This window comes from Myotis daubentonii, chromosome 9 (genome assembly GCF_963259705.1).
Source record: "Myotis daubentonii chromosome 9, mMyoDau2.1, whole genome shotgun sequence".
Taxonomy (NCBI): domain Eukaryota; kingdom Metazoa; phylum Chordata; class Mammalia; order Chiroptera; family Vespertilionidae; genus Myotis; species Myotis daubentonii.
In genome coordinates, this window is record NC_081848.1 from 59,177,872 (window position 1) to 59,466,229 (window position 288,358).

At 38.8% G+C, this 288,358-nt stretch overlaps 4 protein-coding genes across 9 annotated transcripts; 1 reads left to right on the plus strand and 3 right to left on the minus strand.

Annotated features, from left to right (window-relative positions):
- Positions 1-39,347: 39,347 nt before the first annotated feature.
- Positions 39,348-42,648, minus strand: FANCF (FA complementation group F). The gene has a single exon (XM_059709148.1). The coding sequence runs from the start codon at positions 42,625-42,627 to the stop codon at positions 41,545-41,547; it is 1,083 nt and encodes a 360-aa protein (XP_059565131.1). The 5' UTR covers positions 42,628-42,648; the 3' UTR covers positions 39,348-41,544.
- Positions 42,649-65,540: 22,892 nt separating this feature from the next.
- GAS2 (growth arrest specific 2) lies at positions 65,541-187,507 on the plus strand. 6 transcript variants are annotated; one of them, XM_059709149.1, is made up of 9 exons: positions 65,541-65,859; positions 73,597-73,761; positions 84,866-84,987; positions 116,275-116,416; positions 127,651-127,714; positions 136,975-137,116; positions 144,443-144,550; positions 158,220-158,273; positions 186,325-187,507. In XM_059709149.1, exons 2-9 carry the CDS (start codon positions 73,617-73,619, stop codon positions 186,541-186,543), a joined length of 996 nt encoding a protein of 331 aa, XP_059565132.1. In that variant the 5' UTR covers positions 65,541-65,859; positions 73,597-73,616; the 3' UTR covers positions 186,544-187,507. The 6 variants fall into 6 exon arrangements, 5 of the variants coding, with proteins under 5 accessions (XP_059565132.1, XP_059565136.1, XP_059565135.1 ...); XR_009454452.1 differs by having other exon boundaries at positions 65,542-65,859; positions 158,217-158,273; positions 186,325-186,376; XM_059709150.1 differs by lacking the exon at positions 65,541-65,859 and adding an exon at positions 66,943-67,302.
- Positions 187,508-190,917: 3,410 nt separating this feature from the next.
- SVIP (small VCP interacting protein) lies at positions 190,918-199,838 on the minus strand. The gene is made up of 4 exons (XM_059709155.1): positions 199,620-199,838; positions 197,511-197,561; positions 196,898-197,011; positions 190,918-193,662 (listed from the first exon to the last, which is right to left on the minus strand). The coding sequence occupies exons 1-4, from the start codon at positions 199,671-199,673 to the stop codon at positions 193,648-193,650; spliced, it is 234 nt and encodes a 77-aa protein (XP_059565138.1). The 5' UTR covers positions 199,674-199,838; the 3' UTR covers positions 190,918-193,647.
- Positions 199,839-206,655: 6,817 nt separating this feature from the next.
- On the minus strand, positions 206,656-209,500 carry CCDC179 (coiled-coil domain containing 179). Its single transcript, XM_059710615.1, has 3 exons — positions 209,456-209,500; positions 207,838-207,882; positions 206,656-206,784 (listed from the first exon to the last, which is right to left on the minus strand). Exons 1-3 carry the CDS (start codon positions 209,498-209,500, stop codon positions 206,656-206,658), a joined length of 219 nt encoding a protein of 72 aa, XP_059566598.1.
- Positions 209,501-288,358: the final 78,858 nt, after the last annotated feature.

Genomic DNA, 288,358 nt, shown 5'->3' on the forward strand with positions numbered 1-288,358 from the left:
CTCTTAGGGTTCAACGAGATTGTGTGTCTATTTCTATTCTTCAGTCACCACCAGAGCTTTTGGTAATACCACATATATGATGCTGTCTAATCAAAATGTTCTAAGTGGAGTTTCCCTTAATAATTCATGAGTGTTATTATTTATCTTCTTTCACATATTGTTTGACACCAGGATTGCCATGAATAACATAATAATATTTTTTGGAGAATTCTTTAAATGCTGTACATGCATTAAGTCATTTAACATTGACAACTTTATGAAATAGGTGTAACCTCACTTTGCAAAAGAAAGACCTGAGACATCAGAGTTGCTATATAACTATAAGGTAACACATCCAGCAAATATCAGCCCAGCCTAGATCTGTCTCCTTCTTTTCTAGTAGTAAGCTGTTTTCTAAATACCACCTATAATTACACTACCCCACCATAACAATAGTTTTTTTAAATTTCTGTGCTCATTTGTCATGTACATATTATTCTTATAGTTGCACAAATGTAACTTAATACTCCACTATTCACCTAATGTTAATAATGTGATTTATTAAATTTGTTCATATCCTTCCTAGTGACAAATAAAAACAATTGGGTGGCTTTTCCCTATTTTCAAAGTTAATGTTGTCTTCAATGACTTTGCACTTAGGGGTAATATTAAAATTAGCATGTTAATGCATGCAGTATTTTACTTTCTTTGAAATATATTCTTTGGAAAAATTATCAAAAACAATATTAGTCAGCTAAATTTTATAAAATGTTTTATTATTTTGATGAATGTTGACAAGTTTTAATGTATTTACCCATTTTCTCTGTGACCAACGGTGAATGTACCCATTTCCCCACTATTTTTTGGCACAAAGTATTGCTATTTTAATTAAGTTAGTAAATGTAACAGACATCTCTGTGTTTTAATTTGTTTTTCTTTGATAGTGAGTCCATTTGTAGTACACTGTCACCTAACCACTTGGTGCAAATATTGCTTCAAAACAACATAAAGTGATTTTTAAATCCAGAGGTATTTTTAAAGCTATTTATTTGTTGAATTGAATAAAAAATTATAAATTTGATGGTTAGATATTATTTTTCTAGAAGAGGAATGCTACTCTGTGAGATATTTATCACAGTTTTAAGAACCTGTGATTTTTAAATTTTACTTTAAGCTTGACCTGTCTCCCATGAATGTCTTATGAATAATATATGACAGCTTCAAAGGTGTTATGGCAGCAATTAAGTACCTCATAACTTATAATAATACCAACCCTTTCCTAAAATCTTGGATTTAAATGTTAATTAAGCAATTAGAGGCACAGGGGACAATCGCCAGATGATGCCTCCTGGTAGAGTGTAGTTGGCAGACAAAAGTGATGAATTCTATTAAGAACTTGTTAAAAAAAAAAACACCAAAAAACCTCAAACAACCTAAAATAAAAACCAAAACAACAATCTGAGAAATAAGAGCTTACTTTGTTGTGGGAGGCTTTTTTCATTTTTATGGGAATTTTGACAAATGCCATTAATAAAACATACACAAGAACTCTTGCAAGCTTTTCCTTTGTGAATCATTTTTGAACTGCTGATTTAAGCAAATCCTTCAAAATGGAGCATCGTATTAAAACCAAATGCATGAGGTACAGATGGAGAGGCCAGCTCTTAGCATATGTTTGGATTTTATGGATGAATGCTTCTTTCTGATTGGCCCTACATATTAATGAATTTTCCTATCTTGGTATAATCCAGACTAGTTCACCCAGTTCAAAAGCCTTTCTCCTGTGATTTATCTGCCCACTCCCTCAACACCCACCCTCCAAGTCTAACTGAGAAAGGCTCTGGCACTATGATGTCATCATGCAAGGTTCCAGATACCCTGTTTACCATATTTATGAATAAAATCTTTGGTTGGAGGAGTGAAGGCAGTAAGAAAGTCACCTATAGAAGAATTTAATACTAACTTGCAAAAGGCACCATCTTTTGTAGTTAACTAACACACAAATTCATTTTAAAAAGTTAATGACTCCACACACCTGCAAGATAATTTTTATGCCATTTCTCAGAGATTGAGAGTTTTAAAGTAAATGTCATTGAAGTTTTCTATTAATATTAATGGGTTTCAGCCTTCCTTTTCCTCCCTCCCTCCCTCCCTCCCTTCCTTCCTTCCTTTCTTCCTTCCTGAACCAAAAGTTTAAACATTGATCAAGCTTTGCATTTCCAAAGATGAGGACCATGATATTGAATATATGCAAAGCAGTGTGGCAGGGATGAAGGAGGGTTCCTAAAATCTGCCCATTGCATTTATAAAATCAACTCCACTAAACTAGAACAGGACATAATGCAAATAAATAGGGTAAATTGAAAATGCCACAGTGCATCTCATGTAGTTAGAGTAGATATTGTATTGAGATTTTTTTTCATTTATGTATCTTAGGTAAACCTAACATCCTGCCAAACTGGGGTCCCAAGTGGTGCATTCTTCATATTGTAATATTGATGTCCAACAGCTTATTAAATGACATATTACAGACACTGTGCTAGACCTGGGCACACAGAGATAAGAATAAATGGGTTTGCTTGTTGAATGGGTTCATCAATGGTAGAACTTGTTGAATTCTATGAGAAAGGACATGGGCTCTTGATGCACCTGATGTGAGGATAAGAGGAGAGAAGAGGGTTTTTCTAACAGTAATGAATGATAATAATAGACAACGCTCACAGAGTACCCACTGTGAACTGAATCTGTCTTAAGAACTTCACATGTAATACCTCCTTTAGTACTCAAAAATGTCCTATGAGGTTGAATTACTCCCACTTGATAGAAGATTAAAAAAAAATGAGGTGTAAAGAGGTGAAAAAATATGTTCAAGCTAATAAGAGGCAGAGCAGAGACTAGAGCCAAGTAGTCTAGCTTGAGTCCTCTCTTTTTTTAAAAAGAAATATATTTTTATTGACTTCAGAGAGGAAGGGAGAGGGAGACAGAGATAGAAACATCAATGATGAGAGAGAATCATTGATCTGCTGCCTCCTGCACGACCCCCCACTAAGGATTGAGCCCAGAACCCAGACATGTGCCCTGCCAGGAATCGAACTGTAACCTCCTGACTCATAAGTCAATGCTCAACCACTGCGCGATGCCGGCCAGGCTTGAGTCCTGTCTTAATCATCATGCCATCCCAATTCTTACCATGAGGGCCATAGGAGAGAGACTGGAGCGTCAGTTTTCCAATGTTCTCTCTCCTCTCCCACCTTCCAGAGCTGAGGCAGAAATCCTCCCACTTTCTTCTAAAGGAGCAGTGAACCTGTGAATTTAGTTCATTTAATCATCAACACTCTCCACCCACACAGGAGGTTAGTACTAGCTTCATGTGATGAATAATGAGTGAGGAAGAGCTGGGAGCAGGTCCTGAAAGCTTCCCTTATTCTCTGACTTCCCTTGGGAAGATGCTAACAAACCTATTTCTCACTGTTACTTTTTTGTTGTCCATTGGCTCATATTCTATCTGGTATCTACATCCCTAGAATGTCACTGTGTTTTAAAGTTGGTTTTCTTTCTGAAAACTTCCAAAGAAAAAAAAAAACAAGAAAAATCAGCCACTGTCCATTTTTTTTTTTTTTTTGCCACTGTCCATTTTGTGTTTTCTTTCCCTTCTCTGGAAACTTGCCTTCAAAACACTAATGTTTAGAAAAGTATTCTGAGAAAATGAAGGACAATGAAAATCCTAAATACACGAACCAAAAAAAAAAAAGTGTGAACTTGGGAGAATTGAGTGTTTTGGCCTAAGAGCATTCCACTGGGATGGGGCCCAGGCTTCTAAATCTGTGGACCAATCATTGCCACCTTCTTTTCTCTTTTTCCTATACAGGTTTTCCTGAATACTTGGCTCATAAATCAAACAGCTGCAACATTAATTATGTTAGACCTCTAGTGTTAGCTGTTAAATATGCCTCACCCTAGGGATTACTGCAACACTAACCCTCTCTGGTTAGTACTGGGCATATGAGTAGGCAAGTCGCCATTTCTTGTGTTCTCTGATTTGATGGAAATTGGAAAGCCAACACCTCAGCCCACACGCACCTAGGCTATAAAAATCTCTTTAACTTGGCAGACCTAGTTTTTTCGGTCTCTACCCACACTCTGCTGTGTCTGCTGATACCTCCTCCACCCCCTCTTCCTGCATTCATCTCTCAATTTCTGAGTCAGTGCTGGGGAGATCAAGAGGAGAGTGGGTAAAGTGACTAATAATGATTAAATATGAGCACCTACACTATGTCAAGTGGTGTCTTAGGCACTATCAATAAGGCAACTATTATTAGCTCTTTTTTAATAGATGAAAACAGTAAAGGAGAATATAATAAGCAAAGCAGTTAAAAGCAATGAAAATAACAACAAAGCAAACTAGTCCACACGGGGCAAACATCTGGTGAAAGGATGCCATTAAAATCCCCCAAGGACAAAGCGAAGTCTAGAGGACTCCATTCTAGAAAGATAACTGCAAGATTTTCAGAACTCTAAGTTCTGGCTAGAGGTGTAGAGTCCTGGAAATATACCACTTACATTTTTAAAAAGCAGTTTTCTTCTTTGCTGAGCCCCTCCACCCCAAAAATGATGTCAAAATGTGGGAAATGCTGACTTACTATTGCTGATTTGTGTGATTCGGCATGCAGCTGAAATGTGAAGAGAAAACAAGGATATGGGCAGCTAGGGCCAACTTTTCTCCCCAAAATTGTAAACTTTGATTCAATTGTTGAATAAAAATTATAGTTGGAAAGAAGGAGTTTGTAGGCCACCTCTGTTTCATAAACCCATTCTTTCTACCTAATTCTTTTGATTTTGTATTTTTTTTTTTTTTAGTGATCTAGAATTTCTAGAATGGCCCATGGTACAGTGTAGCTTCACCCTAGGCTGCATTCGGTCACTTCTATATAAGAGAGTTCATCCTCCTGCAAAAACAACACAAAAAGCAAAAGCAAAGAATATTCTTTATAATAAAGCATGACAGTGTTTTTTTAATCATAAACTGGAATTGATTAAGTATATTAATTAGTGCTTATAGACAATTATAAATAAACTTCTCTTTTTATGTATGTGTGCTTTAGTTAACCCCATGCAAAAGCCCTGTGTGCCTTTTACAGAATCTCATAAAAGCTTATTCAAGCCAGACATTGAGTTTTATAGAAACATAACACTTTCTAATTGCCTCCTCGTCCTACACATCTGAAACACACACACACACACACACACACACACACACACACACACACACACGTCTGAAGACATACCTAGTTTATAATGTCCTTATTCATTGATGACCAGATCACCTCGAAATGACTGTGGGATATTTTTTCTCATGACTCACATCATAAAAGACTAAAGTTTAGATTATGTTGAGAGATAAGGAAAATGTTGTTGTTCCTTTCCATACCAAAATCTTTCATCTACCTTTTTTAAATATCTTATTTACTGGGAGAACACGTTTATTTTTAATTTTTTAAATGTATTTATCTAAATTTATTGGGATGACATTGGTTAATAAGATCATATAGATTTCAAGTGTGCATTTCTATGATACATGATCTGTATATTGCATTGTGTGCCCACCCAGAGTCAAATCTTCTTCCATATGTTTGACCCCTTTACCCTTTACTACCCTCCATTCCCCTTCCATCTGGTAACCATTATTGTAAGTTTCTATGAGTTTTTGTTCATTTTTCTTGTTTGTTCAATAGTTGTTTTCATTTTATATACCACATATGAGTGAAATCATATTGTTCTTGTTCACTTAGCATAGTATTCTCAAGACATATCCATGTTGTCACAAATGGCAGTATTTCATATTTTCTTGTGGATAAATAATATACCATTGTACATACATTCCCCATCTTCTTTATCCAGTCATCTATCAAAGGACACTTCAGTTGTTTCCATGTCCTGGCCGGGGGAACTCTTTTGAAAGCCTCAGATAACTTGAAATTCTCTAACCCTATTCCATAAATATAACATCAATAACCCTTAAGATGGCTTTCCAGTTACTTACATCTTTCCTGTGAGCTAGAATTTGCTTCAAACTTCATATAAAAGGCAAACTTTAATCAGCGAAACTTTTAAAATATTGTCTATTGTATTTCTAGCTCTGGGTTCTCTCTCTCTCTCCTCTCCTCTCCTCACCTCTCCTCTCCTCTCCTCTCTAAAAAATCAATAAACATATCCTCAAGTGAGAATTTTTTAAAATGCCAAATGACACTGCCACAAGGTACATATCAATGTTTTTAGATCCACATTATCATAGTGAAGTCTTCAGGAACCAAGCACAAAGAAAATTAAATTGATTTTCATTCTTTTAGCTATTTCCATATGTGCAGCTTCCTCTCTCAGTACTAATACAAAGTGAGGTTTTTAAGAACACACACACACACAAAAGCATGTTTCTTAAGCTAAAAAATTTACCAAGCTCTGAGACTGATGCAATAGTTAACCGATGCTATATAACAAACATTCATCCCCAGAGCAGTGCCTGATGTTGAGGTTTTGCAATAAAAAAGACATCACGGCCCTGGTGATAGGTGGTGTTTCAGCCAATGGTTTTCAAGTGAGCACAGCTTGTGGGAGCCTGACAACAGGCTGACATCCCAGGTTCTCGCTGGGTTCTGAATTCCTTTCTGCAGCTGACGAGGATGTTTAGCAAAGCTGACTGCAAAGCTGGAAATCCACCATGGCTCCTGAGGCTGAACAGAGGTGCTTCCTCCCTCCTAAATAAGTGCAGGCACTGGAAATGACCAAGGGGAAAATCATGTGCTCCCAACACATAAGGATTTTTAGTATACATGCTGCCGAGGTGAGCACAGACATATAATGATTTTTAAGCTTCATATTTCAGATGATAACACCAAAGAGCCCAGCATGTTACCCGGAGAAGCAAGAGTATAGTGGTCAAGACTACAGCTCTGGAGGCAGGTTTGAACTAGGTGGATCCTAATTCTGCTCTTTATTGCTATGGAACTGAGCAAGCTATGTAAACATGTTTTGCTGTTTTCTCACATATAAAGTGCCTACCTCTAGGGTTTTGTGAAAATTAATGGGATAACTTAAAAAACAAAACAAAATTAAAGGGATAAATCATATGAGCCTTCAATTAATATAAGCTATAACAAAAAGGTAGTTTCCACATATAACCTAAATTGCCCTAATACAAAAAATAAATTATACAGGTTTCACAGTGGTAATAAAATAATGACACTAAAAAAAAATAATGACACTATCTTAGATTTGAATAGTGTTTTAGTTAGAGTATGTGAGCGCTTCCACACCTCCAAGCTCATTCAATAATAAAGCATACTTCTCAATAAAATCGTGTTAGTGAAGCTGTGTCCAGCCGCTGGTGGGAAATGGATAAGTATAGTGAGCCAGGCAAGCTCAAGCCCGACAGCCATTAGTGAGAAATAACAGATGGTGTCTCATTTTTTGCTATAGGCAAAGAGCCAAATGACATGACTAAATAGAAAGACAGCCCCATAGGACTGCATTTGGGCTCCTACTGAGCACAGAGCCTGAAAGGCAGGGACATTTTTAATAACCTTTCTTTGACAAGCTTAAAGCCATTTAATGTCTAAACCTGTCACACGTATCCAGCCAGGAGAATAGACCTCTAGAGAAAACCCTACAGTAGATGGTCTCACCTCCCGGTGAAAAAATAAAAATTGCACACATGCATAAAAAAATTATATAGCAATGTCACCAAATATGAACTTTCCATTTAAATAAAAACAGCCATTGCTCCTCTCAGTGGCAACCTTCTAGACCTACTCCCCATGTTGCACTGGATGAAAAAAGGGGTTTCTGTCCAGACATTATTTAAATAAAACAATAGAGGACTCATGCTTACTTTAGCTGAAATTTTAGTTCAGTCTAATTAGAAGAAAATGCATTATAAATTATTGTGTGTTGAAAGTCGAGAGAGAGAGAGAGAGAGAGAGAGAGAGAGAGAGAGAGAGAGAGAATGAACTCATAATTCTTTATATATTGGGTTTCACTTTTTCATCAATCCAAGTGAAACAGTAAGTAATTGCTTCTTTTTTAACAACGTTGGAAGTAAATGGGGGGGGGGGGGGACTAGCAATTAACATGATTAAAAAAAATCTTCATTATTTTGTCTCTTATAGTACTCATCAGCAGTGAGCCAGTGATTCTGCAAAAAACATTCACTACAGCAAATTTATCTAATAAATTGTATTTGTTTTCCAGCAAGTCAGCTAGTAAGAGCATTAGTGTGGACATGATTTGATTTTCCCTGGAGTCCATGGCTTCATCCTGCCCCAGCTGTTTCATTTTCTTCTCATCACCAAATCATTTTATTACAATAACTCTCCCTGCCTTGTTTTCCTATAGCTTTATGTGAATACAAGCACATCAAAGATACCTCCATGCTGAGGAGTAAGGTTAAGGCTGACATTTAAATTCCACCTTAAATGTACATTTGTCAGGAGGAGGAAGGCTGATAGAAAAAATAGTTTGAAAAATATAATTGACCACTCCTTAACTATATTATATGAAAACTAATTTATAAGAGCTGCAGTAGGAGAAAAACCATGTTAGTAAAATGTCATAATAATGTCTGTGTAGTTCTACAGATTAATGGAATTAATCTCAAATAAAATAGGTGTACTCATTGATGTTTCTAGAAAGACCCCACCTGATTTATGTATTTTCCCTTTTAAATCTCTCATGCCGGAAACGTGATTTCAAATTTGAAATATATGCTTATTTGTAAATTCAAGAACACTCTGAACTCCATGAAAGTGTCCATTCTTCTTGTTTACCAATGTTTTCTATATACCCACGCGTGGTAGAAGTTCAATGACTGCTTCATATTGTAATGTGATTCACAGCAAAAGCTGTTAGCAAAAGGAGCGTGTAAGCACAGTGAGACAAAGGAAGCAAGCTGAAACACACATTATCTTGGCCATATCAGAATAGTTTGCAGTGAAAAATGTGGATCCCAATGATAGAAAAGAAAAATATTCAAGATCCTCCCCTCAGCAGTAAAATTTTGCCTTCCTTCCTCCTAGTCCTCTCTTATAAACAAGGCCATGGCATCTCCTCCTCACTCCTGCATAACCCAGCACACCTATGGTCATCTTTTTTTAAAAAAGATATTTTTATTGATTTCAGAGAGGAAGGAAGAGGGAGAGATAGAAACATCAATGATGAGAGAATAATTGATCAGCTGCCTCCTGCACACCCCCTACTGGGGATCGAACCCACAACCTGGGCATGTGTCCGTGACTGGAATCAAACCCGGGACCCTTCAGTCCACAGGCTGACACTCTATCCACTGAGCCAAACACGTTAGGGCCCATGGTTATCTTGATACCCTACCTCATCATGACCACTCCTCTTGTTCCGACACACCAAATACTCATTCTGTTTAGGTCACTCCTTTCTGCTGTAAGCACATTGGTGCTTGTGTTAACCTTGCTCCTTCTGGTGCAGGCAACACAGTAAATCCTCAGAAAATGAGTAATGAGCAAATGCATGTACTGCTTTTGGAGTCAGAATGCACATGTTATTTTAAAACAAACATTCATTCAGCTTGTGAACCTTGAAAAAAGCAATGGGTAAAGAGTTTGCTACCAAACTTTGATATATATATATATCTCGACTGATTTTTCTGTGTCTAAAAAAAAAAGTATTGCATCATTAACTTAAAACAAGCTGTTCTAGCCTGGCCAGTGTGATTCAGTTGTTGAGTGTCAACCTAGGAACCAGGAGGTCACGGTTTGATTCCTGGTCAGGGCACATACCGGGTTGTGGCCTCAAACCCCAGTAGGGGGCTGTGCAGGAGGCAGCTAATCTATAATTCTCTCTCCTCATTGATGTCTCTCTCTCTCTCTCTCTCTCTCTCTCACTCTCTCTCTCTCCCTTCCTCTCTGAAATCAATAACAACATATTAAAAACAAAAACAAAAAATCACCACTACCAACAACAACAACAAAGCTGCTCCAGGAAGATACAATGACACATCCCATTCCAAGGGCTTGGAGACACACATGGCCTCTCAATGCTAAAAGCCTGGAGGGTTGTCCTCTCAGTATCAGATTTCTGTATAAACTGTGCAGCCTGGAGGAAGGAGTACTTTATTTAAAATACCAAACCAAACAATAGGCAGATAAGTAAATGCTCTTACCTTATCTCTTTCCTGACATTCAAAATCCTAGTTATTCTCTAGGCTTCATGTCAAAATATTCCTTTCCTTATGGTCTTCCTAATATTTAAATACTAGAGGCCCGGTGCACAAATATTTGTGCACTCGGGGGGGTCCCTCAGACTGGCCTGTGCCCTCTCACAGTCTGGGACCCCTCGGGGGATGACCACCTGCTGGCTTAGGCCTGCTCCCCGGGGGATTGGGCCTAAGCTGGCAGTCAGACATCCCTCTGGCTTCCTGGGAGCCCTTGGGGGATGTCCACTGGCCAGCAGGGAGCAGGCCTAAGCTGCAGTCGGACATCCTTAGCGCTGCTGAGGAGGCAGGAGAGGCTCCCACCACCACCACTGTACTGGCAGCCATCAGCCTGGCTCGTGGCTGAGCAGAGCTCCCCCTGTGGGAGTGCACTGACCACCAGGGGGCAGCTCCTACATTGAGCATCTGCCCCCTGGTGGTCAGTGGTGTCATAGTGACCAGGGATTCCCAATGGTTCTGCTATTAGGGTCAATTTGCATATTACCCTTTTAATATATAGGAGTGCCTGACCAGCCTGGGTGACAGGCTGATGGCTGTTTGCAGGCTGGCCACAGCCACTTCAGTGTGGGGGTCCCCACTGGGGTGCCTGGCCAGTCTGGGTAAGGGGCTGATGGCTGTTTTCAGGCTGGCTAAGCCCCCAGCCACCCAAGCTCCCAGTGGAGGCTGGCTGGAAGCAGGTATATGGGATTTATTTATCTTCTATAATTGAAACTTTGTTGCCATGAGCGGAGGCCACAGCCAGCTCAGGGCAGGCAGGAAGCTTGTCTTCCTCCATCACCCGGGCAACCAAGCCTCCTGCATGCTCCAGCTTTGTGGCTGCCAGCTGCCATCTTGGTTGTGTTAATTTGCATATAGTCGCTCTGATTGGCTGGTGGGCATGGCTTGGGGCATAGTGAAGGTACAGTCAATTAGCATCTTTGTCTTTTATTAGTGTAGATATTGCTTATCATGGTCAAACCTGAATTACAGTAATGCTTTCTCTCCCACTAAATTTTAAGTTCACCCAAGACAGACAGGTCCTACATTTATCTCTCATCTTTGTATCTCTCAGTTCAGCACAATGCCCAGGCATAGTGCCTAGTACAGATGGGCTTATTGAGAGAAAAAACAAAAACTAGTCCATTGTTTTTTCTAGCCTATGGAGGAACTCAAGGAGTAGGATATGTCCTTGACAGCATGCTCCTCCAGTTTCTGTTTAAAATATGTCAGGCTAATAGGTCAATTTCTGTATCCCCAATTTTTCCACTGATCATAATACTGCTGCAACTGATAAGTGATTTACATACATTTATCATATCATCAGAACATATAATTAAAATCTTATAATTTTTAAAATATATATATTTTTATTGATTTCAGAAAGGAAGGGAGGGAGACAGGGAGAAACATCATTGATATGAGAGAACCATCATTTGGCTGCCTCCTGCACACCCCCCACTGGGGATTGAGGCCACAACCTGGGGATGTACCCTTGACCAGAATAATCAAACCTGGGACCCTTCAGTCCATAGGCTGATGTTCTATCCACTGAGCCAAACTGGCTAGGGCTAAGTCTTATAATTTTATTTGTCAATTACATCTCAATAAATCTGGAAAAAAAATTTAAAGTAAAAAATTGCTGGTTTTCAAAAGAAAAAATCTTTGGCTTTATTCATGAAAGCCAAAGATAGTATTTATCTTCTGACTCTTGCCTAATGTTCCTCTGGAGAAGCAACATGATCTTATAAGCCTAGAGTAAAGCTAAAGTGATATGTGAATAACAATGCAAATAATCTATAATAATAAAAGCATAATATGCTAATTAGACCAGACCTCCTTCCGGGGCTACAGCCATGGTATGGAGGCAGCCGCTGCAGCTGCAAAGGCCTACTCTTGCACGAATTTCATGCACTGGGCCTCTAGTAATTGTAATAAAAGGTCAGGTGTATATATACATTGTTTTACTATTTCAAATGTAATTCATCTCTATTTTTCAGCATAACCCTTTAAACTTCTTCTGTTTATTTAAATAAATATTTGAAGCTTCATTCTGTTAGATGCTGTATCAAGTGCTGGAAATAATAAGAATGAAACAGAAAGAATGCCGGAAGCCGGTCCATGCTTGCTGTTTCAAGGGACCTGGCATATATGGCATACTTTTCTTAATATGTTTGCTCACCTTCTTGGCACTATGTGTTTTAACCAAGGTCACCTCTGAGAAAGGTTGTTTCCCCAGGTAGGGATTTTCCCCTGAAGTTAGGGAGGGAATAAAACCTCTTAACTAAGTGCCAGGCGGGTGATTAATCACTTTAACTATGAACAATTATGCTTAAGCTACATAATCTTTACTCCCTGGAATGGAGATAAGAAACGCCCTAACCTTTGTAATAGAGATTGATAGGATTGAATCAACTGGTATAAATACAGTTGTAACAAGACAGAACTCAGAACTCAGAACTTCGGACACAGGGCTTGGAAGACAGGACCAAGAGAGACAGAGCCTAGGCACAGAACCTACACAGAACGTTCTCTAGAGACAGAAGAACTTCGCTGGCGAGAGCATGCCGGAGGATCCTGGACAGGGACTGGCCTCGGAGCCTGGAGACAGAGCCTGGCGAGAGAGCATGGCAGGGGATCCTGGACTGAACCTGACTGCGGAGATTGGCAGGAGAGCCTGACTAGAACCTGGTGACTGAACCTGGCTGGAGATCCTAAGCAGAACCTCTCTGGAGATCGAGACCAGAACTTGGCTGGAGATCCTGGCTAGGCTGCTGATCAACTGAACCCTGTCTCCGTGTCCTTCCTTCTTCGCCGACTCCGTCCACGCCTTTGGGGACCCCTGGACCCGCTGGGGTTGGACCCCGGCAAAAGAAAAATGTCAAAACACACAGTTTATGACTCAATTGAGGGAACAGAAGGGATGTGGGTTAGTGAACAAATGAGGAAACTCAGAGATAAACAACTTGCCCAAAACCTGATTAGCAGGACTGGTTTGAGACCAGGTTGATCCAACTGCAAAATCTAAGCTCTTAAAAAATTGCTATAATAGCTGCTCTCTCAAGACCTAGTAGATATCCTTCTTTGTTTCTTACTTCACAGGCAATATGTAATTTATATTTTATGATTCTTATAATTCTCAGAATATGAGGGGAATGATGGTTTATTTCATAAATTAACTTTAAGGATATTATGATTACATAATATAGATAACTTTGAGCAAATGTTAAGAATACATTTTTTCTTCAAAATTGAATTCAGATTGTTAAAATAATTTGGCTTTATAAAAATCAGCAATAGTTTAGATTCCAAAGTAACAGCTTTTTGATTGACCAGATTTTCTTCCTACTTTCTACTTTTCTAGGAAATTAGCTATTTGACCTGTTAGTTGCCCTTTTTCTGAGGTATGATAAAAAATTACTTTTATGGAAGTCTACAAATCATTTCCTTCTGCATCTAAGGTACTTTAAATGGGAGTTGGTGTTTAAATTGATAACTTTCAGCACTATAAAATTGCCTTCACCAAAGATTCAATGATACCTTCACACTTACTAAGGCAACCCTCAATCAAAAAGAAAATCCACCCAATGAAAACACCTCATAACCTGAAATGTGCAACTATTCTATTGGAAATTTAATAAAGGATGAGTAATAATAAGGACAAACTGTGGAGATGGATAGGCAGAGAAAGTCATGGACATGGAACCCAAGCTCAAACAGTAGAGAATCATTACTGGGTAAAATGGAATGTTCATTGCTTTGGCCAGAAACATTGTGCAGGAAAAATAATCATTGTTATGAGAAAAGTATAACCCTGGGAGAGAATTTTCCAAGGGCTTATGCCAAGGTCTATAATGTTACTATTATTTTCTATATAAACATATGTTCTGTAAAATGGACCTACTGTGATTTGATACGAAGACCTGATTCATTAGCAGTATCCAATAAATAACAGCTGTGACACAAACCCTCACCGAGCATATAATCATAAGGCACATTTTACTTGCAACATTGGCTCTAACCAGAAGTGTCAAGTTATTAGGTTTGAGATTTTATAGACTGGCTTTAGTAGATTCAATATAGCCAAGGGATATCAGTTGGTATTAGAACACCCTTATGGAATTTTCCACTGAGGCCTAACTGAGGATAATCCCGGAAACTACATATTATAATTCATGTGGATGAGGGTATATATGAAACGCTTTTACAGAGAAAATGAGAGCACTTGGCTAAGGATGTGTTAATTCATTCATTCAAGGAATATGTATTGAGTGACATGTGCCAGACCTTGTTCTAGGCCCCAGAGAGGCAAACGGGGAACAAGAGAGATAAGGCATCTGTCACTATCCTATCTAATAAAAGAGAAACATGGTAATTGGCGTACAACCGCTACCCTTCCCATTGGCTAATCAGGGTGATATGCAAATTAACTGCCAGCCAAGATGGCGGCCGGCAGCCAGGCAGCTTGAAACTAACATGAGGCTTGCTTGCTTCAGTGATGGAGGACTCCAACGTTCCCCGCCTGCCGCTGCAGGCCTCTGAGCTGGCAGTTTGAAACATAGTTACAAAAATAGAAGCTAAACAAAACCCCAGAAACCAGCTTTCAGCTAGCCTGAGATCTCAGAGCTGGAGTTGATACAGAGTTTCGATTGTAGAACCTAAACAAACCAGATACCTGCTTTCAGGAGCGGAGGCCTAAGAGCTAAAGCTGGCTCAGAATAAAAAAAAAAAAAAAAAAAGGAAAAAAGGAGCAGTTGGGAGCTTCAGTCCCAGCCTGAAAACAGCCCTCAGCCCCTCACCCAGACTGGCCAGGCACCCTAGTGGGGACCCCCACCCTGAAGGGTGTGTGACCAGCTGCAAACAGCCATCATCCCGTCATCCAGGCTGGCCAGGCACCCCAGTGGGGACCCCCACCCTGGTCCGGGACACCCTTCAGGGCAAACCAGCCGGCCCCCACCCATGCACCAGGCCTCTATTCTATACAGTAAAAGGGTAATATGCCTCCCAGCACCGGGATCAGTGGAGCCGCGAGGTCTCCCGGCACCGGGATCAGCATGACAGGGGGCAGTGCCCAAACCCCCTGATCACCCTGTGGCTCTGTGTGTGACAGGGGGCGGGGCCACAACCTCCCTATCTGCCCTGCTCTGTTCCTGACAGGGGAAGGCACCCCAACCCCCTGATCGGCCCTGCTCTGTGCCTGATAGGGGGGAGCTCCCCAACTTCCTGATTGCCCTGCGGTTCTGTGTGTGACAGGGTGCAGCGCCCCAACCCCCCACCCCACAGGCCCTGCTCTGTGTGTGATGGGGTAGAGCCATAACCTCCCCATCGGCCCTGCCCTGAGTGTGAGAGTGGCGGCCCCCCAACCCCCTGATTGGCCCTGCTCTGTGGGTGATAGAGGGCGGCGCCCCAACCCCCTGATGGGCCCTGCTCTGTGCGTGACAGGGGGTGGCACCGCAACCTCCCCGTCGACCCTGCCTTGAGTGTGACAGGGGACGGTGCCCCAACCCCCCAATTGGCCCTACCCTGAGCATGACTGAGGGTGGCATCGCAACCTCCCAATCCGCCCTGCTCTGTGCATGACAGGGGGCGGCGCCCCAATTCCCCAATCGGCCCTGCTCTGAGCCTGACCAGGGGCTGCACCTAGGGATTAGGCCTGCCCTCTGCCACCCGGGAGCAGGCCTAAGCCAGCAGGTCGTTATCTCCCGAGGGGTCCCAGACTGCGAGAGGGCACAGGCCAGGCTGAGGAACCCCCCCTACCCCCCCGAGTGCACAAATTTTTGTGCACCGGGCCTCTAGTAGAGATAATATTCTACTAGAAGGCGTTAGGTGATATACAGCTAAAACAATAAATGAATAAGGTGATTTCTGACAGTGGTGAGATGTTTGAAAAAATAAAACAGAATGATGCAATAGAAAATAAATGGTCAGTGTGTGGGTAGCTAAATTCTGGAAGAGTCCACTGAAGTGCTGAGATCTAAAGGTCAAGACCCAGATATGCAAAAAGCTGGGTGTACTGGTACATTGCGATTACTTCCTTTAGATCCACCTGTGGTTTTGTGTTGACCTTTTACCATTTTTTTCATGTAGCCATGTATGATTCTCTATATCTGAATCTTAAAACCTCACAACACTTGGATATGGTCATCCTTTCTGATTCTCCCTCTTAATACATAGGTGTACCTCCATAGCAATGTTCCCTACCTTGTGAACCACCTCAAAGAATCGAGGGCTTCTAGAATCTTCTGGGCAGTGTAGGTCTTACAGTGTGCATACTTGATTCTGTGAGTTGATAATGTTTAAATTATGTCCTCTTGGGAGTAGGATATTTTTGCCTTAGCACTACACTAAGCTTACGTATAGTGAATATAAAATTGTGGCAAATACCACAGAGGTTCTCCAAAAGGTTGGGGAATGACAGATTGACTTGTAGAGCTAGAAGAGCACTTTAATTTTTCAAATAGTGGGACATTAATGCCTGTTTACCCCAGGGAAACCAAATAGACTGAAAATCCATTGTTTTACATTCTTACTATGCAGAGTCTGCATATGGTACGAAGAAATTTTAATCAAAGGCAAATCAAAGCTTAGTGGGAAAATTATGACATACATACTTGTATGAATGGGTTCAATTCAGGTACTCACAGCTACACTGTGTATTTCAGAAATGTAGAGTAGGGGGTGTCAGCCAAACAATCTAATATTGTGTCTTCTTATGTGAGAAAACAGACTCATGGCTCAGATTTGCATTTTAAAATATTACCCTGACTTACCCAACGTTGCCAGTCATTAACATAGTTGAAATTCCTGCTCAAATAGTTATTAGAGAAATCATTAAATCATGAAAAATTAAAAGATGTTCCCAAATGCCCAGAACTCATCATGAAAAATATTATGAATACAAGATTTTTTCATTAATCATTCATATGCTTTTCTATAATGATGGAAGTAGTAGCATACTTAGAAATTGAAACATTATTTCCTATTTCTGGTTTCTAGAATTTCATCACTAGCATTTCCTGTAGCTTTCATTTGGTAAAGTTCCTATGATATTTATTTTTTCCAGGTATTTGAACTTAATGATTTGACATTTTAATATCCATTACAGTAAATGAATTAAGAAAGCAATATATGTGTAAATGTAATTTTTAATCATCAAAACATTTTTGTTTTGTAACAGGGTTCCCTAAGATGAGAGTGGACCATGTCTTATTAACAACATATTTTCTAGACTTCTTTTATTGTCCTTTTCTATACACAGAATCTGTAAAGGTGAAAATTAAATTTCCCAGACTTAAAGCTAGGGTTCCAGACATGATATTGGTTCTGTCAAGCAGGTGAATTCTGAGGAAAGAATAAAGCCCTGAGGCATACATTTTACAGGTTCACATCAACAGGTAGAGGGTGGATCCAAACCCACCCTTCCCTGCAGGTTCCTCCTGACCTCCGTATCACTGCTAAGAAAGGATTTCCTGGATTGGATTATGGTTGAGGTAGTGTTACCAGAGCCAGTAGTTGGAATAATGATTTCCTGTTTCCTCACTTTCCTTACTGTGGTAGAGAGGCAGTTCCCAGAGAAAGCTAGTCTTGTAGTTTCTTATGGGAGTCTTTCCTAGGGGACCAAGGCTGGAGCTTGCTCCTGTAGCCTTCTAGTGATTTCTATAAGCACCTAACAGGCTGTTTCAACTGTCTTTCTACTCAGAGACCAGGTAGGGATAAGTTTTATTTGGACTGAGATAAAAGACAGAAGCTCTATTTAGATCTCAAATCTAAGCTGATTTTCCAACTGGAAATTATCAGAGTGCTACATTGAATAATACTGGGCCCTTGACACCTTAATAAAAAAGCAGTACTTATTCTGCCATTGTTTGAATGTGGAGCTTTCTGTGGGACTTCTTGGGTCATGGTCATGCCATAATCAATTATTCTTGAGTTTTTAGTGATCTGATAATCAAAAACATCATCCTGAGTCCTAGACTGAAGAGTAGTAGAGGTTTTTTTCATAACTCTTCTGTTAATCCTGTAGCTTTATGGACATCTTGCAACCCAAGCCTTAAAATTATAAAATGGAAAGAAATAGTCTAGCTGCATCCAAACTAAATATTCTCACTTATTATAATATTTGCATGAATCCTTGACCTACTTAGGTAAAGATAGTTTTAAAACTGTCAGGCATTCTACTTAAACCACAAGGGAGTTAGTAAAAGCAAGTACAGAAATAACTAGGACTCCATCACTTTTTGAAAAATGTTTTAGTGAGTTCTTATGATTCTTAATGTTATTCTCCTTTTATTTATTTATTTATTTTTTAAAATATCTTTTATTGATTTCAGAGAGGAAGAGAAAGGGAGAGAAAGATAGAAACATCAATGATGAGAGAGAATCCTTGATCAGCTACCTCCTGCTGGGGATCAAGCCCTCAACCTGGCATGTGCCTTGACCAGGAATCGAGCCATGACCCCTGGTTCATAGGTGGACACTCAACCACTGAGCCACACTGGCTAGGCAATGTTATTCCCCTTTTAAAGTGATATTGAGTTTCCATTTTAAGAGGGTATATCAAGGTAAAAGCAACATCCCCCCTGTTTAATTGGGGTACATACCTGATCAGCCACGTATATTTTATTAACTGTAAACAAATGCTAAAATGCTAAAGTCCTTTATAACATGAACCAAAGTCATATATACAATTCATTAGCTGTTTTAAAATATTTTATAGATAAGAAGATACGTAGGTAGATAGACAGACAGAGGCTAAGTAAAGCTAAATCTCAAGCCTAATCTTGGCAAGTTAGATTCCTTCAACCCCCTGCAGAAATTGATAACAAATGCAGGAAGCCAGGATTGCGAGGTAGATTTGAGTAAGAAAGTAAGACTAATGAAATCATGTTTAAACTTTTCTAGACACACTGTGTTCCTGACTCCATAGTTTACAGTGGTCTGCACACTGACACTCTCTGGCTGAGAATCTTGATCTGTTTCATTGGTTGACTCATTTGAATCCCAACTCAGCTATAAACACCCTAAAGGCAGGAATCCATTTTACCACTTACCATATACAAAGCTTGCCCACAGTAACATTTCAGTGATAGTTTGTGGAGTAAATTAACTATTTGTCAGTTGGATTTCCATCTAGGTTGATGACATCAAGAGTTCTAGCCAATGGCTTCTCAAACAAATGTGAATGTGATTACCTGAGGATTTTGTTAAAATTCAGATTGCTATTAAAGAGATCTAGGGTGGGGCCCAAGATTTTGCACTTCTAATAAGCTCTTAGGCGATTTAGATGCTGCTGTTCTTCAGATCATACTTTCATAAATAAGAGCCTACCTCACTCCTAAGAGTCTTATTTCTGTGAGGAAATAAAACATAAGGTAGGCCCGGCCACGGTGGCTCAGTGTTTGAGTGTAGACCTGTGAACCAGGAGATCACGATTCAATTCCATGGTCAGGGCACATGCCTGGGTTGCAGGCTTGATCCCCAGTGTGGGGCATGCAGGAGGCAGCCAATCAATGTTCTCTCTTATCACTGATGTTTCTCTCTCTCTCCCTCTACTTTCCACTCTAAAATCAATAAATATATATTTTAAAAGACATAAGTTCAAATTCTATTTCTGTACTTACAAATTTAGTAAATGTAGGACAATTATTAATATCTCTGTGCCTTATTTCTTCACATGTAAAAATTTGATAACAGAATCAATATTTTATATGGGTATCATAACATGTAAATGAAATAATATATGAAGATATTTAGCAAAGTACTTGGCGTATAGCAAGCACTCAATAAATGGTAGCTATGCAGTCTCATGGTTTTCCCTACTGACTATGCCTGAGGTTATATGCTCAAAAACACTCTTAGTAAGCTAAGTGAGATTTGATCTGAAGCCTAATCTTCCATGTTTGATTTCCCCAACCCGCTGCAGGAATTGATAGCGAATACAAGAGGCCCAGGGTTGTGAGGAAGATCCCAGTGAGAAGGCAAGACTGATGAAAAGGAGACTTAGGGGCACTGGGTAGTAATGTGGGTTAATTACTGAAAAAAAAGGGAAGAGTTTTATAGTAAAATAAAGAAGAAAAAAAGGCAAAAAAAGAACAGATAGAGAGCCAACCTGTTTAATGGAGAAAATGAAGCATGCACAGAATCTAAAAATGGCATTCAAAATGCTTCTATTTGTCATATCTTAAGTCAGGTAACCCACAAGGATTCCTGGTAAGTGGATTAGTAAGGAGATGTTCTAGAACAAACAGTCAGAAGAGTGTGGGAAGCTGACTAAGAAAAGAGAAAAAGTCCAACAAATGTGGGCTGGCTCTTAAACAAAGCCTCACAGAGGGAAACAGCCTGATCTCCAGGGAATTCCTGGAGTGTAAATAAGCCTTAAAGATGTCCTCATTTGAGGAGAGAGAACTGAAGTTTTATTCATTGCTTTCAGGCTACCCCAGAGAAATGGGAGAGACATAACTTTAAATCCCCACACATTTCTAATTCCCCACAGTGCCGGTAAAGCAGGCCCCAGTGCCTGAAAGCAATCTAATCTAATAAAAAATAAACATGCAAATTGACCATACCTTCACCATACCTTAAACCACACCCACCAGCCAATCAGAGCGACGATATGCAAATTATCCCAACCAAGATGGCAGCCAGCAGCCACGGAGCGGGAGCGAACAGGAGGCTTGGTTGCTCCAGTGATGGAGGAAGCCAAGCTTCCCGCCCGCCGCGGTCGGCTCTGAGCTCCACTGAAGGCAACAAAATTTCAATTATATAGCCGAAACCAGTTTGGCTCAGTGGATGGAGCGCCGGCCTGCGGACTGAGGGGTCCCAGGTTCGATTCCGGTCAAGGGCATGTACCTGGGTTGCGGGCACATCCCCAGTGGGAGATGTGCAGGGGGCGGCTGATCGATGTTTCTCTCTCATCGATGTTTCTAACTGTCTATCTCTCTCCCTTCCTCACTGTAAAAAATCAATAAAATATATTTTTTAAAAAAAATTTCAATTATAGAAGATAAATAAACCCCAAATACCTGCTTTCAGCCATCCGTGGCCACGGAGCTGGAGCGAGCAGGAGGCTTGGTTGCTCCAGTGATGGAGGAAGCCAAGCTTCCCACCTGCCGCGGCCAGCTCTGAGCTCCACTGAAGGCAACAAAGTTTCAATTATAGAAGGTAAATAAATCCCAGAATAAAAAAAAGAAGAAAGAAAAAAAGGAGAGGCTGGGAGCTTCCATTGCCGGGGGGCTTGGCCAGCCTGAAAACGGCCCTCAGCCCCTCACCCAGACTGGCCAGGCACCCCAGTGGGAGACCCCCCCCCACCCTAAAGGGGGTGTGGCCAGCATAAAAACAGCCATCAGCCCCTCACCCAGGCTGGCCCATGCACCAGGCCTCTATCCTATATAATAAAAGGGTAATATGCAAACTGACCCTAAGAGCAGAAAGACTGGGAATGACTGGTCACTATGACACACACTGACCACCAGGGGGCAGACACTCAATGCAGGGGATGCCCCTGGTGGTCAGTGCGCTCCCACAGGGGGAGCTCTGCTCAGCCACAAGCCAGGATGACGGCTGCCAGTACAGCGGTGGTGGTGGGAGCCTCTCCCACCTCCTCAGCAGCACTAAGAATGTCAGACTGCAGCTTAGCCCTGCTCCCCGCTGGCAAATGGACATCCCCCGAGGGCTGCCGGGCTGCCAGAGGGATGTCTGATTGCCAGCTTAGGCCCAATCCCCTGGGGAGCTGGCCTAAGACTGCAGGTGGTCATCCCCCAAGGGGTTCCAGACTGCGAGAGGGCACAGGCCGGGCTGAGGGGACCCCCTCTGCCGAGTGCACAAATTTTTGTGCATCGGGCCTCTAGTCTATAATAATAAAAGGGTAATATGCTAATTAACCAGATATCCTTCCTGATGAAGCCGGGGTCAGAGGGAAGTCAGCCTGGGTCCTGGGTGCCTAAGGGCAGCCCAAGGTAAGCCAGCCTGGGTCCCTGGTGCCTGTGGGCGTCCAGAAGAGGGAAGCCTGGGTCTTGGGTCCCAGGGGGAAGCTGGTGCCAGCAGCTGAGGGAAGGCCTACTCTTGCACAAATTTTTGTCCATTAGGACTCTAGTCTATCTACACTAATAAAAGAGAAAGATGCAAATTGACCATACCTTCATGACACCAACTAGCCAATCAGGAGTGAGTATGCAAATGAACCCAACACAGATGGCAAGTTTATTTGCATACACTGGCACCGAGTGGCCAGAGGCGGGGCGGGGTGAGACGCTTGCATTGTTGCCATGGCGATAATGCAGGCGTTCTGCGCTGCCCCAGCTGCTCTGGGCCTCTGGGCAGCAGGCGAAGGCAGAAAGGCGACTCCAAGCCTGAACAAAGGCAGAAAGGTGGCTCTGGGCCAGAGCGAAGATGGAAAGGCAGCTCTGGCTGGAGCGAAGGCAGTACCAGCAGCCAGGGGAAGGAAAGCCCATTCTTGAATGAATCTTCATGCATTTGGCCTCTAGTATATATATATATATGGCTAATATGCTGTGTCCCTTTGGGAGTTCATCCAGGAGACTAGGAGTTCGATTGCTCACTATGACATGTGCTGACCACCAGGGGGTGGCATGGAACATGGCGGGTGACCAGTGGCAGCAGTGGGGGCACTGAGGGAGCAAGGGAAGGAGGAGGCAGGGAGGTGGGGAACCTGATCGGTCCTGATCACTGGGCTGGCCTAGGGACCCTACCCATGCACAAATTTCATGCACCGGGCCTCTAGTCCTATATAATAAAAGCCTAATATGCAAATCAACCAAACTGACTGACTGGTCAGTGGCAGAGCAGGGCCGGTGAGTGGGCAGCAACAGGCCAGCCAGCCAGCCAAGGCGGGTTCCAGCAGGCAGAGAGAGAGAATGGTGATTGGGGGACAGTGGCAACTGGCAGCGACAGTGGAGTGATGGGGGTGGGGCTGGCCACTTGCCAGCCAATGCCATCCCCCAATCAGCCCGCATATTGCCTCCCACAGAGGGAGGCCAGACTGCAGCTTATGTGGGGAGTGGGCCTAAACTGTCAGTCAGACATCGCCCAAGGCCTCCCAAACTGCGAGAAGGTGCAGACTGGACTGAGGTCCCCTCCCTCTCAGTGCATGAATTTTTGTACACCGGGCTTCTAGTCTTCCAATAAAGAGCCACCGGTCTTAGAGGTTTGAAGACAAACCATACAGAAAGGAGGGAGATGACACAAAAATGACAGATGCCAGACTACTAAATATTACATTGCAAGGGTAACTTTATTGGTTATGCCTTCCCAGGACAACTGTTAACAATGAAAGTAGTTATTCATCTATGGGTTTTTTTCAATGCCTACAGCTTCTTATTGTGTGACATTAAACAGAAATGACAATGTTTTTGAAAGTCAGAGAGATTTTGCAACATGAGTTTTTGTTTTGAGTTTTTAATTTTTTAAAATTATTCTTCAATAGTAGAACCAATAAAATAAGCTGAAGAAAGTGTTAAAAGCACGCACACACACACACACACACACACACACACACACACACATATATATATAAATGAAAAATACATACAGTGGGTGTGCAAAAGTAGGTTTACACTTGTTCATGTGGAAATAAAATAATCCACACTAATAATAGACAAATATGTAAATTGACTGTACCTCTGTGGCACCCCAAGCCAATCAGGAGCGAGTATGCAAATTAACCCAACAAAGATGGTGGGCCTGTGGGCATAGCAGAGGTATGCAGGTGCCAAGCAGCTGGGGGCCCGCCACTCAGGGCCTACATGCACCGGCCCCGGGTGGCCGGGGGCGAGGCGGGCCGCTCGGGGCCTACGTGCACAGGTGGCAAGTGGCTGGGGGCAGAGTGGGCGTCCCTGGGACCCCACCAGCTTTGAGCCTGTGGCCAGTGTGAGCTCACATGCATGCATGCTGGCGCCAAGTGGCCGGGGTACCGGGGATGCCACTGGAGTGTCTGGTCCTGCCAGCCAGGCCTGGGGGCAGCTGGAGTTCACAGTCCTTTTTGTTTGTGCAGCCCCTGGACCAGAAGTGGAAGCCCAGAGCATGGGGATAACCAGGAATGTTGGGAATCATAGTTCTGGTGGCCTACATGTTGCGGGATCTCCTAGACCAGTGATGGCGAACCTATGACGTGTGTCAGAGGTGACATGCGAACTCATTTTTTTGGTTGATTTTTCTTTGTTAAATGGCATTTAAATATATAAAATAAATATCAAAAATATAAGACTTTGTTTCACTATGGTTGCAAATATCAAAAAATTTCTATATGTGATATGGCACCAGAGTTAAGTTAGGGTTTTTCAAAATGCTGACACGCTGAGCTCTAAAGGTTCGCCATCACTGTCCTAGACACTAGAGCAAAGTGAGCCTGGAGCAAGTTACTGTTGTGGGTGGGGGATGGAGGGAGAGCAAAGGTGAGAAACATAAGTAAAATCAGAGTGTTGAGGAAAAATTAAAGGGAAGATATCCTGCAACTTCTAGGAAATCTCCACCAATGGAGCAAATAAAAAAAAAGACCTCTATTCTGTGAGCACAAAACCAAACTGGGTTGGGGTCTCAGACAATTAGCTCACATGATTGCAAAGACAGACAGAAACTCTCAGATTGGAGAGGGTGCAGGTCAGGCTGAGGGACCCAACCCCTGGGCATGAATCTTCGTGCACCAGGCCCTTAATTAATAAATAATAATACAAGAATAAACTATCTTGCATACTCACAATTGTCAACTTACTTTTGCCAACCCCTGTGTATATCACATATAGAAATTCGGATGAAAATTAGTTATAGCCAAGCTGCTTAAAAACTAGGTTTGTCGTCCAGAGAGAAGAATGTCTCCAAATGACATGCTGCAATTAAACAAAATATTGTAACAAAAATGTGGTTAACCTATAAGACTTTTTGCTTGCCACTTTGCATTTCCACTTTTGAAATGAAGAAACCATCATGACAAACACAGAGTTGAATCAGTGATATAAAAATTATGTCCAAAATAGATATGCGAATTTAAATTTCATAACCTGACGGGGAGAAACTTCCAGGCTGAACATAGAAGTGTCTAAGGGTAAAAATAAGCAGAAATGGCCTGTTAATTCCAAGTCCCATATTTCACACTTCCCACAAACTGAATCTGAGGTGAAAAGTATTTGAATATATACTTTTGTGCTTAAAAATGCTTAAATTGGAAGAAATGAGGAAATTGCCTTTTCCCAAGGACAAGAAATATAGAACAATTTCCCCTAAAATTTTAAGAGTTCAGTTAGATAAGACAAGCTTTAGATTAACCCTCAAATAGCTTCAGCTTAAACTAGCAAACACAGTATGTATGTGTAATGTGTGTGCATGTATGTACTATATATATATTTTGTGTATGTACATGTATAAAATCATAATCCTAATAATATTTTATATACAATAAGATAAAAATATAAATTATAAGAAATGACTGGCAGAAGTAACTGTCACTTATTTAGGGTCCTTTCAATGCTTCAGAAACAAAAAGCATTTCAAAAGAGCAACAAAAGCTATAAAATTCTTAGAAAAAAAACTTAGTGTCCAAGACCTATGAAGAATAAATAACAACATAAATGATTAAAAAACACAAAAGGCAATCAAATTCCTGAGTAAAAAGAGTTACAATTTTCCCAGATGGGAAGACTCAAAAATTATAGAAATATCAACCCTAAATTAAGTTAATTAAATATAAATTCAATATAATCCAATGAGAAAGCCATTATATTTTGGGGTAGAATTTGGTGTAGTAATTCTAAAGTTCACCTGAAATAGAAAATCTGTTAGAATAAGAACTTTTGGGGGAAAATAATACAAAAAAAAAATCCTATCTTACAGAAATTAAAACAGAGTGGTTTGGGGGGTGGGGGTGAGGGTAGGGAATAAGATCAAGCAAACAGAATAGAGAATCTCGAAGCATTTGCATGAAAAATTTAGCATAGAAAAGGTAACATTGCAAATCAGTGGGGAAAATATACTAGTGGTGTTGGGGTAATGGGATCTCCATTTGTATTCACTAAAGGCAAAAATAAATTTCAGATGGAATACAGATCAACTTTAAATGAATTAAATGTAAACAAAAATATACATTAAAAAAACAAAAATCATCAAATTTTAAAATAAAATAGAGGAAGATCATTTTGATAATATTAAAGTAGGGGAAGCTGTTTTAAGTAAGCAAATTAGAAGCTAAAGAAAAAGCAGAATTAGCTTTTAAACATTTAAAACATTATTGTGACTAACGATGCTGTAAAAACAGTTAAAATACAAGAACCAATTTAGAGAGAAAGTATTTGGAATACTTTTAATACATGAAATAATAAAATCTCAAATACATAGGAGGATAGAAAAAGGTAAGATAAAAAATAGGGGTAGTCTGGCCATTGTAGCTCAGTAGTTTAGCATCAACCTATGAACCAAGCGGTCATGATTCTGATTCCGGTCAGGGCACATGCCTGGATTGTGGGCTTGATCCCCAGTGGGGGTTGTGCAGGAGGCAGCTGATCAAAGTGTCTCTCTCACCATTGGTTTTTCTATCTCTATCTTTCTCTCCCTTTTTCTCTAAGATCAATTAAAATATTTTTTTTAAAAAAATAGGGGTAAAGTTTAAACATTTCACCAAATGAGAAATACCAATAGCCAATTACCGTATAAAAATTCTCAATGTCACTGATAATCAGAAAAATATATTTTAAAATGAGAAGCTAGCCTGTAAAATAAGAATATATTCATATGTAATTTAGTAGGAAAAATTGTATACTTTCTATTTAATATTTGAATAGATAATATATCCCTACACGTCAAAATGCACAAGTACAAAATGGTATGCAATAGTCTTCTCACCCAGCTCCCTGCCAATGGTTTACTTCTTACAGGTAATTAATTTCTTTATCTTCTATGTAGTTTTACGAAAATGTTTTATGCATTTACAGGCAAATACACAATGCTTTGCACTTTAATTTTACACAAACACACAGATAGCTTTCTCCTTATTTTTTACAGTGTTCCATTGTATAGACATGACATAATTGATGGACATATAGTTTGATGACAATGCTACAATAAAAAACTGTATATAATGTATATATATTGCATCACATAGATTTGAATATATGCAGGGTAAATTTCTGGAGTATAATTGCTGAATAAAATTATATTTGTTCTTTTACAAATGAGTATAGCCTTTTGAGGAGGAATTTTGGAGATAGTGTTAAAATTTCAAATAGTTATTTTTTGGAACAAAGAACCTTTCCTGCAAAGTACTTTTGACATTATAAATAATGTCTCTAAAAGGATACATATTGCAGTATTTTAATAGCAATAAACTGGAGCTCTAAATGTCTTTTCTTTTGGAATGATTATAGTATATATAATGGTCTATCCATATTACTGAATAACATATGGCTATTAGAAGGAATGAATTAGGTCCACATAAACAAAGATGGAAAAATCTCCAAGATATATATGTATAATTAAATGGAAAAAAAACAAGTGACTGAACAATATGTGACATAAAATTTATGTTATTTTTTAAAATATCTTTCCAATCTGAAAGGATACACACCAAATTGTTAAAAGTGATCATTTGTGAAAAATGGAGGGATGGGTGTAGGTGATATGGGGCAATGTGAAGGGGAATTTTACTATTTTTTTCTGTATGTCTGGATTTACATTATTTTTAAAATAATAAAAGAAAATATTAGGAACACCTCACTATGAAAGTCAGCTTCTAAAATCTCTTGTGTGGATGCACTCTAAGATCCAAAGGAAGAGAGTGCAGATTGTAACAGATAAAAATGTATGTCAATAGAGATGACAAGCAAGGACAGCATAAGCAGAATCGTAGGGTACCTTTGCTGGTATATATGGTAGTCCCATTATAAACATGCCTTTTCAGCTAAAAGTAATAAATCTAATTTTAAACTAAAAAACAAAGTTAGCATAGCCACAATCTTTGCAATTTCTAAGTGATAAAATGTGATAACTTTGGCGAAATATATAAAATGCATTTTATACAAAAAGGAAAATGTGGAACTAATATAAATAAATCATGTTTTATAAGTTATTGGAAACTGACTACTTTATATGAACCTACCATATGAGACTATAATTACACCTTATAAACATGAAAAATAACTAAACCAGCAGGAGGGATTTCTTTCCCTCAATAAAAGAACCATATGTCAGGTAAAAGGAAAATGATCACATCCACCAATGTTATTTCTGAACCTCTGTCCTGCTTAGTTCGTAGTTGAACCATGCCATCTATCCTGTATAATAAAAGCCTAACATGCTGTCTGGTCGTCCGGTCGTCCGTTCAACCAATCAAAGTGTAATATGCTAAGGCCGCTCAACTGCTCACTGTGATGTGCACTGATCACCAAGGGGCAGACAGTCGACCAGTTGACCAGTCGCTATGACGTACACTGACCACCAGGGGGGAGACACTCCAACCGGTAGGTTAGCTTGCTGCCGAGGTCTGGCCGATTGGGACTGAGTTGGGCTGGACACACCCTGGAGCCCTCCCATGGTCCCTCCCCAGCTGGCCAACCTCCTGCATCCCTCCCTGGCCCCAATCATGCACCGATGGGGTCCCTCAGCCTGGCCTGCACCCTCTCACAATCCGGAACCCTTCTGGGGATGTTGGAGAGCCAGTTTTTGCCCGATCCCACAGACCAGGCTGAGGGACCTCACTGGTGCATGAATTCATGCACCGGGCCTCTAGTTAATAATAACAGTACTAGGCATAGCTAATTTAACCAAAATATTCATTTCATAAAGTTACAAGCTGACATTGGGAGCATTGAACCTTAAATTTTTTCTAATGTTTTAATCTGAAGAATTTTTCTATCTAAAGTAAAACTGAAATCTGTTGTATCCATTTTAGAATTTAATCTTAGTAGCTTTTATTTTCACACATTTGTGGTGAGTTTAAAAAAATAATATGTTAATATTATTTCATCTTGTTAGAAATTCAATATAGAAAAATGAAACATTAATATTTTATTGTGAGTCAATCACTGGAAAAATTTTCTCATTTCATCTGTTTTTAATATCATGTACGGCATTGCCTTCTATGTAAATGTGCCAATGAATAAATATCTAGTAAACAAGACAAAACAAAAGAACTAGAAGGTATTTTTTTTCCTGAAGTTCTAGTATTACATATAAATAATTCAAGAGCTTCCTCTTAATCTCCTTAATATTTCACCGAGAGACAGCCAATAATTAAAGTCTCCTGTACCCTTCTGACAGATGTGACATACATGTGATTATTTTTCTGTTTTTTTTAGGGCACATCATGCTTTCTGTTCACTGTGGTACTATGTCACCAATTCTCAAGATTTAATCACTCCTTTACACTTGGATATTTTACTGTGATTGAAAATCTGATTTTTCAACTTGGTTGATGTAAAGTAATTACTTTTCATCATTACATGCTTCCAAAGAACAGAAACCTGATAAGGCTTACTGATACTTGATGGTCCTCCCATGATAAAAATAAATATATACAATATTCAGTTCTAATTTCCCAATAATTAACATGAAGTTTTCCTTCCAAGGCCTGAAAAATCCTTCTGGTTTTATGAGTTCTCTCTTTCCAAAGTCTCCCTCATCCTAACCTTTTAACAAGAAAAACAATTTCTAGCAAAATAAATATTTAATAAATAATGGTCAAAAAGTTCAGTTGTCAATTAAGTATAATTTTTTAAAAGCAACATACATGAGGCTTATCTGATTTCTTTATTTATAGCTGTTGCACTTTTTCTACCTGGCCATCTGAAAATCCCTTCTTTGATTCTTGAAGGGCAGTAATTTAATCAGTACACACTACTTGACTGTATGTTCTTTAGGCTTATATTTTTCGTTTATTAGGTTTACATTTTTCTTATTTCAGACGCTTTTCTTTTCTATTATATCTTTGAATATTTTTACTCATTCTCTTTTTGGGGATTGTCTCCTCCAAGAACATTAAATACCTGAATGACCTTGGACAAATGTTTTCACCCACCAAACTTCCATTTCCTTATTTATAACATGAGGATAATGCTACTTATTCTGCAATGTTGGTTATTAAATAAAATAATGTAAGTAAAAAGCTTAACAAAGAATCTGGGAAATAGTAGATGTTCAATAAATGTTAATCTCTCTCCTTCAGGCCCCATCCTTGATATTTGATCACCCATGATATCTGATCAGGTTTTTCATCCCCCACTTTTTTTTTTTGATCCCTAAATCCTTATTCTGCCTTTAGCAAGAATCTTGTAAGGCCAGGTTAGCAAGACTCCCCCTGTCTTCTGGCTCCTCTTAGTAATTTTCCAGCTACTCCCCTCTCTGCTAGGTGGCTATTAGTCCCCACTGGTCTTTGTTGTACTTAAAGAGTTTAGCCCAATCTCTCCTCTCTATTTCAATTCCCTGATTACAAAATTCATGAATAAACTATTCCTTACCATTTAAACAAGTATCAGAATATTGTTTTCAATAGCAGAGTCACAATAGTAAGATAAATAAAACTTAAAAATATATTTTTTAAAAAAGTAAATCTATACTGGCTTTCCTATTGTTCCTAAAAGATACAGTCCAAATCCTCTTTATTTGCTGGGGTTATTTTTCCTAACTCCATCCTACTATGATATAATAAATTTTTAAAAAGAGTTTTTATTGATTTTTTTTCTTTTTTACAGAGAGGAAGGGGGGAGGGAGGGGGAGAGAGAGAGAGAGAGAGAGAGAGAGAGAGAGAGAGAGAGAGAGAAGAGAGAAAGAAAGAGAAAGAGAGTTAGAAAAATCGATGAGAGAACCAAGATGGCGGCATAGGTTAACGCTGGAGTTTGCTGCTTTGAACAACTACTTCAAAAGTGAAACTAAAACACGGAACGGACATCACCCAGAACCACAGGAACGCTGGCTGAGTGGAAGTCCTACAACTAGGAGGAAAGAGAAACCCATACGGACACTCAGAGGAGGCGCAGTGCTGAAGTCAAATTCTGAGGTGCGGAGTGTGCGGAGCAGGCTGGCGGCGGAGGGCGCGGTTGGCGTTTTCAATTGGGAGGGAGTCGCAGACTCTGAGCTCCAGATCCGGGCGAGTCTTTAGGGACCCAGACTCAAACGGGAGAAGCAGGACTGTCTGGCTTCGGTCAGAGCGAGTGCAGCTTTCTCTCCGAGCTTTGCTGCGGGTGCTGGGACTCAGAGAGGCAGAGCCCCTGGGGACAGGACTGAGAGCCGCCATAACTGCTCTCTCTGGCCCACCCTGTTGATCCTGTGCGACCCGCCCTGCCCACGCCCTGCACAGAGGCATTTGCCGGATAGCCTCAGGCAAAGGCTAGATTAGCACCTCCCTAGAGGACAGAAGTTCTCTCACTGCTGACACAGCTGATTCTCATAGCCACTTGGCCTGGAGGTCAAACCCTCCCTGGAATTAGCTACAACAATCAAGATTTATCTATAAGACTGCGAACAAAGACCACTAGGGGGTGCACCAAGGAAGCATAACAAAATGCGGAGACAAAGAAATAGGACAAAATTGTCAATGGAAGAAATAGAGTTCAGAACCACACTTTTAAGGTCTCTCAAGAACTGTTTAGAAGCTGCCGATAAACTTAATGAGATCTACACGAAAACTAATAAGACCCTCGATCTTATATTGGGGAAACAACTAGAAATTAAGCACACACGGACTGAAATAACGAATATTATACAGACGCCCGACAGCAGACCAGAGGAGCGCAAGAATCAAGTCAATGATTTGAAATGCAAGGAAGCAAAAAACATCCAACCGGAAAAGCAAAATGAAAAAAGAATCCAAAAATGCGAGGATAGTGTAAGGAGCCTCTGGGACAGCTTCAAGCGTACCAACATCCGAATTATAGGGGTGCCAGAAGATGAGAGAGACCAAGATATTGAAAACCTATTTGAAGAAATAATGACAGAAAACTTCCCCCACCTGGTGAAAGAAATGGACTTACAGGTCCAAGAAGCGCGGAGAACCCCAAACAAAAGGAATCCAAAGAGGACCACACCAAGACACATCATAATTAAAATGCCAAGAGCAAAAGATAAAGAGAGAATCTTAAAAACAGCAAGAGAAAGAAACTCAGTTACCTACAAGGGAATACCCATACGACTGTCAGCTGATTTCTCAACAGAAACTTTACAGGCCAGAAGGGAGTGGCAAGAAATATTCAAAGTGATGAATACCAAGAACCTACAACCAAGATTACTTTATCCAGCAAAGCTATCATTCAGAATTGAAGGTCAGATAAAGAGCTTCACAGATAAGGAAAAGCTAAAGGAGTTCATCACCACCAAACCAGGATTATATGAAATGCTGAAAGGTATCCTTTAAGAAGAGGAAGAGGAAGAAAAAGGTAAAGATACAAATTATGAACAACAAATATGCATCTATCAACAAGTGAATCTAAGAATCAAGTGAATAAATAATCTGATGAAAAGAATGAACTGTTGATTATAATAGAATCAGGGACATAGAAAGGGAATGGACTGACTATTCTTGGGGGGGAAAGGGGTGTGGGAGATGTGGGAAGAGACTGGACAAAAATCGTGCACCTATGGATGAGGACAGTGGGTGGGGAGTGAGGGCGGAGGGTGGGGCGGGAACTGGGAGGAGGGGAGTTATGGGGGGGAAAAAAAGGGAACAAATGTAATAATCTGAACAATAAAGATTTAATTAAAAAAAATAAAATTAAAAAAAAAAAAAAGAAAAAAGAAAAATCGATGAGAGAGAAACATTGATCAGCTGCCTCCTGCACACCTCCTACTGGGGATGTGCCCCACAACTAAGGTACATGCCCTTGCCGGAATTGAATCTGGGACCTTTCAGTCCCCAGGCCGATGCTCTATCCACTGAGCCAAACCATTAGGGCTATAATATTTTGATCCCCAATATTCCTTTTGGCCTCATTACTCCCTCCACCGGTGAATAAGTGCCATATTTCCCTGGGGAGAGAGAAGATACAACTTAGAACAATGATATCAAATAGGATCCTAAACACATTTTTCAGAAACGTTTACTGTGGTTGTTCGTCTGTTTTTGAATTCTGAAAACCTAGTTCTGCATATTAAGAGTACATGCCTGGAGGACTCAGACCACAGGATTATATAACAATGAGAGAAATTTATATGATGACATTTTATTACAAGTCTTTCCAAAGAAAAGAGATTAAAATTATTTTCTGGGATAGCATAGAAGTTTGGAGAGGATTTGGAAGACAGAGTAAGAGAGTTTAGATGTGAATGTGAAAGTCTGCTTTCAATTTTGCCTCCTCTTCTAGTCAAAACCCTGGAGAAATCATAGAAAACTCTTGACGGTTTGGCTAAACAAAAGCAAAGGGGACTTGTGAGCTTTTCAACTCTCGGTCTTGAACGCTGGAGATAGAATTGAGCAAGTCATGCAGAGGGCACCCACGCCATCATTAGGCATGGCAGGTCCCCAAAGATTAAGGGCTTCAGATTCATCTCTCTCCCCTTGAGTTTTAGTTACCTTCCACAGGATATTGACAAGGTGTGAAATTACTTACATGCCTGAGAATTAAGAGCATGCATACCTAATGACGTGGCAGTGGGGATGTCTGAGAAAGAAGGGGTATCAGCTGGAGAATGGACAGCCTAAACTGCTGTGTGGATGGAGATGTGACATTAATACTTGTCATGACATCAGTACTGCCAGGGGCAGCTGAGGTGTGGACATATTCATCAAGAAGGGATCATGAAGTTTTCTACCCTCTATTTATGCCCAAAGAACAGATAATGTATATCAGTAGAAGAGTATTTACAGGTCAGAGACCCTTCTCTGGAGGATGCTAGGATGGCATAAAAAGCCCTCCTGCGCTGATAACACCTACAAAATACAAAAACAGAATGGGGAGTATTTATCCAAAGAAGACTGAGATTTAATCCACAGACATTTCATTATCTTAAACTGGCAAAATCAAATTTTCTGCCATCAGCTTGAGAGCTAAGTTCAGTAAGAAATGAAAATTGTAGCACGCAACATGTGATGATATAATGTGAAATTTTAAACTGGCTACACTACCGTGACATTTACTCAAGAAATAAAACTTCATAGTTTCCACTGAAACCCTTATTTAACCATGGGAAAATAATAGTAACTTACCTCAGAAAGTTGTTATGAAGAGTGAATGTTTATAGCACATGCAAAAAACCTAAGAAGTATTAGCTATCTACACTAATAAAACAGAAACATGGTAATTGGTGTACGACCGATACCCTTTTCATTGGCTAATCAGCGAGATATGCAAATTAACTGTCAGCCAAGATGGCGGCCGGCAGCCAGGCAGCTTGAAACTAACATGCGGCTTGCTTGCCTCAGTGACAGAGGAAACCAACGTTCCAGCCTGCAGCTGCCTCTGAGCTGGCAGTTTAAGAAACTCTGTAACAAATACCGCCCAACTTCAGCCAGCAGATTCGCAACATTGTAAGAAAGGCCAGAAACCTACTTTCAGCAGCAGAGGCCTAAGAGCTGGAGCCAAGCCTCAAGCTAAAGCTTGAGCCCAGAATTAAAAAAAAAAAAAAAGGAAAAAAGGAGCGGTTGGGAGCTTCAGTCACCCCCAGCCTGAAAACAGCCCTCAGCCCCTCACCCAGACTGTCCATGCACCCCAGTGGGGACCCCCACCCTGATCCAGGACACCCTTCAGGGCAAACCAGCCGGCCCCACCTGTGCACCAGGCCTCTATCCTATATAGTAAAAGGGTAATATGCCTCCCGGCACCGGGATCAGCGTGACGGGGCAGCGCCCAAACCCCCTGATTGCCCTGCGGCTCTGTGTGTGACAGGGGGCGGGGCCACAACCTCCCTATCCACCCTGCTCTGTGCCTGATAGGGGGGAGCTCCCCTCCCCATGGGCCCTGCTTTGTGTGTGACAGGGGGGAGCTCCTCAACCCCCTGATGGGCCCTGCTCTGTGTGTGACAGGGGGCAGCGCCCCAACCCCCAGATTGGCCCTGCTCTGTGTGTGACGGGGGTTGCTCCACAACCTCCCCATCGACCCTGCCTTGAGTGTGACAGGGGGCGGTGGCCCAACTCCCCAATAGGCCCTGCTCTGAGCCCGACCAGGGGCTGCACCTAGGGATTGGGCCTGCCCTCTGCCACCCGGGAGCAGGCCTAAGCCAGCAGGTCGTTATCTCCCGAGGGGTCCCAGACTGCGAGAGGGCACAGGCCAAGCTGAGGGACCCCCCCTCCCCCCCGAGTGCACAAATTTTTGTGCACCAGGCCTCTAGTCCTATATAATAAAAGGCTAATATGCAAATTGTCTCCTCAACCTGGAGTTCAACAGGGAGTTCAACCCAGAGTTCTACCAGGGGTGGGGCCGGCCAACCGCCTGCGACCCCTCCCCCTGACCAGCCCCACCTGATTGCCCTCTCACCCCAATCGGGGGTGGGGCCGACTGGCCAACTGGATCCCACCAGCACAGGAATTCGTGCACCAGGCCTCTAGTTTTATAATTACTGATTATATCTAGGATCATGTTGATTTTTGACATAGCAACTTGCTTTATACACTAAGGTACTGCATAGGGTAGCATGAGTCAACATAATATTTGATATCATTTGCCCCTTTTGAGAATTTAATGATCATCCCAATAAAAGTGAACAATGAATAAAACATTTTGCATATAATTCCACAGATTCATCTTTTGAGCTCTAAAGGTTGGTGGACCCTATGCTGAAAGTCCCTGCTATTCTATACATTTGCAATTATATCTACTACTAAGGCACTAAACCTTCAAGGAGCTAGGTTTTTTTCACTCACTTTTGATAGAAAATATAAATTCATCCCTTCAAAATATTTTCTTAGAGAATGAGAAAAGACAATAAACAGACATTAACACTGAAATGTCACAATGTTGGCATTATCTAATAAGGATTTTAAAGCAACTGTCATTTATCAATAATTCCTTGAGCAATTACAAGCACTTAAAACCAATAAAAAGGAAAGTCTCAGTAAAGAAATAGATGATATAAAGAAAAAAACAAACTGTAAACTTTAGAATCAAATAATAACAGAGATAAAAATTTAATGGAAAAACTCAACAACAGAATAGAGAGGACAGAGGCTGGAATCAGTGAAGTCAAAGATAGAATAATAGAAATTACCCAACATGAACAAAAGAGAAAATCTAGTAAGGAAAAAAAAAAATCAACAGAAACTCAGAGACTTCTTGGTATAAAACAGTATAGTTAACTCATGTCGTTGGACTAAAGAAAAGAAAGGATAAAATGAGTGGGGCTGAAAAATATTCTAAGAAATAATGGCTGAAATTTTTCCAAATTTGGCCAAAGACATAGCCTATAGATTCAAGAAGCTGATCAAATCCAAAATGGGATAAACCTAAGGAAATCTATACCATCAAACATCATAATCAAAGTTCTGAAAACTGTAGACAAAGAAATAAAAAACTTAAAGAAGAAAGAGAGAAATGACATTTTTTCTATAGGGAAAAAAACCTACTCAAATGACATTTTTGTCATCGTAAACCTGGAGGCCAGAAGGAAATGTCCCATTTTAAAATGCTGAATTAAAACACACACACACACACGCACACACACACCAGCCTTAAATTCTTTATCTAGCTTTATTATTCTTCAGGAATGAAGGGAAAAATCAAGACACTCCCTGATGAAGGAAATTTAGGAGAATGTCACACCCTAATGAATGACTAAATTAAGTTCTTGAATATTCATGATATTGTTTTACTAAAGGAAGATATAATTATGATTATCCCAAATGTGTAAACGAGAACATGGAAGCTTAAAATAATGATAAGAGTTTATCAAAGGTTGTCAATTAACAAGGCTTTTATTTCCCCCTTTTTGTCTCCTCTGTTACACTTCAGTACCCCCCACCATAAAAAAAATCAGTTTTTTAAATCTTTAACTCTTAAATGGAGTTATGTCTTTTAATTGCAATATTGTAATAGTAATTGTAATATCACATTCACAGAACTAGACTATAAAAATGGGTATAATACATTTAACAAATTGCAGAAACCATATTCTTCAAATATCCTGCCTTAGCTAAGGTTTATAATAACAAACAGCGAAATCATTTTGAATCTACTGGGGCCAATTTACTGGTGTAGTGCACAGGGTCCAGTGCTTCCAGCTATAATTAGAAAATGGAGCCTGCTCTCCATTAGTTTTGGTTACTATAATAATTCCATATGCAACCCATGCCTGCTGACTAGTGAACTAGATCATGTATCTTCTATAAATTGCTCTTGTTAGTCCCTTGTAATTTATTTTATGTTTCCAACAATAGTTTCAAACCAGCAGTGTCAGGAACACATGTTTTTACGCTTAATGAAAAAACAGACTAGTTGAATGTGTGCCTCCAACCTCATCCTCACTCCTAGCTATTAGTGTTTATGTAAAATACTAAATATTTTTGAAAATTATCAAAGATTGCAAAAGTGGATTTTCATCTTTTGAGCTCTAAAGGTTGATGGACCCTATGCTGAAAACATACATAGAAAACATACATCCTTTCTGCCAAGAATATTTATTACAAAATTATGAAATCTCATCTCTAAATGAGACTATAAAATAATTTATAATCTGCATTATTTTTGCTATTCTTTATTTTGATAGTTTGTTAGTGTATATTATTTGAAATTTGATATAAACATCCATTGTGTATTTTAATTCAGTTAATATTCTTAAGGTGTGTAATATGTCTTAGATTAGCAAAGAACTTTTACCAGTTTTGTCCCTGGGCACATCTACAGTCAGTGACCGTTAACAGTATGCTATTTTCTTATTCCATTCTGGCATATTGTCAATGCTCATAAATATATGCATAGCCTCAAACAGAATATCTTACCAAATAAGTATTGATAATGTGTCAGATGCATGGTATTTCAATAGCTATCCTATAGAGATATATACAATTATGGAGGGTAAAATACCCAATATTGAGCTACACAAATATCTATGCCTCACATATTGCTTTTCAGATATGGCTTCTTTTAATAAATAAAAAATTTGGTTCATAACATAAAAATATATAAGCTAAATAAATTGGTTTTTAAATGTTTTAGAGCATTAAATTATAGTCTGACATATTAGTAGGTGATCTATGCTTATTAAATAAATGAGTAAAAACTTGCAACACAAATATAAAACTGAACAATTAGATATAAAGTGAGCCTTTGTAGTGATTAACATACAATTTTTTAGAACTTTTAGAATAAAAATATTTTAAACAGTAATGTAAAACCAAATTTCAAATAAATCCCTAACATTGAGAGTATCATACATAGACTTCATTCACAGCATGATAATACTATTTGTAGAATATGTGTACATATAAAATATAAACTGGTTATTCACATTTTATATCCCTATGCCTATATGTCTGAATTTCTGCATATACAAATTTTTAAGATTAAATCCTGATCATTTATGAGATAAAACGATAAAATCACAATAGACTTTAAAACACCAAAGCTCTTTTGAACCCAAACCTTTATCCCAATATTAAGAGTAATGAAGCTTCAAGAGACAGTTGTATACACATTAATTACTACCATCATTCAAGCTACTTTCCCTTAGGGCCACCATATTTCTAAGCCAAAAGGGCATTCTTAGCCCACTATGGCAATTAGTATCTGATAAATGATCCTACTGCCACACTTCTAATATAGTGATTGATCATTTCCAATTAATTCCTGAGAGAAATCAATGATTTCTTCCTGAAGCATTTACATTAACTAATTTATGTTAATACGAATACTCTATATCCATAATTTGCTAGGGAAGATGGCCCATTCTATAAATAAACTGGTTACTACTTTAGAGCTTTGGTATACTGTTTCAGAGCTCAAAATATAAATATAAAAGCTATAAAGATCAAGTAAATTGGACAGTTTAACCACAGCAAGTAATCTTTACATTGGTAAATGTTGATCAAACTCAAATTCTAACAAAGAAGTGTTGGAAAATTTTTCAAATTGTTTGTAGCTTAGAAATGTTAGCATATATTGGGGACCCTACTTTTGTATGGATTTATACTCTTTGTATCTACTACTAAAATGACTTGCATTTTTAAAGCTATAACTCTAAGGGTGTTGTTGTAATCAAATGTTTCCTCCATTCCTATTTCTTTTATTTTGTTTGCTCCGTTTCTAATGTGAGGGCCTTGGATGTTCAAGCAGCACAGACAGTCTTGTCCTCACTGAGCTTATACTCTAATGGAAAAGACAGACACACATCAACACTAATATGGGATACAATTAATGGGAAAATGGGTGGTCTGAAGGAAAACAGAGTGTGATATATTTAGATAGAGGCATTATGGTGAGAAATGAAATTAAAATGAGCAGTGAAGGACATGGGTGATAACATTCTTGGCTAAGGATTAATGAAAGTAAAGGCTCTAAGACAGAAAAAAGCTCAGCCTATTCCAAGAACTGAAAGAAGACCTTTATTTTGGAGTCTATAGAAATTGGCTTAGTATGGAATTCCTTATCTCTAAAAACAGAAGATGAATTATGTGGATATGTTAGTATAGATAGATGTAGTAGTAGACATCTGCTTAAGTTCTCTTCCAATTACTTCAAATTTCTCAGTGAATATGGGAGTCCACTACTTGAGCTGTTAGGTGGAGGCAGATTGTAGAGGTACAGTAAAGAAAGTATAGAAACCAGCTAACTGCAGTGATCTGGCTGGGATATGATGGATGAATGACCATATAAATTATCAGCCAAACCAGGAATAAAAGGGGACACTTGTATTAATTATGCCAGGACAACAGGCATAACTCAAATCTGTCCTGAGCAAGCAATAATTTATGGTCATCCTAGCCTACACTAGGGGGATGAGTAAAAATGGAGATAAGGAAAAATATACTGATGGAAGGAATGTGAGGATTAGAAAAGAGGGAATATTTGAAGATAATTCCCAGTTTCTATTTATTGAGAAATACATGGGAATAAGCAGGCGTATAAGTGAGGATATAGATTTGTTTTGGATATGTTTGGTTGAGTGGCTTGTGAGACATTTAGACAGTCCTCGGGTTATGTCCAACTCCCATGCACCTCGTTTCATGGTTATGTCGCCATCTCCCATTTATTTATAAAAAGAAAAAATTCTGTCATTTCGACATATGTACATATGTGCTTTATGTTTTTTATTATTTATTTACCACAAGTAAAGGTCAGGAATTGTTATCTTTCTGTTGATTTTTTTTTACTGTTTCACTTCATTACTGCTGTGAATGTGCTCCATATGAGTGACAGAGGTGCTTATGTAGGTGGGTTTAGACTTACAGCGAAAATCACGTCATGTGGCCCCACAGGAACGGATCTCCGACGTAACCCGAGGACCTACTGTATATGGGGATATTGGTCATGAAGCTCTGATGGGAACTCTGGGCTGGAGATACAAATTGTGCAATAGGTAGTATTTAAATGGATGAGAACACATGGCAACCAGACTATTAAATTCTGAGAAATCCCAGGAAAGGTTGATTAGGGGAGAAATTAGCCAGAAAATTAAATTGAGAAAAAGTAGCTAGAAACGTAGGAGGAAACCAGGATAAAGTAATATCACACAGGTTTTGAGAATAGAATTTCAAGCCTAGTTCCAATAAAAGGGAGGGGTCAAAATGTCTGAAGTTGCAGGAAAGTCTAGTAATTTGATACAAGAAAAACGTTCCTTTGCATTTGGCATCATGGAAATAATTGTGACCTTGACAAGAGTCATTTCATAGTATTGAGGACAGAAATTAGACTGATGTGAGTTACCATATCTGACAACACAAAGAAAAGTCTTCAGTACTGGGGAGTTCAAAAACTGTTTTTTCTTTGAGAACTACGTTTGTTTGTTTTTTATTCTTACCTGAGGGATGTTTCGTTTTTATTGCCTTTTTTTGAGAGGGAGAAACACTGATGTTTCCCATACTGACAGGGATCAAACCTGCAGCCTAAGTATGTGCCCGGATCCGGAATGGAACCTGCAACCTTTTGGGACACGGGACGACCTCCAACCAACTGAGCCTCAGGCCAGGGCGAAGTACTATCTTTTCAGCATTCTTAGAAATGGTCCTTCTAAACTACTGTTAATTGCATGGCTTTAAATAGGATATTTCCAAGGTCATCTCCTCTACCCAGAAAACCCATGGTACCACACACCAGTCTTTCATATATCACCATTACAAGTTAGTACCTAAAATGTATTTTGGACACACGAGAGTATAGATTTGGTGGCAACACTGACATTTTAATTCTGTAAACCATATGTTCAAGTAGTAGAGAATGTTGCCCATATAGAACTGGGCTTGGCTGAGACCTGGACCTTGTCTTTCCCCAAATGCAGCCTCACGCACCGCTCCCAAGAGCTAACAACAGGTCTGTCCAGATGCTAAGGCCAGGGGCCTCGAAACCTCCATCCTGCGCCTTGCAAGTCTCCAGGGCACGAAGAGCTTCATCTTTCAGGGGCGAGGGGGCCTGAGAGAGGCTCTGAAACCGGCTGTACAGCTCCTCCCAGGGCCCCTCTCGGGCCTCGGCGCCAACCCACACGCCCTTCTGGAGATCGTAGTGCAGCCGTCGGCCCCAGTCGGTCAGCAGACCCAGGTAGACCGGGACGAGCTCCGGGTGGCGACCCACCACCGAGGTTAGAAGCCCGGCCGGGAGGCTGTGGCACAAAGCAGCCATGGTGTCTGGCTGGCCCAGAAGCCACTGAACCAGCTCGTGACGCCGCTCTCCCGGGGCCTGGGGGCTGTCCAGTTCCAGCTCCTTTTGGGGGGACCCGGGGGGCAACGACGGCGGCAGCAGCAGCGCGGCCGCTATCACCTCCAGGAAGCTGTTCTGGGGCCAGCGCGCCCACAGGCCGCTGAGCAGCGCGCGGGGGCCCTCCGCCCGGGCCTCGCCCACCTCCTGCAGACGCCGCAGCAGCAGCTCGGCCTGAGTCTCTACCAGTGGGTCCCGCCGAGCGGCCGGGTTCTCTCCCAAACCGCTGGCGCGCAGCAGGTGGACGGCGGCCCGGCGGCGGGCGAGGAGGGCCAGGCGGTCTTGCAGGGTCTCCTCCTCGGCGTCCCGGACGCCGGGGCCGGGGCAGAGCTGCTGCAGCAGGCAGCGAAAGGCGGCATCCCCGAGGGCCCGGTTCCCTAGCAGGCACTGAGACAGCAGGAGGTCGCAGCGCCCCAAGGCCCGGAAGTTCGTCAGCCCCGAGAAGGCGGCGGGCCCGGAGCCGTCCTCCCGCCTCCACCGGTCCTGCAGCCGCCGCTCCAGGGCCGAGCGGATGCCGGCATGACGGCCAAAGCGCCTGTAGACGTGGCGCAGGTAGCGAGCCCACTGCAGGGCCCGGCGCACGGTCGCGGGGTCCCAGCTGCGGACGTGGGCGGTGCGGGAGACGGCCAGCACCTCGGAGAAGCGCTCCAGTTGCTGCGAGAGCGACTCCATGGCGGCGCGCGAGGGCCTGACTTCCGTTTTCACCCTGGCGGCGGCGACTCCCTGCGAGCTGATTGGCGTGTCTGTGGAAATGATACGCCTCTCTACAAGGCTATTGGGCGAGGTCGCTGTCAATCTGACAACTCCACTTTAATCCGGGTACTTAGAAGCATTTAAACTGGAGAAACGGCGAGGTGGTGTTACTTCGTCCTTTGAACTCTTAGGGGCGGGAGAGTAAGTGCAGGACATCCTAGCGAGAATTCCAAGAGCCACGTGAGAGATGCTCATTTAATGAAAATGTTATTAAATGAAATTTTAAGATCCATTCACCCTAGTAAAAATGTACTGACTCCCACTGATTAATGCCAGGCACTATGAAAAGTCTGGACCATGACATTGTTCTTTCATTATTAAAACTGAAGCCCCGGTTAATGGAAACGAAAAGTAAAATAAGATATTTTGAGAGCGAGACCACAGTCACATAACTTCTATTATAGTCTATTATAATTGTTCTGTTTTATTATTAGTTATTGTTGTTAATCTCTCACCGTGCCTAATGTATAAATTACACTTTTTTATAGGTATGTGTGTATAGGAAAAAACAAAAAAAGTATATAGGAATCATACTGCTTGTGTTTGCAGCATCCACTGGGGGTCTTGGGCTTCCCACTCAGGTAAGGGGGCGGGGACATGAATGTAGTATAGTGTGCGCTGTGGATACCGGCACCAACCTCCCACTTCTTGATTATGATTTCTAAATTCCTGGTTACCATAAATTAGGAGAGAGAATGCAAGAGCGAATTTCAGGAGATTGTGTTAAAATCTGACATCAATCAAACCAAGGGAATTACGCATCATGAATAACTAAGGATTAGATACAGGCGCTTTCACAAAGTGCCAACCTCATCGGGTTCTGATGAAGACTAAATGAGATAATAAATGTAAAATGCCATTCTTGATATCATGGTTTTCTTTTAATATTCATTCTTCCATCACCTCGCCTTCTTTGCATAATAACGATGCAATTCTGGATACTGATTCCAGCTCAGCTCAAGGAGCAAGGCCTGATAATTTTGAGTCAATCATTTTAAACTATCCCTCCTCTTAATTCAATAATTAATTTAGGAACCCAGTCTTAAATCGATCTATGTATAGCATTTTTTCATAACAATTTTTTTCCAGAAGTGTCCAGGGGAATCAGTTGCAATCCATTAGGCCTCAGTAAGCAATCAGAGGAAGAGAGACTTTAGGGTTTTTATTTCTCTGTTCTCTGCTAAGGCATCAGTATTCCAGCTTCTTCCTCAAAAATTCCAGGAGGCCTGCCTGAGCGTCTGAGAGCACATACTGCTCCCTGCAGCCCGGAGTGTTCCTGCTGTTGCAAAGTCCTGGAAGCCCTGGCATACCGTGTAGATCCCCTTAGTGCTGGCCCATCCCTATGAATACTGCTCTGTTAAACTTTCTAAATCCCTACTGACTCTGCCTGTTTCCCACCAGGATCTTGCTTGAAACAGTTCTTTCAGTTTTCAGCCATTCTTATCCTATCTAAGAAAGAGGCAATATGCAAATTGACCATCACACCCTCACACAAGATGGCCACCACAAGAAGGCTGGCAGGGGAGGGCACTTGGGGGGGACCAGGCCAGCAGGGGAGGGCAGTTGGGGGGGACCAGGCCTGCAGGGGAGAGCAGTTGGGGGTGATTGGGATGGCAGGGAAGGGCAGTTGGGGGGACCAGGCCAGCAGGGGAGGGCAGTTGAGGGTGACCAGGCCAGCAGGGGAGGGCAGTTGGGGGTGATTGGGATGGCAGGGAAGGGCAGTTGGGGGGACCAGGCCTGCAGGGGAGGGCAGTTGGGAGCCACCAGCCAGCAGGGGAGGGCAGTTGGGGGGGACCAGGCCTGCAGGGGAGGGCAGTTGGGGGGGACCAGGCCAGCATGGGAGGGCAGTTGGGGGGGACCAGGCCAGCAGGGGAGGGCAGTTGGGGGTGATTGGGATGGCAGGGAAGGGCAGTTAGGGGTGACCAGGCCAGCAGGGGAGGGGTTAGGCATCGATCAGGCTGCCAGGGGATGGTTAGGGGCAATCAGGCAAGCAAGAAGGTGAGTGGTTGGGAGCCAACAGTCCAGAATTGTGAGAGGGATGTCCCAAATTGGAGAGGATGCAGGCTAGGCTGAGGGACACCACCCCCCCCCCCAGTGCATGAATTTCATGCACCGGGCCTCTAGTAATTAATATAAATCTGTGAGTCATAATATTATCAACCATGTATTTTAGGAATGTTGAGTAGTCAAGGGCTGTGATTACTAAATACTATCATTGTCATACACTTCTGCCAAATGTTACTGATACGTAAAAAAATATATGACAGAACAAAGTAATTTTTTTCATATATGTAACTAAATAAAAGGAATCCACATTTGCTGGGAGCCGGTCCATCCTTGCTGTTATAAGGGACCTGGCATATATGGCATACGGGTTCTTAATATGTTTGCTCACCTTCTTGGCGCTGTGTTTTAACCAAGGTCACCTCTCCGAGAAAGGTTGAATCCCCAGGTAGGGATTTCCCCCTGAAGTTAGGGAGGGAATAAAACCCCTCAACTAAGTGCCAGGCGGGTAATTAATCATTTTAACTACGAACAATCATGCTTAAGCTACATAATCTTTACTCCCTGGAATGGAGATAAGAAACGCCCTAACCTTTGTAATAGAGATTGATAGGATTGAATCAACAGGTATAAATACAGATGTAAGAAGACAGCAAGAGACAGAACTTAGAACACAGAATTCAGAAGACAGAACCTACACGGAGCCTGGAGACAGAAGAACTTCGCTGGAGAGAACATGGCAAAAGATCCTGGACTGAACCTGACTATAGAACATGGCAAGAGAACCTGACTAGAACCTGGTGACCGAACCTGGCTTGAGATCTCAGAAAGAACCTGGCTGGAGAACCTAGCGAGGGAACATGGCCACAGAACCTGGCTGGAGATCCGAAGCAGAAGAACCTCTCTGGAGATCCAGACCAGAACTTGGCTGGAGATCCTGGCTAGGCTGCTGATCAACTGAACGCTGTCTCCATGTCATTCCTTCTTTGCCGACTCCGTCTACGCCTTTGGGAACCCCTGGACCTGCTGGGGTTGGACCCCGGCACACATTTATAAAGTAATGATGCCCAGCAAGTGTGCTAGTGGTTGAGTGTCATACCATGAACTAAAAGGTCATTGGTTTGATTCCCAGTCAGGGTACATGTCCCAGTTGCTGGTTCAATCCCCAGTGCAGGAGGCAGCCAATCAACGATGTTTCTTTCTCATTGATGGATCTCTCTATCCCTCTCCCTTCCTCTCTCTCTAAAAATCAATAACATATTTAAAAAAATAATAATAGTGATATTAAGTGGTCATTTTGTGTTTTCTTAACTTGGAAAAATAAAAAAGTTTGAAAGTATTTTAAACACCTAGTTTAGAATATGTATTTGTGTAGAAATACAAAGGGATGATAAGTTAGTGAAATTCATAATTCTGAAAATCTCCTGTTTAGTGTGGGAAATTGTACAAGTGTTTGTAGATGGACCCAGCTTGTGAAGACTTTGGAATACTGCGCTAAGGAATAGGGTCTGTGTTGAATTGGCATTCAGATGCTGTTGATCATTTTGGAGCACAAGAATAACATGATCATATCTGTTATAAAACAATGTAGAAAACTGTTTGTAGCCAGCTGAGATGGAGGTCCACTAGAAAAATATTGCAATAGTCCAGGTGCACAAAATGACAGTTTTACTAAGAAAGTGGCAGTGGGAATAAGAGGGGGTTGGGGGGGAGTCGTTCTAAGATTTGAAAATTCCTTCTGAAGAAGAATCTATAGACCTTAATGGAGAGGAGATGCAAAATAATTCTGCAAATTGTAATTTAACTAATTGGGAAAAGTCTCTTTTCTTTTGGAATGGAACAAGAGATTGATATTGATTTTGACTAATGCCAGTAATTGGAAAAGAGAATAAAAAACTCATAGCAAAGCACGACTCAGTGGAAATTCTTATAAACTAGTTTTCTTTGTTGTTTTTTTTTTATCCTCACACTCTTCAGGATCCCCTGGATTAGCATATTATATAATAGAACACATAATTAGATAATACTATGGTAACTCCAGAAGGCATAACAAGTGCATAAGAGTTGAGTTATTAAAAATGTGATTGAATTATGTAAAATGAATAATTTAAACAGGAATTTCTCCCCTTCCTTAAATAATATCCAATTCAACTTCCAGAACCTGAGTATTTAATTTGATATCTCTTAGATTGCTAATATTCAGAAAACACTTAAATACTTGAATTGGTCCCATTGGGAGAAGTTCCACTGAGTTTTTTCATTTATATATTTTTCCACTGCATGGATACCTGTTTTGAAAAAAGTAATCTCTACATAAAAAACAATGATGACAGCTATACTGACATAAATTGAATAAATAATATATACTTTTGGGACTATATGTCAATGCACAGATTATACACCCTCCTCCATGTATATGTGTATATTTGCATAGAAATAAATGGGATGATATTCCTAAGAAGGTACTTGAACTAAATAATTGAACTACATTTATGTTTAAAATTTCATTTTTCTTTTGCAATTTTTTTCCTAATGTCCAAACCAGAAATAAAAATCATCAGGATCTCTCTTCTTTCGAATTAGAAGTTTGATTTCATGGAGGAGAACTCTGAGCTCTGTAATAATGTTTGGATGCCTTTATTTTTATCCCACAGTTATCAGTATATTGCTATACAAGTACCTGCCAGCAAAGGCTTTTTTTCTGGTTCAATAACGTTTTAAATGTCTGTTGTTCCCATTTTCAAGTCTCCAAAACTTTTATGTGAATTCTTTCAGCACATTTTTTTCATTATGTCCCGACTTTCTTTTTTTTCTGGATGGCTAAAGTTTCCAGACATATAACCAGAAATGTCCTCAGAGAATTAATGTATAAAAAACTAAAGCTAAGGACATGGAAATCAAAGAAAAATATCATGTAAAATACATATATATACACACAAATTCATTTTAAGTTTTCCTTTAAAAGGTAATACATGAACCTAATTTTCTTTATTAATATTCTCTTACTGAGTAGCAAATATTGTGGAAAGGTACCAAGAAATTTGTTTTTTTAATAACTCCCAGATCTAATCTTAGTTCTTAGATTGGGCTAGTCTGTTAATATCATTAATGTCAAGGACTGTTATTCCCAAAGATTTCTAGCATTTCAAAATAAACTGGCTGAAATAAGCCAAATAAGTGATTAAAACAAAATTCACAATATCACAGAGATTTTCTTTGAATGTAAAAAATATTTTTGGTAATGTTTTTTATCAGTTACACATTTTAAGTATAAAGAAAGGCTTTAAGGGAATATTCCATCAAATTTGAGGGGCGCACTTCATTTAAGGCGAGAGAGGTGTTTGAAGCAAAAGTGCCAGAATCTAATATTTCTTTTCCCTTTATTGTTTTGAGTGGATGAATAACTTACAATTTTCTAACAGTTTGCATAATTTTGCTTAAACAGATCTAAATGGGTAAAAGCCCCTATTTCTTGTTATTTTAGAATAGGGCATGTCTTCACTTCCCTTAGTTTATATAATTTTAGTAAGCATCTGCTTTATTGATGCTCTACAGAGAGGAGAATATATATACATCGAGCAACATCTCTCTCTCTGTTACCAGGATGTTGGTAGTACCTGGATCCATTTGAAGACTTTTCAGTATTTCATGGCCCATTCAGCATGTTAGAAAATGTCAAGAGTTCAGAACAAGACAAAATTACTGAGGGAGCTGTAGTGATAAAAATAAAGGCAAGAATGAAAAAGAATTATGTAGCCGATTAAATTTGACTATATAGTGGGGGAAATATTGAGAAAATTTTCAGAGAAATATTTTCCTAAATAATAATGTTATTGAAATATGACAAAATTAAGGATTGCAATCAGCAATATAATTTTAAGCAAATAATTGCAAATTTCATAGAAATACTTTTACTTGTGAAAATTATAATTTTTAAAGTGTAATATTATTAACTTTTTCTCGTTCAAATGAAGTTTCTGTTCTGGGTATTCTTGGCTATAAAAAATATTCATTTAGTGGGGGGGAAAAACAATTTGATGTTCTTATCATTTGCCCAACCATGAGACTATAACTTAATAACTACACTTCTGTGTAACAAGAAATTATTAAAGTGAACACCGTGTTCTTCTCTAGCTCTTCAATGGAATTATGTCAACTAGTTTGTTTATAGGTTTTAGTAAAAAGAAAAAAAAGTGCTTAATTTTAACAGGAAGACTGAATATCTCTACAGTGTGGCTTAGATCAATTTACCTTTTATTGCCTGTACCAGCTGCAAAAATTTCCCTTATTCTTCCCTACTTTTGAGAGCCTAGGCCCTAGGGGATACTGAATGGAGCTCTCATATCCTAGCAGTCCAAGTATTTTCAACTTTAAATCTATCTATGTGTTTTACATTTTGTAGTCTCATTACGCATATGGTTGAGAAACATAAACTATGAATATTAATCTGATGTCCAGGTGGTAGGAAATTGAAAGGACTTCCAGCATAGCATTAAAGGGAACAGCAATTGAAACCGCCAGAAGAAAAATCTATTTTGAGAAAGATGTGTGTTTTAGAAACAGAGTCATAAGACATTTGACTATGTTAAATTATTTGTGTGTATAGGTAGTATTTGCACACTGCCAGGTTTGCTTTCTAATTCTAAAATGTCTTTTCTTCCTTCCTACCTCTCCACTTCCTTATTTCCCTTCCTTTCCCTTCCCTTCCCTTCCCTTCCCTTCCCTTCCCTTCCCTTCCCTTCCCTTTCTTCCGTCCAGCTTTGAAGAATACAAAGCACTCAGAAAAAGGGAGCTAATATTATTTGTGTAGCATAGTAGCTCAAAAGTAGTCAGAAATATATTCAGGCTTTATTTTATGATGTTTCCTTAAAAAAAAATGCACCTTACCTTTAATTTGATTAGGTTTATTTTTATCCCAGAAAAAAAGATCTGTTGTTTCCTTTCTCAGTTATTTTGTGCCTCATGTTTTTTAGGCTTGGAACCATTTTCTTCACTTTCGCTTCACATGAAACACTTCCTTCTATGCTACACATCAAATCCTACCTCTTTTATGAGTCTTTTTGGGTAACACCAGCAGAAAGTAATCTGTTTCACTTTCAGACTTCCTATAACACCTGTGGTTGCATTGTTAATTTGTCACTTACTATTTACTGCCTTTTATGACAAGTTAGGTCTTTTTTATGACCCAAATGTCTAATGACATGAGCCTACTGAATTCATCACCACACCAGGCATATTGCTACCTGGAGAATTCAATACACCAGGTTCACTGTGCAGGTCCCTTCTCCACAAAAAGGGCAGGAACTCACAGCCCAATTACATTTTCAATTGGATACGTTTGTCTTAGGTCCACCCCAATAGAAATACTGCGTCTTAATGGTATTTTTAATGTCGACAATGCTTCCTGCAGTACCTTACGGGATGTAGGAATACAAGGTGATGGAGGGGAAAGAATATGTTGTTTCTTAGATGGTGAGCCTTCTTTTCATTAGACTTTGAGCTGCTAAAAGAGAGGGTCTAAGTCCCTGTATCCTTGGTTCCTAGCATAATCATTGATACCTGATTGGTGTTTACCAAATGTTGAGCTCAACAAAATTTTGGAATCAATCAATACCAGTGTTTGTTATAAGTTGTTATGAGGACTCAAGGAAATCATGTTTGCAAGGCACTTAGCACAGTTATTGGCACATCATCTATATACAATTGACATTAGAAGGTTCTTTTCCTCCTATCATTTAAGTGTGTGTGTGTGTGTGTGTGTGAGAGAGAGAGAGAGAGAGAGAGAGAGAACTGGTAGCTAGAGTAATGAAAAGGATATTCTAGCTTTGAGGACTGGAAAGATGAAAAAAATGAGGTGGGCAAGATGCATTTGGAAAGTATCTCTTCAACTAATGCTTTTTGAACCCATATTATGTGCCATATTATGTTCTAGGGATATAGGAATGAGTAAAGTCTGTAACAGCAAGAACCAGTCTAAGAGAAAAGAAAACTCCAAATAGTCCATAGTCAGAGGATTGCGATACTGGGTATGGCCATTTTAAACATGGCCTTAGAAATGTTTGACACTTCTCCCATTGAAAACACGGATTTGTGACCGATTTGACCAATAATACACAGTGAAGGGATGCTGTGTGACTCCTGAGGCTAGATCCTAACACGGCAGGCAGCTTCCACCCAGTTCTTTTGGACAGCTTGCTGTCAGAACATTCCTCTAGCAACACTTCCTCTAGGAATCTGGCCACCAAGCTGTGAGAAGGCCATTTCACCTGGGGAAGCCTTCAGTCATCCAAGCCCAGGCACCAAATATATGAGTGACAAAGCCTGCAGATTATTACAACCCCTAACTGTTATCGTTTCTCCACTTGAGATGCCAGGCGTTGTGGGACAGAGGGCAACCATTTCTCCAGTGCCCTGTCTGATATTTCTCAGACTTCCCTAGCAAAAGTATGTGGTAGTTGTTTTACATCACTGAATCTGGGGTGATTTGTTGCATTGCAGTAGTAACTGGAGCTTAAGGTGATACCTTGGTAAAGATGCTTAATTCATAACCAAATGTGAGGTCATTTTTACTTAACTAGAGGCCCAATGCACGAAATTCGTGCAAAAGTAAGCCTTCCTTCCCCCGGCTGCTGGCACCAGCTTCCCTCTGGCACCCGGGCTTCCCTCACAGCCCTGGCTTCGTCCTGAAGGTCATTCAGAAGGACGTCCAGTCTAATTAGCATATTATGCTTTTATTATTACAGATGATATAATATTTTTAAATCCCTCTTGTTGAAGTTATTTAATTAATTTTCTTTTAAAGAAAGTATAAAATAGCTTGTAAGAACTTGTAGGTCCAAGTAATGAGAAATAATTAATAAATAATATAAAAGTTACTTATTTTTTTCTGATAAAGGTGATATTTCCTTCCAACATGAAGAGTCTCCTTGAACCTTTATTATGGTACTAAAATATAGATCATAAAGAGTTATGGTTATCATAGAGCAGTATAACTATCCCTCATGGTTAGAAAATGAAAATTATCATCATAGGAAATAATATGTAATTATGTAATGCTTATACCTAAATTAATTGAATTGAATCTTGATTTATACTCTTGAGTCCAAACTTTTTAATATGGTATTTAAGGCCATCCAAAATCCCCACTACTATCCTCTACCATCTGAACCCCACATCTCCAGACTGCCTCTCATTCCCTGACGACTGAGCATTTTCATACCATCAGGCCTGCATTCAACTCCCATACCTTATCCTGTAAGGGTCACCCTACCATGCCTCCTACCCTGATTCCCAGAGACATACTGTTCTTGACTCTCTTTGCTCTTCTGTAGACTGTGGGTTGTATCTATATTTACCACTTATTTCATTCTGTGTTAAGCTAATTCTGTTTCCTTCACCAATGAAAGATTATTCAAGGGAAATGGTGTATCTAATGCAACTTTGTGTTTCCATACTACCCACTTTAGGTACTAAATAAAGACTTTCTAACTGTCAAAAAAAAAAAAGCCAAAAAAAACAAACAACAAATGGAAACATTCTGAGGTCAGTTTGTGATATGGCGAGAAGCATTCTAAAAACATTAGCAGAGTCTCCATCTACGCTTTAATTCCAAAATTGAAAAGAAGGAACAAAAATAAAAATGACTGCATTTTGTTGAAATCATAAACTCCAAATTGTAGAAATCGCCATTTTTGTTTGGACAAAAATGAACATTTCTGTTCTTGAAGACGTCTATATCATTCCCATACACAATTTGGTTCCAATTCTAAACTCTGCCTTAATGAAAAAAATTAATGTATGACCTGGCAGGCTTAATGCATGCCTCCTCTGCTTGCTCAGCAAAGAAATTAAACCAAACCATAAGGTGTAAATCACACACTTTCTTGGTACAGAGCCTAGCTTTATTTCCTTACCTTCTATGTGTCTAGCACAAATATGTAAGGCTATATATTAAAATTTAATTAGAAAATTAGTGCAATATTTGAGGCCAAGTATATGAGATTTTATAAGTTATTTAATAATTCTGAGAAAGAATGTTAACTAACATTTTGTGTATAGTATACTTTTGTACTTCCTGTGCCTCTTGGATCTTACTTCCCATTATTTCATAAAAATATTCTCATTTACTAAACAATAAAAATATCTCTATGTGATGTTATATTGCCAGGATAAAACTGCAGACCAAACTTATTTATGAACAAGAAACTAAAAATGTTTTAAAACAAACTGGAAACTTTTTATTTCAATCATATTATGACTTCTACAAGCTGTAAAACAATAGCATACACTAATATTTGATCTGTCTTCTGGTTCTTCTCTTACATTTTTGGGTCTTGAACTTGGCTACATTTTCTGCAACTTGAAGCTTTTTGTAGTCTCTTTATGAGTTATAGCAACATATGCCATTAATGAAGGGAGTTGGGTAACCTCTTTGCTAATCTTAATACAGCACATGACAGACACCAACACCAATTAGGGAGATCTGCCTCAGGCATAGAACATTGAAAATAGATATCTGTTGAAGCAAAGAGGATGAATGTAAGGAAAAGAAAAAAATGGAACAGAGCTGTGTAAAGGAGAAATTGAATGAATGTTAAGATAATGTTCACATGGTGGGTGGGGAGAAAGAAGAATAAGGTATAATCAAGATAAACAATAAAGAATTATAGGAATTGATAAACACTCAAAAAGTATATAGAAGTTAACCTTATGCTTTGAAAAATCCACAACCCCATAATAAAGCAATACTAACGATTGAAAATCATCATAAGGTCTAAGATGTATGAGCTAGAGAAAATTCCCGATGGTGGAAATAGTCAAAGGCAGTTCAAATATGCTTATTACTCTCCCACTGGATGTGTCTGTCATGAGTGTGTGTGTGTGTGTGTGTGTGTGTGTGTGTGTGTGTTGTTTACAGCACTTATATGATTTTATACTGTATGCTGGACATTTTCATTATGACTATTAAAGTTTTAATATTGTTTTACTCATCTTTTCTTTTTTAAAAAATATATTTTCTTGATTTTTTACAGAGAGGAAGGGAGAGAGATAGAGAGTTAGAAACATCGATGAGAGAGAAACATCGATCAGCTGCCTCCTGCACATCTCCCACTGGGGATGTGCCCGCAACCAAGGTACATGCCCTTGACCGGAATCGAACCTGAGACCATTCAGTCTGCAGGCCTACGCTCTATCCACTGAGCCAAACCGGTTTCGGCAACTCATCTTTTCTTTAGTGTTTACTTTTACAGAGGGTTTTGAGATAACTTACAGAAATTCATGAGCACAGGGAAGTTTGCATATGATATTTCTATAGAGGATAGTGGGATGGCAGGAACATTTTAAGAGAGGAGGAAAGTGAAGCAGGGCGAATCTGGTAATCCTGTAAGAGGAGAATAACTCTAGAATCATGAATAGGTGAAGAAGGGGAAGTAGGATAAAAATAGAGTTCTCAACCCTTTGTCCTTGTTCTATAAAATGTAAGGATTCTTGCCCAGCTGGTGTGTCTCAGTGGTTGAGCGTCTACCTATGAACCAGGAGGTCATGGTTCAATTCCCGGGTAGGGCACATGCCTGGATTGCAGGCTTGATCCTCACTAGCTGGCTTGCAAGAGGCAGCCAATCAATGTTCTCTCTTATCATTGGTGTTTCCATGTCTCTCTTATTCTCCTTTACTATCTGAAATTAATTATATATATGTGTGTATATATATATATACACACATATATAATTAATTTCAGATTAATTTATAAAATTAAGGATCTTTTCCATGGCAGGACACATCAAAACATGCTGACACTTGGACAGATGACAAGACTCTGTTATAGGCCCAAATAAGAAAAGGCCACCAAGGAGAGCCACACAAAAGGTGTACCCTGGGACAGGGTGAGGGCAGGCTAAACTTCTGTATGGCAGGCTAAGAGACTTTAGTTAGTGTTCCAAAGCTCCCTGAGAAGTGACTAATTTTGTAGACCCTGAGGGCATTGGGGCCCTCCTTAGTTGTCTGATACCTGGCCCCAAAGAAATTAGGGTGAATGTGGGTGCATAGTAGCTCAGAGTATGAGAGCCCAGTAAGGAAGTGGTTAGAATATGGACTTAGTTGGCTGCATGAGAGGAGGAACTGAAAAGACTCTACCCAGGGTCTCAAAACTGGGTCAAGACAGTATAAAAACAAAGAAACAAAGAATAAAAACCCATTATGTTATACTTTCCTGGACCAGAAGGGGAAAAAGTGATATATACATAATATATAGAATACATATATCAACACTAATAAAAGAGAAAAATGGTAATTGGCGTACGACGATACCCTTTTCATTGGCTAATCAGGGCTATATGCAAATTAACTGCCAACTAAGATTGGCAGTTAACTGCCAACAAGATGGCAGTTAATTTGCATATGTAGGCACAATGCAGGGAGGCAAAAGGGAAAGCAGGAAGAAGCCCCCTGCCACTGACAGTGATCAGAAACCCAGGGGGGAGCTAAGAGCTGGGGGTCAGGGCAAAGGCGGCCCTGGGGCCGTCTTTGCCCTGCCCCCCAGCCATGATCAGAGAATCAGGCGCCTTTTCCGCCCTGGCCAGTGATAGCAGGAAGTAGGGGTGGAGCCAGTGATGGGAGCTGGGCACGGTCGAAGCTGGCATTCCCGGGAGCTAGGGGCCCCTTGCCTGGGCCTAAAGCGAAGCCCACGAGAGGCATCCTGCAGGGGCAGGGGCAGAGCCCGTGCAATCGCGGCGCCCCCCGCTGCCACTGCGGGTCCCTGCTTCCCCGGGCCGGACGCCTAGGCCAGAGGCGTCAGGCCTGGGCAAGGGGCCGATCCTGCGATTGGAGGGTGATGGGGGGTCAATGCCCGAGGGCTCCCAGTATGTGAGAGGGGGCAGGCTGGGCTGAGGGACACTCCCCCCCACACACCCAGTGCACGAATTTCGTGCACCAGGCCCCTAGTATTATAATAAAGAGCTAATATGCTAATTAGACCAAACATCCAAATGACCAAACGACCTTCCGGATGTCCTTCTGGACGACCTTCTGGATGAAGCAGGGGCTGCATGGGGCTGCGAGGGCCAAGCCCCTTGCATGAATTTCATGCATCAGGTCTCTAGTATATTATAAATACACATAATATATATATAGTGATATATACATAATATATAGAATACATATATATTATAAATACATGTAATATCTATTAAACTCTAAAAATAAAGAAGGCAAAGAGGAAAAGAAAAAATAATAGGGAGGAGAAAACAGTAGGTTATCTCCTGAACAGGAGATTCTTTCTGAGGTTCTTTTCTTTTCTTAATCTGCAAGGTCAGGACCACTCTATTTCCTCACACTCTTTTTCCCCAGGGCTTCTGTTGTCAACATGGGCAGCCCAATTATGTGAGCATCATATCTTGGCCCATAATTAAATTTGCTTCTAATATATTTTATTAGGGTTTAAATTCACTTCACAATTTAGTAATGAACTAAGTCACTCCCAGAGTTACACAACAACTGGTAGCTAAGCAATGAGAAATGATAATCAGCATCCCTACTTTTATTCAGCAACTCCCCAATATTTGAGGAGAGAGACTTTAAACAATCTGGTTATTTTTGTGAGAAGAGGAGGAATGAAGACAACTGAATACTTGTATATACACGTAAGATTTGCTTTTAAAAGACTCAATTATTTTTATTTTTTTAAATCTTTATTGTTGAAAGTGTTACATATGTCCCCTTCCCCCCTCCCCCCCCATTTACTCCCTCAGCCTGCCCCCACCCCCAACCCCAGCACCACTCTATTGTCCATGTCCAGGAGTTATGCATATATGCATACACTTTTCCTCCGAGATTCTACACTCTGTTCCATGCTTCCATGTCTCTGGATCCACTCAGTTCATCAGTTTATTTTGTTAATTAGATTCCACATATGAGTGAGATCATGTGATACTTGTCTTTCTCTGACTGGCTTATTTGGCTTAGCATAATACTCTCCAGGTCCCTCCATGCTGTTTTAAAAGACTCAGTTATTTTTTATTCAACTTCTTACTGGGTTCCACTGACCACACAATAGCTTCCATTGGATATCAAATTGTTACCTCAAACTTAACTTGTCCAAAACTAGAAACACAATTCTTCTCTCAAAGCAAGATATGGTAAAACAAAACAACTTCTTCCCAAAGTCTTTGCAATTTCAGTAAATGGCAGCATAGTTTCTGTAATTGTTTACATTAAAAAACAACTGGGGCCCAGATTGTTTGTCTCTCATACTGCATATCCATCCATCAGCGATAAAATTTAAATCAAAATTTAAAATAAAAATTATAGTGACATATATCATGGGTGAGGTAGTATTCTAGACTAGAATTTGGTGCTTACACAATTCATTTGCCTCATTATAAAATGAATACTAGTATACTGGGAGAAAAAGTATGAAGAGAATAACCATATAAAAGATATGCGGAATCTAATTACTTACCATAACTTCACTGCAATCCCTCTCATCCAAGTCCCAATCACCCCTCAGCTGGGTTATAATAGCCACGAATCTGCTCTCCTTGCTCACACCCCTGTCCTCCTGCAGTCCATTCCCTACCCAGAAGTCAAAGTGACAACTTCACACTACAAATCTGATCATGTCACCCCTCTGCTCAAAATCTTAAAGCAAAGTCCCTGAAAAGGCTTACAAGATCTACAGGATATGAAACCCCTCTTCTGGAACCCCAATCTCTCTGACATTATCTCCTACTCCTTCTTTATTTATCTCTGCCATAGGAGCCTCCTTGATTTCCTGTAACATTTGCTTTGTGGAATTCCCCTGAGACATTGCACTGGCAATTTCTTTGTCTGAAATGGTCTTTAGGAATCTTTGTATTGCACTTACTTCCTTTGGATCTCTGCTCAGATGTCACTTTGCTGGTGAGGCCTTCCATGACCATGTATAACATCTGCCACCTCTCAGCACTTTCTAACACTTTTACCTGTATGCTACCTTTCTGTAGGAAACACATTATCACCAGATATATTATGCATTAATTTTTATTGGTTTATTTGCATAATTCTTGTCTCACTTCAGTACAATATAAGTTCTATTAAGTTGGGGACTTTGCTTCCCTTGGAAAGAACAGAGCATGCTTCATCTTAGCTGGCAGAATAAATGGTACTTTAGAGGTAAAGATGTGTTTAGGGGAAAGATTCTGATTGACTTTCTATTCAAATATATGTAACAATATGAGAACAGGAACAGTTACTGGCTACATTTGTTATATAAGACTAGAGGCCTGATGCACAAAATTAATGCAAGAGTAGACCTTCACAGCCACAGTGGCTGCCTGGATCCCTTGGAGCTGTGGTGGCTTTCTCAATCCTGCGGCTGCAGCCCCAGCTTCATCTGGAAGGTCATCTGAAAGAATGTCCGGTCTCATTAGCATATTATGCTTTTATTATTATAGATTAGTTGCATACATACATTTGTGCATTCATAGGTTAAGCAGTTTTTGATCCAGAAATGCTAACCTATTACTGAAGATGAATATCAGAACCTCAGTCATTATGCTTTATTTCAAATGGAACACATGAATACCCTTCCTATTTTTTTCTCTCCTTGTTTTCAAGCTATGCATTTGAATATAAATTCATTTTAGTTTTATCTCAGAGGTAAAAACTGTTGATGTATAGTCTCTTCTCTCTCCTTAAAAAGAACCCTGGCCAGGTAGCTCAGTTGGTTAGAATGTTGTCCTGATACTCCAAGGTTGTGGGTTTGATCTTCAGTTAGGGCACATATAATAAATACAATAATCAACCAATGAATGCATAAATAAGTGGAACAACAAATCTATGTTTCTCTCCCTATCTCTCACTCTTCCCCTTTCTCTATCGGTAAGATCAATCAATAAAAATTTATTTAAAAAAGATAGCAAGAACAAAGCGAGAAAGGAAGGGAGGGAGGGAAGAATGAAGGAAGAGAAGGATTGAGGGAGGGGAGGAGGGGAAGAAGCAGGGAGGGAGGGAGGGAAATGAGCATAGACTTTCAAGTCACTCAGGATCAGACATGAATCTGAATCCCACCTGAGCTGTTTAAGACCATGTTTTCCTGCTAACCTGTGAGCTCCTGGAGAGCCAGGCTTGCAACTTCATCTTCACGTAACAAGTGCACAGAGGAGACTGGCTCATGAATGAGTGAATGGACCATAAAGCTATGGATGTCCAAGAGCACAGAGTGGGATGCCATAAATTGGAGAGGAGACAAAGATTCAGAGAAAGGATGCGTAAAATTCTCTGACCTCCTGTATTTTTAATGATGTCTTTGTCCCAGGGGACTGTTGTAACAAGTCAGTAAGATGATTTAGGTGCTCAATGAATAATAAAATACCTAACATCTACTAGTGCTTCATACTTGCTATGCATCAGACAGTAAACGAAATATTTTCATATGTTATAGAATGCTCAAGACAGGCCTACAAGAGAGGGCTATTTGTTAACCACATTTTACAGATGTGGAAATGGATAGTTAGGTTAATTAATTTGCCCATAATTGTTAGCAAGTAAGTGGAGGAGTTAGAACTTGACCCTCATTGTGTCTGTTTCCAAATCTGGACTCTTAATTATTAAGCGAACTGCAGTGACTATTAGTATCCCAATTTAAGATGTCTCATTCCTTGACAGCTTTGGTGGGAATAATGGCTGGTGAAATCTTTTGGCAAAAGACTCTGGAGTCTAAGGAGCTACGGTGACAAGCAGCTGATGGCATTTCCTTCTGCCTATAGAAGCCCCACTAACTCTGACCCCTCCCCATGCAGTTCTGTCACTGTGGGCTAGGCGTGCTACCTTTCCTAGCCTGGTCCAGTAAAAATAGTAGAAAACTCTTCCACAGTATAATTTTAAGAGTCATTTCTCAAAATGCTTCATGTAAATCAGCAGTTGTCAAAGATCCCATGTTTGTAAAATGTGTGATCATTTCAATGTTGGAAATTTCAGCACATTTTTTCATCCTTCAACAAAGTAACCCTAAATTTGTTATTACCAATGTTCTAAAAATATATGGATAATTGAAACAAAGTCAACCTACAAGAGAGTCCCAAGAAAGGTGACAGTAGAATCTCATTTAAGTGTAAATTGTTCTATCAACAAGGATACAAAATCAACAACGGGTGCCATCTTCACAGGGAGATTTCCACTCATTTCCCCTTTGATGGGTGCAGTCCTTCCTTCTTGTATCTGTCCTATCACACAATGGCATCTGCTTTTTCTCTTCCAGGTATTCAGTGGCATTATGTCTCATTTGCTCATTCAATCATTCAACGAGCTGAGGTTTGGCACTGTGCTGAGGACTTGATATGCAAAGATGGATAACCTAGTCCCTCCTCTCTGGGGATTCACAGTTTTAGTAGAGAGGTGCAGGTGTAAGAAAATAACTGTGACATACATTATAAATGATATATAAAAGAAATAACATATTCTCAGAGCAAAACAGACAGACATAGCAGTATTTCTGCCAGAGAGATCAAGAGAACCAGAGAGAAGATAACTACTAAGCTAGTCCTGGAAGAATGAATTTGATTTATTCAGAGAGAGAATGTAAAAAAGTGAAATGTCATTCTAGTCAGCATGAGCAAAACTTGGAGGTGTGAGGGTGTACAATGTTTGGGATATTGTGATATTACATCATCTCAAGTCTACTGCCGACAATATATGCGCACATCTGTTTTGTACTTTATAATGAAACCATCTGTTCATTGATACCCTGCCTCAATTTTGATTTATTTTTCTCCTTAGTTTAGTTTCAAAATCAGATTTTTTTCCAAACTATAGGTTTGAAATAAATTTCGCAATTCTTCAACAGCATTTCTTTTCAATTGAATGGCATAGAAAAGACTAGAATAAAGCCAAATAGAAACATGTTTTGGTTATATTGTCTAACTGTGTTTCGATGTGTCTGTAACATAAGGTATTTCATATTTTGAGTCACAATAAAACAAGTTTGAAAGCCACTGAAGTAGTAATATTTTTCTATTGCTTTTCAATGCACTCCCATTATATTGGTTATGATTAAACCTTGAGTCCAAATCAACCTTGGTTTTTAATGAAGTGACTAGTGACACAGACTGACCTCATTTGTGAAAGCCTGGTACACAGGCAAGCATCTGTTTTACTGAATTCTAGTTACATTTTACTAGAAGAAATGATTCTAGCCTGGAAATTAAACCATTATTTATAATGTTATTTTAATATTATTTTCCTATTCTGCGGTCCAAACTACTAAATTAAAAACAATATATAAAAATATAACCAATTAGTAGTAAGCTTCCCAAGAGATTGGATTCTTCTATAATATTCATTCATTCAACAGTTATTTATTGAGTGCTTACTAGATGTCCAATGATATTCTAGATACTAGAGAAAACAGTGGTTCAAAAGAAATACAGGGTTATTGAAATAAAATATTTCATATTAAACATTCATATTAAATTAGAACGTCTTCCAATTAGAATAGCACATACATTTATAAAAGATTTAGAAACAAACCACACAAATATTTAACGAAAACCTAACTTAACTTAGACAAGGAAAATCACACAACAGTATATATTACAAAGGATATTTAAAAGTAGGTGAGATAAATGGCCTATTTCATGAAATGCTTTTTATCTACCTTCTGTGTAAAAATTAGAAGGCATATGCTCATATACAACACACATTTTGCGAAAAATATGAGCCGCACAATAGGGAATGGATACCTATACTAGTGTTATGTTCTACTTTTACACGTTAAACTTTTCCTTTGAGAGTAAAAATTGAGTTTTTAAGTTGCATATCCAAATGAGAGTAAGCCTTGACCTCTCACATGAAATTTCAGTCATTTGATTCATTCTTTGTAGTGTTATATATGAATGGTGATGAGAAGTATTAACACTTTTTACCGCTAATGTTATTTGCAATTACCATACCAGGACTTATAAGTCCTTTTTGTTTGACATTTAAAAAAATATTTCAATATATATATCAATTCAAGGCCTATATTATGGTCCAAGATAGGTAGGAAAAGATAAACATAGTTTTCATTACTGATAAAATATTTCAATAAAAAGGAAATAAGTGTTTTCATTTATTACATTGCTTCATATATTTCTCTGGCACCGTTGCAGGTTTTTATACTGCTTTCCATATCATATTTCTCACTGGCTTCTAACACTTGCTCATTTAATAGCCCTTTTGAAGCTATTTAGGAATATAAGAATGCCTTGGTCACCTTTGGAAATTTATTTTACTTTTACCCAGTGTCTATTTGTGACAAGCTGGTACGGCCATGGCATACTCAACCCTAGGGTGCCTTATGTGCCACGCCAGCTCAGCCAGGTTCAGTGACCCCCGTGACCCTGAGAGGGGGTGGTGAAGGATGGCGAAAAGACAGACAAGAGAAAAAGCTGGGTCTGGGTGGGATGCTGTCCTCTTTGAGGGAGAGCCTCTCTGAGGGAGAGCTAGCGACAGTGCCACGGACTACAAGCCCTGACTTTATTTTATTGCCAGATTCCAGGAGGCAAAGTAAGGGCTGGCCGGCCCCGCCCCCTGGTCAAACTCCCGGTCGAACTCCTGGTAGAGGGGACAATTTGCATATTATCCTTTAATTACATTATATATATATATATATATATATATATATATATATATATATATATATATATATATAGAGAGAGAGAGAGAGAGAGAGAGAGAGAGAGAGAGAGAGAGAGAGAAAGAGAGAGAGAGAGAGAGAGAGGGAGAGAAAAGGCACAACTCATATTCAAGACATAGTTGAAGGTGTGGAATGCCCCAAAACACAGAGTAACCTAGAAACTTTCAATATTAAAGTCCTCTTTTAAACTTTAATATTTAGGTGATAAAAAGAAAAATTAAACTAAATATTTCTTTAAATCTGGCTCGGCTTTTATTTTTTGTGCTGTCAAATGTCAAGAATGTATTTAGACAATTTTCACCTCAGTAGGTGAGGCATTTGCTTCCATTACCTTCAAGTCAGATCAGGGAAGATAAGTTGGACCAGGGTTTCCCAAGATGAACATGTTTAGGTTGAGAGAGACCAAAGCAGGACCATTTTTGGACAAAAAGATTATCTGACAAATGTATTCGTGACTGATTGGAAGACATAAATAGAAATTTGATTTTGAAAAATACAAAATCAAAATCAAATGGGAATTGTTACAAATTCTGAAGAAAATTAAATGAAAACATAATTTTGATGCCTCTTTAGAAATCTTCTGTATTACTTCTCTTTTGCCACCAAAAGGGATTCAGCACAACCCTCAGATGCTAAGGGAGAAAATGCACATTTCTCCTAGCATTTTCCTTTCTGCTCTTGCTCAAAGGATAGGGATCTGATGGGATGCATAATTCAAAAGTAAAAATTCCTGGAAGGAAGGGGCTTTGGAGGGAGTAATTTGAATAATGATGTTCTCCCAGTGCTTCTGCAAGCCTCCTTATTTTCCCAAACTGGGTTTGGCATTGTTCCTGAATTAATACAAACATTGATATACACTTTGACAAGAATAATGAACAGTATGACAAGAATATTTACACCTGGAAGGTATAGGACAGTGGTCGGCAAACTCATTAGTCAACAAAACCAAATATCAACAGTACAACGATTGAAATTTCTTTTGAGAGCCAATTTTTTTTAAGCTTAAACTATATAGGTAGGTACATTCAACTTTAAATTCAACTTTACATTCACGGTGTTCGTCTTCCGTTTTTCTTTGCTTCTTCTTTGTAGCCAAACAGGGCACCTAAAAAATGTTTCATTTTATAATAATAAAGCCACCAACACAAAAGAATTACAATTCTTAAATTGATGACAAAAATACCTGTAGGATTTGCAGCTGGTTGGAAAAATACAGGTAACTTTATGCTTCGAGTAGGTACTTTTATCACCCGCGGGCGATTTGCGGAAGCGACTAGCACTAACCACTGAGACTGCTGACTGACTGGCTCACTCAATTTGTGCATGAATCGCGTGCTGCCTATCCCGCAGCCCGCCTGCGCCTTCTCTCCCGTCGCCCAACTGACTGACACCCCCCCACTTCTTCTAATGCCACTTCTTCAAAATAGACTCGCCCAGGCCAAAAACCGACTTCTGCACACGGGCCACAAAGTTTCAAACGCACTGTACATGCGCGCCCGCACGTGGTATTTTGTGGAAGAGCCACACTCAAGGGGCCAAAGAGCCGCATGTGGCTCGCGAGCCGCCGTTTGCCGACCACTGGTATAGGATATAAGATTTTCAAAATCCGAGGTGTTAGATTTTTTTTGAACTCTTATTTTATACCCTAAAGATACTAAAATAATGTTTATTGGCTGATGATGTTTGATCATGGAAATTTAGGATGTTTGACTTTTTAACTTAAATTGAATAAATTTAGAAACTCAAAATACTTTGTTAGGGCTCTTGAAATATCAGATTTGGTTACTTTGGAAACATTTTTATTATTCAGAATCATTTCCTCAAATTCGTCTGTAACCTGTTGTGTATGATTTGTTGTTTATGTACATCCAAGCAGTAATATAGGCCTTTACATAGGCTGTTTCTCTTTAAAATGAGGTGACTCTGGGAAGCCGAGGAGGAATATGGAACTGACAGCTGCAACGCCGCCTTGAACTAAAGTAAAAAGCTTGGGGGGGGGGGGGGTCAGTCAGTGCCACCAAACTTTTCCATCTGTTTTGTCCCCTTCTTCGTTATTTGTGCTGCTACAAGCAAGTAACCCATGCGGTGTCTAGATGTTTCAGAGCCATTAACCACTTCCAGATGAAAGCAGTAATAAATGCAACATGCATTCTTTAATGATATCTAAAATTATCCGGATCACTTCGATATTGTGTATCTACAGGTAGTTTCTATTCGGGGGGTGGGGGTGTGGATGGGGGTGGGAGTACCTTACCACCTACTAAAAATCTGGTATCCTTGAGAGAATCAGAGTACTTGTGCCAATGCCATCTTATACAGGGGATGGAGATGCACGGATGAACATGAAAACAAAACAACAACCAAGTGTAATACTTTTCACCTATGCTCCATGGAACGTGGTAACCTGAGGCGAGTAGGACACTCAGCCAGAGGTCACCTATACACTGAGTGGCCAGATTATTGTGACCACCCCATCAGTTCAATGACGTGAATTAGTTATGCAAATAATAATAATAAAACCTTGAGAGTATTTGCTTAGGAAGTTTTCCATATTCAGTATTTTGGGAGGTGTCAATGAAGTACTGATGGGGTGGTCATAGTAATCTGGCCACTCAGTGTACATTCGCGGGGAAGCAGACACTTGAACATCTGTCCAGTTCACACACAGCCAGGCTCTGCATCTCAGACTACACGCACTAATAAACAACAGTTGGGGAACACTGTCTGTGACATTCCCCATCGTGCCGAGCTGAGGCGGAGAGCAAGAAGGTGGAATTGTATTTCCTTTGGTAAAGCGGAAAACAGCCCTAAGTGAGGCCTCTTCTACACTCTCATCGTTAGAGAGACGTGCAAGAAATCAAATTGTTCAGTTTGGAAGGAAGAGAGGCCGAAGTTACTGGAAAGCTCATGCTTCCGAGTCTGCAAAATCCCTGGCCAGGAAAGCACAACTTTTCCAACACCCCATTTTAATATCGTGCTAAAGCCATCGACGCTGTTAAAACCCCGGAGTTAAATATGATCTCCTCCCCACCCCCAGGCCCTTTCCCTCTTAGGTGAGTGCTTGGGGGTCACGGAGGGGGCTGGAGCTTGGCCCCAACCTCCGAACCGCTGCCAAGGGCTTGTAATACAATCTCTCCCCGTTTGAAGGGTAACTCGGTGTCAATTGCGTTTGCCGTCCACCAGAAAAAGTAAGCATTTGACTTCCGCTCGGTCTGTGCGGACTGATGAGATGTAGGCAATCTGTTTCTGGCAAGGGGGAGAGATCGTTTTCCCAAACGGCACCAAGAGGAGCCATCAGAGAAGTATGAAGAGGGGCAGAGCGGCGGGAGCTGCTGCCTGTGCCGCCGGGCTGCTGGGGTGCGGACCGCTGCTGCCGCAGGACCTGCTCCGGGAGGGGGCCGGGCCCCAGACGCTGCGGGAGCCGAGCCGGGAGCCCGGGCGCCTCTGAGAGCCGCCAGCCGCCAGCCGCCAGCCGCCAGCTCCGGACGGACGCGGGGGTGAGCGGGGCGGGCGCAGCCCTCCCAGCCGCCGCAGGGTGCGCGCTCCGCAGCGCGGGGTGGCGGGAGGCCCTGCTTGCGGAGACTGCGGGGGCAGGGGGGTAGGGAGCGGGGGGCAGGGGGAGGTCTTGAAAAATAACCCCGAGGACCTGGCCGGGCGGGGTGCAGAGCCGCGGACGGCCGGCCGGGCTCTGGCGCGGAGTGGGTGGTCACCGCAGTGGGCGCCTCTCTGATTCACGGGACACAACCATGTGTTCCTCACCCCTATTGTGGGCCAGCCCCAGTGACCGCGGCGCGAAAAGCCCGCGGGGCCGGCTCAGCCAACCAGGGCCAGAAGTGAGGGCTTCTGATTAGCACATGGATGATGACTGCACAGGGACGCAGCCCTGCCCCGGGTCGCCCTGATGCGGGCTGTTGTTGGGGAGGGGGAGCGGAGTGGGGGTTGATCCTGAATGTTTTGCTTGAGTCAGAAGGCCACGATGGGAAGGAGGAGGGCGACACGTGTGATTTGGGGTGAACCTCTGCTTTCCTTGATGAGTTCGACAGAGTTGAGCTGTTTAAAGTGGACAAACAATGGCTAGCCTGTGACTCAAACCCCCTTTGGGAATAATTCGCGCTGCATTGTTCTCTCTGAGTCCACAGTGCAGGGTTTTGGAATCTGGAATTGCCTGGGGAGCAGAGGAGACAACTCTGTTTTGAAGGCATTAATTATTTTTGGCAAAATTACATTGTATCAGCCCAGTGAGGGAAATTGCCAATAACCTAGCCCAGCCATCCGAAGTTTCTACTGTTTGAAAGGAGAGGGAGCAAACGCTGGGCTTAATTAACCATTGTTTTCCACACTCCAGCACAGTTGGGGGTGGGGTGGGTTGCTCAGTACTTTCCTCCAGGTAACCTTTTTGGAAATCAAAACCTGTACCCTCCCCACCTTCTTCCTCTTCCTCCTCTCCCCTCCTTCACCTTCCTCCTTATATATATAGATTTGCAAAACTTTTCTGTCCCTCTTGCAAACTCCGCCCTCTCCGCAAGAACCTCTCCAACAAAGCTAGATCAGTTGTGTATGGGAGTCTTATGCAGAGGAAATAAGATCTGCTTGTGCACAGGAACACCCATTTGGCCTCCCAGTGTTAAAATAAAGGCCCAGGCAGGTCGGATGTGCCAGCCGGGCAGGGGAAGTCCACCTTTCCTCTCCACCTGTCCCCTGAGATTCACAGAGGCAAGGCTGAGAACAAGCCCTTGTGCTCATTGCTTCTTTCCCCCCAACGTCTGCGCTGTGTGGACACTGATTAACTACAGCTGGGATCTAGTGTGCCCAGCCTGTCTTTGAAATCCATCAATGAGTTCCTTCTCGAGGAATGCTCCCCCCTAACTGTGGAGGGGGAGGTGGTGGCCGTGGTGGTCCTCTCCAACATGGGCATCCTGGTTCTGACTGCCTAAGAGAAGGTAAGGGACAGGTGCTGAGGCGTGGGACCTTGTAGCCTTCACCCATGGCTCTCTGAGTGGGCTCTGAATCTGAAAGGTAGCTTGGATTTCAACCTGTATGCTACTATACTTTGAGCTTCTTTCTTTACTTTGCAGCTGAACACCATACTTTTGTGAGGTGGACTATGCTTTATTGGGAAACAAATTCACTTGGCAAAAGTTATTTCACCTGGTGCAAAAGGTCAGGTGGTTTTCCACTGAGTTTCCTAGTCTCTTGCAAAGGAATCTTAGTTAAAACTTAAACTTGCAGGGGTGAAATGTCAGGTCTTTCTTATATTAATCCTAAGGATGGGAGGCAAGATTTTAGAATTCTGTTTCAAGGATGTGACTCTGCATTCATAGACTTTTGGAGCCTTTGGAAGGCCAAAGTTACCTCGGTTGAAACCAGATAAGGAGGCTCTAGCAATTCCTGTGCAGAGGGAGTTTGTTAAGATTGCAGCTGATGTTAAGGCTATTTTGGTATCTTTGTGGTTTAGATATGGAGGCACAAATAGGATCCCACTGTTTCTTTGCATTTCTCCTGAGCAACTACCAAGGTTTTCTACTCAATGTTTTCTGATTAGAGGAAATACCTGGGGTGAAGGTAAAATATATCTCTTGTCAAAGTGAGTAAGATACATGTAATTTTTGTCTTAAACATTTTCAGGATCAATTCAATAGAGCTTTTGCTAATGCTCTCCCCTTACGAGAGAGAGAGAAAGAGAGAGAGAGAGAGAGAGAGAGAGAGAGAGAGAGAGAGAGAGAGAGAGAAGAAAACTGGTAGCTCTCAATAACATTATAGTTAAGAAAAACAGAAATCTTTGCATTACAAACAGCATATAAAAAACAAAATCTCATGAAGTGAGGTTTGCCTAATCAACTTGGATGAAATTTTGCTGGAAGTCTTTAAATATTCTAATTGACTTATGAATTTCAGGTGGTTTTCTATTCAAATTATGTTCCAAGTTAATCTGGTAGGGGTCCAGAAACTTGTACTAAATTGTTTGGAAAAGTGGTCTAGTAGAATGAAAAAAGAAAAAAGAAAAAAAAATTGCTAATGCCATAGAAATCAGTTCCCACTCAGTCTTAATATTTTGGTCATGATTTAAGAATTTTTATCACAGGCATATCATTAGCTGATTCAAGACAAATCACCCTGGGTGATTTGAAAGATTCTCGGAAGAAAGTTAGATACGAAAGATTCTCTGAAGAGAGTTAGCATTACTTGAGATTGGGCACCAGATGGATAGGATACCTGTAATGACTCTGTGGCTACATAGCCTTGTTACATTGGGAAAAATATTTTAGGACTACAATCATTTAATAAGAATCAGGAATTTGACAAAATGTAAATCTTCTAATGTCCATTTAAAAGTTAAAGATGTGATGACATAATTAGGAAAACTGCCGAGTGTTGTTTTGACTTTATGCTTGGTGCTTCTTTAATCTGTGGACAAGTTGTTCCCCTTAGCCAGAAGTGGAGGTCCACTTATTTACAAGATCTAGAATTACTTTTTTGATTAAATTTTGAGCTTTCATTTTCTGATTAGACCCTTAGGTTAAGCTTTTGCTTTCATGACATTGGTCGAGAATATGTAGCCTTGGAGAGAGATTATTGGTGAGCTAAAATGAATCACATAGGAACCAAGAACTCAGAATGGTGAAAGAGCCATCCTAGGTTGTCAATTCTTTGAGTCTAGCTTGAAAGATACCATTTTCTCCGTCCAGATTTTGGGAGGGCGTTTGGCTTGGGGTATTGTTTGTTTGTTTTAAACTTTAAAAGGGAGTGTTACTGGCCTATGAATGTTGTTTCTTTATTGTTTCACACCCCAAACACACAAAATGGACTAGATGGAAGCGAGGTCAGTGCTGCAGAGGAGAACAAGGTGGCCTTCAGGGTGGAGACCTTCACTGTGAATTCATTAGCGTGCTTTGATTTTAGGGGCCACAGTTAAGGAGTATGTGCAGGGTAGGGAAGGTGTGTAGTGACATCCTCTCACATTTACTTTGGGAGGTCTAGCATTCTCCTATCTTAATAACTTATCGTTAACTGGTGTCAAAAATGAAGTATAATTTGTTAACAAAATTTGTTTTTAAAAACACATGTAAACTACTCATGTTAGAGCTCAACATTTCATTCATTTTTAAATTTTCCAATATTTATGATTTTAGTTCATCAGTACTTTGTTTTCATTTCTCTTCATTACCCTGTCTTCTCTTAGTGATTTAAAGGCCTACAAAACATTCCTACTTTGTTACAGAATTGCTTTTCTTTTTAAAATAAGCCAATGGGAGTTTCATGCTGGCATACAAGATTTAGCTAGTATTAATTGAATATGAAATATATGCCAACACTGACATAAATATTTAATCATAAAGATTATATTTGAGATGTTAGCCTCCATTGTACATACTGAAGAACTCAGGTACAAAAACAAAAAGTCTCAAAACTAGAATAGAATAGCTATTAAGTGGATAGTTAATAGAGCTAGTATTTGACCCCAGGACTTCTGATTCCAATTCTGAAATTCCAATTATTATTCATTAATTAGGCTTTTTAGTGGAATCTCATAGCAGACAATAATGATATAATGTTTATCTTATTCTTATTTTTTTTCTTTCCAACCTGTTTTCTATGCAATATTGCAATGCATTTTTTTATAACATGTCAACAAGGTCTAGCAATAGACCAGAAACCATGTTGGTCATAATTAAAGCACAACTCTAGGTGGTGTGAAAGAATACTTTATCTTCGGAGTTAAAACTACGAGGTCTTCAACTAGGATTCTGGAGCCACAGACTAAACAGACTCTTTAAACATATGATATTTTACTTACGGAGTCATTCATTCTTTCTTCTTCCCCTGGGCTAGTTCATGTCTCATCATACTCATAATGGTTATTCCAGAACCACTTCTATGGAAAGAAAGAAAAAAAAATACACATTCTTTGAAGAATTCTGTATTAAGTTTCTGCATGTTTTTTGCTTTAAAATTTATTTTTCTGAATTCCAAAACCTGAGGGTTGAGTTGTCCATTTTTAGATAGACCCATAAACCTTGGAGAAGCCATAGTGTAGAGGGCTCCAGGCAGCATTTGAGTCCTCACTCCACTTTCCAAAGCTATTGCCTTTGTTTAGTTCTTACTGAAATCACTTATCAAGCTTTTTACATATTTACATCATATGAATTTTAATGTTAACATCTTTCAGTGTTTTGATATAGAATACCAAAAAAAAAAAAAAGTTTTTTGGTCTCCCAAACTTTAACTTTGTTCTTCAAGTCTAGTGAATCATTAATCATTTCACTTCCCATCTTTAAAAGCTACCCCTTGGCATCGCTTGTGGTTTTTGAAAACTTTTGAATGCATTCAAAAGATCAGAAATGATCTTTTTGTTTTGGTTTGTTCTTTGTGATTTAATTCAACTCATCCACACTGATTAAACATTTGTTAAAAATTATAAATCATAAAAAGGCTACAACCTGTAGTGATCTTTTTAAGTTGGTAATATAAATTTGTTTGACTTTTGTTCACCCCATTTTAATCATTTCAGTGGGAAACTATTCACCATGGAATAATTCTTCCACACTCCTGCGAGCTGGGTTCATTCCCATGTTTCTTATTCATGTCTCGGCCATATCTAAATCCAAGACCTCCATGTAGTGGCTGACTTTCAGCTGAACCACAGATGGTGATTTAAATTATGAAAAAAAAAAAAGCTTCAATTTGGATTGAAATCCTCATTTTTTTTTCCAAAAGGGACTTAAACAGAGTTCCTATCCATGACAGCGACTTTTAAGTGCCAACCTATTTGGCATGTGTTTACTTGCTTATCTTCCATTGCATGTTGATGACCCACTAAGCCTTCTTTATCTCATTTTAACCTCCTGGTAAAATAAAACTTTTTTATTGTTTTGCATAGAATTTTGATCATATACAAAGCAGCATAACAAAAATTGCTTAACTCCTCCCACTGTTTTTACTTCATGATCATCTATAAATATTAGAAGATAGTTTGAATTACACGTCTGGCAAAATACAGGGCAGACTCCATGAGAAATAAATGTGCCACTGTCAAGAAAATAAAAACTTCACTGTTTAGAAGTATTGAGGGGAAGGATTGTGTCCCTCTGACTCATTGAAACTGTTACATGCCGTTAGGCTTGCTGTAAACTATCCCTTGATGAATTCTTTGTTGGACAATGAGCTTAAGAATCTGAGGTGTCTTCTTGCTTTTACTGAGCAGAATAGGACTCTGATGTTTAAATGGAAGTGGCAGAGCACATAATAGGATGTAGCTAAAGTTACTGACCTACCACATCTCACTTTCAGGAAAGTAGTGGGAGAGATTGTGTCTTGAGAAGAAAGGCATTTTAGAGGTAACCCTTTTAAGATTTCAATTAGTTATTTAAATATATGAATCATGTGCTTAAATGTAATATTACTTAAATGTTTGTTTCTGAGGCCAGCTAGCCTATAGGAATCCTAACCAGCTACAGGGAGAGGTTTTGTTTTCCTGGGACTAGACCGATTTTTTCAAAGAGCTGGGGCAAAAATGTTTTGGGTTTCTGATATTTAGTGACAGGATTTGGAGAAAATTTTAGGATTTTTGTGTGAATAATGTGATGATTAACCACAAAAGAATAGGCAATGATAATGTTCTGGTTTCTATAATGATAATTTAGTAACATATGTTTCACATTTGCACTGGTTTACTATGGCTAGCTAGATATGGAGAGATTTATAAAAAACATGTTTTCAAAGAAAAATTATGGTCCTTTCTTTTTGCAAAAATTACTCAAAGGCATAATTGTTTAGAAATGCATTTGTCTGTGCTTTTCAATTACATATTTACAACACCTTTTAGGTGTTTATGCTACAGCTGTCTTTTCTAATATTACAGCAAAATCCTTGGGAGATGTTCACATCTGACATTTTTTTAAACACTGATATCTTATGTTTTCGAAAGTAGTCTTTAAAAGACAACAATTATCCTATGCTAAGAGAATTTGACTTTGAGATTAACTAGAAGGGAATACTATGTAACATTTCAAAGAATAAAACTGACAAGGGTCTATGTACACTTGTATTGGTAACTTTAAAATACTATAATTATTGAAATATAGCTGAAAATTCCATTATATCATAAATCTCACCTCTTGCCAGTGTATTTTCATTTTTTGTTCAGTTATGCATTTAGTTACTTCATATGCACTATTTTTGTGCATTATAGAGACCTACACACTGTTAAATTTATGAGCTTCTTACCTTAGCTGCTTCAATGTTACTTCTGTAGTCTTAGGTCCTGTAAGTAATGCATACATAAGTGCTACATTCAAGGCCAAGTATATATTCAAACAAATTTTCTACAACCCACCTAGGAGACTGTGATACCCATGAGGTGACCAGGTTAATGAAATCAACTTTTATTTTGTAGATTTAAGATATTTAATCACTTCTACTCAAAAGATGGTTGCAAACAAAATCTAGGATGCAAAACACATAAAGTGAAAAGACACAAAATAATACAAAAGAAAAACTTATGGCAGTTTTTGTTAGAATACTGGGTTATATTATGGTTATATTTTGTAAAATGTGTCATTCTGGAAAGAATATTAAGACCCAGGTTTAAGGCTGACTGTGCCATAATCTAGCTGTATGATCTTGGTTAAGTCACTGATCCTATCTGATTTTTATTTTCATTAACTGTGAAATGAGAAAAGTATAGTAGGGACTCTTTAAAAACAGTTTTTAAAATGTAAATCCATGGTTGCTCTGGCATCTGCAAAGAACCAAGTACTGTGCTTAATCCCATAGGTAATAGTTTTAAGGGTAGTGGCCATATGTTTACAATAAATTGTGCAAACATTGTCACTGCTAGCACTCATTCCTAAAGTTCTGTAGAAATCTATGGTTTAAAAAATTAAGCCAAACAATGGGGATTTACAATTCGGATGCTGAAATTTTAATCAACAACTTTGATTGGAATTTCTTGTCTTAGAAATGGACTCTAAATATGATGTTTGACACAAGCTTAGTGCTTGCTGTTTGCTATTTCTCTTTGACCTTTGATTGCTGCTATTTTCTACCAACTGGCTCGTCAGCAGTGATAGGACCAGAAAAGATAAAGCAAATAGTGTTTCCTGGGGGTTAATAATTAATAACCCGACCTTTCATGAACATCTCTATGGATCTGGTTCCTTACTTTGTCATTGGCAGCAAGATGTTAACAAGAGAAGCCTGTATAAAAAGCAATTGCTCTTTTGTTTCCCAAACAGGTATTACAAGTGGATAAATAATGTGCACTGCTCTGAGCCCAAAGGTACGCAGTGGACCTGGCCTCTCTGATATGCATCAGTATAGCCAGTGGCTGGCCAGCAGACATGAAGCTAATTTGCTACCGATGAAAGAAGATTTGGCCTTGTGGTTAACCAATCTATTAGGTAAGGTTATAAGATATCATTTTGTGAGCAAAGATAACAGGGTTGTTTTTTTGTGTCTCCCCCCCCCCCCCCCCCCCATATAGTGTCCTTCACCTAGGCATGTGACAGAACCTTGGAAAGAAAGATTTCATTATTTGGGTTTTGCATCTGGGAAACCTGAAGCATGTGGAAAATTTAAATGAATTTCCCAATGTCTCTCCCATTAACTGTGCTTAGTACTTCCAATATCATGCCTCGAAATGTGGAAATATGTGGTCAAATTGCTTATTTCATCTATATGCCGATCTGATTTACTTTTCACTTTTCTTTTATGCAATGGACCAACCTGACCTATTCTTTGGACATTGCACCCAGGCCATAGTCTGTGAAATCTGACTTCTAAAGCTAGATTGCTTTGCCCTACATTTATAGCACACCTTCTAAATCTGCTGAATACCCAAACTCTAGAATGAACACATCTATCCTTTGTCCAAATGAGCTGACTAGAGTCATCTAACCTTGAGCTAAAATTTTCTGTTCTTTTCACTTCTGTTTTTAGCTACTCTTCCAAAAGTACTATGTCTGAGAAAAAGGCTACCTCATGCTAAGGCTGTCTCTTTTTAAATTCTTATTGTGCTGGCATAGTCATAGGATAAAACTTCAACCATGTGCATTTTTTAACCATGTACATTTAAAGGGTCAGTATATAGAGCAGCAGTTCTCAACCTGTGGGTCACGACCCCTTTGGGGGTCGAACGACCCTTTCACAGGGGTGGCCTAAGACCATCGGAAAACACATATATAATTACATATTGTTTTTGTGATTAATCACTATGCTTTAATTATGTTCAATTTATAACAATGAAATTGGGGGTCACCACAACATGAGGAACTGTATTAAAGGGTCGCGGCATTAGGAAGGTTGAGAACCACTGATATAGAGAAACACTCTTTTTTTCCAATCGTTTTTCACAGAAAACAAAATTGATTTATGACCCGAGGGAAGGACCCTTATAAACATAAGATATAAGATTTGAATATCGAGGAAACATATTATTTGTATGATACTTTATCATCTGCAGAAGGGATTCCACCAAGATTATTTTATTACTTAAAGAGAAACTAAACAGCTTAGTGAGAAGCACCCTGTCCACCTGAAATCTTAGTGAAGTTTGGAAAGGGTTTAGCACATTTTAGCCAGATTTTCCTTTCATGCACCATGGCTCAGGATTTTTCATGGCTTTTGTTCTTTTTCTCACTGTGCATACACTAGTTTGACAATTCTCTGTAGTGTAACCAGAGCTACTGCATATGCATATGCATGTCGTACTTTCACAAGGACACCCGATCAAAGGGCCAGGACAGAGATGCAGAAGGCTTTCCGGGAAGACCCTTCACCATGCTATGGAGCTGTGTCCATTAGAAGGAAGACGCTACCTACCCCCTTTTGTAATTCATCCATGCAAAGGAGGAACTTTTATCTCCATCTCTGAAGACAGCTCAAAGTTAATAATAAATTACTAGTGTAACAATCATGAGTGAACTTTGGAAGGACAAACATAAAGAGAGGAAATCCACGTGCTCTCTTCAGATATGGGCTTTCACCAATACGGCAGTATAGAATGGAGGGTAAGGGAATAGGCTTGATTAGGGACTGCCTGTGCTTGAACCCCAGAACTGCTACTTACTACCAAGATGATATTGGGACAGAAAAACTTCCCCTCTCTGTGCCTCAGTGACCTCATGTGTAATGTGGGAATAATAGTAGTGCCTACTTTGTAAGGCTGCAATGGGATTACATGACTAAAATAGGTATGCTATTTAGAAAGTGCCTGACATATTGTAAATACTCTGTGTTGTTGTTATTCCAATTATATAGTTTAGTGATACTGTTAATTTTGTGGATACGTTTATTTATTTATTGAACAAATATTTGAGTGTGCAGCAGCATATAGTATTAGTTTAGAAAAAACACTGGAGTCAGAAAGCTTGAATTCAAATCTCGGTTCTACCACCTGCTAGCTCTGTGATGCCGGGCAAGTGTCTAAATGAACCATGCCTCTGTTTTGTCATCTATAACTTAAGTATAATACTAGTATCAACCTCATAGGATTGTTGGCAATTTGAATGAGATGATCACATTTAGAACAAAGTCTGGTGCATAGTAATCAACTAGCTATAGTAAATATGTGCTGTTGTGATATTTGTGGCCCAGATGCAGTCTGCTAAGTACTGGAGGGAGGAGTGGTGATTAAAAATAGACAGAGTGCATGTTCTTAGAAATGTTGCAGCAGATTGAAAAGCAAACATTAAGTAAGTAATTGAATAATTTGTTAATTGGGCTTAATATAAACACTGAAAGATACAGGTTGCAATAAGAGGTGGGAGAGGGGCAAAGAATTGCAGGACTTAGGGAAATCTTCTTTAGGGAGTCTAATGTTTAAACTGAGGACCAAAGAATGATTAATAGACAGAGCATGTGAGAAGAGCCTGGTTAGAGGGAATGGTTTGTACTGAGGTAGAAAGGAGTTTGGTACATTGGAAAAACTGAATCAAGACTAGGGTCAACAGTGCAGATCAAGAGAAGGTGAGTTCATGACACATATAGGTGCTAGATTATGTTAAAAAACATAATTTATTGTATGATCAGTGAGGAGCCATTGAGGTTCCAGATAGAGGGAGATGGCGATTCATTAGAATATAGGCTGATTATACAGGTATGGTCCAAGGTCCCATGACCTGTCATCAAACCCATTTTATTTGGTGAATGTGATCATTTACAAAGCAGCTTGATCAGTGTGAGCAGCCCAAGACAGCCTCAAAGAATAGAGAGTCAGTATGTGTAATGGAAAGATCCTTGGAATAAAAATCAAGAGACCTGGCTCCTAACAGGACGTCAGGAGACCTGGCTCCTAACAGGATGTCAGGAGACCTGGCTTCTGGTTCTGGCTCTGCCACTCAGGAAACTTGCCCAGAGTCACTCAGCTATCTTTTCTGGGCTCCGTGTCCTCAACCATAAAGCGAAGGGGTTGTAGACGATCTCTAATGTCCTTTCCAGCTCCAAAAGTGTACGTTTCCAAGAAATCCATCTCTTGAGACCCAGTTTGAGATCATCAATATGCATAAACAAGGGAACATCATTTACATAAATGAATAATCTTTATTTTAAAGAATCAGACTAATTTTTTTTTTATGCTAGCAGTTGGTAACACAAATGCAACTAATGGCGTAGGAGATTTTCTCAGAAAAGGAATCTTAAAAGAATCTCAAGATATAGTAAAGTACCACCTTGCATTGACTTAAATTAATAGAAGTAGATAGATGGTAGACCTCAAGTGAATAGCCTTATGGCAACTTAAAAAGTAGAACAATAACTTGACATTATTTAAAAGTGGTAAACCACTTGGAGATAAGAAAATATGTACTAAAATGGTGATGATATGAAGGAGAGAAAAACAATATGGCTAGTTTAGAGGATATTTTTATAACATATATTAGACACATTTAGAATTCACATATTTCAGAAATGAAGTCAGTAAGTACACTTTAAAATTATACTTACTGGCCATTTTATCACTTCAGAAATTCTTGCTTTGTATGTACTTAAAAGTTAGAGATACCTTAAAAGTAGTTAGCTCCAAAGTTGATGCTGTCTTTATATAACATATCTATTTTTTTTTTTTTGGTGAGGTAGAAATTCACATTCTACATTAAATCTTTTAATTATATTTTTACCATTGTGATATAGAACTTGTGGAAAGGCTTTCTACTTCTTTTTAGTAGTACTTGATTAAATTGTAGCATTTTTCTTTTTATGCCCTTCGAAAGGAGTATTAATAATGGTCTAAATTCAGATATTTCTGGTCCTTCATATGAAATATCAAGTGAAAGCTGTAGTTTCTTAAAGAACACTCAATTTGAATTTAGATATTTCTGCTAGATAAAAAATATTTGATAGAGAAGAAAATTATTTCATTGGTCCATAGACCAGTATTCATATTCATATCACATATGGAGGCTTAATACTATAAATTTTAAGTATATGATACTTAATCAGTTACACTAATACATACCACTTTACTTTCTTAGGCCTGGAATTAAAGGAGCAATAGCAAATTTTTAGATTAAATATTATTTATTTATAAGAACATAGACTGCCAGCTGCCATGAAAAAGTTAACTAAGATGAATAAATAGCAGTGGTAGTTGGGATTTGTTTATGGGATAGCACATCAATGTGATTCATAAGATCATCATGTAATATTTACTGACTACTCATATATCTTTGGAAATATCAACTGACCTTACTGAAAATAGTTTGTATAGTCCAAGTATATTTTTCAACAGCTGGCTCCATGGAGCAGTTTTATGGCCATTATTAAGAAAAAGCAGCTAAAGAATCCTGAATATCCCTTCATTCTTCACTATAAAATGTTTCTTTGGCCATTGTCCCCTATTATACATACAAACATTTCATCTCTATTTAAGACCTTCTGTTTTGTTATTATTGTTCATGAACTAGCTATTTTTCCATTTGTTATTGATCTGCGTCCTTAGGACATATTTGAACATCAAATAATTTATAAAAATAGCCCTAACCGGTTTGGCTCAGTGGATAAAGCGTCAGCCTGTGGACTCAAGGGTCCCAGGTTCGATTCCGGTCAAGAGCATGTACCTTGGTCGCAGGCACATCCCCAAAGGGAGTGTGCAGGAGGCAGCTGATCAATGTTTCTCTTTCATCGATGTTTCTAACTCTCTATCCCTCTCCCTTCCTCTCTGCAAAAAATCCATAAAATATATTAAAAAATAATTATAAAAATACATCTTGGAAAAAACTCAATTGTCACTTTGAATAAACAACATGTTATTAAATTAACAGTATCAGATCAAAGCAAAAACACCATTCAAATAGAAGAGGCATATTCTACAAATGTAATGATTATTGCTGGACTATTGAAAATTGTTGACTTAGCTTTGAAATGAATGTACTAACATACATCTTCTCAAATTGTTTATTTCACTTGTGTTTCTTTGTTTGAAAATGACCATCTACCTTTATCTTTAATTAGTATTTGTTTAATAACACTACATGAAATCACATGGGAATATGTTTTTGAGAAAAGATTATAGTTAAGTAGCAAATAAATAGACACTGTTCTTAAAGATTGTAGATCTTTAGCTGTAGGCATATGTGTTTCAATATATGTAGGGACTTGGAGTAAATCATAATATGTATTACAAATCAAGTTTTGCTGAATTGATTTTATTCCCATTTAGAAATGCATTGTGACAATTGATGTTATGATGATTTCCCCCTTCTCTCTGACTTTCCACAAAAGAAAATTCAGTTGTTATATGCTTAATCTGACTGATATGTAATTTTACTTTACAAGTTATTTATAAAAATAACCAGTTTCTAGCATTAAAACGTTAAGTGTCTACTTGATTGGTGTTGCTGCTGTCTAATGCAACTGCTGTCTAATAAGTTCTGAACAGCTTTCTTTCCTTTTTGTTTTTCTTGAGGCCCTTTTACCAGAACTTTATCCTGCAGAGTTCTTACGTTCTTGATATAGTACATAAAAATTCCTTCAGAAAGGTGCCATCTTTTCCCAGTTCAAAAGTCTAAAGAATCAAGTTCATGTTCACAAGTTGACACCTTTCAGAGAAGTTACTGCCCATTTTTTTTTCTTTTACTCAACTTTTCCAACAGAACCAGCTTTGTCTTGTCATGGTATAAATGCAGGGTAGAGAGTTGGAATCACTGTGGGGCAAGTGCTGATCTAGGGTTTCAGGATAGAATGAATCATTTTCTACCTCACAACCTTCAGATTTCAGTCTCAAAACACTGACTAATTCGAGTTAAGACAGCAGATGAGTTCTTTTGAGTTCTTCAATTAGAAAAAACATCCTGAGATTGAGAGGTGAAGTGGAGTTTCAAGTAGAATTAGATTCTATCCGATCACCTGTAGAGATAAAATATGCCAGTTTTCTTCTGCAGTAAATTAGGTCACATATCAGAACATGCCTGAATGACATTCTCAGCCATTCTCCAATTTACAAGGTGCACTGCTATTCATTTTTCCGTACTGCTATCACTATCCTCAGCCCTAAGCTGATTTTTGTTTGTTTGTTTTTGTTTTGTTTTTTCCTGAAGGGCTTTCTGTGGAGTTTCTATAGTGAAAGGGACAAATGAGTTAGGGAGAGTGCATTGTAAAAGGAAATAGTCATATATTTAGCAAACATTTACTAAAGTAGAAGGCATGGTGACTGAGCATAGACTCTAAACCTAGAGTTAAAGAGCCAGATTCCTTGTGTGACTTTAGGCAAGTTACTTAATCTAAGTGTTATCAGTTTTATCATCTGTGAAATTGATATAATGGTAGCACCCACATCACAGTTTTGTGAGCATATTAAAAAACATGAATGCATGTAAATTGCCTGGCATACAGTAAGAACTCAAATGTTTAATGTCCTTATTAAATGCTATCATGTTTTTAGGAACCTGAATTTAGTACTACTAACTTACTGGGAGGAAAACATTCTTTCTCAGCAAAGTATAAGGTAAAAAGGTTTCTTTTTCCCCAGGGCGGCTCCATTTTAAAACACTAAAGGTTGATACTTAATCTTTATGGATATTATGGCAAGCATGTGTGTTGATTTTAGTTACTTGACAGATGTTTATTTCATATAATTGTGCCCGCCCTACTATTTTAATAGGAAGTGACCAATGGCATTTTTTAACCAAACTTCCTGATCTTTGTCCACTGGCAAGCTGTCAATCATGACTGAATTGATGGTGTGAAGATCAAAGTCAACAATATAAATTCAGGAAGTAAAGACATTACCTCTAGACTAGACTATTTTAGACTGAACTTCAGGTCAATAGTCTGTACAACCCAGTGAGGGTCAGTATGCCAAGAAAATTTAAATTAAATATTCATTGTCCTATCTTTTCCCAAACATATCAACAATGTGGAAGATGGGGCTGGGGAAGAAATGATTCTATGGTATAAGAATCCTACTGCTTCTAGTATTTATAACCTAAAGTCTCAAACCAGCTACACACATTAAATATCTGCTTCTAACAAAGATATTTAGCTTTAATGTATAATGTTTACTTGAGAAATTATAATTAGTTGATCACAGCCTGTTCTAATGGATTTGTCATAGTTAAATTCAGCTAATTTTATATTCTGTTTTTAATACTTTTAATAAGAATGAGACAATATATCATGCCTTACAAGAATTATGACTGATTTCTTACATACTACATTTTAAATGTATATTTTATGATTCTTAATCTTTGGATGGAAAGTACATTACATGTGATGGTTGTTAAAAATACTTCTCCATCTTGCATTTTTCCTTCATTTGAGGCAGCACATTTCAACTATAAAGTATGTAACAGTGTCTGCCTTAGCCAAAAATAAAAAGATAAAAAAATCAAAAAAATCTCACCTTTTGGAGCTATAAAATATACAGAATTGAAAGCTGACACCTAATATATTTTTCATTAGATACAGATGTTCAATGTAGATTCTTTCTTCAAGTATTCATGGAAATCAGGATAAAGAAAAATTAGAAAAATTTTCAGGTATAATGCATAAAGTAAAATTCATACCTTTTGGTAAGTTGATAGTAACTTTTTAATGGAAAACATTTTCTTTTTGAAATTTATAAATTCTTTAAAATATTATAATTATCTTGTTACTTAACATCATGAATAGAATCTCTAAATTGCCATAGAGCTTAATGAAATAAGAATACCTAAAAACCTCATCTAAGTGTAGAAAATCTTAAAACTAATACATATTTAACAATTTAAAGTTTACTTTTTTTTTACCTTGGAATTTAATTGGTAATTTTGAAAATATTTCTAATACAAATGTTGTGCACTGGCGGGGAAGGGAGTCCCTCAGCCTGGCCTGTGCCCTCTCGCAGTCCAGGGGGTGGGCCTAAGCCAGCAGACGGACATCCTCCGAGGGGTCCTTATAACACTCCAACCACCACTGCTGCACTTGCCAGCCCTGAGCCTGGCTTCTGGCTGAGTGGTGCTCCCCCTGTGGGAGCGCACTGACCACCAGGGGGCAGCTCCTGCATAGAGCGTCTGCCCTCTGGTGGTCATTGCACATCATTGTGACTGGTTGTTCTGCCGTTTGGTCGATTTGCATATTAGCCTTTTATTATATAGGACTTATTTTTCATACTTGTCTGCAAAATAACTTTCTTGTTAGAAAATGCAGGCCAATATGGTGAATGCATGATACAAATTCAGTTGTGCTGGCTTTTTGTTCTTGAGATTATTACTTTAATTCCTGAATTGTGTTGAGCTGCATACAATCTATATCTATCTATCTATCTATCTATCTATCTATCTATCTATCTATCTATCTATCTATCTATCTATCTATCTATCTATCTATCTATCTATCTATGCAATGTATCCCCTTGGGAGTTCAACTGGGAAACCGGGAGTTTGATTGCTCACTATGACTTGCGCTGACCACCAGGGGGCGGCGTGGAATGAAGGAAGGCCCCGGTCAGCAATTGACCCTGATCGCCAGCCAGGCCTAGAGACCCTACCCATGCACAAATTTTGTGCACTCGGCCTCTAGTTTTGAAATAATAGTCATTTTGAATAGGCTATGTCTGTGGTGAGTAATTCGAGCTACTGAAGTTTTGCCACCTGCAGAAGTCATTATTCTAACTGGGGGCTGAAATGTGAACTATCCAGTAGGGGAAAAAAGAACATTTTTAAAGAAAGTAATTATCTTTCCCTTTTTAACTGCCCTTCCCCCAAATCTAAAAAAGAAAATCATTTCAAACAGATGTATCTTGAAATACAAATATATTAGGTATTGTGAAGTTAACTTTAAGCCAGTAGTTTATCTCTTGTTCCATATGGGTTATATTTAAGTGTTCATGGATTTGAGCGGCATGCATTTTTCTTAAGATAAAGGTTAACTATGAGAGACTCTGTATAAAACTTGAAAATACTTCCTTTTATTTTGCCTTAAGCACTTTTCACAAAGATAGTACCCAATGTTTTCTCAGTTTCCCAATAGTTTATTTCTTCATCTGTTAATCCATGTGCTCACTGAACACATTTACTATGTGCCTACTATGTGAATAACGTTATGTTTACCTTTGTAGGTGCGCGCGCGCGCGCACTCACACACACACACACACACACACACACACACACGCACACACACACATACAGATGTACCTCAAGAGGTTTACAGTGTATTGAGGAAGGAAAAAAATTTATACAAAACATATTACCAGCTACAGAAGTTTGACAGTGCCAATGTGAGTGATACCCATGAGTATAACCATACAGAAAATAGGTCATTGTGAACTGGGAGAACCTTTTTCTGGATTTCTGATTAAAGGGCAGCTGGAACTTGGCCAGACAGAAATAGGACATTGCAGTAGGGGTCATGCCAGAATCAAAGCCCTGACAGTAGGAACTGGAAGATGGGCTAATGGAACTGTGAAGGCAGGGTGCAGACCACGGAGCAGAGTGTAAGGAAGTTAGATTAGAAAGGTAGATTAGAGGATTTGGGAAGACCTTTAGATATTGGGTTAAAGTGGACATATTTTATATTTTAAGTAGAGACGAAGACTTTTCATAAAGATGAAGAAGGAGCCAGTGAGGATGGTGTTTAGCAATAATAATTTTAGCAATGACTGTGATATGTATTGGACAAAGAAGTTGAGGGTGCAAGGAATAGCCCTTGTTGCTAGAGGTTTAAGTATGGATCAGGACATTTTTTTTTTATTAAGATGATGGCACAAGAAGAAGAAGGAAGCATGAATCTACAGGATTTGTCATTAATAACTTACAGGAAATCAAGGCAGGAAGATAAAATATTCTGAAATAGAGAATTATAGAACCAGGAATAGGAGAGAGCTTTGAGGGAGATGAGTTTAGGGGAGCATAGAAGAAAAACTTTAGTGGTTTTATAGGAGCTGGCGGAATAGTGCAATCAGGAATGATAATTAAATGGTAAAGGGTTTCTTTAGGGTGTTACAAAAATGTCCTAAAGTTGTTTGTGGTGATGATTGCAGAAGTCTGTGAATACAGTGTCAGAAGCCATTGAATTTTACACTTCAAATGAGTGAATTGTAAAGTATGTGAATGATATCACAATAAGGCTGTTATAAAACAAAAGAAAAAGGGAAATATGCTTTGGGAACGTATGCGGAAGGAAAAACAATGGTTAACCAATTAAATGTCAGGGATGGACAGTTGTGAATCATGTTCAGAAGAGCAGTGGAAGAAGCTGAGAGTGTAGTGAGGAGAGGATGGTTAGAGAGAGTGTGTGTTTACAGAGAGTTTATCAACAGCATTGACTTTACCTGTACATATTATCTCAATTGGGAAAACAAATGCAATGGGATTTAGAGATGTGGCTTTCTGCATTGGCCATGCTATTCAAGTAGCCAGTGATGGTTGATTTTTGATATATGATGGCTCTGTTTCAAATTAAAGAAGAGAGCAAAGGGTACATGTAACACCACATACCAGTCTGCTTTATGCCCTTGCCTTGCAGGCCCAAGTAATTGACTGGGCCACTGAGCAAATCTCAGATGCTAAGCTGTACAGCCATTGGTAGAAGCTGGTTCTTTGAGTTTCATTGACTGCTTGATTGCTAAATGGTGGGACTCTTTCACCCGGAATATCCTTTTGTCACTTTTAATATGAAATAAAGCACATATGCAGTTGAAACTATTTTATTCAAATGTAAAATGTTGAGATTCTTGTTACCAAAGGATAACATAAAACTCCAAAGGAATACAGTGGGGCCTTGACTTACGAGTGTCCCGACTAACGAGTTTTTTGAGATGATACCAGCTATCTCTCGGCAGATTTTTTGCATTGAGTTGATAGAGTAATTTGAGTTAACGAGCTCCTTAACGAGCTTGGTCTCAGAACGAATTAAACTCGTAAGTCAAGGCCCCACTGTAATTCTTTCCTGTGAGTTCCTATCCCAGACAACGTAACTCAGCTGGAATAGAAATGTTGATGATAAAGCTATGTCAGATATACTGCCGTGAAGTGTCACATTTGTGTGTGGGGCATGATTGTGCTTTTGTAATGCTTCTTCTGGTTATTTCAGGGAAGGAGATTACAGCAGAAACGTTTATGGAGAAATTGGACAATGGTGCCTTGCTCTGCCAACTTGCAGAAACTGTTCAGGAGAAATTCAAAGAGAGCATGGATTCTAACAAGCCCACGAAGGTAAAAGAGCCCATAACTAAGGCAAAATAACTATTAGGATGTGGATCACACTTATAGTTGCTTATGAGTTGAATCTATTTTGAAAGTTTCATTGAGAATGGATGCATTACTATCTCTATTAACAACATGGTATTCTCTAGTTACATAAATTTCATAATCCTTTTGGTAAGTCTCATTAAACAAAAGCGTATAGAAATTGACGGTGATTACTGTGGTATACAAATTAGCCCAATCTGATGCACTGACTAAAAATTTAGCAGAGAAATAATACATGCCAACAGGCAATGAACGAAATCTAGTCAAGAAAGACTTACTAAATAGGTCTTTGTTTTCAAGTAGATCATTATGGCAGAATATTGGAAAAAAATATTTGGAGTGGGTAACTTTTTGTTTGTTTTAAATAGGTAGCAGCATTGAATTAAGGACTTTGGACAAATTATTTTCTTTCTGACTCCTCAGATTTATTTTCCACATATTAATTCTAATATTCTTTTCTCTTATTATTGTAAACATGTAACAAAAGTGTGATGTTTGATGTTTTTTGAAGGAAAGAAGAGAGATGATACTTTTCTTAACTTTTAATAGAGAAATGAAAAAAAGTAAGGTTAAAATAATGTTAAAGTCAGCTTAAAATACGAATTAAAAACAACAAACTTTCTGCACTTTTGGCAAAATAGATAAAAGTGATTATTTATGTATAGTTTCTTTATGACTACTGAACTAAAACCCAAAGAGAAGATTAATCTTCCTAAAACACTGTAATTTTTTTACAGTGCTATACTTAATTTGGGCGTAATATCCTATATCACTTTGTATAATGCTGTATAATAATAAAAGCGTAATGTGCTAATTAGACTGGACGTCTTTCCAGACGAAGCTAGGGCTGCAAGGGAAGCCTGGCTCCCAGGTGCTGGCAGCCCAAGGGAAGGAGGGAAGTCCGGGTCCTGGGTGCCAGGGGGAAGCTGGTGCCAGCAGCTGGGGGGAAGGAAGGCCTACTCTTACACAAATTTTGTGCATCGGGCCTCTAGTATAATATGAAAGCCCCTCCATTTTTTTAATTTTAAAAGTGCCTCCATGAATATATTAATTTACTGGCTCCCAAATTTGCTGCACATTGGAATCACCTGAGTATCTTTAAAAATGACTGAAACCTGGCCTGAGCATTCTGATTTAATCCCTATTGGGAGCAACCCCGGGCTGTCTAAAAAGCTCCTCAGGTGATTCTAAAGTTCAGCAAAGTTTGGGTCCGTCTGCATTCATTTCTTCCTCCCCTCCCTCCACCCATTGTTTAGATGCAGACTAAGTGATTTGTGCAAGATCAAGAGTAGATTCACTAAAACCCAGATAGTTAGGCTTACATTGAATATTTCCCATAGAGAAAAAGGAGGCTTTCAAATTGGGTATACATAACCTGGAGGCCACAATATTAGTCTGTGTGTGTATGACTGTGTGTGTGTGTAATTTCCTTCTTGTCATCTTGAAATGAGGGACAGTAGTGGCAGAGATAGATGAGCTGGTTACCTTCTCTGAATTAGTGAAACTATGTTGTGTGTAGAGATGTTAAAGCAGAATTAAAAAAAAAATCAACAAATTTGATCCCATCTAAATTGATGTCACAGGAAGCCCTTAGTAATTTTCTTCTAGCAACTTAAATTTCACATTTTCATACTCATAGCAATATTTTTAGTTTCCTTGCACGATAGTTAATGTGGGGATTTTACAGCTGTGTAAACACATTTGAGTAGGTAAGTTATGCTTGGTATGTGTGAAGCATGCCTGTGTTAAGAATTTTTCAAACACTCTAATATTTGAAAGAAAATTTAATAAATATGTGAGACAGTTTACATATTTAATATTTTAGTTATAAGTTCATGACTGTTTTATTCTATTCTGGCTTGATAAAATACCCTGAATGAAAATAAATTATATTCTATCATATTTTTTTCTTTCCAGGCATCAATAGGTCAATAGAAAAAAATATATAACCGATGTTAGCTATAGTATTAATTTTAACCTTTGCATGAAAGTGTTGCAGAGAGTCTACATAATTAGGCAGTGTTGGTGGAAGCATTTAAGAGTAGTGTGCAGCAATTTAATTGTAATTAATTTAAGTGCCATTCACTATAATTATAAATGTTAATATTCTTGGGGCTGAGGATCATTAAAGGCAAAAATCTAAACAACAGTAATCTTTCTAATATCCTATCAGGATGAGAAGACCAACACAAGTGATAAGCCAAAGGTCAGGTTTTCTGCCCTTTGACTCTTAATTACCTGACTCAAAGTTGGCATGTCCCGACAGACAGAATAATTGTTATATCGATGTATGAACTCTCACTTCCTGGTCCAGATAGAATCCAAATGTATATTTCCTCTGTTCTTTTCCTACTAGTCATGACTTGATTTTTTGTGCATGATTCTCTCAACCACTCAGGCATCAAGATGGTGCAAGATCCCTAAAGTGTTCATCCTCTCTCTTTTTCTTCTAACATTCTTTTCTGTTTGTCTCATTTATCTTGAGACTGCCCCAGACATCAGAGTTTCCCTGGGTTCAGAGCTTCCTTTGACTTCAAAGAGTCCTGGGTAGTTAGATCAGGTTTGAAGCACATGAAGAGGAAAGGAAAAAAAGAGAGAGAGAGAGAGAGAGAGAGAGAGAGAGAGAGAGAGAGAGAGAGAGAGAGAGAGAGAGAGAGAGAGAGAGAAAAGTTCTGTTACCTGGTAGAATGCTGCATTATGTTCCTAGGAAGGAACTGAGCATTCACCATCTAAGTGTAGAATCTCGTCCTTGTTTGGCAGAAAGAACATCCTAGTCAGATAGAATGCCCACAGTACTGTTGCCCATCAAGAATAGCTAGTTCTCTGAGCTGTAAGATAACAATACCTCAGGATGTTGTACCATCCAGGAATTAAATTAAAGACATAAAGATTAAAGTTCTGCCCTTCAAAAATCAATAGTATGTTTTGTTTAGAGAACACCTTGTCAAGATTGAATTCAGAGAAATCTAGAAATTGGTGTTTATTGCTGATATCTCTGACAATAAGAAAGTATGTATGGTAGAAGTGATAAAAAATTTTTCTTAAAAAGATTTCAGCTGCAGTTAATTTAGAGTTAGTCATTCCTGGTTATATAACTAAAATGATTCTATATTCCTCAAGAAATTTATGGTTTTGTGATGCAAGTATAATGCTAGATTAAACCGACAGAATGAATCAGGACAAGATGGGGGGAATATAGGTGTAATGGTGTGGAAAGAAATGATTTTTAATGGGTTATTTTGCTGTTTGGAACTCAGGGGAAAAGCAAGAAAGAGAGAGAAATTAGTGATAAAGTTAAATTCCCCAGTACTTAAAATAAATAAATATAAATATCTTCAAGTTTTAAATATATTAAATTATTTTCCAGTATAAAAATAAATTCCCTTGTCACCATTTTTCTCATTCCCTGACCACCTGGAAAATTTTTCATCTCTAGATCAGAGATAATGAAATGTCTTGCTTAATGTTTTTCTTATTGGGAGTGTTTATATTTTATACAATCTTAAAGGATTATGCCTAGCTAGGGCTCCATTGCCATAGTAATAAAAGTTAGTCTGTCATGTAGAATGATATGAAAAGAAGCTTTACTTTTTTCCCTACCCACTGTTAACTAGTCATAGGGGATTTGATATGAGCTAAATTATACAGGCTGAGATAAGATAAAAAGGAGCAGTGTGAAAAAGTAGGTATAATAAGGAGTGCATGATGTACTTATTGAATTTACTTGGATCTTCAGGCCTATTGAACTAATCTCCTATGTAACACTTCCGCTCTCTGACAAGAGTATTGCTGGGTATAACTAAAAATATGGACAAATTGATTATCTAGCCCTAAGCTCATGATAAACAGCTCAAGTTTCCTGGCCCGGTACCCCAAGGTGGAGATTCAACCTCCATTAAACAACAGTAACAGGCTGGGAAGATTTTCATGATGTCCTTTACAAAGAAGGCAGTGTTCCTTCATGGCTCCTACGACTCAGCCCAGAGACTTCTTTTACTGCCAAAGCCTCCATCCTGGATTCCCATGGCATTCATCTTCTACTCTCTGGAATGCATGTATTTTATGAAACCACCTACTTTGTCTACTATTTCTGCACTACCATATCAAGTCAGCAATATATTATCTATATATATAAAAGCCTAAGGGACCATTACGACTGGATGACTGGCTGGTAGCTATGATGTGCACTGACCACCGGGGGGGGGCAGATGCTCAATGCAGGAGCTTCCCCCTGGTGTTCAGTGTGCTCCCACAGCCAACCTCCTGCAGCTGGCCATCCTCCTGAGATCCCTACCCCCCGGCCGGCCTGCCCCGATCAGCCATGATCGCCAGCCAGGATGAGGAACCCTACCTGTGCACAAATTTGTGCACCGGGCCTCTAGTGATACATAAGAGTTTAATGTCTTGTGTGACATTGAAATATGCATTGTCTCTGGGTTATGTCATAGAGCAGGATCTGATATGCAAGACAGTAAATTTTGTGATTTTTGTCAAATGCATACACACTGCTTCTGGAGTTTTCTATCAATCAAGATTTAGAAAATTTTCCAGATGGATCGATGCATACCAGGATATTTACTAATGTACTTCAATGAAAAGACCTCATCTGGAATAGCAACTCTGATTGAAGCTGTCACTACATTTTAATTATTCTATTGTTCTCTACATCCTATCCATCTTTTATATTGGCTTAAATTGGGTGGAGATGTGATAGAAAAAAATTTTCCTTACAATATTTGGATCATTGATAGCAACATGAATCTATGCTTTTTTTTTTTTTTTTCAAATTCTAGTGTTTTATTTGGTCCTTCTACCAAATAAAATGTTATTCTATATGTCAAGCAATAAAAACTCTGACAGTTGCTGTTCTCATATCCATGACAATTACTCATTCAGGAAAAAATATGAAAATAAACCTCTGTTGTGTTCAAAGCCACAGTCGTCAGAGTGTGAGATGGACTTAGGTCAAAAATCTATCTATTGCCTCATCCCACAAGGTATTTCTCCTTCTCGGATGCATAGTGTATAGTTCAGGTCCCTTTGAAGATTCATAGGAAGCTGTACAGTAAGGACTTGAGATCATGTCTCCTTTCAGTAAGTGGGTCCTGGGTCCATAAATTGGCTCTAGTTTGGGAATTGAGTCATCAAACAGATTCTCTCACTTTGTCATTGTTGCTGTTTTTGTTATACAAGTCAAGCACTTAGGGAGTTGCCTTTCCATGTGCACCTAAAGGCCCCATGATTAATACATCACAGTCAGATCTCCGGTGGGGCAGATCGTGCTAGGATGTTTGATTAGCCTCCTTTGTGTTCTGCCAGCTCTATCCATCTTGCCTGTGGAAGTTAAGTGCCACCATGTGTTCCTGTCACCCTGAAAATCTCTATTCTCATTAACATGAGAGAGTTTCTGTCACCTGCATTCTCGATCTGGAGGGTCTAGTCACAAAAAGTTCTAGAACTTTCCTAGCTAACCTGTTCTTTACATCTTAGTGAACAATTGAGCCTCTTTGGGCCCCACTGACACAGTAAATAAATATGCTTAGGTGAGCTACACATTATAAATTGTGTACAGTATTTCTTCCCCAGATTTTGAATTCCTTTTTCTATATTATACCAAATGATTTCTGGCCTTTTAGTGTCTTAGTGCGGGCTCGCATTGTATGTACGTTGGTGTTAGAAAAACTATCAGACTTTGCAGGATCAGATGATGGCCTCACCTTGACTTACATTTGGTGAGATTGAAAAAAAATGAGAGAGGGATTACTTTCCAAAGAAGGGGGAAAGGGATCCTGGAAGAGGAGAGATATTGTTTATGATCGCCTCCATATTTATGATTTCCCCATCTGTCAGAGGACCTGTAATATTGTTATACTTCGTTGATTGCTTGTCTTTATCCCTTTACTAGATACTCAAGGACATGGTTTATGCTTTATTCATATATAGGTCTATCATAATATCGAGCATATAGGTGCTTGATAGATATGCTTTTGGATAAATAGATGAATGAATGGCCCAATGTAGATGATACTTTGTAGATCCAAATGTTGTTATCAGTGGGTTTTAGCAAGCCTTAGTTTTTATCCCGAAGACTTTTATTCTCAGCTAATTTGAAATTCCTCCCTCTGCTGGTTTTGCTTTACTCCCAAGTCCTTGATGTTCAAAATCATAAGGAACAAAGTTGACCTTTAAGTAGTGGAGAAGAAAGAGGACTGGTCAGTTTCAGGGTGGTTCAGGGGAAGAACAAGGATCTGAGGACATCAAAGGTGCTGACAGGAGATTGGCTGATGCAACAGACCCTGGAGGCCTAAACCAGTTAGGCAGAGAATTCTAGAGGAGGTTGATCATTTTGTTAATTGTAGATGTTATTAGATATTCATATGGTGTGTCATTACTTGAGTTCAGAGCATGATCTAAAGATAAAAATAATGGCAACATGAACATATTAATATCGAAATGTTTTATTCAACTTAAAGGTTATTTTTCAAGGTCTGTTTATAGTGTTTGCTTGCCATGGTCCCAATAAAATAAGGAGCCATAACTGTGAATTTGCTCACCATTGAGAATTAGGAAAATAATAATTATAGGGCCTTTCATGTAATAGATATTCAAGAGATATTTTTGACCTGAAATGAGGTATTGTTAAAGTAATTAAGAGTTGTATCTTTCAATTACTGAAGAAGCCCTGAAGATGAATCACTGTGAGTTATTTTGCATCTTTCTTCTCAATAGCTGCCTCTTTTGTCCAATAAAAATATTTGGTGAGTGAAATGGGAATATAAGAGCCATTATTTTTTTCTCAGAGCCCCTAATTAGCCATCTACCGAAACACTATTTAACCACCAAGGTAAAAATACATTGTAAGAGTGCAGGAGGGAATCAGAGAATTCCAGTGCTTAGGAACAATGAGCAATAACTGCTGCTGTTGGCTCTCCAAAAATGTGTTATTTGATTAACCCAGGGATAGCGCAAAAAGGAGATAAAAGTTATCATGGGATATGGTAAGTTTAACACTTTATCAGCCTTAATATAGAATATTGTGAATACAAATATTTTATGATAATTGAGCCCTGCTTATATATGTTATTTTAAAATTTGACAGAGGACTGATGAGTAGTATATTGTTAGGAATAAGAGATAATATTTACTGTAATATTAATGTGCATATGGGTTGGTGGTGAGAAAGGGTGTGATAAAGATATACAGAGCCTACTCAAAAAATTTACTCTCTATTAGGGAGAAATATGATGTATGTGATAATACATAGATTTTGAAATCAAGCTTATTAAGGGGTTTCTTAAAAATTAATTTTTGTGTGGCTAACTTTAGAATTTAAAATGTATAGTGTACATTGAAATGTTTTTATACATACAATTTTATTAAAATTTTATTATGTGTCTGATAATTTCTTAAGAAAATGTTGTATTAATTAAAAATAATAGCTGCTTTATAAAATATACACAGAAGGGCCCAGTATGTTTATGTTCTTTATATATGCGCGCATTGCAATGATTTTAAGTGGATTTTGGTACATTAATTTGACCATTCTTACTACTCATACACTAATACATCCTTTAATCTTCTTTTTATTGTAAAGTCAAAGCCTCATTTAGTTATCCTCAATGAATCATAGAGGAATTGCTACTCTCCCACTTATCATATAACTCTCTTGCTGAGTGGCAAAGAAAGTCAGTGAATATCTAAGAAGGTGGACTGAGATTCTTGGGAAAATTATTTAAAACAGTATAAAGTTTATTGAATTATCTATTGATGGAATTAGAAGTTGGACTACCTCATAGCTTTACATACTTACTATTATTTGGACAAGCGTAGAGGTCTTGGCCAAATGAAAAATAACCATGTGCAAAGCTTGGAAGTAACCTTCTTGGCAAGCCCTCGTGTCTGAGACAGCTTTCTTTTTATGTACTTGAAGCAAATGAAATGGATTAGAATTATTTCAGAAATCCCCTCACATTAAAGTAGGTCCTCGGGTTACGTCGGAGATTCGTTCCTACATTGAGCGGGCAACGTAGAGCAATTTTTGCTCTAAGTCAGAACCCACCACATAAGCACCTACGTGACTCACATGGAGCACATACACAGCAGTAATGAAGTGAAACAGTAAAAAAAAAATTAAAAGAAAGATAACAATTCCCGACCTTTACTTGTGGCAAATAAATAATAAAAAACACAAAGCACATATGTACATATGTCGAAATGATGGAACTTTTTTTTTTAATAAATAAACTAGTAGCCCTGCACACGAATTTGTGTCCCAGTAGCTCGCCAGTAGCTCACTGCGGCCCTCCTGTAGCTCTCTGCCCACTGCCCTGCCCTCCTGTAGCTCCCTCTGCTCTCCCCCAAGCCCCCCTAATAGCTTGCTGCCCTGCCCCCTCCTATAGCTCTCTGCCGCCTGCTTGTAGCTCATTGCCCCACCCTCTTGCTGATCCGTGATCCTGTCATTACACGGTCAGTCATTATGCTTCACCGTGTAATGACCATTTGCATATTACATCTTTATTATATAGGACTAGGGGCCCTGTGCACGAAATTCGTGCACTGGGTGTGTGTGGGGAGGGAAGTGTCCCTCAGCCCAGCCTGCCCCCTCTCACATACTGGGAGCCCTCAGGCGTTGACCCCCATCACCCTCCAATCGCAGGATCAGCCCCTTGCCCAGGCCTGATGCCTCGGCCAGAGGCGTAGACCCCCATCAACCTCCAATCGCCTGATCGGCCCCTTGCCCAGGCCTGACGCCTCCGCCAGAGGTGTCAGGCTTGGACAGGGGACCCCCATCTCCCCCCGATCACTGGCTCTGGCCCCCGCCCAGGCCTGAGGCCTCTGACCGAGGAATCATGCCTGGGCAGGGGACTCCCATCTCCCTCTGATCGCTTGCTCCACCCCCCGCCCAAGCCTGACGCCTCTGACCCAGGCTTCAGGCCTGGGCAAGAGGACCATCATATCCCCGCAATCCCTGGCTCCGCCCCCCACCCAGGCCTGATGCCTCGGCCAGAGGAGTTGACCCTCATCACCCTCCGATCACCAATCACCGGATCGGCCCCTTGACCAGGCCTGAGGCCTCCGGCAGAGGTGTCAGGCCTGGGCAGGGGACCCCCAGCTCCCTGTGGTTGCAGGCTCCGCCCCTGCCCAGGCCTAACGCCTCTGGCCTAGGTGTCCGGCCCGGGCAGCGGGGACCCGCAGCTGCAGTGGCCCCGCGATCGTGGGCTCCGCTTTAGGCCCAGGCAAAGGACCCCTAGCTCCCGGGACTGCCAGCTTCGACCGTGTCCAGCTCCCATCGCTGGCTCCACCCCTACTTCCTGCTCTCACTGGCCAGGGCGGCAAAGGCGCCTGATTCTCCGATCATGGCTGGGGGGCAGGGCAAAGGCGGCCCCAGGGCCGCCTTTGCCCTGCCCCCCAGCTCTTAGCTCCCCCCTGGGGTTCCGATCACAGTCAGTGGCAGGGGGCTTCTTCCTGCTTTCCCTTTCGCCTCCCTGCATTGTGCCTACATATGCAAATTAACCGCCATCTTGTTGGCAGTTAACTGCCAATCTTAGTTGGCAGTTAACTGCCAATCATAGTTGGCAATTAACTGCCAATCATAGTTGGCAGTTAATTTGCATATAGCCCTGATTAGCCAATGAAAAGGGTATCGTCGTACGCCAATTACCATTTTTCTCTTTTATTAGATAGGATGGGAGATGGCGACGTAACCATGAAATGACATACCTCAAGTCTGACGTAACCCAAGGACTGTCTGTATAGGAGAGAAAAGTATAATTTGTTCTCATGTTTGGCTCCTTTTTTTTATCTATTGTCAACAAGTAGTTGCCAACCTTTTTAAATGAGCAAGAGCAAGTCATTATTTTCCCAAATGCAAATGTTGTCCTATGGGAGTTTGTTTCTGATGAGGTCCTTGAACTGAGATGTGAGAGAGGGTATTTCTAGCCCTATTCAGTTCTCTGCTAAGAACCCCCATGTTCCAGAGTGAGGAGGAGAGACAGACCAGGTCGCAGCATTTAGGAATTTGCCAAGTTTCAGACTACAAGTTTATGTGAATCTGCTGATAAAGGACCCTCCTTCAAAACTGTCCAGAAGTTCTTTGCCTGCAAAAGTTCAAGCTGAAGCCCTGGCCGGTGTGGTTCAGTGGTCAGAGTGTTGGCCCACACACTGAAGGGTCTTGGGGTTCAATTCCAGGTCAAGGGCACATACCTGGGTTGCAGGTTTGATCCCCAGTCCTGTCAGGGTGTATGTGGGAGGCAACAAATAGATGTGTCTCTCTCACATGGATGTTTCTCTCTCTTCTTCCCTCTTTCCCCTACCCTTCCTCCCTTCCACTCTCTAATATCCTCAGGTGAGGATTAAGAAAAAAACCCCAAAACGTTCAAACTAAGTTAGTGTTTGGTACAATAAGTATCAGTAAATATCATTAAAGGCACATGAGGCATAAGATTACAAATAAAATATGTTGAATTGAAATTTCAGAAAGCATGGAAAAATTAATACAAACTGGATTAGAAGATGGAGGTCCACACACATTTTTTAAATACATAATTTCACAGAACCAGCAGAATGTTCCCCCAAGCATAAAAGTTAACCTGACCAAATTTTTCCATGACGACATCATCTCTTGCACTTACAGGCTCACATCCTGCACTTAACCACATGCAGGCACATGGGCAAGACAAGATTGTAAGAGGAGTGTAGCTGGGGAATGTGTTCATGATATTTGATAGCACTAATTGCGGTCACTGCTGTTTCAAAGCACTGAGCATATGGAATACCATGCCATGAAAGTCATTCTCACCATATGGAAAATAGAAAATTAATTATTTTTAAATGAGCTGTTACTAAATGCTTTGGAGAAATTCAGGTCACTTGGACAAATCAATAATGAATATACTAGTACATGCTATTTCTTAAAGGAGAACATTCCAAGATTTTATAGCGAGCTTTTGTAAGGGACTGAAAATGAGGGGAAAAGAGTTCCTTTTCAATTTAAAAATGTCTGCAATTGCTAGGTGATTTATAATGGAAGTACTCACCATATTTGTGTGTGTGTGGTCTAAGGTGGTATTGGTACATTACAGAGCACTGGCATAATGCTTTTTAGATGAGGTAATTCAGTGTACAGTCTATAGAACTCTCCAACTGTATCTTACGCTTTTCGAGGCTGGTTACATGAATACCTTCTATTGTTTCACTTAGCAGTTTGAAAATGCATTACATATCATGCATGAAGCTGCATAGTATGTATTTTGTGTTTATACTACTCTGCTAGTCATGTCTAATTTCACACCAACTTAGGCTGCTTGTCTAATGGATGCCTTGCTGGCATCCCTGCTCCATATAAGAAATAAACAGTGTAGCAATATGTGTATCTTGAAGTCAAATTTTTTTTTTTTTAAAAAAAGCTTAATCAAAAGTTGTTTAAAATATTTAAACCTTTGAAGTAAAAAGTAAGATAGGAATCTCAAAATGGGAATGTACCCACTACATTCTGAATAAATTCAGAAAATCTCTTGAGAGTTCCTTTTGTTCTAGATATTATGAAGGGTGGACTCTCCCTTGCAGGTCAGAATACTTGTTTGTGTACCATGTCTTTAGCAGTTGGGTGAAGCCCTTGACTCTTTTCTCATAATGGTGTTTTTAAATATGTGAAATAAAAGGTATGCGATTGTAACTACAAAACAAAGGGAATCAATTATATTGAATGACAGTTATTACAATAAGAATAAATATTAATGCACCAATTAAAACAAAGAAGATATATCTGCTTTTTAAGATTAACCTGGTTCTTAAAAAACACTGTCATTTTAAAATATAGGAGAAAGCAAACCCAATATTTCCAGATATTTACAACATTTAGTATGTAAAATAAAAACTTCTACAATTTCTTCCCTAGCCAGGTGGCTCAGTTGGTTGGAGCATACTCTGACTTCAGGTTCGATTCCTGGTCAGGGCACATACTCAGGGCACATACCTAAGTTTTAAGTTCAATCCCCGGTTGGGGTGCTTATGTGAGGCAACGGATGTTTCTCTCTCTCTCTCTCTCTCTCTCTCTCTCTCTCTCTCTCTCAAATCAACAAAAACACATCTTTGGGTGAATATTTTAAAAATCTACAATTTCTATTGAGATAGCTAATGTATTTGATTATATTCATAATGAAGAAATATATATGTATATATAAATATATGTATCAATTATATATTTGCAAATGATAAATGAAGAACCAAAGCATATTTTGATCCATGTTGTCATATTTGCTATATTTAAATGTTGCTTAAAGATCAAAAAGTAGATATCTGATCTTTTTTTCTCAGACTTAATGAGTGTCCTGTGATGTGATGATAAAGAAATTTATTAAGTATATTTAAACATTTACTATGTACTTATTCTGTGCCAGTTAGAGTAGGCTTTTAAAATAGATTACATCATCAAATAATTTAAAACTTAAGTCAGATCATGGCACTTCTTAGCTCAGAATTCTCCAATGGCACCTTGACTTACTTTGAGTAAAAGCCAGAATCTTTACGACTGCCTACAAGGCCCTCATGGTCTGTTCTCCAGCTACCTATCTAATCTCACTTCCTATGACTTTCTCCTCTCCCCACCTTGATGCAGCCACTCAACAAGCAGTTACCACCCACCACAGGGCCTTTGTAATTGCTTGTCTATTTTCTTTGAGCATTCTTTCCTCAGATATGTGTATGTCTTGTTTCTTCTCTTGAGGCTTTTGTTCAAATGTCATCTTTTGGCCGATATCTTCCCTGACAACCTTATATAAAGTACCTTACAAGGATGCTCTCCTAGAATTTTCAACTGATAGACATTGATGGAATGCTAACTATGTTCAAGAGGTTGATAAATAAAAAAAAAAAGCAAAACATTACTGTCTTCGCTCAAATGCCTTACAGTTTAGTTAAGTAAATAAATAGGAACATATAAAATACAGAAATAAATGATAAGTGGTCAATAAATAATATATAGCAGTGGTTCTCAACAAAAATAGAACCAAAGACATAGAAGCATCGAGCAGACTATCCAGCCTATGAGGGAAGGCAGGGGGTGAGGGGTAAGAGATCAACCAAAGAACTTGTATGCATGCATATGAGCATAACCAATGGACACAGACAGTACGGGGGTGAGGGCATGTGCTGGGGTGTAGGAGCAGCCAGGTAGAGATCAAATGGGCGGGGGGGGGGGGGGGGAAGGAGACTCATGTAATACTTTAAACCAGCCGTGGGCAAACTACGGCCCGCGGGCTGGATCCGGCCTGTTTGAAATGAATAAAACTATTTAAAAAAAAGACCGTACCCTTTTATGTAATGATGTTTACTTTGAATTTATATTAGTTCACACAAACACTCCATCCATGCTTTTGTTCCGGCCCTCCAGTCCAGTTTAAGAATCCATTGTGGCCCTTGAGTCAAAAAGTTTGCCCACCCCTGCTTTAAACAATAAAGAATTTAAAGTAAAACAAAACAAAAAAGTTTGTGTCACCATAACATACATTATATTGATGACATTCAATCAATTAATCAATTAATCAGCACATATTTATTGAACACTTAAAATAGTATGAAATACAAAGTACCTTGCAGAGTAGTAGAAAAGGGAGAATAACATCAAACTAACGCTTAAGCAAACAGTGAAATTACAGCTGTGTTATGTATATGCATGGGAGAGTCCAATCTCATGAGCGGCTGACCTAACCTACTCTTTTAGGATTTTTACATTATATTAAAGCAGGATTGGGACCTAAACAGACAGAGAGGGAATTCACAGTGTTTCAAATACAGAGAATAGCACATGTGAAGGCCCTCAGATGTGGAGGTGCATGGTGACTTTGAGGAACAAAGGAAAGTGAGTGTCTGGATTTTGGTACATAATACCAGAGCATCAGGAGGCGAGACCACAGCTAAGTCTTGCTGGATGTTGGCATTTATTTTAATAACAACTATTGCCAGTGAAGTGTTTTAAACAGGAGTATGACAAAAATCTTTTAGAAATCTGACATTAGCAGTGTGGTGAGTGGATAGGAGGGGAGAGATGAAAATGGAACTGAGGACTCCACTTGGGAAACTGTTGCCCAGATCATGAGAGAGAGGATGACCATCTAGCAGTGGTGCTGGAAAGAAGTAGATGTTTTGAGACATATTGACACTTGGCAGTAAAAGGAAGGGAAACTTTTTCCTTCTTCCCTTCAGGGTTCTTTGGCTGGTCTAATCATTAAAATGACAGAAGACCCATAACAGGAGAAAAACTAATTTTATACATATAGGAGCCCCATAAAGAGATCAGAGCAGGAAGCTTTTATACCTTTTAGACAAAGAAATCATAAATTTGTGAAGATTGGAGAAGACAGAGGGACTTAGGCTTTAGATAGTAAATTGGTGAGGAAGTAACAGGGTTTTTTATACAGCATTCTTGGCCCTAAATTCCCTATCTTTGGTGATAAGAATGCCTTCTCCCCTCCTGGTACAGAAAGGGTATTTTTCATGTGGGAGATTTATCTCCTGTTTTCAGGGAGACAAAGGAGGGTCAGATTGTCCTTCCCTTCTTGCACTGATTGTTTCTCAAGTGCTTTTAATTAAAAAATAATTAATATGCCAAAGTGGAATATTTTGGGGTGGCATATCCTACTCCCCTTCAGTCAGCTTAGCAGGATCTGGTGATTAATTGTACAGAAAGGGTAAGGAATATTGGTCTAGTAGGGTTTCATATGTGAAGAAATGGGTGGATGGGGTGCTTTATTTTGCAAATGGAAAGGCAAGGGAAGAGTAGGATTAGGGAAAAATCATATGTTCCTAGGCACATGTACCCCTATGGGTACCCACGGGTTATGAGCCCTGTGGGCTCCTTGTCCCACTATTCCTTTCATTTCTGCTCAAGAAAAAAATAAAAGTAAATGAGTAAGGAGCCATTCCAGAGAAACTTTGAATATGCCTTAGTTGGCATCCTATCTAATAAAAGAGAAACATGGTAATTGGTGTACAACCGCTACCCTTCCCATTGGCTAATCAGGGTGATATGCAAATTAACTGCCAGCCAAGATGGCGGCCGGCAGCCAGGCAGCTTGAAACTAACATGAGGCTTGCTTGCTTCAGTGACAGAGGAATCCAATGTTCCCCACCTGCCTTGCCGGCCTCTGAACTTGCAGTTTGAAACATTGTAACAAATATAGAAGCTAAACAAAACCACATAAACCTGCTTTCAGCGAGCCGGGATCTCAGAGCTGGAGTTGATACAGAGTTTCGATTATAGAACCCAACAAACCAGATACCTGCTTTCAGCAGCAGAGGCCTCAGAGCTGGAGCCAGAGCTAAAGCTGGCCCAGAATAAAAAAGAAAAAAGAAAAAAAGGACAGGTTAGGAGCTTCAGTCATCCACCAGCCTGAAAACAGCCCTCAGGCCCTCACCCAGACTGGCCAGGCACCCCAGTGGGGACCCCCACCCTGATCCAGGACACCCTTCAGGGCACACCAGCCGGCCTCCACCCGTGCACCAGGCCTCTATCCTATATAGTAAAAGGGTAATATGCCTCCTAGCACCGGGATCAGCGGAGCCGCGAGGCCTCCCGGCACCAGGATCAGCGTGACAGGGCGCAGCACCCAAACCCCCTGATCGCCCTGCGGCTCTGTGTGTGACAGGGGGCAGGGCCACAGCCTCCCTATCCGCCCTGCTCTGTTCCTGACAGGGGAAGGCGCCCCAACACCCTGATCAGCCCTGCTCTGTGCCTGATAGGGGGGAGTTCCCCAACCCCCTGATCGCCCTGCGGCTCTGTGTGTGACAGGGGGCAGGGCCACAACCTCCCTATCCGCCCTGCTCTGTTCGTGACAGGGGAAGGCGCCCCAACACCCTGATCAGCCCTGCTCTGTGCCTGAAGGGGGGAGCTCCCCAACCCCCTGATCACCCTGCGGCTCTGTGTGTGACAGGGTGCAGCGCCCCAACGCCCCCCCCCCCCCCACAGGCCCTGCTCTGTGTGTGACGGGGTAGAGCCATAACCTCCCCATCGGCCCTGCCCTGAGTGTGACAGTGGCAGTGCCCCAACCCCCTGATCGGCCCTGCTCTTTGCGTGACTGGGTGCAGCGCCCCAACCCCCCACCCGCCCCTACACAGGCCCTGCTCTGTGTGTGACGGGGTAGAGCCATAACCTCCCCATCGGCCCTGCCCTGAGTGTGAGAGTGGCGGCGCCCCAACCCCCTGATCAGCCCTGCTCTGTGGGTGATAGAGGGCGGCGCCCCAATCCCCACCCCCACGGGCCCTGCTCTGTGTGTGATGGGGTGGCGCCGCAACCTCCCCATCAACCCTGCCTTGAGTGTGACGGGGCAGTGCCCCAACCCCCCAATCGGCCCTACCCTGAGCGTGACTGAGGGTGGCATCACAACCTCCTAAACTGCCCTGCTCTGTGCATGACAGGGGGCAGCGCCCCAACTCCCCAGTCGGCCCTGCTCTGAGCCCAACCAGGGGCTGCACCTAGGGATTGGGCCTGCCCTCTGCCGCCCGGGAGCAGGCCTAAGCTAGCAGGTCGTTATCTCCCCAGGGGTCCCAGACTGCGAGAGGGCATAGGCCGGACTGAGGGACCCGCCCTCCCCCCCGAGTGCACAAATTTTTGTGCACGGGGCCTCTAGTAGTCTATAAAAGACTTAAATCTTAGCCAATTGAAACACATCCTTGTGTATTGACATCTGCTGATATAGACAGTAGGTTCTACAGGGGTTCTGAAACAAGTCAGTTTGTTAGAGTGCTTGGAGATGTTTATATGGAAGGAGTGGGATCTGAATCGCCTAGACTTGGTGCAAATAGGTGGGCAGAGAGAAAAAAAAAAGTAATATAAACTCATACTAAATGAGCCAAATATTGACGTTGGAAAAGTACAAACATATTCTAGGGATATTGAATAGACAAATGTAGTCAATGTGGAGAGGATATGTGGAGAATGTTGGGCACGTGGACTTGTGCAGTTAATGATCCATACTATTGTAAAGCTTATGTATTGTAGTCTTGAGCTGGAGCATTAAATTAAGAAAGATTAATATGATGATGATGATGATGTATAGATTGAATTGGAGAGATTTGAGGCACATTTTGTTTTTGCTTTTGTTCAGACATAATATATTAAAAGATTTAGAGTAAAGGCATCAAAACTATACTGAAAAAGGCAGGATAATAATTGAAGAAATATTTATTAGAAAACAACAGTAAGTTGGATTGGCAACTTATTGGCCAATGCAGAAAGGGGTGAGAGAAGAATCAAGACTATACTATGATTTTTGAAGCTTGAAAAACTATAATGATGAGAAGACAAAACTAACAGAAGGAAATTCAGTTTGGAAGAAACAATAAAATGACATGATAGATATCTGAGATGGCAAGGTATGTAAATAGAAATGAGGAATATTTTTGAGTTTGTGCCTATGTGTGTCAGTGATCATTAAAATCCTCAAGAGTTCATTGAAACTCCAGGCTCAATTTTATATCATTAAAAATACAAAACTTCCCTTCAGTTTTCTAACCTAAACATTTTTAAACTTTATTATATGCCAGGCACAATTTCAAGTACTTCCCATATAAACTCAACCTCCCTCACAGTAACCCGATGATATAGGTACTATTATCATGCCATTTCACAGATGAAGTTGAGTTACTTGCCTGAAATTACACAGCTAATACATGAATATCCAGGATTTAACCCAAGCAATTTAGTTCCCAAATTTGTGCTTGTAACTACTCTACTCTGTTGCCCCTCATTGGAGGTAATATATGACTTAGCTACAGTCAGATTTATATTTATTCAAAAAATATTCCATAAATACTATTTGATAGATATTATACCAGGTTCTGGATATAAAATGGTGAACAAAACCAGACACTGTTTCATTCCTGGGGAACTAAACAGTCTGGAGGGAGAGAGCTGCTAATCAATTAATCACTTGTGAGAACATAGACAGCAGTTGGAGCACTTGAATAATGTGCATTTTAACCAATTACAAGGAAGTGTGTGGGGGAGGGAGTTTGCGGGTAAGTGATCCTTCATCTGGGATTAGAAGTTAATCGAGCAAAGAGGTATGGGAAGGGCAGAGAGAACAGTTACGTGTGAGGACCATGTCAAGGGAGGAAGGGGAAGAATGCGTAGCGGGCAACAGAGCTAGTGTGGGAGAGAGTGAGGGCCATGGTGGTAGGTCAGCAGGTTAGCACCATGGAAGCCACAATATAAGAAGCTTTGTCTTTGTCCTAAAAGCACTGGGAAACTAAATTTGGCTTTTGAAAAGTCTGCTCTGATTAGAGTGTGGAGAACAGACACCAATGCATAGCATGGTGAAAAAAATTAGAAGATGGGTAAAAACAAATTGTAATTAAATCACCATACAAATGTAAAACATCTGTTTTAACTTCATTTGCCTACATAAATGTGGGCTTATTGCAGCAATTACAGATGTGATGATGTAACTATTTTCCAGTCTCATCAGGGAATTCTTTGTAAATAGAACTTAAGTAGACATGTATTAGAAAGAAATAACATTAAGTGAAGAGAGGCTATCATCTAGATTCTAGAAGTAGTATTAAGCACTTCCTAAAACATCTTAGTTAATCCTTAAAACATGTTACAAACAATGGACCTGAGGTTCATCCCTTACTTTCAAATTTACTGGGAGTCTAGGGACCTATTATTAGTCAATCAATAGTCAATTGATGGACACTTCTAATGTCAGAGTGCCCAAAAGCTGCAGTGTAGTGAAGGTAGCAAAAAAGGGAGGCGCAGCTTTTGCTTAAAAAAAAAAAAATGTTTAGAAATCTGTTAGTCACTGAAATAAATTGGGTTTCCTGGAATCCACCTATAAAATAACCTTTAGACTTCTGAAAATGCTTTTCTTTGTTGGATACTTTGCAGATGGGTACCAAAAAAGTATATTAGACTATCATATTAGATTCATATTTTAAGTGACTCTGTGAATTCAAAATTTGCTGCCACTATTTATAAATTATTACATCTTTGAATATATAAAATATTTCTTGGAAAGACAAAATTCAAGATACATTTCAAAAAAATTTTCTTGTCTATTTCCTTAAGGTAGTTCCTTGATTGTAGAAGGGACACAGAAAACTGACACATTCTCAAAAATATATTTAAAACCATCCCCAATTTGTTTTAGCTCCTCTAATTCATTAATTATTAGCAGCTACTATTAATTTTGTTGAGAATCAGAGGGACTGTCACTCCTACTATCCAATATTCCTTTCTCTCAGAAATATTTCATATTTAGAGAATAAGTTTTTCTTCCTCCATTCAAACCTCACTCTTTCAGTCTTGCTACACTAGCTGTGATTTACAGGTGTTCCAAGATGGAAGTGATAAAAAAAGAAAGAAATCACTGTTTTTTGCTTCTGTAGAATTATCTGTTTTTTTCTTTATTCCCTTAATCCATCTTTGACAACAAATGACATAGTTATTTTTCCAAAGCACATACATAATTTGGTTATTTCAGAGTTTAAAATTGAGATTGCAGGTGATCAACCACATACATCTGTCTATAGGATCCAGTGATTCAAATTCGGGGACTATTCACATTAAAATATATGGATTTCCAAATTCTTCTGGAAATTCAGAGGATCAAACAACATTGGCACTGCATCTCTTTATGGTAACAGTGAGGTAGAACTAAATGAATAAGGCTGTCCCTCCTGGACATGCCATGAACTCTTCCGTTTTCCAGTTTCCACCATTCCATTTAGTCGCTTGGAGCTCGCCATTTCGTTCTGTTATTTAATCTGTCTGGCCTCGTTTGGCATAAAATGCCTTTTGTGATCCCGGCCCAGCTGACTTTTTTTGGACTCATCTCCTCCGCATGCGTTCTGTATTCATCCATAGCACACATGCTTGTTCAAGCCTCTGCCAGATGTTTCCCTTAATGCAATACACTGTGCCCGGTGAGATGAGATCCTTCCATTTTGTAAATTGCTTCTCCTTTGTAAGGCTTTCCTATAATGATTCCTAATCAACCTCTCCCCAAAGTTAAATACACACTTGTAAATTTCTCAAAGAACTAAATTTAAGCTTCTATTTAAATACTTAAACTTCTATTGAAGTTCTTACCATATGAGATCATGATATTTAAAAAAATGTATTTTATTGATTTTTTACAGAGAGGAAGGGAGAGGGATAGAGAGTTAGAAACATCCATCAGCTGCCTCTTGCACACCCCTTACTGGGGATGTGCGCAACCAAGGTACATGCCCTTGACTGGAATCGAACCTGGGACCCTTCAGTCCGCAGGCCAACGCTCTATCCACTGAGCTAAACTGGTTAGGGTGAGATCATGATTTTTTTTTTTAAATATATTTTATTGATTTTTTACAGAGAGGAAGGGAGAGAGATAGAGAGTTAGAAACATCGATGAGAGAGAAACATCGATCAGCTGCCTCCTGCACATCTCCCACTGGGGATGTGCCCGCAACCCAGGTACATGCCCTTGACCGGAATCGAACCTGGGACCCCTCAGTCCGCAGGCCGACGCTCTGTCCACTGAGCCAAACCGGTTTTGGCGAGATCATGATTTTTTAATTCTGTTTTCAAAGACACTGAGGGTCTTCAGAAATACTATATCATGGCCTTGTCTTTCTTCTATTTCAGTCCCTGATGCCGAGTGTTACAGCTGGCATAGAGCTGTGCTTTAATAATGATCAGTTGAGTGGAATCAGATTAAGTTTTTACTAAACATTTTTAGAAGGTCTCAACGTTTAACTGTATTTTAAAGTGTAGGGCTAGACTTTTGGAATTTTTAAGAAGCCAGTCTCTGTCTAGTCATATGTAAACAATTAGTTGGGAGAACAGAAGCTTTTCATAGTAGCAGAGCATTTAGATAATGATTCCCATGTGGATGTATATGTAAAATTAGGCACAACGCATATACAAGTGGAAAGAATGCACTTGTTGTTGAAGTTCCTGCATTTTCTCCTTAGTGAAGCCTTTGGAGCTTCTTAAGCAACTGTCAGTGACATAATTACTTTTTTGAAGACTTTAGTTTTTAGAGCAAAATTGATCAGAAAGCACACGAATGCTACATTTGTTACAATCAATGAACTTATACTGACACATCATTGTCCCCCAAATTCCAAAGTTCACTCCTGTCGCATATTATCTGGGTTTTGACAAATGTATAGTGACAAATGTATAGATACATATACCCATCATTATAGTATCGTTCAGAATAGTTTCACTGCCCTAAAAATCCCATGTGATGAATGAATGAATCACACGATGAATCACCTATTTATCCCCTCATCCTCCCAAACCCCTAAATCATTTTTCTGTTTCTATAGTTTTCCCTTTTCCAGAATGCCATGAAGTTGGAATCATACAATATTTAGCCTTTCACGTGGGCTTCTTTCACTTAGTAACGCATTTAAGGTTCCATATCTTTTATGACTTAATAGCTCATTTCTTTTTACGGCTGAATAATAGTCCATAGTCTGGAAGTACCACAGTTTATCCATTGATCTACTGAGGGACATCTTGTTTGCTTCCAAGTTTTGGCAATTATGAGTAAAGCAGGTTTTTATGTGTATATAAGTTTCCAACTCATTTACATCTTAACTTTTATTGTCCACTTCATCTTTTAAGCCTGAAATTTGAGTACTTTTGAGTACTAGGTCTGACTATCACTTTCAACATCATTTTATGTTATGCCAGAGATAATTTCAGATAATTCAAAATCCTTAAAATATTATCCATTTTAATTATTTAAATGACTTTCCTTCATTTTACAGGACAAACCAGAATTCTGCCAGAAATCTCTTTTTTCCCTATATTCATGTGAATGTTTTTATGATGTTATAGCATAGAGATTGCACCAAATTTTTCTGTAAGACCTGTTCTTTCTCAAATGAAATCTATTGTGAGGGAGGAAATATAATTTTTCTTCTCCTCTTATAAGTTCTTCTGGTTGGTCCAATAATTCAATTGACATAGGCAGATGAATAGGAGAAAAGAGCCAAATTTATTATATATTTACATGCAGGGGTTTTATCAAAATATGGGGCCCTAGGATAAATTGGGCAGTTGAGGCTTATATGCCACTTTGAGCTAAGGAGAAAGTGGGATGTGTGGTTTGGGACTTCAAAGGGCAGAAAAGCAATTCACAGGGAGAAGGAAAAGCAAATGTTTGGTAAATAAATGTTTGCTGAGCCATTTTTTTTTTTTTTTCAAAGTGATCTGCAGAAGGTTGCTGCTTGTGCTTGGCTTGGAGGTGCCTTGTAGAGGCTAAGCTTCTATTAGTCTTGGGCTTGGGGCCACTTAGCAAGAAAGTATGGTGTGTACCAAGGTCAGACACTCCTTATTAGGGATTTGTAAACATTTATGAAATTTTAGGAAAGCCTACAGCAAAACAATTTGGGTGGGATGGGGTCTTAAGGAATCACCAGGGCAGAGTGAAGGGTGTTAGCCAGGTTGATGGAGAGACTCTGTCTCACTCTGCTGAGCCATTTTTAACAATGGGACACAGAGGGCTTTGATCCAATGGACCTTGCTAAGTTCCTCCCTGTCTATCACACCTCATTCATATTAAACTATCCTTATCTATGATGATTGCTCCCTTCCTGGAGCAGGTCCTCTATCTCATCTTTTTTTAGGAAGTAAGGGGGAAGGCAAAAGATTTTTCCTGAGTCTTTTGTTTCTTAACAATAACCAGCTTAAAATATTCAATACCCCCAAAGGCATATTTTGGGTTGGCACATCCTGTTTCCCTCAATATGTTGGAGGCAAAAGGAGTGGAAAGGCCCATTTTGAATTCAGTCCTAGTGAGATGAGTGGCTACTGTACCAAATCATAGCTCAAGTTGTCTGAGGCATGAGGTCCTATTGCATAGCCCCCAGGAGAAATTGATGGTACCAGGAAGGATTTTGCCTTATTTTTAATTTTTACAATTTTTGATCTTGAAGAATATATTTCCATCCTTTCTAAAGTCACTTAGTAGTTATAGTTAGATGTCTTCATGCTGTGACTGTTCATTGAAATGATTTTATTGAATTTTCTTTCAATAAAATACATAGCAAAACTAAAAATAGCAAGGGGATGGAAACATTGATTCCATCATGGAAAATGTGACTTTATTGACTGCGTATTTGCACAGCACATTCTGTATGCCCTTTGGAAAAGGAAATATATTAGTTTTTGGCATTTTCCACATCTTTTATATATCTGTTCTGTTTTATATCTGAAGTAACTGCAAATCAAGGGGAGTAGTTTGCCTCAAACTTTGTGAAGAATGGATTCTTTTAAACTAGTATTAAATTTTCAGCTCACTGCATATAGAGGAGTAAATTGCCATTCTCTTAATTTTTTTCTAGTTTGAATAGTTCAAAGAGAATATATAATTTTTTATTGTAATGTTACCTGGACAAAAATAAAAGGGAAATAAATGATGAAATATATTAAGTTAAAGGCATTGGTGAGCTGTCATAAGGCAATTAGAAGTGTATGGGCATAAGAGATGACACAATTTAATTTTAGTTGTGTATGAGTTCATTATTTTCATGGAAAAAAATAGAGATACTATTGGAAAATGGAGATACTATACCTACCTAACTCATGGTAGGTGATTCATGGCACCATTTTTTTTTTTTTTGAGATTTAAATTGGATAATCTATATGAATGAAAGTTTTGTGTGCCTAGAACACGGTAGGTCCCCATAATGTTAATTTCCTCTTCCTCCACCCACCATATGATTCAGAAAAGAGTAAGTACTGCTTGTGTGTAAGACACAATATTTGGCACTATGACAGAATAGTGATAAATAAGATCCTGGTTCTCTAGGAATAGATTATTATAAGTTTTATAAATTGAATTAGTCATGACTACCCTTTTGAAGCTTTAATACCCTGACACCATAACTAAGAGACATGCATGTTGAACTCTGCAGCATATAAGTAAACTCCTTGTAAATGACCAACATAGTTGTGTTGGGAGGACAATATGAAGGGAGACTGTTGGATTTAAGGGGAGTTGAAAGAGCTGGGTATGACATTAGTTAGAGGGGAACTAGTCAACTTGTAAACTATTGGACTCTCTTAACCTTCAAATAATGCCTTTACTCTCCTTATTAAGGATGAATGTTCTATCTAATATGAGAGCCACAAACCACATGTGCCTATAAATTTAAATTGAATAAAGTGAAGTAAAATTGAAAAATTAGTTTCCAGTCACACTCACCACAGTTCAAGTACTCAATCACCATATCAATATAATGGATAGTAAACTAATAGATATAGAACATTTCCATTATTACAGAAAGTTCTATTGGAAAACTATTCTAAAGGTGATATTCAAGTTTAGTGTGAAGATAGAAATAAATTGTTTGCAATCTTTCTCTGAGTTCTTGTACCCATTCAAAAAAATAAAATGTTTGCAATATGAAAAAAGGAAATTATAGGCAATTTAGTATATTTTACTCGCATTAATGATGATAATAAAGAACTTTTATTGAATACTTCTACACTTATATTATTTAATTCACACTCATATATGCATAGCCAATGAAATGCATTATTTTCTGTGTTCATTGAATACAAGAGGAAACTGAGACACAGAAACATTAAATAATTTTCCCCAAAGTATCATTGTAAGAAGATGATATAACTAAGTTTGAACTCAGGTAATTGGATTCCAAAGCCCTAGCAAGTGCCTAAATGGTAATGGGTTGAATTAAAAACCTTTAGAAATAAATTTGAATTTTTTCTTTTTATTTCAACCTAACTTGGTTGTTGCCTGTGGGAATAGCGAGGACATTTTTGATATTCAAACAATTTTCTTGTATGTTAATCATCAAATTTGTAAGTATTTTATTGGTCATGAGTACATATCTCAGGTTACTTCCATTGAGAGAAAAGGATAAACTTAAAACTCTTGGTATTAGAAAAGTTAATATGCATCTTATCAACTACTTGCACATGATCCCAATGCTTTACTAGTAGTCATTTCTCATTTTGCTAACACAAATATTGAATTCCACACCATGAAGGCTGGAGTACAATAGCATGACCCTTGCTTGGTGAGTAAGTGAGCCTAAATTTCCACCCAGTTTCAGTTCAGCTTGGCAGTTGTTCTCTACTCATCATTCTGTATTTAGTAACTTTCAAAAACAGATGTTACTTAAAATTTTCAGTTATGCATTTCTTAATTTATGGGAAACATTTTATGTGTAATTATACTGTGAATTTAGTGAATTTTGAAGGCCCTAGAAATTTATCCCTTGAGAATTTAAAATCTCTAATACAGTCTTTTGCTCTTATTATCAAATTGATTATGATCTAGTTTGAGGAGCATGGTCTAATCGTTCATTCATGTATCCATCAATCAGGTTTTGAGGACATCCTATCTAATAAAAGAGAAAAATGGTAATTGGCGTACGACGATACCCTTTTCATTGGCTAATCAGGGCTATATGCAAATTAACTGCCAACTAAGATTGGCAGTTAACTGCCAACAAGATGGCGGTTAATTTGCATACGTAGGCACAATGCAGGGAGGCGAAAGGGAAAGCAGGAAGAAGCCCCCTGCCACTGACAGTGATCAGAAACCCAGGGGGGAGCTAAGAGCTGGGGGGCAGGGCAAAGGCGGCCCCAGGGTCGCCTTTGCCCTGCCCCCCAGCCATGATCAGAGAATCAGGCGCCTTTGCCGCCCTGGCCAGTGATAGCAGGAAGTAGGGGTGGAGCCAGTGATGGGAGCTGGGCAAGGTCGAAGCTGGCAGTCCCAGGAGCTAGGGGCCCCTTGCCTGGGCCTAAAGCGAAGCCCACGATCGCGGGGCCGCTGCAGCTGCGGGTCCCCGCTGCCCGGGCCGGATGCCTCAGCCAGAGGCGTCCTGCAGGGGCAGGGACAGAGCCCACGCGATCGCGCCCCCCCCCCCCCCCCCCCCCCCCCGCTGCCCGGGCCGGACGCCTAGGCCAGAGGTGTCAGGCCTGGGCAAGGGGCCGATCCTGTGATTGGAGGGTGATGGGGGTCAACGCCTGAGGGCTCCCAGTATGTGAGAGGGGGCAGGCTGGGCTGAGGGACATTCCCCCCCCCACACACACACCCAGTGCACGAATTTCGTGCACCGGGCCCCTAGTCTATATATATAAAAGCCTAAGCGACCATTTCACCATTAGACTGTTCAACCCATAGCTATGATGCACACTGACCACTAGGGGGCAGATGCACATTGCAGAGGCATAGAAATATGGAACAGATTGATGAATCTCAGAGGGTAGGGGAAAGGGAGGAAGGTGGGAAGAGATTAGTAAAGATCTTATATGCATACTAGAGGCCCGGTGCACGGATCTGTGCACTGGTGGGGTCCCTCGGCCTGGCCTGCTGGGATTGGGCTGAAACTGGCTCTCCAACATCCCTCAAGGGGTCCCAGATTGTGAGAGGGCACAGGCCAGGCTGAGGGACCCCACTGGTGCACAAATGCATGCACTAAGTCTCTAGTAATATATAACAGCATTGCTTGGAAAAGCTAATATGAGTAAATAATTAAGGACATTATATAATTTAAAGGAGTTCTTTAGAGAGTTGAGTGGTAAAGGGAAGATATATCAAATGAGCTATGTGTAGAGCTTCTGTAGATCTGAAGAATTTCTCTCCCTATATGTGATCAGTTTTCAGCTATTCAAATATATCTACACTAATAAAAGAGAAACATGCAAATTAACCATTACTCCGCCACTCTGCTACACCCACAAGCCACTCCCACCAGCCAATCAGGAGCAAATAATGCAAATTAACCCAACTAAGATGGCGGCGGCCACGGAGCTGGAGTGAGCAGGAGGCTTGGTTTGCCCCTGGCGATGGAGGAAGCCAAGCTTCCTGCCTGCCCTGGCCGGCCCTGGGCTCCACTCAAGGCTACAAAGTTTCAATTATAGAAGATAAATACATCTCAGATACCTGCTTCCAGCCTGCCCTGGCCTCCGCTCAAGGAGGCCCTAAAAAATAAAAAAATAAATAAAGGAGAGGCTGGGAGCTTGGGTTGCCGAGGGGTGTGGTCAGCCTGAAAACGGTTATCAGCCCCTCACCCAGGCTGGCCAGGCACCCCAGCGGGACCCCCACCCTGATCCAGGACACCCTTCAGGACAAACCAGCCGGCCCCCACCCGTGCATCAGGCCTCTATCCTATATAATAAAAGGGTAATATGCAAATTGACCCTAATAGCAGAACAACTGGGAATGACTGGTCACTATGACATACACTGACCACCAGGGGGCAGATGCTCAATGCAGAAGCTGCCCCCTGGTGGTCAGTGCACTCCCACAGGGGGAGCTCTGCTCAGCCACAAGCCAGGCTGATGGCTGCCAGCACAGCAGTGGTGGCGGGAGCCTCTCCCACCTCAGCAGCGCTAAGGATGTCTGACTGCAGTTTAGGCCTGCTCCCCGCTGGCAAGTGGACATCCCCCGAGGGGTCCCAGACTGCGAGGGGGCACAGGCTGAGCTGAGGCCCCCCCCCCCCAGTGCACACATTTTTGTGCACCGGGCCTCTAGTACTTCCTTAACTACTCAGGGCCATTCTCTATTCTAAACCTATTCTTTAAGATTTCCTTGCAAAGGGGAAAGTTGATTTTAGTCAATATTTCTGTTTTTCTTTTATTTACTGATATTAAAGAAGAGATTCAGGCAGAGCTGGCTTTTTCCCAGAATTTTCATGAGAACCTAGAAAAATTAACAAATTAAAAAATCATAGAGATCGAAGATTTATAATTGCTAAGTTTTTCAGAACTTTATAACAATTTTTGTGTAAAATGTGTCAAAATATTTTTAAGTCACAAAAGTATTGAGTGCTGGTATTATTGAATCATTTGATCTTTAATTCAAATGAAATTAGACTTCCTCCCTTAGACTCTTAATTATAAATGGCACGTCAACCCTGGGAAGACCCTTGACCCTTTGCTTTCTGGTTGACATGCAGTCAGGAAGAATTTTGGATCTTACAAGCTATGTACTACTGCTCTCAGCCAATGAGTAAAGATCCTTTCTCCTAGTGTGTGTGATGGTACTGTACTGTATATAAGGGTTCACTAGTCATTTGGACTAATGAAGATGACTTTAAACAATATATAGCAATAAAAAATTTCATCTGGGTGAAGATTGGAAGCTTCCTTTCACACTGTTTACAGTTTCTAGTCTTCAGCTGACATGGAAGCAATGACTTTAATAGCTCCATAACAGAAACAAATACTCCATAAATCACATAAAGGCCAGGTTGTTAAATCAGTATTACTGATGAATTTCTTTACACTGAAAATTCCCAAGTTATGAAGTATCAGTAGCTAGCTTTAATTTTATCTGTCCTAAAATAACTTTCATGTCTTTCATTATGAATGAATTTTAAACAAATGCTTAGATTCTGGTATATGATATGTAGATGACTTTGCAAGGACCACAGGCTTATAGGTAGGAAAAAAAATGCTATTTTTATTTATATGCTCAGTGCTTGTCCTTGTAAGTTCTTAAAGAGTAGGCTGAACAATTTGGGGGCTTGTTGCTGGCGGGTATTCTCTCAAAATGTGTTCCTTGGTGGATTAAGTATCAAATCAATCTCTAGCTTCCTTCATGCACTATGGATATTGTATGCCTTTATGCCATACAAATCATGCTCCTCATGTTCTTTAGCATGCCTTTAGCTATGTCAAATATTTTACAGTTCCTGGGTTATAGGTCCTGTATTCAAATTCATTTATCCCTTTGAAATGGTCTCACAAGTTATGTTTTCCCCACCCAAGGGAAAGAGATGGTAGATTTTAAAGTGGCTCAGTGTTTGGATTTATTTATGTTCTTAAAAGATGATCTGCGCCTTACCAGTATTTCACCTTATGAAAGGTTTATAGTCACCTCTTGGAAATTTTGTTTCAGCAAATACAATTTTAATATGTTTCTATTGATTTCAGAGAGGAAAAGAGGGGGAGAGAGAGAGAGAAACACCAATGATGGGAGAGAATCATTGATCGGCTGCCCCTGCACACCCCCCCAGTGGGGAATGAGCCCACAACATAGGCATGTGCCTTTGACTGACTGGAATCAAATCCAGGACCCTTCAGTCTGCAGGTCGCTGTTCTATCCACTGAGCCAAACTAGCTAGGGCAAATACAATTTTTAAAAATGTTTTGGCTGACATAAGTAACTTATTTTGACTACTTAATCTGAAAATATTGAAAAAATCACTCAAAATCCTATAACGTATTTTGAAATTATGTAAATAAGTAAATGATCCTCTATGCATCAATCACTTTCCTCAAATATAATTTCTATTGTTTGGATGCATGTCCTCCTTGAGTTTTTCCTAAGTTAACATTATATAAGGAAATACAGTATTCACACTTATAATACAACATATTTATATGCAACTTAACTTTTTATATGTCCATTTGCATCATAGATATACATATATACACATATATATATGCACATACATATGCCAGTGTATATAATAATAATAATGATGAAATTATATATATGTGTGTGTGTGTGTGTGTGTGTGTGTGTATGTTTTTGCAAATTGTTGTTTTTGCTTAAGAGTATATAATGAACATCTTATGGTTCAATGCATGTATGTTTATCTTGGTCTTTTTAATGATACATAGATTTCAATTGCATTTTTATATTATATTTTATTCCACCAGCCCTCTCTTGACATATTCTTATTTCAAGTTATTTTTTTGTTCGGTCACTGTTGCAACATACATATATCTTTAAGTAGTAATGCTATTATATCTATAGGCTATATTCATAAAAGTGAATTGTTAGATTTAAGAACATATGTATTTTAATTTTAATAAGTACTGACTAATTGGTGTTTGTGAATATCTTATAAAGAATATATTATGCTGTTCTATATCTATTTGCTATTCATATAGGAAAGTATTTCTCTGAAAACTGTTACTTAACCAAAGTGGTTAAAGGGGTATTGCTACATAGTTATCTCATTTTTCATTTATATACATATCTATATTACCTAATCTATATATATTTGTATATTCATGCAAAAATTTTAATTATGTCTACCCTAAGTCAAATTCAGTCATCAACAAAGAGATGTAGTGACACAGCCTTTAACTGATATAGTAACTGAGTGTTCTAGTTGTCTAGCCATAAAAATCCTTGCTCATGAAGAAGTCTAGTAGTAGTTTGATGTTAGCAGGACTTCACCAGTCCACTCATGGGCCATTGTTATATTTTTTAAATCCATCCTTGTATATGGACTCAACAATCAAGCACATTTTGGTTATATTTGCTGGTTGACAGTGCATAGAGGAAACATCCTGTCTATGAATATAAATCACAAAGTGCTTATCCCTTGATCTTTTTTCTCTTTGAGCTAAAGCTCTATATAACCCAGATCATACAAATTCATAGTTCTGTCTTTTCCTTAGAGTCTCACTGTATGACTTCACGCTATGCCATGGAAACTGGTTATAGTCTATTTAAGAAAAAACCCTACACAACTCTTTATAACACTTGGTATGGTACCAAGAGAGATTTCCTGTTTAAAATTATGAGAAACTGTTAATAGAAAAGTTTGTAGAGGTTCACACCTCCCTTATTTTAAGCATTTTTTTTTTATCCAGGAAGAAAAATGGTGTGGAATGTTAATATGTTTCAAGATCAGGTAGCAGAAAGCCAACCAGAATGATATAACAATACCCTATAGTTTAAACGGAAACAGTCTAGAAGAAAGATGTTCGAGTGTTATTGTTAAAAAAAGATTTTTCATATTAATTTTTATGACGAGGGTGATGAAGGCTTGTGTGTTAAATAATTCCACTGCTCTCTTTTTAACTGTATAGTTCTTGTGTAATTTTTCTAATGTGTGTACCTATGTACCTAAGAATGCAGGTGTGTGTTATATATATTCATATACTATATTTGTATTTCATTCTTCTTTCACAAATGAGAAATACATTTATAAATACTTTGTGAGACATACTGATAGAAGAAAAGGCCAAAAATAATATAAGAGAAAGGAAAGGGGTCATCTGAGCCAGGGTAGGGATTTACGTATATTTACCATTAGCTACTAAAAAGCCTGTGTACAGGCACAGATTTTTATAGTCTCTTAATGCCAGCTAAAGTTCCATATACATTTCACTTCCTTTCTCTAGTTCTTTACTAACCTATTTATTGACATGAGGTCATCCCAAAGCATTTTGTTGAAAACATAAATGTATATTTAATGGGTCACTGTGATGACTTTTCCAGAATTCCTTCAGAGTGAGATTTCTTTGTTTTTCAGAATCTTCCCATGAAGAAGATTCCATGCAAAGCCAGTGCACCCTCAGGCTCCTTTTTCGCCAGAGACAATACAGCAAATTTCTTATCCTGGTGCCGAGATTTAGGGGTAGATGAAACATGTCTATTTGAATCGGAAGGTTTGGGTATGTATTTTCTTCAGAACTTTAACTGATTAAAAGTATTGTATTTGTCAGTATAACTACCAAAACTAACTTTTTTATGAGATGTCATTTCACAGATGAACTTTAAAAAATTCGTAGTTTGGTGTAAATGAGCTTTTGAAGGTAGTAAAATGCATGTCCTCTTACTATTTATTCTCTTGGGCATAAAGGATAGGAACATAAATAGCACAATTACTGTCAAAATAAGATCAAGTAAATACAATGCAAAATTGGGGGATATTTGAAAAAGGCAGGGTTCAATTTTCCCACCAGGTTCTAACCTGCACTAGAAAGGAAGTAGCTATGTATGTTCTAGCCATGGGAGCACAATTGTCTTTTTGCTTCTCTAAAGTTACGAAAACATCATTTCCCGTAAGTTCTCTTTGTGAAACTGGAGTTTGTTCATTTATTTATTTAATTTGGTGAGTTAAAAATCAGCCAAGCAAGTAGGAGATTGGATTAAAGATGATGAAATAAAAGACCGATATCTTAGTGCCCAGACCTACCCAGATTATTGTGGGGTTTTTTGGTCTTGTTTTGTTTTATTATTGAATTTTGCCAAATCCACTTCCAGGCCATAGGATGAGCTTTTGCATTTCCTCTGGACAAAACATACAGTTTTTGGTGTTTCAGCATTACTCATGAAATAGAACTGAGTGAAGAAAGGAGACATGTAGAGGGGAAAAAGCTTTCGTTCTTTTGCCTGAAGCTTTAAAAAATCAATTCACAAAAATCACATAATACCAAATATTAACATCAAAGTAAGCTGAGCATCCTTCAGAGAGAACAAGTATACAAATTGCCTTCCAAACAGTCAGACTATCCTAGCCCCCAGGGCTCACAAAGCAATATTCTCCTGTTGAACCTAGGAAATTGATGGCAACAGCTACAATCTTCATTTTTTGTCCTCAAGGAAATTTGTATTTGTACTAAGAGGAATTGATGTGATATAGAAAAGATTATCATTAAATTTCTGAGAATTATCTCAGCAGAGAAGAAAAACACATTAATTTAGACTAGGAGAACATTTTATACTTGAAAGAAAAAACAATCAGAGTAATTACACAATAGCATACTACGTGTGCTCCTTGAATGTAAATTATATGAATGGGCTTTGACTGTTCTTACCATTTCCTCACATTAAAGTAAAACAAATTTGGTGGGAGATGTGTGTGTACGTATATACCTCTTCTTCAGTCCAATATTAATTTTACAGATAGATTTTAACTTTTAGGTTAATAGGGAAACTCTGTGAGTGGAGGATTCCAAGAAAGGAGTGTGGAAGAATTATTTGTGAAAAAATATTCTTGAAAGATCTAGTGTGGGGCAAAAGTAAGTCTACAATTGTTTGTATGGAAAATAATGCAGTAATGAATAAACAGTAATACAAGAATAAACTCAGTTTCATGTACTCACAACTGTAAACCTACTTTTGCCCAACCCTTTATACAGCTATATAATCAAGTGTGGACAAATAATATCATGATTTAAAATTCTGAAGTGCCCCTTCATTACCAACAACTGACACAGAGGGAAACTGCTTTATTATTAATTTATTGATTGTACAGATTTTCATTAAAGAAGTCTTTTTCAGTGGCAACTATAGGCCAAGTGGATTAGTAACTATGAATGTAAATGTGATCTTGTCTCATTTTTTTCATTGTCCACGAATTAGTTAAACTAATAAAACTTTTTGTTAGTTAAACTAATAAAACTTTTAGTTGGAATTGAAGAAGAGTCAATCTAGTAATAAATTTTCTCTGTAGTACATATATCACTGGTGCCAAGTTCCTAATGAGAATTGAATGCATATTATTTACCTTGATGGCTTTTTAAAACCCCATTCAGATAATGACTAATATATTTTATCTTGAAATAGTCAAGTCTAAAGAAACATATGTAATAATGGTTGTAGTATATAAATAAGTATTCTGCAGCATATACAATCAAGTAAAGAAGAATTTTGAGGTGGTCTAGTTCTTCACCCTGTTTGGAAAAAAAAGACAACAAAAAACCGTATAAGAAGAAAGTCCATGAGAATTTAAATATAATAACTGTCAAGTATTTTGCTAAAATATCTTTGATTTTTATTACCTTCTATATTATAACTTAAAACTAAGTTACCTTGCAATTAAAATGCATTAATATATCTATGGAAATTTAATAAGACCAAGTTTTCAAGCTACAAAATTTAAAAATAATTTTTAATTGTTTAAGTAGCAAATTAAAGCAAATAGGCATTCTAGTTTGAAAAGATAAATTTGAACTTTCTGCTGCTCAGAATAGGACATGAGGTGATATATAATAGGCCTGGGGAGCTAAAAGAAGGGAGCCAATAATACAGCATTGACTTTCGGATTACTCAGAGAAAGGAAACAGCTGTGCCCATAGATGTTAAAGATAATCAAGAGGAAGGGCAATGAGAAATTCCATTTCCCCAAGTGGAACCCTTTCTCCTTGGATTTTTATTATCACTGTAGGTGAGGAAGTGATCGGGCCTCTGCTGATGGCCTTGGACTCTGTACTTGCAGAATTGACTTTCCTGCAACAATAACACTGTGTACTCTGCTTGATGTCTTTTCACACTTCACTTTTGAAAGGGAATTTAGGGCAAGGATTTTTTTCCTTTTTTCTACCTCAAGATTTCATTTCAGTAGCACACAAGATGAAGAGCATCCTTTGTGTCACAGTGTTTTGAATAGCAAATAAAATGAAAAGATGCCCTGATGAAGGGGAAAATCTGTTTGAATGAATGATAAAGTAGATCACTGTATTGAGTGTGTATCAAGAGGCTTCTGTCTTCAGCTGTTCAAAGGCCTTTGCCTGCATAAAGCATTCTTATCTTCATGGCAACTGATATGCTACCCTCTGTTGCAGTGCTTTTTGTACAATTATTTTGTGAGAGGATCTTGATTCACAGCTCACTCAATCTGTTCTATTTCCACAACAGCTAATGACAAGAAATCTCAGTGGGTGGGGAAGGTATGCCAGGGGTGGAAAGGGGAGTATGGACAGCAACTTATTCCATGTGCTCCTCTCATGCTTCTTGTCTTTTGGATTCTTGGCAGATACATTTCTGTGCCACATGATACAATCACATACAGAGTATAATCTGCAGTTTATTTTCTATGACATTCTCGGTAATTTTTCCTCTGTGAAATGTCACTTCTAAGATCATAAGTTCATGACTGTACTGAAGTATTTCCAAAACAAGCCAATAGAAAGATGGACACAGGTCTTGAAAAGCCTATTCATAAAAGATTTATAAAAATCCAATAAAGGTATGAAATGTTTGACACATTAGCAATGAAGTAAATGTGATTAAAACTATGAAAATTACACAGATTAAGAAAATTGTATGTTTAATGCTGAGAAGATAGGAAAATAGGATATTCTATAGAGTACTGGAGAAAATTGGAAATTGATATGTCTGCTTTGGAGGGCAATTTGACATTATCCATCAGAGACCTGAGAAGTGTTCATGTCCTCTTATCAGGTTGTTCTACTTCTAAAAGTTTATCCAATGGAAATAAGTGGAGAAAGGCTTCAGAATGTCCACTGAAACGTTTTTGTAATAGTAAAAAAATGTGAAAATGAATTAAATCTATGACATATAGTGATAGCTTAAACAAATTACAGTCATCCAGAGATACCAACAAAAGATAATATTTTTGAGACTTTAAGTATATGGGTAACTGATGACATACTCTGAAACATGAAGTCACACATTTATATCTAGTAAATAACAAGAAAATATATTTAGAATTTGAAAGAAAGATAAACAGTAGTTGGGTTATAAATGATATCATTTTACTCTTCAATTATCTATTAACTAGGCAGTAAAATGATATGGCATATAATCTGAAACATAAACAATTTTTTTGTTAAGATACAATGTGAACCAATTTGCATAGAGAAGTATTTATGGACATAAAATTTATACATCAGTGTGTTATAAGGTATGTTTTGTATCATTGAGATTTCAAGTGATTATAGAATTTTATACTGCTATGGGAACAGATGAAATAAATCTTTGTGTGTTCTGTGGAGCATACTTTAGTCTTAAGATTTTACATAATATGCTCATTGACAACCCCAATTGTTCAAACCATGGTGACATAAAAGTGACTGGAGATTTTATTTTTCATGTGTCTGATTTATTAATAAATTGGTTCCATTGGATTCCTTAAAAATATTTAGGATGTGCTTTAAGCTAAAAAAGATCAACTTGAAATGGTTTTTATTTTAAATTTAAAAGTATGTAGTCTATTGGTCTAAAAATAAAATACTTCCCCAATAATTATTTTGAAAGAAATGAACTTTAATGTAGAGTAAAGGGAAAAAACATTTAGAAGGCTCTAGTTATGAAAGCATTTTCTGTTTTCAGTTTGGAAGAGATGTAAAATTTCTTAAACTGTATTAATAATAATTATTCCTAACATTAAGTGTAATAATTTTTCAAAGGTTAAGTACTTGAACTACCATTTCTAAAATAATGATGAATATTTTGATGTGGATCATTTTTATTATTTAAATTAAGACCCAGGAATGTATGATTTATTTTCAGTCTTAAAGAGTTGTGTTTTGGGGGGTAAAGGAGGGAATGGGAGACATCTATAATACTGTCAACAATAAAAATATAAATAAATAAATAAATAAATAATTTTTTAAAAGTTGTTTTTTAAGTCCTAAAATTGATGTTCATATGTGATTTTTTAAAGATATTTTAAGCAAGAAACTAGTTAAATTATTCAAGTTCTTATATGGGAGATTTATTTTTTATAATTTCTCTTAGCACACAAATTAGAAATGTCATGTTAGTTTAATTTTTCCCTGAGACCTGTTTATTTTGTGTTATTTGTATGCATTCCAGTAACCTGGGAGATGGGGGGAGAAAAGGATGGGAGGAAATTCTTTTAAAATGCACAGTTTTTTGCTTTCTGTAATTGTGTCAATATCATTATATTATTGGATGATTATAGGATTTGGAGGCCAGTGACTATTCTTCATCTATTTCTCTGAGAAAGATCAACTCAGCGAGAAAAGGGTTTGCTATCTGCTGTGCTAGCATGCCAATGTGTGTGACTTGCTTTTTATTTTTATTTTTATTTTTATTTTTATTTTTATTTTTATTTTTATTTGCTGTGTTCATGTTTGCTGTGTGGCACTGTCTTCTTTTGATGCATGACTTTGATGTTCAGTTTTACAAAGTCCTTTGTCCTTTTGAACACGGGTCAAGCACTGATCTATTTGCAATATTCCTGTGATGTTGCTGTGTCAAAGTAAAAAGGATTGTGTATGGATTTTAAACACTGTTTCCCATTTTATACTTAATGTCACCTGTTGCATCAGAAAAAGAATCTATGCCTGCCTTCCAGTGCTTGATGAATCATCTTTTGTTGTCTATATTGAGGATTGCAAGAGTATTTCTGTAGAAAAAGCTACATTATTTCTATTAGTCTTAATGTGGGATAACAATTCCATGCAGCTCTGGGTTATTTATATTCACCTTATTTCTTTCCTAAGAACAATGTATTTTAGACGTTTTTTTTACACCTGTTCTTATAATTCTAATTCACTTTTTACTTTTGAACTGAAAAATTCTTTCCAAATTTAGCCATTTTCCTTATGCCAGATAAAACATAAGCAAGAACAGTATGGAAGCTGATTTAGGGAACTAAGTGTGTTCTTGGAATTGTAGGTGTATCAGGGCTTGCTGGAGTCAGGGTCAAGTTAGGAAAGTAAACAGCTTTCTAATTTTTCCACGTTAAATTTTTTACTGTACAATATTTAATAATGAAAGCTACATGCTCAATAATGAGAGCTAAATAGTGTACATGTGCTACCATTTCTACTCTCCCCAAAACCATCATGTTATAAATGAGAATGCTGGGACCTCGAGAAATGAATAACCGCCCCAGTGTTACACAGCTTCTCAATGGCCCAGCTGGGACTTTAACTCGGTGCCATTACCTCCAATGGTCATGTCCTATGTTACAGAAAGTTATGCTTTGAGTTAATTTTAGAAGTTCACGTGTGTTTTTTTTCAAATAAAAGGGAAAATAAAATATACACAAAATTAGAAAAGATTCTCGCCTCTTACTGCTATTCTGAATGGTAGCCACCGGATCCATTAAATTAACATAGGGTCTGGGTGCTGGAGAAAAAAAGAGTGCTACTTGCGCCAGACAATGTCGATTTAATGGCAAAAGCAAATGACTATATTTTATTCTATACATCTCCCATTGCTGATGAGATTTTTGAATGAACTCTAACACTGTATGTAATTATATGAATGTGATGTTTTGTTTTCATTGTGAACGATGATTCTGAGAAATTTGGATACACACACACTCAGCATTAATGAACTTGCAGGTCTCTTTCTCCGTGGCCTTTTCTTTTGCTCACTAGCCTCCCTCGGGTCAGTTTTTAAGGCACCTAAACGGCCGTGCCTTGCCTAATTGCCTCCTACCTTTAAACTCAAAGATTTCTGTGTCATCTAACTGGGCGTCACATGCTGGCTGAGAGCAGTTTGTTACTATCCCTTCACTTTGTGGTGTGGCAGCTTTTGTACCTTATAGATCCTGGCAGGAGAAAAATGCCCATAATACCCAATCAAGGGTAACTGAATGCATGACTTATTTCCTCCTTTATTCATCTTCATCACCTCATCATCACCACTATTATCCTAAATATTTTTAGAGCGTATATCATATATCAAAACACTTTCGAATGGTTTTAACAAAATACAGGGGTGGGCAGTAGTAGGTTTACAGTTGTTGGTATGGGAAATAGATAATACAAGAATAAATAATAATACAAAAGTCAATTCTTGTGTTTCACGTGCTTACAACTATAAATCTACTTTATATATATGATTATACATAATGTTTTCTTCCTAAATATAAATATTAAAGCCAGTTTCCTTCACGACCAACCTGAATGTTTTAGCCTCTAATGTATGGAAACTAACAGACAAGACAATTTTTCACTTCTTTGTTCATCTGTTAAAACTTAATATATTTAGCTAAACTATACATTAATGGCCCAATGCATTTTATCCTTGGGTTGCTGTGACATTGAAACTCTACCCTTGGTTTTAGTGGAAGGCCTCATTTTCTATTCCTGGAGCTCACAGCATTCTATTTGACATTTGATGCCCATGAGATTTTTATAGAATCTAGGTTATAAGATTGAGTCTCTCGCCACATATTTTTGAATAGGGATCTGTGTTACTTTTCCCAGAGGTGTTCTGCATTATACCTTTCTTTTAAATGGCTTTTGATTATTTAAAAAGAAGCCTCCAGTGATTAAAAAAAAACACAACCTTTTGCAAAATAATCACCATTGACTGGAGAGCTTTTTATTTGTTGTAAAGAGAATTTGTTCAGAGAAAAGAAAGCAGTAATGATCCCCTCTAATACCTGTAACTCAAAGTGAAAAACCATGTTAACGTTACAGTGATAAAGTGAAAAAAATGTTTCCTACTGGAAATTTCAGTGAAAGTGGAAGGTTTTTTGTATTTTTGAAAAGATTACTCAGGAAATGTGTTTAAAATGAATAGGACATATGACTCAATGCGAAGGCTTTAGTTCACAGGCAGTAGAAGTTGCCTTTCTAATCTACCTGACAAAGACATGCATTTAGCTATTTAATCTCCTAAAATATACAATTCATAATCAATTATAATAACTTATCAAAAATAGAGTCATTTAAAGTATTTTAGTCCCACAGACTGAGCAAAATTAATAGTAAGATGTTTGGTATCTCATAAAATGACATGTCCTAATGTAATTGTTACTTAAACGTTATACTTAGCACAAAATCATAATAGCTTCATGAGATCTGCTTTATATCTAGCTGTATACACTGGCTAAATTGATGTATTTAACTTGAAATTTGATTAAATTTAGAATTTACTGTCTCTGGTATAATATAAATGATAAGATATTCAAATATAATAGGACCACTCTAAATTATACAAATTTATCAATAGAAATATGTGTGTGTGTGTTTTTGTTACAGTTTCTTCCCTTGCTTAGTATAGTAACTAACACATTGCTTAGACTGGTGTGGACATGATTAAATGCACAAAAAATGCTTTAAGAAAAAAAAAGTCAATTAATTTTTACTAAAGCCAAATGATGATCATCTTCGAGTAAGTGATTTATAACAATGAGAATAAAACGAACCTTCAACAAATCTTCCCTCATGTGCCACACACTGTGTTAAGATTAACAATAAATATTATTCTGTGTAATAGTCACAAAAATATCATGTGGTACGCAATATTCTTGCCCTCAGAAAACAGATTTCATCTAATGACCTCCTCAAATAGCACAACTAGTGCGTGTTAAAGCTCACACTCTCTCACAGCCACTGCACTCTCTCCATCTATGAACTTAGGTATAATGTAGATAGTACTTAAATTATTAAATTTAAATTTCATAGCAGTAAGGTAAGAGAGTTTTTTTTATAATGAAATATTTACATAATTTATATCTTGCCTTTTCTAAAAATGCTAGGTAAGATTTTAATCTTTATCAGTTAATTCATTGTCATAATCACTATCATGACCACATAATTTACATCCCCTTAGATATTATGAGATATTATATTTACTATGTAGTTACTCTGATCTAGGCACTGTGCTAATTAGTGCACCTCTACAGATTTATCTTATTTATTGCTTACTATCAAATATTGATATATTTTTTTTTCCTATTATGGGCCCGGCTTGATATGCCTACTATGTAAGGAGTCATTAACATGTGAGACAATATTTTAGGTGCATTTTGAAGCAATTCTATTGCTTTATACAGGATAATATTTCCAAAATTACTGGGAAGTAACATGTTATATTTCTATTAGCATTTTCCTAAGAAGTGATGCTGAGGAAAATGTTTGTTTCTCTAAATTATATAGGCTGGTTCTGTTAAGGGTGTAAGTGAAGAATCACGCTATTTCTTTTCAGTTTGCCAAATTATGGCTCTAATGCATCCATGTAGAGTTGACATTTGAGTTTCGGCATACAAAAAGTGTTTTAAATTGATAGTTCTGCTGAGGAAGCAAAGAAATACACACTAGTGATGCAGTCCTACATATCACAATGTTTTTCATATATTACCCACATTATTGTTTTTCTTCAGAATAATTATTTTCCATAAAATTTATTTGTTTACATACAATTCTTCTATAGCCCTCAGAATATGTACAACAAATTGGCTAAGGAATCATTATAGTTGGACAGGTATTAATTTTTATAGTTGGTTATTGACTGCACATTGACATAATATGGTCAGTTCACTGAATTTTTTCATTTTCTGACATTGTTGTCATCAAGAAATGCGTGAGATTATATCTCAAGCTCATCATGCTTTAACCACTTGCTTCACACAGCTTTCCTTCAGTGAAGATGAGGGTATTAGATGGGACTTTAAAATCCTTCTCCTCAGTTTTCATGTATTCTTTTTTTCCCCACTCAAAACTCCTGTTTGTCATTTGGTAGTATGGACAGAATTTTCAAAAAAAAGTTCAAATAAAAATAAATTGATTATCTACAAAGGAAGATTGATCTCCATTTGTTTGCTTCTGTTTTGTGATGGTTGTTGTTGGATGCCTATGTGATATGACATGCCACGAGTTACATTGCTCTGAAGTTGGTTTAATCTAGCAAAAGTTGTTAAGTTTGTGTCATTCTAGCCGAGGCAATTAATGGTGCATTTGACACTGGAGGTGTTAAGTATCTTTATTTTAAGACCTTTTAATTAAAAGTAACTTTAGGCTTCCCCAATTAGGATTTTGTGACAGTTTATTAAGGTTTAACTGAAACTAAAATTTGTATTACCAAGATTGGAAATATTTTAATTCAGAAATCCCATAATCAGTTTTGTTTTAATGAACATTGCTGATGGGATTAGAATTTATTTTAAAAGCTTTAAAAGTGATATTTTAAAGCAAGATAAAAATTTGTTTCTGTTGAAATCCAAGTGAAATCATATACTTGCAATCCAAGTAAGAGTATTTTACTAATCACCACACATTCTGAACAAATCCTATCGGTTGTCCATGGACCAAGTAGTGCCACTACCTTAATCTGTGTAAATAAAGAATTAAATGTTTAAATTAAAGGAATGGAATATTCCATTATGAAATTGAATGGGATATTCAGTTATAAAAATGTGATATTCAATTATAAAATTCTGTGTTTAAGAATTAAAGAAATATTATGATTTTTCTTAAAGTGTATTAATAAGCTAATATACTTTTAATCAGGATATTAACTGTGTCTATATAAAGGTCATTGTAATGCAATATTTTTTCCAATATCTGTTGTCTTTATTAGGTTGTATAAAATAACACTTAAAAATTCTCTAATTATGTTTTGAATAGAGAATAATATAAGCAGTAGGTACTCCTCTGGCAGGCCCAACAAATGCAAGTATGATTTGTCAGCATTACTGACTGTGTCCAAGCAATTGATAAAGATGTATTAAGTAATCAGGTTATATTAGAATAAAAATATCTATTCAAATAGTAGTCTTCTAATTTGTTCATTTTATGAACAAAGCTGGCAGATGGTATATATTCGTGTATATTCCCAAAATCCATCAGTTGGAAGTGTTTGTTTCTAAATTATCAATCAGATTTTATTAGAAGAGGACATTAAGTTTCAGGTCTCTTTTGTCATCTTGGCTTTAATGATAACAACAAACTGTGATGTGTGATTTTTATTCTTATTCATTGCGTTATTTCTGCCAAAATCACTAGTGAAGGTAAAGCCAGGATTTAAAAAAGGCCAGTCCTTAAAAAAATAAAAATAAAATAAAAAGCCAGTCTTTGTTCCATAATCTTCTGTGTGCTGTATGTAAAATATCTATCAGCTATTTATATCATAATTATAGCCACATATTGACTTACTAAAATTAATTGATGAAAATAATTTTAAGGTGAGATTTACACAGGTTGAGATTTCCTGAGACTAATGGCTTTGGGGAAGGGGGTCGGACAAAGAATTTTGAAAACTACCTTGAAGCTTTAGTAAAGTGAAGTCTCCTGTGAGGTAGGTAGGCTGTTTTTTGTGAATGTTAGGATGAAGACTCGCTAATTTCCTGGGACTGGGAGAGAGGAGGGGGTCAGTGGCAAGCCTATTCACCATTGAGCTGCTTTATAATCCCTTCTATTGTAAATGTGTCCACCTCTGTCTTGTCTTTCAGTTCTCCACAAGCAACCCAGAGAAGTGTGTCTCTGTTTGCTAGAGCTGGGCCGGATTGCAGCCAGGTAGGTCAGAATACTGCTACTATGTCAAGACATGAACCATCTCAGCATCCAGGCATGTAAGAAGCTTAATGGCTTTTTATTGCTGATGTTGAGCCTGTTGAGAAGCTATTTATTCAAATATGTACCAACATCTCAAGAGCAGTCATTCAAACTAAAAGCATGCCACCAATGTTCTTACCATTGTGATCCTGTTGTTAAAGCCACTCATATAGTCCTAACTGGTTTGGCTCAGTGGATAGAGGGTCAGCCTGCGGACTCAAGGGTCCCAGGTTCAATTCCGGTCAAGGGCATGTGGGAGTGTGCAGGAGGCGGCTGATGTTTCTCTCTCATTGATGTTTCTAACTCTCTACCCCTCTCCCTTCTCTCTGTAAAAAATCAATAAAATATATGTAAAAAAAATAAAACCACTCATATAAACTGTATGTGACAATTACTTTTACCTGATTGGAAAGTCAACCCCATTATATTTTTTCCTTAATCCTTCACGCTTCTCTTCCTCTTTACTCTTTACTAATGTTTAGCCTCCTCTTTCGTTCATTTTTTTTTCTCATTTTCTCCACTCAATATCTCATCTCTTAGCTCTTTTCGTTTCTAATTCTGAGTAGGGGAATAGTTGTAAAATTATTCTCCATATTTTTATTAGGGGAATATGTAGAATATAATTATTCTTACATAGAGATATCTTTAGAATCTTTGTCTTCTAGCAAAAAATAAATTAACAACTGTAGAAATCATAATTATGGTTGAATAGACAAAGGGAGGGACTTTATTAGTTAAGCTGACTTTATGTCATGTCTTCTTTTGTATCTTGCAAACCATTAAGCAGGGTTTCAGACAGCCCTAAAAATTAGAAATGAAGATTTAAATCTTTAAGAAGTCTTAGTGAAAAATTAAAATTAAGAATAAATTAGATGTTTTCTCATCCAGATCTGGGTATACTTTTAGAGCTGATTTCAGATGAATCAATAAGATCTCAATAAATGACTTGCTGCCATCGAAATGCTAGGTAAAAGAAACATGGGTCATCTAGAGTTCTTAATTAGCAGATGGAGCAAACAACTTTTTGTTTAGTTGTTTGTTTTGATTATACTTTCAGAATATTCTAAAATGCAGATTACATATTGTTGCTTTAATATTGTAACTATATGAATCAAATAAGCATCATGAATCTGAAAGTTGAGGTATAGAAGTAAAGAGGAGTTGCACTATCTACAGAGTTAGTTGGAGAATTGTCATTTTCTTCTTGTTTAGTTTCTATTATTTGCCTGTTTTCTGGATTTATTTATTTACTTATTTATTTTTGTAAATATACTTTTTTTGAACACTTTGAGTAGGAGATCTGCTGACCTGAACATTTTAACTATGATCAAATCATCAAAGGAGAAGACATAATACCCAATGACAAAATGCCTTTAAAAATCACCTTTCCTCCAGCTCTACATCTGACATAAATTGCCCCTTGCCATAGAATATAAAGCAAATTAAAATCTTTGTTATTAAAAAGGAATCATGATGGTCTGTTCAGTTTCAAGGTAAAGCATATATGAAGAATGTGACATTTTCCTCCCTCCCCCCCAAATATTTTAAAATTGAGATTCTGTGTTGCTTTTTTTTTTTTAAAAAAAAAACACACCTGTATTGAGATATGATTGACCTACAAAAAGCTGTATGTATTTAATATATACAACGCGATGAGTTTGGGGATAACTATATATCTGTGAAACCAGCACCATAATCTATGCCATAAACATATCCATCACCTTCAAAACTTTCCTCCTGCTATCTATTATTATCATTATTATTTATGATAACAATGGGTTTCTCCATTTCTCTCTATACTTATGATCATGCAAGCTGACAAAAGAAGTTTTTATTCATGCTGCAAAGAAAATATTACTAATCTCATAAAGGAGTTGTCAAAGGAGTAAGACTACCCTTACATTATAATACTTGATTTGTAAATTTTGCTTTTTATTTTCTTCACCTACTTGAGTGGTGTGAAGTATTGCACACTTTCACTGAAAAAGAGGAAATATGCCAAGAGATTGTTCAGGGTGTGCCATTGTACATTTTGTGTGCTACATAAGGTTAAACAGTTGAAAATGAATTGGGTAGATGGAACATTTAAGTATCAGAGTCTATTGAAGATTCTCTCGGTACACATTTGAAGATTTCTGTATTTATGGAAGTTCAGTTGTGCTTTATAGAAAATGGCAAACTGATCAACCCAAATCCCATTTCCTTAGCTCTATGTTGAAGCGTATTAGTTAAAGAGAAAAAAAGAAAATATATCCCCAATCTCATTTCTACTCCTACATTAGGGTGTGTATGTGTGTGTGTGTGTGTGTGTGTGTGTGTGTGTGTGTGTGTATGTATGTATATATATATAACCTTTATCTACATCCTTACTTTGTGCTTCTTTCTTGTTTAACTCCTCCATGGAGGCTTATATAAATTGTTAAGGTAAGATGGTTTTAGCCAAAACTAAAAGTGATTTTGGGAGAGCTCTCAAGAATCACAACATTCATTTGTATACACAACGGATGAGTTTTGAGCATAACAAAGTTCCCAATACAATCTTGTGAGTTTTTTTTTATCACGAATAGATGATGCTTTTTTATATTTGATTCTAAACATTTCTCCTCAAATTACATAAATGTCATCTTAAAAGCATCAACGTCACTTCGGATATGATTTGCAAAATGTTTCTGGTTTTCTGCCGTGTTCTCCTGCGTGGTATCATTCAGGGAAGCCCCTTGGGCTACTCCGAGCATTGAGATGGGAGGATGACACCACTTACTTTTGCTCTCATGGGTAAAACTTCCTTTTATTTTCAACCAAATAGAGTTATCATCCCTCTAGAGTGAAATCCCTCCATTAACATTTCAGAAACCATGTCAGTTTCTGGGTGTAAAATATGCATGTTTGCCTTCTGAAAAGTAAAACACTCAGCAACGGGAGGTCAATAAAACCTCACAGATCTTTTTAATGACAGTGTTTTGATATTTATTCCTTAAAAAAAAAAGTTGCTGTGAATTTAACGTTTTCTACAGACTGCAGAATTAAGATTAGCTTTACAATAATAGTAAAACACTTGATATTTTGGTTTGGGGCCATAATCAATCATCAGCATCATAGTGAAGCTTTTTATATTTTTGAGAACTTCCTTGATTTTGAACAAAATTTATTACTACTAAAAAGAAATATATCTTAATTTATTTTATTTTTTTAATCTTTATTGTTGAAAGTATTACATATGTTGCCTTTTGTTCCCCATTGATTCCTTATAACTTGCACCCACCCCATGCCCCAGGCCTTCACCACCCTTCGCCTGTGTCTATGGGTTCTGCACACATGCATACAAGTTCTTTGGTGGATCTCCTCCCACCTGCCCACCTACCTTCACCTTCCCTCTGAGAGTTGACTTTCTGTTCTATGCTTCTATGAAAAACAAAAACAAAATAAAACAAAAAACTTTAAAATAATTTTGTTAGTCTTCTATTTAAACCATGGCCAAACAAAATGTTTCATAAAAATATTCTTTTACAAGACTTATTAATTAATTCATCCTATTTAAAGCACTTGTCTCTGACTACTAAGAATATCATGTTTTCACATGGGTGAAATTTCCTTTCAAATCTAAATATATCTTTAAATTACTTTAAGACAGAATAAAAATGGGGCAAAAACTATCTTGCAAGAATCTGTAAACTGTTGCAAGTTTTAAAATGGGGCCGTAGTCAGTTTGCTCAGTGGTTAGAGCGTCTGCCTGTGAACTGAAGGGTCCCAAGTTCATCTGGTCAAGGGCACATGCTGGGTTGTGGGCTCAATCCCCAGTGGGGGGGGGGGGGGCGAGCAGGAGGCAGCCAATCAATGATTCTCTCTCATCATTGATGTTTCTGTCTCTCCCTCTCCCTTTTCTCTGAAATCAATAAAAATATAAAAAAGGGGGTGAGAGGTTTTAAAATTTGTCCCTCTAACTCTAGTAAAGTTGGCCCCAGGTGTCTTTTATTTGAAAACTATAGTCTACTAAATAGTTAGAGTAAATGTTCTCACTCAGGACTCAGTTTGGGCTCAATTATTTTATCTAGAACAATCTCAAAAGTTGTGCCACATGCCAGAAAAACAAAGTCCATGTATAAAATCTCATCATGAAGTCATCAACCATAAGACTCTTCCCAAGCAGTGTGTAATATTTTTTAATGGGGCAAAAAAAAATGTATTGCCCTTTCAGTATTTACCCTACTTTCTTATCCCTGGGACATACAAATGTGAGGATTTGGTTTTAGTGGATTCACCCTTCTTGCTTTAGTTAGACCCTGGGAGCTACAACAGCCTTCTCTTCCCCAAAACTCTAAAATCTTGTCCTTGGAACAGAGTAGAAACCAGTATAAATTTGTAAAGACCTCATAGACAAAATAGAAATATGAAGTGGTATAGAGTTAATCATGGAAACCATAACAAAGTGGCCTTTTGGAGCATTGGAAAAAAAAATAGACTTACTTGTTGTCTAAGTTGGCTTGCAGGTGTGGGCCCCCAACCTAAGGGGAATTTCATGATTTACAGCCTGTTGACATCTCCAGACAGACAGGAAGCCAATGAATCGTATTTAAGTGTGCATTTCTGGACTGGCTGACTGTACTAGAGGCAGCCTGAAGTAGCCAAAAGCCAATATAAGCAGAGATTTGGGGCTTAGTGCTGATTTTCTGTGTTCAGCAACATAGCTAATTTGCAGCTTTCCCAGATAGAGGAAGCTCTCCAGGGCAAGGTTCCGTGTGTGACTGTGACCAACTTCATTCAAACTAAGTCCACTTTGTATCAGACGTGGAGTGGAACCTCCTGTCACTCTAATAACATATTATTTTACTTTGTGAAAAAAGTAACAGAAAAAGTTAGGCAACCTATTCCTGAAAGGTGGCATGAATCCACCTACAATTACAAATGAAATCATATTTTCCAATTGGCCTACTTTATACTTTCACATATGAGGTTTTTCACTCAGTATTGACTTTTAATTGGCTGTGACTCCTAGTGTTTTAAATTTCTCTACGTTCACTGCCCAGTTTGTTATTCTCTGAAGAATATTAAACATAACGAATTTTTATACCTTGATGGAACGAAGAATTCAAAGAAGTCTAGGGCGATTAAGAACGAGTTGCCTGCTGAAGTTCATGCAGCCAGCTAGTAGCAAAGCTGTATTTATAACTTGGTCTGCTCCACTCCAGCACTGAGATATTTCTGCTATTCCACAATTATAGCAAAATCAATGTAAAGAAAGCCTATAGTAAGGGGGGGGGGGGTTGTCTTTTTTGTCTTTTTTTTTTTTTTTTGGTAAAGGATACAAACAATTGTAATATAAACATTTTTAAAAAAATATGTATATATATATTTCTTTATTGATTTCAGAGAGGAAGGGAAAGGGAAAGATAGAAACATCAGTGATGAGAGAGAATCATTGATTGGCTGCCTCCTGCATGCTCCCTACTGGGGATCGAGCCTACAACCCAGGCATGTGCCCTTGGCCGGAATGGAACCCGGGACCCTTTAGTCTACAGGCCGATGCTCTACCCACTGAGCCAAACAATATTGCCCACTGGCCAGGGCAATATAAACAATCTTAATACTACTTCACATCTTAATTATGATGCCATTATATTATTTAATTTGGTGGTATAATATACTTTAAAAGTAAAAACTTTGGCAAAAGTACATTTGTACTGCAGTTTTCTGGCTGTGCAACATTTGAAACATCAATTAACAGCAATCTCAGAGGTTGTAATGTGTCTGAAGCTGCGCTACGAGTGTAATGGATACTGTTGTAATTCGTTCTAATAATATTCAAATACAAGGATTAGAATGTCCACTTTATATTGAAAGAAAGCTGAGGCTCAGTAATAATGTATGCGAAGGTGCCCTCATGGGCCAGACACATGCTGGTGTTCAATAGCAGTTGCCTTTCTCACATTCTTTCTCCCTCCCTGCACTGCTACATCAGACCTGTAGGGCAGGCCATTTCATCTCTGCCTTCCTGCTAGAAAGCAGACTCCTAGAGGTTAAGTGATCTGCTAAACTTAAAGAGTAGGCTCATGACACAGTTAGCTCAAGCCTACCTCAGGTAATAATGATGCACAAGTCTCCATGTGAGTATTGTTGGTACTTACCAATGGGAATGAAATGCTGGGTTGAGTTCAGTGTAATTAATACTAGTATCACAGTTTTTTGGGTTTTTTTAAAGTGTTCTTATTTTGGATAGGGTTTAAAGTCACCTGGAACATTTTTTGTTTTTGTAAAGCATTTATGTACGTTCAATATTGGCATGTTTTATTAAAGTGATATGCATTTAAACACCCCAAACAGTGAAACCAAATACATAATTGGAACTCCAAGTTATTGTTATATGAGAATACAGGAATTTTTTTTTCTTTTATTTAAACAGTATAAGTACCTACTGTGTTCCAGGATCCATGCTAACTGCTGAGGATGCTGTGAATCAGAGAGTGGTCTCTGCTGTTAGAGAATTTGCCGTCTGGCACATGTTTTAACTCATGTCCCAGTATGTGGCTAATATGATATAAAGGTTAAAAATAAGATAAGTGGTGCCTAGGTCTTTGATTTTTGCAACTAAAAATGACTCCATTCATAGAGGCAGTTCTCAAAGCAGCATTTGTACCGTTGAGTTATGCTAGCTTAAACTGTTTTGTAGTGAATTTTAACGTTTTCCAGCACTCAGAGGGTACCTAACACATACCACCCAACCTTACCATCTAAATTCTGAAAAAAAAATTAGAAGATAAAGGAGTGGCAGATAGAACAGCACACATCCTCTTTGTTGCTGATAAGGTCCGAGTCGACAGACATGCTTATTGTCTGTAACGGAACTGCAGGATCAGGCCAGTTGGCCACCTAATTGCAGGCGAGGATGAATCAGGGTGGAGGTTCCTGTAGAGACCTTCCTGGGGGCAGTTCTTTTCTAGATGAAGAAGGTAAAGTGAGTCCAGCATGTTCACTTTATTCTTATGCCATGATCTGCATGGTGGGTTCAGGATAACCTGTAGGAGGGCCGACACACAATGAAGACACTATTCAAGAAATATGAATTTTAAAGGCCTCGGGGGGGGGGGGCAGGTGGAACCTCTTTCAAGAAGAGGAACCACAAGTCCCAGTCTTGCCTGTTTTTTATTCAGTTTGGTTACACATTTGTCCCTTAGCCATGCATGCAGGCAGAGCAGATAGAATCAAAGGCCAGTGAAGTTTAGTGAACAGTGTGAAGATGATCAGGTTAGGAAATCACCTCGAGCCATCACAATCACAGCATTGCAATATTTGCATTCTGATTAAGTGATGGTTTTTCACCAAAGAGATAACATCCAAGGTAAAACCTGCTGAGATCAAGGTCCATTGGCCTTCCGATGTCTCTTTTGCACTTTCAAGCTAATGCCGTTATGCGCTGGTCTTCAGCATGCTTAGACTTACCGATTTGATAAACCCTTTTATGTTGTTGGAGAGGAGAGAATAATGGAGGAGAGAGACCAGAAATTAAATGAACCGAACACCCTCTACAACAGCGGTTCTCAACCTGTGGGTTGCGTCCCCTTTGCCAGTCGAACGACCCTTTCACAGGGGTCGCCTAAGACCATCCTGCATATCAGATATTTACATTATGATTCATAACAGTAGCAACATTACAGTTATGAAGTAGCAACGAAAATAATTTTATGGTTGGGTCACAACATGAGGAACTGTATTTAAAGGGCCAGAAGGTTGAGAACCACTGCTCTACAAGAACAAAACATCAAGAATGAGGAAATTGCTTCCCCTTGGGAATGTCTACCGAACACATGCAATGATGTCAGTTAAAATAACAGGCCATTAGGACAGGTTAGTATTTAGTAATCTAAGATTTTACATTTGATACTGTTTTAATGTACAGCTCACTCTAAGGTACTAGACATACCACCAACATACTTATTCTCTATCTATAGATTATTTACTTGGTAGATTATCCATGACCTGAGGCTTTTCCCTCTCCTTTCTAACTCACAATCGCCTGGTTAAAAGTAAGAGAAAATTGGCTTCAGTTCCGAAGTCAGAGAACCTGGCTTTGCATCTTTGTTCAGCTCCTACTTAGTTCTGTACCTTCTCTGGATCTGTGTTCTTAGCTGTACAGATGAAGTGTGTGATAGATGATCCCAGAGGCCCTTCTCAAATCTTAATTTCTGTTTACCTTTGGCCTCCTCCACCTGGGTGCAACTGATGTACATCTAAGAAAGCAAATCAATTTTAAGTTTAGCCTAAGAAAAATATGATTATGGGAGATAAAAATGCTAATAACTATATTTATTTTTTAAAACTTCTATGGCATTTATAATTTAAAACACAGAAATTTAACATATTATTCTAAATTGTTTTTCTTTCTTCTCTGTTCATTTTCTTTCCTAGAAACATTAGACATGCTTTCATTATATTGTTTTTAAGAAAATAACCTGTATAACCCATAGTCCATTGTTCCTGGGCCCCATAGGAGGTATACAATTAATATAGAGAATTTCTTTTCTGTTAAATCATTTAAGAATGTTTATTTGGGGGGATTATTGTTTTCAAACTTGGCTATGCCTGAATTTATTTCCATCTTTAACAAGCTTGTGTCCAAAATAGGAGTTCAGTTGCATCACTTATATCATTTCCTAGTAAATATGAAAACTGAATACTAAAGGTTATATGGTTATTTGTATTATTGATTCATTAATATATTACATGTAGCATTTTATTTAATCTTAGTATGCTATTTGTTATGTGTTGATTCATATATGTGTACACACACACACACACACTCAGCAGATATGTTTCTCCCCTGTTTAAAAGGTGCCATTTAAGAACCATTCCATGCCAGGAAAAGTTAAATTGTTTTAAAAAGTTATCAGTTTGCTCCTGTAGTCTTCATAATCAACTATAACATACTAGAGGCTCAGTGCATGGATTAATGCACTGGTGGAGGGCGTGGCCTACGGGGATCAGCCCACTGTGGGAGCGCCACTCATCCCGGTCAGCCAAGCAGTGCTCCCACTGTGGGAACACACTGACCACCAGGGTACAGCTCCTGCATTGAGTGTCTTCCCCCTAGTGGTCAGTGTGCATCATAGCGACTGGTCGACCAGTCGTTCTGGTCATTCCACCATTCGGTCACTGGGCTTTTATATATATAGATAGTAAGTGTATCATTGTAAGTTATGCATCTACGTTGATCTCGTATCTTTTAAAAGGTATGGTGTGGAGCCTCCTGGTTTGATAAAATTGGAAAAAGAGATTGAACAAGAAGAAACACTTTCTGCCCCTTCTCCTTCACCTTCTCCTTCATCAAAGTCTTCTGGAAAAAAGAGTACAGGAAACTTACTGGATGATGCAGTAAGTAAAACTGGTCAGACTTATACTACGTAGTCTTTTTTTAATTTCAAAACTCATCTTGTTTTATTTATTTTTTTAATTTAAATTCCTTATTGTTTAAAGTATTACATATGTCTCTGTTTTCCCCCATTGACCTCTCCCCAGCAATTCCCACCCCCCAGCACATGCCCTCATCCCCTACTGTCTTTATCCATGGGTTATGCTTATATGCATGTATACAAGTCCTTTGGTTGATCTCTTACCTCCTTTAACCCCCCACCCCCTGCCTTCCCTCTGAGGTTAGACCGTCTGTTCGATGCTTCTGTGTCTCTGGATCTATTTTTGTTCATCAGTTTATATTGTTCATTATATTCCACAAATGAGTGAGATCATGTGATATTTATCTTTCTATGACTGGCTTATTTTGCTTAGCATAATGCTCTCCAGGTCCATCCATGCTGTTGCAAATGGTAAGAGTTCTTTCTTTTTTACAGCTGTGTAGTATTCCACTGTGTAGATGTACCACAGTTTTTTGATCCACTCATCTGCTGATGGGCACTTAGGCTGTTTCCAAATCTTAGCTATTGTAAATTGTGTTTCTATGAACAAAGGGGTGCATATATCCTTTCTGATTGGTGTTTCTGATTTCTTGAGATATATTCCTAGAAGTGGGATTACTGGGTCAAATTATTCCACACAATCTCTTATCAGTCTAACCTATATCTATTTCAATTTCATTGAAATTCATTTTAAAATCCTGTGAAAAAGTCTGTACTTCTACCGTTCATTTTGAGATTCAGAACTGAGCCAGTCTTTCAAATAAAATGTCACTTAATTCTGCTGAATAGTATCTAACAACGTAGGACAATAGATCAACGCCTTAAAAGTTGACTTTGAAAACACTCAAGATCCTTGCCAGTGGTTTGACTCCTCATTTCACAGGTAAGAAGCCTGAAGCATGAGATCTGGAGGATTGTTAACGAGGCAAAGCAAACACCACAGAGAAGATAACTGCTCTTTACCGACTGCCTGCTGTGGTCCAGGGTCTAGCATTGTTTTCCAAGTGCTCTAGGTATCTGTAAGGCAGGTTTCTTACTGAGAAAACACAAACAGAAGTTGAATCACCTCCTGAGGAAAAAAGAGGAGCTCAGATTCCAACCCAATTTTGTCTAACTCTGAGGTCCCCATCCCTCTACTTAGCAGAGTCCTTGAGTCACAGTCTTTGGCAGATTAGCAGCTATTATCATTGTCCCTCATAATCACAGAAAACATCCTGGGTGTTGCAGCAAAAAGAATGAATTAAAACTCTCTGGCAACTTCTGTTGCCTGTTAAGTAGTTCTTGTTGATAAGTAGTGTGTTCGATTATGTGTATTTACCTCCCAGAACATGTGTTTTGGGTACAAATGTTTAAAAAAATGGTTATTTGTTTTATAGCAAATAGTAACATCATTCAGAGCTGTTAGAGTGAAGTATGTCTCCAATACATGGGGAGAGTCCTGAGAAACTAGCAGCAGCCATAATGCCCATTCTAAGAAGTAGACAGGACTAACAAGGACTGCTGGCCCATGGCTGAGGGCTTCCTTCGCCAGGGGCTGAGCTGAAAAGGCTGGGACTGTGGCTGACTGGCACTACCCAGTGCAGAAACAGGGTTTCCCCTCTTTTGCTTTCCTCCATGTGGCACTCTAACGTACACTGCAGGTTCGGATGAGCAGAAATATAACTTTTTCTGGCAGATTGAGACTTCCCATTTCTGCTAAGGGCAGCAGACTTAAACTTAGCCTGTTACAGTATCTTAGCCAATAACAGTTTAATTTAGTTTTCTTCTGTTCAGTCCATTCAGGAATTAAAGAATAGGCAAGGACATTTTTTATCCTTACCATTGACTTGTGAACCAGGAGGTCATGGTTCGATCCCCGGTCAGGGCATATGCCTGGGTCGTGGGCTCAATCCCCAGTGTGGGGTGTGCAGGAGGCAGCCAATCAATGATTCTCTCTCATCATTGATGTTTTTATCACTTTCTCCCTCTCCCTTCCTCTCTGAAATCAATAAAAATACTTTAAAAAATTTAAAATTATACAACGGTTTTTAAGGAACAGTGACATGCCTTGCTTATCATAGTATTTTGTATTTATTTTATAAGTTGATTAAATAAAGTATTGTATTAATAGTAGGTAATAGTGCATTATTTATATATTGATGAGAACAATTTTCCCTGATTTATTTTGGGGTAAGATGTTCCTTTAGTCTTTCTCTTATAAATGTGTATCTCCGAGGCAACTGCACTTGATTTTAATCCCTTTCCCCTCAGCTGTCACTTCTACTCATTTTCTTTAATGTTTTATAGTCAGAGCTTTGGCCAACATCTTAACCTCCTAATGAATTAATTTCTGAATCAAATACATTCTTTTAGTTCTCACATTATGAGGCTTATGTCTCATGTTTGACATTGTTGAACAATGTGTTCTTGACATTATTATCCATAAACATTATTGTTACCTAGGTGCAACTCAGATTTGATGAAAATTTACAGGGGTTCCCTTTAACATCCAAGGTAAATCCCAAATCATTTATGTCACATAAGTCTCCATGTGCTGGCCTATTTTGTCTTTCCCCTCTAGACTCATCCTAGCATTTGGAGGTACCCATTGTAAAGATGGCTGCTAACCGCAAATTCCAAAGGACATTTTATGCTCTGTGTTTTTCCTCATTTGCTTTCATCACCATATGTATGCCTATACTTCTTTTAAATCTACCTTTTCATCTTTTAAAATTCAGGCTGTGAGCTTTCCTTGGCATCTCCCCTTCCAGGTGATATTGGCGAATTAGTCCTCGATGCCCCAAGTGTTTGTATGTATTTCATGAGGTATTTACCTTATTGGGCATAAATACCTATTCTTCTTTACGTGGAGTCCTTGTTCTCAAAGACATGGGCCGTCTTTTATTAGTCTAGGTCTATTAGTGCCATTTTCATTGAATAGATTATCAATGTGAGTAATTAAGGCTTTAAAAAGCTTCTTCCTTGTTCTATTTGTCTGGAATGGCCATGTGCTCTGGAAATGGGCTACTTTGCAGAGGGAGGAGATGTTGCCCCTTGAATCCATTTACATGAACCTGGGAGAAGTAGCTAGAATGGTTCCCTTTCTTTACCAGCTTGTCCCATATGTGGTGGTCCCTCATCCTTGAGAATGGGAGGAAAAGGACTGGAGGGAGGAGGTGGTGAAAGAACTATGAGAAGGATTTTGGAAAAGTTTCTTCAATATTTCAGTCCAAGCAAGACTGTCACCCCATGGTGGTTCTCCCTTCTCCAACTTCTAGTCCCCCAACTGGAAACAATGAGGGGCTCTCACAAGAGCTTTAAACCTCTTTTAAAGTTTCCCACAAATTTGGGAACATAACCATCCATTTAGTTACGGGGTTTTAATTGAATGTAGGAATGTGCAAACTGGATATTTCTGTACCATTGCCAGCTAGAATACTATGATCTGAAAGGTTTTAAACCAGCATTTCTCCAAGAATGTTTAGTCAAGTACTGACACCCCAGATGCCTCGCAGGGAGAAGAATTCCATGGTTAGGTTGGTTTGAGAAACACAGCTCACTGTATTCCCTGGGTAGAGTTTGGCAATTCACTGTGATATATTAAAGGCACTAGCGAGTTCCGCAAGATCTTGTTTTAACTGGAATTTTCCAAATTATTTGGCCATGGAAGTTTCTTATTGTCTCTCCTTCATACTTTGTTGCTGAATTGCATTGCAATATTTGCATAGTTGCATATGCCTGGGTCGTGGGCTCAATCCCCAGTGTGGGGTGTGCAGGAGGCAGCCAATCAATGATTCTCTCTCATCATTGATGTTTCTATCACTTTCTCCCTCTCCCTTCCTCTCTGAAATCAATAAAAATACTTTAAAAAATTTAAAGTATTCTTATTAAGTGATAGTTTTTCACCAAATAATTTATTTCAGGGACAGTGGAACAGAGAGAAACATAATTTGAGTCTCACTAATGATGTAAATCAGAGATTCGTATGTCAAATATGAAAATTAAGTAGTCCCTATGGCAGTTGCTTCACTGCATGTGAAACATATATAGCGGCGGGAAATTGAAATTCATGTACCCCAGTTTGTGTTTTAGAATGGGGATGTAAAATAGAGATTGCCTGCAAAGTTCCCGTGTTCAGTTAAAAATATTGGCTATTTCTGCTCTGACAAAATTACTATTTGTATCAAAAAGTAAAGAAGAAAGAGGATAAAGAGGGGGAAGAAAACAATAAAGAGGGAAAAAAGAGAAAAGAAAAAGGAAGGGCAGAGTAAGAAAAGCAGACCTGTGTTAAGATATCATATTGCAGAGAGCAATTTCAACAGGAACTGCCAGTTTTGAAACTGTCAATATTTCCTCACATTTATTTGTTTGCTACTTAGGGGGATTGAGGAAATTTGGGAAAAAAAATATAGGTGACCTTTTGTGTGGATAATTCGCGCTACCTTCTTTAATCAAGATATCATAAAAGAATACATAGTAGTGTCCATTCAGATTAATTTATTCTCCCGAGGTGATTCAGCCGTGATAAAGTGGTGGAGTCGGGTTCAGTTCTCTTTGCATTCCCACACAATGAGTTGAATCCAGTTCTAAGAAACCATTCTTACTTTCTTCCTCTTCTCCATCAACTTCCTCAGTCTGGGGATGAGAGATAGCGTAATTCTGAGTAATCAGGCTCCTCTTGAAATCCCATTTCAGCAGAATACTGGCTGGGTTCCTGGGCCCAAGCAGAACACCTGCCAGACTGACTTACCCCGAGGTAATGTAAGACGCACAGATGTCATCGGTCACTGTTTACTTAACAATCTATTTTCACTACCCCGCAGTCTGGCCTCATCTCTTCCATTTCTGCCCCCACCTCTCACACAACCACAAAAAAAAAGCCCTTGATTTAAAAAAAAAACAAGTTTGTTTTCACAGCTCTGAAGGCACTGGGAGAAGGGCAGGCCACTTGAGGAAATGCATTTTGTATTTCACTTCCTTTGATTCCCACAGTTTCTGTGTTTTGTCTAAGAACACTTCAAGATGGAAACACTTTTACCCATACTTGCGATTATCATTTTTTTTTTTAGCAGAGGAACAACTTGAACACCAGTTTACCCTTTGCTCAATTACTGTGTGGCAGGAAAGCTGGGCCAAGCAGGGCTCTCCTAAAGTTTGGGCCACGTGCTTTCATAACGCTGACTTATTGTTCTATCATCACCATCTTATTTAAGAATATCCATTCAAAAATGTCTCTAGGGACAGAATTCTGTTAATATTGTGGGAGGGTGGATGTACCTATGGGTCAAGTATCATATGATAGAAAAAATTCAGAACTCAAATACACAGACCTAATCACTAACTTAATGACCTTAACAGGTTTTATTTTTCCCCATTTTTCAATGAAATCCATTTGTAACATTCTTTGAATCCAATCTTAATCTGTTGCATGATTTCCCCTTGTGTCCCATATAGGCTCATGTTTTTATTTAGACATTCATTTAGTTACTCAATATGCATTTATTGAACACATAGTATATGCAATTAAGGGATTTTGTTTTAGTTGAAGGATTTAAACCAGTAATGAAATACTATCTTAACCCTTAAATAACTCACAATCCAGCAAAGAGAAATTAGGGTTAACCAATAACTGATATACAATTTGATATGGTAATAAGTATTAAGAATTGTAGGTTTATATGTTGGCAGAATTAGGGATTCTAGAAAGGACAGATGAAAATATGTATCTCAAAGTTGGTTCCCTCTCCCTCAGCTATAGTGTCAGTTTTTCTTTATAGATCTTCACTGAGGCATAATTGCATAGCACTTAATGTAAGTTTTCTTCAGGATTCCTCCACTTTTTTTCTAGCTTTTTCTCTATTTATTATGCTTCCATACTTTCTGGAACCTCTCAATCTGGGAAAACCAAGCTGTGTAAGTTCTGTACACCAACACACAAGTGAACTCATGTGTCACTCTTTCCACAGGTTTTGTTTAATAGAAGGCTGATTGAAGTCAGACATTGCTTTATTTGAAGGAATGATTGACTATCTTTGGTGATAAAACTCTAGAAACTATATCTTTGTGGAAGGAAGAACTTAAGTGGGAGAGACCAAGCCAATTCTTCAGAAACTAAATTTATTCTGTCTAGCTTTTCAATTGCAGGGTGCATGTTGTTTAGATCTGTGACTCAAAACACAGGAAATTGTTGCTTTGGTTTGTTTGGTTGGTGAGTTGAAGAGAGGGCAGTTATGAGACACAGCATGACAGGTTCCCAATTAAGAAAAACATAAATATAAACTTCATTCCTAAAGTCATGGTTTATATATACATTGCCTTCTAATAGTCACAACTACTTACAGGCATTGTGCACACATCATTTAGATTAGGTATTTTTTTTTTTTCAGAATAGAGAGATAGATAAAATCGAGGTAAATTATGATATTCAGACGTGGTTTTATAAAATGTATGTAAATTGTAAGATACTGCCACTGAAGTAGGTTTTGGAGGGTGGCATTTACGGAGATGGAATACATTGCTGGGTGAGCCTGGGTGTACTAGAGATGACTTCTTTTTTTAAAAAAAATGTTTTTATTAACTTTTAGAAAGAGAGGAAATGAGAGGAATAGAGAGATAGAAACAATGATGAAAAACATCGTCAATTAGCTGCCTCCTGCACACCCCCAACTGGGGAGCAAGCTGTACAACCTGAACATGTGCCCCGACTGGGAAATGAATCGATGACCTCTTGGTTCCTGGGTCGATGTTCAACTGCTGAACCACTCTGGCCAGGCTAGAGATGACTTATTAAAGAAAACCTTTGAGTTCAAAATAAAATGAAACAGTAGTCTCATTAAAACAACAACAACAACAAAGTGTTCCATTATCTTTATTTTGAAATGGGTAAAATTCATATTGTTAAATTACAACGAGGAAGCACAGTTTTGACATATGTTCTATTCTAGTTTTCAATGTATTTATCTTGGCAACCCAATGTACATGATCTTTTTAATTCTCCCGCAATGAGAGAACTCAGATTCATTCTTACACTGCGAATTGATTTGCTTGTCATTATCCTCCAGCATTGTTTCTTTGTCATGACCCAGCTCGTGCCTTAGTGCAGTTATTGGCCTTCAGAAAATGCCTTCCAGGCCTGATCTTCACATAGTTAGGACGCACCTTCTCATATTATGTTCATAGTGTGATATAGAACACATATGAAAGCAGCCCTGGTCCAGGGGCCTTTGAACCCACAGAACAGATTAATCTAAATGGGACTTGATGAAGGAGAATGAACTGGAGAATGAACTTGCCTGCTCTTCTATTTCAGGTGAAAAGGATTTCTGAGGATCCTCCTTGCAAATGCCCAAACAAATTCTGTGTGGAGAGGCTCTCTCAAGGAAGATACCGAGTGGGAGAAAAGATCCTCTTCATTAGGGTAAAGTTTTACTGCTCACATCATATCTTATCCTTTATGAGACTTTCAGGACTTGAGTGGGGGTTACAGGAAAGTATGACCAGTAACTAAGCAGGGACTTCCCCTATGGTGGTTACAGTTGGACTTGAAGACACGAGGTAGGAACATTTAAAAACATATCACATAATTACTGCTGAGGGCTAAATAAATAGAACTCTCTCTCTCTTTTTACATATACCCAAACATGCACACCAAATAGACCACAGAGATAAAGTAGAATGAGGAAAAGAAAAAACAACAAATTCATTTTTGTTTATACATTCAGTTTCAAAGGAATCCTCCCTCCCCCACCCTCCACACACAGATATCCCCAATGGGAAACAAAAATCAACATTCTGCCCTGATCTTTCATATCTCTACTTCAGGAATATCATCCTATTGGTCCTGGCAATTTTCAAATTATTTGAACATGATTTTTAAAAGAAGTTTGGATTACGAACCAGGGTGAGGGGAATGAAAGCTCATTACAATGGCTGGGCTAAATAGTGCCTGACATTTATTACTTAGTTTTCTGAGTGAATGAAGAAATGTGGACTTATGCCAATGAATGATTTGGTGGTCTTCATTTTACAATTGTCCTAATTATATATCTGACTAAATTGTAATTAGTGGCTCAATAAAGTCACATTTCAAGTCTTTCACTTGTGATCTGTTTAGGTAATAATCAAGAAAACATAATCTCTTAAAATAAGACTTTTCATAAGACCAAGAATTGTTCTTCTGAGAAATAAGAAAATGGAAAATATAGCACTGATACATTCCTATAATTGATAAGTATAAATATTTTTCCACCAGAGTTTTTAGTCATTACCTAAATAACAGCAATTAGGTTTCAAAGGAGCTATAGTCTCTTTTCTTTTGAGTAAGTTACAAGTTTCTTGCTTGTTATTTTATTTTGTAGAGCAGAATATTTGAATGCGTACATCTAGTACAATCAATGAATACTCTAAACTAGTGGTTCTCAACCTTCTGGCCCTTTAAATACAGTTCCTCACGTTGTGACCCAACCATAAAATTATATTCGTTGCTACTTCATAACTGTAATGTTGCTACTGTTATGAATCGTAATGTAAATATCTGATATGCAGGATGGTCTTAGGCGACCCCTGTGAAAGGATCATTCGACCGCCAAAGGGGTCGCGACCCACAGGTTGAGAACCGCTGCTCTAAACACTACTCACAGTGATGGCCCAGTAGAAGTTTTGCCGGTGCAGTATTTTCTTAATTTCAACTTTTGACTGAAATTTATTTGTGTGAACGGTTTTTGAATGTTCTACATCATGTTATTTGAAGAAAAGTTTGATCATAATTAGCCTTCAAAATGATGTCAGTCAGTTTTTAAATCTAATTTAGGTCAAAGAGGTCAGTGTTAGAGTTTTGGTACAAATCTGGGAGAGTGGCCTCATTAGGATGAACAGTTGCCCCCATCAATGCCTATTGTTCTCTTGTATCTTATTATAAGGATAATATACAGGTTAATTTTAGCCACGCTGCCTGCCTTCCCTTTAGTACATTAAAAGTAGTGATTTAGTCATTCCAAAGATGTGTTTAAATTTTACTATGTTGACCTTTCTCAATTGTGAGTCAGGCTCCTTGAGAATATTAGATCCTTGAACCTAGAAGCAAAGCAAGGTTTAATTCATGTTAAAAGTTATTCCTTTTATGATCGAAGTGTTGACAAAACACATGATTAATAAACTAGATACCTTTTCTTCTATTGTAACCCAATATCTCTAGGCTAAAAATATATACATATATGTGTGTAGCTATTATATGTTTATTTGTGTCTGGTCTTTAACTTAGTCAATTGTCAACAAGTTTGATATTGGTATTTATGAATAACATAAATTTACATTGCGTTTAATATTTAAGAAAATTTTTGGTGTGCCATTTTTCTTTTCAGAAAATGGTTTCCTTTTGGTAAAATCTGTGCATGTGTTGTTTATAGAGGACTTGGGATTTGCTTTACTGGAAAAAATTGCATCAACTTCCCTAGTGATAGCATTTGAGTTAAATACAGTGTGTTACAGCAGCATATACTGTGCACATTCAGTTTCATGCTTCTAGTGTTCCAGGTAAGCCTGCAATAAGGGAGTCAACTGTGACATGGTTTTCACTGACTGGCCAGTAAGTCATGGTGTCATGCTGCTATGACGGGTGTTTTAATCAATTTTAGTTATTCACTTTTTCTCATTATGCACTGTCCACATATAATGTGAGCTATTTTTTTCAACAGATTTCCCTTTAAAATTAACCTGTTATTTTTCATATCTTAATTATTAAAAGGGAATATTTATATGACCGCTTAAGTCAGAAGGTAAAACTTTGTCAAAAAAGAAAGTTATCTATTAATATATATTAAAATTCTTATCCTTTGGCTTGCCAAGGGTCTGTTCTCACCCTGATGGAGGAAAGTGATTCCAAAAAGGCTCCTCTGTTGTTTCTTAATTATCCCTCCTGGCTTTTACCCCCCAGTCCCTAGAGTTTAGGAATTGAAATTTCACAGGCAAGACATAGGCACTGTTCATCGCACATTTTCTCCCCGCTTCCTTCTGTTCACTGAATGCAGGAACTAATACCGTCTTAGTGAGGAGTACAGGCTTTGGCTAGTCCTTTTGATTTGTGGCAGGGACTATATTTAATTGATTGCTATTCTGCATGAACTCACTACAAGGAACTGGCAGTTATTACTAAAAAACAACACCCCAAACCCTCAGAGGTACTGGTTTTTAAATGATCATATGGTTGTTGCTGCTAGTTTCTTACCTTATGGCTCTGTGAACACCTGGATTAAGTAGTAAGTGCGCTGTAGTCAACTTCTCACCCACACTAGGGAATGACATCATCACAGGGGCTACATGCAGTTCAGCATTTCCTAAACTTACGTTTTTCACATTGGCATATTTTAAATTTTTTCATATATTTTTTGAGGCTGCTAAATATGGTCATATTTACTATATAAGACATAGTAAGTAGATGCACTTGTGCATATTATTATTATTATATAAAATATACATACAATGAAATATATATGGTGTCTTAGCTTTTGTCCCCTAGTTTTCTGTCACTCCTGGGAACGGCAGTGTCTTCATATAGCCATGATGATACTGGCCATGCAAAGAACAATTCTGTCTTCTAAGGCTGTTGTTAAGACTGTTGACTTAGCTTTTACATAAAGATAATACAGTTATCAAAACAGTAACTCAGGAAAAAAGTCTCTTAGAATTAATAAATACAAAATTATCTTAATAAGTCTGCATGTAACACATTTACTCTAGATTTAACAATTTCATTCCTAAGAAAATTATAAGGTTTGTTGACAATACCCAATCACTTTACTTATATATGGTTTTATGATTATTATGTATATGAATACATCTTCTCTTTATACATTAAAACAGATACACTAACAGCAAGTAAGAATGAGAAATATAAGAATGTCAGCAGATTATTAAAAAAGAGCCCAGAAGACATTTTTTACAGAGGATATCTTTGCTAAACATATGTCTTATCTGTGGGTTTCTAGAGAATGTATGCATGGACCCTTCACCTACATGGCTACCTAGTGTGCACTAATCTAGCTGCAACCCTATGCTTATGTAGGCATGCGTGCTTATGTGCATATGTCTTCGTTTCAAGGTGAGGGATGAATCTATACCGAACTATAAAGAATCCAATAGTATAAGAGAAAACCTCTGAGGTTTTTGACTGTGTCTTTTAGACAATCATGCTCATAATCCCCTGTCAGAGTGGGAATTGTTTCTAGCTTATAAAAAATAATTTTCAAAGCTATATTTTTGCTCTACATCTTCTAACGAGCAGCATTGTTTTTGACCAATCTGATAGACAACAAGATAAGTGCAGCTAATTTGTATCTGTTGTGCAGATACAAACTTACTTTCCTCCAAGATAAAAATGTTTCAGTTCTTTTTCAGTGACTTTTGAATTTGGACAGTGATGCTAAAACCTCCTTGGTTTCTTAGGTAACAGGTTGGGATATTACCATTTAGCTATGTTATATATCTTTAAAATATAAAGAGAAGGGTCTTAGGCTTAATGGTATTATTTGAGGAGAAGAGAAGTAAGAATTTTACTTTGTTCATTTGTTCATTCAGTTAGTTGGTGTCTACCCAGGCTTTCAAGAAGTCAGTTGGCAATATGATTGTGTATAAGCTAGTGGGAAATGTTTCCACATGCCATAAAACGGTCGATGCTATTTTGTCAGCCTCCATTCCATGGTGACAATATTCCATGTAAATAATCCAACAGTAGCTTTTAAAAGTTTCCCAAGATAAGCAGCATCCGCATCACCTGGGAACTTGTTGGAAGTGCAGATTCTTGGCCTCACCCTGACTCATTAAATCAGACGCTCCCTGAGGGTGGGGCCCAGCCACCTGTGTTTTAACAAGCCCTGCAGGTGATTCTGAAGTGTGCTGATGTTTGAAACGAACAATCTAAAAGAAAACAAGAACTATATGAAGGAAGAAATTTGTCATACAATACCACAACTAGAGATCATTACACATCTGGTCATGGAAGACTACAACCACTCAGGTACTAGGAAATGACTTATTTAAAAGACTTCTAGGTATTCTTAGTGGGAGGTTGCGGGCGACAGACTTTGAAATCGTATTTACACATTCAAAATGCCACTTTGTGGAAATGATGTTTATAATTATGATTAAGACTAGAAGGGAATAGGAATCATTGAAAAAAGTTTTTAATTGTTGGGGGCATAAAATTATGAGTGAGCATTTACTTCTGATGATGACATTGATAACATGAACTCTTCAGAAGAAAAGTCAGTGACCTGATACCTTTGCAGATTTGAGAGTAAATAAAAGGACTTTCATAAGAGGTCATATTAATGAGCTGGCTGTTCACTTATCTGGTCCTCTGGCCAAGGGTAGGGAAGTTCATGGAGTCATGTGTATAGACCAGGGAGGACTTTGCGTTTTTGTTGGGGAACTATAGCATATTTTTTCCTTGGCTGATGCTTTTACCTTTTATCTTTCTTTACTATTTTATCTCTCTATTTCAAAAACTCACTCCAGTTGTTTTGGGTTAGTACTAGAAAACATGCAAACATCTGTAAATTGTTCCTTCTCTCTGCAGACCCCATAATTGAGACATGTACTCAGTTTTCTCTCTCTTAGGCATGAAAGCTTTAATCGGGATATCCCTTTCTTTTAAAGCTAAATTTTTAGGGACATGCAAATAACCTAATATGATGAACTGATCTTTGCTAATATGATACATTGATTTGTAAATGGCTCTAAGGAATAGAATGTTTTGGGGGTAAGAGCTTTACACTTACCATTGTTGCTCTAATATTCTGGTAATAAGACTTTCTGGCACAATAGCAAACAAGTGAGTGGGGTCCTAGGTTGTGAGATTGTGTGTTCCAGGGAATAATAGTTCCAGACGGTGTTCAAAGGTATTATTTATAAAGAAGAGTTATTATGGAAATGAGTTTAAACAAGTTTCTTCACTCTTATTACCGATAGTTGATTCCATTAGCCTCTGTCTGAGCACGTGATAGATCTCATCTCATCCTGGTATGTCACCATTCCCATTTTACAGATGAGAAAGCGGAAACATAGAGATTGAATAACTTCTCAAAGACATAAGCTAATAAGTGGTAAAGGTGGGATTCAAAGGCCAACTCTAGAATTTATGTTCTCTACTAGTAAGCAACATTGATTTGTTTAACTGGTATTATCTGGGATTTCTTGGAGGGATGAATATACTAATGTGAACTATTAATCCCACAGTAACAGTGAAATATACCATGTAGCATTTTTCCAAATGTGTCTGACCATAACTGACCATAGAAATTGGCCCTTTCCCACTTTTTCTTTTAACCCTCCCCAGAGCATCATCCTGAGCTTAGGAGGTTATGAAAACATACTTTGGGAAAGGAATTATCAATTGAACCAAGTTAAATAATTAATTTATAACATAGAATTATACTGAAGTGAAAGTTTTCAACATTTGCTGGAGTTAAAACCCATATATATTAAAGTACTTCCAAGAAATATTGAATTTAGTATTCATTTTTACCTTAAAGTTCTGTTTGGAAATTATGATTCAAGGAAATGACTAGAAACCCTTTAAAGGAAAAATAGCTGAAATTAAAAAGTGTCATGTGTCGGGGGAGCATTTTAGCAAGTGCTTTCTATACACTGTCTGAGTCCCCTCTACCACACAACTGGGAAATTGTTTTCACCCTTTTGTTACAAGTGAAAAGATAAGTTTGTTTGTTTTTTCAGACCTAGAGAGACTAAGTCTGAAGTAAGTAAAGTGATAAACAAAATTGAAGTTTTGACTCCCAAACCCATACTCCACTCCACTCCACGCTAGTTCCCTGTGGCATGTCAATTAAATGCAAATGTTTTATTCACAAGCTTAGTATTCTGAAAAAGAGCTGCACCTTTTTACACTATATTTGAGGCCCAACTATATAGTAGTGTTTCCTTATATCATTTTTACTTTAAAAATATTCAGAACACAAAGGCATTGCAATTGCATAATCAATAGTGCCTACTGTCAATAAAGCGATATAATGTGTATTGTTGCAATTATAACAGTACTCATTAGGTATGTATTAGTATGCCAGACACTGTTCAAAAGCTTTATATGGCCTCTCTAGTGTAATACTCAAAACCATTTAAGCATCTGTACACAATGAGATGTATTGTTATCTGTCCTGATATATTTTTTAATAGAACTCAGAAGATAAATCTTCTGTATTTCCAGTTAAGTATTGTTGAGTCTTCTTGCTAATTGCAGATATTTTTAAGTGGATTAATATTATTTCAGGACATTTTTATAGCAGACTTTCATGTTAGGTAAGAACATATGACACAATGCAATATACAGATGATGTGTCATAGAATTGTACACTTGAAACCTATATAATCTTATTAACCAATGTCACCCCATAAATTTAATAAAAAATAAAATAAATTAAAAATAAAATAAACTTTTGCATAAAAAACAAAGCAACACAAAACCATATGAGGTCTCTGCTGACACCCTAATGGTTCAGGATAGGATTTTTCTTTTCTTCTCATTTTAAGAAGTGTGACTATTTAAAGAGCCTGAAGAAAATACAATGAATAATTTAATTGGAAGTCAGCAAAGGGATTTGAAATGTTATGGAGTCGCCTTTTTTCTATTACTTTTAAATGAAATCATCTCAGATCAATGGAAAGGTCACACACATTGTTATTGATTCATTGTAATTTCTTCTTTACTATAAAAATTCTTCAGGATTATACCAGTGTGGTAAAAATCAACTCACTGTAACAAACCAAGCAAAAGAGCCACCAGAGCTCTGTTGCTATAGCAACCCAACCTGGCAATGTCTTCTGGGACTCACTCTAAGGGAAGGTCCAATGATAGCGAATGATATTACTTCCTTTTCTGCTCTTATGACACATATTGATTTACTGTGAGCAAAAAAGTAGCATGGTTCAAATTGCATACCTTTCCTGGTAATGAAAAATGGGCTGTTATGTAAAAATGCAAAGGAGTTTTAAAGAAGTAGCAAGCACAGTAATACTTGCATTTATCTTAGTGGAAACATTACACAAACAATCATTATTCAACAGCTAAATGTCCAAAATTCATTAAAAAAAAACCCATGAATATGAACCTTTCCTCTAATTTAACAATTTATGGGAGCAGTGATTAGGGTTTTAAAGCTGTCTAATGGCTTACATTCATTTCAAGGAAAAAAATATGACCGTGTTTGCCTCTGAGGTATGTGAAATCTCAGAAAACACGTATAAGGCTCTGATCCATGGTGAGAGAAGCATGGCTGTTACTAGCACTTCCATATTTTCAAACTGGGTCCCTTTCTTTGCTCAACTACCTCAAAAGAACACTAGTTCAGGAAAAGCAAGAAGCAACATTTAAAATGTGTTCAAACACTTTAATTTCAGATTTTAAATTTTTTAAATAATACTTTGCTCCTTTAAAGGCACTCATTTGCTTTTAATGTATTCATGTTAAATGAGGCTGGCCTAATAGTATGCTTGTAATTTACACTTTGGTAACACATCTCTCAAGGGACTTTGCAAATGTTACCAAGTCCTCTTAAGCTCCTTTTTCTGAGACAGGCATATGTCCTGCGTGAACGAAAAGTAAATCATGATTAACCATATCTGTAAAAATAAATCAGGGTGTTGTTTTTCTGAGACTTGTCCCTTGAGGTTGAAAAACCTTAAGCAGATACAATTTTAAAGTAGACTTTGTCGAAGATTGTACCCAACAATGCATTTGACGCCACTTTTAAAAGCAAGGAAAAAAAATGCATTCTTTTACAAGAATGGAAAGATTAGCTAATATATATGGGCAGATCTCTATATTGTTATTTAAGTTAGGGAATTCACTTATTTTTCCATGGAATTGTTGAGAGGTATATCAACTTTGAAGAACAATAAATAAATTAGAACTCAAAGCCAAAGATTCTTTTTCCCTGAGAATTTGTTATTTGGCCACTTAGCAATAAGTAGTGCTTTTAAAATTATGTCTATCTTTCACCTGATCTGATAAGCAAGGTTTACAGTGCCTTTAAATAGTGCAATATATTTGTGACTCTCTTCCACATTGCATCTAGAATAAATGGAAAATTTCTTGCATTAGCCACATATCAAAATTATTTACATTTACAGAAGCACTAGAAAATTAAATGGCTTCATTGTGAAAGTGCACAGGTCAGTCTTATGATCTGCATTTTCAATTTCTGCATTTCTATAGCATTCCTGCCATTAACATATATTTATTACATATATATATACATACATATACATATGATGTATGTATTGTAGTGTGATGTGTACATGTGTAGTGAAAAGGCACAATATGAGAAAGTTGAATTAATGTAATCATTTGGCTTTTTATTTTAAGAGAAATATTAAGTTGATTTCTCTGTACTTGAAGTTTAACTCCCTAGTCAAGTATTTTGTTAGAAAAAGAAACTTGATGCCCAGCTGGCATGGCCCAGTTTTTGAGCATTGACCTACGAAACAGGAGGTCACGTTCAGTTCCCAGTCAGAGCACATACCCAGGTTGCCGGCTCAATCCCCAGTAGAGGATATACAGGAGGCAGCCAATCAGTGATTCTCTCTCATTGTTGCTGTTTCTCTCTCTCCCTCTCCCTTTCTCTCTGAAATAAATAAATAAATAAATAAATAAATAAATAAATAAATAAATAAATAATATATATATATATATATATATATATATATATATTAAACCTTTTATTTTTTCTACATTGCATTACATATACTGTTTAATATTCACTGTTTTCTTTGTGTCAGGTGCTTTTCTAACAACTTTCCTTGGATTCTTTTATTTAGCCCTCACAACTCTTTGAGATAGACACTATTATTATTTATTATTTCCATTTTATCTATAAAGAAACCAAGCATTAGGGAATTAATTATTTCTCAAAGGCCACACAACTATAAGAGTCAAAGCCTTTTTTTTTTTTTTTTTTAATTCAACATACCTAACTTCAGAGCCCAGGGTTTTAACTGCAGTATATGCTTTCATTCCCTTTCAGACTACTGGTCTTGGGCAGGTCATCTTGTGAGTATTGCTCTTCTACCTTTCAGCATCCATTAATAATTGACCCGTACTTAATGTGCAGCTTTTAATTTGTTTATCCCTTTGCTTGTGAGCTTTGGAAAAATGTTAAATTTGATAGCCAATCCCTGTTGGGGAGTCAGAAAAAAGTACCCAGGAAACAAAGAGTATTAAAAAACAATAACAACCACCCTGTCCGCCACCCGCGCCCCATCGGAAAAGCCAACCAGTATGATTTTCACAGTGTACAATATCTTTATTAACTTTTTCAATATATACTGACTAGACTTGAAAAGCAAAAATTTATTCTGGGAATGAGGAAACTAAGCAATATTCTCAAATAGATTTCCATTTTCAGTTTGCTTTATGCAGTTAAGATTAAATTTGATTATCTATAAAGGGAGTTTCTGAGCATCTTATGGTGGGGTAAGGGGTGAAATTGTCTTGTGTAAGCTTTTAAACTTTTATGAAAGGGGCTAAATTGAACTTAGGACAAAGTTCAAACTGAAAACTTTTGGCATAGCAACTAAGGCTTTTAAAAGCAAGTTCCCTAAAAATAGATGTCAAGTAATTTTTAAAGAATAATGTTTCTTAGCTGTTTTTATCCTGGTACTGAATGGTGGTACAAAATATCTTACTTTTATATGATTTGTAAAGTACACTCACTTATTCATCATCTTATTTTATTTTCATTACTTTACTACTCTTTGCGAAGAACCAGTGTGATTGTTTATTTACATGTCTCATTGAATTGAGGCAACTGCAGATTAGAGATTTAATAACTTTCCCAAGGCAATCCAGCTAGTATGTGGTTGATAGAGGGTTAAATCACATTATAAATTTTTATATATTAAAATTCATATATTTTCAACTTCACACAATAAAATTTCCCTTTGAAGTTTTTTTTTTTTTTTTAATCTTAACAAAAATGGAAACACTTAGCTGTTCACTGTGTTTTTTATTTAAGGATCATTTGCCCTGCATTACAAAATAGACATTACATAGTTATGTGAATTTGTAAAGTTTGTAAGATTTTTCTCTTCTTTCCTTTTGTAGTCTTCCTAACAAGAACATTTCTTGGTTTATGTGTTCTATGCTGACACAAATGTGAGTAATTTTAATGATTAAAATGTGAGTGACTTTTTGCAAAAGGGAAAGAAATGAAACAATTATACATAATGTGTCATGGTCTTAAATTATTGATGAGTCTTCTAGCAGCCAAAGAATAAACCTGTGAAATATCTGTCAGTATAAATTATATTTAAACCTCCCATGGGCTTAAGTTGCATAAACAGGATGCAGCCAGATTTATTAAGAAATGTACTTTGCAAATGTGGCCATCTTGAGTTTGTATTAGATGTAGTCAAGCATGGTAGAAATTTTTTCATTCCAACAGGGACTAGAATAAAATAGGACTCATGTATTTAGTGGTATCTTTTTTGTAATATCACTGAGCTAAGCTTCTGCATGACTTGGCCATTTTAGACCTTGCTTTGCATTTCTTCTCTAATACTTTTCATTTTGAATTTCAGTTCCTCAGTAAAAACATGGAATCTTGGTCCCGGACTCAGAAGGTGCCCCCTTTTCCTAATGCCCAGCTTTCATTGCAGGAGCCTTACCAGTTCACAGCAAATTTTAGTTCACTGGGATGGCATGTTTCAATTCTATTAATGTTCACATTTTTATCTGAAGCTTGTTCATGTGTTGTTTTAGGATACCTTATGCCATTTCCTGCCATCTTGTTAGAAGCATACTAAGATCCTAAGGAAATTTTTGTGTAGATTTTGGGAGGAACAAAAGTATAAGGGATTTGGGCTTAATGTTGGCCTTAGGATATACGTGTATTCTCAATTTGTTTTATAATGAAAATCCTAATGTTAGTAAAAAAGAAAAAAATTCCCTGGGAGTTATTTGGAGAGTTATTTGCTGTTTCCCTAAAAGAACCCCCACAAGAAATCACTGCATTACTTTTCTCTTGATTGCAGCTTTTTTTTTTTTTTTTTTACATCACCATTTCTTTTACACACCAGCTTCTCTTGCCAACTTTCCATCCTCCTGCACTACCCCTCACACCTTGTCCTTCGTACACTCTTGGCTATTATGGGGAAATGCTCTCTCTCCAGCTCAGAGCTTTGCTAATCTAGTTTGCATTATAGACACATTTTAAGGGGCTATAAACTCCATGGGAAAGTTTATAATGATTTGAGAACTCACCATGTAAAGGGTTTTCTCACACACACACACCCTCACTTTTTTTTTTTTTTTTTTTTTTTTTTAGCCAATCAATCCATACAGTGTTTTACTGTATTTGTTCATTTTCCCAGAAACTGACACCTTGGTTAACAGTCTCTAACTTTCACTGTGAACACAGTCATTTGTCTTATCTTTTTGAAATCCAGCCTCGTAGAAGATGTGGAGCAGAGATAACTGGATAGTCTCTGGGGCCTCATTTGAAAGCCCGGAAAGGGCAGGCCTGACTTAAAATCTGTCTTCTAACGTTGGCATCAGGCAGAAGGTTTCTGAGAATCCCATTTCAAAACTGTAACACCTCAATAGTTGTAACACATTAATTTGTCATCGCCCATCAATGTGTTGTCCATAATAATTTTACCCAGTCCAGGACTCATTTTTGATATTCATCGTCTTTTGATATGATGGGTTAGTAGAAAAATTATGGAAACTCCCATGGCCTACAGAACACTAGGAATTTTTTAATTGCCCACCCACCTGCTAGGAGTAAGGCTAAGGTGGGCTTCAGCCTTGCACAGGAAGCACTCGGGAGTACAATGCATATATCACAAAATCCCTCTCCCACAGTGAGGTTTGCAAAACATCTTTCTGCTTCCTTCCATTTCCCTAACAATCTATAGTCAATACGACAAGCAACTAGAAGTGGTCTCGGAAGCAAGGTGAGGACTGTCTCTCATATCCAACCTTGGAGATCTCATCTGTCTCTCTTTTTTTTTTTTTTTTTTTTTTTACTCGGCATCTTATAACAAAAAGAAACCCTCCAGTGTGCACTGAAAGAATTCCAGAGAGACCTGAATTTAATTGACATCTTGGCATCAAGGACTGAATAGGATCTTCCTTCATGTTCAGTACCCACAGATCTGACAGATAACACATGTATATATACTAACTAGATAAAGACATTATAGCCATAATAGTGTCTAATCATATTAAGGGTGGAAAATGCCTCCCAAGGATGACTTTACTTGAGAACCGTAATGCTTAATTAGAGAATCTGGAACATGTCCTTCAATTCTGACTGAAGGCCTTTCAACAAATTACCTTTCAGATGACGTAGGCGTCTCTTTGTGAGTGTGTGACCATTGTGAGATTAGAATGCTGCTTAAATACATTTTTAATTGCAGCAGAAGGACATGTAGAGTGCCTGATGGGTCACACAGTTTTCAGAGAGTAAACAAAATGCTAAGGCCTTAAGAAAGGCAAGGGGCCAACATCAGTGATCGGGATGGGCACTAGGGAAGTCCAAACAAGATGGCAGGATATCCCCAACGGAGGAAGTCTCACACTGAAAATAATGGCTTCATTTACTTACCCTTTTTTTTTCCTAGGACTTCATCAGACATTCTCTAGAGTCTGGTATCTCTTTTGGAAATGAGGCACGGACTTGACATCTGTTTCCCAGGCAAAATTATTTCCTTACATGTATCTCTCGTTTCTTTAGTAAGCGTTCTGAGCAATGAACAGGAAACCACAGGACCCAAGAAAACAGATAATCCTGGCATTTGTGTTTCAAAATGCCAGTGGCCAGCACAGTCTACAATCCTCAAATTGTGTGTGCTTCAGTGATCACTCAGTGTGGATTATTAGGCAATAAAACTTCCCTTCACTGTGGGATGTGAAAAAAATATACAAGTAGACATTCTCATTTTAACTTCAAAAATTAAAAGGTCTCTTTAATCTTGTCACAAAAGATCCCAGTTTGCGTTTTCAGGTAATGTTCCTGTGCTTTCTGCAATGGAGATGGAGAGCATTTGATGAACTTCCTATCTTCTTGTTTCAGTAGGGTCTTCATGGTTGTTACTATGTCTCCAAAGCCAAAGCAAAGCAGACATTTAAGGTAATTACTTAGATAATTAAGGGGAAACCTCTCTACTTGGCTTTCACCGTGGAGCTTTGACCTCTAGACAAATGAGGGAAGTTGGGCAACAAAAAGTGAATAATTTACTTTGTTTTTAGTGAGGTATTCAGATGATGGTTCTCCTTTGGTTTTCCCATTATACTTTGTAAAAATGGCAACCTGGGACAGATTGGGAGTGGGTGGCAGGCAGTGTGCTAGCGTTTTTGTCTTTTCTGAGTATAATTCCCATGCAATTCCAGAGTATTCCTTCGTTAAGTTTTTTATTAAAATTGTTCAAAAGTATAAACCTTGGTTTAGCTTCTATAGGCAATATCATCTTAGTCATTGCTTTAAAATATTGAAGATGACATGCCTATGGAATAAAAACAAAGCAGCATATAACTTCAGGGTATTCCCTTTCTGCTCCCATTGCACAAATTGCTCTTTGTGTCCTCTCACACCTGCAACCTCATGGACCCCTGCCACTGCCACATCTCTGCTCCCGACACCATACTTACCCAACATATCAGCAGTGTCTTACCTAACACGTGGGATTTAGTACTTTGGTACAATACAGGTTCAAGAGGATATGAATGAAATATGACTTGAGGTTGCCAGTGTGCATAGAAGGGTTGGTTCATTTTTAGTTTTTAAATATTTATCATTCTGATCTAGAAAGAGCAACTTACTAGAATAATTGTTAACTGTTTTTGCATAAATACAAAATAATCATTAGAAAAGCCCCATTTTGTAAATGATTTAAATAGGATAAATATATCTTGAAACTACATTATGAGAATTAGTTTAGATTTTATTAAGAAAGTATTAAATGCATTTCTTTATGCATAATTTATTCTTCATTTAGTCACCAAATACATGAATATGTGAAATGTGCAAAGAACTACTAGAATTATGGAGGATACTATTTCTGTATAAACTCTGTTTCTTTGTAAAAATCATGCTGAACAATGTAAATAATTGGTCATACGATACTAATGATTCTAACAGTGACATATTTAGTTGGTTATAGACATTAAAGATTGACAAGTATGAGAAAGAGGTTAGTTCTTGAAGAGTCACTTCTAAAGTCCCCCTCAAAGGACCTGAAAATCTATACTAATAATAGAGGAATATGCAAATTGTCCAGGATGCCATCACAGTAACAGTAATGACCAAACAGCAGGCTGCATGGGGTGACCAGGCCAGCAGGGGAGTTAGTGAGGGTGACTAAACGACTGAACAGCAACCTGTTTGGGGCGACCAGGCCGGCAGGGGGGTTGATGAGGGATGATCAAACGAACAGCAGGCTGTGTGGGGCGACCAGGCCGACAGGGGGGGCAGTTAGAGGTGATCAGGCCGGGAGGGGGGGCAAGTTAGGGGTGATCAGGCAGGCAGGCGAGCAGTTAGATGCCAGCGTTCCAGGATTGTGAGAGGGATGTCCGACTGCTAGTTTAGGCCTGATCCCGGGGATGGGGCCTAAACAGGCAGTTGGACATCCCCCGAGGGGTCCTGGGTTGGAGAGGGTGCAGGCTGGGCTGAGGGGGACCCCCCCGCCCCTGCTCCATGCACAGATTTCATGTACTGGGCCTCTGTTATAAAACATTAGGGTTTTATAAGTTTCTGATCATGTTGGGGCAGAAACAGCAGATAACTTTCCTTGGACCTGCTGAAGACATTGCATAAAGACTTATGAAGCAAGTTACTATTAAGTGAAGGTGAATACTTACCTGGAAGGGGAGATTCCATGACCATTAAGTGAAGGTGAAACCCAGGTCTCTTGTGCTAACCAGAGACCTTGTGCTATGACAGCCTTGACCCCATTTATCACCGAGATTGATTGAACCACTCTTGCTGGCTGGGTGTGAAGTTTGCCTTTCACTTATTCAGATGTCACTTGGTTAAGAGGGAAAATGTTGCCTGACTGGTTTTCTTGGTTCAAAGAATATGAGTGTCTGTATTCTTTTCACCACTTACATTGCCACACCTCTCCTTGCTTATCTTAAAAGTATTTTTTTTCATAAGTGTCTTTTTTGAGGGCACAAATTGAATTAAAAAGCCAGGAATATAGTTATCTGATAACCCTAGTCACAATTCTTTGTACTTTAGGGTGAGTCTCCAAAGAAAATCTTTGAAGTTCATATGATCTCAGTAGACAGCATGGATTTTATAGGGAAGGTTTGTAGTGGGGCTGGCATGCTAGTTGTTTTGGGGGAGGGGCAGTTGAAGCCCCACTTTGGAGAGGCTAAACTCAGTAGGGTTCATTTCTCTCCTTTTCTCTGCCTTCCCTTTTTCTTTCCAGAGAAGATGAGTTAGAGAAAGAGAGGGTTCTTTGCCAAGTTTCTGGAATGGCGCCCTCATCCTAGTTCCTTGTTTTACTATTTAAATGTAGATGTAGAATGACAACACTGGCCTTGTCCCAAGTGAAGTGAAATGCACAAAAATCAAGGTCAAGACTTGCTTCCTGGAGACACTTCTCGGAGACCCAGTAATGCCCAGAGAACAGCTTGGAGCCGAGCTTTATCACTGGGCTCTTTTCTGGCCCTGGAACAATCAGAGGCCCTTCAGCAGTTGCAGCCCGTTCCAGGGTCATCGGTCCTTTCGGCTTTGAACCCAGGAAATTCTGGGAGAATATGAAGGGCTTCTGAGACCTTGGCAAGCAGGCTTTGGAAGGCTTTATCACACCTTGGACCCAAGGGCTGAAATACCTGGAGATCAGCAGAGGCCAACCCCCTAATTCTTCCTCCAGGGCTGCAGTCTGCTGCTTATGGTTCCACTTTGCTGTCATGCCACTCCCTGAAGGAAGCTCGGCCTCCTGACCCTGAGACTCTTGCTGAGAGGCTTGCTAAGCTGTCTTCAACCTTGACTCTCATTCTAGCTGGTTTTGCTCAGTGGATAGAGCGTCGGCCTGCATACCAAAGGGTCGCAGGTTCGATATGGGTCAAGGTCACATACCCTGGTTGCAGGCTCCTCCAGGCCTAGGCCACCCCCTCCCCCCGCCCCCAACCAAAAAAAAACACACACACATAAAAAAACCTCCGAGTCTCATGACCCTAGCCCAGTGATGGCGAACCTATGACACGAGTGTCAGAGGTGACAGGCAAACTAATTTTTTTGGTTGATTTTTTCTTTGTTAAATGGCATTTAAATATATAAAATAAATATAAAAAATATAAGTCTTTGTTTTACTATGGTTGCAAATATCAAAAAATTTCTATATGTGATCTGGCACCAGAGTTAAGTTAGGGTTTTTCAAAATGCTGACACGCCGAGCTCAAAAGGTTCGCCATCACTGCCCTAGTCTGTACCTAGTTTTCAGTGTTTCCTGCCTTGTTTCATACGCCTTTTCACAGGAGGGTCTTATGTTCTAATCATCTTCATTCCTTAAGCCCAGTTCCACCCCTCAGTCTTAGTCCCTCAGATTTAGACCACCTTCAGATCTTGCGAGGTGGGCAAAGGGCTGGAATTAACACTTGTCCTGGGACCTGCTTGATGTGAACTGTTGTTCTCTTTGTAGCAAGATTATCTTTTCTGTCTGCCCTGATGGCACATCCTAGATCATTTCACTCCCGGGATGCCACTTTTTTTGTTGTTGTTAATCCTCACTTGAGGATATTTTTTCTATTTATTTTAGATAGAGTGGAAAAGTGGGGGTTGGGGGTAGAGAAAGAAACATGGATGTGAGAGGGACACATCGATTGGTTGCCTTCCGCATGCATCCTGACCAGGGCCTGGGATTGAACCTGCAACCTAGGTATGCGCCCTTGACCAGGAGTCGAACCCACAACCCTTCTGTGTGTGGGTTGACATTTGGAACACTGGCCAGGACTCAAGATGGCACTTTTGACTCCCTTCCCACAGCAGGCTATAGAAAACGTAGTAAACATTTTAACCATTTAGATCACAGCAGTTTCCATATAACCAGAGGATACTGAGGGAAGTGTTGATGTACTTAAAATGCCTCCACCCAGGCTTTGCTGCTCAGACATTCCCAGTCAAATACATCAAGGTAGTTTTTTTTATTTAATTTTACATGTAATTTCACACTCAGTAATCTCCAAATATATTTATTATGTTATAAGTATTTCTACAGAATAAACTAGTGCTTTCTCACATTACTGCATGTTGGATCTACTAAAATTGGCTTATCTTCAACCATGTTCTCTCTCTGATTTCCTTAAAGTGAGGGGCTTTATAAACAAGACATATCTGTGAGCAACATGTATTTAGTGTGCTATATTAGACAGAGAACTTTGACCATATTTTAAAAGAAGAAAACATTTGAATATTTATCTAAGGAACACATAGTTGAGTTGCTTGGGAGAGAACTTAAAGCAGTACTTGGTATATTGACTTTAAGGATTTAGATCATGTTGGGAGGACATCAAAGTTTAATTTAGACATCTACCTTTCATTAATCTTTCATGGGAGACATTCTTCAGATTTGGAGTTGGAATTCCCAATATGATTACCTATCATAGGATTTTTCCATTAATCTGAACTTGTGGAACCAAGAAAGGCTATTAGGAGAAGGAAGTCTGAGATGAGGCTCTAGGATGCTAAGGAGAAAGGAAAGCATTTCAAGTAGAATCAGAAAGGAAACAGCATGCACGAAGGCTCGGAAGCATAGAGAGAAGGGACACCTTCCCTCTAGTGTCCTCTGTGAATTATTTAATCTTTTTAATGGGTTCTTCACTCTTCCCAGTTCCATGGAGGATGTTAAGAGTCCCCGCATTTGCTGAGTGAAAGGCATCAATATTTCCGTATGTAGGAAACAAAGAAAAATAATTCTGAGAAGTCAGCTTCCGCTAGAGGAGAGTTACATTTATTTATTTATTTCTGTAAATGAGAAGTATTGGGAACAGAGGGGAACAAGAAGTGTTCTGTTGAGAGGAATGACTTGCATATTTTAGCTTGGTCTGTTCATTCTTATATAAACTAGGGAAAAACAATGGTCCCATTAAGTGTTATCATTTATCACTTCAGTGTTTTTTCCTTTGGGGCGGAAAACAGCCTAGAATCAGGGAGTGCTTTGATTCTGTGGTGTGGGTTTAAATTCTATCTGCTTACCCACAAGAAAATTCTGAAGCATGGGCTGTAGAATTTTATTCTTCACGAGCGCTAGTCACCTTTCTCAGTTTTTGTCCAGCCCAGTAGTTTGGGAGGTGATGGCGAGACCATAGAGAATAGAGTGAGAAGTTTTGGACCATGCCCACCTACCCTCCACTCTACCTGTCATCTCCCTCGTCAGCTCTAGCCATATTGGACTTCCCTTCTTTCAGCACGCCATGCTGTTTTCTGCTGAACGGCCTTTGGGAACACTGCTTGTCTTTCTGGAATGCATATCCTTTCTCTGCCCATTTCCTAACATCTCATTTTTTAATCCTTACCCCTGCTGTCCTTCCTCCAAAAAACTTGCCTACCTCCCCACATGTCTGTCATGGGTTCTGATCCGCAGTGCCTACCCTAGACTTGCCTTCTTCATCATTAAGGGCCTTTAGGGTGTGACTGATATTGGAGTGGCTCAGAGATTCCTCTCAGTACAGCACAGTCTCTGGTCCTTGGTCTTGCATGTGAGTGTTGTGTGATAAATACAGGGTGAGGCAAAAGTAGGTTTGCCATTGTTCCTATAGAAAATGATACAAATAATTAAGAAATAATAATATAAGAATAAACTCTGCATTTTGGGTACTCACAACTGTAAACCTACTTCTGTCCCTCCCTGTGTTTGCCAAACGTATTGTACTTGAATAAACATACTGTTGAGACAGTGCAGGGTTTTGGAAAGTTGAGGGACTCTGAAAACACGGATGTGGAAAATGGATTGCATTAGTTGGCTGTGAGAAACAAAAACCAACAAGACGTCAGTGACTTAAAGAAGATGGAAGTCTATTTCTCCAGCGTGCAAGTCCAGGGCAGTTGGATGACTGCTCCTCAGAGTCCTCAGGCACTCAAGGTTTCTCCAGCCCATCACTCTGCCATTGCTAGTGCTGGGTCCCAGACACATGGCCCCGGGCAGAACCGTGGAGGAAGGGATAAAGAAGGGACACAGCATCTGTGCCACTTAAGGAAAGTTCCTGACTCACTTGACTCTTCTGCTTACATCTCCTTGGCTGTAACTTAGACATGTGGCCGCATCCACCTGCAGGGAGACTGGGAAAGGAGCCTTTTATTCTAGCAGCTCTGCCCCCACTAAACTTTCTACTGCCCTGGAGAAAGATAAAAGGTAGTAGGAATGGTCTGTCCTTCCCAGGAAGTCAGGGTAAACACCATGAAGATCAGATGTAAGCCAAACTGCATGTGGCAGATCATCCAGCGTTAATTGTGGCCTTGAATCGACTTTGATTCTGGAATTTGTAATAAAACTTAAAGGCACAAGAGTTACTGATACTAAAATGATATATGCTTTTGAATAGCGGTTTTTGTTTTTGTTTGGCTGTTTTTGTGGAATTCTTACAGGAGACAAACCTATCGTGGCTGGTTTTAATAAGGAAGAGCATGCTTTTCTCATGAAATGTATCAACTTGCAAGAAGCTTAATTCTAACTGGATGCAAGATTGAATTCAAGCCATATAAGTCTTTAACTTTCAAAAGGAGAGTAAGCATGGTTTAGAAAGAAAGAAAGAAAAAATAGTCACAGGCCCTGTTTACTTCATGCTTGACTATTTACAAAGCACCTTGAATTAAGGACATTTGGCCCTTAACAGCCCCCAGAGCTAGACAGAGTCACAGATGAGAAGCTGAGCAGTGAAAATCAGGCCAGAATCAGACAGCTTACAAGTGATGAAGTCAGGACTGAACCACGTTCATGTCTTATTTTTAAGTTATTCCTCCTGTCTCCAAATGTGTGTCAAAGCCTGATGAGGGAACATGTGGAAACATGGATAAGAAAAGACACGTCTGCTCAATGTCTTTCCGGGAAAGCAGGCAGCAGGAGGACTTAGGAAGTGGAGACGGATACCTGGTATTCTTTAGTCATAATTCGTAGAGACATTTCACATGGAATCCTCCGTGGTGGGGGACTTTTCGTGACGTAAGTATTGCACCAAAGGTAGCCATGTGGAGTGGCAGGGAATACTGTCTTTGGATAAACAAGGGACAGCACACACACACTGAAGACACACTGTGGTCCACACGCTGGTGTCACTAGGCAAGCGAGAGCAGATTGCTTTGTATTCTGAGTTATTTCCTGAGCGAGAGGCGTCCCCAAGCAGGCCCTTCAGAGCTAGGCTTTATGGAGAGCTGGATTAAATGAGATTCAAGGATATTATGGCTGCCCTCACAGGATCTCTATTTCCTGACGCAGGTCCCCGCCCCTGCTATTTCAGCAGGTCATGTATGAGTGCAGCTGCCACTTGGCCTGGTTCAGAATGTTTCGCTCACAGGTTTAATTAAAATTTCTGGCAAGCACCATCTATCATTCCTCTTTTGTAATTTTTCTTGCCCAGAGAGAGAAGCGCAGTGCTCATTACCTCTTGCGTGTTTCTAGTGCCTTTGTTTCTACAGGCAAAGATTCGGAGCCCCTTTAACAGCTCACGGGATTTCATTGGGAACCTTAATGCAAAGCAAGGCACAATTGTGGATCTGTGCTTCTATCTAAAAATGTGTGAATAAATATGGGGTTTATTATTTAACTCCGTGAAATATGGAGACCCAGAACATAAAATCAGCAGGAATTATTTTGTATAATAATGTAACAAAGTAATCCACCTTGAGATAGCTAGACCCTCAGGTCTTGTGCTTGTAGAAATGAGGGTTCATAGGCTAATTTCAGTATCTCAGAAAGCAAAATGATACTTGTACCTTCACCAATGGCCAGGGTGTGTGGGTGCACCAAAACATCAGGCTTTAGGTCAAATTAGTATAATAATTATTTCTTTTGTTGTTGTTGTTAATCCTCGCCTGAAGATATTTTTCCATTGATTTTTATGGAGAGTGGAAGAGAGAGGGAAAGACAGAAAAAAACATCAATTGGTTGCCTCCTGCACAGGCCTGGCCAGGGCCTGGGCTGGGGGGAGCCTGCAACCAAGGTACGTGTCCTTGATCAGAATTGAACCCAGGACTCTTTCGGTCCACAAGCAATGCTCTAGCTACTGAGCCAAATTAGCTAGAACAATAATTATTTCTTTATTCTAATCAATTGATGTTTTACATAGCATATATATCTCTATCTCTATCTCTGTCTCTATCTCTATCTCTATATATGTTTTGATTAATTAAAATGGGGAGTAAGTTATTTCTTAATAAACAGATTTTGCAGGCAAATTCTCTCAGCATGATATGTAAGAAGAATGGCAAGGGCATTCTCACTGTTGGAGAATGAAAAGGGGCTGGGGGGGGGGGGTGTATAGAGAAAACAGAGCCCTCCCTGGTATTCTTTTATCACTTGAAGTCACGCAACAACTGTGAGAATGAATTCTATCATCGATAACAAAGGGGATTCATGATATCTATGACATATTTGTTAATGAGAACTAGAAAGGATACCCAGTCCAGTAATGAGCACACAGTAACTTACAAAGGTTGATTACCTATAAAAGTCATGGTCATTATCATCATCACCACCATCATCTTCACCCTCATTCCATCAAAACATGGGCTTTAAAAGAAAAATGAAGTAAAAGGGTTCCTTAATTGTGAACTGATTGGGGAGCACCATTTGAAGTCTCAACAAGGTTAAGACTCAGCGGATCCTGGCAAAGGCAGCTTGAGCAAGTCATGTCAATTAAGGGCCCCCTGTCATGATCTGTGAAAAGCAAAGCATTGGATTGCTATCTAAGGTATTTTCTGGCCTAGATAGTTCATATTTCTCACCGCCCCACCAAGACCTCCCCTCCCCAGCTCTGCCATGACTAGCGGTGTTGCCTGGTGAGTCACTGCTCTCCTGGGAGCCTGTGTCCTCATCTGTAAAATAGATATAGAAATGCCTGCCTTCCAGGTTGTTGTACAGTAAGTGTGTGGCCTGGAGCAGAAACTGCTTAAACTATAAGGGGCAGCTGATCACTCTGAGGAGTTCACTGAGCCCATCGCACGATCTAGGTCTGCTGGGTTCTTCACCATCTGGGTGTGCTCCTCTTGCCGGTGTCCTTCCTCCGGGGGCCTGGGAATCACACCTGGTCCTGCACACGTGTTCTCACACGTGGCCTAGGGCGGCCCTCTGCTTATCTTCATCCTCACTCTCACGGAAGCGCGTTTAACCTGCATCTGTAAGACATCCCTCTTAGTGTCTTTCTTCCTGGTGTTCTTTCCTAGGTGTCCCCCTCTATAAGGTCTGAGGTCATAGATTAGACTCATTTGCAGACCCCTTTGCAGCTTCTGGCATGAGTATAGAAGGCTCCAATAAACCTAATGAAAGTAAACGCCTTCGATTAAATGGCAAGGGCATCCTCACTTTTGGAGAACAATAGGGGGTTGGTGGGGGAGTGGGGGAGGAGTAGAAAAAATTCTAAAGTTCCCCTATCACGCTCTCCATGCTCTATCCTCAGTGATTCTGAAGGTCAAGGACACTTGTTTGATCTGTGTTTGAGCTGTAGTTGTTTTGTCAACTAAGCCCAACCTACTCTATGTATTATTGCTGAGAAGGAAAAACAAAAAAATAACCCACGGCACTCAGAAAGGACATCCTTATAGGTTGTGTGGACAGTCAGGTCTCACTGTCCTGAGTGGGTGGTGGTGTCCTCTCTCACACTCTCACCTAGCTTCTCTGATTCATTCTGTCGCATTGTCCTCGTTGGAAACTATTCTTCCTTTCTCCTGACACATTCTTACTATGTAGGAGCTGTGCTTCACCAGGAAGTGCCAGATGGCACTGAATCACCAGCTGCTTTATATTCAAGAACAATTTTTTATACAGAACAGAACATTGTACGTGCTGATTAAAGGACTTAGCTGATGTCCTGGGAATCAGAGAATGTCCCAGTCACTCCACAGCTGTGCCTGGACAGTTTGTGTGGATCGCAGTCTTCTTGGAGGCTCTTTGCTAAGTGCGTCTCCACCTTTCCCTTTGCTACTGCGGCTCTTGGAGTGTTTGCTCTGAGCTCCCTGCCACTCACGGTACTGGGTGACATGCCCCCATCACGGAAGGGTTGTTACAAAGCCTCCGAGTGTTAGGAAGCCTCCTCTGTTGGATGAGGAGTCTACAGGAATATACTAGTAAATGACCCCAAAACCCCCCAGAAATATTAACATTGATGGTTTTACTTTTATGGGAGAATTGCCATTATAATTCGAGAACATGTCAACATGTTAGCGTGTCCAGGAATTGCTTTCACGCAAATACTATGAGTTCCATGTCATGTTCTGAATGGATTCTGAGCTTAAAAGGCTGACTTATTGGATAAGTCCTGCAAAAGGAGTTCGTTTTCTATGGGGAACTTTGGTTAAAAACCAAAGGGGTAAAAAACAACAGTGCAAAACCCATTCTCTTATTATTGCATCTTTCCAAAGGCAAGCCACCTTTGCTGGGGCCACCTCAGAAGAGCATAAAATGTTCCTAATTACGTCTCATAGTTATGCTAAAACAATCACAAATCTTGCCAGACCTCCATTATTTGAAAGCAGATCTGCATGTATATCAGTTGAGTTTGTTTGTTTTTTTAATTAGTGAAAAGGAGAACTTTATCTGAGATGTCACCATCGATTTTGACTATTTTGTAAACAATTGGCTGGATAGACATACCGGCAGAGACTACTTAGGAATGCCTTGAGGTGGATTTTGGAAGCTCAACCAGTAAGACCAGCCTTAGATCTCATCACTTAACAAGTCACTGTGCGTTGCCCATTTATCCAGATACTCATTCAGTAAAAGGTTATCACTCATCCATTATGTGCAAAGATCTGTGTTCAATAATAGGCATTTATAGTTAGCACTAATAATAAATTACCTCTCAAGATACATCCTAGACATTTTGCTGTGGTCCTAAAAGATAATCAGTAATGTAGGATGGAAATGATTCTGTCTGCCACAGACCTCCATGAATGTTGGCCTTGTGGAAATACTGTTTATTTCAACAGGCAAACACAGATTCCTGCCTGTGTCACTGAAGGCACACAATTGATCACAAAAGGAATAGAACACCAACGGGTGGGATGTTGTTGGTGCGGGTGAGCTGCATACCTGTATCTCTTTCAGGGCCAAGCATCACACCCATAACCTTCTTCCTGACTATTGGGTATTTTCAGTTCTCTCTTTGAGGATTTATCAACAAGAAGTGAGGAAAGGCTTCTAAAACTATTAAAAACTTACTCGTAGTCACCATCCTATAGGTGCTCAGCAATAGCTATCTAGTAGAATTACCTGGAGAATTTTAAGAAAACTACCCTCCCTAAGAAAATCCGATTCAATTAGTCTGGGATAAGGTCTGGCAATCCACATTTTAATATGCATCCGAGTAACTGTCTTTAGTTTCCCACATGAATTGTTTTTTCTTAACACTATGAAATGGGAACAAGCTGTTTTTACAGCTGATATAGCACTTTGTTTGAGCATTTATCAGCCTTTGGTAAGGGAGAATAGAAATTAAGACAAAATCCCTGGTCTCAAAAATACCACAGACTTCGAGTTCTGTGAAATGTGTAACATAAATCCCACTCTGTGGCTCATTACACTGTGTGTCCCTGGCCAAGTCGTTCAATCTCTGTGTTGCTTGGCAATTAAACTGCAAAGGGAGAAGCTTTTACATAAGGTTGTCAAAGGCATTAAATGAGATAAATCGCTCAATGGGGAATCACTATTATTTATTATTGTATCATGTTCATCATCATTATGTATTGCATGTAAGAATTTATGCAATTAAATGTGATATATGTAATCTATGTACATATAACATGCATAATTATCATGTCTATAATTAGTTTGTGTGTATATATGTGTATACATACAAACATAAACTAAATGTTGCTCTCACAAATATTCTACAGTGAAATGTAGATTTACATAGGAAAAAAAAAAGAAGCTTAGTGCTTTTTAAGCCCAGTAAAATAAATACAAGGCAATGATGAGATATGTTGGAGAAAAATGTGTTTACTGCTTTCATTCCAGTAGAATTTTAACAGTGCAGCACTAATTTTTAGTCGAGGATGAGCCCACACACTTGTGTGCTGCTGCCACCTAGTGCCGAGATGTAAGAACGTCAATTTTGCTACATTTTCGTTGACAGGTATTGAAGGTTAGAAAACAGCTTGCTTGGTACCTTGATAGCGATTTTGAAACAGACATTACATAACGTTGAGATGTGTCTGTGGGAATTTACTTGTTCCCTTTATCTCTTCAAGTATGAAATGGTTGACCCAAGCGAAATGGTTTACAGGCTTTTTGCTCGTCACATGGCTTGTCGGTCTTGAAAGGTATCAGGGTGCCTTTGCAACATGAGATGGTGTACATTTCCTCCTCTGGTCTGCATTTCAGCACTGCACTTCTGCCCTGTGTAGCCACTGCAGCCCCTTTCTTGTTACTGTTATTATTCCTATAGCAAAATATTTTGTGTCTTGCATGTTAACTAATCACGTGGGTGAAAACAACACTAAAAGGAGAGCTCAGGTGACAGGAAAAAACAAGAAATTACAGCTGAGATGGGGAAAATAATTCAAATGTTTCTTACAGGAATGGTTTCAGCTTAATTTTACTTTGTATGAACAGTCATATGGTGTAGAAGAGGGTTCCTCAAATCCTGCATGGTTGACATATTGCACCAGATAATTCTCTATGGAGGGCACTGTCCTGTGAGTTGTAGGAGTGTTAGTAGCATCTGTGGCCTCTACCCACCAGACTCCAGTGCAATTACCCCTCCATTTGTGAGGACCGAAAATGCATCCAGAAATTGCCAAATGCCTCCTGGGTTGAGAACTACACATGTAAAAGCATGCTGTGGTCATTACATATAAACTAGTGATTTTTATCATTTTTAATTTATCTAGGGTTTGTAATAATTGATGACAAAAATGATGTAATGCCTAGTGAATTGTAAGCAAATTCAACCAATCTATTCATTCATTTATTCAGTCAATCATATGTTTAAGGGGATGGCTGTAGATGGTAATTATGTGGTGTGAGTTTGTCAGTCGTGTTGTCAGCATGGACACCTTTCTGTTAGCAAGTTCGGACTGGAGTCTGTATGTGAGGTCTTATATAAACAAGTACACTACTGGAAGTTTAGCTGAATTTGAAGCAAAGTGTTAGGAAATATAGGTTAGATGTGTGAATGAGGAGTGGGTATTGTTAATGCTTCGACATCATTATTTAACTTATAATAAGAGGGACACAGGATGGTGTTTTACTTGAAAACTATGGTTTCTTAGTGACCTGCAGATATTGCCATGCATCTAAGTCCCCCAAATATGTGAAGACGCATGTACAAACAGGAACTTATCATGTGCAACGGGCGCTTGAGGAAAGAAAAGGAAGTGGCCAACGGACCCACATGGCTCAGGATTTGTTCTGTGAATTTTGTCATTTGAGAGAATTGGACTATACAGATAAACAAATAGAAAATTGTTCCAGTGCTCTGGCCAGGCCCCAGTTAGTCAAACAGTATCCCTCTTAACAGTAGGGGAAGGAAGAAAAGACACAGGGATGATGGTAGATCCCAATATGTATCAGTATCAGATGGGATAAATTTATGTAAGTTATTTCTCTAATCATGTGTATATAACACACCTGTACACACATGCGTGCGCACACGCGCGCACACACACGAAGAACTTTATAAAATCATGAACAGAAATGAGAGTATAGAGATAGAAAATTATGGAAATATAAAAATAGAAGATGGGCTGGTGAAAATTTTAGTGTAAACTTTGACAAGAAAAAAGATACCAGAATTTTTAAAGGTAAAAGTAAATTTAAGAGCCAGGAAAACCACCAGGCAAACTTTGTGAGGTTGTGTCTGAAAAGGAGGTGAATTTGAGGGGCAGTTTTGGTTAATAACTTCCTAGAGCATTAGATATGTGTGACTTTTACCAAGAGAGTGTGTGGCCCCAGAGAACAAAAGGCTCATTTATAAGTGAGCATGTGACCAGTCCCTGAAGCAAGAATGGATAGACACAGTTGGTTATGAATTGTTTAATTCTTCTGGACTTCATCTTTATGAAGGCCAAACAGTTTGGAAGCTTCTAAACTTCACCTACTCATATTGGAAAATGAATGATGGACATAGAACATTCAGTAATTTTTTTAAAAAAAATTCAGAACAAACCAATCTATTCACAATGTGTAGCAAAGAGAATAACTGTGTAGGGAGATAAAAACAAAAGATTTTTTTTAAAAATCCATATACAAATAGTAATATTTTTACATATACATTGATAGGTGAGATTGGTTTATACTTTTCCTCTATGCTCTTGACCTGTTCACACAGCATGAGAAATGGAGTTAGGGGAAGAGCAAGCCTTTGGTGCCTCAGAGAAGGTTTGTGGAGCCAGTTAGGATCACAGGGACCACAGGGATCAAGCTTTGGAGAGGGTGTGGCATTCTATTAGAGTTCAGGGAGAAATAAGAACAAGGGATCATGATCTTGGAAAGAGTTTCTAGAAGAGAAATGCTGAGACTCATGATTGTTCAAGAGTCAAGAACATGTTATAGAAAAGGGGAAGATAACTAAAAGGGAACCAGTACATAAAAGCAAAGTTAATGTCACAGTCTTACCTGAAGATATTATGGTGGTTTTGCTTGGTGATGGGAAAAATCCAAATGTGTGTAATATGAAAATAACTTTAAAAGTAACATTAGAGGATAAAATGAAATAAGCCATTAGGTACTATTAAAATGTTAGAAAACCCATTTGAGATTTGGGTAGCCCAGAGGTACGTAGGGCCTGAATACTCTTCCATTATACACTACTCCTGAAGTGTATCAAAGTGGGGGAAAAGATCATCATTAATTTTGTAGTGATTTCAGATAAAATTACATCTTTGTGTAGTGACGTATATGAGAATTTGCCAGCTAGTTTGCAAAAGAAGAATATGATTTTTATAGCAGTAAATTGTTTTCTGGATGATGAATTATATATATTTCCTATGTTGATGTTTTAGAAATTCTATTTTCCCCATTTTTCTTTTGTTTTCTTAAATAGAAGAACTGAGTATTTTAACTTTAATTTTTATAAAGAAATTCATGTATGTCATTAATAAAATGGTGCTATAAGATGTCTGACCCCAAAGAGCAAACTTGCCTCCTCCCTTTCCTTCCCTTCCCACTCCTTTCTCCTGAGTTCTCCCTGGAAGCAACTAGTTTTACCTCTTGTAGCTGCTTCTTTTGTCTCCAAGTTTTCAAACCACACAGTGATGCTGATGTATCTTTGTTTTTAAATTTCAGACATTTCCTATGGTACAATCATGAGCTACCTTGGGGCTTATGCATGTACCATAGAAAATGTTTAAAAATCAATACTCAGCATTTACTTTATTGTGATCATGTAAACATTGTAGTGTGCCACAACTACTTTTCCTTTTATAACAATTTCTATTTTCCTTGAAGTCAGTAATGTCTCATTTTGTTGTCGTAAGTCTGACTAAGAAGCCCCTAGCCAGAGCTCCTTGGAGAACTGTAAAAGCCATCACAATGATGTCACAGGAAGACACACCAGTTCATCTATCAGTTTCATTTCCGGTCCTTGCACATCTCCCCCTTCCTCAGGTTGGCCTCACTGTGTCACCTGAGTCTTTAACTTGTTCTTACACTGGACCCTCTATTTCCTGGATCACACGTCTTTAGCTGTTTATTCCATTGTTTTTGCAGAGGCCATCCTGAGAAAATGTGTAATAATTCATTAATCCAAGACATATTTATTGAACATATATAATGAAAAAGCAGTGTTATAGGGGCTAAGATATATCAGAGAACAAAACAGTAGGTTCCTGACTCCTTTGAGGACTTTATATTCCTGTGTATATGTATTTGTGTGTGTGTATGTGTGTGTGTGTGTGTGTGTAGGGTTGCCAGATAAAATAAAATAATGTTCAGTTACACTTGAATTTTAGATAAACAATTCTTTTTAGAATGAGTATGTTCCAAATACAGTAGGGGAAATACTTATTCTAAGAACGTTCTTCATTGTTTATTTGAATTTTAAATTCAATGGGATATCCTGTATTTTTATATAATAAAAATCTGGCAACCCTAGTTAGGAGGAATTATGCTATATAAACAGTAAACATCAATTGTACGTTGTAGAGCTTACTAGAAAGTAGCAAATGTCATGGTGGGTGGAGAAGGAAGAGTAAGGCCGGGTAAGGCAGATTGGGAGTGCCAGGAGCAGGGACTGTGATTTTAAAAGAGTGATTAGGGTAAACCTCATTGAGAAGGTGAGAGATTAGCAAGAGCATGGAGGAGGTAAGGAGTTAGCTCTGCAGTTACCTGGGGGGTAAATGTCTTCTAGACAGAAGGGACACCAAGTCAGGAGCATGCCCGGAGTGGTGGAGTGTCTGAGAAAAAGCAAGGAGGCCATGTGGCTGTAACAGAGCATTTGGGGGCCCAGTGCTGAGACAGGAAGTCAGAGAGGTCACGGGAGTCCAGACCACACAGGAACTTGAAGGCCATCGGATGTGGGGAGCCTGCAGGGTTTTGAGTAAGTTGTAGCATGAGTTGCCTTCTGTTTTAACAAGATCCCTCTTGTTTCTCTGTTGAGAATATACTGAGGGGCAAGGAAGGGCAGATGCAGGAAGAGCAGTTAGAAGGTCATTGCAGTCATCCAGGTGAGATGAAAGAACCTGGGACTAGGGAGGTAGCAGTGGATATGGTGAGGACGGATTGGATTTGGGTGAATTTTTTTCTCTACCATTTTATTGTGACCATTTTCAAAAACACACAGAAGTCAAGTCAATACCCATAGAAGTACCATTTGGGTTGTGTAATGGACACTTTGCTTTAAGAGGAAGGAAGCTTATGTTTTCAAATATTTTGTCAGTAAAAAAGATCTGAATATATTTGAGTAATACTTTGTTTTCCATTTTAATGGGTTTACCAATATGCTAAAGGTACATGAAAAACAGCAGCGAAGTAATAGTTTTTTCAGTGTCTGGATTACAGACAATATTGTTACTTTTCAGGACCGAAGATGACACAGGTTGGAAATCGCTGGCGTGTATCATCACAAAATAACATGTGGCTCCCTGAGGGCTGATTCCTGTCTGTTGGGTTTTGGCATCAGTGTGTAAAAGAGAGAATGGGAGTGCAGACTGAATCAGACAAACGTTTGATGAGTGGAAGGAATGGGTTTCCATTGCCCCTCAGATCCCAGCTTTCCTTCCTGAATAGTTACTACGTTTTGGGGGTGGGTGAATTCTAGTTTCCATCGGACCAGCTACAAATCCTTCCTCTGGGCAGCGGTTCCTTCCAGCACCAGCCTCTTCCACCTCATTACTCTCCCTGTGCTGAGTGTCCTATGAAATATTTATAACTTTGCCTTCCCTGTCTGAAGTGATGCCATAGGTAGTTAGATTGTGGTGAGGCACCTTAATTTTATTTGGCGCAGGGCTGGGGAAGTGGGGGCCTTACACCACGGTAGGTGAGAACTAACCCGCTGTTGGAATCAGGTGCTCCTACATACGTTTCCAAGCAGAGGCAAATGGCACTCTTGCCAGTCAATCCTTACATTCTTTCGTTAGCCTCTTCTCATGTTTGCTTCCAGAAAGGAGCTACTAAGAGTCATGAGTCTTCAATGAGACTGGGAAGTGAACTTCCTCGGAAGGAAACAGCAAAAGCAGCCCGGACATTTTTTTCTGACCAGCTTCAGTAGCCATAAGATCTCTGACTCAAAGCCCTGTTCCAGGTGGGAGGTGGGGTATTCCCATTTATGGTCCCGTAGTAGTACTTCACCCTTCAAACGAGAGTTTGAGGATTACATTTGCCCTAATGTATGTTTTATTACTAAAGACAACGCATCACAAAACTGGGAATCAGAAGAGTAAATCTGTGTTCTTGCTCTGTGTTCGTGAGCCGCTCAAACTCTCTAAGCCTATTTCTCCATTTGTGCAATGGGAGTAGTACTGAGCAGGGGTGACAGCAAAATGACATGAGACAAGAGAAAGTACTTCGCACACTGTCAGGGATCTCTCCCCTATATGATTCCTTCAACATTTTTTTTTTGTTTGGATGAATCAATCAGGTTCAAATTCAGATATATTCTTCTGAGCACATATTAAACATCTTCTTTGACCTGTGGCTGGGGTGTGTGCAGACTGGGCAATATGATCAGCAATGGTGACATCATAAAGATGTCAAAATGGTTTCCCAAGAAAATAAGTGTTATCCATGTGAAGACAACCATGGGACTCAAGACAACCAGGACCCCTGGCAAAGCTCCTTTAGCAGGTATAGTGAAGTAGTAATGAGTATTGTCTTCAAGTCAGAGAGAATCAGATTCACATCTAAATATTGTCAGTTCCTAGGTAAGTGATCTGGGGAAATTTTCTTAATTTTTCTGAGCTACCATTTTCTCATATGTAAATGTAGATAATAATGCACACCACTTAAAAGTTGCTCCAAGAATTAAATAAAATCTATAAGAAGCCTATTATTATCATCACAACAATATTATTGTTTTAATAATAATAACAACAATGGCCGGCTACTATTGAGTATCATGTGCCAGGAAGTTTTGCTTCATGCTTATATATATATTGATATCTTTGTCCAAACAACTCTAGGAAGAAGAAATTGTTATAATCATTTTACAGATGAGAAACTGAGGCATAGAGAGATTAACTAAATGTCTCAGAGTTGTACAACTAGTTAGTAGGAACCATATTTAGGCAGTCTGGTAAAGGGAAAACAAATGCTTACTGGTAAGCCATCCCTCAGAAGCCTTATCTAAGAAAAAGGCATCATTATTAAAGGACTGTTAGGGAAATAAAAATGAGACATGCTTTATGAACAGTAAAGCAATAATTCCAAAATATTATTTATTTTAGTAATATTTAACCCTTTATCATTTCAAATAGCTAGAGATGATGACAAACGAGTGTGCACATGTCAGCTGTGGTTAACAGAGCCTCAGTTGCCCCGGAACAGGTAACCTGATCACTTACCCGCAAAATGCAGGTATCAGGCTTTCAACATGGCAAACCAGAGATGGAACACCTGCCATCTTACTCCTCCGTGTGGCAGGGTCCTGCAGGCAGAGAGCTGAATTCCCAGTTGCCCAATGTTGAACATATGCCATTTTAGCATAATATTAGATGGTGACAGAGTCTGTTGTCCTATAAATTAATTTAACACTCGTTCTCTGGAGAGCAGACGCCTGCATTCTAAAAACAATATTTTCACTCAAGTTATGATGGCTTGTAAAAACACACCGAACAGGGTTGACAAGGAGGTATTAGGAAGCATATGATATCCCTGGAGGCTGAACTGATCTAAATTAAGGTAGGGTATCTCTTCTAGGCAATCCGTGTCAGAGATGGTTGCCTCTTGAAAGGATGGCTGGCTGGAGAGTGGTTAACAGAGTGGGCAGAAATGTGAGCCGTTGTGGTCCGCTAAGTGGGAAAGGACTTAATGAGAACTAGAGTTGTGCTGAGTGTACCAAACACTCTTGAATTAAAAGATAAAAGGGAGGGGGTGAAATTTTTACTAAGTAATTTGTCACTATAGTGAGCAATATTTTTAGAAATGCCAGGTGTAATGAGGACTTCTGAAGAAGTTCACCAAGAGAATAGTATCATTAATTAATTCTGGATACATTCTTCCTCTTTCCTGCCTTCCCTCTTCTCCTTTTTCTCTTTCCTATCACTTAAAAAAATTATTGGTTAACTTGAAAGAGGGAGAAACATCCATTTGTTTTTCCACCCATTCATGGATCCATTGGTTAATTCCTGGATATGTCCTGACCGGAGTTCAAACCTGCAACCTTGGCATATGGGAATGACGCTCTAACCAACTGAGCTACCCAGCCAAGACTCCTGTCCATTTTTAAAAAATTGATTCGCAAAAGACTTTCCCTTTTTCTTTTTTATGTCATTCATTCATTCTTTGACCTAAAAGCTATCTTTCAAGCAATTCTCTAAACAATAGTTGATGTGGATTATCTTTCACATCCCAGTTTTTTCACTGTGTCTTCTAAAGACAAATAATTTCCTCTTTTCCCTTTTCTTATCTTTCCAAAAATATGCGATGTCTGCTACTTATCACATATTGTAATTGTTGACAGGTATGCAAACCATGCCACCCTTTCGGGAGGTCACAGGGAATTAGAGAAAGATAGACAAGTAAATAAGGCAACAAAGTATTAAAGGCACTTTGCAGGAAATTCACAAGATTCAAAGAAGGCAATCTAAAGGTTAGAGAGTACAAAAGTCCTATATAATAAAAGCATAGTATGCAAATTGTCCCCTTGACCTGGAGTTCCTCCAGGAGTTCAACCAGGGGTGGGGCCGGCCGGGGGAATGGAGGGAGGCCCCAGAAGGAGGGAGGCTACTGCTAGGGAAGGAAGGGAGCACCCGGACGGCAGCCAGCAACCCCTAGGGACCCTACCAGTGCACAAAATTCGTGCACTGGGCCTCTAGTATTTCATAAAGGCATTGATGCCTGGGTGAAGCATTAGTAGGTGTTAACTTTGTTCATTCACTCATTTAGCAAATATTTACTGAGTGCCCATTGTATACTTGGCACTGTGCTGGGCCCTCTGGGGATGAAATATCACAAGGAATAACTTTGCCCGGCACTTAACAAATGAATATTTGTTAAATGGCCAAAGGAAGGGACTTCATTTGAATTCACCTGATGAAAGAGGAGCATTTTTCTGCATGCAGAAAAGCATAACACTTTCAGGGGATTCCAAAGAATTCAGAATATTTATGGGGTAGGTACTTTGGAGGGTGGCATGGGCACAGACAAGAAGGGCACAGTATAGCTGCACAGGTGTGCAGTGCACAACCTGCACAGTTGTATGTGGTCATTCTGGCATAGAGAGAAATCAGGTGGGGAAGGAATTCTAGCTGGGCCATGAAGTGCCTGGTGTGTCACACAGTTGTTCTCAAGGGGGTTGGTGGGACAGAGGTAGGTGAGGGGTATCAGGTTTGCTGGTGGATTGTTTCTCCAAATTATGTATGTTTTTGCCCTAACCTGGAGGTACAGATTCCACCCAGTCCCAACACATACACAATACTGATCTCCCAGAATCTTTGACTTCTTGTGGGGATAGAGTCCTATTCCTCGGGTGGGTTGGAGATAAAAATAGCCGAGAAACTCTGCAGAGAACCACTCACGGTGTTTAGCCATGGCAGTGGCATGATCAGATCGTCCCTGTAGAAAGACCACTCTGGCCCTGGACTACAGGGTGAATCAGTGGAGTGTGAGAGACCATGAGGGCACCTGCTGGAAAGCTTTTCATCCTCAGGGTCTAAGGACATTGGTATTCAGAGCACTCGGCAGATATTCCTGCTTGTCTCTGTTTTCAAGGTCACCGACATAAGATTGGAATCAGAATGAAACAGATTTGTCAGTGTTGTCCTGACACCTGAAGCATTTCACAGGGATTATGATTTAGAGCAGATGTGAACATGCAAGCTGGTCTCTGCTGGGGAATTAATGAAGGAAAGCTACCAGATAGGAGCATGAAGCATTTAGCTTGAATAGCATAGAGGTATACAGCTTGATCACCTCAAAAATCAAATGCATTACCAATAAATCCACAGTAGTTTCTGGCTGTTCTGTGAGACAAATGTATTTGTTTCTTTTTGTTTAGTAAAACCTAGGATAGTCTGTGATCTCTATAAATATTGGCTATGCCTCGTCAACAAAAAAATGAAGTTGATGTATTTGTTTCTAAAGACTAATTCATTTTCCCAAGAGAAGAAAAAGACCTATTTTTTCTTGCTTTAAGCTCTTAGTATCTACTCTACATAATGTGATTCTACTCTGTCTCTCCAAGCTCCAAAATTAAGCGGGAAAATACCTCTTTTCTGAAATCCTGTTGTCATATATGAGAGCCAGAGTACTGACCCCCGATACCACAGTGACATCAGACTTATAAGGAGCTATTGATTAACCACTTCTACACCTTTTAAATTTTCCTGTTATGTTCTAAATTGATATGGGAGAATCAACATTTCTTTTCAACCCATTTTTTTCTCCTTTGAATTCAGTACCTGGGTGAGCTATAGCACTTGTTGGTTATGAGACAGTTTTTATCTTATAATGTCAGGAAAGTAAGACTGAAAGGTGGTACTAGAAAGCAGGCTTTAGGTCAACACATACTAGCCTAACCAATTGTGCATTAAATCTAGTTAAGACAAAGGTAGGACTGATCTGAGGTTGCAAACCACTGCTGGGTCAGTATAGTAAGAGATTCACCCGCCTTTAAGTATTGAATTCATTTTAAAGTAATACATTTTGGATTAGTACAGTTCAATCATAAATGCAAGTATTTGGTTGGGAATAAAGCGGATGTGATTTCCAGCCTGGCTCTGGGGAACCCCCTCTGTGACCCTTTCTCTGTCTGTCTGTACATCTGTGAAAGGAGAGTATTGCCAATGACCTCAATGTTGTGTGTGTTTTTTAATGTTCTTTTTCCCCCCCAAGGCATATTTGTGGATTACCTGGCACTTAGTATGTTCTCTAATATTACGACTCTATGTCATTTGAGGGAAAAAGGTTCCCTTTTGCTGGCACATAGGAAGAGGCCTTCTTTGAAAACTACACATAATTAAGCATTAGTATAGGTCCAAGTCATTAGACAAAATGCGTTTGATAAGAATGGGAAGGCTTCTTCCCATTACTGAAAAAAATTACTAAAAAAAACAGCAACATAATATTGAGGCAGATAGATTCTTTTCTCTGGGGGCAAGAAATGTGACTGAGAGACATCAAAAAAGGAAATGCTTGCAACGTGTGTAACAACCCAGATCTGCTTACAGAACACCCTTAAGGCCATTGGGAGAAACACTGAGGCGAGATTTTTATTATTATGTCCCCTTCCTCCTTCCGCACTAAGAAATGTTGTCATCTGCAGGAGTCTCTTTCCCTTTGTTGAGATCAGGGGCATAGTGAGAAATGAGGCCGATTGTAAAAAATAGTAACCGTCAGAATAGACCTACCGTGCAAAAAACACTGTTTGCGACATGCACTGGGGAAGACTTATAACAACTCTAACTTACTTTTCTTTACTCAAGAAGAAATGCAACCAGCATAGAAAGTCAATATTAAATACCCAATTGGCATGTGCATGGATGCTCCTGGGGTCAAGAGGAGTTATGTTTTGGGAGGAAGAACACAAAATTGTTCAACGTTGTGAAGCATCAAAAATAAAAGAGCCGTAGATATACCCTCATCAGAGAATCAAAACCCAGTCTTGCTTATGCCAACAGATACCTGGCAAAATATATCCTGTCATTACTGGACACATGCTTATTTCTGAAAGAATTAGGGCCGCTAGGGGATAATCTTCTGAAATTCAATCCAATGTTTAGTTAGGGTTTACTAGAACGTAAACACTAGAAATCATTTTACATGAGCATTTAATCTGCTTAAGCTCCTTATGACTATTTCTGACATTGATGTTCCATTCCCTGCCTGTGATGAATTATCACAAGTAAGTAATTAAGCAGACAGACATGAAAAACCAAATCTAGGAGTTTGACAGAATAACTGGGCGTGGTAATAATGAACCGGTTCTGCCCTGATTTGCTGAGTGAACTTGCACAAGCTATATAAGAGCATCAGCTATTCTCCCAAGAGCATCCACTTTTCACAAAATGGTCGGAATACTGATAGTGCTATACCAAAGTAGAGCCTGTGGCAATATACCCGGAAAGGACTACTATATGATTGCCGTATTGACATTGTTCTGAGCGTCCATACATGAGATTCCCAAAATGAGAAATACGTCACCACTCTCTTCAGAGAGCCCACACATTATTAAAGGGGGCATACAGGTAAAGTAGCAATTGCAATATGGTAGAAGGAGTGAAACAATAAAATCAGGTGTAAACTAAACAGAATACAGTCATGAATACTTCCCTGGTGAGAGGTGTGATCATAGATTTTTCAGGTGGAGGTGATGTTTGAATTGGGGAGGTTTGTGGTCATGGTAAATAGGGAGAACAAAGCAGAAAGTCCACAGTTAGGGCAGATGTGAAAAATGTGCCAAAAGAAAGAGTATGTTTTCCGGGCACAGAAAACTGAAAGAATTCATGGGTCCCAAAGCACAGAAATCTGAAAGAATTCATGGGTCCCAGAGCTCAGGGCAGGGCATTTGAGGTTTCAGGGCTGGTCATGGAGAATAATGTATGCAAATAAAGGGAACTAAACCTCAGCCTACTGGAGAGAGGGAGCCAGTGAAGGTATTTAGGCAGGAGACATCAGTTTTGCATGTTAAGGAATTCTTTTTGGTAGTAAATTAATAAGTGGATCAAGAGAGGGGAAGGCTCGAGGCAGTCGGGCATTTACATAGCCCAGGGAAAAGGCGAGGCACTGAGTGAAACAGTAGCAATGGTAGCAAATACCCTGAGAAATGTTTAGGAAGGAAATGAATGTGTTTGGTTTCTGACTCATTACAGAGATGCCCATGCCATCAACCTTATTAGCAAAGGCTTGAGGGACCTTCCAGTGTGAGGTGATGGACAGGGATGTCTTTGCATTTTGATTCTCAGGGAAGAGGCAGGGGCTAGAGTTACACTTTGGAAACAAGAGTAGGTTGGGTAGTGAAAACCATAAGGTTGCAAATAGAATGAGAAAAGCCGTGGAGAATGGGTAAATCCTTCAGGTTCCTTTAGAACAGCAGAACTTAAAAATAGCAGAAATCGCACCTATGAAAGAGGCAGAGGGAGAACAATCAGATAGCTAGGTAACAGGAGATCCAGGGCAGAGAGTCCTGTCAGAGAGAGTAAAGGAGTAGGGAGATTCAAGGAAGGAATGGTGGATACTATCAGAGAGCTTACTTGAGTGATCAAAAATTGTAAGGATTGAGGACCATCTACTGGAGTTGATAACTCTAGAAGCCACCTGGTTCCTTTTCCCAGTGCAGTCAGGTGAGGTTAGGGGCAGAAGCAAAGCCTACTGTGGGTTGGACAGTGAATAGCAAGTTAGAAGTGGTGACACTGAGTGAAAACGGAGCTATCAGGAATATCAGATGTAAGGAGAAAGCATGAGAACAGAGTAGATGGGGTGGAAGGAGAAGAGTTTTGCTTTGGACACGAGTGGGAGAGGCTTGAATATGTTTACTTCCTGAAGGTTATGGACCATTATATGATAAATTGGACAGCGAGAAGAGAGAGGGGATGTTCCGTGCAGCAAGGTTCTGCATGAGTGGCAATGGGAACGGTGATGTAGGGGGAGGAATTGACCTTGGGCAGAAAGACATTTTTTTTTCCTGTAATTAGAAAGGTGGAGGAAAGGATAAATGTAGGATGAAGTAAAATAGCCAGTGAAGATGCCAAGAGAGAGAAGCCGGGCCTAATAAAGGTGAAGCCATCCGAAGATGGATGACAATGGAGAGAGGGAGGGTGAGAATAAGAAGAGAGGAATCGGACATGGAGCCAAGTAAAACAGAAAGGAAAAGAATTAATTGCAATTGGCCCTGGAGTTGGAAAGAGTTCTTCGGCAGAGCTCAGCAGCTGGCCCCTGGTTTAGAAGGACAATTTCTACACTTGCTCCAAGATTGGGGTTTTGTAGGCAAGCACTGGTGGGGAGGGAGAAGAGTGACAGAGATCTGGTTTATAGCATGTTGATTTGCTTTTAGGTTAAACAAGAGCGGTTTTGTTTAGGGAGATGAAAGTGGGTGTTACATTTTTTTCTTGAGACTGACCACATACCAAAAAAAGGCAGGGGACTTCTACAGGGCTATGAACCCCAATGGTCCTTATTCCCAGGCTTGAAACTGTTGCCCACTGGTCCACTGACTTTCTTAGCAAATGATAGGTTGCTGATTATCTACAGGAAGGATATGGAAGAGGAGGTGGTCAGACATTTAATTCCTATACTATGCACATTCAGTATGACTGTTTCATGTTGGATCCACTTTGCTTGGGCCTATGGATTCACTAGATTCTGCAAAGAGAGTTTGCACTTAAACATTTACTGTTTTTCAAAGTTGTTAACTAATTGTTTAAAAATGATTCTTCTGGTTGAAATAGCCTCACACTGAAATGAACTTGGCCATTCTGCCAAAGATGTTTAGAGGCAATTCTAACTGTAATTTTCAGGGCTAAGAGATGCCAGCAATTCAGCAATAGGCAAAGTCACTCTCTGAGAACAGTGGGAGGAAGGGTCAAAGTAGGATTTTGACACTAGCCTTTGTTCCAGCAACTCCCAAGTTTTGGAAGCAGGCAGTACAGGCACACACAGGAACTTGTGGGACCGGGAATAGGACAGCCTAGTTAAGTTCTGAGGAACTTTATATATATGGAGGATCTGTTGTGGCAAGAACACTAGATTGGAAGTCAGGAAACCTGGGTCTTATTCTAAGAAAATCACATAAAAGATCTTAGCTTCAGTGTCTTCATCTGAAACAAAACAAAACAAAATAAAAACATGGACTGCTGTGGACTGCACCAGGGGAGGCAAAATAGTTAAAAGCCAAATCTTGACTCCTTGTACCTGCTTTCTATTTCAGGGACTCCCATGCGATTTTGTTTAACATGTAGAATCTGCTGCTAAAATAAGTTTAAAAACTCTTAGCTAGAATGTGTTCCCTAAGACTTGTCTATTCTAAAATTCCAGTATTCTAAATGGGAATGACCTGTGGTCCTACTTGATGTAACTCTCATGAGTCTAACAGCTTTAATTTTTGACACTCAGCACGTTTGTTATTTGATTTTGAAAACAGCTTCGTGCCAACCACGACTTGGGATTTCTTAGCTTGAGTCCGTGGGTGGATTTCTGGGCTCTGTGAAACCCCTAAGCACACATGCAGGACTTGGTGGGTATGGGCACACAGAAAGATTTCAAAACTTTCACCACATCCTCAACAAGTGGATGGAAGCAGTAAATGAACACAAGCTATCCCCGGCTGGATGGGAGTCAAAGACATAGAGCATCAATTTTAGGGATAGTGGGTGCTGAACGGGCATTTTCTACTTTAAAAAGTCAGCTACACATTTCACTTTCATGTTACACCGTCGGTAACTTTCACAAGAAAATTGCACAGGTCTTTCCAATAAAGGGAGGAGAAAAGACCAAGACATACTCTGAGAAAAGCTGTCCGGATCGCAAGTTGACACACAGATTTGAATAGAATAGATAGTTCCTGCAATGAGAACAACTTCCCTGATCCCCAAGATTACATGGCCAGTATGTCTTCACAACATTGTGGGCCGGGGACAGGGTCAGCAGGTCTGGTGATGGTGCCGCCTATCCCGTGAGCTTACATTTTCCGATAGATGCCAAGTTCAAATTCTGTGGCTCTCCATGCCAAACCTCAACTGACATGTTTTTGCTGGAGAGAAAGAACCACACATTCTTCACCTTTTCAACCTGTAGCCTTGTTAACCTGGAGTTCTGAACGGCTCACGGGCCTGAAGGTAAGTCTTCTTAAAAAGATGTATTCTAAAGTAATAAGGAAGCATAAGAGTAGAGGAAAACAAACATGTTTGGCCAATTCAATAACATCTTGCCTTGGAAGACCTCTGTTTTCCTGAGTGCATTTGCAGTTCTATTTGGCATCAAATATTTGTGTGGTTATTAGTGTTATATTCAATAGCAGACATTTCCGTCATCTTCTAAGTCCCGGTTCCAAGGCGGATACCCTGGTGGGGAGACTAGAAGCACTGATCTGAGGCAGCAGCAGGAAAGGGGGGCAGAGATCGGCCTGTAATGGAATGGCAGGTGTCAGAGAAACGCCTCCTGACACATTAAACCAATCCAGGGTTTGGACACAGACCCATTCACAAAGCCGGGTGAGCCTGGCTTCTGGGATGTGGACCCGGACCCACTCGCGTGGCATAAACGAAGCCTCTTTCATAAACGGTTCGCTAAGTCAGTCGCTAGGACGCCCCGAGCAGATAGACAACCGGGCGTGAAAAACAAGACAGACCGAACGCAGTAACAACACTTAGAGCCAAAAGTTGACTCGAGATACTGTAAGAACGCTCGGAATTTAACACGCTTGCTCTCCTTTCATTGCAGATGCTGCACAACAAACACGTCATGGTCCGCGTGGGAGGAGGATGGGAAACGTTCGCGGGGTATTTGTTGAAACACGACCCCTGCCGGATGCTGCAGATCTCCCGTGTGGATGGCAAAACGTCCCCCATCCAGAGCAAGTCTCCAACCCTTAAGGACATGAATCCAGATAACTACCTGGTGGTCTCTGCCAACTATAAGGCTAAGAAGGAGATTAAGTGAAACCAGTTGGTCAGGACAAGGGGACTCTCAGAATGGCCTGTATCCACTCTCCAGGGTAGTCAGTTTAGTTCACAAGCTCTGAAAATTACTTTGGAAAAAGGTGTCACCGACAGGGAAGTGTCATCATATTGGAAAAGGTTCACAGAGTAGCACTATTTATTTTAATGCTTCTGTAGAAAATGACCTATGAAAAGGCATTCTAAACTCAGATTTAGATTAGACAAACTGGAGGCAAATTATTACTTCTCAACAGGCGAATACAGTATTTAGAAATACAAATCTAGCTAGAGGTTAAAAAAACACACAACCTGTTATTAGAAGAAAAAAAAAATTTTTTTTTTTAGGATTTCTAGATAAAACAGAAAGTGCCTGCTTTATGTCTACAGAGTAAAAGCACCCCAGACATTTTTTTTAACTGCCAGATTTTTAAAAAGTGACAATTAGTGTGATAATGTGCTACTAAAAACATCCAACAGCACTATCAGTAAGTACAGAGTATTCACAACAGTAAAACTTTACTGGAAAGGCCACTTTAGAAAAGTTTACATTCACTTGGAAGATTGCCTTAAAGTTTATCCCTTACCTATGACCAAGTATCTGGGGTACTTTTGGAAGTTTTCAGTACACCCCCTAGAGAACCGCTTATGAATTGCCCCACACATTCCTAAAAAACATGGCTGTGTTGAGGCTGACAGTGTCATTCACACACATAAGCTGACATACATTTATATTTTGACAGAGTAAATTGTACAGTCCAATGTTCATTGACTTCATGTTATTTGAAAGCGTTCTTATTAAAACATATCTTTAGTTAATCCTACTTTGCTATGCTGTCTAGTAAAGTCTATTCACTGTAGCTAATAATGTTACAGACGTATGTATACCCTTGTACACCCAGGACAGAGCTGTTTTGTACCCATAAACAGCAAAATATTGTCCTTGCTGATTCAAGAATTAAAGAGATAAATTGAAAAAAAAAAAAAAAACGTGTCTCGATATCAATGCTTCATTCGAAAATGAAGATAATCTTCAAATGGCATCTTTCCCTGAGAGTTAAAGGAAAAGTCAAATTTTAGTTAGTTGGTACCTCCTGTACTGTGGGCCACTGAATGATGGTGTGTGTTCGTCTAAGCCAGCGGTTCTCAACCTTCCTAATGCCGCGACCCTTTAATACATGCAGTTCCTCATGTTGTGGTGAGCCCCAACCATAAAATTATTTTCGTTGCTACTTCATAACTGTAATGTTGCTACTGTTATGAATCGTAATGTAAATATCTGATATGTTGGATGGTCTTAGGCGACCCCTGTGAAAGGGTTGTTTGACCCCCAAAGGCGCCGCGACCCACAGGTTGAGAACCGCTGGAGCAGAGTCTAGTTTTTCCCATAGGTGGCCCCTCACGTGCTGCTACCTTGAGTATATATAGTCGGAGTTAATGTCATTTCCTCATTTTTCAACAACAAACGCCCACTTTTTAATTTTTTTTCTCCAGAAAGTCAGGGAGGAAGTATCCGTCTGCCACATGACTGATTTAATCAAAGCAGACACCACCTGTTAGTAGGGAAGTTGTTTTGTGTGTTTTTTAAAAATATATTAAATTGGGGTGACATTGGTCAACATGAACATGTAGGTTTCAGGTGTGGTTTCTTTGTTACAAGATCTGCATATTGCACTGTGTGTCCACCACCCAAAGGCAAATTTTCGTGTCACCTTGTATTAGGACACAATATGGACGTTGTTTAACAGGCATAGTGTAATGTGGTGCTGCTGGAAGTGGGAGTAATCCTTCTGGGGGAAAAAAATTAAAGTTTTGTAGGAAATGAAATCACCTGGGAACAGTGAACAATTGTACTCTCTCAAAAAACAGATATTGAGTGATAGGATTTTTATGTTACTAAACGAACACTGAATTTCCCTGTATAGTAACTGGCAACAGTATTTCCATCAAAACTTTCTCCTGTGCTTAAATTTTTCCTGTAAATATATTTTCAATAATTAAACATAATTGTTTAGTTAAAAATATCTAGGTTAACTAAACTATTAATCTCTTCATGAATTTTGTTTTCTGATGTTAACACCACAGATGTATTGTTACAGTACTGCAGAGTATGAGAGGGTCTCCTGGGGCTACCACGGGTCAGAGGACTGTGTTCCTTTCTGAAGAGACTCCATTTCTTTGCCCTTTTTACCTTCCAGAGGCTGCCTGATTTCCTGGGCTCATGTCCCCCTTCCTGTCTTCAGAGCAAACAATAGAATCCCACAATGATGCTTCTTCGTTTGCATCTCTTTGACCACAGGTTGGAAAGGTTCTCTGCTTTTAAGGATCGATGTGATCACCTAGATAATCCGATATCATTTCCCCATGTTATGATCATGAACTGAATCACATCTGCAAAATACCTTTCGCCATGTAATGTAACATGCTCCCCAGATTCCAGGGATTAGGATGTGAACATGTTTGGGGGAGAGTGGCATTATTCTTCCTGCCTGTATCACATCATTTAAGTGTCACCAAGAACAGGGTGGCAAATGACATTGGGGTCTAGCTGCTGCTAGCTGGATGGCACTTGACACCAGGAATATGGACAGTGAGACCACATTCAGAAGGAAATGGCCAAATGCAGATGGCTCTTACTAACTCCCTACTGAAAATTACTGTTCTTTTTTTTCAAATTTGTTTTGGCTATTATACATGCTCAATCTCCATATAAATCTTAGGATCATCTTGTCATTTTCCCTGAAAAACCTTGCTGATATTTTGCATTGAATTTATTGAGCAACTTGAGAATTGCTCTCTTGACAATATTGATTCTCCCAGTCTGTGAACATGCAATGTCTCACCGTTTGTCGTAAAAAATTATTTCAGCAACATTTTGTAGTTTTTAGTTCAGATCTTTGTTTTTCCTAAATATTTTATCCTATTAGATATTATGATTGGAGTAATATTAATTTTCAGATTATTTTATCTTTCAAATAGAAATAGAATTGACCTTCATATATTTAGTATTCTGCAAACTTGCTTAATTCATTTTATCTTGCGTAGGAATTTTATCTTGTGTAGGAATTTTCTACATGAGACACTTTATATTCTTTTTAAAACCTATGCTAAATAGTTCTAATCTCCAACTAAAAAATTTAGAATGAGAAAATGGTACCTTAGGAGTTATTAGGTAGATTGAGGAGTTTAGGATAACTCCTTGACTTCTGACTTATGGGATGAAATAGATTCCAAGCAATAGCCTACAGAGAGCCAGTTTCTGTGTAGAGCTAATTAGTTCCATTTGAGATAAGTTTGAAGTACTTACAACAGATTGCTCAAACCTGTTTTTATGGCTGGAAGATATTAACTCAAAACTACACAACTCAAGTATGGTGCTACAAGAATAGACAATGCAATTCAGGATATAATAAAAATATCATATCCAGGTCAAGTACTTGATGAACATTCAGTTCTTAAACCACAATGATCATATTTGGAGGCAAGATTTGCAAGATGATGCATATCTAGAAGAGGAAGAACAAGACAATAAAAAGCCATGTCATATGGGAAATTTAAAGGGTTTGAGTTGTTGGGACAAAAACATCTCTGTGAAATCAGAATTTTTTCAGTCTGCTATATCTACAAATGCCTGTCAGTGGCTTTTGAGAAAATTAAGGAAAATGGCCACAGTACCACATTTGAGCCAACTTAAAGCACATACAGTAGTCATGGGAATCTGAGATGCTTGCTTGGAGATGTTGAAGGGAATACACTTCAAACCTCAACACAGATAGGCATGCATATCTACTGACCTCTTACTGATTTAGTTATGCAGAAGTTATTATTCAAATTAAAATTGACAAGTTACTCTTTCTTCTAAGGCAGTGGTTCTCAACCTTGGCTGCACATTAGAATCACCTGGGAATCTTTTTAAAATCCTGATTTCTGGGCCTCATCCTCCAGGATTTTAAAAAGATTCCCAGGTGATTCTAATGTGCAGCCAAGGTTGAGAACCACTGTTCTAAGGGCATAGCATGATTCTTCAGCAAATAAACAAGTTGAACTATTGGATGAGAAAAAGAAAATTCAAGTTTTATGCCAAATGCTCCCGGGGTACACCAAGGATGATAGCTGGACCCTCTTACAGTATTATTTCTCTAAGGAAAGAGGAGACTAAAAATATTTCCTTTTTTTAGTATTGGAGAAGAAACATGCCTACTTATAATTCAGGGATTGTATGAACACACCGAACGGCTCTTAGCTCTGTTCTCATTAATCCCAAAGAGATGAAAGCATCGCTGAAGTTAACCTAACCACTAACCCAAGTTCTAATTATTTAAGATGTAGTGAGATAAAATTTTGTTAAACAGAGAGAGCCAAGGCCAATTTTTATATGGGGAAAAAATGCATATTTATAATTCTATATGGCAATACAGAATTTATAACAAAAAATTGTGTGGGAAAACGCAATTGGCAAAACAAGTGTCCCTCACATATAGATGCTTTAAAAATCATGCACTGTGTCAACAAAGAGGCCATGTGATACACAACTTTATGTTACCAGCCATACTAATATAAATAGTTCGGTGACTAGAATAAGAAAGCAGTGATTCAGGCATTTTACATTTTAACACAATAGTTACATATGTGCATTTCACTGTTACATTTACATTTTACTTACGAATTTGGTTGGGGTGTTTGGGTGCCATATTAAGCATTATGTTTCCCTATTTAAACTATGAATTATGGTAAATTGGCTCTAAAATACGGTTTTCATTAGAAGTGATGCATAACTTTATGAGGGGGATGCCCTGTACGTGGCTGCACCTGTACGTGTGTGTACACATTTTCTTTAGTAATTTAGTCAGGTTTCCCAATAGGCATTTAGTCTCCCCCTTTCCCATCCCCTTCGTGACACTATCCCTAACATTCGAGTATCACCCCTTAGCCCATGTAACTTAGGTGGTTTTGGGGAAGCCATGGAGGCAGGTCATGGTTGGCTGGAGCAGGACATCCCACTGTTCCATAAAGCAATACACCAGCCTAACAGTTAAGTAAGCGTGGTATTTGGAAATAGGGCAGTATCCCCTAGATGTAGACCTTCTGTTTACACTAACCCAAGTGGTAATTCTTTAGGATGCAGTGCAAGATAAAATTGTTCTTTCTGTATTAAAACAGATGGAAGGATTTGCACAGTCCAAGGATGATACGTCTAGTTCTACATCCATTCAGCTGTCAATGATCCCTTTTCCTTTCGGCCTTGGAAAAGTTAATCATGTTCATAAAGCCAAAATTTTATATCTAAAACGCAACTCAATGATTTCACTATCCTTTATGAACAAAAACACCACTGATCTTCCAAGAGATGAAGAAAATTGAGCCTAACTATATGTTTGCATGGATATCATGAAATACATCATGCCATAATAGAAAAGGTAGTTTTTCCAATGAGTAGTCAAGAGACTTATATTATAGTTCAAACTCATTAAAATTAACATACACAATATATTGCAATATAACACAAGTCTTATGGTAGGGATGAGCGAGACAGGGGCTGTTTTCTTCCTGTAAATCAAATGAGCTGGTCTACACTGAGTGGCCAGATTATTATGACCACCCCATCAGTACTTCATTGACACTTCCAAAAATACTGAATATTGAAAACTTCCTAAGCAAATACTCTCAAGGTTTTATTATTATTATTATTATTATTTGCATAACTAATTCACTTCATTGTACAGACGGGGTGGTCATAATAATCTGGCCACTCAGTGTATTTTGTCCCTATTGACAGTAGCCACAGATTCTACTATAGGGATCAGGTTACAGTCTTGCCATCCAAAAGAGTTAGCGACCACAATAGCTCATTAAAATATACAGTGATTCTTCTATTTTAGCTCTTTATATATTAAACAGAAATATTCAAAAAACAAAAATGCGCCTAGCTGGTGTGACTCAGTGATTGGGCATCAACCTATGAACCAGATCAGTTTGATTCCCTGTCAGGGCACATGCCCGGGTTTCGGGCTCCATCCCCAGTAGGGGGCATACAGGAGGCAGCCAATAAGGATTCTCTCTCATCATTGATGTGTCTCTCTCCCTTCTTCTCTGAAGTCAATCAAATATTTTTTAAAAAATGCTATAAAACTCATGTTAGTAATAGAAACCTACAAAGTTTATAACTATGCATCATACAGAATTACCTCATAATATTTTTATGTTTAAAGTAGTCCTTTTAAAATACAGTACTTACACGTTTATATTTCATACATTTATATTTGTCTTGGCAAATGCTTATCTGTATAAATCTTATGACGACTTTTTAACAAATACAAAAGAATACAAACATCTATGAAATCTGGACAAATACATTGCCAGTCAGTATGATCATCTAGATTCTTAGTTTAACTCATTCAGTTACTATAAAGATCTCCATGGAGCTGAATTTAATATTGTACAACAGCACATCACTGCCCTCTGATGGTACCACACTAATATATAATTTTAAACTCAAGCAAAATAATTATTATAATGTGAAATATCTGTTAAAGTTTATAAAGCTACACAAGTAAAAACTAAATTAGGAAAAATTAAATATTTTCTACAAATATTCATTATAGTAAGCTATAAAAATTTACAGTGTTCCTTCACATAATCCCTTCAAATGATTTTTCAAGATTTTCCCTGATGATCAGTTTAAAGGCACTAAATCCATACAGTTTAAGCAAAAGTCTTCATTATGTAATGAAACAAAAGGAAATATCAGGCTAAGCAACTATAAATAGCTAGGAGGAAAAATAAAATTGTAAATTTTAATATTTGAGATGTATGCAAAATCTTCACATGCAATGCAGATATATTCACGATTTAAATTTAACTATTATCCACCTCTTGCAAAAGAAGCAAATGCAGGAAAATAAGTATTCAATGAAAGTTCTGGCCATTTTCTAAGTCTGGAAATCAAAAGCATGTTTAATATTTCCATACTGAAAGAGCACTGCGTTTAATGGCACTAAAATTACAAAGTCTAAATCTCCATTTATTCAAAGAGAGTAAGCTAAATGGAGGATGTCCACTTGATTGCAGATACTAGTCATTGGCAGGAGACTCTCACTCAGATTATCCTTTATGAAACGGTCCACTAGAAAATAAAAACATACAGAGAAAAGTAATTTTATTTAGGGTTATATAATAATATGTAATATGTGAAGAAACAGGCAAAGAGAAGACGATGGGATATGCCAGCGATTTTCAACCAGTGTGTTGCGGCACACAGGCGTGCCACGAGAATTTTTAAAACACATGATACCTGACTATTTAGTCAGGGGCACTGACCTCTTTTCCCATAGACTGTCAAATAGAAAAATGACAACGGCCAACACAATAGCCATCCGGTGTGAATGAGTCAAAATTATACTTTTTTTTTTTGTCTTATTGGCAAAAAATATAATGTATTTTTTGATGTGCCACAGAATTTTAGTAATTTGTTTGTGTCCCATGAGGCGAAAAAGGCTGAAAGTTGCTGGGATATGCAAATGCAAACTAATAGCAGTGCTTAGTAAAATTTCACTTTGCAGTCAGTGTCTGAAAGAAGATATATGATCATTTAAAAATATAAAAATATCTGGTCAAATTAATGGGTAGCTAAATTCGAAATATCCAATCATCAGTGAAGGAAAAACCCCCACAAAAACACCACCAATCAAAAACAACAATGAAGTTACAAAATGAAAATAAAGGAATTCTTGTTTGAGGCACAGAACCAAGAAATGGTAGAAACTATTAAATAATGGTTGGCAGTCTTTGCCTTGCTTGAGTTGAGAAATTATTCCACTTGTTGTTCTGATTAAATCCGCAATGATAAGTTCTAAAACAGCCACTGGGATAGGGCCAGAGATATTTTAAGTCTGTTGGGTAGTATTTTCCAAGTATATTGAAGATCTATTATTGTGGCTATAGATACATTTAAAAAAATAAGGTTTATTCCAAATAAACTTGCTTTCCTTTATTACAGAACGTCTTAGAGACTTGATTACTGTACCCTTTTTAAACTTCAAGAAAGGGATACTGTATACAATATAGTATTCAGAATTTTAAACAATTTTTTAGCACGGGACTCTCTTTTTCACAATGTATCTATCTCTTAGGACTAGAGTTAAAAACACTAGAGCAGCGATTCTCAATCTGGCTTGACATTAGATGGCCTTGGGGAGCTTAAACCAGTACTGATGGCTACACCCCACTCTCAGAGATTCTGTCAGCCTTGTTTGCAAGCTCCTCCTAAGACTCTAATGTGCAGCCGGGGCTGAGAGCCACTGTACTCGAGGTCTGCCATTACTCCTGTAGCGGTGTAGCCTGTACTCATGCTAGTCTGCATCCTGGTGCCATCATCACCTTGACTTCTTAAGATCAGGCTGCCTTTCCAAAGGACAGTGCTGAATATTATCCTGGGAAGAGGCAGAGCTAGACAGGAGATGACTGTGTGGAGGGCAGGCAGATGGGAAAAGGACATTTTCCTCATACCATGGAGTCGGGTCAGATCAGGAGGACTCTGTCTACATTACAGGACATTCCAGGCCAGCCTGAACAGCAGGCCTGACAGCAGCCCTTAAAGAACTCTAGGCCAAAGGGATTGAGAATTAAAGTTATTCTCTGCCTTGCATTTTCCCTTCTGTTATCCTTGAGCCCCCTACATTTTATTATGAACTCTGGATGAGCCGTGCATGTGGTCAAGGGGAAAGCAGAATGTCCCTTAAAGCCAGTGTGTTGATGGTAGAAGTGGTTAGGAATATTCCATGGAAAAATGACAGTGGCAACGGTAGTTGGTTCATGAGAATGAGCCACTCTTACTGGGAAAATCTTCTCACCACTGCCCACTCTGATGGCCTTGAGGGCCATTTTTATTAGGGGAGCCAGAGAGATTTCCTGTAAGAACAACATTCAAAGAGATAAAGGTAGTAAATTTACATTGGGATGTTTTTCATTGTGAGCTCTTCTGAGGGGACCAGAAGCGGTATAAAGCCTAATTTATGTTTAATTTATAGGCTTCAGGGCATGGAAGCTATAGGGCTAATTAAGACAGCCCTTTCTTTCGTAGAATTTAAGAGTTGATGTTAAATTTGTTAGCTGAGGAGTTGTAAAATAAGTACCTTCTTAATTCTGATGAAATATAAAGTATCATTTTCTTAAAACATTGTATGTGGCTTTAAGTCACTTAGTAATTCATTTTTTTTCCTACTACGAAATCAATCTCAGCATCATTATCAGTCCTGTAATTTAATTTTCACGAATTGTTTTTGAGAAACCTCTATGAAGTAAACCTGATGACACAAATCTTTATCGCAACAGAATACTGAAAGTAAGCATCTATACTTTTCATAAAGTATTTTACCTTCTATCTCCCAACTGTTTTACCTTATATTAAATTTATTCTATTCTATTGTCAGGAGTATATTAAAAAACTAAGCAAAATGGTCATGGCTACTTACTTTAATACTGAAACCAATTACTTTATACATTTATAAAGTTAACGAAGTGTTTTAATTTCATTTAAGTGAAATTACATAAAGTCTCATACAATTATAAAACACAGGTAAATCTTCTCTATGTGACATTCCTGAGCCAGAATCGCATCTGCACTTAGAATGCTCCTAAACTGCCTGCCCCACAAACATGTATGTATTTATATATAGTTTTGAGAGTAAACTGAATTGAGTGAATTGGCTAAATAAGTGGTATGTGAACCCTATTTTTCTAAGTCTTAACATGTAAAATAAAACCCAGATGCTCCTAATAGGTTGCAAAGATCCCCAAGTTCAAGGGCCTTGTTTAATTTGTCCACCATTATATTTCCAGTGACAAGAGCTGCAATTGTTACACGGGGAGGTGCATGTGTCACACTCACTCTGGTACACCCTACTGCCCAAATTAACATTTCCATAACTATGGTATGAGTGACAATGAGAAGAGCAAAAATATCAAATCACTGAGTAAACACATTGTAGGTTACAAAAACAAATTTATAGTGTATCAGAATTTAGTAGGATTGATGTATAAATGGAAACGAGAAATGATGTTTCAAAATGACACTGAATTTGGGTGATTTTGACTCCTTTATACTTTTCCATAATATTTGAGTTTTCTACACATTTAAGATTAGTATTAATTATATAAAGTATTAAGATAATCAGGAAAACTCCATTTGAATTTTGGGAAAAGGACGTAAACCTATTCCAAATAAATGTATTATTCACGCTTTTAAATTAATTCATAATGTTCTGGCAACCCATATCAACAGAACATTATTGAATGGATTGCTACTTAGGTTTTTTAAAATTCCAGGTGAATTTAAATTTTAACTAAATTTTAATACTTACTCTAAGTCCACCTTCAGGTGCTCCCCCAGATGTAGCGATTTGTTTTTCTATTTTTTCCTTCCGCTTTCTCTTTTGTTCCACAGACTGAGCATCCAAAATGCCCCGAGATGCAGCCTTTAAGAAATTTAAGGGGTACAAAACAACAATCAAAATTAGTATCGAAGGATTTTTTTGTCTGTTTGTTTGTTTTTTTGCTTTGGAAGCGGGGTATTGGTCTATTTTGGTAACAAAGAATTAGACTATTTCTACAACAGCTTTATGTAAAAAAATTATCATTTTTTCATTTGGTATTTTGAAACTGTACAAATTTTTCTCCTAAACTTATTTCATATCTGTCAGTGTTTTTATTTGGCATGGTCATTTTATCCCAGGGAATACTGCCATTAAAGGGACATCTCACATAGAATACATATGTATAATAATTTTCATATATTAGATAATACAAGTGCATTGATGTAGCCTATAGAAACGCAGAGATCGTTTTGAAAAATAATTACCTTTAAATATAAATTTAATAGATATGGATAATGGATAAATACTACTAGTCATAGACATCTATCAAGAATAAAGTACTAAATTCTCTAAATAGGTAAAATTTCATTTTTAGTCTCACCTCCTTCTGTCTTCTTTCTGCAGCCTCTGCAAGCTTTGCTCTTTTCTCTTCCTAAGGAAAATATGTAACAAATATGTTTTAAAATAAAACCAAACATTAGCATGGAATTTACATACCTATCTATATCTTAAACGTATTACGTTTATAGAAACAGTTCATAGAAAAATATTTAGTACTGCCCCAAAATGTTCTAAGAGTGCCAGTACTATACTTTTATAAAATAATCGACTTTCTGAATCTCATTCTCACAATTAATGAACACACCTTCAAATAGGAGCATGCTAAAACATGTATGATACATACTGTATGCCATATATTATATGTACAAACACACACACACACACACACACACACAACATAACACAGGTTGGTCTATAAAATAATCCATTTCCTTGGGCTCAAAAAAAATAAAAGGCTTACAAACAAGCAAACAAGTCAGGACAATAAAACAATAACCTTTAATAATACAAGGTTTAATACTGCCAATTATAAGGGAGTTTGAAGTAGGTTGGTGTTTTTAAGAGGTTCATGGATGAAGTGGGAGAATCTCACTTTGTATGATAGGAAGAACTGTAGGAAATGATGAAAGGTACTGTTCTAGGTTGGGAAACAATAATTTTCTATATCATGTATTAATTATAAAATCTTTAAATGATAAGACAGTAAGTAGCATTCTCTTGGGAGCTATGCTAGTAATTCCCCTTTTTTTCCCCATACCAATTCATTCATTCATTGTACAAATACAGTATTTACTGAGTACCTGTCATGTCTACAGAACCTGCCTCGGTGCTGAGGATATAGCAATGAAAAAACTCAGATAAATGTTTCCACCCAAATGAAACTTAAAATTACAACGAGGGCACACAGTCAAATATAGTCAAGTAAATATGGTAGTAAGTACTTGGGATATAGGAAAGATAAGAAAGAGAAGGATGGGTGGTATGGTAGGGGATCTATTTTATTTAGTATGATCAAGAAAAACCTCAACAATAAAGTAGCACTCACTAGTGAACCAGATGGTTATCTATGGGGATGGGTGGGGTTTAACAAATACTGACAGATTAGGATTTTATCAACAGCCAGATAAACAAAATTAACAACATTTAAAAGCAACTGTAGCAAGAAAGACAAGGGGAACTTTCTGGTTCCAACTTCCAGGTCATTTTTAGTACCTATAATCAAATGGCTGAAGAGTTAATGCTCTTTCTTAAATAACTAATATCTTTCAACGAATTTTTAGCTAGACAGGAATGTAAGTTTTCTGTTATCAATTCCCAGTAAGGAGTACTCATGTAAAGATACCGTTAAAAACTGAAAGCTACGAAAAGTATAAATGCAGTGTACCACAAACCACAAATCGCTGTTACATTTGGATTTCTAATAAACAACGAATAATTCCTAGAATAAGTAACTCCCATTACTGTGTGTGAGAAATCTACTTTTAAAGTGCATTCCTTGTTTATCTGACAATTTAAATGGGCGTCCTGTGTTTAATTGCTAAATATGGCAACTTCACAAATTATAAACTCTGTACCACATAAAATAATCTTTTTTTTAAAAAAAAGGAAGGACGTAAAGAGATTACTAATACAATATCCAAGAAAGCTCGGGGTAAGGGACTTTATTAAGCACCTTCTTTAAACAGTTGATACAGACACAGGAAAATGCACATCTTCCACTAGAAGACGCAACACTCCAGTTCAGGAAAAAAAGAGGCATTTCATTTGCACCCCCGCCCCCCACACCGCCCGCGTCGGGTCGCACCAACTTCTAATTTGGCCCAAGTCGGCGAAAAAGACCCAGGAGTTGCCTTCGGGCAATTTTTATGTAACCGAAGTGGGGAGAACACGGAGGCGGCGGCCCAGGTGCCGCGGGCAGGACCCCAAGGTCCCTCGGGGCGCGGCCGCACGTCTCCGCCACCGGGGTGCCCACCCGCGGGCTCTGCGGCTCGCGCCCCCAACCGCCCGGCCGAGTGCTCGCGGCACCGGCTCCCCCCGCCCCCGCCCCCTCCCCCTCCCGCTCCCCCTCCCCCTCCCCCTCCCGCAGCGCCCGTCCCGCGAACAGGTGCGCGCGGCGCGGGCGGCGACGCGCAGACGCGGCCTTACTCACAGGGTCCGGCGAGGGAGGCTCGGGCTCCCCGAGACAGGGCAGACACAGCCCCATGGGGACGGCGGCTGCAGGTCCCCCCGCCTGGCCCGGTAAGTGCGCACGGCACGGCGCGGGGACACGCGCGTCCCACCCAGAAGGGCCGCGCTCCCGGGCCCCCGCCGCGCCGCCGGTGTCTTCGCAGCTCGGCTCCGCCCCTTGTTGCAACAATCCTGCCGCTCGCGACTCCGCCCCGGCCCCGCGGCTCGCTTCCGCCCCCCAGAGGCGACTCGCCACCCCACCTCCGGGGCCCCGCCCGGCCAGTGCCCGCGGGCGGACCGGGCCTGGGTGCCTGGAAACGCCTGCGCCCGCCCGCAGCGAGCTGGCTCCGGATGGAGAAATGGGATTCGCGGCTCCCTTTGCCTGTCCATTTATGAATCAGTGCCCCGACACGGATAGTTTATGCGACTTCTTCTGTGAAACGGGACCCTGGCCTCCTAGAAATCAAAGTTTAATGGAACTAAGCTGGCTGAAATTGCAAATGGACTGCAGTGCCATTTCCTGCCTTCTAAGTGGCTCAGTATTATTCCCATTGAGAGAGAGCAGAGTGTGCAGTTCTTGGCTGTGCTTTGGAAGCCAGCCTCGTGAATGTGGCATGAGTTGAGGTGCCCATTGGTTTCTGGTGTTTTGGGAAATGATGGAGGTTGATTTATTCAGAAATATTTGGGTGCTCAGATTTTAATAAGCATAAAAGTCATCTGGGCATCTGGTTAACATGTGGTTTATAATTTAGTAAGTTTAGGGTAAAACTTGAGATTCATTTCTGGGAAGCTCCTGGGTAAGGCTGAAGTTGCTGATATCTTCACACAATTGCTTTTGATATTTTTCCTTGCATTGTACTAGTTTTTCTTGCTTGTTGGAATATCTTAAAATCTTAAAAAGGTAGGATGTGAAGTGACAGTTAGCTCCTCAGAAAGAACCGTTATGTGGTTTCAGGTCTAATGTTTAAGTCTTTAACCCATTTAAGTATTTTTTGTGAGGTGTGTAAGATTGGGGGCTAATTTCATTCTGGGGCATGTCATTATCCAGTTTTTCCAACACCATTTTTTGAAGAGACTATCCTTTCCCCGTTGCATATTCTTAGCTCCCTTATCACATAGTAGTGGCTTATTTCTGGGATCTTGATTCTGTTCTATTGGTCTGTAAGTCTATTTTTATGCCAGTTCTCTACCGTTTGATTGCTATAACTTTGTAGTATCGTTTGAAATCAGGAAGTGTGATGCCTCCAGTTTTGTTCTTCTTTCTCAGCATTGCTTTGGCAATTTGGGATTTTTTTGGTTCCATACAAATTTTAGGATTGTGAGTTGTATTTCTGTGAACAATGCCATTGGAATTTTCATAGGAATTGCATTGAATCTGCAGATTGTTTTGAACACAATGGACACTTTAACAATATTAACTCTTCTGATCCTTAAACACGGCATATGCATTTATTTATGCCCTAAGGAAACACAGATTTGCTTTTTGTGGCTCTAGAGCAGCCTTGGGCAAACTACGGCCTGTGGGCCGGATCTGCCCGTTTGAAATGAATAAAACTAAAAAAAAAAGACCATACCCTTTTATGTAATGATGTTTACTTTGAATTTATATTAGTTCACATAAACACTCCATCCATGCTTTTGTTCCGGCCCTCTGGTCCAGTTTAAGAACCCATTGTGGCCCTCGAGTTAAAAAGTTTGCCCACCCCTGCTCTAGAGTGACTATATTTTATAGTTTCAGATAATTTGGATCATGTGTACTTCTTCAACACTAAGTGTTAAAATTCATTAATGTTATTGTGCGTGTGTCTTCAATAACATTCCATTTATATAGATGAATCACATTTAAAAATGAATTTACATATCCATTGACATATGGGCTGTTTGCATTTTGAGGCTATTAAGAACAAAACTCTGTAAATATTGGTGTACAGTTCTTTGTGTGAACATGTATTTTTCTCTTTAGAGACACCTAAGATTGAAATAAGTGGGTTATATTTCACAGTATGGAAAAAACTGTTAGGATTTTTTGTTGTTGTTAATCCTCATTGAGGATATTTTTCCCATTGATTTTTAGACAGAGTGGAAGGGAAGGGGAGAGACAGAGAGAGAAACATCAATGTGGGAGAGACACATAGATTGGTTGACTTCTACAAGTGCCCAAATGGGGACTGGTGTCTGGGATCGAGCCTGCAACTGAGATACATACCCTGGATGGAATTGAACCTGGGATCCTTCAGGCCTCGGGCCAACAGTGCAGCCACTGAGCCAAATTAGCTAAGGCTTTTAGGAATTTTTTTAAGGCAAAGTACTTAAACCATTTTCATTTATATCAGCGCTGTAAGAAAGTACTATTTAGTTTTCATCCTAGCCAACAGTTGGTATAATCAGTCTTTTTCATTTTATGAATTCAAATGGACATATAATAGTATTATTTCGCATTTCCCATGTTTTCATGTACTGTACTTGTTTACTTGCATGTTTGTTTAGAAATGTCAGTTCATATATTTTGTACATTTTATTGGATAGTTGGAGTTCAAATTTTTAAAATATATTTTGTGGTCAAAAGACACATTCGGTATCACTTCAGGCCTCTATGACATTCACTGAGATTTATCTGGAGGCCCAGCAGCAGATGGTCTATTTTCGTCTTCCAGTGTACACTTGAAAGGATAGGTGTTCTGTTGATGTTGGGTGGAATGTCTTATAAATAGCAGTAAAATCTTGAATGGTAGTGCTATCTTCTACATCTTTAATAATTTTCTATTTGTTGCATCAATTTTCAAGAGAGGAAACTATGTTTCAGTTATAATTGTGGATTTACCTATTTTTGAGTTCTAGTTTTTGCTTAATGTCTTTTGATGCTTTATTATTGGGTGTATCTATTTATGATTATGTCTTTGTGATTAATTGAAGCTTTCATTATCATAAAGTGTTCATCTATACACCCGGTAATATGATTTATTCTGAAGACGTATTCGTGTTAGTAACAGCCATTCTACTTTTAGGATTTGTGTTTTCATGGGACATAGTGTTGCTTCTTCTTATTTTTATACCTATCAACGTTCATATGCAAAGCATGTATGCGGTAGATATATTGTAGTTCTTTTTGCCTTTTTTAAAATCCAGCTTGACAATCTCTGCCTGTTGGGAGAAATTTCTGCATTGGTCTTGCATGTTTCTGTATGTTCTCTGAGCAAAGGTTTTAACATTTTTTCCCCTAGACCCGTGGTCGACAAACTGCGGCTCGAGAGCCACATGTGGCTCTTTGGCCCCTTGAGTGTGGCTCTCCCTAAGCCTTAGGAGTACCCTAATTAAGTTAACAACAATGCATCTACCTATATAGTTTAAGTTAAAGAAATTTGGTTCTCAAAAGAAATTTCAGTCGTTGTACTGTTGATATTTGGCTCTGTTGACTAATGAGTCTGCCAACCACTGCCCTAGACTGTTTTTTTAAGGATGTTATATAGTAAGTAAACTTGGATGATAGTTTACAGCAGATTTGTTTACTGTCCAGTATAGTGGAGATAATATCTTTCTCTGGAGCAAAGTTGGGCAAGTTCCTTAGCAGCCCTGTATGTAAGATTGGGGCTTTCTTAGTTGTACCATGAACCCACGGTGTACAGTATCCACCTGGCACAGCTCTGCCTCTCCTCATGGGGCTTGGCGAGTCAAGGGAACCAGCGTAAGCATGGGTTTGATACTGCCCGCTGTGCCAGACATAATACAGTTATTGTTCTCCACCCAGTAAGTCTGTTTTCTGCCAGCGTCTATGAAACTGTGACAGTCTAACTTGTTTCTTCTAAGTAGAAGAACATTTTGAATTCTTCACAGGTCTTGATCCTGCCTTTTAATTGGAGTGTTTAGACCATCTAGGTTTAATGTAGCTAGTGATTATTTGGGATTTAATCTATTATTTTGCCATTTGTTTTCTTTATTATTAAATCCATTCTTTTCTTTTTCTATCTTCATTTGGATGGATTTTAAGTATTCCATTTTTATCACTACTTAGTTATATTTCTCTGTGTGTATGGTTTCTCTAGTACCTACAACATGTCTTTAACATATCCAAGTCTACCTTTAAATAGTATACTTTTTCTCCTAAAATATAAGAAATGTTTGATGATTGTACTCTCCCACCCTTTGTTATTGTTGTCATACATTTACCTCTATGTGTTATTACAGCCATAACAATTAATTTTGCTTAAAAGAGTCAGTTCATTTTAAAATCAAATTAGAATAAAGTGATTTTATATTTACTTGTATGTACATTATTTCCAGAGCTTTTTATTGTTCTGTGTAAATCTAAGAATCTATCTGATACTATTTTTCTTCCACCTAAAGAGCTTTCTCCTACGTTTGATATTTTTTTTTTTGCCACTTCTGAAAAAAAGTCTGCATTTTTGCCTTCAGTTTTGAAGGACAGTTTTGTTCCATATAAAACTTTAGTTTCACAGGTTTTTCTTTAATCAATTCTTTAAAGATGTCATTCTGGCTTACATAGTTTTTAATGAGGTTTGTGGATGTTTATGCTTGTTTCTCAATATTTAATGACCATTTTCCCCTGCTGTTTTCCTTTCTCTTTTCAATTATTCAGCAATTCAGTTATGAGGTAATTTGATACATTTTGGTCTTTATATTGCTTGTTTATTAAGCTTTTTGGATCCATGGGATTAATTTTAATTAAATTTGGAAAAGTTGTGGGAATTCGTTTTTACTCCCATCCTCCCCTATTTAGACATTCTCAATTATTCATATGTTAGACCACATGATATGGTGTGACATGTCAGTGAGGCACTAATAAATTTTCCAGTCTATTTTTTTTTGTCTCAGTTTGGATTAATTCTCTTGCTATATCTGCTATATCCTCAATTTCATGACTTTTTTTTTTTTTTACATCTAATATACTGTTAATCTCATGACTTTTTAAAGTTCAGATTTTTTCAGTTATACAAGTTCTATTTAGTTCTTTTAAATATTTTTTATTCCTCTTTGTTCATGTTTTTCTTTAAATTACTGAACATAGTCAACATATATTTTATTTAAATTAATTCTTCTAATTATGTAACTTCTTTTCATTTCTGTGTTTCTTTCTATTGACTTGATTTTCCTGATTATGTGTTACATTTTTTCTGCTTCTTAACATGCCTAGCAATTTTGATTGGATACTAGACATTGGACATTGATAGTGGACTAAGATTACACAGATCTGACTTTGTTGAGTTTCACACTGTGAACATGCAGTTTAGCATTCAGCAAAGACTCAGTGCAAGCCATGTAAGAGCTACAAAGTGCTATCTGTATATAGTTCCTTATGCTCTGGAAATTCTGCCTACAACTTCCAGCTGCCCCAGACTTCCTGAATTGTTATCTCTGTTGCTCAACTCATCCTCAACCCAAGAAAATTGCCGTGCTCTGCTTATAACTCTTTTTTCTGCATCAATATCTGGATTGCTCCCCCACCCAGTAAATGGGTAGTCATTGGGTTCACCTATTTCTCCTCTGTTAGGGATCACAGCCCTTTTTTGACTTTTGTCTTATATCTGAAAACCATTGTTTTACATATTGTTTCCTGTTTTCTAGTTGCTTAGTGTGGAAACATAATTCTGGTACTTCCATCATGCCCAGAAGCAGAATACCCTGTATTTCAAGTTATATTATTTTGGAGGCTGCAAATGATCACTGAATGTAATGGCCCTGTCAATCTAATAGTTGGCAGTTCTTTAGTTTTAAAACAATTGTGATAATTTTATATTTTGTTAATAATTATGTAATTAAGCAAGCATTTTACAGAGGCATATGATTATCATCCATATCAAACACAAAATTAATATTTAATTCAATATTCAAATTTTACCTTGGATGAAAATTATAATTGCACTATAGCTTACTTGCAATATCAACCCTTAATACGGGTTTCAGTTAAACATTTTGTTTAAACACAGGTCATTATAAATATACAGCAGAGGAAAACTGCTTTTCCTTATTATTAAAACATAATTTTAAATCTTTACATAAATCATAAATCTAACTAAACAAATTTCAAATTTCCAAAATTTCAAATTTCCAAAAAGTGGTAGGGAGATATGCTGTTTATTGACATTCTAGAGCCTGTGGCTTGGATGTGAAATGGTTGCATTCTGTTTATTTTGCAGAAAGTGCAGAGTATTGCCTTTATTTTTCAAATGGAGTAAAACCTGGAAATGCCACTTGGTGTCAGAAATCCACAGATTTCTTCCATACAGGCTCCAGCTTTATGGCCACTAAGAGATCAAAATACACAAGAAAAAGAAATTCAGTTTGTTTACATGAAGAAATATTTATGCAGCTATAAATCATCTGCAAAAGGTATCAAAGGGAGAAGCCTTTCTTCTGCTAAGAGAATTATGTAAGAACTAGAAATGCTATTCCCAATTTAAGCCGCGTTCAGATACAATCCAGATATGAAAATCACTAATATCCAATATCACTAATATCTGGGGGAAAATTGATAGAAACATTTTTTTTTTCTGTGAGTCAGGCAACAAATACTAGGAACAGAAAGAATTCGTGGGAGATGAGGATAACACTTTGGCTCAAAGTCATTTCTAAACATAATGGGTGTAACAGAAATGTTAAACATGGGGATTTTCTTTTAGTAGACTTACGCTCTGTTTGGTGTAGAGTTTTCTGATGTGTTCAGGCCTAGTCTGAATAACCATCTGGCAGAAGATTTTGTCATTTATTTTCCAATTAATATAATCCAAAATACTTAAGTGAATAATTTTGTCAGATAGTATATGGCAAAGCAAAAAATGGAATCCAGAACATGGTTTCAAAGATCACACTCTTCATTAAACCACAGCACCTCCAGGGATGATTACAAAGGAGATTTCAATAATAGATGAGAATTTCATTAGAGGAGCTTTAAGGTACCTTCCCAGACTGCAAGTACACATTTCTCAAAGGAAAGTGGAAAAACACAATTTAGATTCTTACATATATTAAGATTGAGGATATCTGATGTATTAAGGGCCCATTCATTAGATGGAAGTCTTCATACTTACTATGAGCCCTGGTTCTGGAACGGGAGCAGGCTTTGCAAACCGCTTATTAAGTTTCATCTTCTCTTTCTTTAGGGCTTTCATATTCTGAATACGTTTATTTATGGACTTGTGGAAAATAAAAAAAATAAAAACTATTTTTATAACAAAAAAGTAACATGCTGATTATATTTTTGGTTTATGTCAATAAAAAAGATGAACCAATCAGTGCATATGACTTACATAGCTACATAAAAGTAGGAAAAAAAATCTTTTCAAATGTGTGGTTTATAGATGAAAAAGCATATGGGACTTACCAGTAGAATTTTCAAAAGAGACTATTTACTCTTAATCCCTACTTTACCAACCATTTAGTACATTTAGATAGATCCATTAAAGGCACTAAAAGGGCATGGCCAGTATGGCTTAGCGGTTGAATGTCATTCTAGGAACCAATGTTCCTGGTCAGGGTACATGCCCAGGTTGCGGGCTTGATCCCCAATAGGGGGCATGCAGAAGGCAGTGGATCTATGATGTTTCCCTCTCATTTATGTTTCTATCTCTCTAACCCTCTCCCTCTTTTGCAAAAAAATATAAAAATAAACATAAAATAAAAAACCCAAAGGGATTTTTATAGTAATTAGAGAACAAAATCCATGCACATTCTTTAGTTCTCTTAAATGCTGCATATCACACAGAGCTTTTTTTATGTCCCCGCTGTATGACATCTATAAGTAGCAGGTACCTAAGGGATCACACTAGGATGCATTGAAGAATATTACAGTGAAGAGGATATGAATAATAGGAACTTTTATATACTGCCAATAGGAGTGTATTTGGTACAATTGCTTTGAAAACAATGAGGCCTTACTTCATAACAATGAAAAACTCTCTTTTCCTATGATCCTATTATCTACTCCTGCCTAAATAATAAAGCAAAACTTTTGTTCACTGGGAAAAAAAGACATACTGGACTGTTTGCAATAGCGTTGTTTATTACAGGCAAATGTGCAAACTACCCACTGCCCATCAACAGTAAGTCACAAGATTCCAGAGTCCCAAGAAAGATAACACAGAAGTGTCTATCTAATAAAGGTTCTCTCATATCCGGACCATCACACATAAAGGAACAAGATAAAGTCACAATTTTGAAATACCCAGAATGATTTATTTAAACATTACCTGCCTTTCAGTGACATCTGAAGGACGAGAAATTCTTGGTCCTTCCTACAAAATATGTGCAATAATTAAAAAAAAAAACTATCAAGCCATGAGCAAACAGAAAGATTAGTTATTATAACAGGAAGTATATGGGTACAGTTTTTTATTAATATACTAGAGACCTGGTGCACAAATTCATGCACTGGTGGGGTGCCTCGGCCTGGCTGGTGATCGGAGCTGATCGGGGCTGTCTCTCCCAGTCCCAATCAGGCCAATGGGGGCCAGCCGGCTGGGGAGGGACCACAGGAGGGCTCCAGAGCGTGTCTAGCCTGTCTCGCACAGTCCCCATTGACCGGACCCCAGCAGCAAGCTAACCTACCGGTTGGAGCGTCTGACCCCTGGTGGTCAGTGCGCATCATAGTGACTGGTGAAATGGTCAAACGTACAGTCGAACGAATGGTCAGACACTTAGCATATTACGCTTTTATTATATGGGATGCATATTATGTTGATGGCAAGTGGCAGGAGCAGAAGAATATCAAGGTAAAAACCAGGTTGGAGATTGTTGATAGTACTAGAAGAGAACCAGCTATGAACAACATTATTGGCATGAAAATTGATAAAGGGAAGCTTCATTTAAAATGGAGTTGGAGACCAGGAGGAGGAGACCTCAGGCAGCACCACTTGACATCAATTACAGACCCTCTCAGGAAGAACTGTCACTTATGGGTCGCAACAGGAAGAGACTTACCACTCCAGCAGGAGGAAGCAAGGTTTTCTTCCTTGCAACTCAGCCAGTGAGAAGCCACTTTCACTTTTCCCCCCAATGGGTTTCCTTTCAAAACAATCTCTACCCACTTCCTCCTTTTTCTTTATAAAATTCCTCTCCTTTGCTTGTTGGATTAACCTATAGTTTTTGCTATAGCATACTTGTCTAGAATAGCGATTCTCTTACTATTCTCAGGTGTAGCCATTATGCTGCAAAAATAGTTGTCTGTTTTATTTTTTGGACAACACAGGGAACATATTGACCCTATCAAGAGATTACAGATGTAGGATAAATCCAAACATTCATGTTTCTGTTGGTACATGACTTCAATGGTGCCATGCTGATCTTTGCTTAAGGAACTGGTTTTTAGTCCAGGTTCTAAAGCCTGGGAAAACTGGGGCGATTGAGAAACTCCACCAGATGGTTTGATTTTCTGAGGCACAGCGAGTTTGGCTGGTAGTTAATAGGTTTCCACATCTCGCCCCACCCAACCAAATTTCTAAATTATACAATAAATACTTCCCTCTGTCCTCATTTTGATCAGTTGTTTAACCCAAAGACCTAAAAGTAACCTCCTCCCCATCTGAATATTGAGAAGTTCATCCTTTTTCCCACCTCTGTAACTCTCACCCCACCGTATAGGTCGGCTCAATGTGTCGGTTAACAAACATGATGGAACAGTGGCGGCACCTATAAGGCATAGTGTAGGGCTTTTCCTTGTCCTGGGCAGGGCAGGTTTTGAAGCCCAGGATCAAGTCTGTCTACTTCACCAGGGATTTCCCACCCCCAGCACCAAACGGCATTCTCTGGCCTACGAGCTCATAGCCTGGGCAAGGGTGGCCGAGGTGGGGTTAAGGGCAGGAGACTCACGGGGTTAACTTGGGTGCTTTCATCCCCTATACAGTGCAGGCACATGCTTCAGAGCCTCAGAGCGCTCCTGGCGCCCACTGCGTGATCTCAACCAAGTAATTGCAGGCAGGCCACCTGCTCCTAGGAGCCCCGCCCTGTCTCATCACAATTCTCTTTATCCTCCCCCTGTGAGCCCCGCCCTCTCTTTAGCTGTCTTCCCATCCCAATGAAAGGAAGGTGAAGTCTCCAGCTGTCTAGCTGTCTAGAGGGCACTAGTGGCATTAGGGATGCCAGGTTACCTCAGTTCCATATCCTTCCAGCTCTTTTGCTCTGACAACCACAGAATACCAATTTTTCATCTTTTCTGTCCTTATCTCTACTCTCCACCAAGTGCCCTTCACTTCGATTCCATGGCCCCTCATGAACCCCTATGGTCAGGGTTCTCAATTCCTTGATCTCACTGTTCTTCCCTCATAGCTTCCAGTTGGATCAGCCTTCTCCCTGGGCTGAAATGGGAGAATACTTGAAGATTCCTGCAATACATACATACCCATAACTCCAACTTAACCTGTGTCCTCATCAGGGCTTACCACTTCTTTTATGTTGCACCTCTTTCTTTTTTATATTCTGTAGCATCCCCTTCAAACCACCTCCCTGCTATTAAAATCTCTGAACCCAGCATCTCCCAGGCGCCTCCCTGCTATTAAAATCTCTGAACCCAGCATCTCCCAGGCGCTTTCAGCAGAAGTTGGACGGCCCTTGCTCCATTCCCTGACAATAGCAAACACACGTAGAACTAGTGCTCAGCATTGTTAGATGAATTTATACATATTAGCTCACCAACTCCTTACAACAACCCCAAAAGGGTAAGTACGTGTGGTTGTTATCATCTGGGAAACGGCACTGGTGCGGTAAATCACTTGTCCAAGGTTATACAATTAGTGGGTGAGCTGGGATTTCTCTACACAGTTGGCCTCAGAGCCTGTGCTCTTAATCACTGTGCTTTGCCACCAATAGCTTTTAAAAGCCCAGAGGTGCTAGCTATCTCCACTCCTTGCCATGTATGAGCCTATATATAACCGTGTTTGTATCCACATTACCCTTTTCCTGTAATCCTATTGGGATTGAAAAAGTTGTCCTCCTCCTCCTAACTGAAATAAATTTCTTTACTTCTGTTCTCATGCCATTTCCCTCCTAGAAACCTCTTCAGAGATCTTACTCCACATATTGCTTCCTCTTTTCGTTAGCCTCTCTCTATTTCCTTTCCTTTAAACGTTTAAAATCCATATACTCAAATCTTCTCTTCAAATGAGTAAACCAAAACCCTTGAACAACAACTGATTATAACTATTGTCCATCACCTCTATTTACAGGAAACTTTCACAGGAGTTGTCTGCACTTCTCGCCTCCTCTTCTTTACATCCAGTGTAATATTTGGCTCACTGCAACTTTCTTCAACCCTTACTACCCTATGGGTACTTGTTTCGAAATGGTCACTAATGGTCTTCCTGCTGAATTCAATGAACACTTCGTACCAGGTGACTTTTGCATTGTTAGAAACTGTAGAGATATCTTGAAAGATTATCTTAGGAAATTTACTCTTCCCCCTGTTTTCTCTGCCTTTTTATTTATATTGGGAGTCTGTGCCAGGCCTAAGGTTTCTGTGGGGCTCATGACATCTGCTAGCTCATTCCTATATGCAGCCGTAATTAGAGCCCTGATTTATCTGCTGGTCCAGAAGGAACTTAAAAGCCAGAAACAGTGACATATCATTTATATCATACCAAAGAGGATATATGATTAAAAGTACATAAAGATATTGTCAAAGACAATTTCTCAAAGGTAATAATGCCCCCCCACCCCGCAAATGCTCCCTGTTATTTCCAGCATTCTAACTGCAGTAAGTGGTAATCTGCGTTCCTTGCAGTGACTCAGTGGCCTAGAGACACATTAAGTGTGGCCCGAGCTAGTGCTACACCACAGAGGTGAGAAGTTACAGCTCTAGGTGGTGGAAAGAACAAGCAGGTGCTTGTGAAATTAACTCCTATCCAGGGTCAGGTTCAGGTATATAGTAGCCCTAAGGATGAAAGTGTATAATGCCCTTCCTACATTTATTTCAAAATTGAAGGGCTAAATTATCTGTGGTAGGTTAATAACTGTTCTCAAAATACATCCAAGTCCTAATGCTTGGAACCTATTTCTATTTCCTTATTTCAAAAAAAGGTCTTTGCAGATTAAATTAAGAATTTAAATTAAGATTAAATTAAGAATTTTGAGATAAGATTATCCTGGATTATCTGGGTGGACCCTATATACCATCACCAGTGTCTTTATAAGACAGAGGTAAAAAGAGAGATTAGACACTCAGAGAGGAGAAAGATAAGTGAAGGTGGAGACAGACATGAAATGTTGTGGCTTCAAGCCAGTGCATGCAGGAAGCAAGCCAATGAATGCAGTCAATGAAAGGGTTCTACCCAGCACCATGGGGAGAGCAAGACCCTGCCAATATCTTCATTGTAGATTTCTGGCCTCCATAATTGTAAAGAATAAACTTCTTCTTTTCTAAGCCACCAAGTTTGTGGTCATTTGTTATAGCAGCAATAGGAAACTAATACACTAACCCATGATATAAATGTAAAACAGTCCAACAAAAAGTGCTGGATTTTACCCCTAGTTTAACTCCTTCATTGATTCCTTTGTTCAATATTAACTCTAGAATTCTAAGTTAATTTCTCATGTGGCTAGAGTTTATATGGGGACAACAACAGAGAATATAGATAATGAGTTACCAAAGGAATATATAGGGTATCCCAAAAAATGTATACATACCCTTTGAATAATTATAAAGGCAGTGTTTATTAAAATTCATTTCATTTTCAAAATTGATCTATCAGCTGTTAAAGTGTGTATACATTTTTGGGGGAGACCCTACATATAGTCTCTTTCTCCATGAGAATAAATAGAATCCATGATAATTCTTTAGAATATTATATATGAATAATTTATAATTCTTAGAATCAGGAAGTTTACTTGCTTTAGCAAACATCATTTTTTCCTAGAGTGACTAGAAGTTATGCCCAGCAGGTGGCACCACAATCATAATATTTACAGGGTTATAACAATTTGCAGTCAGGGAGAAAACAAAAATTATTACATAGCCAGAAGATGGTGCTAGGTGACCAATCTTTAAAAACCAAGTCTGAATTTGAAATAGCTTCATTTTTACTCATTCCAGGATATATAATCAAGGTATTGTTGACATCATTTTTTTTGAAATTCTTCAGTGCTTTTAGTAGCTTCAAATTTAAACTTCAGATTTATTACTTTTACAGTAAAAGAATTCACACTGACCAGCTCATAAAAGCAAGTACTTTCCTACTCTACTTTTTATCACTCCCAGTCCTTGCAAAGAAAAATATATTAAAAAATATTTTATTGTTTCTCTATCTTCATATGTTTTAAGATTATACCTTTTAAAAATTATAGACCCTCATCATGCCCACAAGAGTGGAGCGTGGACACTGAGGTGCAGGTGCAGGAAAGTCTCACATCTCTAAATTGCCAGTAAAAACCATTAGTGATAGGGAAATGGTCCTGTCTCCCCCCTGCCCTCCAAATCTCTCCCAAGTATTGGCAGTAACAATTTGCATCCAGAACACTAGCTGCAAGAGTATTGGAGGGATTTAGGTTATAGCTTTCCAAACCCTCCAAACTGAAGAAGAGTGGACTGGAGGTTGAGAATTAAAGTATTCCCTTCTATAGAGAAGCTCCAAGTAGGACAAAAATCACTGATCATCCAGATAAAATATGATCATCCAGATAAAATAGCTATTAACATTCTGTCACTTATCTATTATTATCCGTTTTATGCTATGAAAGTTTTCCCTGTACATTATTACATTATCACTATTGCCATTGTTGTCTGTCTTAGGAAAGCAATTGCTACCAGCAGCCTGTGCTTTTTTTTTTTTTTACATAAAGACTTATAAAATGTACTTTTTGAGATGGAATAATGCTGGTGACTCAGACTTAAGATTGCTTTCTGGAGCAGATAATACCAAAAGGAAAACTTCATAAAGAAGTTCCTGTTGTGTGGGGATTATTTCAGTGCAACCATTCCATTCGCACAGGCCATTGCAAAGTCTGTTATGTGGGCACGGATATTGATTGGGGACTTTCTGTGCTGAGGTCCATTCTGTTTGGATGTCTACCCCAAAGCCTTCTGTTTTCGCAGCAATCCCAACCAGTCCGCAGCATTTCAGAGGCGTTTTCAGCTGAATCCCTCCTCCTCCTTTAACATTCATCGCCACGGGCTCCTCAGGGTTGCGCGGCCCATACAAAACAAGATTTACACCGGCTTTTGGCTCTTTTCTCTCCATGTGCAGGGCTCACCCCACAGCAGCACGCTGTGCTGTATCTCAGGAACCTGCTGAGAAAGCACTGGTGTCATTCATCTCCTGCTCTTGCACGTCCCAGCTCTGCTGCTTCTGCGATCCCTGCTGCCTCCTAGTGCAGCACAAACAAGATAAAAGTGGACGGGAGCAGAGGTGTTGGTTGCAGTAGCTAAAGATGATTCCTCACGGGAAGGTCCCCAAAGCAGTCCTCTTACCAGCAGACTCTCATTTTCGATTGCACACTACAGTTTACTCAGGGAGCGGTGCTGCATAGCCCCTTTGGACTAAAACTCAAATTCTGTTTCCACACATCTGCCTTTTCTCTGGTTATGTTTTGAGTAATAGGAGGAAAGAGCAAAGATAGCCACCTACAGCGTCCTGCCTTTCTTTACTCCTGCTCCGAGCTAGGGAGCTTGGGCGGCAGACATTGGTGGTTGCACATTCAAATGCATCTCTTCTTTCTCGCTAACAGGATTCCAAATGGGTTTGGGGAATAAGGTGCCCAGCTCCATGATTATTATTCTGGAGCTGGAGGGCAGTGAGGTAGAAGGCAAGTCGGAGGGGAATATCCTAGGAATAATTTCCCTTCCAGGTAAAAGAGCCAAGAAACCCACCTTGCCCTTGCCCCTTTCCCCTGCTTCAGATGCTGCCATGCCCCAGCTGTGGCAGCACCCCTCAGCCACATGGGGTGCACTCCCCACACTGCACTGGCAGAAGAGGGGGAGGAGCCTGGGTCTTTGATAACAGTGCTGAATTGCTGCTCCCATACGAGCTTCTCCTACCCCTACATTTGGTAAGATGGTAAGTGCCTGTGTTGTTAAAACTGGTTTTAATGGGAGATTGTGTTCGTTCAAGGGCAGGCCTTCTCCCTGATAGATATGGCATTTTGATACCTTTAAAAAAGTTTTTTTTTTTTTTTTAAGTTGAAGCAGCTGGCGCATCATTTCGGTGAACTCTGCCAGGATGTTGTGGGCTAGAACTGGGTCGGGAGGGATGAGCATCTGAAGCATCTGGATGAGGAAAAAGTCTCCCCATACAGGCAAGTTAATTGCCAGGAAGCTTAGAGGCTCAAAGCCAGAAAACCCGTAATGCCCAAGTACACCTGAGGCTGAGAATGGAAGATAAAACACAAAAGATCAAAAGTCCCTGGATGGGTGAGCAGAAGCAAGAGCATGGGTCAAGTGAGGGAATCACGGGGATTCATGAAAAGGACAGGAGCCCAAGGCTGGCAGTTGTTGGATGCTTTCCTGCCCCCTAAGGAGTGTGTGATCCTGGCTTAAAAGCATGACTTCAGAGAGATAAATGAGTCCTTTTTCTAACATCCCAGCATCTCTTCTATTCCCCTTTCCCTAAGCTCTGAAGCACGGAGGGCATCTTATGTTAAGAAGGGGATTTGTAGGTATCCGAATGAAAAGTTCTGCTATGTGATTTTCTGCAGGATAGTTCCTATGCTAAAATCACCAGCCACAGGAACATTCTGTTCAGAGAGTGGGAAAAATGCGATTAGGGGATTTTCACAGAGTGCGCTTTGTAAAGTCAAGTTAAGAAGCCTTTACTTAGAGCCTTTTATGAGCTGGGCACTGGACCCGTTGCCATCTTCCAGGAATAACAATGCCACATTGTACAGGAACCTTGGAAAATCCACACAAAATGTAGCAAAGGACACACTTTCTCTTTCAGTCAAGCTAGTTTTGCTCTTTGAAAGCAATCTTGATCTAGCAGAAGAAGTAGAACCTTTTTGTCTCATACATCATGACATACCTTCCTGTGATGTTTCTTTTCCAGCATGTGGACACCAGGAAGGTCAGCCTCTTTAAGGGGGAGGACAGAAACATTCACTTGGAAGCAAACTTTGTATGTTTCATAATCACTTGTCAAAGCTTCCTGAAGCATTTGAATTTATTCATTAGCGACTGTATCAGTCAGAATTATTAAGTGCAAGCAACGAGCACAGAATTTATTGAAAGATCATTGAGCAGTACTCAGAATCTCTAAAAAGGTTAGAAACTGTAGCCAGGAACAATATCCCAGATGACACTGAAGAACTGGTCAAGTCTAGATACCACAGTAGACACTGTAGCGCCATTAACACTGGCCCATGGCGCTGCTACAGTCTTACTTTTGATGCTACCTCTGCATAAGGGACTCTGTGCAGGCGCTGGAGTTTGCATTCCTAACATGTGGTTCAATATTCAGGATGTCTGCATGTGATTAGAGGAGACTGGGCTACATACCGAGCCTCATAGCGGAAAAGGCCAGGAAAATGAAAATTTGGAAGTTTGTCTTTCTATAGTAGAAAATGAGGTTTGTCTTACTAGGTAGGCATTTCCCTAAATGGTATAATGAAGCATTTAGCAATGCCTGTAGGTGTTTTTATTGTCACATCTTGGCTAAGGGAGGGAAGAAGGGGGACACAGTTTGCTTCTGACATCTAATGGGGAGAGGCTAGGGATGTTGCTAAACACCTTAACTGGCACAGGACAGCTCAAATTACCAGAGAATTATCTGGTATAAATTGTCAGCAGTGACATAGTTGAAAAGCCCTCCCCTTACTAGAAAAGGGTTTCAGATACCCATGGCCAAATGATTGACCCATATTCATGTAGTGGCCAATGAGTTTTTCATCTCTGTTCAGCTTATTTTTGCAGTTTTTTTCCTTTTCTTCAATTCTACTTCTCTTTCTTTTGTGAGAAAAGACATATATGAAGAAGATGTAATGGGTTCACTATCAACAAGGAAAGATGTTCAGAGAAAACAACAATTTGGGCAAAAAGCAAAGATGACAAGTGACAGAATCTTGATTGTAACAGCAAGATTTTAAAGTTCATGATCTCTCCACTCTGCCATGATTTTCTTCTGTGGTCCCCTGAGGCCCCGACCGAGTGTTTAGGATGTTACTGTTATGATTTTATAGAAAGTCTACATATAGCACACAACTAATTAGGGAGGAGTCCATGATCCCAATTTCATTGGCGTCATCCTCTAACCAGCTGAGTTGATCGTGTACTCCGCCTGCAGCCGACTCTTTCAGATCCCTCACAGATCATCCAGCTGCTTCCAGAAGGACTCACGCCACATTGAAGTGACAGCGATATACATAGAATTAAACGAGTACTTTCTGACTGTCTATGTAGGCCAGGGCCGGAAGGGGAAGGACGCTGAAGTAGCAGTGGCACCCCTAAATGGGGGTGTAGGAATAGTAGTCCCTGTCCTCCCATTCCACCCACTATTATGCTGCATCCACTCTGTCCTGGGCTCCAAGGCAGCGCTATTTTCTGCTGAGCACAGCCCTGGGGTAGGAGTTTGCTCTGGCTCCCGAGAAATCCACTGCAGCAGGGGCAAGCACTTGCATCAGTCTCAATTGCAGGGTCCAGGGCAGGGGATTCAGGTCTAGCCACGCGCTTCAGACATGCCTGCACAGCCAGCAGAAGATCCCTTTGCAATGTCTCGGTGCCCTCTGTGTCAATCAGGCTTTGGCACTAGCCATGATGCTCACATAGCATAGAGTATTGTGTGGGGGCAACCAACTTCAGGTGGCACAGGCAGTTTTAGAATCCCCCAGCCTCCAGGGGGCGTATCTGAGCTCTGGCTCCAGAGACAAGGAGAGAAAACATGCTCTTCCAACAAGAGGAAGGACTAGGATTTCTGGTCATCACCGGGGAGGGCTTCAGTGGGTGGGAGACTGGACTCTTTGATAAGCTGGAAATATGTGAATGTAAAGGCTGTGTTTTAGGAAATTTATTGGAGGCTGTTGTTTACATCCTACATTATACAGCAGGTTATTTCAGTTCTCATACATGAGTACACTTAATTATAAAAATTTTATAAAAAAGATATTGTGTTACTCTGATCTCTAGTTTACAAAAGATATGGCTGAGGACTGGAGATGCTAAGTAATATGGCATTATTACATAGCAAGAGATTTGTTCTCAGATCCATACATTTTCAAGTCCTCGACTTTTAAATGCCACATACTGTATATGTATATCCCACATTCAAAGGCTGTTAAATCGCGTTGTTTACCCATATCTTCAGAAAGTGATTTTGCCTCTCTGAAAAAATCACTTCTGTCGTGGTAAACAACCCGCTTCCCTATTTATAATGGTCTGGCCCTCTAGCAACTTCAGCGCGAAATTATAGCTAATTTGCCTACAAATGTCAGGTGGTCATAATAATCTGGCCACTCAGTGTATATGCTGTCAAGCAGCCCTAGTTTTACTTCTTATGGGTGAGAGTATCACCTAGTTGCTTGTTGTCTTTCTACCCTTTGTCATTCCACCTGTGCATTTTGGGAATGATTAATACTCTGGGCCACACAGCTCATCCATTGGACAGCCACAAGGGGGCAGCCTTAAAACACTGAGAGAAGACCTGTAAAATTAGTAAAGGAAGAAAAAAATGTTTCCCTATTCTCCACCCTCCTTACCGCCACCAAAAACTAGTGTTGTTTTTTTAAAGTGAGGATCGTGACATTTTAAAGGGTCTTAAAGTCAAATGATGTAAACTGTAATTGAAAAATGAAGTTAAAAAAGAAAAACGTCAATTTAATGATCCACAATTGACTTTTTTTTTTTTTTTTTAATAAAGGAACACAAGATGTGAGAGCACATCGCATCTAGTAAGGGTGCTATTACGTGGAAATGTATTCCATTTTCATGATATGTAATGAGGGCGCGTGTAAATGTAAAATGTATTTCTCACTGTGGACCACATGGTTAAAAGCCACTGGATGGCATGCAACTGTTGTGGGAAACCACCAGGGCATTGCCTGAGTCCAGGAGGGGGGGATGGATAGGAGGGAGTGGTCATCTTAGTAAAACAGAGTGCAGAGGAGTAACTTGTCCTGGAGTCCAATATTTCAAAAGTACAGTGGATGGGGAACACACACACACACACACACACACACACGCACACACACACGCACACACATACACACATGCACACACATACACACACGCACACATACACACACGCACACACATACACACACATACACACACGCGCACACGCACACACGCACTCCTTCTCAACTAGTTCTTCTGGTCCTTTGTTGGCAGCTTCCCTGTACTTGGAGGAAGGACTGTATAACCCGGGAACCTAGTATTTATTCAGCATCTGTGGTGTGCCAGTTGCTTTACATATTATCACTTACCTTTATCATTCTTATGAGCCAATGGGAAGAATAGAATTGCTTGACTTTTCAGATAAAAGCCTGAGTCCCCAGGGTAACTATGGTTTCCATCCACTTGGTAAATTTTCATTTTTCCATTTTTCTGGTGACAGGCCTCCCCAGAGGATGGAAACAGGAGGGCCCCTCTGTGGTCACAGGGATTGGGGGAACTGGATAGGAAGGGAAGGGAGGTGGTCCACCTTTGGGCAGTTGAACTAAATTCCACTGGAATTTGTGCTGGAGCTGGCAGTGAAAACTCCCCCTTTTTCTTCGTCCCTGGGCAGAATTATATAAGATGTTCATCTTGATAGGAGCAAAGAAGTTTGATCAAGAGACACAGGTTAATTAAAAGTGGACAGCACGTGGAATCAATACCATGATCTTGCTCTCCTGCTCTTTTGAGCCACTGTTGGAGCTCCCCACTGGGTACATCCAAGTGGAAGCCAGAGGGTATTCAAAGTCCATACAAGTCAGCCTCTGAAGCAGAGATCAAGAGGAGATGGGTGGAGAGTAGACTGGATGAAGGAATGGACATGACCTACTGTGGATGTCAGTGCACGTACACACAGACACACAACGCACAATGGACCCCAGGGGTCCTGATCTATGCCAATAATTAGTGTACAATTCACTCCTTGGCTGCAATAAAGGAATGTTTTTTATTACCGGAGGAGCTGGCCTGAGCGCAGTTTTTTCTATTAAAATTTCTGACTCATTGCAATTAGTGATAGCTCTAAACCATCCAGGTAGAAAAATGGAAAAGTAACCTAATTTACTTCTAGAGTTTTGCAAATAATTGCATCAGATGAGGTTGCAGAACAAAAATCCTAGTAGTCTCCCAGGAGACAATTTTCGTAATGACATAATTAGAGCTGGCAATCACAGGGGCTGAGGTAATGGAGCAAATGATGAGAAATATAATATTCCTCTTGTCCTTCAGCATAAATGCTTTTCAGAAAAAAACATACCTTTTGCATAATTTGGCCACATTTCTATTTCACATATTAATTTTAGTGATCTACAGTGTTTCTGACTGTACAGTGAACCATTGAGTTCTTATTATGAGGCGTAGTCCAGCTAATTTAAATGCAGTTCAAGGAAATTCAAGCACACAGTCCCTAAGGCTAGGATAAATATGTTCCTCTCTGGATGTCATGCATAGGTTGCTGCAGGTTTGCTTTGGAGTAGATTTTCAAGGCTTTTGCTATAGGGGCCTAAGTTTCAGAAGTTATGTAATTACAATAAATTGGACTTCACTGTCCCTGAGGCTCTAACATTTTCAAGTTTTGAAAATGGTCATTAACAGATGTGCAGGTAACTTGTTAAAAGGATTGAGAGAAGTGAAATAGCTGGCATCGCCCCTGTGTTAGAGGGTGTCAGGGACAACGGGCAGCTTGCTTGCTTGAGGTGATTGTAAATTAGTATATCAGCTTCCCTGAAACCGTGCCCTGGGCAGCTCTTGGAGGGAGGCAGCATCAAGGCGAAAAAGACTTTCAGGCTGAATCCCAGCTCCCATGTGGGCATGTCTTCCGATGCCAGTTCCTGAAAGGCAGAACCCTGCTCATTAAAATCAGCCGCACAATACCTGGTCAGACAGAGCAAAGGAACTGTTTGACCCCAGGGGTCCTGATCTATCAGAGAAGTTCAAACGGGAGGAAGCTGGTATTTGTTTCAATAGCATCCCAGCTTCTCAGTACCAACTTGCTTAATCCATTTGGGCTGTTCTAACAAAATACCACAGACTGGGTAGCTTATAAAAAACAGGGATTTATTTCTCTCAGTTCTGGAGGCTGGAAGTCCAAGATCAAACACCTGTCACGTTAAGTCATTACTGGCTGGGGTTTCAGTTTTTATAGTGAAATCTTAAGTTTGCTTCTGTCTCTTAAGAGAATTAAGACCATTCCCCAAGTGAGTATGTGATTTAAGAAAATCACATCTTAGTAAGTGTGAGCATGCACCCGAATGGTTACTTCTACTAACTCTAAGAAATATTTAATTGATAAATACCAATGTAATTGACAATTCCTATTAAAGACTGTGTGTGTGTGTGTGTGTTTTAAAGGCTGTTTCAACCTCTCCCAATTAATAAAAGATGACTATAATAAAGTCTTTGTGCAGGCATATTTTGGAAATTCGATTGATATGTATGTACCCTTTTATGAATTGGGATGGTAATATAGTTATTACTATAAAATTTACTGAAACATAGTTGGAAATATATAAAAACCAGTTGGATCCATGATGAGGAAGTGAGTAGAAAAATTGCTAAATTTATGTGGATTAAGAGAGGATCTCTAAAAAAAACCCAACAGCTACACCTAATATTAGTCATAGATTTGGGGGTTGCTCTTTTGAGTACCCATATATCACAAACATGGTCATTGTGGTGCAGAATAAAGTGGGGACCTTAAACTGGTTAGGTTATATTAATTTGAATGCTCTGATTTTTAATAATCAGCTATAAAAGTGCATAATTTAATTATGCCATGTCATTGAACTGTGCCAATAACAACAGCACCATTTCCCAAACAGCATGAATAAAATAAATCATTAGAATATTTTGATTATTAGTGTATGTCAAATTATTTCTCCCACCTTTATTGACGTTTTTGTTTAGTAATTAGTAAAGGAATAGCATACCTGTGCTGCACCTGCCCAGGATGTCTCAGTTGTGTGCTGTTCACTCAGCAGCTCCCTGAAGCTGCCAAGAATAACAGGATTATGGGGGAGAGAAATGATTCTCTTTGACTTTAAGTATAGTTTATGCCTTTCATTTTGCTTTCTATTTCCCAACATGAGTATGTTCCACAGCTGGATGTGCTTTTTCTCCAGAATCAACATGTTGCCACCTCCATCCCATGGTTCATGCCATCTTAACTCCACCATAGTCACCAGAGCTACAATGTACACCTGCCTTTTTATTTTTTCCCAGTAGAAATTCAGGTACAACATTCTGGTATTTTTTGGTATTCTAGTAACAAGTGCCTAATGGAAAGTGAATGCTTAAATGATAGTATTCCTCTAGCCCTTTAAATGGGCTTGGTTGTTCACATCTTCAGTGTTTTAATGGGAAGTAGGAGAAAAACAACAACCAAAAGATAATTAGAGAAAGAGGGAGGGAAGCTAATCAGGAGGGAGAGAGCCAGTTTTATTCCTTAATGAGTAAGTAAACATGGTAAATGGAAAATGTAAGAAATTTAGCCTCAATCTCCTCATTTGAGAAATGGAAAATACAATTACAAATACCTTTGCTCAGAGGATGGCTGTTTAGAAAAATTGACATCACATAGGCGGGAGGGAAAGCTCACATGGGTGCTCAATAACTTGTTCACTCCCTTTTCTCTTTTCTGAGGGGCCAAAGCTAACACAAGCTAACACAGTACTTCACTTCCTTTAGTTTCAGCTTCTTCAACTACATGGGGGCATATTCTAGGGGACCTAAGGTGACCCAGTGCTCAGAGTCTCTCCCAAGCAGTGTGTGATAAGGGGCTTAGGACACTAGAGGATGAGAAAAAAGAAACAAACAAACAAACAAACAAACAAACAAACAAACAAACAAGGGATTCTCTCCCCTTCCCCTGAGCATCAAGAAACCCACTCCAGCTCCTAGAGTCAGAACCAGAGGGTTTCTTGTGGTGCTCTCACTACGCACATCATTACTCACTTCCATGTTTAGGGTTATGTTGAGTCCAGGTTGGACTCAAAACCAAAGCAGCCAAAACCGGTTTGGCTCAGTGGATAGAGCGTCGGCCTGCGGACTGAAAGGTCCCAGGTTCGATTCCGGTCAAGGGCATGTACCTGGGTTGCGGGCACATCTCCAGTGGGAGATGTGCAGGAGGCAGCTGATCGATGTTTCTCTCTCATCGATGTTTCTGACTTTCTATCTCTCTCCCTTCCTCTCTGTGAAAAATCAATAAAATATATATATATATATTTAAAAAAAAAAAAACCAAAGCAAAAAAAAATAAAAATAAAAATAAATCAAATGAAGTGAAGCTCACTCATGGTTCAGTGGTACTTAAGATACTGATCTTCTTCCTCAACCTGCCCGCTACTGTTTCTTTCAGAGGCCTCAGACATTCTGTGCATGTTTCCCCCTTGCAGTCAGTGTGAGAGACAGGGTGGGGCGTGTGTACGCCATCGTACCTGGGGCAGGCGCAAATGTTTCTCAGGAATTTTGATGTAAGTGAGCTTTTTGAAAGAGGTTTCTGGAGTAAACAGCTAAACTGAAGGCATACCTGTCAGATCAGTGGCAGTCTGCTCTGCCAGAGAGTAAAGCCCTTGGCACTGTTGTACTTCATTCACATTACAGAGATCCCAGAATGCCTAGACCTGTAGTAGCAATTCATGTGGAGATGTTTACGACTTAAAAAATGGACTTAGCAATACTCTTTATTCATGTTAGTGCCTCATTAATAGTTCATTAGTCTTCATCCACATGGACGGCAAACAAATGTCATCTCACGTCCTACTCATCTCATCTAGTTGTGGCTACTTGGCATATGGGTCTGAGAAGAACAGAGAGAACCCATAATGCTCGTGTGCAGGAAGGTGTGCTGGGATTGAAGAGCATGTCACATCTGTCATGGGCAGAGACAAGGCCTATGCATGCCACCTTCCTGCCTTCCTGGATCTACCTGAGTTCATGGAAGGGAACCCTAATATATATAAAGAGCTAGGTGGCGTCACGACCGAACGGGCGACTGGTCACCATGAAGTGCATGGAGCACCTCTTGGTCCCCCCCTCCCCCCAGCCCCTGAGCCACTCACCATGGGGGGCGGGGGCTGGTGGCGGGGCGGGACTGGGGTGGTGGGCTGCTTTGCGGGGTGGCTGTAAGCTTAGCAGAGCAGTCACCCAGGTGGCAGTGAGTGAAGCCGTCGCGGGGTGGGGGTGGGGGGAGCCTGCAGAGCAGTGGCGGGGTGGGGAGAGTTTCACTGAGTGTCCAGCAGCGAGCTTCATGGGGTAGCAGCAAGCTTCCCTGAGCAGTTGGGGGGCTGAGCATTGCAGAGCATCCCGGGGCAGGGAGCTTCACATAGTGTGGCAGGGCGGCAGAGGCCATGCGGCAGAGGCCAAGTTAGGCCGAGGGACCCTAACTGCGCACAGTTTCGTGCTTGCTGGGCCTCTAGTGTGTGTATATACATATGGTGGTGAAGCAATAATAATAATGGTTTAATATCAATAGTGAATCTTTGGCATTTTGTAGTCCCACTGAAGGTGAAGTTCTGTTTGATCAAAGGGAAGCATGCCACAGCCATGATCACCAATAGCCCCTTTGTTGTCCCAAAGTATTAATAACTATCTTCGCCATTCTTAGAACTGTAGATCAAATGCTGTGTTTCACAGCTTAATTTTAAATGAAGCCAATTAGCATTAATGTCTATTAAAAAATGATTTCAGAGAGGAAGAGAGAGGGAGAGAGAGATAGAAACATCAATGATGAGTAAGGATCATCTGTCAGTTGTCTCCTGCACGCCCCCACTGGGGAACAAGCCCACAACCGGGGCGTGTGCCCTGCCTGACCAGGAATCAGACCGTGACCTCCTGGTTCACAGGTTGACCCTCAACCACTGAGCCACCATCGCCCAGCAATATCTGAATTTTAATAGTCCTTAGCTCTGAGTTGATTCACTCCAGTAATTTTAAATGGGGGCTATAAAGTGAAGTGGGAGTATTTAGGAAACCTGTGGGAGGTACTACTAGTATTGGATGGTGGGTACAGTGTAGGAATTCTAGAAGGCCTGCAATGTGAAGGGAAGCCCTAGGAAAAAAAAGGAATAGTCTTTATCCAGCAGGACTCCAATATCCAGTGAAAGAAAATTCATAGATACCTTTAGACTGGCGAAGAGGTGTGCATGTGCGAGACACTTGTGAATAACCCTGTCCAGGCAGTGTTTGTCTATATCATTTGCCTTTTGTCCTTGGAATGAGATGATCGCATTCAAGCTGTGAAGATACATAGCTTGTGCCACTGCTGGCATTAAAAACACATTGTTTTGAAGGGCAAGGATGATTGGAGAGGCAGAAATGCTTGCCTAGGAGAAAAGACAAATTAATTAATCTGTCAAATTATGTCTCTAAGAGCCTGAATGCAGATGATTCTTGCATACCAAGTCTGCTCTCACTGTAGTGCTGAATGCCCATTTTTTTTGCTTCTCTGTGCTCTAATTTATGATTATGTACAATCTAGCACAGTATTTACAACCACAGTACATAGAAGCCAAGGGATCTTTTACAATATTAAACAATACACATCACTCTTAAATTTGCATATATATAGATATAAAAGCAATGTATGTGCAGTGACATATGTATGGGCAACAAGACAATGAGTGAATTGTTTTATTTTTAAAATGATCTTTAATAAGACTTTAAATTATTAAAATTGACTTTTACTCAGATAATTTTTGTTTACAAGTTTGGTATTAAGTATAATTGGTGTATTATTCTAACTTTAAAAGTTTAAGTATTTTAGAAAAAAAAACATTTTATTCTATTTAAGCTTTCTTCATAATGATTTTCTTTTAAGTTACTGTCTTTTTAAATAAATTCTTATTTAAAAAATTCTTTATTATTATTATATACCAAAGTACTAAAATTTTATTTCCCAAAGAAACAGAACAGAACAATTGGCTTGCTGATAATGCACCTTCAATGTTTTTCTCCTGTCCTAGCTGGTTTGGCTCAGTGGATAAAGTGTTGGCCTTCAGACTGAAAGGTCCCAGGTTCAATTCTGGTTAAGGGAACATGCCCGGGCTGTGGGCTTGATCCCCAGTGGGGGGCATGCAGTAGGCAGCCCATCAGTGATTCTCTCTCATCATTGATGCATCTATCTCTCTCTCCCTCTCCCTTCTATAAAATCAATAAAAAATATTTTTAAAAAATTTAAAAAAAGATTTTTCTCCTAGTTCTTCTTCTCCCAGGGTTCACCAGTTTGCCACCCGAAAGCCTCTCTGACAAGAAAATTCCGGGGTCACAAATAGACCCTAAACCAAGCATGTCAAACTCATGGCCCGCCGGCCGCATGTAAATATTTTTGCGAACCAGCCAATATAACGGTATGTAAGAAATGTTTTAATAAAAATTCTGTAGCTTAATTTTTACAATATCCTGTTATACATAATCTATCCTATCTAATAAAGATGGAATATGCAAATTGACCATCACTTCTCGACAAAGATGGTGGCACCCACAGCCAATAAGGAGGGAATATGCAAATTGATGCGACAAAGATGGTGGCAGCCGGGCTGGGACACTTGTGTCATTGCCATGGTGATGATGCAGGTGTTCTGCCCCAGCCCGGCCGCTCTGGGCCTCTGGGCAGCACGCAAAGGTGGAAGGCAGCTCTGGGCCAGAGCGAAGGCGGTGCTGGCAGATACCTGCTTTCAGCAGGCCGTGGCCACAGAGCTGGATGCGAGCAGGAGCCTGGCTCTTAGCTCCAGTGACAGCAACAAAGTTTCAATTATAGAAGGTAAATAAATCCCAGAATAAAAAATGAAAAGAAAAGGAGGAGAGGCTGGGAGCTTCATTCACCGGCCAGCCTAAAAACGGCCCTCAGCCCCTCACCCAGACTGGCCAGGCACCCCAGTGGGGACCCCCACCCTAAAGGGGATGTGGCCAGCCTGAAAACAACCATCAGCCCCTCATCCAGGCTGGCCAGGCACCCAAGCGGGACCCCCACCCTGATCCGGGACACCCGCAGGGCAAACCAGCCGGCCCCCACCTGTGCACCAGGCCTCTATCCTTTATAGTAAAAGGGTAATATGCAACCTGACCCTAACAGCAGAAGGACTGGGAATGACTGGTCACTATGACACACACTGACCACCAGGGGGCAGACACTCAATGCAGGGGATGCCCCTGGTGGTCAGTGCGCTCCCACAGGGGGAGCTCTGCTCAGCCACAAGTCTGGCTGATGGCTGCCAGTACAGCAGTGGTGGTGGGAGCCTCTCCCGCCTCCTCAGAAGCGCTAAGGATGTCTGACTGAAGCTTAGGTCTGCTCCTTTCTGGCAAGTGGACATCCCCCGAGGGCTGCCGGGCTGCCAGAGAGATGTCTGACTGCCAGCTTAGGCCCGTGCATGAATTTTGTGCACCAGGCCTGTAGTTATTAATAATGAACTACAATGTTTGCTAATGATTGATTACTATAATCGTGTTGCATTCATTTCCGTATGTGCCTTATACACAGGCACACCATTTCTCTCCACTAATGCTAGCAGCAAGTATTTTAGCAGCCAATTGCCACATCATTAGTCTTGTACTGACTTGTTTGGTGTGCACAACAGGAAGTATATCTGTTTCGGAGAACAAGAAAAATAGGTTTATTTGAGTTATGCTTATTATTTTGTGCAGTTATTCAGTATCTGATAAGTTAATATTTAAGAAAAATTATTAATTTTTTAAAAAATGTTCTATTATTTTATGTTAATGACTACTCATTTATTTCAGCCCTTTGTATTCAGCATGTCTCTATCAAAATAAACTTATGTTTCTATGAAAATTGAAGCTTTTGTTTTTTGCGGTCCACATAAAATTAAACCTTGTTTATTTGGTCCATGTTAGCCTTTGAGTTTGACATGCTTGCCCTAAAGTATCTCAGGCCATTGTAGCTGCATCTCAAAGTGGTGTAGTGTCAAAAACATCCTGATCTGAAAAGGCCAGTAAGAAAGAAAAATTATTTAAATTCAAGATCTCTGTGAGCTTTTGTTTTGTGAATAGTTTGAAAATGGATTAATATATTTGGGGGGTTTGGTATTTAAATGGAGCAAAATGAATAACAGTTCACTTGAATAAACATTCAACTGGGCTCACACATTACGTTGGTCCTGAGAACACAGAGAGAAATAAGATAGATTCCTTGTCCTTGAATATCTTATATAGTCGTGAGTTGTGCATTTAAAATTTTTCTGCCTAATTTTTTCCCCCTGAAGATAAAATAAATGTGTGGCCCTAGCTGGTGTTGCCCATTGGATAGGGTTGTGGGTTCGATTCCAGGTCAAGGACACCATACCTGGGTCACAGTTCCATCTCTGGCCTGGGTCAGGTGCGTGCAGGAGATAATCAATCCATGTGTCTCCCTCACATGGATGTTTTTTTTTTCTCTCTCTCTTCCCTCACTTCCTTCAACTCTCTCTAAAAATCAATGAAAAAAATATCCTTGAGTGAGAATAAAAATAAAAATAAAAATGAAAAACAAAATAAATGTGCCACCCCAGGAATTCTGAGAGCAGGAGCTCCTCCATAATGTCCGTATATGAGGAGCTTAGAGAAACAATGTAGTTGGAAAAATGGGCCCCAAGGTATTTCTTGCTTTTAGTTTGATTGTATGTTAAAGACAATAAAAGAAGCAGTTTTCCATTTATCCTTAATCTGCATTTTTTAATAAAAGGTAAAATTAATTATTTTTATTTCCTCTTGCTGGGGGTGGAGGAAAGGACATCATGCCAGTATGGAAAGATCTCGAGTTCTCTGAGTCATTCCTCAAGGCGGCCCCCTTCAAGGGATGTGACCTGAGTTCCCCCTCAAGGGAACAGCCAGCCTTTGAAGTCTAGAATTTTACTTTAAAAGATCATGCAGATTTTTCATTCTACTTTGAAATATATCTTGTTTTCATATGAAATGAACTGTTCTGAAATCTTACAGAAAAGTGTACACCCCAGGTGTATTCCGTGGTTATATTGCTGCTTCTCCTGTCATGTATCTTGTGGGATTTTTGTGCACTCAGCTGAGAAACTGCGGCAGTAGAGCATGGAAATATGAAAGCGATTCCATGATATAAGTATGAGATTATAGTTTTTTCATTAAAAATATTGAAAAAATACTTCTATTGAAGTTACTTTGATGTGACAGAACCACAGAACGTACTTTTTTCAGTGCTTTCTATTACTTATATTATAAAAAATGTTATAACCACTAATAAAATGCTTTACCAAAGGAGCATAGACATGGCTTTATCTTACAGAATTTCCTGTACTGCAGTAAAATGTTAACCAATGAGACTTATATGCTGCCTAGACTAGTGATCTTAATTCTCTGCATCTCAGATTTATTTTTTTAAAAACCTTACTTCCAAAATTTTTTGGCAAAATAAAAACAGGATAGGAATTCTTAAGATCTACATGGGCCTCATGGACCTCTGTAAACTTATTATATCTGTATGTAGTGCTCATAGGTATTTCAAAGGATAGAGGCAAAATTCTTCTGCCCAAATTCATAACATTAGCTATGAAATAAGTGAAATTTCAAAATTCTATCAATGGATCTGGCCTGTATTCACTGACAGCAAGTAGCTATTTCCATCATTTTTGTTGTGATTACTTGGAAGCTTATGGTTAAATTTTTACTTTATATATTCTTGGAGAAAATTTAATATTGTTGTTCTCCACATTTTCCACAGTTTTTAAAATGTCCATCATTTCGATCTAACAGTGCTTTTGTCTTGAACATCAATCTCTTTTGGAATTGTGCAGGATAAAAATTACCCTATTGTTGCCTGGCTGGTGTGGCTAAGTGGTTGAGCATCGACCCATGAACTAGGAGGTCATGGTTGGATTTCAGGTCAGGACACATGTCTAGGTTGCAAGCTCGATCTCCAGTAGGGGGCGTATAGGAGGCAGCCAATTGGTTTTGATCAATGTTTCAATATTTCTCTCTCTCTTTCTCTACCTTACCCTCTCTCTAAAAATCAATAAAACCAAATATCTATATCTATATCTATCTATCTATATCTATCTATCTATCTATCTATCTATCTATCTATCTATCTATCTATCATCTATCTATAAAGAGGTAATATGCAAATTGTCCAGGATACCGTAATGTCATGACCGCTCAGAAGGAGGCTGCGCACGCAGATGGGTGGGAGGGGACTGTGTGCATGGTGAGGCAAGCCACGGATGGAGCAGGCCCAGAGACAGGGGTGCCTGCCCATGTGGAGTGTAGACAGGGATCCTGCCAGCTGCAGCACGCCAGCAGTCCTGCCTCTGTGGGTGAGCTGCAGAGGAAACACCTTTTCTGACCGCTCATTGGCTAAGCTCCCAGTACGCCACTCACAGTGTTCTTGGAAACTTGGGTAATAAGGATCCAAGAAGGTGATCTAGTGTTTTTCCACCTCATTCCTGGAGGAAAAAACATGAAGGTCTGCTGCTGGAGGGGCTAAGAAATGTCATATCTTGCCCTAGCTGGTTTGGTTCAGAGCCTTGGCCTGCAGACCGCAGGGTCCAGGTTCGATTCTGATCAAGGGCATGTACCTAGGTTGCAGATTCCTCTCTTGCTGGGGCCCAGGTCAGGGATCATACAGGGGGCAACCAATTGAAGTGTCCCTCTCACATTGATGTTTCTCTCTGTCTTTCCCTCTCTTTTCCATGCTCTCTAAAAATCAATGGAAAAATATCCTCAGGTGAGGATAAAAAGAAAAAGAAAGAAATGTCATATCCTATGAAAGAGACATCTTGAAAATGCCTAAAGAAAGTTGTCATTTTTTTGTGGTGAAGGGACTGGAGTTTATGTTAATGAAAACACCTTGGCGGCTGCAGCGGCCGGCTATGGCAACAACAGCGGGGTGATGGGGGTGGCGCCTTTCCCTGATCAGCCTGGTTGCCTCCCACAGAGGGAGGCCAGACTGCAGCTTAGGCCCGCTTCCCCATGGGGAGCGGGCCTAAGCCATCAGTAGGACATCCCCTGAGGACTCCTGGACTGTGAGAGGGGGCAGGCTGGGCTGAGGCCCCCCCCCCCCCCCGCACAGTGCACGAATTTCGTGCACCAAGCCTCGCGTATATGTGTGTGTGTGTGTGTGTATGTGTATATATATATATATATACATTTATTTATTTATTTATTTATTTATTTATTTATTTATTTTACCCTATTGTTAATTAGTTATCTAATTCCACATATTATCTAACACCTTGTGCTATGAAACAGGAGGCACATGCATTCAGGAAGTACTCAGGACAATAGGTGGCATTTGTTATAGGATCATACCCACCAAATATATCTACTATGGCATTAGAGGTTTAGCTGCAGAATTGAGACAAATTCTGCATGATCCAAATAAATATAAAGATTCTTCAACGTGGGCTTTAGTAGTGATTGGCTCAACTCCCAGTAAAGATTGAGGACACTGTGCTGGTTACTAGAGTTAACTTTAACATTCTCATGAACTTAAAACTATAACATGTAGAACAGGTTAATGATTTTAATTTCCATTCTTTTTTCTTCCATGGAAAATTGAAGAAATCCATTTACCAAAGCAGTTGAGAAAATTGTTTTCCTCAGTTTTCTAGATTTGGTTTATTGCTTAGTGTGTGTCCCTTGCTATTTTATTCCTAGGAGATTCTATGCATTAGTCTAAGATTCCTTTTGGAGAAAGAGTCTATTTCAATTTTATTGACAACGAGGTTTGAATTCCTTCCAATGTGCAAGTTATTACAGAGAAATGACTTCATTTTCTGTTGACATGGCTCTGAGATTTGCTGTATCTCTTAAGTGTTCTGTGTTTTACAGTCAGTTGGGTAAGTATTCTATATCAAGGTGGTATGAGTTCACAACCTATAGTTTTATAATCTAGTCTCATATAATAAAAGATTTCATGACATTCCATTGCAAAACCAGAAATGACCGGATCTGAATCTATGAATGGCCTTTATTTCTCCCATTTATTGTGAATAGTTACGCATTTCATTGCAGTAATATGAATGTGTTTGATTAGAGGATACTGTCTGCCTCACACTCCTCCAGGGGATAATATAAGAATCAGATTATGCACTTTCCTACTTTTCTAAAGTCATCAAATTTCTGAACTCTAAAACAATCTGCCCTCAAGAAATTCACTTAAGGGATTATGAATCTGAAAAGCAAGAACCTCTATTTTTCATTCAGATTATACTTCCTTATAGAGGTGGTAAAACAATTAAACATCGTAAAGGCTATAGTTTTACTGTTTAACTATTTCAGTGTTCCTGCTAGGAGACTTATTATTACTTTAAATAGCATAGACTTCACTAGAAGCTATTATGGTAGTCTTGGCCAAATTTTAATAAAAGGAGAGAGATGATTACTCAAATCTTACCCTGATCTCTCATCCTCTTATGCATAAGCTTTTGCTTTATAAATCTTTCATTCAATTATTTTCAAGTAATTTATTTGGATACTTTAAAATCCTAATTGGTACAAAGAAGTGTCTAAAACTCAGTGCTAATATTTAAGGATGCCTTCTGAAAAATATTTTTCTATTTTTAAAATTGCTTGAGTAATCCAACAAGTTCAGAGATTTCTGAAAGAATGTTTATGTTCATATTGTTTGGATTTAATGTCAGATTCTTATAAAACTATGTTAGAAAGGAATTCTTTTGGGCTCAGTTTTAGACATTTTGAGGAGACAAAAGTGAGTGTGAGACTATACACATCCCCTGCACCCACAGATACCTTACAAACTGTTGCACAACATGTGAACCCCTTAATTCAGTTCTCAGATTGAAATAATAAAATAAAATCAGGAGAGGAGAGCTTATTGGTGAAGGGTTTTCTCTGGAGAACTGTGCAAGTTTCCACATGGTGATGGGTAGGGTGGGCTGTTTTCTGACTCCACACTTGATCAGAAGTTTCTCTTGCAGAACTTTACAATGTGTTTCCTACAGTGGGAGTCACAGAGGATGGGTGCCTGACTCACACTGGAGAAAGCCAGACTGATCTGACTCCAGTCCTGAGAGTGAGATAGGGGTTCCCAAGAGCTCTTGGGGCTCACTGAAAGGACTGCTGTGCGGAGATCAGCCTGAACTGCCTGAGTGAGTGGGGCTAGGTCTCTGATTGCAGAGCTCCAATAGTACTTTTCTTGCGGGTAAAAATAGTGGTCATAGATGGATTGTGTAAAAATTAATGTGAATTGTTATACAAAGTAGTATGTTTTGTCTGTGTAAAATGGGGGCATATCTATATTTACTGTTGGTGACAAGAGGTAATTAGGGAAAGAATACATTTATTCAAACTAGAGTCAAGTAGATGCTAAGAGGCTAGCAGGTTGGAGAAGAGAATTGACTCACAATAAGAGCCTTCAAAATGCGTGCTTTGGATAGCCTTTATGTACCCCCCAATTCAGGAATAATCACAAAGCTTTGTATGCTTTTCCAGAATCTATTTCTATCCCTCTTCCCGTCTCTCTCTATCATTCTCTCTCTTTACGAGTTATATTTCCAGGGTGTATACTCACTTAATCAATCATCTTAACTTTTGTTATGCTTCTAATTAACTCATAAAATGTATTTTTACCTGCAGTGAAATATATGATCAACTAGATTAGTATGGTAAAAAATCAGGTCTCTGAGCCTGGCCAGTGTTGCTCAGTGGTTGAGCATCATGATTTGATTTCTGATCAGGGTACATGCCGGTTGAGGGCCTGATGCTCAGTGTGGGGCATGCAAGAAGCAGCCAATCAATGATTCTCTTTCATCATTGATGTTTCTATCTCCCTCTTCCTCTCTCTCTCCCTTCCTCTCTAAAATCAATTATATATATAAATATACCCTTTAAATATATACATATATATATATATATGTAAAGGGTCTTTGAGCCCTAGCCAGTTTGACTCAATGGTTAGAGGGCTAGCCAGAGGACTGAAGTGTCATGGTTTGATTCTGGTTAAGCACATATACCTTGATTGCAGGCTCGATTCCCTCTCAGCTTGGGGTGCATGAGAAAGGCAACCAATGGATGTGTCTCTTTCACATCACTGTTTCTCTCTGTCTTTCCCCCTCCCTTCCACACTCTCTCTAAAAAAAAAAATCAATGGAAAAAATATCCTTGGGTGAGGATTAACAAGATATGGCTGCTGGGTAGTAAGCTGGGCTCTCCTACTAGCTAAGTAATCCCACCTCTGAACCCTCACCTCACTTCCCATCCCTCATTCCTCTCCCCTAACCTCCACTCCTGCCACCACCACTTGTTTATTAAAAGTTCCATCTCATCGCCGAAACCGGTTTGGCTCAGTGGAGAGCTTCGGCCTGCGGACTGAAGGGTCCCGGGTTTGATTCCGGTCAAGGGCATGTGCCTGGGTTGCGGGCACATCCCCAGTGGGAGATGTGCGGGAGGCAGCTGATCGATGTTTCTCTCTCATCAGTGTTTCTAACTCTCTATCTCTCTCCCTTCCTCTCTGTAAAAAATCCTTAAAAAAAATTAAAAAAAAAAGTTCCATCTCATCAAAATTACATTATGCTTACAAATAATCAAAATCTTTGTTATACATATTTCCTCTGCCTGGATGTCATCTGTATCTCTCTCTCTCTCTCTCTCTCTCTCTCTCTCTCTCTCTCTCACAAAACATTCTTTCCCCAACTCATACTTGGTCCTTCTAAATGCTCCATAAGTGATTTTTATACAAAAGTCTTCCAAGAACTTCCTGGCCCGAACCCATGGTCCTCTTTATGACCCTAAGGTACTTTCTGCATGCATTTACTGGGACTCATCCTGTGGCTGTTGGTTTATGTGCCTGGCTCCCCACCTAAATTATATTCTCAGTGAAGGAAGAAAATGTGTATATTTGTCATTATTCCGTCAGTGTCCAGTTCTGTGCCATACACAGAGCGAGGGCTTAATGAGTATTTGCTGAATGAATATGTAATTGAATTACATGTGGGAGAACTGATAACTGGACAACACAACAGAAAAAAGCTCATGTATAAAAATTAATAATACCAATGGGGGAAAAGGAGACATATATAATACTTTAAACAATAAAGATTAAAAAAATTAATAATGCTACCCACTTCATGGGGTTCTGTTAATGTTTAAATGAGTTAAGATGCTTAAGTAGTGCCTGGTACATAGTAAGCTTTATGTAAGTGTTAGCTTTTGCTGCTAACAGTAAATTTAGTGATTTGGGATGTTAAGAAACAATACGGGACCCAACTTTGGATGCAATAACCAGAGAATTAGAGTTGAAGATGCTGTTGATGCCAGAACTGAATTGAGAAAATAGAGGAATGACCATAATCTGTTTTCTACTTCTCTGATCTTTGTGTCAAGCTTAGTCTAAGGTGGCTTTGGAATACATCAATGGAGCTCTAATATTGGATATCACGAGAGAGCTGTTCACGTTAATAAATGTGATTATAAATGCAAAATTGAAATCAGCGGGCGCAGATCCAGGGATCACTCTCAAACTCAATAACCTCAACTTTCCCCATCAAATAGGTATGTCTGAGACTTAGGAAGGTAGGTGTTCAGTTTCAGTGCAACTCTCAGTGTCTTTAACAAGGCAGATGAACTGGACCATGAAATAGCTCCATGCCCAGAAAGTAGACTGAAAGGACGGAAAAAGCTGGAATCTAGTTTAACATTCTCATTTGATCTCCCACACATTCTGGGACCATTTTTGAAGAAGATATGACCAGCACTTTCATTTCACATTCATAAAATAAAAATCTTCCAATAGAAAAGCTATTTAAAATGATCAGACAGAAAGCTTTTAAACGAATACCAAACGTTTCTGAAATTTTTCAGTAATCCCTCTTTCCTTTCCCAGAGTGTATGGCTTTAGTCTACTGGGTTGGCTATGAGCATCATTTTTACTCATGTGAGACTAGGCCTTACAAAGCCCATTCTTCAAAATGGAGGTATATTAACATGTAATGAAAAGATTATTTTCTTACTAGAGGCCCAGTGCACAAAATTTGTACATGGGGCAGGGTTCCCTCAGCCCAGCCTACACCCTCTCCCATCTAGGACTCCTTGGGGGATAACTGATTGCCGACAATCCGACATCCCTCTCACAATCCGGGACTGCTGGCTCCTAAGTGTTCACCTGCCTGCCTGCCTAATCATCCCTAATCACCTCTGCCTGCTGGCCTGGTCATCCCCAACTGCCCCCCTCTGCCAGCCTGGTTGCCCCCAACTGCTCTCCTGCCAGCCTGGTCACCCCCAACTGCACCCCCCACCAGCCTGGTCGCCCCACACAGCCTGCTGTTCAGTTGTTTGGTCAGCCCTCAATAACCCCCCTGCCAGCCTGGTCACCCCACGCAGCCTGCTGTTCAGTTGTTACTGTTACTGTGACGGCATCCCAGACAGTTTGCATATTCCTCTATTATTAGTATAGATTGGGAATTCTATCTCTGATAAGAAAGTTTGACCTTGTATACTAGTCCTTTCTTTGTTATTCTTTGTGGCTAGTCTTGGTATGTTTGACTCCTTCATATATTCTTGCTAAACTGTGAGATAATGTAATACTGATTTTTCTCTGAAGTTACATTTAGTTGCAAATGGTAGCATTTTTCAGATCAAATGATATTCTATTTCTTTACCAAAACTTTTTGGAAAAGATAAATTTTTAACATAAGGGAACATCTAGGAAAAGTCCATGATATATAGTATAACTGAAATTTGTAGAAACGGCATTCATTGTCAAATAATTCACAAATAATATTTTGTGAAACAGTGTGGAAAAGAAGCAGAATAGCATAAGGTATAAATGAATGTTTATTGGAATTAGATAGAAAGTTTACTCCTAACACTTGTGGGGCCCAATGAAGAATTTAAATGGAGGCCACAAAACTAAATAGATGAATGTTAACAAAATTAGGAAACTGAAAATATATGCTGCATTTCCTTGTCTTCATAAATATTCTTCATAATGACCTGGAAAGCCATATTCAAATTGGAATGCTCAAAATCTTTGGAGCTTTCATTGAAACATGGCAGCACAGAGAGAGGAGGCTGCTGGCCTCTGAACCATGGCTCACTCTTTCTCCTCACCCCTGGATGTGTCCTGAATCATGAGATGTCTCTTGTACACATGTGTGAAAGTCCTGAGGTTGCATGTCCCAGCTCTGTTCAGGTTTCTTACAGACCTGTGTGCAGAGGGGCGGGAGTGGGGGGTGTCACACCTAATGATGTAGTAAACTCTTAGGAGACCCTCAAACAGTAGAAGCAGGAACAGCCACAGTTGGCCTGGAAATAACAGTTCTTGGTGCTAACGAGCTCTGAAAGGTGGTAGGGTCCAAGTACAGGGAATGCGGCTGGGTGAGAGGAGGACCAGAGAGGGTCCCTCTCAAGCACAGGACCCAGAACATTGGGTCCTCTTACTTGAATTGATAATAATAGTGATATTGCAGTGGGCCTTTGGTTTAAACCTTGTTCATCAATCATTAACTGTCCATGCTTAGACAAGTTACCGAACCATTGTTAAGTGTTGGTCTGGGGCCAGAATGTCTTGGTTTAAATTCCTGCTCCACCAGTAACTAGCACTATCACCTGCTAGTCCTGCCCTGTCACTGCCCTGTCCCTCAGTGTCCTCATCTGAAAATTATGGATAATCATAGTCCCTATCTCAGAGGGTTGTTATGAGGGATAAGTTAATATTTCTAAAGCGCTTACTTAGTATGCTTTCTAGCACTAATTAGCACTGTGTGTTTATTTAAAAAGTAAAATAAATATCTTCCTCATTTGTAAAAATGGGGATAATAATAGTGTTTGCCACTTAGAATTATTGCCATAATTAAATAGGATAATGACGACAAAGCACTTATTTAATGTCTGGTACCTGGTAATAGTAAGTACCAAAGTATTAAATAATTAAGAAAAAGTAATGAGAATGAAACAACTGTACACCCATATTAAAAAAAAAATGAATCTAGACATAGACCTTACACCCTTCACAAATTCTAACTCAAAATGGATTAGAGATCTAAATGTAAAATAAAAAACTATAAAACTTGAAGGTAACATGGGAGAAAACCTAGAGGACCTTGGGTCTACAATAACTTTTTAATTATAACACAAGAGTCATGGTAAATAGAAGCAAGACTTGATAAGCTTGACTTCATTAAAATGAAACACTTCTGCTTTATGAAAGACAATATTAAGAGAAAACAGTGAAGAAAACAGACAAGGATCTCTTCCCTCTGGAGATTAAAGGTGGTGTGGCAACATTTCTTGATTGCTCAGGCGATACAATAGGAGCCCTGTTGATACAAATATAGATTTATGTATCGGAAGGTCATAGAGGGAGTGATTCCAGCTTCACTGTCTGGCTGGGTAATGTCTTCATGCCCAATCAGTATTTCACAATATAGTCCAATAAAGTATGTCATAGTAGCATTATTTGTTTTGTATCAGAGTAGAAAATGTACTCAGAGAGATTAGGCCAAGTTCATTTTGCCTCTCCCATTATATTGGGCATTTAGGTCCAGCTCATCTAACTCAGCATTCCGTATCCTTTGTTCTCAGAGTCCTTTGCAAACAACTGTGTCTTGAACTATTCATTTTTTTTTTAAAATTTAGCTATCTAGTTTTATCTTTCTAAATGTATCATAAACCTGGCAACATTAGGGACCATGTTTCATGTTTCTACATTATTCATAGACAGTTTCCTGAGGAAAGAGAATGTAGTAGCTGCTCATGAATACATATGATTATTCTTTCTCAATTTTTAAAATAGAATGCTTTTAGGGCATAGAAATTTTGCTTAGAAGGCAGTGAAAGCTAGTGTGTTGTATATAAAATAGCAAAGGTAAATCTTCAAAAGACATCCTATCCTTCTGGACTATATTCCTTTCCATTGACCAGTGTGTTTGTTATAACACAGTAAAAGCTAGGAAAATTCTAGGACAAGTGGAATAGGGAAACTGAGACTTAAACAGCAATTTGCAGCCACCTAGTAAATCCTACCTTCCCAAACCGAGGATACTTAAGAGTAAATGGTTTGCACTTTTCTTCCCCAACCAGAGGGTAAGTAGCTTAAATCACCCTACACAGGGAGACAGATAACAGAAATCCTATTAATTAAGTGCCATTTGCCAACGACACCTAAGGACGGACAAATGAAGAGAATAAATCTCATTTTGGTCCATCAGCATGAAGCTGATGAACATTCTATTGAGCTCCCCCTAAGACCTCCCCAATGCCCAGCCTTTAACACCCCTGAAAATGAAGGTCCAGTGCATTCTCCCTCCAGGGAGCATGCCTGTGCCAGCCCCTTCCCCTAACCCAGCCGTGGGCAAACTACGGCCCGCGGGCCGGATCCGGCCGTTTGAAATGAATAAAACTAAAAAAAAAAAAAAGACCATACCCTTTTATGTAATGATGTTTACTTTGAATTTATATTACTTCACACAAACACTCCATCCATGCTTTTGTTCCGGCCCTCCGGTCCAGTTTAAGAACCCATTGTGGCCCTCAAGTCAAAAATTTTTCCCACCCCTGCCCTAACCTCTGAGCAGCCCAGCCTAAGCTCTCTTGCTACATCTTCTATGCCCTTCCTTAGTTCATTGTCGTAAGTATATTTTTTGCTGCTGTCAACAAATTCTTGCTTTCTTTTCTACACTTTTCTCATGATTGAAATATTTCCCTCAAGAAGACAAGAAGCCAGGTCTCCTAGTCTTGTCAGTAACACTTGGATCTGCAAACAGATGTTCATGGAACAAAATAGCTACTGGTCAGTACAGTTACCAGTTCTGTATGCACCAATGAATGTTCCAACTTTAGAAAGAGTTGGCTAAATATGCTTGATTTCACCGGAATGTATTTTCTCTAAGGGACTGGGAATCTTGATCTTGCTAGCATGTATTAAACTGACAAAGTGCTTTTACTTGGTTTCTTGGATTGGCCTGCAACTGTAACCTACCTGTTTACTGAAATGAGGGATAGATTCACTTTTAAGCTATAAAGTTCTATGGTTTTTGATAAGTGCATACTGTCATTTAACCAATATTATAATATCATACAGAATAGTTTCACGGTCTTAAAAAAAAATCCCCTGTGCATCACCGGACAGTCCCTGACAGTCACTATACTGTTTAGTGGGGGTATCCAGGACGAGTCACCTAAAGATGTGCCTCTGTGAGAAGCAGATTGTTTCGAGCTAAAGACAACTTTGACCCACCTATATGGCAGGGACAACTTGTATTCAACATTTACTCTTCTTACCATCCTGCAATGACTGTTTGAAGCCCCAAGGTGCATGACCTCATCCCCTGTAACATTAGCTCAGGATGTCTTACACACCTCAATCCTCCTTTCTATCGCCCAACCTCCCCCACATGTGGGCTCTCTGAACCTGCCATGTATGCGGGTTCCCACAGACATGTCTCTATTAAATTTGATTATTTTTTCTTTCTTATCTGTTTCATGTCTATTTGATCATTAGACTGGCAAGAAAAATATTGAGTTTGTTCCTCCCACATATTACCAAATCTATAGTTTTGAGTTTTTTGTGTTTTTTTTTTTTTTTTTGCATAAAAATGAATATGAATGGAATCATACAATATGTGACTTTTCAAACTGGCTTTTTTTTTTTCACTTAGAAATATGCAATGAAGGATACTCCATGGCTTTTTGTGGTTTAGTAGCTCATTTGCTATTATTGAAAATATTCTGAATTATGAATGTTAAAACATTGTGTTTACCTATTCATATATTAGAGGTCACTTTTTATTTCCAGTTTTGGGTGATTATTAAATTTGGTGATCTGTTGTAAATATTCATGTGCTGGTTTTTGTGTGAACATAAATTTTCTTACCAACTGAATAAGTATCTAGGAACACAATTGCTGGGTCATATTGTAAAACTGTGTTTAGCATTGTGAAAAACTGCAAAACTATCTTCCAAAGTGACTTTTTGGATTTCCACCAACAATGAGTCATGGTCCTTGTTGCTCTTTTTATATCCAGGGAGTGTTGTGGTACCTCATTGTTTTAATTTGAATTTCCCTAATGACAAATTATGTTTAACTCAATATTAATTTTTATATACTTATTTAACATTTGTATATTTTTTTGTCTGCTCATATCTTTCGCCCATTTTTTATTTGGGTTGTTTGATTTTTTTTTTTTATGTTGGGTTTTAGGTGGTCTTTTTATTTGTTTTGGATACAAGTCCTTTATATTATATATTTTGTAATTATTTCCCCCTCAGTCCATTAAGACTCTTAATTCTCCTAATAGTTTTTTTTCATAAAGCAGAAATCTTAAATTTTAATGATTCTAATTTATAATTTTTTTTCTTTCATGAATCATACTTTTAGTGTTGTATATAAAAACTCATTGCCGAACCTAAGTTATATAGATATTCTCCTGTATTTTCTTATAGAAGTTTTTTAGTTTTCCATTTTATATTTAGGTCTATAATCCAGTTTGAATTCATTATTTTTGTCAGTGGTGTAAGGTGTGTGCTTAGGTTCTTATTTTTACACTAGGGGCCCGGTGCACGAAATTCGTGCACTGGGTGTGGGGCGGGGGGGAGTGTCCCTCAGCCCAGCCTGCCCCCTCTCACATACTGGGAGCCCTCAGGCATTGACCCCCATCACCCTCCAATCACAGGATCGGCCCCTTGCCCAGGCCGGACGCCTCTGGCTGAGGTGTCCGGCCTGGGCAGCGGGGACCTGCAGTGGCAGCGGCCCCGCGATCGTGGGCTTCGCTTTAGGCCCAGGCAAGGGGCCCCTAGCTCCTGGGACTGCCAGCTTCGACCATGCCCAGCTCCCATCGCTGGCTCCACCCCTACTTCCTGCTATCACTGGCCAGGGCGGAAAAGGCGCCTGATTCTCCGATCATGGCTCGGGGGCAGGGCAAAGGCGGCCCCAGGGTTTCCGATCACTGTCAATGGCAGGGGGCTTCTTCCTGCTTTCCCTTTCCCTTCCCTGCATTGTGCCTACATATGCAAATTAACCGCCATCTTGTTGGCAGTTAACTGCCAATCTTAGTTGACAGTTAACTGCCAATCTTAGTTGGCAGTTAATTTGCATATAGCCCTGATTAGCCAATGAAAAGGGTAGCTCGTACGCCAATTACCATTTTTCTCTTTTATTAGTGTTGATTTGGAAGTCTGCAGTTATAGCACCATTTCTTTAAAATGACTCTATTTTCTCCATTAAATTAACTATAAACTTTGTCAAAAATCAGTTGACTACATTCATGTCAGTGTACTACTGGGGTCTATTCTGTTCCATTTATCTATGTGTCTGTTTTTCTTTATGTTGCCAGTACCACTCTATCTAGATTACTGAAACTTTACATACATCTAGAAATGTGACTTCTCTAAATTTGTTGTTGTTCTTCAATATTGTGTTGGGTAGTCTTGACTTTTTACTCTTCCATGAACATTTTAGAATAAGTTTGTTGATACCTACAAAATAGTTTACCAGGATTATTATTCTTCTTCTTCTTCTTCTTCTTCTTCTTCTTCTTCTTCTTCTTCTTCTTCTTCTTCTTCTTCTTTTTATTATTATTATTTATTATTATTAGAGTTTGTTGAATGTATAGATTAGGTTAGGAAAAATTGACATCTTAATATTGATGCCAACCCACAAATATGGTATAAGTCGCCATTGATTTATATTTTCATTGATTTATTTAATCAGTTTTTTAAATTTCTCTATATGGAACCTATACATATTTTGTTAATTTATATCTAAGTATTTCTGGTATTTTGTATTATTCCCATGATGTAATTTGAAAATTTTAAATTTTGCCGAAACCGGTTTGGCTCAGTGGATAGAGCGTCGGCCTGCGGACTGAGAGGTCCCAGGTTCGATTCCGGTCAAGGGCATGTACCTGGGTTGCGGGCATATCCCCAGTAGGAGATGTGCAGGAGGCAGCTGATCGATGATTCTCTCTCATCGATGTTTCTAACTCTCTATCTCTCTCCCTTCCTCTCTGTAAAAAATCAATAAAAAAAAAATATTAAAAAAATAAATAAATAAAAAAAAGAAAATTTTAAATTTTAATTGTTCGTTGCTATTTTATAGGAAAGCAACTGACTTTTGTATATTGACCTTGTATTTTGAGACCTTGATATATTCATTCATTATTTCCAAAAGCATTTATCAGTTTTTTATTTTCTACATTGATATTATCTATCATCGCAAATGAAGACAGTTTTATTACCTCCTTTGTAATCTTTATACCTTTCTATTGATTTTCTTTGCTCTGTGAGACTAAATTGAACAGGGATGAGTGTAGGAGAGGTCATGCTTTCCTTATTCTGATCTTAGAGGAAAAGTGTCCAATCTCTCACCATGAAGCATGATGTTAGCTGTAGGGTTTTTATAGGTGTTTTTTATCCAGCTGAGGAAGTTCCTTTCTTTCCTAGTTTGCTAAGAATTTTTATTTGGACAAATGTTGAATTTTGTCAAATATTTTTTTAAATATATTTTATTGATTTTTTACAGAGAGGAAGAGAGTGGGATAGAGAGTTAGAAATAGAGATGAGAGAGAAACATCAATTAGCCGCCTCCTGCACACCTCCTACTGGGGATGTGCCTGCAACCAAGGTACATGCCCTTGACCGGAATTGAACCTGGGACCCTTCAGCCCGCAGGCCCCAACGCTCTATCCGCTCTATCCGCTGAGCCAAACTGGTCAGGGCCATATTAGCTGAATCTTTGGGAAGCTACATTGTTTGCAGAAATGAAGTAGAATAATTCTTTTCAAACGCAAATACAAAAGTTGTTGCATTTGTAAAATAGATATCTATGCCTGAAGTAGAAAGTAAAAAATATTATTGAATGTCTTTGTTAATACATCATCTCAATAAAAATTAACAGCAACAAAATCTTCAAGAATATAAATCCCATAACCAGATAGAACAAAACAAATAAAAATGCTTTGTGTTTGTGTTGTTATCAGACAAAACAAACCTTGAGGCAAAACAAACAAACAAATAAAAACACACCAATATTAAGGATAAAGAGGGATGATACATAATTGTAAAATGGAAAAGTAATGATTTTGAACCTGTATTTCCATAAGCATATATGAAATCATGTGGGGGAGGGACAAATGAGACTACAACGTCAGGATGAGGGCCTGCGTTCAATCTGTGTAATTGCACAGGGCCCCACGTATAGAAGGACAGTGTGCTTGATTTAACACTCTACTGTCACCATTTTAGAATTCCTTGTAATTTTTGAACAAAGGACCTCATATATTTATTTAGCCTGAGCCCCACAGATGGTGTAGCCAGTTCTCCTCAGAATGCCGAGGCTAGGATCAAGGACATCTTCTTTGATGGGAAAGACTGCTGAACTTAATTTTTCATGGGTCCAGAGAATCATATTTTCCCAACACCTCAAATTCATTTGCTTGCAAAGTTGCCTGCTGCTGCTACTGGTATTCTTGTACAGTTCCCTACTTAGTTGTCTTTAGGCTCATTCAGCTTGGAAGGTTAGTTCTCTTTTTGTATCTCACATGGAAGGCTGTTTCCCACTTCACTGTAAAAGGTAGAGTAGGGGAGGTGCAGGGCCCCTTCTCTAGAGCACGTTCCCTCATCGGTCCCGCAGCACACTGGCCCCCAATATCTCTGAAACCTAAATATTGAGAAGGATCAACCATTTGAAAATCTAGGAAAATGATTTTTTTGCCAGGCACAGGGAACAGTAATTGTAAAGGACCTGAGTGGGAAATGAGCTCTGAGGGTTTGATTATTAGAAAAAAAAGGTAATATGCCGGGGTCCGACCCCAGGAGGTCCAGGGGTCCCCAAAGGTGTGGACGGAGTCGGCAAAGAGGGAAAGACTCGGAGGCAGCGTTCAGTTGATCAGCAGCCTAGCCAGGATCTCTAGCCAAGTTCTGGTTAGGATCTCCAGCCAAGTTCTGGTCTGGATTTCCAGCGAAGTTCTGGTTAGGATCTCCAGCCAGGTTCTGTGTCCATGTTCTCTTGCTAGGTTCTCCAGGTTCTCCAGCCAGGTTCTGTAGCCATGTTCCCTCGCTAGGTTCTCCAGCCAGGTTCTGTCCAGGTTCTCCAGCCAGGTTCAGTCACCAGGTTCTAGTCAGGTTCTCTTGCCAATTTCTGTAGTCAGGTTCAGTCCAGGATCTTTTGCCATGTTCTCTCGCTAGGTTCTGTCTCTAGGTTCTGAGGCCAGTTTCTGTCCAGGATCTTTTGCCATGTTCTCTCCAGCAAAGTTCTTCTGTCTCTAGAGAACGTTCTGTGTAGGTTCTGTGCCTAGGTTCTGTCTCTCTTGGTTCTGTCTTCTAAGTTCTGTGTTCTAAGTTCTGACTTGTTACATCTGTATTTATACCAGTTGATTCCAATCCTATCAATCTCTATTCCAAAGGTTAGGGCGTTTCTTATCTCCATTCCAGGGAGTAAAGATTATGTAGCTTAAGCATGATTGTTCGTAGTTAAAGTGATTAATTACCCGCCTGGCACTTAGTTAAGAGGTTTTATTCCCTCCCTAACTTCAGGGGAAAATCCCTACCTGGGGAAACAACCTTTCTCAGAGACCTTGGTTAAAACACATAGTGCCAAGAAGGTGAGCAAACATATTAAGAACAGTATGCCATATATGCCAGTTCCCTTGAAACAGCAAGCATGGTCCGGCTTCGGGCAGTAATATAGTTTGAATGTAGTAAGTTATAAGAGAATAGGAGGGAAATAATATTGGATATCGTCAGGCAATACACCACACAGAGCCTTGAATACCACAGTGAGAGAGTCTTGATTTTATTCAGAAAGTAAGGGCAGAAATCAAGAATTGTTAAGCAGGGGAATCACAGTTTTGAGAAAATAGACATTGATATTTAACTGCCTTAGTGATAAGACTTAAAAAGCAATTGATCATCAATTTTGCTCACTCTTAATTATTAAGATGATTTAAAGGCTTTTTAAAAAATACAGATTAATGGAATGCAAAGAGATAGTTACCAGAAGCATGTATACATTAGTGTCCAAGACCAGCGAGTCAATGTAAAATATGTCTAACTATGGATTAGAAGATCCTGGATTTAACTTACCTGGTGTACTTTTTTGTACTAGGGAGACAGTATATACAGTGATTAGGAGGCCCCTTCTTTATTTTATTTTTTAAAAAAATCTTTTTTGTTGAGAATATTACATATGTCCCCCTTTCCCCCCATTGACCCCTTCTAACCCACCAGGAGTACCTGCTTTAATGTTAAAAGACCTGGGTTCAAGTTTCTGCTCCATCCTTTTGGGACAAGTTCTTTAACCTCTTTTAGCTTAACTTTCTTACACTTTAAAATGGAGATAATATCATCTATCCAATAGGGTTTTTTGAGCGTGAAATTGAAGGATAAATGACAAGTATTCTATGCTTAACACCATAAGCATCATGTTAAAATACCACAGTGAATGTAGGTCATTATTCTTGAAATCCAGGCATTGAGGTCACTCCTAAACACCAACCCATATCGTGTAGGGGAGCCGGTGTCTGCCTACATCATTCTACTGATAATTATGATTGCTTGCATTTCTCTTGTCACCTTGGATGCCAAGGTACCAAGTTCACTTAATTCAGTTTATGTATGATTTTGCTATCTCAGGGATATTTTGGCTATTCTTCTTGCATCATCTTCACTAGGTAAGACCTTAATCCTGCCATTCCCCAATATGTTTATGGTATTAACCAAGGAGGGCAGGTTATGCTGCATTCACAAATAAATCCTGAAACCACAGTGGTCTAATTCAAATGAAACCTTAAGTTTTGCTCAAGCTCTCCTCTTTCCTGCAGTAGCACTGTCTGGAGCATGTGGCTTCCAATGTTACTGTATAATTGGAAAAGATAACTGGGGGATTGTATGGCCTGTTTCAAAGAGTTAGTCCTTAAATTTATAGCATACCTATGCAGCGTAAAATTGGATATAGGACATCCAAGTTCATAAAATGGCTGTCCTTATTCCATATTGAGATTCCCTGTATCTGTCCCATTCTTAGCTTCTGCCAGGACCTGTATCTCCTCTCTTGTCTCTCCATACAGGATTTCTAATATCTCCAAACATTCAGAATCCATACATCTGTTTTTAATTCATACCTGTATCTGACTTGCTGCACCTTGAGATCTCTGCTGTGTTTTGCTAAAATAAACAAGCTGTTCTTTCAAGACTATACAGCATTGATTTCAGAGGTTGCTTTTTTCAGATAACTTTTTTCCCCCTTTCTCCAAATGCATTAATATTTTAGAAACTCTTTATTTTACTCATGTAGGAATAGAAAACTAAAGCCAGTTATTACTTTGATAAATCAGATTTCAATTGTAATTTTTTTCAGGGACATTATGCAATTCAAGATGTGCTAAATGAGGATTTTAAAAGCAAAAATCTAATAAATGGTACAGTTGAGGTTACTTCTGGTTTGTTCAGTAGCAAAAATATTTAAATATTCATATATTTTACCCATTATACAGACTACTCACAGATTTAACTAAGATTATTTTGAATATGTTAAGATAAGTACAACTGAATGGAAATGAAGTAATTAAAATGTAAAGTAAAATGAATGAAGTGATTCTGAAATCTAATTATGTTAATGTTCAAATGTTTTACTTTGCCATCTAAAATCTGCATATATTTGATGCTTCCTCTTCTCTTACACTCAAACTACTTTCTCAGAAAAATCCTAAATAGCATTAAAAAAAAAGACTTTATTTTATAGAGCAGTTTTAGATCCACAGAAAAATTGCCAGATATGGTACAGAGATTTCCCATATACTCCCTACCCCAATATATACATAGCTTATTCCATTACCAACCTCCCTCACCAGAGTGATTAGTTACATTAGTAAATTGATAAACCTACACTGACGCATCAGTCACCGAAAATTCATACTTCGCACTGCATTGTGGTATTCACTGCCTTAAAAGTCCCCTGTGCCATGTCTGTTTAACCCTGCCCTTCACCGCCCCAACCCACCCGTGGCAACAATTGATTTTTATTGTCTCCATAGTTTTGTGTTTTCCAGAATGTCATATAGTTGGAATCATACAGTATGTACCTTTTGGCTTCTTTCAAATGGTAATCAGTATTTAAGATTCCTGCATGTATTTTTTTGGCCTGATAATCATTTCTTTTCAGTGCTGAATAAATAAAATTGTCTGGATGTACCACAGTTTATTTATCCATTAATCTACTTAGGATATCTCGGTTGCTTCCATGTTTTGGCAACTATGAATAAAACTGTTATAAACAGGTGTGAAGGTTTTTGGTGTGAACGTAGTTTTCTACTCCTTTGAGTTGGTAGTTCCAAGGAACAAGATTGCTAGATATTTAGTAAGAGTATATTTAGTTTTGTAAGAAACCACCAAACTGTTTTCCAGTTTAGCTGAGTCTTTTTGCATTCCCTTTAGCAAGGAATGAGCATTTCTGTTGCTTCACATCATTGTCAGCATTTGGCATTGTCACTGTTCAGATATTGGTCATTCTGATAGGCTTGTGGTGGTATCTCGTTGTTTTAAATTGCATTTTTTAATGACATATGATGTGAGTTTTAAGACTTCTTTATACATTTTGAGTAATAGTTCTTTATCAAATGTGTCTTTTGCAAATATTTTCTTCCAGTCTATGGTTTATCTTCTCGTACTTTTGACATTGCCTTTCACAGACCAGGCAAACAAACAAATAAAAACCAGAAAAAAAGATAACAAATGTTAATGAGGGTGTAGAAAAATTGGAACCCTCTACACTGTTTAATAGGAATGTAAAATGGTGCAGCTACTATAGAAAACAATCAAAAATTAAAAATAGTTCTACTGTATGATCCATCAAACCACCTTCTGGGTATATATTCAAAAGAACTGAAGTAAGGTTGTCGAAGAGGTATCTGTGCTCCCATGTTCACTGCAGCACTATTCACAATAGCCAGGAGTTCAGGTGTCCAGTATTGCTCATCAGAAATTCTCCTTCTCTGAGGTGATAGCTCTTATTACCTAAAATATTCATCTTATTTTACAGTTACAGATGTTTTCTTCTATATTATTGATTGATATTTAAATTTTAATTAATTTATATCTTAGGTTCTTTAAAGTAAATATGTTCTTTAAATGTAGGTACCGGGACTTTTATGTATTCCTATTATGGTGAGTAAAAATAAATAATTGGTATTTAGTTAAAGAGATTTCTTAAAAAATGGATTTAAATGTTATCCAATGTGTTCACAATTTATTCATTTTTTTGAAGCTCATATTTAGGCACAACATCTGTTTTACAATGAAAATCATTAGTTTGTTTTATAGTAACTAGATGTTAATGAGCTCTGTCTCTTGTTATAGGAATCCAAAACAGTGAATCAGAGATCTTTAACTCTTTCATGTAATCAAGATTAGAGAATAATTTACTAAAATAAACATGCCAATAGAAAGCAACATTGCTAATGACATTCTACAATTATTTTTTTTATGTAGAGATATTATCTTTCTAATACATTATTTAATTTAAAATAAATAATAAATATTTATGATTTATTGTGTTTCTTTTAAATTATTTATTGAAGCATTGCAAATATAACCTCTAGTCTATCCATATTTATTTTGATACTTAAAGTGTATGACTTTATTTGTTTAGTGTAAGTAGAGATCTATTGATTTGCAAAGCAGGAGTTTATAATAATCTCTAAGGCTGATTTAAATTTTTTTAGCAGTAGCTCTGTCTCTGTCTAGAAAATATTTAATTCTATAAGAAATTCATCAAAATCCCTAAAGATTATGATATGAAAGATGAAATAGAAAACTGTACACTGATAGGTGGTGACATCTAATATTATTTTCTTAGAACGAGGAGACTCATTATATTTACAGTTGCTGTTATTTTGTACTGGAGACATCTGAAAATACCAAGACAAACACAAACAGAACGAAGGAGGAATCTCCTTGCTCATAAACCAAGGAGGATAGATCTGGCTCAAAACATGAGAATATATTTTAAATCCACACTGTCAGTGGGGAAAGAAATTAAGGGATTAGGTGAATTGGGTTAAGGATTGGGGGAAGAGAAGCCAAGCCTTTCATTGCCCTCAAGACACACACGTAGTGACAAAGATGTGTTGGTAAAACAAATGCTTATTGCCTCTTCATAAACATGTTTTTCATAAACTCATATGAATTCATGCATTCAATTATCTGTTACCTCAGGAAGGCCATAAACAGCATCTGGAGAATGTGATGCTCATTTCATTAGCTGACCCGGAAACGGTAGTGTATTGTGAATAATATAATACATACAATTATTGGGTTGGGAGGGCAGACAGAGGCAATGTTAAATTCTCAAGTGGAGTTGTAAGTCTTCCTTTATTGTGCTTCTGCATCAACAGGGAGGCTCAAAAATATTCTTTATATCCATTATCAAAAAGAGGCTGCACAATGTGCAATGCAATATGAAAATCATTTTCCCAAAAGAGAATGTACTCTTAACAAAATGAGACACACATTCTTCCTATGAAAACATAAAGAGAACCACTCCTCTGGAAAATTTGGACTGTTTGGCTAGTGATTTGGTATAGAATACAGGTTTATCAAAATGCAATGATTAGCAATAATATGTTCTAGGAAATAAAGGACTTAAATAGATGGAGGGTTCTAGATTATCTATATATATAAAAGGCTAATATGCAAGTGCCCCCTCAGGAGTTCAACTGGGAGACTGGGAGTTTGATCACTTGCTATGACATGTGCTGACCACTAGTGGGTGGCATGGAACAAAGGAAGCCCCCAGGCCAGCAGCCAGCAGCCAGGGAAAGAAGGCCCTGGCTGGCAGCTGGAAGGCCTCAATCGGCCCTGATCGCCGCCAGGCCTAGGGACCCTACCTGTGCACAAATTTCATGCATTGGGCCTCTAGTGTAATAATAAGTTGGTACATTGTCTATAAATAAAATGCATAGAAATCAGAGATGGAAGAGAGAAACGGGGAGAGAGAGATCAGTAAAGGTGCTAACTTATAATGGAGGGAAACGATGATTCAACTTTCTTGTCTTGGGAATCCTAGGAAACTTAAAATAACACATGAAATTCAGGATTCTGAAGTTTTGCCACTTAACTAATCTTTTTTTAAAGAGTCTTTGTTTTTTGTCCAGAGGCCTGGGTTTAAAAAATATAGATATAGATATAGATTTTAGAGAGGAAGGGAGATGGAGAGAGAGATAGAAACATCAGTGATGAGAGAGAATCATTGATCAGCTGCTGCCTCCTGCATGCCTTACACTGGCGATGGAGTCCATAACCAGGGCATTAGGGTAAATATTACTATCATCTTGAGTATCACAGTACAAGTGTCCATATCTTGCTTGATGTGTTATATTGGATGATGTAAATAAGGACAGATGGGTAGACATATCATGATGAAGCCATCTTCACTGGGGGAAACTCACGTCCACAGCATTGTAGTGTTTGTATAGGGCCTGCATTACCTTTTCATTTTAGGGCAGTGCACGGATGTCAAACAGTTATCATGGTCTGGATCAGGAAGTGACTTTGAGCTCTGACTTCTAAACTGCATGATTAGGTCAGGTCCAGACCCTTTCCTGCTAGAATCAGAACCAGGATTAAGGAGCCATATTAACTGGTAGAACATCGAGTCCAGCTCTATTTTCCCAGCTCACGTTAATGGTTATCAGCACTAGCACCTCCCTTTGAGTGAAAGCAGGAAGGTTGAGGTTCAAGTCTCATATTTCCATGGAGCTCTGAGAGAGGTAATTTCTGTTCTGGGAGGCCAACCTTCAGGGCATTACTCTTGATAATTAAACATACTTCTTATCCTGCAAAATTTTATAAATATAAATTAGGTAAATCTCTTTACCCATCCTTTATAGTTTCAAGGCACATGGCACAGATTTGAGATTTTATTAATATAAAACACAATATTTAGCAGCATTGATTCAATTGTTTCTAGATAAAACTGGCAAGACCTATTTTAGGCTACCAAATTACCATCTTGCTTGAAGATAACTCTCCATTTTTACTTCATTGACTTTGGGTACATGCCTCCCTTTATACTAATGTACCAACCACCCGGAGAGTCAAATCGCATTTTCTATTTCCTCTCATTCTTGACTACAACTGACTGGTTATTTTGTAATTTTTCTTATTTTCTCCCTAACCCTCAATAGTATAGCGAATATATATATATATATATATATATATATATATATATATATATATATAATTTCATATTTGCTTAATTTACTTACTTATAGGGAAAGTTGGAGGCATTATTTCTTTTCTCTGCTTGTGACTGTTTTCTTTCTTCTTTCTCAACTGTCCTCTCCTCTGTTGCTTGTAGAAAGACAGAGTGTAGCTTCCTGCCTCCATACACCTTGGCTCTCTCCTAACACCCTGACACTTCCCGGAATGACCCAGTTCACTCATGGATATGCGAGGCAATGTCAGCACCGAAATACAGTGAATAGGATGGGGCAGGGCTAGAGAGAAACTCTGAAATCCATTAGTATGTGAACCTGAAAAAATCCCTCCCCTGATTTGTAACCTTTCATATAAAATATAGATATTAATATGTATTTCTGGGGATTGCTGTGAGAGTTATATGAGATACATAATACAGGGACTGTTCCTACAATAGTGCCTGGCCTGTAGTTAATATTGAGAAAACATGAATTCCTTTTTTATGGTCACATTATAAAATTACCAGAATGATTTTCATTAAATTTTCTGCAAAGTACACAGCAAGAGATAGAAAATGAAAAAGTATTAAGATAAATGTAGGAATATGGGGTGCTACAGTTGGATTAAAAAAAAAATAATGGGAATTTTTTTAATCTCATGCGTATCAGAACTTCTCGGCAAATCTTCAACAAATAATAGTCTACATTCAAGATACCCATTAAACCACAGTGCTAGGAATTTATTTATTCTCTGACCAGTATGGCTCAGTTGGTTGAGAGTCATCCCACGCACTGAGAGGTTGCCAATTCGATTCCCAGTCAGGGCCCATGCAGGGGTTATGGGCTCCATCCCGAGTGGGGGGCATGCAGGAGGCAGCCAAACCATGTTTATTTTTTCTCATTGTTGTTTCTCTCTCTCTCTCTCTCTCTCTCTCTTTCTTCCTCTTTCTTTAAAATAAAAAGAAACCACACATATTACAAATATAAATTTATTTAAAAGAATTCATTTCTAATACGAATTTTAAATATATAAAAATAAAAGAGAAATTTATTCTGATTTTTCCTAAAGAGACTTACCTACATATATCAGGTTCGAACTCTTCAGGAGCAGGGGCTCTGTCATTCTCACCTTCGTTCCCTACTCTCTATTTCTGGAAGATTACATGATGCCCTGCTGATGTCTTTTATGTTCAGATCCTACTAGATTCAGAAAGTAAATGGTCCCAATCTCTATTCCTGTCATACCTGCGAATCATTATAACATATCTGTTCTTCAGTTTAAATTAAACGGGGCTTCTGAAAACTGAGGTGTTTTTTGAAATCATTTGATCCCTTTTGAATCTTTTTTAGACTGTTCATGCTCTCGGTAAACTAAAGAGCACATCACTGGGAAAGAGTCTAGGAGGTTTAAATGACAAATTGTTATTATTTTTTTGATCTGTGGATTTTAATCAATATTTTATTGAGAAATAGTAGTTGCTATTTAGAAATTTTACTCTACGTTTATTGTGATCACTCAATCATCCTCCGTAATGCTTGCATAACTATGTACATTGAGTTGAGTTAAAATTTCATTTTATAACTAGCTTCTCCTGCTAGTATCATAAAGTGGAGAAATGGAACTTTCAGGAGAGAAAGAGTATGTTCCTAAGGTGTGGGATGTTGTGATAGTATTATGCAGAAAATTAGTCATTTTTCCCATTTATGGCAAAAGGCTTCATTTGAAAAATATTTAGGTCAGTCCAACTGTGATAAAATCACATATGAAAATACTGCCCACAGAGATGGCACTGAGGTGAGATCAGTGAAACTCATCTCAGACACAAGATTTAAGGGGTGCTGAAAGCAGTAATTGAGATATTTTAACGCACCCTTTTCTGAACTAACAAATGCATGCATCACTCCATGGTGAACATTAGTATTTCTGATTTTTCCGTTTGTCTCAAACTCAAGGATGACAGTAATTATGTCTTCATTTAAATTTTTTATATTTTTGTTTATCATTCATTTTTATCTTTTAAAATTGGTGCGTTAAAATACAATTTGTCTTGACTGAGTTTTTTGATACCCCCGTCGAAGGTGTTGGCAACAGAATAAATATTGAGTGAAGCACAAAAGAAAAAAAGTTGCATGCATAGAGCAGCAAAAATCTGTAAGGTAACAGGAATTTGTTAGAATTTTTATAGCTAAAAACAGAAAGTAAAATAATTTAATTTGAAATAATACATGTAAACACACAACACAATAGCAGGTGCATTATAAGCTCTTTGTACTTTGTACATTGCAAACTTTTGTCGTCTATTATTTTATCAATATTATTAGTAGTTATACATCAGTGATTTGTATATTTTTGTGTTTTATTACTCAACCTTTACTCTTTCTAACATAGTCAATAATCTTGAGCTGGGCCAAAATAGGATACTTCAGTGTTTTTAATATTTGTTTTATAAAATTGCTTACATAATTTTATTAATTACTGAATGAGGTTATTTAAAGAGAATTTGGTCAAAATTTTCTCTTATGCAGTGTTCAGATCATTCTTTGGAGAATGCTGGTATCTGTATTTCAGTAAATAATATAGAAATTAAGAATTTTCAAAACTACCAGAAATAATATCTTAAAGGCATATAAATTTGTTTTTCTTCTGAATTTTTTCAAGAAACATGAAGTAAGTATTTTGGAAAAGGAAATGTGCATTTTCAGGCCTTTGACAAAGTTGTGTTTTTATTAAACTAGAGTTAAATTTGAATCTAAACACTAAAAATAATAAGAATTAATATTTAGTAGTAAAAGCATACATTTTTTACTTCCAGAACTTTTCTTCTATTATGTAGAATAATAGTCCTTCTAGTACTTTCACACTTTCTGAAATTCACCTTTAACTTGTGTTATCTACAAAATTGGTGTCTGGTGCAAAGAAAGGTGACTGTGACAGAAACTCTGTAAGAGAAGACAATTCATCCAACCTTGCCAACCTTTGAGCATGCTCTTTCTTAGATGATTAAATATCAGCCAGAAATAAGTAGAAACTGAATTGTTTGTTAATTTAAACTCAGATTATAAACCTAGACAGGTTCTATAAATCAACTTTTCTTCCTTTTTCAATATCATCTGCTTTCAATATTATATCCATTATCGAAGGCCAAAAACAGTATTAAGTGAACATGAAGAAAGGAAACAAATATTAAGATTTTATTGATACCGGACAATGTGCTAGGCAAAGGGCTAAGTATTTTCACATCAGAACACTGAAGTTTGTGATATATCCCCAGATAGGCTTTTATCAAAATTCTGGAGATCAAAAAATACTATGTTTTACCTAAGTTAGTAAATAATAGATAAGAAATTCAAACCTGCATATATGAAACTTATGCTTTTGTCCAATGGGTTCACGACCCAACTGAACCTAATTATTTCTAATTATTTGTTATCAAAATACTTCTTTATTAAAACCTGCTTTCTGTGAAAGTTAATAATTTGCATGTAATTTTACTTGACATAGGGCAGTGACTATCCCCTGGTAATATGAATTTCTACTATGTATTTTACAATGTCCAGTGTGTGCTAAGTTCATAATTAATACACAAACTTGAATAAATCCTTGAGGAGAGGATTTTATTGCATAGGTACCTATAGAAATTTTTCTGTTGGTAATCAGCATTTTCATAGGGAATAGATTTGTTTTTGGATACAGAGATGGTCTCAACCTCTCTCCCCACTAGACAAAATTGCATAAACTCAATCCAAGGTGACTTCATTGTTGAACCTCTTCGTCATCACTTCCTCTTATAAAAATATTCGTCCTTCCCTCATATACTAGTAGTCCTTCCCTCACTCAGTGCATAATTACTATCTCGAACTTATATTGACTTTCTGAGGGCACATTTAAAAAATACATATTCCTGCTATGTCATTCTCATTCTTTCCCTTCTTGTCTTTCCAATCTCAAATTTCCTCTCTTCTGTGAGCTCATCTCCAGCTCTCATGGTAAAACTTATGTTCTAAGGGAAGGAGTAAAGTCTATTAAATAGTCTATTAAGTTGAAAACTTAATCTCAGATACAAATAACAAAATAACCCATTAAACATTTTTAAAATTCACCTTACTTTCTGATAAAACTAATATATGAAGAGACCTGCTTTTGTTCCAAATATTAAGATAAATAAGTTTTTATATATAGGGGATGATCTATGCAGTTCTTTGAAGTAAATCACATTTTTTCCCAGATTTATTCTTCAGTAAGAATAGACTTTGGATAGTGCTTAATGATATCCCCAGGTTTTAAGCATTATATCAAAAGAAGAAAATGTGACTCATATTATTAGAATCTTCTAATAATCACAATTATAAAGGACCTGCATTATTAACCTATTACTTACATGAGTTATGGGTAATTTTTAAGTTAAAAAAATTTATGGTTTAATATATTTTACTAGGGGCCCGGTGCACGAAATTCGTGCACTGGGTGTGTGTGTGGGGGGGGGGGGGAGTGTCCCTCAGCCCAGCCTGCCCCCTCTCACATACTGGGAGCCCTCAGGTGTTGACCCCCATCACCCTCCAATCGCAGGATCGGCCCCTTGCCCAGGCCTGACGCCTCTGGCCTAGGCGTTCGGCCCGGGCAGCGGGGACCTGCAGTTGCAGCGGCCCCGCGATCGTGGGCTTCGCTTTAGGCCCAGGCAAGGGACCCCTAGCTCCCGGGACTGCCAGCTTCGACCGTGTCCAGCTCCCATCGCTGGCTCCACCCCTACTTCCTGCTATCACTGGCCAGGGCGGCAAAGGCACCTGATTCTCCGATCATGGCTGGGGGGCAGGGCAAAGGCGGCCCCAGGGCCGCCTTTGCCCTGCCCCCCAGCTCTTAGCTCCCCCCTGGGTTTCCGATCACTGTCAGTGGCAGGGGGCTTCTTCCTGCTTTCCCTTTCGCCTCCCTGCATTGTGCCTACATATGCAAATTAACCGCCATCTTGTTGGCAGTTAACTGCCAATCTTAGTTGGCAGTTAACTGCCAATCTTAGTTGGCAGTTAATTTGCATATAGCCCTGATTAGCCAGTGAAAAGTGTAGCTCGTACGCCAATTACCATTTTTCTCTTTTATTAGTGTTGATATCATGATCATGAAAATCTAATTAAAGAGGTCATGACTGTCTTCTAATTAATTAATTTAAATTTATTTTTATATTGTGAAGCTTTGTTCCTTTACTTTTTTTTTTTTTTTTAAAAGAAGGTTGAAATTACAAAGACTAGAATCATCTCTGTATACAATACTTCAAAGTAAAAACTCCCTTTGCTACTAAAGGAGTTGATCAAAGTTGTTCTCTGGATCTAAAATATCTCTTTCAGTGATTAGATGAGGAAAATTTTATTACTGACACTAAGGTGAAGATCTAAAATTACTCTCAAACTGAATAAATTTCTTACAAGGACATGTCATTAAAAATATCACTTCTCTTAAGGCTTACATTTTTTCACTTACAAGCATAGAGATGTATGCTGAATTTAAAATAATGTCCTTGAAATCCCTTTTTATATCAAAGTATTTAGATCTTTGGTTCATTTTATTTCATAAACCTAACTAAAAAATACCTGTTTAAGTGAAAGAAAAGCAGTACCTTATTTAATACTACATTCATCTACCAAATACTTTATTTGTTTAAAATCTCTTTATCATGTGAATAGAAAAGATAAGTATTTTTAAGTGACTGAAAAACTTTAATCACCAAAGTATTTTGTTGTCATTGTCAATAAGAATGTATGAAGTAAATGGGGGGGATGAGGACACATTTGTAATACCTTAACTAATAATAAAAAACAAAACAAAAAAAAACACAAGAATGTATGAAGTGAACTAGAATTTCTTTCCTTTCTTTATATTTCTACATTATGCACAAAAATAGACATTTATACAGTTCTGGCCAGTATGGCTTAGTTGGTTGGAGTGTTATCCTGCATACCAAAAGGTAATGTATTCCATCCGTCAGGGCACATAACCAGGTTGCAGGTTCGATCCCCAGTAGGGTCAGGTATGGGAGGCAACTGGTCAATGTTTCTCTCTCACATAGATGTTCGCCACCCCATCCCCTCTTCTCTCCCTTCCTCTCTTTAAGCATGTTCTCAGGTGAGGATTAAAAAAAACCAAACAGTTCTCATGACTCAAAACTCTATTTTATGTGACAATAAAAAATGTGGGTGAGAAGGGCAGTCTACACACAGCAGGAACTCTGCCCCTCTGGGCACATACCTGAGCTTGACATGGGGCCTGAGCCCTGCCTGGGTCACCGCCTAGCAGACAGGAAATAGATACGGTAGGCTTTCTCAGCCCTGCCTCACTTTGGCATCTATCTTTCTTTAATGTATCTGTGAAAATGATTTCCGGATACTTTACTGTTCAGGATATCTGTGAGGGAAATTCAGAATCTGTGTGCCAAACACACAGGGATGCTAAATGGAGTGGAAAGCATTGCCAATGGCTTGGTGCAGCTTCTGAGAGTGAGAGAGAAAAAAAGTGAGGATGTATGTAATGTGAAATAACAGATGCTCCACTGAAAATCTAGTAAGCAACTTATCATTTAGCCATCTGTGTCCCAATGTGGTTCGTAGGAAACTGGCATTTGCAAAATAATTTGCTTTTTTCTTTAGGACTTTTCTAAGGACTGGCCTCAAGATGCTTGCATTTATGCTGACATAAGTCTCAGGGTTCTGGCTGTTACTCACTCACTAGCTTGGTCAAAATTGCTTGGTCTGAAATCCATTCCTTCAATAAGATCAGATAGAGGGTCTATCCCCCAACTTTCAGAATGTTTTTGAGGAAAATATGCTTTCTTTTTTTGTATATTACTTGTAGAAGTTGATGCTGTATACATAATACACAGTAGGTATAGGGACTTCTTAAAATATATTTTTATTGATTTCAGAGAGGAGGGGGAAGGGAGAGAAAATCATTGATTGGCTGCCTCCTGTATGCCCCCTACTGGGGATCAAGCCTGCAACCTGGGCAAGTACCCTGACCAGGAATCGAACCCCTGACCTCCTGGTTCATAGGTTGACACTCAACCACTGAGCAACACCGCCAGGCAAGAGACTTTTTCTTTTTTTTAAGTTGAGGTAAGATAGAGAAAAGGCTTAAAATTAGACTGAGGACATTCAGAAAACATTTATTTTGCACCTACTGTTTCCCAGGAACTGGGTACACATTAACTTAATTAACTTTCTGAGTACCATTGAAGGTATAGTAAAATTTTTTCAGAAAAGAAACTGCTTTGCATACATGCCTTGGAATTACACAATTGCAAATTGATAGAGTACTGATACAAACTCATGTCTCTACAAATTTGGTACTCTCCCATTAAATATTGCCTAAGGTATTTTAAAAGTTCTTTTAAAAAAATGGGGAGTCATTAAAGAGTTTTGAGTCTGGAGAAACGTGATTAACAGTTGTATTTAAGAAACTTAATATGACAATTGTCTACATAATTTTGAATGGAGATATTGAATTCAGGTGCTAGAAGAAAAATGCAAGGACCAAGGAGATTGTAAAAACTGTCTGGATTAGGTTAAGGCCAGTGGAAACTGAAGGAACAACTTTAGCCATAAAGTATATTGCAGCTTATGGTACGTTTCTGAGAAACTGCCGAATTGAATTTTTTTTCACTGCAGAGTTATAGAAATTGTTTTAAAGAAAATAATCACCTTCTTTAAAACATAGGTCAAGTGCAAAATTGAGGGCATTCCAGAAAATTCATGGTGCTATTTTTCTAGCTCAGGAAATGTGTTGGGATGCCAAGCCAATTTCTAACGGTGCTGCAGCTTTTCCTCTATGTCCTGGGGTAACTCTCTAAGTAACCGTGGGCAAAGGAACTTGAAGGCTTGGTGTTTCCAATTTCATTAGTTGGCAACAAGCTCCACAGAAAACTATAAGGAAATACAAGTCAAAAATTTAAGGATGCTTGGTAGGTATTCATGACGGACTACTGAACAAGACACAGCTATGAGGCAGGTATTGCAAGGCTTAAAAAACATCAAAGAAAAGATTCATAAAACCTGACCTAACTCATTATTCCACACATTTTTATTTATTTATTTATTTTTACATGAGATAAGGGAGAGGGAGAGAGAGAGAGATAAACATAATGATGAGAATCATTGATTGGCTGTCTCCTGCACGAACCCACACTGGGGATCAAGCCTGCCACCTGGGCATGTGCCCCAACCTGGGATCAAACCGTGACCTCCTAGTTCATAGGTTGATGCTCAGCTACTGAGCAACACTGGCTGGTCTATTCTCTACATCTTAAGAGCTGTTTGTAAGCCAGTCATCTTCTCTTGAGTTCAGGTACCTTTTAAAAAGGAGATTGCTCAGCTGCAGATGGTCTTAATAAGATTGGGAGACAGTCAACTAAGAATTAGGTGATGCAGTCTGACCACTGTCATGATAAAATAGGGACTAGAAATTCCAGAAAGGGTTTATATAGTCATCAGTATAATCATATAAGACTACTATGTAAAGAATGGAAGAAAACCCTTTTGTAATGTTGTCTGGCCAGAGGAGAGGGAATGCTATAATTTACCCTAATTGATATTCAGGAATCATTACAGTTAAATGATGAAATTACTAGAAACTCTTTTAATATAAAAGCATAACTCTGTAAATATGCTAAAAACCACAGAAATGTTTATTTTAAATGCATGAACTTTATGGTATGTAATATATATAATTTCTAAAACCAGTTTAGTCATTATTTTATCTTAATTACCAATCACTGGGAAGATGCTACATTCATACTAGCTTTGTAATGGTATACCCTGGAGGCTCATTCCCTGGTTTGAGAAATCCCTGTTGCAAGCTATCTTTTTTGGTGTGTGCACAATAAACTTATAAACCAATTACTACTTCAGTGATTCATTGGTTTTACTTTGGCTGTTTCTGAACCTTTGACTTGTTCCTGCATATAAAGATAGAAATATGCATAAAACATCCTTAAAAGGCACAACCTAAAACAAAGAAACAATTATTCTGAGTCAATGTAATGATGTAGTTTTCCCTCATGCCAGCTCATTGCATTGGTTCATTATTTTGTTTTTGATTCACATACTGACCTTAAATAAATGCTAAATCAATTTCATGAATGTATAACCAAGCATTTGGTGAGCATTTTATATGTACAAAACAATTCAATACAGCACCAGGAACTATGCTAGATGTTATAAGTAGAAATGTGATTAAGATATAGTCACAAATTCACGGTGCAAATAGATTAGTAATGGAACTGGCCATATTACAAATATAATTTAATCACAAAAGTATGCCATAGCTAGAGTGACAGTAAAAGGGTAACAATATCAATTCTCGGTTTGCCCACCTCTCCAACCACATCCCTTTCATTCAATTCCATATTCTCCACATACCACTTATACTGTTATTGAACATAATGGGGTTCACTGGTTGGGGTGTTCTATTCAATAATGAGACATTGTTTGTCATTAGGCAATTGTATTTATTTGCAGCAAGTAAAGGAGACGGGATTCATATCCAAAGCTCTCTCTCACCAAAGGAAGACTTAGTCATTTCTTATATATATGTACTAGAGGCCCATTTCACAAAGAGATTCGTGCAATAGGCCTTCCCTTCCCCTGGCTGCCAGCACCGGTTTTCCTTCAGCACCCAGGCCTTCACTCTGGCCGGAGCCTTCAGTCTTCGCTCCGCCGCTTCACCCCTTTGTATGCACATTAACCACCATCTTTGTTGGGTTAATTTGCATACTCTCCTGATTGGCTGGTGAGCATGGCGGAGGGACAGTTAATTTACATGTTTGTCTATTATTAGGTAAGATACTAGTAGCCCTATGCACGAATCTGTGCGCCAGTAGCTCTCTGTGGGGCCTGGCCGCTCTGCACCCGCTGTCCAGAGGCTTTCCACCAGGGTGACAACGCAAGCGTTCCGTGCCTGGGCCTGGCCAGAGGCCCATCCTGGGCTGGGAAATGCAAATGCTTCCCTCCCTGTTCTCAGGAACTCTGATAAAGGGCTTCCTTCCCCTTTCTCGGCTGGCTTTCACCCCTGTATCTCCACCACCAGCCTCTCCTGTCACACTGTCCTCCACCCCCTCCACCCTCTGGCCGCCTGGACTTGACCTGCCTGGGAGTCGGGGGCCACTTGACTCTGCACAGCTCCCCGGTTCCTTCTGTTCTTACACAAGCGTTCTGTGCCCCGGCCTGGCCAGAGGCCCATCCACAGCTGGGCATGGAATGCTCACACTGCCTTCTCTCAGCGGCTGTCCCCCCAAGACTGGGGGATTCCAGCGGGGCTGAGAAGACTGGACACCGCCATCTTGTGGCTATGGGCGCTGCTATCTTTGTGATGGGGTGACAGTTAATTTGCATATTACCCTTTTATTAGATAGGATTGTTTGGTGCATTCTATGTTGATTTCTTCTTTGCAGTTGACTAAACTTGGCCTGTTGGATTGTGGTAAAGCTCATCCAGTTACAGTTGCATCTGCAAAATACTGTGCTACACTTTCACATTTATCAGGAACAGCATTTAGTCAGAATTTCCCAGACTTTGAGACCCTTGTCCTATCTAACAATATAGACGAATCACAGTCACATTAGCAAGGCATGCTCTCATATCTCAGTCCCTTTGCACAAGCGGCACCTTCTTCCTGGATGGTCTCTCTTGTTCCATATACTCTATTCACCTGATTTAACCCTTATTCATTCATCTAGGCTTGGTTTTGGTCTCCTTTCTTAAAGAAGCATTCTCTGACAATCCGAGTGCTTTAGCTGCAACTCGGATATGCTTCTAGCATCTTTTATGCTTTCCTCTACCCAGGTAATATCAAACGTCTTTGTAATTGTCGATTTATGTTTCTTTTTCCTGAAGTTGAAAGACACTTGAAAGTGGGTTCTGATTCTTATTCAACAGTGTGCATGCAGCAACTAGCAGAGGGCCTGGTGCCTTGAAAGTTATCAAAGTTTATTTATTTAGTACATGTACCAATGAATGGATGAAATGAGGAATAAACCTTTGCAGGAAGCTCGGGAACGATTTCCTTCTGGAGCGCAGAAAATGACAAGCTAGTTTTCTGTAGCATACACACACAGTGTAAGTCCTGGTTCTGTCTGGGAAGAGTTGACCATCTCATTTGGAAAATCCTGCATATCCAATTGTACATCAAAGAGCCAGTTGTGAGTTTGCCCAGGCAGCGATTCATAAACATTAGATATATATGACAACCAATGCTGTAGAGAGGAAAGAGATATAATTTCAAATTTGATTGGACCCAGAAGATTTTGTGGGAGAAATGGAATTTTAAAAAGTCTTCATCTAGAAATAGAATCTTTATAGATTTATGTAGAGAAAAATAATTCTAAGTATGGGAAATAATGTAAGCAAAGAAATTAAGGTAGAAAATCAGGGTAATATGCAGCTAACGTGAAGGTAATTTCTGGAAATCCTAAAGGCAACAACATAGAATAGTGGCTATGTGGATGTTGCCAATAGTTATGAGAAAGTAGCCTACTATCCTACAGTTATACATGGAATATAGATGATTAAACTTTTATCTCAGGTCAAATGCAATCACAAAGAGAATGACTCTCTTCTGTAGATGGTCAATCCAAAAGGCTGAATTTATAGAAGCAGAAGAAAGAAGTACAAAATCAAGCTCCCCTGTAATAAATCCACCTTGGCTATTTTTCCTGTGAAAAGTTAGCACTATTAGTGACAGGCAGGATTTGTAGGTTTGATCCTGTAGGACATTCTGCAAAAGAAAAGCAATTTAACACATCCCTCCCTTTTGGTACCTGCAGTGGTAATGAAGTAGAAAAAAAAAGTTTTTGCTTTCTGGCTGTCTAGCTAAATTGCAAAATAAACACCTGGAACTGCATTAACTCATTATGTGCATTTAAAAATATATATATTTTACTGATTTTTTACAGAGAGGAAGGGAGAGAGATAGAGAGTTAGAAACATCGATGAGAGAGAAACATCAATCAGCTGCCTCCTGCACACCCCTCCGCCCCCCCCCCCCCCCCCCCCCCCGCCACTGGGGATGTGCCTGAAACCAAGGAACATGCCCTTGACCGGAATAGAACCTGGAACCCTTCAGTCCGCAGGCTGATGCTCTATCCACCAAGCCAAACCAGCTAGGGTATTATGTGCATTTTTAAGTAGCTCACAAATAGTGGCCTGAATGATACTGATGTTCACTTTCAGAACAGTTGTATTAAAAGAGGAATGATAGCTATTCAAGTTTGTAGTGATTATTTTTTCATTTTTTAATTATAGTTTACATTCAGTATTATTTTGTATTGGTATCAGGTGTACAGAATAGTGGTTAGATAATCATATACTTTACAAAGTGATCCCCCTGATATTTCCAGTGCCCACCTGGAACCATACATTGTTATTACAATATTATTGACTGTATTTCCTATGCTGTATTTTACCTTCCCCTGACTATTTTGTAACTACCAGTTATGCTTTTTAATCCCTTCACTTCTTTCCCCAGTACCCCAACCCCTCTGCCCTCTGGCAGCCATCAGTCTGTTCTCTGTATCTATGATTCTATTTCTGTTTTTTTGTTTATTTATTTATTTTGGTCTTTAGCTTTCACATATAAGTGAAATCATATGGTATTTGTCTTTCTCTGACTGACTTATTTAAATTTATAGTGATTATATTTTCTCAAAGCATAATTTTTCATTAGAAAACCAAAAAACCCCTCTAAATATGATTTTTGAGGGGTAGTGGATTAGGAAGAGAGGGTAGAGAGTGTCAATATGAACTGTTTTCCAATCACTCCCAAATTATATTATTTGAATTCTCACATCAGTCACAATTTCTGCATCAAGACTCACTTTTCTTTCTCCATTCATCAAGTTTAAGCCTATGAACACTTAAGTAGAAAATGTGATCTATCTCCAAGGGAAAGAACTTGTGTGTCACCTAGTAAAGTTCCTGAAATTTCTCTCCATGTGCTAAAACTTCAAGTGTGGATATTTCCTCAGCCCTTATTTTCTTTCACCCATCTATGTGAATCCAGTTATCACTATTCTCCTTTCTCTTCTCCTCTACTCCACTCATTCTAATTGCCTAGCCTGAAAGAGATCCGTGCATATTTCTAATATTTTTATTTAAGCATTTATTTTTCAAGTACCAGTATACAGATCAGTACTTGTTAACTTTTCTGACAGTTTTCTACCACATGAATCCTTAAATAGCATTATTTAAATATAAACTTTATTCTTATACTAGTTATAGCTAGCATTTACTGGCATTTACTATGTCAAATATTGACTAAATATAGTATATGACTTACCTTGTTTAATTGTCACAACAAGCAAATGAGATACTGCTATTATGTTTTTAAAAAATAAGGAAGTGAGGCACAGAGGTTTATTTGAAACCCAGGCAAATTGACTCAGAGTTTACATTCTTAATCTACTTATTATCCGCACCCTTAAGAATAGTGGTGTATACAGAGAGGGCTCTTGCTAAGCACTGTGAAGTTAAATTGAAATTCAAGGAAAGCCAAGGACACTTTTCTTTTGGAAACTCAGTTCCTAAGAGGAAAGCAAGAAAAAAAACACACCTAGTCATTTTAATCACAGGCACCATTCATTTCTGCAAGGAAGACTGGGATTTATCCAGCCAATATTTACTAAGTATCTACCTGGTGAAAACCATGCAGTGTTAGGGAATTTTTAATTCTCATGATTACTAGAGAAAAGAGGCCTGGGAGTTTCAGAACTTTCCTAAAGTTGCATGCAAAAATTTGAGTTTAAGAAAATACATACTTTTTCTCAGTAGGATGTTCAAAGATGTCATCAGAGTTTCTAAGAATTAATGATATTTATAACCATCATCGTGGGACAACAGACGAAGACAGATTGGATGGGACCAGGACACTTATTTGTGCCTAGGCCAGGCATGCCTCAAGTCAGTTCATAAATACTCAGGGTCAACGTAGGGATAGGAGTTTCAGACTCTGTAGTGTTGTATGATTTTTGCTCAGAGCCTTTAAGTACAAATGAGGATCCCAGAAACTGAGTCCGGCCATCTGTCTAACTCTTTCCACGTGAATGATCAACTGACAGGACAACCACTGGCATCAGCACAGTTAGCACTGTGACAGAAACTTGTGCGGCATGTAGAGGAAAAATTAGAAATAAAATCTCTCAACCTGAACAATCCTTTTCTCAAAGACAGAAAAGAAAAAGAAAAGGATTTTACCACTGGGTGAACATTACATCAGACTGGGATGTGCATCTGCAGTAATCTGCTAATGATATTTATAAAGACAGCGAGGAGTCCCATCCTTTGTATAGCACCAAACAGATATAATCCATTACATACCTTTTCTCAAGATTAACAATCATTTGTCTTGGAAAAAGACTTGACTGAACCTTTTGCTCTACATTCTTTCAGCTAGTCCCAAATTCAGCTAGCTAATTGGGGTAGCCATCTGGGCCAGCTAATTGCTTTTATCTGTAGAAATATTAAAACTTTTGAACCCCTATGAAAAACTGCTAGTTATAGCTGTAGGCAAGGCCTGGAGCTGAAATTCTGATGACTAGAAGGTAGGGACTCCAGCTTCATTAATGTATACATTTCAAAGAGATGGCTCTCCAGCTTTTAAGAAGGCTTTCCTGGGTTGTAACACTAGTTTATTTATCCTTTAAAAATATTTAGAGTAGTCCCTCCTTATCCAAAATGTATATGTTCCAAGACGCCCAGCAGATGCCTGAAACCAAGGATAGTAGCCAACCCTATATACACTATATCTTTCCTGTACTGTACATACATAACTATAATAACTTTAATTTGTAAACTAGGCACAGTAAGAGATTAACAACAATAACTAATAATAAAATGGAACCTTTATGACAATATACCATAATGAAAGCTCTGTGAATGGCTTTGGGGCTGTGATTAAGAAAAATAAGGGTTAGTTGAGCACCAGCACTGGGATACCCTGGCGATCTGTAAGACAACCCAGAATGAAGGCTAAGAACAATGAGTTAGTTGAGCATCAGCACTGAGACACTGTGACAATCTCTAAGATAAGCAAGAAGGCTAAGTGGCTAAGGGGAGGATAGCTGATACAGAGTGGATACTCTATGCAAGGATGATTCATGCCCTGGGCAGGATGGGGCGGGACCGCTCAAGAGTTCATCACAGTGAACGATGTGCAATTTGAAACTTAGGAATTGTTTAATTCTGTAATTTTCCATTTAATATTCTCAGGCCACAGTTGATGGCAGGTAACTAAAGTGGTGGAAAGTGAAATTGTGGATAAGGTAGGAATACTTTATATGATAAGATGTATACATATCAAAGGGTTTATAACCACTAGGCATTCCAAGGAGATGGTCCAAGAATAGGAGTGGAGAAAAGGTTTTTGTTTTTTTTTTTTACTTTTGGCATCAGGAAAAATTCTAAAAAAGTTAATTTGCTCTTACAAGAGTAAAATTGCTCCTTTCCAGAATCACCATGGTAAGGAAAATATAGGGCATTGACTTTACATGTAATCTTTAAAGTGAGATTTTTTTCCCATCCCTCGAGATAACAGTTTTAAGTGCTACTGTGTTCAGTATATGTTTCTGGTCCCGTTCTCCAGAAAGCAGGCTCTGAGATGGAAAGTAATGTTCAGGGCATGTAATGGGTGAATTTTTAGGATCAACACCTGCTGAGGAGTGATGGCAGGAGGGTTGGCAGGGAAAGGATAAACTGTGAGGTCACCACCTCTGTTGCTCAGAAGACACTTCCTGCATTGAGACAAGGGTGTGGGAGCTTCGTAAGGGAACCTACATTGACGAATTGCATGCCGACTCTCCCTGGGAAGGAGGTATCACCCTGGGAGAGGCAGTTCTCTTCTGAAAAGGGCACTTGCTAGAGGGGGACTTAGCCATCAGCCCTCTGGGGAACTGACTGCCTCTGTTCCAAAGGGGGCAGGGATCTGGGCAACAAGCCACAGTATCCACTACAGCCTGTTGGACATTTTCCTTTTGAGATCTAAATTCTACTGTATTTCAACACCGTTGTTATATTTATACCAGAGGCCCAGCCCATGGGATAGAGTCCCTAGGCCTAGCCTGCGATCAAGCCCATCTTCTGCCCTGTCGCCAGTCCCCGGTCCCGCCCTGCCTCCACCGCCAGCCACCCAGTTCCCCTCGCAGGCCCCCCACCTCAGAGTGACTGGTCACGTGTTCATTCCGTTCGTTACGCTTATGGTCGCTGGCCTTTTATTATATAGGATATTGTATGACTCATTGTGTGGGTGAACAATTTTAAAGCAAAAAAATTGGCTTTGCTAGAGGATATGTGGATAACTTCTGTGTACTAAAGAACAAATGCAGAAGACTAGGATTGGGCTGTTTAAAAACCAGGCTGCCTAGATGCCGGAAGCCCGTCCATCCTTGCTGCTTGACACAGTCGCTGCAGGATAGAAACATCTGCACAGCATTTGTTTCAAGGGACCTGGCGTATATAGCATACTGTTCTTAATATGTTTGCTCCCCTTAGCACTGTGTGTTTTAACCAAGGTCACCTCTCCGAGAAAGGTTGTTTCCCCAGATAGGGATTTTTCCCTGAAGTTAGGGAGGGGATGAAACTCCTTAACTAAGTGCCAGGCGGGTAGTTAATCAATTTAACTACAAACAATCATGCTTAAGCTACATAATCTTTACTCCCTGGAATGGAGATAAGAAATGCCCTAACCTTTGTAATAGAAATTGACAGGATTAAAATCAACTGGTATAAATACGGATGTAACAAGACAATAAACAGCAGAACGTCTCTGGAGATCCAGACCAGAACTTGGCTGGAGATCCTGGCTGGAGATCCTGGCTAGGCTGCTGATCAACTGAACACTGTCTCCGTGTCATTCCTTCTTCGCCGACTCCGTCTACGCCTTTGGGAACCCCTGGACCTGCTGGGGTTGGACCCCGGCACCTAGATTCAATTCCCAAGTCCCCATCTTTTTTCTCTCTCCTGTCCCTCCTAAGGAGTCTAGGAGGTGCAACCTAGACATTTACAAACCTCCTTAGTGGGAAGTCTATTACTCTTAGTGCTTGGAATACACATTATCAGGATTAAATTCACGGTTTGGCATGGTTATTGAGAGTTCTTTTTTTTTAAATAATAAAGCATTACCTGTGATGAATAACAATGCATACTTTAATTATGAAGTTTGCCAATTTTAACGATCTATTGTATAACACCTTAATAAATGAGTCCTTTCAAAGTTATAATATGTATATAGCATTACTTTACCTTGAAAAGAAAATTTTCTACCTGTGTTCTTCATAATTTGTAGTTATGCAAACAATAAAAATGTTATCTAAGACATTTACTAAACAGCCTCAGTCTCTCTCTTTAGGCTGCTCACAGGTCCAAACTCTTATGCATAGTTTATAAGGCTGTCAGTCTTAGACCCAAGCAAGGGGTACCCCTACCTTCACTGTTTAAAGGATACCACAGGGTCCTCTCCTAGCTGTCCCCTTTTCCACAGGAAGGCAGTCTCTGGGGCTCAGGAGGTAGGCTCATTTGCAGTTCTGGTTCCTGTACCTGCCACCTTCCAGGTCTTTTTTTCAAATTTCTTGCTCAATGGATACCTGTTTCCAGGGCATATGTAGCCCTGGCCTGGGTCAGTTCTTGATAGCAGACATCCTCACAGGTATCTGAAGAGAGGCCTGGTAGACTGCAGGCCAGGGGCCAGCTTGCTCTCACTGTCACATTTTGACATGAATTCCCAAGAAATCCTAGAAACTGGCCTTCTAAATCATTTTGAGGTATTATAAGTCTCAGTAAAAATAATATATTTTACTGTATTTGAGCTTGACTTATAACGCACTCTTCCCTCATGATTCACGAAAGTGGAAGGAAGGCCTGCTCCATGATCGAACCCCTAATTTTATCATCTTTTTTCAACCATCTCTTTTTCTATCTTAAAAATATATTTTCATTGATTTCAGAAAAGAAGGGAGAGATAGAAACATCAATGATGAGAGAGAATCATTGATCCACTGCCTCCTGCACACCCCTTATTAGGGATTGAGCACACAACCCTGGCATATGCCCTGACCAGGAATCGAACTGGTGACCTCTTGGTCCCTGGGCCAATGAACAACTGCTGAGCCACACCCGACCAGGCTCAATCATGTCTTTTCCCTTGTAATGTGCACCTGGAACATACTTAACTTCCTTAACTATTGGCAGTTTCTTAAGTCATTTTGTTTCTTGTCTTCTATGTTTGTATTTGCCTCTTGAGTGATTTCCCTCCATAGACTGTATCCCAGGCTCCAAAATCTATTCTGCTTTGTCCACCAGACCAATTTTCATTGAATAGGCAGCTTAAGTGTTGCCTGGTGAGCCTTTCCCTGGTGTCCCTGTCCTCCCACTTTCCCCCACCTGGGTTCATTTACATACTTGTTTTCTCTATTCTTAATGAAAAATGTTAGCACCAAGGAAATTATTTTCTAGTCACTAGTTACTTGAGGAGAGGTACTATTTCTTAAACATCTTTGTAACAATAAAGTCTTACACAGTATCTCATGAAGATTGAGTGCTTCAAAAACATATGCTCATTGAACAAATCTATATTCAGTAATGATGTTAGCATTTTTAGAATTAGAAAAAATAGCCATATAGATATTACCATGCAGATTTAAGTGTTATATATGATCTCTCTCTTATTTCAGTTGTCCTATGTTGATGAATATTTGGATTTTATGTATATAACTCATATCCTTGAATAGCTTTTGAGGCATAGAGAATTAAATTACTATATCCAGAGAAAGAAAATACATAGCAATGAATCAAGGAAAGCTTTAGTGTTTATTCTGTTCTGGCAACAGAGTCCACTGAGTACTTTTTTTTTTTTTCTAAATTTACTTCAAAGTTATTGATGAAGTTAAAATACATGTTCTTCATTATCGTTACAATTGCAAGAGGATAATCTACTAAGAGAATGTTGCAGATGGTGGTTGGACAATATATAATCCAAATGGAATTGGATTATATTTATTCCATTGGCTGCTAAAGATAATGCTTAAAACTTTATAAATTTAGAGAGTGTTGTCTACATTTATTATACAAACTTGTATCATTTCCTTATAGAAACTGCAAGTTTATTACCTCAGACTTGGCTCTTATAAAGTAAGTACACAGAGCTCTATCAATATGCACAGTTCACATACTTAGACATTTTACATACCTAAACAAAAATGCTACAGTAAAAATGGTGTCAATCTGTTTCTTAAATTAAAAAAATAGGAACGGTCATAATGCCAAAGGTTTTATAGACATATAATTTAATTTACTCTAAATCATAATTTGTGTCAATATCTTCTTAATTATATTTAAATTTAACAAACATGACAACACAGTAACATAAATCATACACCATATCTATCTATCTGTTGATATTGATATAACAATGGCATTCTCTTCATTCTTTTTATTTTCATTTCACAGTACATAATATAAATAATACAAATCTATTAAAATCATTAATTTCAGAAAGGTTTTATTTGTTATATTTTCCCTGGCACCTTTGGTAAATTAAAACTTTGGTGAAAGTTTGTGATACATGGCAATTTTTGAAATAAGAAAAAGCCTGCTTTGCTGCCTTTCTTTACCTTCTGTCATTTTACTAGCATATTTTATAGATGGAAAATAAAAACACAAACCTATGATTTAAACAGATTAGTAACTTCTCCAAATTCACAGGTAGGAAGTTTAGATCCAGGAATTGATCATAGGCTACTAGAAACTGCATACAATTTTATGGTATGTATTTGATAGGTATACTTAACATTTTATTTTTCTTCATCTCACTTTTTTAAAAAAATAGACTCTATTTTTTAAAGAAGTTTTAGGTTCACAGCAAAATTGAGTAGTAAGTACAGATTTCCCATGAGTCCTCTCCCATACACATACAACCTACCCTACTATCATAATCTCACACCAGAGTACTACAGTTTGTACAATCAATGAACTTACATTTATGAATCATTATCAGCAAAAGTCCATCAGTTACATTAGGGTTCACCCTTGGTATTGTACCCTTGGTATGAGTTTGTATAATGCTATGTATCCACACATTATGGTATCATACTGAGCATTTTCACCACAGTGAACATCCTCTGTGCTTTACATACTACTTTTCTACAACATACATTCATCCATTTTATTCTTGTTATTATAGGCCTGGTGCACAAAGTGTATGCACTGGAGGGGGTGTCCCTCAGCCTGGCCTGCGACCTCTCGCAATCCAGGACCCCTCAGGGGATGTCCAACTGCCAGTTTAGGCCCAATCCCAGCCTGGCCTGCAAGGATTGGGCCCAAACCGGCAGTCGACATCGCCTGAGGGATGTAGCAGCGCACCAAGCAGCAGATGGCCAGAGAGGAGCCAGAACCGGCCTGGTGCTGCACTGCTCATGCTCATCCCAGCCTGCTGTCCCTGCTGCCACCGCTCAGTAATGCTGCCATGGAGTTAGGAGAGGCTCCCGCCACTGCGGCAGTGCTCGCCAGCCATGAGCCCAGCTTCTGGCTGAGCAGAGATCCCCCAGTGGGAGCATACTGACTACCAGGGGGCAGCTCCTGCCTTGAGTGTCTTCCCCATGGTGGTCAGTATGTATCATAGCAACTGGTTGACCAGTCATTCTGGTCATTCTGTTGTAACAGTTGCTTAGGCTTTCATATATATAGATAGTATCATACATAGGTATCATATACGTACATGAGATAACCTACAAATAAGAAAAAAATAATTTCAGTTTTCTGTAACCTTTATAATGATACTAGAGGCCCAGTGCACAAAAATTTGTGCACTCGGGGAAGAGGGGGTCACTCAGCCCGGCCTGTGCCCTCTCTCAGTCTGGGACCCCTCGAGGGATGACCACCTGCTGACTGAGGCCTGCTCCGTGGGGGGATTGGGCCTAAGCTGGCAATCAGACATCCCTCTGGCAGCCCGGCAGCCCTCAGGGGATGTCCACTTGCCAGCGGGGAGCAGGCCTAAACTGCAGTCGGACATCCTTAGTGCTGCTGAGGAGGCAGGAGAGGCTCCTACCACCACCGCTGTACTGGCAGCCATCAGCCTGGGTTGTGGCTGAGCAGAGCTCCCCCATGTGGGAGCGCACTGACCACCAGAGGGCAGCTTCTGCATTGAGCGTCTGCCCCCTGGTGGTAAGTGTGTGTCATAGTGACCAGTCATTCCCAGTCTTTCTGCTGTTAGGATCAGTTTGCATATTACCCTTTTACTGTATAGGATAGAGGCCTGGTGCATGGGTGGGGGGCAGCTGGTTTGCCTGAATGATGTCCCGGATCAGGGTAGGGGTCCTTCTTGGGTGCCTGGCCAGCTTGGGTGAGGGGCTGATGGCTGTTTTCAGGCTGCTCGCACCCCCTTCAGGGTGGGGATACCCACTGGGGTGCCTGGCCAGTCTGGATGAGGGGCTGAGGGCTGTTTTCAGGCTGCTTGCACCCCCTTCAGGGTGGAGGTCCCCTCTGGGGTGCCTGGCCAGACTGGATGAGGGGCTCATGGCTTTTTTCAGGATGCCCGCACCCCCTTCAGTGTGGGGGTCCCCACTGGGGTGCCTGGCCAGTCTGGATGAGGGGCTGAGGGATGTTTTCAGGCAGGCCAAGCCTGCAACTGAAGCTCCCAGCCTCTCCTTTTATTCTTTTTCTTTTTTTAATTCTGGGATTTATTTACCTTCTGTAATTGAAACTTTGTTGCGGCTCCAGCTCCAAGGCCAACTGGCTGAAAGCAGGTATCTGGGGTTTGTTTAGCTTCTATAATTGCAACATAGTTGCTTAGAGTGCAGCTCAGAGCCAGGCCGCGGCAGGTGGGGAACCTTGGCTTCCTCCATCACTAGAGCAAGCAAGCCTCCTGCTCGCTTCAGCTGCCTGGCTGCCGGCCGCCATCTTGGTTGGCAGTTAATTTGCATATCACCCTGATTAGCCAATGGGAAGTGTAGTGAAGGTACGGTTAATTACCATGTTTGTCTATTATTAGATAGGATCCTAATTCCCTTTCTATATCATACAACAGCATATTAAATAATTTCAAACTCTTTGCTGCCAACATCCATGCTGTTTTCCCTCTGAAATCAGCCTGTACCTTTCACAGAACCATAGCACACAGTTGGTGCTCAATAAATATTTTCAAAGTGATTATGGTTTGCCACTAACCACAGAATCCAGGAACCATGTGATTTCCTGCTTTGTGGCCTTACAGTGCCACACACACATTGGGTCTTTAAATTAAATGTGGAAACTTATATCAATAATACATGCATTAGTTTCATTGTATATGTTTATTTTCATTGATCAAGAAGTTAAGTACATCAGTATTTAAATCATCTTGTTATGTACTGCAATCACATTTGCCAATTCATGTCTAACTTTAATTATAATTTCTGTAACTCCTAAACTCTAGAGATAACTACAAATGCACTCTGTATTAATTTTTACAGTTACTGGATTTTCTACTTTTGTTAGAGTCGTAAACAGACTATAGGCTGTCAAAAACACATCTGTCTAAACATTTTAATAACCTTACATAATTACTGCTTATCTGAAAGACTGTCAAGGATTCATTACATATTTTCAAAAGGTCCTTAAAAAGTGGAGGTGGTAATGATGCTTTTTGTGGTTAAAAAGTGTCTTTGAACCGTCAATACTGATTTTTTTTCTTCCTTAGAGGCTAAGGATTTTTAATTTCCTTTCTAAATTCTTTCTTTTTTAATGGATAAAGGTAAGACATGCTAACTATAAATTATCAGCCTCCTGAGATGCTCTTATTCGGTTTACAAAGTTTGAAGTCTCATTAAGATCTGATAACAAAAGCTCAAGCAAACCTACCTGATAAAGACAAAAATCTATATTAAAATATGCTCTTTAAAAAGCTTTGAGACTGCTACATTTATAAACCATAATTTAATAAACTTGGTAACGGAAAATATTTTTGTGTAAGATAGTAAGAATATATAATTGACTACAATGTTATGGAGAAATTGAGGACAAAATGCACTTATACATCCATAATTATGTATTTACATGTCACTTGTAACTGAATTATAAATAATAATGGCCAGTCTTTTACATAAAAATGAAATTACTGAATGCAGTGTTGTATGATAATTACATTCACTGAGACTTTTGAACATCCCCTTCGTAGGGGTGCCTGCACTGATCCCACATCTAAATTTGGTGCCCCCATTGCATGTTTTCATAGTCACCTGCAGTGTTCTTTTTCATAGCAATCATATATGGAATTATGGGTTTATTTGCTCAATTACTGTTATTAATGTCTGTCTTCCTCACAGATTCCAAGAGAGGCAAAGGTTTGTTTTATTTCCCTCCTGAATTCCAGTATTTTGGAGGAGGCATCCAGTAAGTCAGTGGTTCTCAACCTTCCTAATGCTGCGACCCTTTAATACAGTTCCTGATGTTGTGGAGACCCCCAATTTCATTGTTACAAATTGAACATAATTAAAGCATATTGATTAATCACAAAAACAATACGTACTTATATATGTGTTTTTCGGTGGTCTTAGGCAACCCCTGTGAAAGGGTCGTTCTACCCCCAAAGGGATCGCGACCCACAGGTTGAGAACTGCTGTAGTAAGTGTTTGTAAAATTAATATAGTAATTAGTAACTGACCCAAATGTTGCGTCTACAAATACCTGAGAAATTCAGGCATAATCACTCAGGCATTTCTTTCTCTTAACTTTTCCAGTAAAGGCCTCATCAATATGTCTTTGTACAGCATTTGAAATTTAATGAATTAAGGCAGGTTGTGCTTGAAGCTTTGAAAAAATCTTCCATCAATCCATTATAGGTGTGCAAATCAGGGGACAAAGGATTTTATCAGTTCTTTCCTTAGAGTTCTAAGACCCATCAATAAACCAAGGATGAAAAGTATCTATTTAGGTCCATTGCCCATTTTTTGATTGGGTTGTTTATCTTTCTTTTGTTAAGCTGTACGAGTTCCCTACAAATGTTGGAGATTAAACCCTTATCGGTGATAACATTGGCAAATATGTTCTCCCATGCAGTGGGCTTTCTTGTTGTTTTGTTGATGGTTTCTTTTGCTGAGCAGAAGCTTTTTATTTTGATGTAGTTCCATTTGTTTATTTTCTCTTTAGTTTCCATTGCCCTAGGAGCGGTATCAGTGAAGAAATTGCTTCAGTGTATGTCTGAGATTTTGCTGCCTTTGAATTCCTCTAGTATTCTTATGGTTTCCCATCTTATGTTTAAGTCCTTTATCCATTTTGAGTTTAATTTTGTGTATGGTGTAAATTGGTGGTCTAGTTTCATTTTTCTGCATGTATCTGTCCAATTTATCCAACACCATTTATTGAAGAGACTATCTTGACTCCATTGTATGTTCTTGCCTCTTTTGTCAAATATGAATTCAGGCCGTGGTCGGCAAACTGTGACTCACGAGCCACATGCGGCTCTTTTGCCCCTTGAGTGTGGCTCTTCCTAAGCCTTAGGAGTAACCTAATTAAGTTAATCACAATCTACCTACCTATATAGTTTAAGTTTAAAAAATTTGGCTCTCAAAAGAAATTTCAATTGTTGTACTGTTGATATTTGGCTCTGTTGACTAATGAGTTTGCCGACCACTGGATAGTGGTTTGGGTCGATTTCTGGGTTCTCTATTCTATTCCATTGATCTATATGTCTGTTCTTGTGCCAGTACCAGGCTGTTTTGAGAACAGTGGCTTTATAATACAGCTTGATATCTGGTATTGAGATCCCGCCGAATTTTTGGAGGGTCCGTTCTAGATCTGTGAAATATGCCGTTGATATTTTAATGGGGAGTGCATTGAATCTATAGATTGCTTTGGGTAGTATGGACATTTTAATGATACTGATTCTACCAATCGATGAACATGGTATGTTCTTCCATCTGTTTTGTCTTCCGCTTTCTCTTTTTTCAGTGTCCTGTAGTTTTCTGCGTACAGGTCTTTTACCTCTTTAGTTAAGTTTATTCCTAGGTATCTTAATTTTTTTGCATGATGGTAAATGGGATTGCAATGGACCTAAATAGATACTTTTCAAAAGAAGACATAAGGAAGGCCAAGAGACATATGAAAACATGCTCAAAGTCACTAATCATCTGAGAGATGCAAATCAAAATGACAATGAGGTAGCATCTCACACCTGTCAGAATGGCTATCATCAACAGATCAGCAAATGGCAAGTGCTGGCAAGGATGTGGAGAAAAAGGAACCCTCGTGCACTGCTAGTGGGAATGCAGACTGGGGCAGCCACTGTGGAGAACAGTATGGAGTTTCCTCAAAAAACTAAAAATGGAACTCCCGTTTAACCCAGTGAGCCCACTTCTAGGAATATATTGCAAGAAACTAGAAACACCAATCAGAAAGGATATATGCACCCCTATGTTCATAGCAGCACAATTCACCATAACTAAGATTTAGAAACAGCCTAAGTGGCCATCAGCAGATGAGTGGATTAAAATATGGTGATACATCTACACAATGGAATACTATGCTGCTATAAAAAAGAAGGGATTCTTACCATTTGCAACAGCATGGATGGAGCTGGAGAGCATTATGCTAAGTGAAATAAGCCAGTTGGAGAAAGATAAATATCACATGATCTCACTCATTTATGGAATATATTGAACTACATAAACTGATGAACAAAAACAGATCCAGAGACAGAGAAGCATTGATCAGTCCGTCAAACCTCAGAGGGAAGGTAGGGGAGGGTGGGGGTAAGGGGGAGAGATCAACCAAAGGACTTGTATGCATGCAGAAAACAGGGGGGTGAAGGCATGAGTGGGGGGGATGAGAGTAATGTGGGGATAAGGACACATATGTAATACCTTAATCAATAAAGAAAACATACACACACACACACACACAAAATAAAGCAAGGATGATAGGTTACTTTACATCAAGCATAAAAAATGTTATATTCCTTGTTCATGTAATATCTTTTTAAAGGTATTGCAATGAAATAATATAGTTCACCCTTGAACACTCTGGGGATTAAAGGTGCTGACCCTTGTGCATTGAAAAATTCATGTATAACTTTTAACATCTCAAAAACCTAACTGTAATTGTTCCTCAGTATCCATGGGGGATTGGTTCCTGGACTTTTGCAGATATAAAAATCCGCAGATGTTCACGTCCCTTATATAAAACTGCGTAGAATAATGCATATAGTCGGCCCTCTGTGTCTTTGAATTCCCATCCACAGTTCGTTGAATCCATGGATGCAATACCTGTAGATACAGAGTGCTGACTGTATATTTATTCTTTAGGAACCTGTGCAATTCAAACGTGTGTTGATCAAGGTCAATGTTATTGAAAAGGGATTTTTCATCCAATATATGTGCCAGGTTAAGAATAACATAAGCTTTTAAACAGACTTAGAAGATGCTCTATTGAGTTTAACAAATTTGAGAATCTATAGCCTTATAAATAATATTTCACCATTGGCTAATTTTATTTTCTCATTTAATCTTTTTAAAGAGAAAACACTTCTGTGAAACACTGTTTTATTTTAAAATTAGTTATTAAATTTTAATTTAATGCTTGTATTAGAAATTCCGTATATATTTTTAAAAGTCAGAAAACATTAAAATGTATAAAAAATTAAGAATTAGTCACAAAAACATGGTAAAATAACTAAATTGAATAGACAAGAAATTTCAACCTGAGTTTCCCATACATATTCTCCCATTTTACAATGAAGCCATATAAATATGTATATATGCATATGCGCAAAATTATCATATTGTAGAGTTAAATCATTATCACTTTAAATGGGTTTTTAATCCAAAATAAGAAAGAACAAGAAATCAAAATACTATGTCTCTCTTTTAGAAATTCCCAATGTACATTAGTATATCAAATCTACTAAGGAAAAAAAACCCTATAAAATTTTATAAGTATTTTTAAGCATTTACTAATTTTAGTGATGTTAATGAAATCATTTTTGTGCCATTCATTTACATTCTGTTATTTCATGAAATATGTTTTGGGAAATATTTATCTAAGCGACTTTTTAACCAGTCAACACAGGTTTATTGAGCATCACTATGGGCAAGAATAAGAAAATCAGAACTTCTTCCCTTCTAGATTTTCTTTTTAATGAGACAGAAAATAAATAATCAAGTAAAATAATTAAGTTTTCTGTAAGGTGCTTTGAACAGGGTGATCTAATTAAAAATAATGAGAAGGGGTGACCTGTTTCTGATAGGGAGGTCGAAAAAGACATTTCTTAAGGGAGGATATTACAGCTGCAATCTGAAGTTAATAAAGGATCCAGTTTTGGAAAAGCCAGGAAAGACCAAGACAAACACAGAAAATTGAAAGTGCCAAGTTATTGAGGTAGGAACAGTGTGATATTTGAGGAACTGGAAATTCCGTGGGCCTGTAGTATACATACTAGTATATGAAGTGCCATCAGAGAACCAGGTTCCATGAAGAGTTAGACAGACATTCATCCAGAGCCTTACAGGCCCATAGCGAGTGATTTTGTTGTTGTTAATCCTCACCTGAGGATACTTTTTCCCCATTGATTTTTAGAGAGAATGGAAGGGAGGGGAGAGACAGAGAGAGAGACACATCGGTGAGAGAGTTGGTTGCCTCCGGCATGGCCCCAACCAGGGCCGTGCAACTGAGGTACATGCTCTTGATAGGAATCAAATCGGGACCCTTCAGTCTGCAGGCCGATGCTCTATCCACTGAGCCAAACCAGCTAGGGCTTGAGTGAATTGTTCTTCGTTCTGTGAAAATGCACCAAAGGGTTTTAAGTCTCATAACAATATGATCTGGTGTACATTTTTGAAGAGTGTCCTGGCTGCTTGCTCTCAGGAAAATGGAAGGACGAAGGACAAAACAGAAAAAGGGAGATGACTTTCAAGGTTATAGAAGTTGTCAAAATTGAGAGAGAAATATGGTTTGAATAAGGGTGGTGACAATGGAGAGGGGACAAGGTGAATAAATCACAATGCAATTTCGAGGTAAAGCTGATAGGATTTGCTAATGGACTTCATGCAGAGACTGATGAAATGATGTGATTGCCATTTACTGTCATTAACTGTGCTTACAAAAAGTAGAAAAGGAACAGGCCCAATGGGAAAAAAAATCAATAATTTTTTATATGATAGGTTTGAAATGCTTTTTAGATATCCAAGTGGAGATGCCAACAGGTTACAGAGAAAATGTTGACTTGAGGTACAAATTTCTGTTATTCGAGTATAACTTATATAACACCAACAATCTATGGCTGATAGAGTGTCAGGAAAAAATTGTGAAAGATTTTGAAACTGAACAGACCAAGAGCATTACGGGGTGTAATCAATGGAAAACTATGTCTTGTTTAAAGCACATTCTTCTGGGATATTTGATTTTATAGGAATTTTGCCTTTTTTTGTCTTTGAGCTATTTTACAACTTATAGATAACTAATGGCAATGAAAATGAAGCTTGTCTTGAGACATGCAAATAAATTTTGGACATTTGAGTCTTCCATTCCCAAAACCAGTTTTGCATATATTTGTAAATTTTGGTCTAACTCCAGTTATTCCCATAAAATAACTGTTATGTTCATAGTTCTCTTTGATGTAATCTTGCTTATTTAATTATGTATCCTCTGCCTTGTCTAAAAAGAAAGTGAGCTCCAGTTATTAATAACTAATAACCTAGCTTTAGTTATTACCTAGCATTTCATGTAGCTGGCAGGTGCCGGCTATTAAAATACAAACTAATAATTTTTTTCAAATGCATGTTAATAATGATATTTTTGTTACCACTACAAAAATAATCTGCAAATAAAGAGAAGAGGACATAGTCTAGTATTTATGCACATGGAACCTAGCTCACCCCCTAATAATACATGTGACTTGCTGCAAGATACTTAATGTACCTTCGTTTCCTCATTTGTAAAATAGTGATAATAACCGTACCCACCTCTTAAGATTGTTAGAAGAATTCGATGAGTTGCAACTTGTTAGAAGTCTAGAAAAGTACCTGTATATCTAGTAAGCAATGTGCTTGTAGAACAAATAACAACAGAGTAGATGAATTAAGTTATATTCGAAAGCTTTAAGTTTTCTTTTTAGTTTCAGTTCTTCCCTACTCGCTGACAAGTTCTTTAAATCAATAAGTAAACAAATGGGTCAAAGCATTTAGCCAATTCCTTTCTTTTTTAATTTTCTCTTTGTTTATCAGGTGCTTACAGCTACCATTTTCAGGTTATTCTGAAGTGTGGTGTTTGGCGCCAGGCAAGGAGGCAGGAATGCATCCTTCATTTTGCTGTAAATTATTCAGAATGTTTATTACTCAACCAACATTTGTTCGGCAGCTGACACCTGCATTTTTAATTTTTTTTTTTTTGCTTGGTGAAGTGTTTTATTTATTTACTTTGAACTGCAAGAAGGATTCTTTTCAGGTCTTTGCAGGATTTCTTTGTGCCTTGCCATTCTCTGTGTGTGTGCACATGGCATTTTCCTAAAGAATTTTGCATTGGGATAATTTAGATATCACAGTATTGTGAACATGCTTGTCCAATGACTTTGTTATGATATTTTAAATCTTAGAACATTGTGTTCAAAAACATATCCAACATTTGAGAAGATGTGGACATTTTAAAATGAATCAGTAACTTCTTCCTATTTTTTCTATACTTATGTTGTCTTTTCTGTGTTAAAAAAAAAAAAGTTAGCCTAGGGCAGGCTCCGGGAAAAAAAGTTAAGTTCAAAACCTCAGCCTGCTTTAAAAACTTCATAAATTTGTCCCTTCTGTACCTTTCCAACCTCATCTGTGATTACATTCCCCATGCACCTATTTTTTTTTAATCTTACTGACTTATATGCTATCTTGCACAACCCTGATATTTTTCTTGCCACTGGCTCTTTGCTCAAGCTGTTCCCTCTGCCTAAAATACTCTTTGCCACCATATACACCTAATAAAGAAATGTCACATTCTCCAAGACACATCCCCAGATACCACCAGGGGTTTTATATGCCTTTCTTTCTCCTTTAGTATGTTTGCAACTCCTATGGAGCACCTGCTATGATCTGCCTTGAGCCAAAATGTCTCTATTTATTTCTCTGTGATTATTTATTTAATTGTAAGCTCCTGAGGCTCAATTGAATTTTTAGTCATGATGGACTAAAGGTCCCTGTGGAATGTATTATCAGGATCAGTTTAAAATACATGTGTGCTGAAAGGTATCATTCTGCACCAGCATGGAATATGGAGTTGAAGCTGAGTTCAGATCTTGTGCTTATGCCTATGCCAGGCAAAACAACTTCTATTGTTCATTTCCTTCATCTGTAAAATGGGAATAAAACCAGTTTCTTCATACATATGTTGCAGAGATTAAAATAATATTGTGACAATCCTATCTTATCTCATAATAGACAAACATGGTAATTAACCATACCTTTGACATGCTTCCCATTGGCTAATCAGGGAGATATGCAAATTAACTGCCAACCAAGATGGTGGCCGGCAGCCAGGCAGCTGAAGCGAACAGGAGGCTTGCTTGCTCTAGTGATGGAGGAAGTCAAGGTTCCCCACCTGCTGCTGCCCAGCTCTGAGCTGCACTCTAAGCAACTATGTTGCAATTATAGAAGCTAAACAATCTCCAGATACCTGCTTTCAGCAGCTGAGGTCTCAGAGCTGAAGCCTAGCTTCAGAGCTAAAGCTGGCTCTCAGCTCCAGTGACAGCCATAGAAGGTAAATAAATCCCAGAATAAAAAAAAAAGAAAAAAAGGAGAGGTTGGGAGCTTCAGTCACCCGCTAGCCTGAAAATGGCCCTTAGCCCCTCACCCAGACTGGCCAGGCACCCCAGTGGGGACCCCAACCCTGAAGGGGGTGTGACCAGCTGCAAACAGCCATCAGCCCCTCATCCAGGCTGGCCAGGCACCCAAGCGGGAACCCCACTCTGATCCAGGACACCCTTCAGGGCAAACCAGCCGGATTTCACCTGTGCACCAGGCCTCTATCCTATATAGTAAAAGGGTAATATGTAAACTGACCCTAACAGCAGAAGGACTGGGAATGACTGGACACTATGACACACACTGAACACCAGGGGGCAGATGCTCAATGCAGGAGCTGCCCTCTGGTGGTCAGGGCGCTCTCATATGGGAGGAGCTCTGCTCAGCCATGAGCCAGGCTGATGGCTGTCAGTGCAGCGGTGGTGGTGGGAGCCTCTCCCGCCTCCTCAGCAGCACTAAGGATGTCCGACTGCAGTTTAGGCCTGCTCCCCGCTGGCAAGTGGACATCCCCCAAGGGCTCCCAGGCTGCCAGAGGGATGTCTGATTGCCATCTTAGGCCCAATCCCCTGGGGAGCGGGCCTAAGCCAGCAGGTGGTCATCCCCTGAGGGGTCCCAGACTGCGAGAGGGCACAGGCTAGGCTGAGGGATCTCCCCTCCCCCCTAGTGCACACATTTTTGTGCACCGGGCCTCTAGTGGTATATAAAGCATAAAGAGTACTGTAAGCATCAATTTCCGTGATCTAGTTTCTTCTCTTAGGCATTTTCTCTCTTTCCTGTGCCTTTTGAGCAGGATTCCACATGCCTACATTTTTTTCCCATGTGTACATCTAAATTTGGTAATGCATGGCTTCATTTGTAATTTATGTATCTAATTTAACACTTAGAAATCCAATGATACTACTGCCCATACTTGCTTCTTTTCATTCATATGTGACACCAATGTAATAATCTACTGCCCATACTTGCTTCTTTTCATTCATATGTGACACCAATGTAATAATCAAGGCAATTGTGTGATGGTTGCACATGTCAGTGATCAGGACAGTGCAGCAGGTATGTGCTGGTGGTAAGTACAGAAAGTTGAATTGTTCTGGCCTGGGTCATGAAGACATAGACTATTATTGTAAAAAGACAATTAAGAATGTAAAATATTGATGCAATTAGAATACATAAAGATTAGTGCATTTTTCATTTTACTGTTTTTAGCATTGCTTCAAAAAGAAATTGGAAGATGAAGAAAAATAAGAGAAAATGATAAAATGTAGACTAGTCTCTTCAAGAGTTTATTATATAATTTAGTAACCAATATATCTGGGCAAGAGGAGACGGGAACTAGATTGTTAAGAGGTTTCATAATGAAAAGTAGATCATCGTTTTTCAGGTTAGGCCTGTTTCCGCTGAGACCAGAGGCATCTTGCTCTTCTGAATGTCGCTGAGTCGCTGTGGTGTCTCACCCATAATAGCTCTGCGTGGTGCCCAGTACTCCACTTTTTCATGGAAAGCTGGAATTTCATTATGCCGTGGTCTGAACTCTTTTGCAGGGGAGTTTGTTTGGACCCTCAGTTGTTGGAAATACAAGGTGGCCAAAAGTAAGTTTACAGTTGTAAGTACGTGAAACACAGTTTATTCTTGTATTATTATTTATTTATTATTGTATTATTTATTTGTATTATTTGTCTTATTATCATTTCATACCCTCACTTATGACTTATCTTTTAGATAACAGCAACTGGTAATGACCAATGTAAGTGAATACTTAAGCAAAACCCACTTTTGCCCACACCTGTATACTACCAGGCTCTTGTTCAGTCCTGCCTCCAAGCCCTACCACCTCCTTCATGTCCTAGGTGCTAGCTCTCTTGCTCTCTTTCTGTCTCAGGATACTCAAAAATCCATCCTGCTTAACACCTAGATGCTACAATATTTTTCATGTACATTGTCATATTATTCAAAGACCTTCCTGTAGTCATTGCTGAAATCTCAATTGTACATATGCAAATATCCAGTAGGAATGTGAGTGCTTACAATTCAACAGAATCTTTGATTCAGCTGCTTTCACCAGCTGTGGAAGAAATGCATTGGGATTTAGGGGCTTCATTTTTAACATATTTTGAAAATTAAATGAGTTCTCCTTTTTAAATTTCCCCAACCATACTTTTATTGCTATAACCTAGTCCTTCAGTAGGTTATAAATATTCAATCTATTATCTCAGTATATAAGCTATTAGCAAAGTGAAATTAAGATTACTTTGCTGATGTAATAAGATAGAGCAATAAAGAAGCCCCAGGAGTTTACTTTAGTGCCAACAAAGTGCTGTTAAAGCAGTGGCCTCTCGCTGCATTTATATATTTTTGTAAAGTAAAACTCACTGAACCGTCTAAGAATTTGCTAACTTGAAGATCTGCAACAACTTTTGGTACCAAACTGTTTATTTCTGCATATATATTCTTCTCACTGACCCCAAGATATCACTGGGGAGGGGGATAAAAGCTTTTCAATTTTTCCTTTTAGAATTATTAATAAGTGAATAAAAAATTAGATTTTGAGGCAGTTACCAAGTGTTTGGTTTTCTCTGGGGTATATGTCCTTACAGACTGAGTAAATTCAAGGGGTGATTGATAAGAGCAAAGTCTAACTAAGTTTTTGAAATCTAAACTATTGAGCAGAGAGAGAACTAGAACTATCGCTTAGCATGGAGCGGTAATGCTGCTTCAAAGGCGTTGTTTAGAGCAGTGATGATGAACCTATGATACGCGTGTCAGAGGTGACACGCGGACTCATTCTTTTGGTTGATTTTTCTTTGCTAAATGGCATTTAAATATATAAAATACATATCAAAAATATAAGTCTTTGTTTTACTATGGTTGCAAATATAAAAAAATTTCTATATGTGACACGGCACCAGAGTTAAGTTAGGGTTTTTCAAAATGCTGACACGCTGAGCTCAAAAGGTTCGCCATCACTGGTTTAGAGAGTAATGAAAAGAAATCAAGACGTAAATACTTCTGGATAATAAATAAGTTCTCCCAAATAAGAAAAAAAATAGTATTTATTGTCAGGCAATATTAAATGATCCTGGTGTATATTGTCTGAAAATATATTGTCTTGAATCTCTGTCTATTATATTATTCAGGATATTGCTTCTACACTAAACAAAGTGTCAGTCATAATTGTAATTTTCAATGGGGTGAATTATTTCCAAAACCATTGTTTGTTCTGTGACACCATGAAAAAATTTGGACTTTTCTTTTGTGAATTTTGCAAGAGATGGTTGGATATCAAAGAGATACTACAGAATTAATTCAGAGAAGAAAAATGTTGAGAAAGGCAATCTTGTGCAAGCAGTCTTTCCACCCCATTGGCCACGTAAAAATGGCTTGGAGCATTTCCTTACCTAGAGATGAAGAGCTCACACAGCTTTGCCAGGTTCATCAGTGAATCTTCCTTGAAGCATGTGGGTCATATGATACCTGGCCAACCCCACTGCTGGACAGGGATGAGGAATTTTACTTTGGCACAAGAGGGGTGCATGTAGGCCTTGGGAAGAAAATTGTTGACCCCCTGAGAACACCACCAACTATTGAAGCTGGTCTTGCTCTGTCTCTTCTGTATGTGAGTAAAGCATTATTGTCTCCAGTGCTTGACTGTGTTCTGTTCTACTTGGCGACTCCAATACCAGATGTAATGGGTAGAACTGTTTGGACTTCTGTTCCTAGTGGCTGGCATTGTGGTGATCTTTCTCCTTGTCCACATGGTTGGAGTCCTCCCCTGGAATTGGAATCAGTGGGAATGTGTTCTGCCAAAAATCACCATGATTTTTCAAGTACTTATGTTTTGTGAAGGAGAAAGAACTGGACTCTGTTTACCTTATGAATGATGCATGCTGTTGAGATGAATCTGAAATGTCCCCTGAAAATTAAAGATAGAAAAAGAAATAAAGGGATTTTTTTCTTTTAATAAAATTTCATATTGATTTTATTACCCCAAATTTTCATATTGATTTTTATCCCAAATTTTGCCCTTATCCTTATGTCTAAGATAGACCATAAAATTATAGGCCATAAAAATGAAACATAAAAATTTTTTCTTATTCTATAACCACGAATAACTGATAAAATATCTTCTCTGACACAGAAGTATTTATTCAAAGTTTATTTAATGGGAAATTGTGTATCATGCATGTATCTCACTTTGGCCTAAAATGTTTCTTTGTGCAAACAAATTAACTACAAATAACTACAAATCTTTTTTAAAAATACTGTGTTTAAAAAATGTGTTTATTGATTTTTAGAGAGAAGAAGGGAGAGGGACAGAGAGCTAGAAATATCAATGATGAGAGAGAATCATTGATCGGCTGCCTCCTGCACACCCCTTACCTGCAACCTGGGCATGTGCCCTGACCGGGAATCCAACCATGGCCTCCTGATTTATGGTGGCTGCTCAACCACTAAGCCATGAAACATTGTGATTTTTATACAGCTAAATTTGCTGCTAGAATTTTCAATGAAAAATAATTATTTGTTTATTTTATCTTTTATGGTATTTGGAAAGTAAGCTGTTCTTCTCTATCCCAATTTCATAATTCAAGCCCTTTTATCTTCTGCCTGAAATATTTTTCCTCAATACATTTTGAAAACATTATAACAATTATGAAGAGTTTAAACTCTGAAGTTAGGTTTTAGTTTTGATTCTGTTACTTGCTAGAGAGGTAATAAGAACACTTTTACTGACATATAAAATTAGAGATTGTTGTTTCTCCTTTCTCTTTTATTGGATTTCCAGGTAGTTAGTGTCAATGTTCTATGTTCCATGTTAGTTGGATTATTTTTTCTTTCATTAACTCATACATATTTTACATCTCTAGTGTTATTAATAGAACCTATCACATACTTCTCTCTCTGAGTTAAATAAGTGAATAAAAGTAAAATACTGAGAATAATTAATGACATATCGTGAGTAAACATTATTTATTATTATTATGTGCCTTTTTCTGTTCCTGGTTCTTGGTGTGCAGTTTAATATGCCTCAGTGCTAATCTTCTCTGCAAGGGAAAGAGAGCTTTCGAGTGTTGCCAAATTTCACCTTATTGAAACAAGCATTCAAGGATTGCTCTGTAGAAGAATTTTAAGTAAAATACCATTTTCCCCAAATTTACTTATTACCACTAGATTACCGTGTTGCATTTTTCATTATTATTTCTACTAGAGGCCCGATGCATGAAATACATGCATGGGTAGCGTCCCTAGGCCTCGCCAGCGATCAGGGCCCATCTGCAGGGCGACCAGTGGGGCGATTGGGGCCCCTCTGTGGCGCCCGCCTTGGCTGGCCTGGGACCTGTGGGCAGCTCCTGCATTGAGCATCTGGCCCCTGGTGGTCAGTGCACATCATAGTAACTGGTCATTCCACCGGTCATTCTGTGATTTGGTCGATTTGCTTATTAGGCTTTTATTATATAGGATTATTGTCAAACTAGAAAATATCTGTTTTAACATTTGATCTTTCAACTATTAAACCAAGAGATACTTAACATATTAATGTCAAGTTGGAAGTTCTTGACTTCTTTACTTACATGTATATTTTAAAATTAATTTATCTCACCTAAATAGCATTGTAGTTACTATTGTTTTCTTTATAGCAAGCTATCCATTATGGGATCATAATTTCTGAAGAAGAAATGGCAGCAAATAATATTTGCGAACTATTACCGCACCTGTTTCAGAATTAAATCCAATTTTATTGTTAGGTAAGCATTGATCATTTTGCAGTGAT

What these genes read in the sequence shown, in the direction of transcription:
- SVIP (XM_059709155.1), bottom strand. Translation starts at nt 199,673, where the DNA reads ATGGGGCTGTGTCTGCCCTGTCTCGGGGAGCCCGAGCCTCCCTCGCCG. An exon ending in AGCCTCCCTCGCCGGACCCT is followed by an intron (nt 197,562 to 199,619) that starts GTGAGTAAGGCC and finishes TATTTTCCTTAG; the next exon opens with GAAGAGAAAAGAGCAAAGCT. An exon ending in CAGAAAGAAGACAGAAGGAG is followed by an intron (nt 197,012 to 197,510) that starts GTGAGACTAAAA and finishes AATTTCTTAAAG; the next exon opens with GCTGCATCTCGGGGCATTTT.
- CCDC179 (XM_059710615.1), bottom strand. Translation starts at nt 209,500, where the DNA reads ATGTGCCTGCACTGTATAGGGGATGAAAGCACCCAAGTTAACCCC. An exon ending in AAAGCACCCAAGTTAACCCC is followed by an intron (nt 207,883 to 209,455) that starts GTGAGTCTCCTG and finishes CATATTTTGTAG; the next exon opens with GAAGGACCAAGAATTTCTCG. An exon ending in CAGATGTCACTGAAAGGCAG is followed by an intron (nt 206,785 to 207,837) that starts GTAATGTTTAAA and finishes ATTTTCCACAAG; the next exon opens with TCCATAAATAAACGTATTCA.
- FANCF (XM_059709148.1), bottom strand. Translation starts at nt 42,627, where the DNA reads ATGGAGTCGCTCTCGCAGCAACTGGAGCGCTTCTCCGAGGTGCTGGCC.
- GAS2 (XM_059709149.1), top strand. Translation starts at nt 73,617, where the DNA reads ATGTGCACTGCTCTGAGCCCAAAGGTACGCAGTGGACCTGGCCTCTCT. An exon ending in GAAACTTACTGGATGATGCA is followed by an intron (nt 137,117 to 144,442) that starts GTAAGTAAAACT and finishes CTTCTATTTCAG; the next exon opens with GTGAAAAGGATTTCTGAGGA. An exon ending in AAAAGATCCTCTTCATTAGG is followed by an intron (nt 144,551 to 158,219) that starts GTAAAGTTTTAC and finishes TTGTTTCAGTAG; the next exon opens with GGTCTTCATGGTTGTTACTA.